The 288,358-nt window shown below is 28.0% G+C and overlaps 1 protein-coding gene across 1 annotated transcript; it reads right to left on the bottom strand.

Annotated features, from left to right (window-relative positions):
- Nucleotides 1-23,779: 23,779 nt before the first annotated feature.
- LOC129966382 (synaptogenesis protein syg-2-like) lies at nucleotides 23,780-199,995 on the bottom strand. The gene is made up of 11 exons (XM_056080805.1): nucleotides 199,902-199,995; nucleotides 183,870-184,205; nucleotides 170,413-170,523; nucleotides 142,682-142,882; nucleotides 97,064-97,360; nucleotides 94,621-94,911; nucleotides 53,744-54,031; nucleotides 50,165-50,461; nucleotides 47,539-47,691; nucleotides 26,414-26,488; nucleotides 23,780-24,280 (listed from the first exon to the last, which is right to left on the bottom strand). Exons 1-11 carry the CDS (start codon nucleotides 199,993-199,995, stop codon nucleotides 24,237-24,239), a joined length of 2,187 nt encoding a protein of 728 aa, XP_055936780.1. The 3' UTR covers nucleotides 23,780-24,236.
- Between the last annotated feature and the right edge of the window lie 88,363 nt (nucleotides 199,996-288,358).

Raw genomic sequence — 288,358 nt, forward strand, 5'->3', positions numbered from 1 at the left:
CTCTTCCTCTCTTCACCGACATTCTGTTTCGACATTCCATTCATTCCTCGCAGAGCCTTTCTGGAATCCAATTAGTGGTTTATTCTTCACTTTAACACAATTCTGATTCTATTTACTGTGGAATGGCGAGGGCTCTTTTACTTATGAATGGGATGTTGAGAATAAGGCTTACTGGGAAAAAGTTATAAGGGATGCATTTATCTGCTATGTCTAAGTATTGAATTAAGTAAAGTAAATATATGTAAATCAAGACATCTAATACGATATGTAATATCAGTAATGTCACATTAAACAAAATTTGTTGGTGAAATTTTTATATAAAGCATTTTAATTAATTTTCTATCAGAAATTGGGATCAATTTTAATATTTTGTTGCAATCTTTGCTATTTAGATAAATATTTTTTTAATTATTGACATCACCCATCCTTCCGTCCCATTTGATGGTGACCACACTGGTCATGCACTAATTATGGTTATATTTGTTACACTGATTACTTTAACCACTTAAAGGGCCATTTTTTTCTAGTCATATTATGTTAAAATATTTTTAGGCTTGAAATTGGAATAAGGAAAGGGATTATTTAGCTTATTAGATAAATTTAATTTGATTAATTAATTAGTTTGCTTGGTTAATAATTAACAAAGAAAGACACAACAATTTGTGTGAGATAAAGAACTGAAGCATCTAAGTTTCTGTATTTCTATAAAATTTGTCAGAACTTACGCCAACCTACATAATTTCATACAAATATCGATAAATTTGGTGGGAAACATGCTTCCCACGGCCCAAGAAAGGATAAAAATCGAGACAAAGATAAAGAATAATAGACAAAAAAACTTATAAACGTGGAATTGTTTTGTCAAAATATCTTTATAACTATAGATTTAAATCGTGTCTTTCAAAATATGAATTTGTTACTTCAAAGAATTAGAGCTATAAATCTAGGAGGAATATGTTATGGGTTAGAAAGTTTCAAATTTACCGTGAGGTTTATAAAAATTGATCTTGATTTGTTTCAAGTTTTCTTTATCAATGAAAAAAAATTTTGAAATCATGCCCAAGCACTTGAAATAATTGTCTGTATATGAATGAATCATTTCAAAAGAAGACAACTTTTCCAATTGATATAATTTAAAATATTTTCTTTTGCCCCTTTCCTCTTAACCAAGCACCTCTAAGCATTCTGTAGATATTTGGTCATTTTTTTAAAAAATTATTTTATAAAATTATTTAATAATTATTCTGTATATTCATATACATGAAAGTGAATAGCTATTTTCTCAATTAATAAAACTAAACTGTTTATTATAAAATCATGTAATTATTTTAATTCATCCGAAATGTAAATATGAAAAAAGATAATATATTAGGAAACGGCATTCACTGATAATTGTTATCTTCTGAGAGATAGAAAAAGTTACAAGATGGTGGTTAATGCTCCTCAACAGAGGAGAAAATATCCTTCTTCGGTGAATCTAAGATAATGATTCATATAAAACCTCATATCTGCTGAGATAGCATTGACTTACGTCAGGCAGATTGCGTTATATTGATTACATAGCTTTTCTGAGGTAAATAATTCTTACTTTGCTTCGCTGTTCCTGGCTATGTATTTTGCTTGGAAGGAGCGATAAGAAGTATCTTAGTATCATTTAATCTTTGTTAGATAACAGAGCTTTAGACTTTTTTTGGAGCATACGTTTATTATAGAATATATGAATTATAATTTCCATTGTTTATTTTGTTCTGTAATAAATAATATTTTTATATTATGAAATAGGAGACGCTATAAAAGAAATTCGGCTAGAAATTACATAAAATATAATAATATAACAACCAAAGTTTCTATTGAAAATAAGAGAATGCTTATAAGTTGCCACTCTACAGGACCAAATCGTTTGATCTAGAGCTGCCAAATTTGGTAAATATGTACATTCTAGGTTTAAAATATGAATTACGGAGCAATCTTTGAATTAGAATTTAATTAATTGAAAATTAAGCGGAAATTGGGCATTCATCTTCGAACCTTCCTAAAATACCACAGCTCTTTTCGTCCTATCTTTTGTCCATTGTTGCTAATATGGTACGAGGTTCCGATTCTTTTTTTTTTCATATCCAGTTGATTTCAGTATTCTTATAGTAAATTTTTAAAATTTCTCTGTAAATAAATGAATTCATTTCAATGTTGTCCTTTTTTATTTTAAATAATATCGTGGAAACCAACATTTTTTGTTTGCTTTCATGTTTATATTATATACAATTATTCATGAATCTACGTTTCAGATCTCTCTAAGTCCAAAAACACATTTTTGGAATAATGTTTGTCTATCGATGAGCATGGTCGCTCAAAACAGCTTTGAATGAGAATGATAAAATTTTATATATGGACTTAACATCAATCTTGTTGATACTTTCAATAAAATCCATTCTGAGAAGGTCAGTCTATGCAGATTCCACCGTGAAAGTAAACACGTTAAGCATAAAATATAAAAACTTGGTCATAAAATTTTTATGCATGAATTTCTTTACCAAACAAAATATAGATATGTATTAAATTTACAACTGTTGTTATTGTTACTTATGGCACTTTACAAGCCCGCTGATATATTTCTGTCAGCGATTTAAACCGAGTGAGCGTCTCTTGTATTTTCAATAGCGCCAACTAGGGCTAAGAGTACGGCTCAACTACTTCGTACGTCACATTCGCTTGCACAACCGCATTTTACAGGAGGACACATTTCACACAACTCACAGATTGAACACAGAAGAACAACAACCATGCCCGAACCGGGAATCGAACCCGGGTCACGGGGAAGGCATTCTATCCTTATGCAAAGACGATGGCAAATTTGCAACTAAATCCATCAAGGGGTTGATCACCCGTCAGTCTGTTTTTCTGGATACATGTAAATGTGGCAATTCAATAAATGAAATGGCTAACTTATGATAGATGATTTTGTGACAATTTATACAATTCTATGTCCAATGTCGGTTTTAATCTGTCAGAAAAATATGCCCAAAATAAGTGTTTAGTTTGCAGTTACTTGTATATTAACCACCTCTCAAAGATTAATCTCCAAAAATGGTATTGTAATAGCCTTTTTCGTATCTATTACTTGCCAATACCATGCTGTTTATAAAAAAAAAGAACCTTTACTAGAATATATGCGAGAAAATTTTGGGAATAACAATCCCAATAGGATTTTAATGGTCAGGATTGGAACAGAAAGCAACTATTTTTAGATAATTTTGTGGAATTTTCTCATATATGAATTTTTCAAATTTTTTTTAATTGTTAATGTATTATTGTTTTAATGTTAGTTTAGCATTTTCCTAATTATATATCACTATATAGAAAAATATCAGTTTTATCGGCTCATTTTCCAAGTTGATGTATTTGCACTCTTATGGTACTTTTTTTTTTTGGATCACTTTTTTGGACAATTTCATATTTCTGTAGTTTTTGCATTTTGGAATATTTTATGCGTGAGTCAAAAATTTTATTTTTGCATATTTTGTCTATTATTATACAGATATTTTAACATTTAAGTGCTTGAGTTTCAACGGAAATCAAATATTAATTAGGATAAAAACATTTAAATTCAACAGCAACACAACAAAATACTTACACAGTCAAAAAACAATTATTTTAATTCAAATGTTTTCTTTCAACAATATGTTTATTGAAATTCATAGAAATCAGTTTTCTAAATTTGCGTTAAAATTAGCCGATACATATTAAATTCGAAATGCTTGTACATTATGCATATGTATGTGGAATGACAAGTTCAAGAAACCAAAGATATTTTTGTTCATTTGCCTTGTTAAAAATCATAAATAATTCCATTATCTAATGTGAAATATATTTATTAAATAATCAAGAACATCTAAAGCGATGGATACTTGCGTTTAGTTAAATTTAAATACGTATTCTCTTAAACTATTCATACTTCATACATTGCTTCTTTTAAGTTACTTTTTAAAAGAATTTTAGTAAAGCGATTTTCAGATTAATTTTAAATTCATGATAAGATGCTTAACCATGTCATGTTTCAACCTGTGATAAACTTTCCATCTGTGTATTATTTATAAATCCGTTTAAAATTAATCCAAGAAATCTTTCTGACATGTTAGAAGCAAATAAAAATCCTTCACCTGCAATGGTTAGAATATATTTTATAAAATTCAACAATATGTGAATCACTAATGAATTTCAAAAATAAAACTTATAAGGCGACTTATACATCTAAAAATTTAAATTGTTTCGCAATTTCAAATTTAGATACTTTATTTCTAAATTAATTAATAAATAAATAAAAGAGAAAATTATATCCCAAGCATTTCTACATTCATCTAGAGAACAAATAAATTCAAAATACTATGAATTGGAATTATTTGCTTCACAAAATTTAGTATCTATTTTGCCAATCAGCAAAACCAATTTCTGCTTTCCAATAAATATATTTTTCGCATTCAACGTTTATTTTTTGTCTTAAAATTAAATGTAGAATTAATTTGAGTGCAGGTCACACTGAAATAATTTTTTAATTATTGGCTTCTAAATTTAACACCTAATATTGCTGTCACTGTTTTAATGAAATGTTCCAAACGCCCACCTGTGTCCGGTAGATTTACTCTCTAAAGTTTAGAACATTCTATTTAAATTTATTATTTAGGTATCCATTGCAGATACAACTCGGAGTTAAATACTGAAACCTAGGTCAGTTAGTAGATTGGTCAGTTTGAATAACTAAACTCATTAAGAGAATGACGTGTCACAATAGGTGAAATGCGTAATTCACACAATTGCCGAGGTCGATTCGTAAAACCTGTCATTTTCCGAGCGGAAGCATCATGCATTTAATTTATACACTCGTTTAAAATGCACTTCAATTTCATGTTTATAATAATATTATTTAAATGACATCATTTTCATGGATTGACATATAAATCGGAATGAAGATGTAATTTATGCATGATTTCCTAGCAAAAGATAAACTTGTATACTTTATTGGAAAACATGTTAATCTAAAATTTTTAAAATTTAAATTTTTCATGACACTAATTAAATTTTAATTTTGAAATGTATTTATTCTCTTATTAAACACATATTCTTGTTTATAAATTAGAACTGCGATACCTAAATTTCACTTCAAAAAATAAAACGAATTTTTTCTTTGTTATTCATTATTTGATTAATACCAAATTTTACATAATCGATAGAAATTTAAATTAAAAACCAACCGTTGTAAAAATGTTAGTTTATTTCCTCTTACTAAATTTATGTTCTTCATTTGTAGCGATTTAAAAACCATTCTTTTTTTAGCCAAAAAAAGACAAAAATCATTTTATCATCTTATTCTCTAAAAAAAATCAATACTATTGCGAAAAAAAATCACAATTTTTCTAATAAAGCTTGCAAACAACCAAATTAAATTTGAAAACAATATTCCTTACTAAAGGTCAGAATCAAAGTAAATATTCTCACATAAACCATATTTGTCCTTTTAATCATATATACCTGTTTTAAGAAATAAATTGATATACACAAACACAAGTATGTGTGTTTATATCTATATCATATATCTATTTATCTCTCTCTCCCTCTCTCTCTCTCTCTCTCTCTCCCTCTCTCTCTCTCTCTCTCTCTCTCTCTCTCTCTCTCCCTCTCTCTCTCTCTCTCTCTCTCTCTCATATATATATATATACATAATTACAGAAAGAGAGAGTTTTAAGTAAATTCTTTGTGGCAATAACTATTAAATTAGTTAGGATGATGCATTTAATCAATAAATTTTAAACAAAAAGAATAAAAAAAAATAATTCTTCTAAGTTTGAAAGTTTAATTCCTTAAGACCACTATCGATAGGAAAATAGGTTGTACAATGTAAGGCCCATAAAAGAATAAACCTTAACTGAATCTTCCGAAGTTCTTCATCAGAAATACATACACGTTGCTCATGTATCAATTCTGAAAAATCCAATTTTTGTCGGGTAAGTGTCAGAACAAAATGGATTGTGTCATTAAACAGAGATTAGAAAGCGATTTAAGAGCCGAGAGACAGACTGTACAGCTACGATTAGATAAAGCGCTTGAATTAAATGGAAAATAGCGGCGGCAAAAAAAGATTATATAGCTGAATGTTGGATGTTTAAGTTTTAATATCTATTCGGATGGTTCAATTAAGTTTGACAGCTGAGAAGAAGTTTCAGAGTAAAAGATTGATTTAATCTGTAAATGGAAGATATTTACCAAACGATACAGTATTCCTCAAATGAAACGAAAGTGCCTTCACTACCATAACATTTATTTATCAATTAAAATAATTATTTCGATGTCTTTAAGAATAATTAATACATTTCGTTCATTTTAATATATAATTATCCAAAAAAACAGTAATTAAAGAATGAATTATTATATTGAGAAGCGTTTCGATTACGTCAACTTATTAATTAATTGCATAATTTCAGAAGTATGCGTTTCGAGCTTTTACATTAACGACAGAGATATAAGGCATTTAAAACTCTTTTAATTAGAGCCTTAATTGATAACTTTATATTACAATTATTGATTTATTATTATAAATGAAAAATATTATTATTTCTCTTCCAATGCAGTTATTTCTATAATAATATTTGCTGTTTTAACAAAATTAAAAATCATATCTGAGTTTTCATGATCTCATATGATAATGAGTTTTTTCGAAACATGTTAAAGTTTTTTTGTAAAAAGCTACGACTTTCTTAATATAATTTAAAACTAGAAACCTATTATTTATAAAATGCAAGAATTAGCTTTTTTTAGTATCTATGAAAAATATACTTAATCATTCATTAAAGTACCACTTATAAGGAAATACAGAAATTTTTATCCAGCAATAAATGCTTTAAATTTTAATTAAAAAAATATAGATTTCTGTAACTAAATATTTCAATTTTGTTTGTTATAGAAAAAGGTACCTTGGTCTTTATAAGTAGACAGGAAAAATCCAAAATATATTATAAGCTCATGAATCTATATACATTGATTGAACTTCCGTCTAAAATAATAGTTAGCAATTTTTTATTAAAATGTGCAAAGATGAAATAAAAATATGCAAAATAGAAGCATTAAATAAGAAAACACAAACAAAATATTTTGAAAAATGAAATGATAAAGTTTTGAAAGGAAGTTTTACATTTAAGATGTCTAATCTAATATGTTCATGAATTTACGTTTATTTTCTTAATACTTTCAAGAAAACACGAAGTTGTTTAAATTTAAAAATATATATATATTATTTCGGAAAATTTTTAACGATCGCCGTTGTAAATTTCAGGAAGATTTAAAAATACTCTTTTCATCTGAAAATAAATTCCTAAATATTATTCTATATAGGATGATATTATGTGTATGATACTATATATACGAATTTCCAAAAATTTAATTAGATAATGGCATATAATTTCAATTGATAAAAATTGATCTAAATGAAGTAAAAAAAGGATATTTTTTATTGCTTGAATTGTTGAAACGATAAAATTAGGAAACATTAATATATATATGCATTCTTCTGGTTCTAATAATCATATTTAGTAACATTTTTTTGGTCCAATAAAATTTTTAGTCAAAAGTTCCACTCTTTTTAATCGAATCTGACTTGAATAATGAAGCTTTTAATTTTAGGCCATTTAGACAGCCAAATTGCAGAATATACAGAAAAAACACCACTTTTATTCAAAGCTGGGAATTATTCATATAAAATAATAAAATGCAAAACTTCATAACTGAGCAAGCAAATGAAATCGTTTTGTATTTAAAGGGTTAGTATGGCAAGATCAATATGGGAAATGATTAAAAATTTATATTTTGTAATTTATTCAGTTGTTCATTTATTGACAAGAAGATGAAGTATATCTTCACCCCTCATTAAAAAAAATTACTTTATTTTTTCAATAAGAAATTCGTGGCTAATGATTAAGAAATTAATTATTGGATTACAATTTGAATGGTACTTTATTTATTCCAAGAAACAATGATAAATCATCAAAACTAAATTAAATGCCAACTTAAATTTTGAAAGAAAAATAAGTGTTAATTTATATGAAAAATATAAAATCTTTCAATGGAAACAAATAATATAGTGTCATATATTACAATATTTTAAAAAGTAATATTGTCAAGATATATGTAAATTAAAAAAATGAAAGGATGAAATAATATTTATGGCTGCACGAAGATCGTATAATTTTTGTAAATTTCCTATAAATGGAAAAAATGTAATGAAAATAATAAAGGTTTTATGCAGCTGGTAAACTGCCTAATGCGTCATGCAAATTCCGTTCAACCGTGTTCCACAGAACATAATGTTTTGCCTAAGGCTACGGAAGTGGGAACAAATGTATTTGAAAAGGCAATTCAGAGCTGTTTCTTTTAAATCTCATTTACGATTTTAGCCAAATAAAATTTAAACGGCAATCTCTCCTTTTCCATGACAAAATATTATTATATAAACAAAGGATATGGGGAAAATTTTAATATTAAAAATATGATTCTTTCAATGATACCAACTTGTTTATCAAGAACTTTTTGAACTGAATTTTAATATTTTTCTAAATACGCTGTTGATAATTATAGAAAAAAGTATTTCATTACTGCAATGTCTCGAAAATCATCTTCACTGCTTTATTGGATATTTTATCGAGTCCTCTTCTTCTTTATCAATACCTAAAATCTCTTTATATGTGATTCTAACATGAGAAAAGAGAAAGTTATTTTATTGCGAAGAACATAATGTAATTAGCATATAAATTGCCCGAATTTAAGGTTTTTAGTGATATTGTGACGTTATAGGACTTGATGGCATTAATAAGTTTTCTTTTATACAATAAATGGAGCGAATTTAAAGTTATTAAAATAAACTAGGCTCTAATATTCATCAGAATTGATTGCTTAAAACTGCTTTTCTGAAAGAATTATTAAATCGAATCTTAACTGAATCAAGAGAAATTAAAAACAATCAATATTCTTCATGACCTAGTGCATAGTTAAAAGTAGCTCAGGGACAAAATAAGGAAGTGGATTTAGAATAAACGGACGAAATTTGTCTATTAGTACACTAATGGTACTTGGAATAAAATACCATTACAGAGGCTGTTTCTTAATGCAGTGGAATAATGTTGAAAATAAATTTATTTCAAGAGCTGTAACATCTAACAAAAATTTATTTAATGAAAAGCTTTATGTGTTCAGATCTAAATGCATAAAAAAAATTATAAATTAAAAGAAATAGATTGCAATAGTGAAAAGCTTAATATCCTTTTGTCAATAATTTAATATTTATTATTCATTTTTTCTCTTTACTAAAAAAATTCATTGGCAATCTTTTCTTCTAAATTAATTTTTTTTGAAACTGAGAGAAGGTTTATGAATTTATTTAGTTAATGAAAATTGAAAAGAAAAGGAAAAGTCTGGTAAAATGTCTGTCATCTGCGAAATAGACGGTGCGTTACCAAGCAAATATTAACGTCTACATAAACAAAGAGCATAAGCTATTCAAAGATAAAAAGCGGTTTTTATTTTTTCATTATGAGTTGATTTAGCAATTTTATATGTGAAAAAAATTTTAAAAAATATTTCATACGGCTGCTGTACTATTATTTTATCTTTTAACGAAGTAAGACATGTACATTATATTAAAAAAATTAAATTATTATTTATAAAGTTTAATATTTAGTAGAGCCGTAAATGAAAAAGTGTGTGTCGGCAAAAAACTTTGCACGCTAATGAATATATTTTAAGCCAGTTTTGTATTTTTTGTGTAATATAATTGAAATGTTGCGTTTATTATACAAATAAATGATGCAAATAACGGTGATTTTTTTTTAACGATTCAAGAAAAAAAGATTTCAATAGCAAATATAGGACGAAACCAAAAGTATCAAATTGAACTAATCTTGATTAAAGAATTCCTATGCTGAATGCTATATCATTTCATTTTATTCAAATTACAATATACTTATTTAAGTCCTTTGACAAAGTTTGATCTATCTTTTTTTTTAAGTGGCTGTAATAAAAGCAGTTTATTGACTCAAAATTCTTCTTTTTTTATATCGTGCAGTTTGGTTAATTATAAAACAAAAGCACTGTTTTTTTGTGTTCCTTATTTCAATTTATATTCATCCGGTAAATCATAATTATTGGAATTTGTACTTGTCGAGCTCTTCCGTGTAAAAAAGTACACAAGGTATTTCGTTTTAAATTAATTCAAATATCACGGATATAAGTAAAGTACTATAGAATTAAAATAGATAAGAACGCAAGCGATACCCCGACCTACCCAGAGGCCATGCGGGAAATGCTATAAAGGAAAGGAAAGGAAAGTAAAGTAGATAAAATAAACTTTATCTGTTATATAATCAATGTTTTATTATACATATTCCTATTTATTGAAGATAATATTTGGCAGATGTCACCCATTTTACTTCTTCAGCAATAAAAAGAAAAATTCGTTCATCGCTTTTAATGTTGAGGTTGGCTGATTCATTGAACATACGTAATTTCATCCGGAAAAACTATAAAATGGCCAGCACTATAAAAATTTGCAAAATTCCAGCGAATATCTGAATATATCAGGTACACTTTAAAGGTTAATTGATTATATTGTGATCCAAAACAATAAGAATTTCAACATGTAGTACAGAAATCAAAAGTAATTAATAAAGAATTATTAAAATTGTTCAAATTTCATAATGCGCTTATTAAGAAATCTCGCAAATAATTGAACATAACTTTACTGAACACAATAATTTCAAAACACATGAACGTTTCGTTATTCTGTGAAACTTTACAATGTTTACGATTATAAATACGTTAATAATTAATTCAATGATACATTTGTTATATAATTATATATTAATAAGGAATTCCACTGAAAAACTTATTTAAGGCAAAGTTTTTATCTTGATTAGAATGAGCATTATAAAAATAGACGAAACAATGTCCTTTCATTAATCTTTAAATAAAAACCATCAGACATTTGTTCAAGAATTCTAGATATAATTAATAATAATTATTATGTTCGTTCCTCCAAAAAAGGCTTCTATTAATTAGCAGAAATTAACAAGTCCCTTATCTGATTATCGATTAATAAAACAATTCCTGGGAACGTCTTCAATATTATATAGACAATAGTATTTTTTCGTAGAATGAACATTTCAAAAAATAGAATTGAAACAACATTCTTCTGCTCAATTTCATAATTCAACATGATCATTACAGTAAATGTCAAAGAACAGAAAAAAGAACCTTTTAGAGACGAAATTCATCATCCCATAAAAGAAAAGGCAGTCAGTCACCAGACGGTAGAAAAAAATAAACTACTCGGGAGAGGAAAAATCCATCAGAAAGTATCTAAGGTGATGAATGGTATAAAAGAATGCGTCTGCTGAGATAGCGGTGCCTGCCTTATAGAAGCCAGCGTGTTCCGTATTGATCACTTTAGCCCGCTGAGGTGATCAAATCTCACTTTGCCTTGTTATCCTTTGGTGTGAACGTCGCGTGGTAGGAATAGAAATCGGAAATGTGATGGTATTTAATCTCTGTTAGATAACAATACCTTGTTTTCTTCTGGGCTATTTATCTCCAATAAGAGTTACAAAGACTTGTTAACATTATTTAGGTATTTCTTATGCGTATTTTATTTTATAAATTATTATTTAAGAATACTTTTCGTAAATTTTAGTTTTTATTTAAGTAAATATTATTCCTTTAACGCCGTTTTAGCGTATACCCTATATTCATCCATCTTACTGTCTTATGCACGCTTCTGTTTACATATTCATAAAAAAACATGAAGAAATTACATTAAAAAATTATTTGGTTTCAGCTTATTTCAGTCGGCTAGCTATTTCCCCGAATATTGTTTATGTTTAATTTTCGATTCTTAACTTAATAATCTTAGTTTAATCAAAAAGGAATTTTTAAATACCAAACTCTCTCAGGCATTAACTCAATGTTATTTTAATAACTTGCATGTATATTATTTATTCTGTGCATTAACTAAACGTAGTCTACTCTCATAACATCAATAAATATAATATTGAAGAAAAACAATCCAATTAACCGAATTAGTAATTCATTAAAAAGTTAAACTTTTAACATTTAAAGTTTTTCTATACTAGCAATACCTAGGGATTATAATGTAATTTCCAAGTCCTAATTTTGACTGTTCCTAACATCAATTTATATTGCCAGAGAGTAACTAACATGCAAAGGAATCTACCTTTGTTTTCCAGCTTTGCCGAAATAATTTTTTTATTCTTTATCTAATTATTCAGGTATTAATAAAGACACATTTTTGCTTAGCTTTCAGAAAAGAAAAAAAAAGAAATTTGTGTGATCAAACATTCTACGTGATAATAAAATGTGTTTGAAATTTTGTAATAATGAAATTTATACTAAATTTATCAAAATTTAAGAAATTGCCTATATTCAGAAAACTATTAGTCGCCCAAAATATAAATATCATTAGAAAGATAACCTTTTTTTACTCTTGAAATTTCGCAAAACTCTTTTTCGTGTTGTAATATTTTCGAGAAGTATGGGGGGAAAATTTAAAATTGCGTTTAATTTTTAATTAATTACAATTTATATTTTTTCTAGTGAAAAAACCTGCCTAGTAAATCAGAGACAGAGCAGCACAACACAAACATTATTATTATTATAGATAGAGATACAAAAGTCTCTTTTTATTATGATGAACATTAAGGGATTGTTCAAGCGAAATAAATGTTTCAGAGTAGAACTCCTTTCATTTTGAAATGTGCAAATAAAATAGTTCTAAAAGTTTTTAGCAATTGCAAATAAAATCATATATATTCTTTTTAAAAAAAATGCATTCGGTTTTCAGCTATTTAAGAAATATATAAAAAAAATATTTGTGGCCTATATAATTGAATTTATAAGTTATGTCTAAGCAAAATAAATTTTTTTTGTGTATTTTGTTTTGATTTCTCTATTTTTTTTTCCTTTCCTTTGTGTTATACGAAAAACGGATTTTTTTCTCAAAATAATGGATATGTGTTTGCATTCAAAATAATAATGATGATAATAAGTTCAAAATAATGGTGTGTTTGCATTCAAAATAATGATGGTAAGTTCAAAATTATGGTTTGTTTTTCTTCGCCTTCATGAAAATAAAATATCCTTCCAATATGGCTGAAGAATACAAATAATAACGTTATTTAAATTTTTATTTATTATTAAGTTTCATTTTATTTTAGCACTTTTAGATAATATAAAAGAAAATTTCCTTGAAATATATAACTTAATGATTTTCATTTTCAATTATGATGAGTTAAGCCTTTTGAAATTGTTTGCATTAAAAAATAATGAATGCACGTATTTAGAAAATATCGCTAAGACTTTAAAAAAGAATATAGGACTTTGAAATTCAAATTCAAAGATAATTATATTTTGTCTCTGAAAACGTGAATCCAATATTTAAGCAGTTGATTTTGTACCGATTAAGATCTAAAAGATCGCTATTATTTCGAGACTAAAAAGGAAATAAAAATATATCCAAGATTATTCGTATTGTCTGGATGTAGAAACTTAAGTACATTTTCAATTTATTTATTAACATTATTTTTTAATTTTATAAATATATGCATAATAAATATATTTTAAAAATCTTATACCAAATATTAAATATGGTTCAAGTCTTTTGAAGGTTTTTACCTCTTTTCAATTATTAAAATTTGCAAACAATTATATATTATTAAATTTCCCATACTAGTACAAAAATAAATATTACACTAAAATAAATAAATATCATAATTAAAATCTGGAACGCCTTATAATACTATCGTTGCAATTTTTTTCAAATATGATTCAAAATATTGATTATAAACATAATAATCAAATGCAAAAATATAGCACGAAATATTCATCTTCTTGGAAAAATAGATTAAATTTTGTATCATATGAAAATTATCAGTTTCCATAAAGCTTAGTTGAAGATTTTGAAAAAATATGCATTCGCTGTAATCAACTCTATTTAATATTTCAGTTTATCAGCATTTGCATTCCTGGTATCAGTATCCTTAATTTTTTGTCAAATATTTTTATATCGACTGTTAATAATTTAAAAATATTTCAGAATAATCTTTTTCAATTCCATCAAAGAAAATTTTCTTTAAATAAGGATTCACATGTCACTTTTAGATTCACATATGTTTAAAGATTCAGAAGAATATAGCCTTTCATTAAAATGGAGATTTATTCTTATACAGAAAAGAATTGAATACATTCCTACAACTACTTCTAACTTACTGTATATTTGGCACTTGAGAACTTATCTAATTTTAGAACATGCACTCTCTAGCAAAGGTGACTATTATGCTACAGCCATTCAAGCTTTAAAGATTAAAAGCAAAGTTCTCAACATCAATTGTGTTCACAGACTAACTGAATTAGAGAAATGGTACTCCAAAATCTCTCCTTCTCTCTCTCTTCACTGACATTTTGTTTCGACATTCCATTTATTCCTCACAAACTCTTTTTGAAATTCAATTAAGGGTTTATTCTTCACTTTAACGCAATTCTGATTCTGTTTATTGTAGAATAGTTAGGATTCTTTTAATTACGAATAGGGTGCAGATAATAAAGCTTAACGGGAAAAAATATATTTCCGGCCATGTAAAATTAACTTAATTAAATTAAATAAAAGAAAGTAAATGTGTTTAGAATATGGCTATCAAACAATAGTAAATGTACGCTAATGTTACGTTAGAATAATTTTGGTGATTGACTTTTTACGTAAATATTGCAACGATTAATCAGAATACAAAATGGTGCTAATTTCAATATTTTACTTGAACCTCTTCTACTTACTTAGATGCACAGAGGGTTTTTTTTTCCATTTTTAGCTTCATTTGCCCATTTAACTGGAGTTTCTTGTACTGACACATGTTCTAGTTCTAGTTATAGTTCTTTGATTTAGAATTGGAAGTGTAGTGGGCATTTTCAAGAATTTTGCTTGTTCGTAGAATTGAATAACAAGAGTCAATCCAGCTCCCCTGGCTTAAACTAGATGTATCAAAATGAATTAAAATAGAAACTTAATCATTGGTATTACTTAATATTAGTAATATGTATTGAAATTGGATATTACTCATTCTTACCCATTATTTTTATAGTATATAGCAAATTTCTATTTTATTATATTCTAATTTTTTATTCACATTTATAACGGAATAATATAAATGTAAATATTTTATTCATTAAATTTAAACTTTCTATTTGGGATTTTAGTTCAGAAAAGTTTTATGATTCTGTATATATATATTCCTCCATCTCATTTATATGCTATAATTTTTTTTTAAAGTTTGAGAATTCTTGATAGAAATTTAAAAAATAATATGGAAATTATTCTTCCATAAAAAAAAATTATGGAAAATATTTCATTATATAAGTTAAATAATGAAATTTATTACAATATTATTTATTATTAATTTATTACAATTTATTATTATTATTTATTGAAATTTATTACAATATTTTTAACTTATGCATTTATTGTATAAATTAAATAATGGAATTTTAGCATACAATATTATTACAAACATATCTATAAAAATTACTTATTAATAGTATATGTCTCAGTGTATATTTATGGATTTTAAAACGCTGCATCAATTTTAGATTTGCTCTGATTAATTTTTCGTGTGTGAGTACGTAAATAATTATTGTATGTTTTACAGTTGCCATAGTGCGTTAACTCAGTAAATACCATTTGCAAAATATGCACATTCAGTTTCTCTCTCCGAAGAGGAAATGCCACTCATTAACAATTAGATTTCTAACGAAACTTTATGCGATTACTTTCTGCGAGTTATCTTAAAGTCTAAATGATATCTAATGAAATCTACGAACAATCTATTCTCTCTCGGTGTGTTTTGTGGGAGTATATGAAAACACCCACCTACGTGTATGTGAATATGATAACAAACGTTAAGGGGTTACACAAGGAGAAGAAAAATTCATCTTTAATTTTGTATATTCTTCTGAGGAGCACGATTATGTTCTTTGTTGTTCCAAATAATTTTAATCAGAAGGTAATCGAAAACATGTTTTAAATGCACTAATATCTGATACAAATTTTCAAAAAATGTTTATATGAAAGAAAATATTTATACACCCTATAGCATGATATATTCCACCAAGGCAATAATATTTATTATTTTATGTTAAATTAGAATCAGTATCATAAAACATCCTATGCAATGGTCATCATATATATTACTTTTCACATATTAAAAATTTGTTGGTACAAATTTCAAGTCTTTTAACCCTAAACGTAGAAAAAAATCAAGTACGTCGATAGCGTGAAAGAGATAAATGTTTTGTTAATGGAGTAATCTAAAGACAACGATTCTAATTCTTTAAAAAAAGAAATGAATAGACGGAGAATGTAATTTGTCTAGAAACATTCATGGCTGACATTTCAAAAACTATGCATATTTTGATTGATATTTTAAAGTACAAGAAGGAAGACCTGTGATTTGCATGTTTACAAGATTCATGTAGTTAACTTTGTAGAAATCATTTCGTTAGGAGCTTTAAATCAACAAATAGTAAATTGCATGCAAGAGGTTCCAAACTCAAGATTCTCTCTAAATCAAAATGTGTTTTGTTGTTAAGAAGACATTCGCGATTTCTAAGAGTCAGATAAAAACGACACTCTCGGATCTTCTCAGTGAAGTCAATAGCTGAGAGAAAATACTTATTTATAAAATTGTGTGGTAAATTGATAGGCAGAATAGAAGCAGTGATTTTATAAAGAGATATGAGATGAGTGTTAGACTGAATGATTTTACTTAAACTTTCTATTACTTTTTTTGACAAAATTCAACTACTACTTACCAGTAGGGATTGCAATACCAGACCAAAATTTCAATGCCGGTTATCGGTATTTTTTAGATCTTGATACCGGTTTTAATACCGGTATTAGAAATTTTAGAAAAAGAAGGAAAACACAGGGGTTTCTTTGTTTCATTTGCCAGTTTTAAAAGAGAGTGTAAATATCGCAAAAATAATATGTAACTTATAAATTATAAGAGTATATAATCACAAAAAAGTAAAGGAACAACTTATTTATTTAATTCACAAAAAAAGTGTAAATATCACTATTCAGTCTGTGGTACTATCACAAAGTTTTGAAATGTGATCTTAAAAAACATAATACATCAATTGTATTGTCATTAAGCTTGAAAAGTAATTTTGTGTAAAAATTACCAGCTGTCGAAAACGCTCTTTCGGCATCTACGCTAGTTGGTGGTACTGTTAGCGATGCGCGATATACTTTTTCCCAGTATTTACCTCTAAATCCCTCATCTTCAAATAAATGGATTTCTCGTCGGATGGTTTTGGATATAGCTGATTTCTGTATTGTATTTTGGTTCGTTGATATTTTTTTATTTATCGCTAATTCTAATTTTTGTTCAAGAGACAATTCCTTTTCACTATCGACATTAGTGTCATCATAATCTTCGGTAACTGAACCTAATATTTCTGAATGTGAATACATTTGTGGGCAAACTTTTTTAAAAAAGTTTATAGTAATTTAATCAGATTTGAATTGATTATTTTCTTGTCTTCTTTTTCATTTTCATTTTTAAAATCATTATAATTATGTAAATACCATAAGACATTTTCTATTTCAGTATGCCTTTCTTCTGTGCGATTTTTCAATGTAATATATAATTCTTCAGCTAGTGATGTGTGCTGTTCTTTCAGGAACTGCAACATGATATTTATTGTTGCATCAGCTGTTAATAAATTAAAATCTCTCCGACAATAAAGGATAATCCATGTTTCGCTAGTTTAGATTTAAGCAATTAATTAAGCCATTAATTAGCTAATTAATTTCGCCCGTTAGGGAGACATAAAAACAAAAAAGGTATACAATTTTGCTATGTTGACGATCCCTCAACATATAGTGGAGACAATTTTAAAAATTTCTAGTAAATACCGAAAAACTGGTATTTAAACTTGTCAATACCGGTATTACAAAATTGTACTAATGGCTCAAAATACCGGTAATCTATATACCGGTATTGCAATCCCTACTTACCAGTTTATTATGTGTTCTAAATCTTAGATATTTTTTTCTCGGGTGTAATAATAATCAGCCATTTCCCTTTTGACAGAGAATCATTCCCAACTTTAAAAACAAAATTATAAATAAAAAATTATAAATTAACAGAACTTCAATTTGTAACCTTTTTGATAAAATTTAAGAATAATTCACGGTCGAAATTGAAATGAATGATTATAATAAAACGCTAGAAAAAATTTAAGACTTTGTAAATGATTAACAGTTATATATGTAACAATATATGGCTGATATTCCATATGTTTTGCTGACAAACTGTCAAAACTCAGTAATTTGGAGCAATTTGGAAACAAGCAGCAAGCTACATTTTGAGACAAATGTAATATTTTCTTATAAGTTCAATATATATTATCTTCAAATTAATTATTATTGCAATCAGAAACCGAATAAAGCATTCATGCATAAACCGATAGAACGAGGTTTCTACAAATGAAGCCACTTAATTAATGAACTATTTGTAGAAAAAAAGATGCATTTCTTAATCCATTCTGTAGAGCATTATTATGCCATCGCAGCAAATATATATTTCTTATTCATCTATTATTTTTAATTTAATAAGTGTTCTTCAATTTTGGTCCCTAGTAAATCCATTTGATTTTATTTTATATCAAATTTTATTTTAATCTAATTGTTGAAGTTTTAAATTATGCATACCATATGTATGAATAATCTAATCATTGTCTAATGTATGAAATTTGTAATCAAAGTGACGTATATAGTACCCTGCACATCTATCAAGTTGTAATATAATTTTATTCCGGTCATGAAACAAAAGATTTATTTTTTAAAGTCACCATATAGTCTGTACAGTTCTTATTACTTTATTTGCAATTTTTGATGACATTCTATACTTTTAGAAAAAAAATCATTTAATAAATAGAAACGTGTTCCAAATTAGCTTATATAGTAAATATTGTATTATATTCATTTCATAATTAGATTATTCATGTAAAAATTAATAATTCGATTACTCTTTTTCATGTGTTTTTTACAATATTAATAGAAAAAATTTAAAATTCTGATTATTTCGAAGTAAATTTACATTAAGAACATTTTTATATATGGATTTATGTAAATTCATCAATAAAATGTTTCTCTCCAGAATTTTTTTAAATTAAAATTCCCCTCATAAATAATAAAACAATTTAAGCATAAAAAAGGTTTCATAAGTCAAAACCTTTTATATCTGAAAATGAAACAACAAAGTTCTGAACAACACTTCCCATCTTTCTATGCACTGTCCGTAAATATCCAAATTCTATCTTAGAACGCTGGCAGAGAGGATTATTATGTAACAATTCCTTCGGCTTGGAAGAATTAAAACAAACCTTTCAACATTAATACTGAAATTGAGCAAGTTGCATTAATGTAATGGTACTCTCTTGCTCTCTCTCTCTCCTGAACATTATATTCATATATTCCATTTTTTTTTATTTCGTATCCTCAATGAAATCCAATTACTCGTTTATTCTTCACAACAATGCAATTTTCCTTTTACCATGTTTGGAATGATAAGCGATTTGTTTTCATTTGTGAATGGTTCGGATAAAATTTTCTTGAAAAAAATGCATTTATATACAATTATTTTTAAAACTAAACCTGAGTAATCCGTAAGAAATTACCAAAATATAGTTAAGATAGATTAAATAGAATATAAAAATTCATAAGAATTATGGAAATCAAAAAACTGCACAAATTAAATTCAAAATGAAGCTGCCTTATTGATTTTTCAAAATATACAAATTATATAAAGCAGATTATTTAATCAAATAAGATTATTCTTAAGTATAAAACACAAAATATTAATTCACTGTCAAATGTTCTTTTTTCAATAGCATTTTTGAAGAGTATATTTCTATAGCATTTTTGAAGAGTATATTTCTATAGCAGTTTTGAAGAGTATATTTCTATAGCAGTTTTGAAGAGTATATTTCTATAGCAGTTTTGAAGAGTATATTTTTAAGATGAAATATCAACATTTTTCTAAGTTACAAATTTATCCGATTAGAGTATTAATTTTATATTTCCAATTTATAAAGCAGTGTAAGTAAGTGTATGAAAATGTTTATTTTAGGCATTTATGAAAGTTTGTTACTTAAATGGAACTCTGAGAAACAGATGTTATTAAAAAATATAAAATAATGACTATTAATATTCAATATGTATTAAAACTAAAAGCCCTTAACGATGAATTTCATTTAGCATTGCCAGTAAAAAAGTATAATTTTTGGTCAACAATATGAAAACTGCTATCATATGAATCAGATGTCAATATTACTAAAAAAATTTATTTTATACAATTTAAACCTTTATAATGGTATATATGTCCCCAAAATGTAGAACAAGAATTTATTTCCATATCTACTGCATTTAGAGATAATAGTTTCAAAATTTATCATACAAGATACTCGGTCTTAAAAATCGAATGAAAATACTTTGGTTCCTGCATGCAGAATTAATAGAACATTACAAAAATTTCATACGGACTCCATGGTGTCAGAGAGTAAAATTTATTTCATACTCTCATCTAAGAATACAAAGATTTATGCTTCTATCCGTAAAATTTGTTGAGCTATCAAAAGGCAAAGACTCAGACCATTTATCCATACTTTTCTCGGCATTTGAATGAAATTTTCGTTTTGTAATTTTTGAGGATAATATACATAACAGGAAATATTTAAAGAGTAGAGTCAGAGAATATAATTAATTGATTAACTTTCATTAAATAAAAAAATAGTCAAATAATACACAGACTGAAGGGAATGCATTTAAATTTTATTGGCTTAATAGAGACTTTCCTATTTAATATATAATACTTAAACTTAAATGTGTCAATTGCCTTAATAAATTGAAAGGAAAAGGGCAGATATTATGATGTTTGACACTGAGAATTAATAATTAATTGTTCTGTACTAAGCTTTTATTCAATTGAGATACTTATTTTTATATTTTACGTGTTGCTGTTCGTCGTAATTTACTTAACTCATTCTCTTTTAGTTTGTATTGAATTAATATAATTTTTTCTTTTGTTTTAAGGCAAAGCAGTAACAAAAATTCAACGCATATTTTTTTAAATTATGGCCAACACTAGAACAAAATGCAATTATTTTTGTTATTCATTTTGGAATTTACTAAATTGCCATAAATACCACTTTAACAGTATATTTATTGCACAAAAAATACTTCATATCATTTTAGTCTATTTACTCGCTTATGCTATTTCGGAATGTTCTTCCTATTTCGTGTCTTTTTTCTGAAAGTTGTTTTCTTTTATTTTTTGAACTTCCTGAAAATTTTTTACTTATGAAAAAATGTATAATTTTATTTATTTTTTTAATATCACATTTCCAAAAATTTAGATCTATTAATAATTGTGTGAGCTCATTAGAAATCAAAGATTAATTAGATTAAAAATAATTAAAATTTAGAAGCTGCTTTTTATACAATTAGTATTAATAATTCTTTATCAGTTTATAGCATTTGTCATTGATATGCGTTGCAATAAGTTTTCAACTTCTTTATAAGTCAAATATAGTAGATATATTTACAGAAGTATGCGAAGTTATTTAAATCGAAATGCATGTATAACTGGCATCTGCAAGTGATGTTTAAAGTTCCAAGAAATATTCGATCTAAGTTATCCTCATAACGATGTTAATAATTTTTAATGTTTGAAAATGAGAAATATTTGGCAATGTTATATGCATATGACAAAGAATGAAGAATATCTTTGAGGCACACACATTTATGTTTCATAAAGCATAAACTAAAATATCTATTGAACACTTTAGGATTAGGATAATTAAAATTCTGCATTATTTAATCTTATATGCCGCTGTTAAATTCATCTGATATCAGCTATATTATCGCAAGTCTAATATTTCAAGCCATAAAAAGAATAATTGTCAAAAATTACAAAAGAAATTCACAACATTTGAGCAATAAATAATATATAAGTATTATTTGCCTAATATGTTATACTTTATCTAGATAACCATACTGCACGTTCCTTTGATATTATCTGCTCCACAAATGTGTTATCGTTTATACAGATATTAATAAAAAAAAGCAAATTTCGGAACTCAGTTTATTTATAAAATATAATCAGTAACTACATAATTTCATTAATACCACATATATTTCATAAACATATATAAACTTTTCACTTCAATGAAGATCCAACAGTTAATTTCAAAATCATTCAAGATCCATGTATTTTCCCAAAGAGAAAAAAAAATATTTTAAATAACACAAATAATTACTTTTTATGCAAATTCAGTCAATAGCTATGCTGTAAAAAATTATTTCGAAAGATACAATCTAGTTTCGACACCCTTTCCACGATATGACCGTTGATAGGCTTTAAATAAGGAATTTCATGGCTTCATAATTCTGTCAAATATGGACTAAGAAAGATGCGTGAAATTTTACTTATTAAAATGATAGTAGATTAAAAAATTTAAATGTGATTAACAGAACCAAGACACTGAATGATAATTTAGATTTTCATAGCTTTTTTTTCAGCATTATACTCATTAATTAAAAAATTATATAATTTTACGACATTAAAGCATTTTCTAGTACATTAATTTTTTTCTTATCGAAATTTTATGTATATTTCTAATAATTTAGAAATAACCTAATGGACAATTTTTATATGGGCAATTTGCATAATATACTGAAATTTGGCAACTATACATATTAAATTTATTTCATTTGGTAATAGAGAACCATAGAATATTAAATATTTAAAGTTCGATAATCAATTTTATTAATAGTTTGCGATATTTTAATTTTACTGATGCACATATCATATGGAATTATTAAAAATTTCTCTTATATGATAATTTGAATAACATTTTCTGGTGTATGTAAATTTTTCATTTTTAACACACAATTTTTTGTTGTCATGACATATCAATAACTTCCATAACGTTTTTATATGTTAATTGCTGAAAAATATGAGACTTTGACCAGCTGAAAGAAAGTTGTTTTGGGATTAACTGTTGAAAAAACCTTTTTAGTGCTTAGTTTCCATAATCAATTCTCACCAACGGTTTTGAGATTACAATACCACATTTATGAAAATAGAAAATAATGCAATACAAAATGAAGATAAAAAATTATAAAAAGCATGAGTTAGTGATATAAGCCTGTTTTTCCTAAATAAAATTGAAATCTTAATATAATTGAAATTTCAATGAAATTATTTGCTATATGTGACTCTTGAATTCCTATCATAAAGTATTTTATGATAGGAACTGTCCATTAATTACTAGAAACTGTCCATTTTGGTTTTTATCTAATTTTGCATGAATACTGAAAATGTGATAGACACATAGAATACTAAATATTTTTATTTTAATTGTTGAAATAAAAATATTTTTAAAACTTCATTCGCAGTTTTATACTCTTCCTTCTTTATCTATTTTTTAAAAATTTCATTTTCAAGAGAATGCCTCATATGGAGAATATTATGTAAATTATAAAGAATATTTTTGGAAGAAAGCAATTTTAAAATAAAAAGAAGAATGAATAAAAATATCAAACAAGAATGAAAAAAATCTTAAATTCTTTGTTAGATTAATAATTAATGATCTCTACAGAATAAAACTCCAGAAAATGCACATCCTACGTTTAAGTATTCTATACTACATGCGAACAATAGATTACTACATATGTTTATAAGGGAAATACATACATACATATATTTACATTTATTCAAATATTATACAAACAAATATGGTAATATATAGGTGGAGATTTCTTAGCAGTAACATTAGTGCAGCCATTATGTGTGATTATTGATATGAATGTCATTGATTAATTATAAATATTACAAAAAAATGTTTGATAAATGATAAATCATGATTGCATTAACTGCAATATAATGACAATCATTTCAAATGAAATCAGTTTCTCGAATAGTTTGGTCTTCAAACTTTTTACAATCATTAATTTTATGACATATGTCTGTTTTTCCACATTAATGACACAAATGGAAGTAGATCTTACATTAGCAACACATCAAGCAACTATCAATATAACACATATCGGGGACAATAATGAGTTTTTCTCAAATGCAAGGAGTGCGTTTTTCATACCCTTCAGGCATTCTATCTATAAAAGAAAAAAAAACGTATAATATAAAACATTTCACATTTTTATAATAAACATTTTTACAACTAATCATCAGTAACAAAGGTAAAATAATTCAAAGGAATAATTTCAAAATAGCATCATATTTTATTAAAAATTAAACGATTAAAATTAATATGGAAAATTTTACGACCTTCGTTTTTAATGATCATATTATTTTGATTGAAATCTTTAAAAAAACCAGATCCATTTCCTTTTAGGAAATGCAAGCATTCTTATTCTACCGGGAGAAAGCATATAGGTTATTACATTAAAAACAATTAGAAAAATGAAAATTGTAATATGTCAATGTTGGCTTACATTTTAATTCAGCAAAAATACAAAATGATAATATCAACAAATTATTAATGATTCATTGTAAACTAAAATAAATAAGTAAATAATATACCGTCAAATATAGATTTTTTTAAAGTTTTACATGCTATTCTCATGTTTTAACAACATGCGATATATTCCTATTTGGCTTGTGCCTCAAATGTTTGTATTCACTATGTGTGAAATGTTTGTGTTGTGAAACGTTTGTACTTAAAAACTACTCTTTCATTGTCTTACTATATGAAATTTTAAAAGAACAAAAACATTATTTCTATAATAATAAAATTAAAATAAATTTATAATAACACATTACCTAATTAAAAATAACAACTATTCCAAGCATCAAAAAATTATATATGATTTATTATTTGTTAAAATGAATTCAAAACTATTTCTTTAAACAAACAATAATGTTGGTATTTATTCTAAATTTCATTTGATTTAGATAAGAATTGTGTGCTTAATCATACAAATGTAATTATTTTAAATTGTTTTGAGGCATAGGATAAGATTTATGCCGCCTTCCAAATTAAACTAATTGCACAAAGTGAAATAAATTAAATTAAAAGCTTTTTTATCAGAGGTTTTATACATCCTGGAGGAAGAATTTCAACCCTAGTTCCTAGAAAAAGCATTTAACTAAAAAAAATGCATACAACTGAACTGAATTTTTTCACAGAAAACGAATCTTTAAAATTTAGTGTTTTCTATTTAAGATAAAGCTTAACTATCATTTCACAAAAATGCAAATGAAGGATTTCAGCAGTTGTAGAAAACGTAACTTTCTTGTTGCATTAAAGGGTGTCCCAAAATTAACGCAATATTTGGATTTGACACCATTCGTACAAAAAAAAATGGTAATTCTAATATAAAAACCATTTAATAGCTGATAGCTTAGAGTTAATAAAAATAGATCGTTACACAATAGAAAAATGTGTTTTCATTGTTGAACAATATTTCAAATATAAAAAAAGTCTGACGGCCACAGGTCGAAAATTTGAAAATTGGGTCCTAGATCGTGTGATTTACATCATCAGATTTCTTTTATCGGGTTATTTGAAGTGATGATGATGATGATGATGATGTTGTGTCCGTGTTACTATCGAAAGAGGGGTGCAATAGCTTCTGAGCACCCGAAAGCAGAAATTTGACTTCGAGCTCATATGAAGTTGACACTCACACACTAGCTTGCACAACCCCTTTTTATAGCAGGGGGGGGGGTCTCTTTCATATACCTCATAGATAAAACACAGGATAAGAGCAACCATGCCCGAACCAGGACTCGAGATCACGGGGAAGACGTACTGCCCCTAGGGCAGGACGCCGGCATTATTTGAAGTCAAAGATATATATATGCCAACAAGCTTAGAAGAACGCGTACATTGAAGGAGGAAATTCAGCGCTGCAGGCCATATTTATAAAAAATGGTTCTGGAAAATTTCGGCAAAAGGGTATTATGTGCCATCCAAAGCATTTGCCCAATGTGTTAGTTCATACATAACCCTATTCTATGTTTTTTACGATTCAATAAAACTATAACAATTAAAAAAAAAACTGTGTTATTTATTTAATCCAAATCTTGCGTTGGCATCTCATTCTAATTGTCTGACTCTCCATTTTTACTAACCCTAAACTGTCGGCTTTCAAATGAGTTCAATAGGGTTGCCAAACATTTATTGTACGAATGGTGGCAAATTCAAATCTTGCATTAATTGCAGGACACCGTTTTTTCAACCCCACTATATCTACTATAAATGGTTCAGCATGCAATGTATTTACCTATGTAATTTTTGTTACTTTTCATCCCCTTGGAAAAGCTTTTCTTAAAGTGAATTTGCTTTGGTATTTCTTTACCTGAAGAAAAGAAAAAAAAATCTTACATATAAAACTTCATTAATTGTGGCATATAAAAGGAATTAGAATATACTTTAATGTTAAAGTTTATCAAAAAATTAAATAACTTATTATCAAGAACTTCATATGCATATTTATTTACTCTGCTCTTTAGAAGACACCTAGAAATGTGGAAGACTACTTTCTGAACATGTAAAAATAAAATAATCATGAAATAATATTAAAACTTTTGTTTTGTAATCAAACGGAAAAAAAACATTCATTTTTTTGTAAATTAAATGTTAGAATAGCTTCAAAAATAAATTTTATTACTGAATTTCAATCAAATAAAAACTAATTTTGCATCCAACATTCATGTTTGAACACTTAAATAAAATACCTTACTTTATGATTCAAAAATCGAAAGGCCTTTAGACTTGAAATATAAAAGTAACAAAATATATTTTTAATAATTTAAATAAAGTGTCGATTCTAAATTATGAAACAATTTTACATACAAAATTTTTAGCATTGAATTAATGGTATAGGATTTCTTTTAATCAATAAATAGTAAATATCAATCCTAATGGTGAGAATAAAGTTTATTCTAATCAAGGATGTCTAATCCAAGTGAAATGTCATTCCTATAATCAGCACTTTAGTATCTAACGAGTCTTCGATAATGACTCTTCTCTTAAATTTCGACCCAAAATATACATGCTAAACTAGACATGCATATATTACATATGAACAATTTTAAAGCAAAATCAAATGCACTACATTAACTCAATTAAATATTTGTAAATATTGTAATAAATATTCACAAAACCCGACTGTCCTTTAATGACAGAATAAGATGTTTGGAATATAAAAAGATTTCCCTCCACAATAACAAGATTCGTTACACATTTTGTTGGAAAATTGCGACATGAATAGGTAGCATAGTAATGTAATAGTTTGTTTTTATGTCATTACATGTATTGGTAGTCTGATATTTATTTAAAAAAAAAAAAATTACCGGTATCCCTATATATCATTCCACGCTAACAGAGTATTTCAGCTTAAAATTTCTTTTATAAATGCCCATTTTCATTCTCCTGTCAAACTTTAATCGTGTGATTATCTTATATTGTTGAATGCTAACGAATAAGGATTCTACTTAATATCAATGAATTTCATAAGACGCTTGTATGTAAAATAAATTTTTCAGAAACTGTGAGGAAAGAGATGAAATGGCAATTATGTTTCTAAACACGATGAAGTATTGGGACATTTCTCAGAATGGTTTGTATACAGAATGAACATAACAAGTATAAGACTATTACTTTAATTTCTGTGGTACTTAAAAATGCGATGCTTAACAATATTTTATTCAGTGTTTCATGGATCGGAAGTTATGCATAAGAGATTTAATTTAAAATTATTCAACAAATATTTCTAAAGAATCAATTGATCGCCATTGATGGCAGCAATTTTAAAATAATATCGATAGAATGAATTTGTTTATCTGGCAAATATTGAAACTTCGAGCTAGTCATATTTATCAACATTTAAATAGAATACAGATCTCAAATGTATACTACAGAAGTTCTTTCTAAATTAAGAAATGTATTTTAAATGAAATAATTTTTTAGTTTGTACAAGATACATAAAAAGGAAATCAATAATACTAATGAAGTGAGAAATCGCATACAAGAAAGTATGCAATGTAATCATGAATATTTGCATTATTGTAAGATCTATTATTATATTATTACTAAAATATTTTTTTTAAATAATCAAAGACAGAGAAGAATTAATCTACAAAGATATTTCAAAACACATTCTTAAATAATTTATTTAAAATTTGTTTTTAATATCTATATCAGGCTATTGAATTAAAAGTGAAAGTGCTAATAGTAGTAAATAAAAAAAGCTAACAGGAAACAGCAAGTCTTTAGCTGTACTAACAATAAAGATGATATATGTATTGGTGCTATAAAGGTCAAACCATTTGTTAGAAAGATATACATTTTTAAGGGTTTTAATATACGCCTCGGAGTATTTTTTTATAATCTAATGACCAACAAAGTATTTTTAAAAAATTCATTTATGAAAAACATTAAAAACATGATATATTAATAGCTTGATGCCTGTTAACCTTATCGTGTATATTTTTTACAGAGTCACGGGTAATTTATTATTTAATTACAAGCTGCCTTTTACAATGCCGTTACTTCATTTTTTTACTTCTTATGTAAACAGAGCAAATTATACAGAGACCTTTTCTGTATTAGATTTAAAGAGTGAAAGAAAATAACATGATTAAACGCTTAACGACAGGATCAAATTTTCATCGTAGTATTAAAAAGTATTTATCGAAATTGCGTAAAAAATATTTTAATGATATTAAATTCGAAAAAATAATAAACGATGAATAAATTGGAATCGTCAAAAATATATTTTCAGTTTTAAAAATAATGTGAAAATTCGTTTTCTTCAATGATATTTTCGGAAGCTACTGTAGAGAAACTCGAAAATTTCTCTTAATTTTAATTCTAATTAATTTTTTTAATGTATCATTCCGAAATTCTTATTTCGAATCTGAGCAATGTTTGGACAAAATTTCGTAACTCAATTTTTCAGCAATTTGGCCTATACAACTACTAATACAAACGCCTAAAAACATGCCAAAAATTCTTCTTTTCTATGTGTGAAATTAAAGAGACGAATACATCATATGAAACAATACAACAAGATAATATCTCTAGAATCTTAGAATTAAAAGAATATGCAAGATCATTTCAAAGTAATACTGATTTCTGTATTTAAGAATCGAGTTTACTTTTTCCATTCGTTAATAATTATTTTTTACTTTTCCATGTATTCAACTCTTTTTATATGTATATTCACTAATGGATAAAAAGGAATTATGCTTTTTGTAAATGAGTTTGATTAATGTGTGGTTTCGAAATTTTATGAAAGTTAATTTTAGGACAAATTTGGCGAAAGTATAGATCTGAAATTTCACAACACAATAACTGGAGGCCATTTTATTCCTATAAATGTTATGCTACCAACTTCTCATACAGCGAATCCTTGATGAAATAACCACTCAAACCTGAGACCCGGCAATACCGATTCGAAGACTGTTTGATTGGGCCTCAGAATTCCTACTTAGTGAGTAGTTTACTCTCAGTTAACTGGAAATCATATAAGGTTTAACAGTTTGATAGTGAATGTCCCTTACAATTTAATATGAATCACAATTCAATTTATTGCTATTGCTTTAAAATTAATAAGCAGATGTTGAAAACCGTTATTGAGGGTATTATCTTCAAAAGGTATATTAAATTGTTGATGTATTACAGTGGAATGTGTAGCGTGATATAAATACTAAATATGAGTGAGTTTAGGATAAACATAGAAAAAAATTAAAAATTCCTCAAACAATAAAGTATTTGAATGAAATGCATATATTTATATTTTCAAAATAACTGGCCAAAACATGAATCAGCCTTTCAAATACAACCACTTTATCAATCTCATTTTTTTTATTTCATTTGAAAAATCATGACCATTAGATACATCATGAATGGTTATCTGTCCTCCACCGACCTTCATCCTCGAAAAAAATATCACAAAATTAAACTTTGATGTAGCTTTTGGCTATAGCAGCTGGACAGAATTTTCCAATTAATTTTTCTTCTTTACACGTCAAACTAATCAATCAGAATGCAGTTTGTTTATTAAACAATTGTAATTAATACAGTACCCTATTTTGTTGTAATAAGATGTAGTTCAACATAATCCGCTGCCATGATGGAGTTAATACTATAAGATCCAATTAGTATTTTATTAAATTTCTTATAGCTGTAATTAACAGAAAGAAAATTTGTCAATTTTTGAAATAACAGTTCAAAGATATAGTTTTTAATAAATCACTTTTTTATGAATTATTACTTGCAATATTGAATAGAGATACTTTTTGTGCATAACTTTCAAAATCCAAAGTTCCAGATATAAAAAAAGTAATGAATTTGTAATCACAAACAATTTGTCTATAGGTATAAAGAATCTCTATTGATAAAAGCAATTACTAGTTTGCAATGTATATTCAATAAAAATACAATCTATTCATTCATAATAAATCAGTTTCTTTTTGTTTAATTCGAACTTACAAGCTTTTCTAATTCTTATCCATAAAAAGCTGTTTCTATTTGTAAGAATATTTTGAATATAAAATTTTTCAAAAGGAATTTTCCAAATTTATTTTCTTTTATTATTTTTATTTAAATTAATATATGTTAATTGAACAAGGATAATTTGTAGAATAATCTTTCAGATAAGATATTCATAATTTTATTATAAATATTTATACCTAGCCTTTCTTGGAAGTTATTCTTGGTATTATTTCAATGGTAATAAACGTTATAAGAATGTAATTCTTTTTAAATGCTTATGAGACAAAAATTTAACACATTAGTAAATGAAAGTAAGTATCTCAATAAATAAAATTAGTTCTAGTTCAATGTTAATTACCTTTTTTCATCCTTATTAATAAAAAAAGTACGAAAAAATCTTTAATCAGCCATTACAATTTCCTTCATTATAAAATCAGCAATGTTACTTTAAAAAAAATTGCAATTAATCTACAAAAGTACTTTATTTATAACCGTGACTTTTGGATACTTAGATGCAGTATGAGCATGTAAATTTTGGTTTTGAGAAAGCTAAATGGAAATTTTTGAAACAATCTGTTAGTTTCAGGACAGTAGCAAATGTGCATGCTTATCATAAGACGTTAAAAAACATCTTTCAGGAACATTAACAAATTTTAATCAATTGTGTAATGCAATATAAATTTCCTTTTCTTAGAAATATGTCATTATTTTACATTTGTTGTTTCTGCACACTAATTAAAAAGTGCAGGTGCAATTTATAAACAAGAGATTTAGCCAATAGTAAAAAATTCCGAACACGTAATTGCTAAAAATAATCAGAACTTTTTACTCTCGAAGGTATATTTCGAAGTAAATAAAAACTCGATTTATGAATTTTTTTATATAAAACCCTGATTATTTTATCATAAATTAACCTCGTCTATTTAGAGCAATGCTCTCAACCTATATATGAAACAACTGAATTTTATCATCGAATTTTAATGTATTATCACCGTCATCGAACATTAATTGGCATCCACACCATTTTTAGAGAGAAAGCAAAATAAAAATGCTATTTAACCCTTTCTAAGGCCGTGGGAAGTATGCTTCCCACCAAATTTATCAATCTTTGTATGAAATTATGTAGTTTGGCATAAGTTCTGACAAATTTTTTTTAGTAAAACAGAAACTAAGATACTTCATTTCCTTATCTCAAACAAAATGATGTATCTTGATTTGTACTTAATTATTAATTAACCAAATTAATTAATTAATCAAATTAAATTTATCTAATAAGCTAAATGAAGTCCTTTTCTTATTCTAATTTCAAGCCTAAAAATATTTTAACATAATATGACTAGAAAAAAATGGCCCTTTAAAGGGTTAAGATATTGATATTAATTCAATCATTTTCAGTGATCACGATTTATGTAATGTCATTGATGTGTATAGATAACTATGAAGCATGATAAATTCAGTACGAATTTTGATACAGAAATCGTAAGGAGAGATTCCATTCTTAAAATTCTAAGTATTCTATGCTGCTTCAATATCAAGCAGTCACTGCATTGTGATTGCGAACATATATTATTCAAAATATTTGTGGTAATCTTATTCATTACCAACTATCTTCAGCAACCATTTGATTCACCAGGAATAATTGCGAACGTGAATCGAAACGAGTTTTGTCGTGGGATTTCATACTTCATTATTTGGCTTGAGCGAACAAATGACGACTATAACTGAAACATTATTTACAAAAAACTATCAACAATATTAAAAGGAAGAATAAAAATTATTAGATTAATAAAAAGAATATATAAAAATGTAATAAAAAAAAGGAATAGTGGACTGCGGACTTAATTCTAGCGAAAAACGTTGCTCATCTAAAGACATATTAGAGCAAATCAAAATGATAGTTCTTACTGGTTCTGATAGATTTTTTATATAGCGAAGTAGGAACTACAATTTGTATATAATATTCTCTCCTGAGCAGAAAGTATAAAACTGATATACAAAATCTAATATATAAAAATGAAATCATAATATAAGACTCCATTCTAGTCTTCGATGAAATTGTTTATGTGTGAATTTTAATGATTCTATTAGATAAGTATTGTTAGATTTCAAAATTTGATTGGAGTGGAACTTTTATTATTGTTGCAGGAAATCTTCCAGTATGAGGAGAAAGAAATTGATTACACTGGTTAATGGAATGCCTCCTTCCACAAGAAAATCCAAAATACAATTAGAAAAATACAGCCACAGAATAGTGATGTCTTTTATAATAATCAAGAGCAAAACAGGTAAGTAGAAAATAGTTATTCACCAACCGCTATAGAGATATACATCTCGAAATATAGCTAAAGTGCACATTCCAGTATCAACGTTTCAAACAAAGTATTCCTGTTAGTCTGTGTGTCACCCGTTATATAGCTTCAGTAACATGATTTAAAATTACCTTTATATTCTCTCCCATTAGACATACCTCCAAAATGTTTGCATTTTTAGTACCTTATTTTTATAGTCAAATGATTAATAAGATTAAGGAGCACGAACATAGTCAATTTTGAACGAATTTTTGTATATATATAGCTTTCTAAATATGCATTTAATTAATTGCACAGAAAAAATATTTTATTGTATTTCAAGAATCCCTTTACAACATTGGCAAAGTTCTATTCATTTGAGTAATCAGTTTTATTAAAGTCAACCTTTCATGTCATTTAAGATTGATTAAAAGTATATTTAGAACAGAAATATATTCAATATGACAAGTAAAATGTCGAATATTCACTAACTAATCAAAAGCCTGTCTCAAGCGGATATCGGCGACGAAAGAAAAACGGAAGAAAAGAAACAGAAAAAAAAAATAGAGAAAAAGAAAGATAATAAAATATTTGACAGAGATAGAAAATGATTTGAATTCATTGCAAAAATGGAAGAATTATAAAATAATTTTAAACATATTTTTAAATTATTAAAAGAAAGAGAAAAATTGAAAGAAAAAATCTTGAATTTTTAGATGATGCAATTATAATATTTTTATAAGTTATCAAGGAAAAAACATCCAAATTTTGTTTAATTAACCCGCATACATACACTCACATACATTTTCCTTTTTTATTTGTGGATGCGCATTCCAGTGTTTCCATAATGATTTTTCCGTCTTCCATTCTTATACATATTTCGCTTTTTTATTTTCCAACTTTCCATAATATTTATTAATGGTATTTAAAAGCATTCCTGTACTAAAGTGAAATTAATGAAATAAAAAAAATAGATGATTAAAGAAAAAGGAGCAGATAAAATTTGTAAACTGCTAATTAAAATGGGCTGTTTTGAATTTTCCTAATAATGACTTTTTAGATAAAAATACTTTTACATCCAATCTGTATTAATAATAGTAACAAAGTATTAAAATCAGAAAGTATAAAAGATTTTTTATAAAACAAAGTTTAAACCTTCTATTAAATAAGATTATATTTTCCATAAAAATTTAAAGTTAATGAATATTCATACATCAATGAAAAATGCAAAAAATATCGCAATTAGTGCATTTTAATTCTAAAAGCCTACATTTATGGAATGGAAGTTTAATTTAAATCAATTATTCATATGTTAAGTTTAATATAGTTTTATAGAGTAAAAAAAGGAATTCTCTATCTTAAAACTTCAATATATAGAAATCTCTCATATATTTTGTTTTAGATTTCTCAAATTTAAAAGAAAATAACACTTATTTCTTATACAATGCATGTTTAATTAAATCTTAGATTTCTTAAATTGTCTTACAAAATTTATATTAAAAATGAAGAAATAAAAATCATTCAAAAATTTGAATTGAAGAAAATCTGAAAGTTGTAAGCTTTCGAGTTCTATTAAAAATTCAACGAAAAGAAATGATTTAACTTGTTCTTTTAATTTTCTACTTGTGAATTCAAAAATTTTAAGCCAATTTTTTTGTTAATAGTAATTTTCAGATTTCAGTTAATTTTTGAAACAAAATTGTCAATAAAATGTTTCTTCTTGGTAGAAATTGTCTCAAACTATTCTATTATATCTTACAAAATCAAACATTCTACCACAAGTACCTCAAGACATGTATAGAAACATTCCTTTGAATTTAGTATTTTACGAGATATTGACGCTACCAAATGATGGTTTACAAATATTAAGTTAAGATACTAACTTATTTACTAAAAAATGGGTTACATCTTTTATGAGTAATAATTAAATAAAAATACGATATTTCAGAATTTTGTATGTATAATTTTTTGAGTTAAATAAATTATAAAATCCCCCTTGACGCAATAAAGTTCCAAAATATTTAAAGAAATGATAAAATATCTAAAACTTTGGAAGCAGAAACCACCTTGGGCTTAGATAAAAATGGAGCAAATAATACAAAAAAAAATGCAAAATCTGGTTATCTGTAAAATTGATAAAATTTGTTCAGTACAGAAATTGATATTCGGGTAAACCTTCATCATCAAGCAAACAATCGCAAATGCAAAGCAATGACTTTAAATAATGATATAAATGTTTTCTAATTTAATGATATAAATGTTTTCTTAATTTCTAAAACTTTTAAGTTTAAAAACTTATTTCTTTATACATATCAAAAGAGAAATTAATCAACGTGTCCAGCTAAGAAAGCTAAGCTATAGAAATAAAGGGATAAGGAATTCTAAATTAAATTTGAAAACTCATTGTGCCAGATGTTGCTTGTTTTCAATATTGTTACAAATTTTTTTCTTCTACAACAAATACCGCTAATCAATTGTAATAGCGCAGCACATTTAATTGCTATAGTTCAGCAGCTTCCTTGCTGTCTAATCCTCCAAGACCTCTACGTGTCGGCGACTCCGACTCTCACCACACACCGCCTTTTTTTACGATCCACACGACTTCTTCTCCAGCTTCAGATTGCCCATCTTTTATAGTTGCGGGAGGCGGGGCTAGAATCTTCAGACCAATCAGGGCGTAACTGGCTCGGGCTTAGTGGATGGATAGTGAAAGTTCTCGAACTTTCCAGTAGTATCCATTTAGTCACCAAACTCGCCAAATTCACCGCCAAGTCGCCAAATGGTCGCCAAGCTCTCAGGTCATTGACGTGGCAGCCGCTCAGCTCAGATCTTACAACGGTCTTTCTTACGGTGATACTAGCGTGATGGGAAGCAAATTACAAGTTTGTAACAATATTAAGGTCAATATGTGGCTCATTTCACTGCAAGTTTCCACAATCTCATCCATAAATATTTCCACTGAAACAACGGAAGAAGCATTGTGCTCCCAATTCATGGGATGCCATGAATTAACACCATTATTCTTAATACCACCTTTTTAGCTTCTTTTACCAGAATTATAAGAACAAACTTTTCCCCGAATTCAATGGATTCAGACGACGTCTGAAATTACCTAAATCCAATATTGTTCAGAGTTAAGTGACGAACAACAATCAATCAATTACTGTTCTTCACCTAACTCTGTCTCTATCTCATATCTAAATGTTACGGTAGAATTCCAACTATCCAAACTTTAGATATTCGAATTTCTCAAATGAAAAATAATCTCAAACCAAATCATCCCGAGTAAAAATCAATAAAGATAGATGAATAATTGACTTTATCCGATGTGTTGAAGAAAGGTAATTCAATATAGCATATGAGTATGCAAAATTTAAACATCGGTATTATAGTCATAAAATTAAAACGGTATTAGCAAATTATTTTTGAGGAAATAATATTTTTATCGTTAACTAACCGGGCATTTGATTATTAGGAGAAAGCTTTGTTTCAGTTAATCCGGATTATTGGAATTCTACTATAATTAGGCAAAATAGGATGGCATTTCCCGCCTTATAAAATACCTTCAGATTGTTACGAATCTGTAATATTGCTTCTCTGTGCATTTAATCTCACAGTCAGAAAGTATTTTGCTTTCATATTAAATGAATGCCGAATAAGTCAAAATTCAATGACTCCATTTTGGGGATTTCATTGAGCGACTTGGCGAAGAATATTTTAACTTTCGAGACAAGAACAGTCTCAAAAGTGTAGAAAGAAAAGAGTGATTGTTCAATAATTAGCCAAGCTAGGGATCCTTTTAGATTTTTCAATAACTACTAAGGGGGTGATTTATAATAGCGGTGGCTCACACTCTGTGGCACACGAGAACAGATATATTTTGGAAAGTTTAAATGCTTACTTTAGAGTTATTTTTAAACTTTATTAAAAATTAAATGCATTTTGATTTTTTTTCACTTTAATTTCAAGAAATTAGTACAGAATATACAAAGGCTTTAAAAATTCAAAATAATATTTGATTGATATCGAAATATAACATTCCGAGCGACCACATGTGTGATTAAAAGAGGCATGTACAAATTAATTCTGCTATTTTACAAAGCTTAACACTAGTACCTCCGGGATTTCGATTAAGCTTAAATGTCCTCCGGTGTCGTTTCAGCACCTCGACTAAAAATATATGTATGTAAAAAAAATTGTAATAATTAAATAATTGCAGGACTACTGTTCAATAGGGTTTAGTTTTAAGACTTTTTAATATTATTTCATGTAATTATCATATATTATGACCCTTTATATCATAAAAAATGTAACATATTAAACTAATTAATCTTGTAAAATAAAAGAAAACAATAATATTCATAAATATTAGTATAATAAGCAAAATCGTAATTTTTATGGGAATGTAAGTTTTTTAATCATTATTTATTGTTTTTATGCGTAATGTTTTGTAGATACCTAATCCGCAATGGATATAGTGATATTCATTTTTTCCTGTACATCTTCCGCACACTATTTTCATGCAAGTGACACACATTTTTTTAGTTGCATTTCCATTACACTCTTTAATTTCGCACTTTTTTGCATTTTAGCAAATTTGTAAATCCTATAAATTTAGTATTTTTTCCTGGAATATTATCCATTTCATCTGCATTTTCTTCAGATTCTTTGCTGTAACTTTCACGCAATCTTATGTCTTCCTCCGAATCTAAATTAGAACAAGACAGTTCACCATCATCCGATTCATTCTCAGAAAGCTCTCTCAATAAATTAGCAATTTCATCAGGGCTTAGACCCTTTCTATGAACCATCGTTTCAGGGTATCTCTCTGCACAAAGTTCGAAAATAGAATTAAAGGTTGTTGTTTTTTTCATGAGCATATAAGCAAACGCTATGTAACGAAACACTTAGACACAACAATTTTAGAATAATTGATTCATTTCAGCTGTGAACCCAATAACACTGTATTCAAGATCAAACAAATGTGCGATAGTGCTTTGGAAAGTTTGTTTGACTAATAGTATCTTCTTTTTGTTGAACGACAACTATTTATAATGATAAATTGCCTTGGTGTCAAAACGACACCAGCGGACTTTCTATGTATATTTAGTTGTAAAATCCTAATTTACCTAGAACCACAAATACATTCTTCTGTCTAATCACCATCGAAAATGATTAAAAGTCACGAAAATTTTTCGAATTCCCTGCAAAAATGTGGAAAGGAGAACAAACTAAACATGCTCCGGTATTCAAATTCAATAGACACCAACGGACGTTCTAGTGTTAAAATATCGAAAAAAAATTCCCCCCCCTATGAATAATCATGAAAACACTTAAAAAGAAAGAAATTTTTTCTGCTTGATATTAACATTTAAATATCGTTATTTATCATTATTTCTAGAAACAAATGTTATTAACATAATCTATATTATCATGTTGCATATTGTTTTAATAAAAACATTTCAGAAAGGAGAAAATGTGTAAATTAATATTCAAACAATGACACAATTTATCTTTTAATTTAAAAATAAATATTTTATTAAACATTGACATATAACTGTTAGACAATTATAGATAATTAACATATAACTAAATCTGACTTTAATACTAACTTCCTATTCCATTTCTTAAAAGAGACACTTCTTCATTTCTTTTTTCACTACAATTCTCCTATTCAAACTAAATCCGCTTCCATAAATTCCTTCTTTTTTTTAAAAAAAAAAAAAGATATATGCAAGGAATTCCGTCATTCTTTTTAAATTTCTCAAAACTCCATCCATAAACAAAAGTAGGAATGTGACGAAAAGTCAAGAACAAGAAAGTTTTTCCTCATGAATTCAAAAAATGTCATTATTGCGGTAAAGGAAAATTTTTGAAAAAAAGTTTCAATGCCTTCAACCTCAATCTTATTCTGAAAAACGTGCGTGCAAATAGGAAATAGACAGAACTACAAAGAACGGCAGCAGGGGACTTCGCTGCATTTTTATATTTAAAGATCAGAAACACGGTAAGAATGAATAGAAAAGAAATGACTTCTTTTGATGGAAAAGTAGCCCCCTGTTTCCTTTTCTCTGCATGTGTAATCCATGCCCCCCTGGTTTGATTGAATCGTTTTATTTTTGAATTTCTTTGCCTAAGCCTTTGAGATTGCTTAAATAATTTCTTTTCCTTCATGTTTCCAAAATCAGCTTTAATTTATTTCTCTAAATTAAGCCTCTTTCTTCAGACACTTTTAAAATTTTATTGTTATTTCTAGATAAATAAAATCTATTTATAATGTTTCCGTTTGAATTATTTCTTTTAGTCAACTATATGAAATATTTAAATTCGATTTCGTTTTATTAAAAAAATATGTATCCCCATGTTGAAATATAGTCCTTAGCCAAATAAATCTATAAAAATGTATGATTTTTTAAGAAAATAAATTGCTTTGAATTCCTAGACTTTACCTTAGAGAAATTATATAACTTTTTAAATTATTTTTGTAGTATAAAAGTGAATAAGTTTGATATAAAATTCTTCACAATTTTAATGCTTAGGCATTTGATATATTGGTAATGTTAAACATTTTATTTGTCTTTTCTATTATATATTTGTCATGTGTTATTTTGCTCTAAAACGTTTTTTTTTTTTAAAGATTAATTATCATAATTTTTTTTAAAATTCCTCTGATTTAAATCAGTAATACGGTACGATTTTAGTCGAAGAATAAAAATGATTTTTGAATTAAAAAAATAATAAATTTAAAAGAATACTACATTTTATAAATATTATTTAAATACATTGCATTAAAACACAGTTTCAGTCAAATCAATGTTTTTTGAAATAATCCCAAAATTGATATTTTCAATAAAAAATAATTGGAAGATAAGCCTTTTCAATTATATAGGATGGTAATCTTGTACTAAAATGTGCATCGTTCAAAAAGCATCATTCTTATTCATATACTCTTAAGGAAGATTACCTAGATTAATTTCTATTTTTCTCAACCGATATATCAATTTGGAATATTTATCACCAAATATTTCCCTAGAAATCATCTAAAGGACAAGCTGACATTAGATATGTTATTTAAGGTATCTCAATAAAATTGCCGAACATTGATGAAAGAAATATCAAAGGATTGAAGTCTTTAACTACTCCAAATCTGGAAATCATATGTTTTAGGAAAAACTTTGAAAAACACCTGATCATGCTTTGGCTATGACATATATTAATCCATCCTGATTATACCACATATCACCAGTTTGGCATCTTTGCAACTCGGGCTCAAAATTATATTTAATATCTCAATGAAAAACTGAACATGAAACCCTTTTGTTTAAAGGAATAAGGAATGCTGCAGCAATTCTCATCCAAACGGTAAATTTTCACGTTGTGATGGTTTCTGGAATATTTAGCATTAGTGACTATTCTTTTTATTGACTGTAGCATTTAAATGAAAATGAGTTTCATTCTTTTTAACCACAACGTGTTTTTATTTTATATTAAAGCATCAGAACTTCACTTTCCAATTTCATTACATGTGTGTGATATTTTGTTCGATTTTTGATGGGTATATATTTTTCAAAGACATTTAGAAATTAGGATATGTATATCAATTGTAATATTCGGAGTATTACTCTCCAAAAAGTTATCTCTTATATTTAAAGTGTCCTTTTACAAGAAATAAAGAAAAGAAGGAAGAATTTTAGTTTGCTTCACTGTCTTTACTTTTCACATGAAATTAAATTCTGAAGAAAATTATCATCTTACTCTTTAAAAATTGGAACTATTATTTTTAGAATTTTCATCACAAATATTTCTTTGTTGCTTATATTTTGCATTGAAAACAATAGAGAACCAAATCAGATTAAATATTTAAAGAAGGCGACTACATTTTTCTTCAAAAAAAGTGAGAAGAATTAATAAATTAGAAATCTGTCTGAAAAACTGCATTGTTTGGTCACTAAAATCTCTTGTTGTTGTCGCAAATAAACGCAATTTAAGCTAATTTTAAAATTCATTTCATTTTTATCAGTAAAGTGTGTTTTCAAAAATGATTTAGTAAGTTATGATTTATACTGTCTGTAGAAATGATGGATGGGTAATGTCAGATATTGGAAACTTCTGCTGAACGCACTCTAGGACAGTATATATCTCTGTCTCTAACACAAAATTGAAATTTTTAATTCACAATCATCTTGATTTTGACTTTTGAACAGCATTTGGAACATTTTATTGAAATCTATTCTTTAAATAAATTGGATGCAGCCAAAGTATATAATTAAAACCAATCTATGAATAAAACTATAAATTGTTTATAATAAACATCTAAAAGAATAATATTAAAGAATTTATTTGAAACATGCTTTCTCGCTGTAAAACTACCCCTCATTTCATAAACTACATAATAAAATGCGCGATGCAATTAAAATTAATATATGCCTAATCCATACATGTGCAGTTTAGCTGGAATATAATATGGGAAAGCCACTTTCGGTTATGCTTACATGGAGCTCAAAACAATAAGTCAAATTAGTTACACAATTTATATTGTTTCATTAAATGCGAGTATAATGCTCAGCGAAATGGATTACGTGAAATACATGCGAAGTCTCAAGTGTTACATTCATTAAAAGAGATATCAGTGTAGCAGAATAGAATTTTAGGTAGTCGCTCCACGGGAGATAAAATGGCATTATTATTCCGCGTTCATCTTCGAACTCTGCAATGATGGTGGCTTGTCGTATGTTTAGGAAACGTGAAAGTTGTGTATATTAATATTATTCAGAAGCCATCTGAATTTAAATGCTTTGTTGTTATCTTAACTAATTGCCTAAGTAAAGTTAATGCTATTATACATAGTAATTATAAAATAAAAATTGGGATTTAAAATGAATTAACTTAGAAAATATAAACTGACTTTTTAAGTGTTTCATTTGTTTTCAAGAGTCAAACAGTCATATAAAAAGAATTATAGTCCCACATTTCTAATAATATCGCATTCGCATAGTAATAATTACGTGAGCCGGATAATTTATCGCAAAAAACAAAATATTTGGTAAAAAAAAAAAAAAAAGAGTCTATGGATTGGCTGATTCGTCAAAGTGGTCTGCAGTTCCGTCTTATACAGTAAAAGGAAAGAAGAGGCTTACTGAATACAGAGATACTGGGTTGGTCGATATGGTTCTAACTAATTAGTTTTTGGCTGGGGGGGGATTAGAGAATCTTCATTGCTCATGGTTTGAGGATTCGTTCTTTGTATTTGGATTGTATAAAGGCATTTTATATGTATCATCATCGCCAATTATGTCGAATTAAATTCAAACAAGTATTTCCAAAATTTTCATGTAAATAGACAATGACATATAACAACATCTTTGTGACGCAGTGATATCCATAGAATAGGGTAAGAAAGAAAAAAAAAAAAGATGATACGTGGAATTTTTTCGTGCATCTGCAAGTAAATACTTCCATAAAAAACTGAATTGTTTCCTGTCTTTTAAGCAAGAGAATTATTTATTATTTTCAATTTTTAAATAAATATGTTTTATATATGCTTTTAAATAATTGAAAGTGTCAATCCATATATTGGAGTCATATTTTCTATGAAACATGATTGCCAAACAGGCGAACAAATTATTTTGTGAGAATGATGGAACTATTGGCCAAATTCTGCAAACTCTTCATTTTTTGAATTAAATTGGAATGTCATTCTGACGAAATTTTTTAGAATTTATGTAAAATCCCAGAGATTCATAATATCTTGAAAATAAAAAAAAATAAAACTAATTAAATTAATACTGGAGCAAGTTATAAATTGAACGGCTGCGATTGTTCAACGTTAATATTTTTACTAATCACTGAAATATCATAAAAGGAAATGCATCTCTCCATAAATAAGTTTTGACATGATAATATTTATTGGTTGGAAACTATTTGTAGGTTACAACAACCGTCATACTAATGTAGAAAAAAAAATCAAAAGGAAAGACTTTTGTATCTACATCTACCAATATGTTTTCACCACATATAAATTAGACACGTATAAATCAACATTTCGATTTAATTCTTAATTAATTAAAAATTTACTGAAATTTCAGTGTTTTCTTTCAATTAATTGAATGGGAAATTATTATAGAAAACTTTATTATATTTTATTATTAGTTTTATAATCTAATATTTTATTTTTTATATTTTTATTATTTTTTAATTATTTTTTTTTATTTTATTTATTATTTTTATTATATTTTATTATTAGTTTTATTTTTTAATATTTTATAATTTAATATTTTATTTTTTATATTTTTATTATTTTTTAATTATTTTATTTATTATTTTTTAATTATTTTATTCTTTATTTTTATTTTTTATATTTTTATTATTTTTTAATTATTTTATTTATTATTTTTATTATATTTTATTCTTTATTTTTATTTATTTTTTAATTTATATTTTATTTAATTTTATTATTATTATAGAAAATTTTAATAGCCCTATTACAGATATATCACTTAATTCCAATATGTGAATTAAGTTGCTTTCACAAAGGACGTTTAGGGGAACATATATAGACAAGTCTATCGTTCGGAGGAAAACTAAGAAAACTTTTTTCAACATAAATATAATCAAAATTATTTTTAAAAAACAGCAAAGAAATAACAGAAATTATTTGAAGATGACATTTTAAGCAATGATAAGTTAATTATTAATTTCTGGATGTCTAATATACGAAGAATTATTTTTTATTCTCGTATTATAGCAGACTAGCCCGCTTTGTACTGGAAATCTAATTGAAAAATGTTGGAAATAAAAAAAGCGCGAGCCACAATTGCTTTTATTATAATCTCTCTCAACTCAGCTGCACGAGACTTCTAATGGCAAATTAAGTCAAACATTTCAATTTTCAGATAAACAATATTTGAATCAAAATTATACTTATAAATTTACAAAATTTTAATTCAAAATCGAAAGATGGAGCAACGTCAAGATGTTTTAACTTTTACTCCAAAATTACTGCTCAGATTTCCCTCAACGAGTATCAATCCAAAGTTAGTCCTTGAAGCAATATCTAAAGCAGGTGAAAAAGGAGCTACTTTTCCGTCGATCAAAAAATTCATTGATTCGAAATTAAAAGCATTTGCCAATAGATCAGAGATTAAACTTCATTTAAAAAATGCTGTTTTAAAAGGGAAAGTGGAGAAAAACTGGGGAATTTACACCATCAAAAAGCGGTCTACTTCTAAAGCGACAGGAATTCTCCGAGAGATTCAACATCCAAGGGGTGATTGCTTTTGAAAATTAATTTGACTTGGGATAATAATTAAGCAATTATAATGCCTCATTTGACAGATGTAAATATAAAATGAAATAAAGATTTCATACTATGAATCAATACTATGAATAATTGTATTTGGATAGATTTATCAAAATAAAATCATTTAAAAAATTCAAATATTTAATGACAGAGACACCTCTACATTTTTGCCTATCTAAATATTCTTGCTTTATTTTATAATAAAATCATCTATACTTATAATAAAGCTCAATGTGTGTGTGTGTGTGTGTGTGTGTGTGTGTGTGTGTGTGTGTGTGTGTGTGCGTGTGTTGGCGCTCTACAGGCCAGACCGTTTGACATACAGCTACCAAATTTGGTACATGTATACCTTGGAGGTTGGGAATGTGCACTTGGGGTTTCTTTTTTCGAATTTTTAATTAGAATTTTAATTATTAATTAAAAACTAACTTTCTCGCCAAAAAAATCTTCCATTTTCCCCACCGCCAACTTTTCCGCCAAAAAAATCTTCTATTATCCCCAGCGCCAAACGAGAAAGGCTTCAGTTTTTTTTTTCTCCCAACAGTAATAAGGCTAGGGTTAAAATTTTTCGGCGGATTATTTCAATCGGTTCTGTTTATTTTCTTAATGTTTGATGCATTTAAAATTAAACATTGTTAATGAATCAATCTTTCAGATTCATTCTGAAGTACTTTTGAATTAAAATAAAACAGAATAAAGGAAATTAAAAATTTCTAATCCGCATAGCGTTACCCCAATTGGCGTAGAAAAAATCGCGCATTTGCGTTACGTAACCGGCGAAGAAAATTCACGCATGCGCATTCTGTTCTGATTGTTGCCATGACAACGTTATCAATGGATGATTTAAATTATTTTTGGGTTAGTTGCATGCTTTTGTAAGTAAATTGTATTTATGTTAGTTATATATTTTTTGTATATGCTTATAGTTTTAAGTACATCGTTTTTTAAGTAGTTTTTTTAAAACCTGTTTTCAACCGTTTATTTTAAACGATTCGTTTTATTTTCTTAGTGTTTGATGCATTTAAATTTAAACATTGTTAATTAATCGATCTGCTCATAATGAATCTAAGAAAATTTTGTTGACCAACTCTTGAGATATTACATAAATTAAAAAAGATATTCTTTAGTGCCCATAAAGTTTAAACGCTCAGTGACTCTATTTTCAGTAATCAGATTATAAAAAAATGCTTTGTTTCAGTAAAAAATATTATTATATTAATTGAAGATAAATTCTTTCCACTTTAATTTAAAGCATAAATTCTACGGGTGCTAACAGAAAATGAGAGAGATACATATTACGTTATGACTGAAGGCCTTTATAATATTATGAATGAATTATATGATAATCAAAATTTGAAGTTTTAAAATATTTTGATGAAGAAGCTATTAAAGTAGAAATTGCATAAAATATTTAATTATTAAAATTTTAACGAACATTAAGATTGGCGAACCGGCTGGTCGCCAAAGGTGGCTAGTATTAAATATGTTTGACTTAATATCAGTAGAATAAAATGTATACATTGGCTCCGAACTAGAATTTTTCTTGGCGAAATCACACCAAATGTGTAACTATTTCCTAATGTGTTTCATGTGTTTGTTTCAGACATTAAATCCTTTTCATTTTTTTAAATATTTAAATGGTACTGGAAGAAAGCCGGTATCATATATTTTAATTTTCCGAACTATTTTTTAAATCTTTATGGATATTCGGGGAAATGTACTTTAATGAGCATTTTCATTACGTCTGCATGTTTGATTTTAATTACATGACTAACTGCCTTCGGCGACCAGCTATTCATCCACAATATTAATAGCAATAATATAGTCCTGACAATTAATCTTGACAAACTAATTTCTTATAACGCAAAAGAGAAAATAACAATTTAAGTAAAGTTTCACAATAATTATCAAATATTCCGATTCTCTATCTATGCTTGAAAAAACATCGTTTCAAGATAAAATTTCCAAATTCGGTTCAGTTTCTGAACCCAGAGGTTCTGTCAAAGATGTATTTTGTGATATTTCACAATAGGGAGAATAATATATGTGGGAGGAGGGATGCATGCACATTCTGATGACTACTAAAGGTAATGAGTTTTCCTGTGACGAAATCTAAAAAAATGTTTGCAGTGGGATTGGTTCTTTGGTTTTTCCTATTTATTTTAAATAAATAGATAGAAATTTTTAAAGTAAAACCTGTGTCAAAATATAAAGCATATTTTTGAAGAACTGAAAATACTAACGAAACCTTGGTAAGAAATTATAATAGTATGTCGTAAAAATGTCTAAAATACGGCTGTAAAATAATATAGGTTGGTAATTAAAATGCGCACCAAATGCATTAGTGTAGCAAAATTACTTTGCAAAGTAGATGAAAATTCTCACGTTTTGCATCTGAAAGCTGCTTTATAGCAACTTTAAATACATTTTTAAAACGTTGGAGCAAACAGAAAACTTGTATTTCATGTTAAGCATTTCACTTTGAGGAAACTACTGTCGTGCTACAAAAGTACACTAAAATTATTCTTTCGTAATATAACCAATTGCACATATTTACACTAAAATATTCCATGTCAGAATGTGAGATAATTAAACACACTAGATATTCCTCTAGTTATTTGCTTTTCAATGAAGTAAAAAAAAAACAACTTATAAAGTGGTAGTTATTTTTTGAAAAAACAATTCTCAGGAGTTATTGTTATTAGTAATTTCTTTAATTAATTTAATCATCATCGCAATAATTTCGGAAATATTTGGAATCAATTATAGTTATTTGTAACCATATTCAATTCTATATGGAACTGTGGAAGTGCTTTTCTGACAGCATTTCAAATTAACACGAAAACTTAAAACAAGAAAAATAATGAAGTTTTCATTAAAAATAAGTTAAGATTTATCTGAAAATAAAGACCTTATCAACGAATTTTTTTTCTTTCTCAAAATAATAACTCAACTTAAAAATAGGTGCTGTCGCCAAAGCCTCATTTCCTTTTTGAGTATTTCTCGCCAACTTTGGTAATTCCCCACTCCTGTGAAGAACAAAGTTGGCGAGGTATTGGAAGGTTTGGGAGAAAAATTATTCACCATTTCTAAATCTAAACGAAGATGCATATATATGCTAAGATAAAAGTATACACGTTATAACCGCATGTCATTGTCAATAATAGCCAAATATGAACGTGTAAAAACCATTGACTTGCAATTTTTGGCGATTATTTTATTAAGTTTCATTTTTGGGGTGCTCTACGTACTTAAATAAAGGTTTAAATAATATAGATGATGTTTGAAGCATATCAAATACTTCACAAAACTTAGACTTACATTTTTGACATCCAGGTCCACCTCGAAGTTTCGACCAAATGGCTGCTGCAGCAAAAATTAAAAAACAGCAAAGGGCAACAGCAATTAATAAACTGGGTCCAATCCAGAAGTGATCACTTGCACTATTTTCTAAAGCATCCGGTTCTCTGAAAACTATAAACGAATTTGTCAACAATAGTTAATGATATTAGTTAAACTACTAAGATCCACTTTATTAATTTGAAATATTTAGAACCAAAATTCATTCATTTATCTTCCTAGCTATTAATTTTTTTCCTGCTTTGTGTCCTTAAGATGAATAATTTTCCCATCAGAATAGAAATAATGCATAAAATATAATTTCATTTGATATAATATACATATTTCTCGTTTTAAAATGCCTGTAAATAAATTCGATTTAATTCTCTATTGAAATCTGAAGCTTATTATTCCAATAAAGAGCTTTATCTGAAAAGAATCAAAAATATATTTGTCAGAAAGCTTTTCAGGCACGAAAATGCATCCAAATTTAATTATTAGATTTAAATTTATTGAATAAGGTTCTTTTTAATTAATTTTCTTCCGGAGAAAAGTTATTAATTAGGGAATCTATTATTAAAAGGAAATGGACGGATTTAAAATGCATTATAAATTGCTTTTAAATATATTGTGATTTTTCTTAGAAATTATTCCTATTTAAATGGTGAAATAGGATTTAAATGCGTATGAAATACTTCTTATTCATTTTATAATGTAATGTAGTTTCAGGACTACTAATTACCTGAAATACTTTTAGAATTATTCTGCACTTCAAATAATTATGAGGATTGAATTCAATTTAAATGTCAGTCCAGGATATGTAAAAATTTTTGTTAAAAGTATTGTTCCGCAATATTTAGAAAACGCAGCATTAGAGTTGAGATTTTTATGAGACCAAATAAAATTGGATTCATATAATTTTATACGAATTATTCCAAAATTAAGTTTCAATTAATTTTCATATATTGATAGAATTTTAATATCTACGAATAATATAATTTTAAGATTAGGCATAAAAATAATTTTAATGATTCTATTGGTATAGGAAATAAAAGCAGTGAATTCATTTGATTTTTAGTCAGAGGTGTTGCATATTCCAAAAGCGTTCATTCAGTCATGAGCTTATACAACCGATGTTGTAAATGGTATCATTAACAAATTTCTCGGAGATTATTCAGCATTATATGATTTTTCAGTTTATATATTTTATTTTAAACACTTCTAAATATGATCGAATAAAAAAAAATTGGTATCAAGTGTATCAGATGTCCTACTCTTAAGAAAATCTATTTATCTTTTATATCAAATATGAAAATTTCTAAATATCAGTTCCGTTAAGAAAACGCTGGGTTAATTCAAACTTTAGCTGAAGATAGTCAGTTGGTGGTTAAAAAAAATATGTAATTAAACTAGAAAATAATTTCAACAATATAACTTATATTATTTTCTATTTTCATCTACAGGTGGTTTTGGGGTCTAATTTGTTAAAAGAAAGGAGATAATAGAGGGAACAGTGCGGAATATGGACTTTTATTAACATATTCTATAAAACATCCCGATAATTCTGATCTACCTCCAACTGTTATCAAGATATTAGAGCTGGAAAGAAATAGAATATATTCATATAAACAAATTCGGGTATATTGGTAAATGAAGGGAGCAAGAAATTTCCGTTTAAATTAATTTGTGGTCATCCAATCAGTGGGGAAATAAATAAGTTGGCGGCAGGAAATCAGTTTGAAAATCTAATTACTTGCAATTTTGATGCTGTTTAATTATATAAAAATTAGTTTGACTAATTTTAATACAGCTGGCATTTTATACTGCAAAATGAATAATGCAGATGTTAAAGAGCAACGCTATTACAAAATTTTATCCATTTTTATATTGTAGAAAAATTTAATTTTTCTTTTATACAACCAGTAATAAATGATCTAATGAATTGATATCATTTTTGATTACTAACCAGGATGAAGAAACTAGATATAATTTCATATTTTTTTTCCTTTAGATTATTTGCTTTGTAATTTATTATGTCAATTCATTAAATGATCATGCATTTTGACAATATAAATGTTATTGGGAAAGTTAGTCATCAACGAATTACATTTAAATTACTTAACTTATTTCAAATGACATAAATATTTCATCAGAATTGCTTAATTTATTTTTCTCTCAAATTACAACATGGGATATAAAAGTGAAAGAATGAGAAGTTATTTAATGGTCATATTTAAATCATCTACAAAGACCATCCAATTTGCCTTTACTCTTAATTTAATTTACATTCATTGATTTCAAAATAATAGACAACCTAAATTTTATCCAAATTACTCTATTATAAATTATAAAGTAATTTTATTAATTATTTTTAAATTTATAAGTATCAAAATTATTGTATATATTGCTAAGTGTAAGAGTTTTTAGTTATATTTGAGAATCGGACAACATTTATTGACTATTGGTATTTATAAGGTTAAATTTATTAGTAGGGGGAGGAGCCTTTACTATACAGAAGCATGTAACCTTTTTTAGTAAAATACGAAACTTAAGCTCAAAAGTATATTAAAAAATATTTTCAACTACTTTCATATCTGATATAAAATACCTCTTTCCTCGGTAGGTAAGCGTTTGGTCCATACTTTTACTGTATGTGGATCACTCCTTCCATTATGGTTGACAGCATAAACTGCAAAAATATACAGTGTGCCATTTACTAAGTTATTCACTACAAAATACGGTCTTGGACTACTTGTTGAGTATATCTTCTCTGGCCTGTCATCCATGAACATTTCCAAGTTATATTTCAGATCTGCATCTTGTCGTGGGCCCCTTACACATAAAATTGTCACCGATGATGACGTGACGTTTGCCGAGGTGCAATTTTCAAGCGCTTCAGGCGGACCTAGGAAAAATAGATCTAATTAGGATCTAGGAAATTAAGATTTTAATTATTTAAAAGTCTTAAATCGAGATCTTTCACCTTTTGCGGGTAAAGAAATGCTTAAGACTTATTCCACCACAAACTTTTTGTAATCAATCAAATTTTACAAAATGAAAAAGCAAAAAGAGTAATAATTAATTATTTGAGTTTATTAATTCACTTTAAAAAGTGATTTAGCAATCGGCATGATTTTTTAAAGTAATTTTACTTAAAATGTTTAAGTATGTTGTAGAAGATTCTGTGAGTGTCTTCGCAATCAGAAATTAAACTAAGCAGGTTTATGAAGACTACTACCTAATTATAACAATTACGTGTGTTATAATTTAACTAAAATATGTGACTTTTCTAGCATATGCTTTCTATTATAAATAGTGTAAATAAAAAGAAAACCGCAGTCGAGTTTAAGACATTATATTCCTGTAGTAAATTAAAAAAGAATTTACATATAAGTGAGCCTTTTTTTATACAATTTTCCTCAAATAGAAACCTTCCTGATCTGGAATTATGGATTTAAAAAGAAACCGAAATGATCAACAATTAATATACAAATCTCTTTAAAAAATATAGCGATATTACTTACTCGAATTATTTGCGCTAAAATATTACTAAAATATGTCAGTTTTTTAACATATGCTAAGTTATTATTTTGAATAGTATAAATAAAACAATTGCAATCAACTTTTAGACATTATATTTCTGCAGTGATTGCAAAGATTGATCATATGTAAGTGTACCTTTTCTTTTTATACAATAGTTCGCAAACAGAGATCTTCTGATTTGGAATTATGGATTTGAATAGCAACAGTGGAAGAGTTAAATTTAATACAAAAACTTTTCTGATGAAATGCATCAATGTTATATATTTTAATACTTTAGACTTTGTAATATCATTTAAAATCAATGATACGTTAGATGTTGATTGTTATCCCTTTCAGTCTAACATGTATATTGTAACCTTTTGCTGGAAAAAGTGGCATTGGAATACTAAAATAACATCTGAGTTCAATATAACTCCAAATTCTGCGGGTGAATGGAGATTGCTTTCTTGAAAGAGTTTAGTTGACAAGGCCAACATATGTGCTTCGCTAAGAAGAAAATCATGGAACCCCACTTAGAGTCTCATTATAGAGAGAAATCATTACTTGCTATGGTCTGTCACCAGTTTATTAATTTTCTTTTAAAAACGTGAGAATGTGCCGCTTATAATCTTATTTAAATTCCTACACCTGTCACAGACACTCCTTTTTTTGCCTTAGGGAATAAAGAATACTATATAGTATACACTCTGTACATACAGTATACATTATATAATATACATAAGAGTATGTAAACGTTGAATATATTATTCATAATTTAAATGCTGACTGACTGACGCTGAATTGTGATTCAGTTTCTTTTCCCTTCGGTGAAACCCTAAAGATTCCAAATTCAATTTAGTACAGAGCATTTGGCATGTATTACGTAAGCAGGAATTATTGAAATCATAGCATTAAATCGTTATAAAACAAAGTCTTAGATCAGTCAAAGTAAACCCATGGTCTTATCAAACCATACATTTTGATTCAGATAAACGTTTAAATCATTTGTGCATGTTCTTTCCTCTTCAGGTTTCCTGGATATTGAAGTTGGATTTAATACTTCCTTTTGATCCGGAATTAGATGATAATAAATATTTAAAGGATATTTATACTTTGATCAGTGAATATATATGTCATACTATTTAAGACGATGAAATATACTCAAAATATATACAAGAATAATTTATAAAAAAAATTTATGATGACATAAAAGTAGTTTTATTAATCACTTATAAGAAATGACCTCTCTGAAATATTAAATCAAAATTCTTCTAAATATTTTATACTATTTGCAATTAAGTAGGCAAAGATAAATATGATTCAAGAGAAAGATTAAATGTTTCAATATTTGCTATTTATTATATGTAAACCGTGAGATATATTTTTTCTATATCTCATAATAAAGGTTTCTATACCTCATTTAATATTTTTAATGTATGTTTTATACTTCAATTAATGGGTATAGAACTCTTTAGTTTGCTTTAAATACAGTGGAACCTTGCTGAACGAGAAAAATTGATTTTGGAATCTCCCTGAAAAAGAAAAATATTCGTTAAGTGACATATCTTTTCCATAGAATCAATGCAAAATAGAATTTTTTTTTTTTTTTTTTTTTTTTAAAGCCCCAAAACTAAGACTTCCGAAAAAAACATAAAATCATAATAATCAAATTCATTATTTATAATGCATGTGTTTATTCACAAGACAGCTGTCTAAATTCATTTTTCTTCGGCTTCAGTTCAAAATTTGGCTCAATTTAGACACAAACATATCGTAAATGAATTTTTAGTGTACACAACTACTCCCTTATGAGGGCGATGCTTGTCAACATGAAATGCAATAATTCCTCATGCTTGCAGCATCATCCTTATATCACTAGAAGGTTGATGCTATACAGAGGCAGTTATTTCTTCTCTCCAGATGAAATTTTTGCTGGGACACAGAAAGCAACTTAAAATTTTGTTCGCTCGTTATTGACTGGTCACTGAATTCGCTATGTGAAATCACGATGTCTCCAAAGTGTTTCGCTTTTTTTTTTCAACTCTTCAATAATTATGTATTCTGCAATTCCCGTTTTAGTTTCACGGGAAAATATTACCAGAAAACGATAAACATAGATTCATAGTCGAGATACAGATAGGATTACGCACACGTCGCTTAGATGTTTCCTCGTCATTCGTTTTGCGAAACATCGCTTGTCAAGAGAGTCACATTTATACATTTTCTTTGCTCATTATGATGGAAGGAATTATTAAGTGAGGAATGAGTTCGTTTTGGAAGGAGTTCTTTAAGGGAGATTTCACTTTATATCTTCGTAAGAGAAATAGAAGATTGAATCATAATACTTAATTTTTTCGTAATATAAAGAATTCTATTTATTACAAATTTAAAATAACATACATGTGGTCCATTTCATGAGAATTATGCAAATATCGACTAGGGTTTACTTTTACATATTAAGAATTCAACTTGTTAATTATGAAATTCTATTAAGCATATATTGAAAGTAATATTTTTTATAAATATAATAAATAACACTGTGTATGCTTTTTGTTTCTTACTTCATTACTTATAAAACACTACAAGCCCCGGAATAAAATAGAAATAATAAGACTTCATCATTCAGCACCGATGACTTCGAAAACAGAATCTTTCACAATCTTACCTATGGGTATGATGGTAAATATACACGGCATTTGTTGTTCTCCAACGGAATTCTTGCCCCAGCAGTACAGTGTCCCATAATCCCTTGCGGAGCGGGGAATGTAAGTGGCGACACTTCGTAAACCAGCACTGGTGAAGGAGACGTTGTAGTGACGATCGGCAGCATTGCTGAAACTCCACTTGAAATTGACTTTCGATGGATCAGCATCTACCTGACATTCGATTCGTTCCATTTCATCCACTTTTACTGAATAAGATCTTTTTAAATCTTCTCTGCAGACGGGAGCGTCTAGAAGAAGAAAGTGTTGTTATAAAGACGAATAAGAGAGAGATAGTATGCATGACCTATGTTTCAGAATAAAAATGTTGTATAAATAAGTTTATAGATGTAATAAAATCTGGAAAAAAACTTTTAGAGACATGGTTACAAACATAATAAAGTACGACGTATAAAATGAAATAGAGAATATTGCAATCGTCAAGAATTTCTATATCGAAATTTTGATCAATATTCTATAAACAAAATAATAGAAAAAAATTATATACGATTCATTGATTCAAAGCATTATAGTATATTAATTAGGGTTTATTAGTCAGACTGATTATTTTCCTAAAACGTTTTTTACCTTAACTATAGTAAGAATAATAATATAATTAATACGATTGTAACGTAATTAGTTAGAGTAACAAAACAATATAAATCATCAGAAATTCTAATCTTTGTTCAATAATATAATTCTATGGAAAATTTGGATAATTTCGTCCATTTAATGGATAATTTGTATAATTATCCATAGAATTATACAGACGTTTGTCTGTGTTTATATTTCTTATAAGAATTGTCTAATCATCAGCAATACTGGCACACAAAAATGTATTTATTATTATAAGATTGACACCATGCGCAAGCAGAAAAAGGCAAATATTTAAGAGTAATATCCCCCAATTTTTTTTCACGTTGTATTTTGACTTATGGCACTTTACAAGCCCGCTGACAGTTATCTGTCAGCGATTTAAGCCAAGTGAGCGTCTCTTGTTTTTTCAGTAGTGCCAACTAAGGCCAAATACTTTTTTCATATACTTCCTAATTAATGTACTTGTGTATTAATAACACATACTGTCTTTGAACAATAGATGTAAAAGAACTTATTAGCCTATAATATATGGCGATTGACAGCTAATGTGCACTTAAAAATAACAAAAACGAATGAGTATTTTAGAGGTCTTTCTTGCGAAACACCACAATAGATGTATAATTATAACTATAGTCCAAACACACCAAATTTCATATAATTGAGTCATTACTTTTTTGAGTTGCCGAGTTTGCATAAGAACGTATACACCGATAGACGATCAACTTCCTGACAGATTTGGTTCAAAATTTAATGAGAATAAATACTTTAATTGCTAAATTTGTGTACCAAATTCTAAAAGCACATTATTACATTTATTTTTAGTACAGAGAAACTATCTTATATTCATACATCCGGATAGACAAACTTCCTCCGCATGGATTTCGTTCAAACTTTTATAGAAACTTATACATTCAGTGTAAAAAATTCATACCAAGTTTCATGTGTCATGCACATATTGTTTTAAAATTATCATGTTCATAGATAGACAGACTTGGGCATGTCTGGAATTTGGGATATTTATCAAAATCTCGTTTCGGATAGTCTGATAATTATAGTGCTTTCTCATTACATCGTATGAAAAAGAAAAATTGCACGAAAATAAATTTCTATTCTTAAAATAAAATTTTTGGTTTTAAAATGCATGTTACAATGAATTTTTCGCTATAATACTTTCGAAAAATACCGAGGAGAAGCATCGAAATTTTGTTTAATATTAAATTAAAATTTTAAAAATATTCTTATGAGCATCTATTAGCTCTGAAGTAACAACGGGCTAAATGTTGTACATCTAATTCCAACAGCTTTAGTCTATAAATTATTTTGAATTATTTATTATTTCATGCAAGTCATGTAAATGCATTTATAGAGGATCTACAATCCACAAACATCTTTTTTAATCGTAATTATGACAAAGAGTCCATCTGCGTAAGTCAGGGAAGTAACTGTTAAACAATGGTCTATACTAATGAAATCTTTCAACATTCCAGAGTCATCATAGTTCTAAATAAGTTTTGGATGAATCTGTAAAGAACTGTCATCAGCCAAAATCTAAAACAATATCAAATTTATCGATAATTATAATTTCGTTTTTTATCATGTGCATCTTACACTTTACAAGAAATACCTTCGAACACACACACACCTATATATATATGTGTGTGTGCGTGTGTGTAATATAATTTGAATCCTGTCCGCTAAATGATATGTAACAATTATTTTGTTTGCAGCAGAAGGCAGGTTTGAAGACATAGACGAGACTTTGTATTTTTAATTCCGTTTTATTCTATTCCGAGTGACAGGCATGATTTTTTACAAGACGCGCATTTCGGCACAAAAGCAGAAGGCAAAAAAGGCAGAAAGAGCCGAAACAAATGATCGCTAGTCTTATATAATATGGATTTCAAGGCCAAGCGCCAATTCAATACACGTGGTGACCTTTGAAACCTTTTCAAGGGCAACGAAAAGTATCACTTTCATTTGATACGTAGTACTGACGACGCATTAATTTTATAGAGGAATTAATTAAACCGAAAGTGGAATTGGATCATGAAATAAGAGAATGGACTTACTATGGGCTAAATTAAGATAAACCTTTGGAAATTAATTTGGATTAAATTAAGAGTTTAAAATATCATTACATTATATATATATATATATATATATATATATTATATATATATATATATATATATATATATATATAATATAATATGAATTTTCAATACAGCATCAAAAAATGTAGGACAACGCAGTTTTATAATAAATTACTGTATTCAGTAAAAGCAAGAAGTATTACTCAGAATAAATATAAAATAAAGTGCTAGTTCATCATTTGTAAGATAAATTCTATGACATATTTTAGAGTAAATCTGAAATTAAAAAAAAAAATTGAAAAACAAGCAAAAGCACACTTAAGACAGAAAGATCATATGCGATGCATAAATTCTAAAGATAGAAAAATCATGAATACTATATCATTCTTTCAAATGCTTTTAGAGTCTGTCAAATTTAAAATTAGATTATGTTAAAAAAAAATCAAATCTCTTCAAAACTGTGTATATATAATGAAACAAAAATCTTCATAAGAGACAAAAGATATCTTTACTTATGTGAAATGTTTCTAATTTTTCAAATATTTTTTTAGTTTTATATTCTGAAATTTATTCAAAAGCTGTTAAAGTTAATAAAGGACTTTAGTGTATTTTAATGCGTTATCTATGTGAAATATGAATGGCTTTTTACAAAGAGCAATTCTTTTTCTAGATGAATTCGTAAATGGAAAAGTTTTATTTGTCAAAAGATTTATAAATGATTTTTATTGAGAAATTTGTAAAATAAAAAGAAACTCAAAGGGGTATTTTAATAAAAAAATTTTTAGATTATCAGTACTAATTAATGCTGAAATTCTGTGGATTTTTTTTTCTTTTTGAAATATGAACTAATTTTTTAAAAAGGAAATTATATACAAAAGTCAATATTACAATCCGAAAGAATCGTTGTTAAAATTATAAAAATTTGCTTTTACACTGAACAGTTTCTTTTAGTTCGAAAAGTATATTTTTTTTAATTTGAAGTACTTCACAGATTTTTAATTTCTTATATATAAAATATACAAAAAGAAAATACAGTCATCTGTAAAAAACTGCCGATGAAAAATCTCGAAATTTCTAATTACGTGATGGAATGCGAAATAGATTAAGGAGATTAGCTCCAAGAAGAGAGTATCTGGGATTTTGTAAAAATTTATTTGGACACTCTCCCATTGTATAATTATGAAATTATACAGTAGATTAAAAATTTAAAGCACAAAGCACGACAATAGCGGGATCCAAAACCACAAAATCCATCACATGGATTTCTCAGTCTGTCTGCTAGATATTCCAAATGCTAATGAATGAGACTAGAATAATAAACTGATTTCCAAAGGGAAAAATCAATAGGAAACGGAACAATGACTTTTAAACTTAATGACCGAGAATTTTTATTTTTGAAGTTTCCACTGAAGTGACAAAAGACATGAGATAACAATATGTAAATGGCTATGGTATCGCATACAAAATGTATTAAGGGAAAGTGAATCGGTAGGACTTTTATATTCATTCAAGTGATTCACATAAAAAGGTTTGTAATTATAGACGTACATTGGGAATTATCAGACACTGAATACGGAATGGTAGTTGAAGCTAGGCGCATGATACATTTCCATTTCGAAAATCGTTTGGGAATTCAACATTGCAAGATCCATAGTGTCGAATGCTCCAAGAATACCTCAATCCAAGCATAACCTTCTACCATAAACAAGGCCGTGGCCGACCACCTGCACTTAATGACCGAGGTTAGTGAAGTGTGCATTGAACTTAAGTGTTAACAGACAAGCAAAGCTCTGTGAAATAACCACAAGAATTAATATGGGACGTATGTTAGACGTAGTTGTTTGGACAGTGTTAAGGAATTTTGCTTCAATGAGCTATGACAACAGAAGAGGTTTCGAGTACCTTTATCAGCAACACGACATCCTCTCCTGGGATTTTGATATCGATTGCTCCAGGTGACTGGAAAATCGTGGCTTGGTCAGGTGAGTCATGATTTCAGTTAGTAAGAACTGATTGTAGTTTTCAAGTGGGACTCACCCTCTGAACCCATGGACCCAAATTATCAACACTGTGCCAGCTGAGAATGGCTCCATAATAGTATGGACTGTTTTTACATGCAACTGACTGGATCCTCTGGTCAAACTGAACCGATCATTGACTGCTAATATTTATATTCAGCTACTTTAATAATGCTCCATATCATCGGGTCTCAACTGTGCGCGATTGGTTTGAAGAACATGTTGGAACAATTCCAGAATGTTCTTCAGAAAATGATTTCGCCTCCTAAATCGTCCGACATGAATCTCATCGAACATTTATGGAACATAATAGAAAAGTCAATTCGTGCGCTAAATCCTGCATTGGAAACACTTTTGAAAATATTAACATCTACAGAAGCAACATGGCTCGGGATTTTTGCAGGGAACTTACAAGCCATTTTTTGAGCCTATGCTAAGTCGAATTTCTGCTCTTCTTCTCAGAACATATTCGAAAAAAATCATGTTCAGAAGTAAAAAAAAATGATTTAAATAAGAATTATCGGCAAATAATTATTGCCGATCAACCATTTGAGACATTATTCACTACGTTTCAGTACAAGAAATTAATCTATATCACGGTTTTTCAAATGAAATTTCTATTGCCAGCAGTGACTAATTTAAATTAAGTGAATTGTTATTTTAATATAAATATTATTTTTCCTGTACGTTAATAGATATTAAATCATATTTTCTGTTTAAAATGGATAATCCTGAATAGATAACCTGGTTGCGTTTTAAATGAATAATCATGTATCCACATCAATTAACTGCACAATTCTTATTCTTTTGATGGTAATTATGAACTCAGTAGAATTAAGTAAGAACTGAATAAAAATTTAATTTTATGACATTAATTATTTCCGAAAATGAGCGGTCCAATAACTTTTCAGTTCTTTCAATGACTATTTCAATTTTGCTTTAAAAAGAATATAGCCCATTTTATTTGAGTCATAATCCAATATTTTTATTCCATTATCATAAAAGTTCTATCTTTTAAAACAAAACTTTCTATCTTTAATGATAAAAATTATATCTTTCGCTTGTATTTTATGGGTCTCAATTATAAATTAGAAAATTAACTATACATTTAAATTTAATAAACTTAAACATTGAATATGAGTCATCAGCTCTTTCTTCGGGGATATTCTATGGCGAAAGAAGGTATAATGACTGGGCTATTAAAACTTTCGTCCTTCGATCTCATTAATCGGTCGTTTCTCCTCTCCTCTTCTCTTATAATCAGATATTCATAACGAGCCATTATAAATATCTGTGTGTCTGAATAAGTAGCATATAAATTACCATAAATTGATAGTTAAAGTTAACTAGTAATTCATGATAAATGAGTTTCGTGTAATTGATAGGATCTTAGTATGCTGATGAGCAAAAGTTAGAATCTTCATATAAGAAATTACAACATATTTTTATGATTTTATCTATCATATCTAATTATACTCGTAAGGATCTATGATGAAAATTCCCTATTATTAAATATGCAGTTTTAAAAAATAAAGTCTTAGATCCCTGGAAGATATAGATTCAAGCAAATATGAGAAAGTCAGCAATAATATTATATGATAAGCGATCTGTCAAATTTATATATTCTATTGGCTGTCAGAAATATTTGATTAATATTGTTTATCTCATCTAACAACAATTTAAAATTACCAAATTCGTCCCAAGATAGCTTTTGGATATTTTTAAGTAGTACTTTAAGCAATAAAAAAAAACTTAAATAATGCATGTAGCGCTTTAAAAAATGAAACTGAAATCAGTATGTATTCCAATATATAAATATACTGTTAATTATTTACATGTTACAGTAATTGGCTTCATTCACTGGAAATAATTTAAAAATACAAAATTCGTAGTTGAGGAGAGAGTATCACAGTGGAATTCTACAAATGCGATTTTGGATATTGCAACCAAAAGTAAAATTTATTGTTTGTGTTTCATATTTTCACAATATATGGAACTAAAATGAAATATAATCGAAATAAATGGAAATGATCATTGTTTTTTTCTTTTAAAGCTCTTTAAGAGTGACTTAATTCACAGGTATTTGGAACAGATATGTAAAATTAAACGTAGAAAATATTAATTGTCCGAAAAATCATGGGTTTTGCATTCTTAGATGTAAGAATACTTCATATTTTCCAACTACGATCTAATAGGTTTGATTCCAGAAAATGTTATAGAATAGGATAAAATTTATAACATATTCGGTTAGAGATTCGAATTTCCTGAAGATTGTCTTTTTTTTTTTTTTTTTTTTTTTTTTTGAAAATCTGGTGAAAAACATATTTGTCAAAAATTTTCTCTCTATGTTGTTGCTTGGAATGTCACAAAGAAAATATCTTCTCGGTAATCGTCTGTGTCATCTGTTTAAGACTCAAAATTACTGATTTATCCTGCAATAGACTTCAAGCAGACTTTTACGCACTTGTACTTTAGAATATCTTAACTGAACGAACTTCTGTATTGTAAATTATAAAGAACATTCTAAAATTACTCTTATGAGACTTCGAAATGATATGCTTTAAGATAATTTTTCTCTAAATGATTTTCAGATATACATTTTTATTGGTGAGAAAAATGTGAAGTTTTAATATTAATTTTTATAATTTTAAGAATTTAATATAAATTATTTTTTATAATTCATATGGTTTAAATTTTTTTCTGATTTCCACTAAATGGAAATATCTGAAGTTTTAAATCAATAATTGCAAAGCAATCTAATTGATAGATAAATTGATAATTAAGTTCTGAAAATGTTAATGTACACTTTTGTCCGGAAAACACAAATATATAAAATTTCAAAACTCTATTTCAACAAGAAGAGATATCCCATATCCGAGAATAAAATTCTATAAACCATAATTCCATCCATAAAATTCCATATTTCCATCCAAAGAGTATAAAAGCAGCTGGATTATATTATTACATTCAAAAATTCAGATTTGATTATACTTATCAAATCACTTTCATTTCACGCATTCACAATCATTTTAAGAACAGATATTTTATCATCGATTTCTTCCAGTTATTTAAATAAGAAAACAAAAGGCTCACAATGCACTTTTCAAAGAAACCAAAATATAAGATTCAGTCGTAGTGAAACAAGGGGCCTTTGATTTGAAATTATTGCTTTGTCTTCTCTCGCTCTCTCGTATGCATCATTGATTCCCTTGCTTCATAAACTAATCTACTTCGGGCAAAAGAAACTCAACAAAAGAGTCACCGTCTTCTTTCTAGCTAGATTTATTGGAAGCTCTTTGTTATTTATGACATTCATCCATATTCAACATCAAATATCCAAGATTCTCTTTCCAAACAAATTTCAGCTCATTTACTAGCTTCATAAAAGGGTATTTATTTTTCATTATGACTCGATCTTTTATGCGATTCAACTTTGTAAGCAAGCATCATAATTTTCTGTCTATCTTATAAATAAATATGTTTGGCATCTGTAACTGTGATGAATTCGTTGGGGAGAAGATTTATGTCTCGTTTAGTTTGATATGGAATATTATGCCACAAGAATCAGAATACTGAGTATATGAAAGTTCTTTGAACTGTATTACGAAATTTCAGATTAAAAGGATATTATTTAATTAATAAAACTATACAAGATGTCTGATATTATTATGGCACAGCAGCTAATTTCTAAAACACTGAATATAGGCATCCATTTCCGAATTGAAAAATATTTTAAATAATAGGAAAAATACATATTTCTTGTTATTTGAATTGGCAAATTTGTTTTTCAAAAAACAACTTTATATAACTTTTTTATAGTTTGCCGGTTCTACCAATTATATTTCATAAAATACACTATAATATCTTAAAGAAAAAAAACTCATTCGACAATGATTAACACTCAACGAGTTATGAAATGTTTAAAATTACTATTTATTCGAATTTCACATTTTAATTACTGGTCTTGAGAACAATCTTCAACTACTATTTATAAACTGCAATTATTTATTGCTGTGTTATTTTTTTAAAATTATTTTTAACAATAAATTTATATACCACTCTCATATAGGTTTAAAAACTGGAACTTCCTTTTAGCCACTAAGCAATGGGGGAAGAATGGAAAAAACAAAAGATGGAAACCGAAAGATGGTTTTAAAAAATAATAATTTATGACTTTTCAGAAAAACATTCATTGAAGTTAATAATATAATTTTTTTTTCGTTTTTAAAAAAATATTTTTTTTTGTTCGAATTGTATCCATCTCTATTGGTTTAAAACATTGTTATTGGATTACGATACGATCGGTAAACTTCATATCATTTCACAAAAATATTTTAAGACCTCTAAATAAACATATTTTTTCTCTTCATTTCTTTTAAGTGCCTAACTATTCATTTTAATTTTATTAAACGTTTGAGGTTGATTTTATTTTTAGACATAATCTATCTTCTAAATGTGCTTCATCTTACGCGTTACTATAACTTAACTTTTGTATTTCTCATATAAACGAGAAAATAATAAATATAATTTTTCCTTGACTTTCAAGTCTAGAAGAAAATCGCGGGTTTAAATGTTATTGTATCATTGGAAATGATTTGAATTTCTCTATAATAATGAATTCTCTTACTATAAATTATGGAAAAAATCCTTTTAAATAATTATTGGATTGAAGAAAAAATTACACGATAGTAAATTCGTTGCAATGATGCAGCATATGTAAAATATTTCTCATAAGGTTGTATAGAACTAATATGAAATATAGTCAAAGCTACAAGGCATGCTAGAATACATTCATTACGTTAATGGTATAAGCAAATATATAAATAATATGAGTTTGACATGAAACTAAAGCATGTACTTGCATTTGATTATTTTTACTCAAGATTGGGTAATACATTAATTAGTCGCGTTTGCGGGCAGTTGTTATATTATATGCCCGTTAAGGAAGTTCTATTGTTTTATATTTTATACAAAAATAATTTTTACGTTAAAGCTTTTAGATGCCGATAGATTTTAGTCTCAAGTACCATTATATATTATTTATAATATATGTTATGAATAATATACATTGTTATCTCATAACATTATCTTTATAACTAGTTTATAAAGTTAAAGTTACATTTAAATAATTTCAGAATTTCTAAATAAAGACCATTGTGAATTAGAAATAATGACTTCTCTAATATTTTTTATGCCTTCAGAATATGCATTTTAAAACATTAATAGTATCAAATATCTATAATCGTATTTCTAGCAATTTAACTTAACCGGAAAAATAAGTAAATAGAACTTAGTTTTCTTGCATTTCTTTGAAAGACTATTATAAAATTTAACTGTTATAAAGCAAATATATACATTAGTTGTTTTGAACCTTATATACCCTGATTCCTCATTTCAATGCAACAAAACTTAATATTAGACCAAGAGTTCTATAAATCATGGTCCATATTACTTCCTGTATCTCGCATCAAGGTGTACTCGACCCTCAGGTAATGCTGCCACGTTATAGTTGTATTCAAACAATATTTGCATATGCATATATCATCTACAGGGTTACAATTCTGCATGAGATTAAGTGTTGGCTATTTAGTCCGACCGAATCAATGGGAATTCTAATCTATTCCGAAAAGCGGCACCTGTGAAAGGCATTCGAGGTTAGGGCAAAATTAACGTGAATGCGGAGGTCTCACGTACAAACCTTGATGGATTACTCTGGTCAAATACAGGAGACAGTTGAAATCAGCACCGCTCGCCGATGTCTCGTTTATTACCTCACTACAAAAGCTAAGGCTGTCTTCGCGGATAGGATTACACCACTTTCTATGGGGCGGGCATGTCGTCGAGTTATGATATCGTTGTTTAGATTTTTTTAATATGTTAGGACAAATACTGACCTTCAATGCATAATTGGTTTAGTATACCTTTCGCCAGTAGTATACAATTTTGTGTTTTATAATATTAGTTGATTAGCTGTTTTAAAATGAATAATTAATAAAACTAGTTTTCTACTTCAAAACATTTTAATTTTTATTTATTGATTTTTTTTTCCTGATATAATATGAAAAAGAATCCAATCGAAATCATGCACGCAGAAGAAATATCCACATATCCATGTTCTATTATAAAACATATATAAATGTGATGAAATCGCTTAATTTAATTAAAATCCTAATTAATTTCTTAATTTTTATCTTAAATTAGCCCTATATTACTTTATTCTAAAATATTCCCTTATTTTCTGATCGAAATCCCACTTTTTATTTAATTGTTTCCAACACTCGCTCTAAAATTAGTGATAATTCTTTGGTTCCCAGTCTCCGAGCGAAGGTATAAAAATCTCTAACGGAATTCCTTTAAAGATAACTAATATTCCTTTTCCTATGTCGACACGAGCCAAAGAAATCGCAATCAGATTCTCTTAGTAAAATCCCTAAAGGGAAAAATTTCTGTCATTTTACCCCTGCGTCTCTATGTAAACAGACGCATTTTTTTATCGTCGTTCTTCCCCGTGTACAGATTATGCCTTCTCTGGTAAAATATTATTTAAAATTTGTCTTCCTTTCCTCAAACGCCTGTTAAAATTATGTTTACAATATTATATAAATATATTTGCAGTATATATTGTTATGAAAATAAAGTAATGTATGCAATTTTCTGATGTAGAAATGATATTTGAAAACAATAAGAAATGTTATCTTTTTTCTTTCGATTTGTCTCTTTCAATAATATACCAATGACTTTTTTCAAAAAATTTCATGAACATTTATTTTCACTACTGGATGATTTCCTGCTGAAAAACTAATAATCATTAAAACACGTTCGTTTCAAAACATTTTAAATTTCATAAATTTTTCAATTTTAAAACGAAAAACTCAAGATTGTAATTTCACACGCAGCTCATGGCCATGAATAAAACACGTGTCAGTAAAATTGCCTGCTCCGAAACATTTATTAATGTATATGTAGTATATAATCTGTATGATAATATATAGATGTATGAGACTTTTGTCACATAAATAGCATTACAGCATGACAAAAATGGCATAATTTTGTTTATCCTCTAATTTTTTCGACTTGGTCACTTTTAGAAGTAGATATACAAAACATATTTTCCAAAAAAAAAAAAAAAAAAAAAAAAAAAACCGCATTTTCTTTTTATTAATAACTTATAAACATGTTTTTAAAATTTCAACATAAAGTGAATACAATAAAATTTGATTGACGCCGTCTTGGCCAAGGGGTAGCACGTCCTTTCCGTGATTTGGGAGTCCTGGTTCGGGCATGGTTGTTCTTCCCCTTGTGTTCTATCTATGAGGTGTGTGAAAGAGGAGTCGTGCAAGCGAGTGTGTGAGTGTCATCTTCATATGAGCTAGAAGTCGGACTTCTGCCCTCTTGTGCTCAGGCGTTTTAATCCTCAGAAGCTACTGCCCCCTCCTTTCCATTGTAACACGGACACGATATCATCATCAATTTGATTGCAAAGTTCAGGTAGAGTAATTATCATATTTCTTGCCGTTACTTAAACACGCGAACGGTGTTGCTGTGGAATTGTGACAAAATCTTATTTTCTGGATCGAAGCAATTCTAGAATCGAAGAATTTAATATGCATGTACGCCTTGTGCATACGAATACTGACATCAATCCTCAAACATTCTCCCACCGATGTGGAATAGAAATTCAGAAAATGGATTTACAGGCTCAGGTGTCTTCCTCATGGTCTGAATTTGTTCAAAATAACCAGTGCATCTCAAAATAGCCCTCTTATATTTCAAAATTAGACACTAATATAATTAAACTATTTTTTTTTTCTTAGTGTAGTGATAAGGATAAAAGAACATTCCTTTATCTATCTCTTTACAGGAAATTTCTCCACATCCATAATTAGATATTTATAATAATCCAAAACTTCTTATGAATTATTGTATCAATAATCATAGAATGATGGTTGGTTTTAACCATACATTCTAGCAATTGTTTGACAATCAAAATGGTAAATTTCCACCATTCTGAAATGCCACAAATCATTCAAAATGGATTAATTAAGTTAAAAATTGTCAAATAGAAAAACAAACTTGTTATACATATGTGCACCATGTACATACATATATCTAACAGTTACTCATTTATGCTACATTCTCTTTGGAGGAGTCTGCTGTGATATTCTTACATACGATACAGTTACTGAATCGCAAATAACAATGTAGCAAAAATTATTATTTTTCAAACATAAATATCATCATGATCAAATTATTAAATTCTAATTACTGTAAACAGATTTGTTTCAATGTGCTTATGTAAGAATACGGGAGCTGACATTGTTTATAAACACTGCAATTAATGTATATAGATCTGCTGGGGTGTCTTTGCATGCGAATAATGATACTGATATTCTTCAAAAATGCCATCACTAATGTATTTAGATTTGCTGTATTGCTTTTAGGTGTGAATACAATTATGAACATTAATTAAGTCCATTTTTCTTTCAGAAAACTTTAATTTAAAGGAAATGGATTTTTATAACGCTTACAATAATAAGAATTGAAATAGTGTTTTGATCATGTATAACAGTCCCATATAGAAAGTGATATTCCCATGGGCAAACAACTTCAAACATAAATATCGTCATGACCAAACGACAAAGAGAATGCAGGATGGTAGCATCATTTCTTTATCGCCTACTAGGAGGATATTGGTTATTTTCACGAAAAGGAATACGCCATTTTCGTCGAAACTCACAAATCCATGGATTCTACAACTTATTCGACGTCTCAGTTGCCTGAATTTTTTAACAGCAATCGCAGAGAAAAGCGAAATGAGGTAGACGGCAGAAAGAAATATTTATTGTATAAGTATAAAAAAAGGGGGGCCTTGTCGAAAATTTCAACAAATCCAATTTTGTGTGGAAGAAAGAACAGGATGCCGGCTCGCAAATGAAATAAAATCCCCGGAAGCTGGGAAATAAAAAGGTCATGCAACACAAGAGGGGAGGGTGGGAAAACGAATAACACATGTTTTTCCTGCCATTCCCTACTGACCCGGATTCAAAATCCTGACAAAACCAGAAGTTGAATTTCTCAAGAGAAGAACTGCGGAAAAATCTCGGAATCACCATTAAGTGTAAAGGATCAAAGAAGGAATAAATATTAAAAAAAAAAAAAAACACCATTCGAGGACGCACTGAATTCTTTGATCTGTCATTAATCTTCTGGTATTGACAGACCTAGAGGGAAAGTTGATGAAAAAACGCATCAGTTTTCTAGGAATAAGGAGGTCCATTTTTCCACATGAAACTTTTATTAATGATTTTTATAGTGATGGGTGGGGAGAATGATCTTAAAAGCAATTGAATTGCAATTCAATTGGCTGTGTAGAAGAAAACGTTTCATGTCGGACTGGAAAAATAATGCTTCACTAAACCCTCCACCCTGTCAGTTTAAGGTTTTTAATGTCGCTACAAAATAAATGAGCGTGGTAAATTGTTTCTTTCTCATATATGGTTGCAAATGTGGAATTCCTTTTGATAATGTTAAGCACTTAAATATCACTGCTACCAGGTGCAATCCCATTAAGGCTTGAGTGCTTTTCGAAGCGTGCGTAAGACTAATAAAGGTACAAACAACCTATAAATAGAGGCATTCCATCGTTTGTTTTGGCAAATATTTAACCATGCATTTGTGCAATCTTTCGGGAAAAGAATTACCTTTCAACTTGAAATTCATATGATGAACGTTCGCTAGATTATGACCATTCACAAATGAAAGAGTACTCATTCACGAATAGATGGAAAATCTAGTTTAGAAATAAAATTAATATCAATATAATATTTAAAAGATTCTACTAACTAGAAGTATAAAAGCATAAATAATTTTAAAATGTATAATTCCTCCTCCGAAGATTGGCTGTTTTTTTCACAACATCACTGGCATTAATTTGTTACTTTGTTGATTAAAATACCTATAAGCCGCAAATATAGTTCCAAATTTGTGAAATGATATTGAAATAGTTTGATAAATCAGCAAAAGTTTCATCTTGCAATATATTAAGAAAATGGAGAATGGGGGGAGGGGTACCGACCATTGATGATGCATTTAGGGGTTAGTATTATACATTTGTTTATTTTTTGATTTTTGCATTAAACGTATAGATTTCAATAGTGTCGACATCTAATTTACAATTTTATTATCATTACAATACAGTTAATTGCATCGTAATGATAGAAAAAGGAAGCATAAATAATAGAATTTAAACTGAAATTTAAAAGAAATAAAAAAAAGGCAAATTTAATTGAGAATTACATGTATTGTCAGTATTTTTCCAATCATAATTAAAAATGAGAATGATGACTACGCTTTTATTACACTCTTAATATTTACCAAAATGATCCAAATTTTGACTATTTTCTTATGACGCTAGGAATTCTTCATTATAATGGCTAGCGAATATTTAATTTTATTACAATGCTATTTGACTTAATGTTGATTATTACGTTACGATACAGATTAATGATTGTTTACTTTGATGGCAGGTAAATTATCCTCCATTACGATGAATAATGAGCATTTAATTTTTTTTTATTACATTACTATTTGACTTTGTGGATGATTTCTGTATTATGTTACAAACTTACTAGTTTGAAAGGTAGTTAAAATCCTTCAGTCATAATGGGTGAGGAACATTTATGGTTTTTAATGCATTATTATATAAGTTGTTACAATTAATTTAACTTGCTACGATGATCGTCATGCGTGTTATCAATTTAGGCAAAATAATTTCCGACTTAATAAATAAAGACATTTTTTTTTTTTTTTTTTTTTTTTTGCATTATCATTGGCTCATATTGCCAAATTGATTTAATTGTTATTCAGTTAACAAATAATCATAGTTGAATTCTTTTTATATGAATTGAATTTTTATTCTACATGTTTTTATTCACTAGCTGAATTTTTAGAATCTATGTTAGGACAACCGTTCTCGTTTTCTGTTGTCCTCTGAAACTGCTTAATCGGGTCGGGATTATGTATTTTATACTGCATAGAGATTTCTTTAAACGAAAGTTTCTTGTATTATCTGTTGATTTAAAAAAAATATTGTAAATAAAATTGTAGAATATTACTTTATATTTTGTGTTCTCTATTTTCTCTCAATTTCATTCTAATCAAATACATCTGAGTTAATGAGAGCTTACACGCTTTTATTTAGCTTCTTTTAGGTTTGTGATGTTATTTTAAAAACCATTTTGCACAATTTCTTTTATGCTAAATGGCTGAATTTTATTGCTGTGCGCAACAAATGGCAGTATTGTACATTTATGTTTTCAGGATTTAATTATTAATTGATGTATTAATACTAATTAAATTTTAATTCAAATTGGAGAAGATAATTAACAGACAGTCTCATTGAAACTTACCAAATCCTTAATATATATTTATTACGAAATATATTGAATTGTATAAAAAGAATAACTATATTTATTAAAATATATTTTGGAATTTAGATCTGCTCCCGAAATATGTAGAAAATAACTGACGATTTAAAAAAAGAAAGCACATTATTTTTTAGATTGCTAAAAATAATTTTCAAATTTTATTGAAAATTTGAAAATCAAAATTAAAATCCATGTGGTTTTGATAGAAGTATTATAATAGAAATTTTAATCATATGCGTGATTTTTTAAAATATTTTTGTTAAAAATTTAGAAATCGACTTTCTTATTACATTCTTTATGCATGCTTTTCTTTATCATTTTTTCCTTTCAGTAATTTATCCTTATATGATTTTTGTTTTTATTCTTGAATTATTTACGAATATTTTTTATGCTTTTTTTATATTAATATAGAAGGTGTAAGATATTATTTAATTAATGGCTATCCTGTATTTAAAAAAAACCAAGCATCTCTAAGGAAGTTTTATCTTTACAATTAGAAGCTAAATAAACTTCACATCTGTCACCAGAATTTTATTTCGATTAATATTATAACCCCGCTTTTCTATTGATAGTGCTGGGATTGAGTTGCTTGTCCTTTTCTGTTTCTATTTCGCAACCTGTCTCGAATTTATTTTTAATGAAATGGGGGAAAGTTAACGCATAAAAAATTGTTTATGACTTCCAGTTAGTAATGTCAAAATCCTTAACGAGGCATTTTCATTCAGTAATAAGATTATTAAGGGTTTAATCGCGTTGAGATTTATTGCGAAATCTGGCATCATTAAATTAATTATACAGAACAGCATCTATTTTGGTGACATAAAATTTTGTTTACTGTCTGTTGCATCAGTGGTTTGGTCAAAAATCAAAAGAATTGGGGAATATTGTCTAAAAAGCAGTTTCCTTTCATCAGGTATTAAAATATATTATCAAACAAAGAAGGATATATTATATGAAACAATTTGAGTAATATCTATATCAAACTTATATTCTGAAGCCAACTTCGTTCCGATTATTTGAATATCTATTTTTTTTTCTCACCATTTGTTAAGGTGTACGTACACACTAGAAGATTTTTTCTTTAATTTTAACTTTAAAAATCCAGTTTTTTCACAGTAGGTCATTGATGTATGTTTAAACTCATTTCAGTGAGAAAAGACCATATTACACTAATTATTAATTAATTAAATACTATTTAATGAGCTAATTAGCATATTTTTTGAAACAGGATATCTTAAATTCTAATTTGTACAGACACACAATTTTAGTTGGAAATGATGCCTAATGTTAGTCTTCATGTTGTATGCCTCAATCAAGTTATAAAAATATATAGGGTTTTTTTTAACAATTTTTTATCAACAATGAATAGAAAAGGCGAGATTTTTTCTGTAATTTTAACTTTTAAATAACTATTAAAAATTTATTTCTATAAATATATTTTTGATTGAAACATAAAACATCCGCTATTTCATACAGATTAATTTGATTTATAAATAATTGTATTTGGTTAATTTCTTGTTGAGTTATGATTGTTTGAATGAAGCAACATAGTGAGAAAATATCATTCTTCATGAAATGAGTTTTAAGAAAACCGTAACTAGAGTTTTTAATGAAAGCACCTCAAGAAAAATAATTATAACTCGAGAAATATTTCGACTATTGACAGCATCTTGGTACCGTTTGAAAGCTAAAGGATCAGAGAACTTTATTAAGCAATAAAAAATATTCTATATTTTGAACGATTTTCGAAATTTTAAGTGTGTACATACACTTTAATATTAGTCAGCATACTTCTACCATATACTTCCAGAAAAAATATAAAAATACATCTGTTTTACTGTATACAATCAATCATTTTTACCATACTAGTTGCAGATTTCAATTGAAACTACCATGTATTATAATATATTGTATATATATATATATATATCATAGGTATGGCAAATATGGCAAACAGTTTTTAAAACGGTTGTTGTCTTTGAAATGATTTATAAAACTTACTAGAAATGCAAGTGTTCACTTTAATATAATAAGACAAATTAATGGATTCTTCATAAAATCATTTTCAACAAATATACATTACTTAAGAATACACCTTATAAATATGTCTTATGATTGCATGCAAAGTTCATAACCTACCGAAAATATCGCACACCTCTTTTGTACTATTGTGATAAAAAATATCGTGAGTGCTTCATCTAAAAAGCATATATTATTAGAAACCATTATGAGTAACAATTCATTTTTATGTTTTACATAAACATTTAGAAAAACTCGGAATTTGATTTTATATTATCGTCTATCAATAAATTAGTTTCTAATGAGTTCAGAATTTTACCGTCGTCGATTTTCAGATGTTGAATTCAACAGATCAAAGAATATGCATTTATACTGTAACTTTTGCTGGAAAAAGATATTGGAAATATTAAAAAATCCTTTAATTTTGATTATTTATCAAAACAATGGTATTTCAGAGTATAAAATATTTTAATAAGATAAAAAAAAGCCACTATCATTGAATCATGCTTTGGTAGATAATAAATTTCGGCTAATGATTAACATGTCAGAAAATTGATGTTGAATGATTGATACTTAATGATTAAAGACATTATCAAACAATATTTCATACTGGAAATGATCACAGCAGCATGACAGAGCTAAAACGTTTTGGAATGTTATAATGCACCTTCTTGCTATTCCTTATTATTCGTTGATTTTTAACATAAATTAGAGAAAAAAATGCAACTGGTATTATATCTGCAGTTGAAAATGCAGCTTTTGGCTTAATGTCTTTTATATATATGAAGGAAAATTTACTGTTAACCCTGAAGAAGGATTCAATAACTGTCAAGGACAAAAAATTTGCATATCTTAAAAGTTTTCTTCAAAGAGTTCAAAACAAACTGTCAGTAATATATTATAATAGAAAACGATAATTTTGAAAGCGATGTGATAAATATTGGCTAGCCAAAAAAAATAACTTAAAAATTTTTAGATCATACCTAATATTTTTTTTCTCAGTAGTAAAACATGTCTTCATGTTAGAAAACGGTTGTTAAAGGAGTTATGAATATTTAACTATCTTCATAGACATTCTACAAGTGTGGATGAATGAAATTTTGATTTAAATTACCTATATTTAAAGACAGAAAACCACAATTCAAATAATTCAGAATTGCAGCGCTCTTATTTTTGTTTGTTACCTTTATAACCATGCCTTAGATTATAAATTGTTTTAACTCCATAATACAAAAATTATTAAGAAAGGTGAGGTATCAACCTTTAAAAATTGTGAATTATCGGCGCATAGTCCCTAAAAGTAAGATCGGTGAGTCTATTGCTAGAACACTTTTTAGTTTAAAATACTCTCGTAAAATTGCTATATTTTGGACAAAGAATGAAATTGCAAGATTGTGCAATTTTCAACATACTATGGAGATGCCTTTGTACGATTGGGGAAATAAAGTAATTAAGACACAAAAGAAAACACAAAATTTAGAAGAGAGATGAAGAGTTCACTTACGTTTTCAATAGCGCCATGACGACAAAAAATTTGTCAAAGAGTACACAATAAAGATAATACAGGTAATCGAATTGTAATAATATACTTTTAGCTGATGAAAACTAAACGAAATCATGAACATGAAAATATTCTAAATTATTTAACTAGAAATGCGATTGAACAAAGTCGATTAGTAAGTAATAATACACACTGTACATCTTACGACAATAAATTTTTATATTTTAACTTAGATATGCATTGAAACTAAATTTTATAATGAAGTAATCTATCAAAGAAAAGGAACTAGTCACAGCAGTATTAGTTACCATGGAAATAAACTATCTTTCAAACTCTTAATATTCTTTTAATAATTAAGAACTTTTAACATCCTTTCATCTGATTCTTTGGAAATTCTAATATGATAACATCCATCACAAACCTGATCATTTATTACTCTAGCCTCAAAATCTCTAATCTCAGTTCTTTGTAATAAACATTATCCTCTTACCCATCTCTTAGAATACCGACCCTCTAATAAAAGGAACGAAAGTTGTGTTTATCACGTGAATCAGACAGCCGTTCGGTGACCATTAATAATGCCTTTAATTCAAAAGAATTCAAGAAAAAGCTTGGAAGAAGTAAAAAAGAATAAATGTTCCCAAACTTCCTTCGGTTTTCAAGATGACTCACGAAGGTATTATCAGCTTTTCTCCTACTTCTAACGTGCTCACTTCAGATGGAGACGCTTAAAAGTGTGCTCAAGAACCAGCATTTTGTGTCTTAATTTTGAGTTTTAAGTGCTTTTCGTGACACTAATTCTACACCTTCCAATTCCGTCACGCAGTGCTTTATTTCGAGACAAGCATTTATTTCTTGACGGTAAGTCTTCGTGGAGAAGTTTATTTAACAAGACGTTGCATTAGTTAATTTACGCTCCTTGAGGTGCATCCTAGCGTTTACTGGGCTTGCTGGGTAAATTTAAATTGAGCTAATAATAGCATTTCAAATGTGAAAACGTGAAGTTTTGATGCTGATAATTTAGAAAAGGCATTTTCATTTCAATATGATAATGAAAACATTTCTTTAAAGCACTGAGTTTATCCTTAGGTTCTGCATACGTTGCGATATATGGACGGAAGTCGATTTAATATCCAAATATTTTTAGTACGAATAACTAATTTATTCAATTACATAAATCGCATAACATCCATTTTAAAATATTCAATATGTAATTAAATATATAATTCTGTTAAAATAAAATACGTAACTCATCCTTCGATCCATCCATTACTCTCTTTTTCCTTATTTAAACGATCATTCTCTAGTCTTTTTAAGAAACTGGCGGGAGTGGTATCTCAAGACTACTCGCATACTCATTAACGAACTTTTCATGTCATAGAACGCCTCGTATAGCTTTGGCGCACAATAGTTACGAAATATTAACTTTTGCAGTGAATTTACCTGAATCTATCGTGCCATCCTTGGCGAGTTATTTGGCGATAAATCCCTCGCACACCGATAACAGAATCAGAAAATTGAATTGTGCTTTAGAATCGTTTTTCTCAAGAAACCAAAGTTTGACACAAAACTGCACTTTTAGTCAAACAAATTCCGTACCAAATTTGATATGTTTAAGTCATTGCATTTTTGAATTATTGCTTTTACGTGCTTCTTAAAGTGCAGTTCTAAAAGTACAGTGCGTACCGATAGACTATAAATACTTTGTCGGCTTTCGTTAAAAGTTGATAGGTATCTAGACTGTAGATATTAACTCCGTGTATTGAATTGTATTTACATAGCTCTCTTTATTTTCTAGTTATGTATTAAATTATACTCGGACAGCCTCACAGACGCACTTCCTCAGAACAGATTTTACATAAATTTTCTATAGAAATCTGCAAATTTGGTATAAATATCGTATACCAAATTTCAACAATTAAGCTCAAAAGGTTTTTTTAAGTTACATTTGACACAAATAGACATACGAACATTTTTCCAAAACTGTATTTTTCGAAATCAGAGATATTTGAAATGAGCAGATTCGTCAAAATCTCAAGTTCGAATTTTTTCACTGTAGCTATACTTTCTCTGAATACGAGAAAGTAAAAATTTGAACTCCTCTTGCTATACCAATAAAGGTTGATAGTAATTACAATGCATTTAAGAATATAGGATTATTTCTGATTTTACAAGCTTTTTTACCGTCCTAGTAAATGATTCGAATTCCACTTATATCGATATTTTGTGGCAATTCTTGTCATTTTTCAGATCACTATCCAATCATATCACTGATTTTTAAGCTATTTTGTAGTAATATAACCATTGTTTTGATCATTAGATATATATTCCCGGTTGCATTATCATATATATAATGTTTCATTGAGTTATAAAGATGGATTCGTAAATAATGGAGGTAATTTTATTAGGCCTAGACGTAACCGCTATGCCTTGCTTTCGGAAATTGATGCTCATATTTTCCAAAGCAATTATATTATAAAAAAATACTTTTTTATCTAAAAAAAATTATCTTTTTAATGATATAAATTTCTTTTTCGTGCAATTTTTCATAATTTTTATTCAATTTGATACAGTATCAGAAACAATGTTTTTACGAGATTCAAATTCTCCTTCAATGCATTCAAGCACTTGCTTTTGCCAATCATACAATCCATAGCAGGATTTTCATTTCCGCTTTTATTTCGTAATATATATGCTTTATAAATTGTAGTTAACTGCTTTAATTGAATTCATATGTTTTAGATGTATTAAATAACGCGAGTTCGCAAATTGTACAGACTAAGTCTATGGCAAAGGATACAGACGTGCTCTGATTGGTTTAAGCCTTGGCAAAACATTGCCAAAAAGATGCCATACCTAAATATATTTTTATAAAAATAAATAAAATTTGTGAAATCCCCCCCCTCCTATTTTTTACGGTTTACATGTAATATTAATCTGGAACACATATACAGCAGAAAAGATCAAATCCTGAAACCTAAATTCAGGAAATATAAAAATTACAATTTATTAAAAGTATTTTTATGTGTGTTTCTTCTTAATATTATTTTGATATAACTTAAAAAAATAGCTACAAAATCACCTATTCCGTAAATGCTTACATATTTATACGTTTTGGGCATTAAGTAACCAATCATCTCCCCATATGTAGTTGATGGGAAAGTAACAAATGTTCAGCAACAAGTTTCAATGACTGCATAAATTATCTAATAAAGGCACTAAAATCATAACAAAATAAGAATTATTTAATTGCTGCATCATATGTTTAGTAATTACTTTCATTTAGTTTTTATACTTCTGTGCAGAAACAACATTAGTTACTTGTCTTACTCGTATTATTAGTTATATTATTATTTTTATTAATTAGTACTAGTAGTATTACTAGTAATATTTAGAGAAATCAATTATATTAATAAAAATTAGATCGTATTGATATTCACTCGTATCTTCCATAAAACTAATGAAAGGTACAAGGTTTGAACCAAATAAGCGAAAACTACACTTTTACGAGTGCAAAACATTGCCAAAAAGATGCCAAGGCTTAAACTAATCAGAGCACGTCGGTATCCTTTGCCATAGACTTAGTCTGTACAATTTGCGAACTCGCTTAAATAACTAGATGCTTTTTTTTTACAGAAAGGTATCCTATATTATTAATTTTACAATCTAGAAGGTTAATTCTCCAGCTGCGTATCCCACGATTTCCGCTAGTTGGCAATCAGTCCATTTTCTGTTGCTTCCTACATTTTCCGCAGTTTAGAGTCTTTATTTTTAAGATTACAGATTTTTATTATATTATTATTAGGTTACATATAGAATCAATTCACTTTCTTCAAAAACTATTCGAACTTATTTGCAAACATTGCGTCTAAATAGTGATTTCAAAGAATTACATAGCCAGAGTGTTAATAATGTGAGCAAACAAACTGATCACCAAAAGTGGCTAGTTTGATATATCATCCTATTATAAAATTGCAGTTCTGTGTAAAATTTTTGTTTCAACTGGACGAAAAAGGTTTTCGGTGCTATACCACGGAGCTATTAGACGCGAAATTCTGAAAGTAAAAGATATAGAGGATTTTGGTTTATTACACGTTTGCCCTGGATCCAAAAGTTTATTCTAGAATTGTAAAAAATATCACTTTTACTAGAGTGAATGTGGGAAAATTTCGGATTACCACTCTCGCTAATTTTAATCTGTTTCTAGAACAAGTTACAAGTATTATATATATATATATATATATATATATATATATATATATATATATATATATATATATATATATATATAAAGTAGCCAAAACATATTCCCAAATACATTCTCTAACATAAACACAATCGCAAAACAACGAAACGAACACTGCCTAATTAATGATTCTTTAAATAATTATTTTGGAACGCAAAAATCAATTCTCCGCGATTCAATTTCACAGCTAGAAGAGTATGGATAAATCAATAGGTCTGGTCATAAATCATCCGATGAATTTTAAAATTAAATCATTCCTCAGATAAATTAATTCTTTTGTTCTGTATGATGTACGGCTTGCCCGAAGTTGGGATAGATCTCTTGACCTCTCTTAGATCACCGATTCCATGTGGCAGCTGTGTTTGATGGATCCCGAACCAGAAATCGATGCCATCTGAAATGGCGAAAAAATACGACAATCGATTCCATGGTTATGGAGGGACTCTATTTCTCTTTTGTACTAGTTATAAGGAAGAAATGGAATTTCCTTCTACTAAATCGTGCGTGCATTTCTTATAGAATAATCTGAAGAATCAAAATTCAAGATTTTGATTACTTGATAAAATGTAAATGTAATTTAGTGAAAATAACATTTTCTTTGCTCAATATAAGATGAAGATTATATTGCTTATATACATGTATTGTTCATTCAGCTGTGCTTATGTCTTACATGCATGCTAGTGATTAACCACCAAAAATGTTATGTTAGTTTATTGACTATTTTAATCATTGACATATGGTTAAGACTTAAACATCCAATGGCGTGGGTTTAACATATAAGTACTGATTCAGATTTTTGGACGAAGATTTATGCTAAAGTATAAATTTATTTATACATTTCAATAACTTTTTCTCAATAAACTTCGTCATATAAATTTTCTAGGCCAAGCATTTTTTTTAATATCAAGAACACGCTTTCTGTTTGTTTGAATGAGGGGTATTAAAGCATTTTTAGCTACAAAGGCTGTCATCCCAGCGTTCAACAATATCTTCAATTAATAAATGTCAAAAAATGTCAAGTGTTAAAGAAAAATATGGAGAGACAGTTTATCTACAAATGCTTTGCTCGTGAGTTGTTTAAAATTATAACTTGAAAGAGAGTTGAGGCCCAACTTCGACCAGAGGCAACGTCTGATGCTTGAGTATTTTCGGCAGTGCAGTAAGAAATGATCCAAATTATTCAAAGATTGGCATGTTTCACAATTTGGTTGATTCGACAGGTTAAAACGATGTAGAAGGCCAGGTGTAAGGAGTGTTTTGATAGAAATTCTAGCGCAAACGATGTCTTCTCTTCTATTTCTTGTCTATTTAGCAATATTTTTTTGCGTCTGGAATTTCCCCAAGAATTTCATAATATTTGCTCTGTCTATAGCTGTCTGTTGTTTTTCTTTTTGAGATTTGTTTGATGAGTGAGATGATGTCTTCCGATGCGATCCATTCAATGCATGGGCTGATTTATGTTATTGATTTTGCGATCAAGTCCGCTTTTTCATTTCATTCCCATTTTTCATTCCGAATGCCCTAGGATCCATAGAAAATTAATATGTTGATTAATCTGAGATTTTTCCATAATTTTATGAATGATGGATGGGGATTTATATGAAAATCTTTGAAGTGCTGTAAGAACTGAAAGACTATCTGTAAGAAGATGTAAAGGTTTCTCAGGAACGGAAAGATAGTCCAGAGCCTGGCAAATTGCAAGAGCTTCGGCTGTAAAAAATGAGTTGAGGTTGTGGGTTCGAAAAACAAATTGAGACAGATCCGAAATGCCGGCGATTGAAGTTAAGTTTTGCGATTTCGATGCATCAGTTGCGATTGTGAAACATTGTTTGAAGTCCTTTTGTAGCGTTTCTTGAAAACTGCCATTAATATTTGAACTGTTTTGAAAAGGGTTTTTTGAAATAATAATACTGCAATTTTCTCTTGAAGGTTGTAAAAAATGTTGATCAGAAATAATGCGATTCCAATTAATGTTTAGATCAGAAAAAAATTTGTTCTGTTCAATAAGAGCAAGATTGAAATGTTCTAAATCTAATTTGTAGATGGTGGAGAAGGAACTGATAGAAATCTGCTTAATGAGAAATTGTAAGGATAAACATTTGAACGTTTTCTGGTTTTAACAACAATAGAAATAAGCAAATAAACTTAAATTTGATGCCATTTAAGATTACAAAACATTTAAATGAAAATATGAAATAAAACCTATGGTAAAAGCTATTATAAGAAATTTAAAAAATAGCATCAAGGAATTGATGGTACATCAAATACATAAAAAATACTAAACACTTAAAAAAATTCCTTTTAAATGATTTCGTTGGCTTTAAGTTCCTTACAATAAACAGAGTTTTAACATGAAAATGAGCTTACTTTAAACTTTTCTTATAATTACCTACAAATATATATTAATTGCTATATTTACCACAAACACTGTAAATGATACTATCCTTAAGAAGAAGAAATCGTCTAGATAAATGTTTATAACCCATAGATGGAAAATCATCAAAAATGTTAGCATCAGTTTTTGGTTATTTCACTTATATGCACGGATTTTCTGTATTCTGTATAAATATTCTACGCAGATTGGCTGTATAAACTCTGATTAGAAGAAAAAAATGTTTCTGAAAATCTTCTTTTAGAATACATTTTTTCCTTTAAATCATTACGGAAGAATTCAGTACATATTTGAAATTTTAACTTTGCTATATTTACTATTCTCCCAAGAAAGTTGTAGCAAAATTAATCTTTAAAATATAGAAATTGCTTTGAAAATGGTAATTTATATCTTTCACCATTTTTACAAGAATTTGTACGTTGAAATAAAGAATTAATAATAAATTATTGATTATTGAATCAAAGGCAAAAGAAGTTTAATCATGTCTTAAATGTTCTTTAATTTGTAATTTTATTTTTAGGCAGCTCTATTTGTAATTTTAGCTTCGTTTAGCCTTTCCGCTAATTATAATAAAAAGTCAATTTTTTTGGAGAAAAAATATGCTATTCTGTAAAGAAATATACCTTAAAATGATACTTGCAGTATGTTAAAAGAATTTTCAATACATCTTATTGTTAAGAGGGATAGGGCAACGGAATTAAATAAAAAAAATCATTCACTTTCGATGTCCAAATGATAAACAATTGTGAAATTTTTATGAATAACTGTTATGAGAACTGTCTGTATGACAAAGTGGTAACTAAAACTTGTTTGCCAACAATATTTTATCAGATAGTCGTCCTAAATCATTTATCAAAGAAGAAGAAGAAATTTATAGAACCGTTTCCCCTTGTTGAAGTCAGTGAGTCATCTGAGCTTGCATATGCCACTTAGGATAATTCAGAGAATCAGGGAAGTAAACTGGGATGTATATGATGGGGATAATGGCTTCTACGTTTTAAAGGACCATAAAATACATAAATCATTCGAAAATATACAAGCGAAAGAATGTGTTCTTCTTGAGAATTTCTAGCATTAACGATTTCTGAAAAGTCAACTACATATAGAATAGACTTATGCTTACAGCACTCTTTCAAAAAGCGCAACCAAATTGTTTATCTAAATTATCATGATATTGTGGTGAAAGCTTATAAGCCAGTCTACAGCTACGAGACATGAGTATTACTTTTGTCTTGTGGTCATGTTACTGGGCTTCAACCTTCGTACAGCTGTTGTGGCGCCATCTACCCGCAGCAAACCAAAGTCGTCAGATTCACTTGACGCAGCAACACAAAGTCGTCAGACTCACTTGACGCAGCAACACAAAGTCGTCAGACTCACTTGACGCAGCAATACAAAGCCATGAGACTCACTTTGCGCAACAGCATCAGCAACCACTCACCCACACATGCTCGCCATAACGCTTGGCGCTACTCATATGGGTACAGGCACATTAGATTCAACAGCTAATACATCACCATTCAACAGCCATATCGTTCGTCTCACCTCCGACTCACTGGAGGGAGAGTCTGTAGTGAAAGTTTATACGCCAATTAACAGCTACGCTACATGAGCAATTGCTTTTGTATTGCGGTCATGTTACTGGGCTGAGAACCACAAGGTCATAGGTTCTATCCTCGCTCATATCAATCCAACACAATACCATATCTACCAAAAAGTAATGTTATCGTTCTAATTCTCCCAGAATAACAACAGAGATAAGTTTCTGAGAAATAATTACAAGACATTAGTACAAAATAAAGTTATTACTCATGAAACAGAATGAAAAAAAACTATAATGGTTAGATCGGAGAGCACTAGATGACGTTATTATGAAAACAACTTCCGTAAGAAATATCTGATCACAAATAAGTAAATGAATTATTTGGTATGAAGTAATGGAAATGAATTATTTCGATATCATGAGTATATATCTTCTGTAAATAATGCCTTTGACCATGACTAACCAGTTTTATTGGGTAAAGTTTGATTGATTTAATTTGATTAGATTTAAAGGTTCTTGAATTATGATTAATTATATTACGACTCTTCAGTTTTCTGAATTCATCTTGAAATCAGTTGCCAATTGTTTTCTAGCTAGCTTCATACATCTTTAAGACGGTATGAGTAATCAGATTTCGACTTTGTTCTATCCAATTCCAGTCTATCGGGTCGCACCTATTACTGTAATTTTCACTTTATTTATTTTAATTTTTTATTAAAATTTTTACGTAAAAATCAGTCCAGTGAGAGTTTTTTTTTGAAAAATCTAACAAGCTTTGTGAGAGCAATTCTTTATTTTATTCGAAAACACGCAATATAGCAAAAGTACACAAAGAGTACTTTCATAAATCAACAACATACAACTATAAAATCGTTACTATTCAATCGCAGCAGCAGAAAGCGCTCAGAAAGAACTGGATAAAGATCAACATTCCAAAAACAGAATTAATTCGGCTACTTTTTCTCATGACTTGACTACTGACTGACTCTTCTCTATGTGCCTCCAACTTTTATAGTTGATGTGACAAGACATCAAATGTTCTAGATTAGACGCTGTAATTTAAATCCTAACATCGAAATCACCGATATTTTGAGTAGTTTTGAAGATCTTCGTTTTTGTCTGCAATGCCGCCTAATTCGCCAATTCTCCAAATGGCCATCATTTTGGCCAAGATTGGGAATTCATAAACCTGTTATACATTCAGTATCCATTGTAGATATCTCAAACTTAACTTCAACTTAACGGAAAATAATGTGCATGGAAGAAGAATTTAATAATTTCTCTTTTTCTGCAATAATGGGCAAAAAATATAATAAATTCGACTACAGCTTTTCATTACTCGACTGCTGATGACTCTTTATACACCTCCAACTTTTATAGGCATTATGATAAAGCATCGAATTTTCTAGATTAAATGCTGGAATTCAAATCCTAATGGCGATATGGCCAAAATTTTGAATAATTTGGATGTTCAAATTCGCCTAATTCCTCGCCAAGTCCCAAAATGGCCAACAAGCTTTCGCGAAAATTATGAATTCATTAACATTTGTTGACATACAGTATCTGTCAGAGCTATCTCAAAAACGTTCTCAAATTTGCAACAGTATATCTAAAATTGTATTCATTAGTAATTACTTAGTATAATTATTTTTGAATTATTATTGAATTTTGTCTAAAAACTATGAATAGTTGAGTAAAATTGCTTCGATTCATATTTATTACGTTATATCTCTTTACTATGACAGGAATTTGTGTTATCCTATTCATGCCACAATGCGAAAGTCAAAGGCCAGTATGAACTCCATAAGTTCTGTGGGTGAAAACAAAACATATGTATGCGTATTTTGTACGGAATAAGAAATAAAAAGGAGGTAATTTATACTATAACAAAACACCCATTGTATCTATTGTGCAAAGAATTGCCTTCAAAGGCATATCATTTATGAAGCAGCTTTTCTTGAAGAACAAGTGCTTTGCATGATATACGACAAGATAACAATAGTCAGAGAAGTATACTGTTTACGCGGTAATATCAAACAAAAATTACAATCACAACACGTTTTTATGCATCTGTAAGGTTAATTAGAATGAAGAAACTGATTGTATTTATTGACGATAAATTATTTTTCTCAATTTTGTCTATACTTTGAGGATAGAATACTGACAAATACGTTGACTTAAAAAATAGCTTATAATTTTTCATCATATTTAGATTGAATATGCACTTACCTACTCTTAAATTACATAAGAATAAATTCCAATAAAAGACATACTTATGCTAATAAAATAAAGCTGACTAAAAGCTGAAGGCTTAGAAAATAAAGATGATAAAATTTGCTTTTTATGTCTGTTGTGGAAATTAAATAGGAATTCCTCTATAATTCATGAATAATTTTTATTATAAAAAATTATAATTTCTATATAAAATCTGCGTATAAATATTGGATACCTATATAAAAGTTTATTTTAACACTGAAGTGATTGTCTATTATTTGTGGTTATTTTACCTGTCTAATGTGGATCTGAGATTTTATTCTTCCAATGGACTCGTCCTCTATACCAACATGAGAAGTGGAAAGTATTTTCTAATTATGTTATTATAAAATATAAATTTTTAAAAGGTTATTAATTAAAATTACTTTATAATTGGATAAACCTGATGTAACTGGATTTTTGTCTGATGACACTTTTCTCAATTTTTCAAAATTTAGTGTTATTATGCTTTCGAAAACGTTCGATTTTAAACCCTTTGTAAAAGAAGTAATTCTCTCTGATGAAAGAATACATTGAGCAAATATAATTATTTGCTCAATGTATTCTTTCATCAGAGATTTTACCAGCTTTTGTAAATATTTAATTGTAAGAATCTTTTCTTTATTATTTATCAAACGAATAATGTAGCTAGCTTTTCAATGTATTTACGCACATTTTACCCATTTCTTCCAGCCCATATTAAACTAAAATTTAACCACAACTAGAATTACAGTCACAAAATCCCTTGTCAATTTGCATATATTTAAGTCACTATATTTAGGAATTAATCTGCTCACATGCGAAAATACAGACCAATAGGTAACACTTTGACAGATTTGACTATTCATTTCGGAATCTGAATGTAACCTGTAAGATTCTAAATCCGCATAATTTTATCTGCCTAATTCTTTGGCCGCGTTGGCCTGGTGGTAAGGTCTTGGCTCTGGAACTGGAGGATTTCAGGTTCGAGACCCGATTCCTCCGAAGAACCGTCGTGTAAGGGGGTCTGTTGCACGTTAAATCTGTCCTGACCAAACGTCCTTCCACTGGCGTGGTGTGGTGCTTAGAGGGGGGTGCCAGCTCAGGTGTCGTCCTCGTCATCTGACCGCGGTTCAAAATTACGAGGTCGGTAACCAAATAGCCCAAGTGTTGCTTCAAACGGAACGTTAATATAACTAAACCAAACCAAACCTGCCTAATTCTTTACGTTTTATAATTATCGAGTTCACTTGTCTCAAACAGCCAGACAGACAAACTTCCTGAGAATGGATTTTCATTCATTGGAGAAATCAATGAATTTGGTCGTAATTTCATCGTTTACTTCAAAATATTTTTGAGGTATTAGGTTTACAGACAGACAGATAAAATATCAAACAAGTGTTTTTCAAATTTAGGAAGATCTGACTTGAATAGATACGTTAAAATTTTAATCTCGATTTTTTTTTAAGGTGATTAAAAATTTTTTGTGCTTTGTACACTAGAAAGCAAAAATGCATAGATCTATACAAGTAAAACTTGGAACTGAGATTTAGCATCTGGGATGTGGATCCTATCAAATTTGAACCAAATCCTTCAATGTTTCGACCGTCTGTTAGTCTGTACTGTCGCATGTATTTTAGCGTAATAAATCATAATCGCAATGATAAATCTATGAAATTTAAAATGTGATCTTGTGATTAAAATTGTTATTTCTGTGTCAAATTTTGATTTTAGTTGAGTGGAGGAAGGACGCACAAAATCGTATTCGTATGATAGTCACACAAAAGCCGGTGTCCTGGCGTAGGGATAGTGTATCTTCCCTGTGATCTGGACATGCCGGGTTCGAGTCTAGGTTCGCGCATGATAGTTCTTCTTATGTGTTCTATCTGTGAGTTGTGTGAATGAGCCCCCCGTAAAAAGGGGTTGTGCAAACGAATTGACGCATGGAGTAGCTAAGTCGCACTCTTGGCCCTAGTTGGCGCTACTGCAAAAACAAGAGACGCTCACTAGGCTTAAATCGCAGGCAGATAACTGTCAGCGGGCTTGTAAAGTGCCATAATTCACAACACTACACATACACACAAAAAAAGGTTAGATTCAAGCCAAATAAATAACTAAAGCCAAATAAATAACTATTGTTCGCCAATGCAGTGCAAGGCATTCTGGGCCTTACCCAAATTCCACAATTTCATGCGTTAGAGAGCGGGATAAGAACTTTAAAGGAGAGTATGCTAGAAAATTTTGAGGGACCATTTCCGCTGGTTTATAACAATACAAGGTATAAAATTTCAACCTTTAAAATTTTTATTTGAATAAACAACTATAAAGAGGGGTGTGTGTTTTGCTTTTCTGTAGCTTTGAAACGATTTGAGAAAAAACATTTATTTGTTAATCGAATTTAATTATAAATTATAATTACAAGAAAATGAAAATATTTGCTCATTATCATTTTTTAAAGATAAGATTTTATTTTCTGACTGTGCATCAATTCTTTTCTTTATTGTATAGTTACATGAATATAGATTTATTATAATAAAATATTAAGGAATAAAATAATTGTTAAGTAATTGTGGCGTGTAATTTCTTTTTCGATACAAAATAATTCTGTTACGTTATAAGTCAGTCGACTATCGTGATATTGTCAGACGATATTTGGGTTCAAACATTGTAATTGCCAAGATCAATCGTCTGTAAGGCCCGCAGAGTAAAATGTTCTAATAATAGCACTGAAAAATGCATGTGACTGATTCTTATAAAATGTTGCAGGTCCAGAAGACTTCTTACAAACAGATTTTTATTTCTTGAGACAAACAAACAAACATTTAATACATTATAAAATATCACACCGACACAGACTACGAAAGCAAGTAAAAAAAGAAAATCTGAATCTACGTCTAAGCATCTACGTCTAAACATAATCTATGCATCTAAGTATCTACCGCACGAGTACTTCCGCTCTTATATATATAGTGAAAAACTTTTGCATAAATAATTGGAAGCATCATTTCACTTAATTTGATAAATCATTGCTAACGGGGTTCGAATCATCAATAGTTTGTGTACACGCGTTCGGATGGAATGAAAATATGAAACGAGCATCTTATTTTTGCTAACAGATATGGCAATCACAAGACCTGTAACATCAAGCATATCTAATATTATTTTAATATCGTTATTTCAGCAAGATGCACAAAAGATTTATAGATGAAACTGATATTATTTTGTCTCAATATTCATACATTATTCACTACTTAATTGACAACCTAGCATACCACATTAACACTTTATTGACTATCTTATCCCACTCACACATCGCCATATTATTCACTAACTAATTTTAATGGATTACTACTACTGTCTAATTATTGATTGTCGCATTTCCTTACTATCGTTTTCTATCAAGGAACACAATACATTCAAAAGACAAATTGCGCTTCTCTTATGTCGAGTTGTTCACTACTTAATCTTGCTCACAAACTGATCCTCGACTACCTGAAAAAATTGTGACTATACTCAAAAATTAAATTGTGACACTCTTAAGAACATGATGTGATGACATGATTTCTTGAACTAATTTCTCTGCGGTAAACTGTAATAAAATAGTTAAATGATTACTTAATATAAGTGATGTTATGATGATGATGATGTCGTGTCCTAGTTACCATGGAAAGGGGGTGCAGTAGCTTCTGAGGGTAAAGACCCCTGAGCACCCGAGGACAGAAGTTTGACTTCTATCTCATATGAAGATGAAACTCACACATTCGCTTGCACAACCCCTTTTTACAGGGGGGAGGGCACATTTACACACCTCACAGATAGAACACAGATGAAGAACAACTATACCCGAACCGAGATTCGAACCCGGGACGCCCAGGTCACGGAAAAGATCCACTACTCCTATACAAGGACGCCGGCAAGTGATGTTATAAGAAGTAATTATGAATATTTATTCTTATGATATATTTTAGCCAAGCAATATATGAATTTTTGAATTTTACAAACTTTTTGATATCACTATTCGATTTCAAGCAATATTTTTAACAATCTTTATATTTCAATCAAATTATGCTGACAAAAATACTATTAAATAGTTGTTTACTTTTTAACCACATAAACATTTCTAAAACTTTTTCATAAAAATATCCCAAAAGAAAGTCCCCTGGTTTTTAATATAAACTTTCATACAGTTGGAAAAATTTGACAAATTAAAATATGAAATTGAAATGGGGTTGAATATGTTTCAAAAATTTAATTAAGGCGTCGAAATAAATTTTTTAAAGAGACATTATTTTAATAGTTTTATATAGATAGAGAGTCGCTTCTAACTTTTAATTAAATGTAGACAATTTGCCTTGTTTGTCGATAAGAAAAATTAAATTTGAAGGAATTTCCCAGGACATAATTAATTGAGATATCTGTTGCTGTTTCGGAAATTTTCCCAAAATACGAGAAATAAATGTATAAATATAATAGAATTTTTATTTTCATATCATAAACGAAGGGCATAAAAGCATGTTGACATTCATCTTTCAAGCACAAACTTCACAAATTAATTAATTTTCTAGAAATCAAAACACGAAAGAAAGGTCTAAAAAAAGTTTTTGAAAAGATCTTTCAAAAATAAACTTCACAAATTAATTAATTTTCAAGTAATCAAATTACGAAAGTTAGGTATTGCATTATGTAACAGATTTATTGTAACTAGCTCTGATTATGGCATCAGAAAATTAGAAAGCAGAACGATGTTATTATAAAACGATTGAACTTTTCAGGAATAATATAGTATTCAAAAATGCAAGTTTTGTTTTACACTTTACCTAACAACTAAAATGAATTGTGCGTGCATGCGTGCAGGACTGACCGTTTGACCAAGAGCAAAGAAATTTATTACATATTTATATTTTAGGGATAGAACGTGGGAAATTCTATCTCGGACTCTGTTTTGACATATTTCTTGGAATTTAAATAAAAAAATAAAAGATAATTAATTATTTTTCCACCATAATGAAAAATCTATTGCATAAAACTAAAATTTACAACGTTTTAAATGTTTTTTAATTTTTTTTAATGATACCATTTCAGCTGTCATGCAATCGATTTCTGAACTTTAGCAATTCTGGAATGAAATTCAGCAAAAGATTTCATTACTACATCGCAGTTCTAATTATTTTCATTTATATACGATTAGATATTGTTAATCAAATATTTAATCGCATGATTTTCTCCATTGTGAATCTTAAAGCTGAAATATATTATAGAATGTGAGGAAATATATTATTAAAGATGTAATATATTATAAGAATATTATATGGTTAATATACATGAGTTATCTGATATTGAAATTGCATTATCGCAAAATATAAAGTGCATTTTAAATTGATTATCTCAACATTTCAGTTTATTCTGACATTTTGATTTTATCGGACTCAAACCTGTTAGGTATATTTATCAACATAATAAACAGAGCAAGTCTATTGAGGAACATGGTTTTTGAAATACAACCAATACTCACAGAAAACCAGCTGGTCCTCAAAGGCGGCTAGTACTCAAAAGATGCTTAATTGTTTATATTCTCTTAATAGAAAAAATGAATTATCCCAGTTATAAATTTTTTTCAAGACAATAACGATCCATGTCGATTTTACAATTGATATAACGTTTTATGCAAATAATTACTTGAGTTTGTGTGAAATTATTTCCTTTCTTATGCTAGAACAGAGCATTAATAATTTATTTCCATAGGAAATCCTAAGTATAATTAAAAATTATATTAAAAATTAACAAAAAATCAATAATAAGAATAAATAATTTGTAATATATATATCTATTTTTGTTAGAAAACAGCAGTCAACAAATAAAAATTCAAACAGTACTTTTTACTTTATAGTTATAAATTCAATATCATTTTCACAATCTTCTATGAAAAATATATAAACCACAAGGAAAAAAATTGAAACTAATAATGACCAATTACCAATTTATCAATAAATAAATTTCCTTGCAAAAATCAACAAAAATTATTTTAAAAATTATAGAAATTAACAATTTCAATAGAAAGTCCCTAATTAATACATATCTATGGTTACTCATAAATACTCCACTGTGCCTATGACACATATTCTAACAAAGCCTAGTTCAGGAATCAATTAAACTGGAAATGAATACCTCTTTTCATAAACAAAGTTTCACAACTTTTGTAACTAATTTTATTAATTTCAGGGGCATATTAAATCATCTTTTCAAATCATTCTGTTTATCCACACAAAAGCAAAATTCTTTTAGAAAGTATTTTTCTCTAATATTCATTTTATTTTAAAAAAACAGCTTAAATTTTTAATTACAAATACGTTAAATAGTTAATCCTGAAAGAAATTAATTCAAAGAAATTTTATATGTTTCATAGTTCATTTCAGTTTAGTTCTTTATACGTATTTCTTTAAAACTGAGCTACAAAAGATACATTTTTATTTTTAAAATTGTTTTCCTTATATGAAACAAACTGTTAATTCCAAAAAGGGTTTTAGTATTTTTCAAGCAATACCTTTTATCTAAAACTATAAAAGCGTAATTGTTACTTTAAATCATCTTTAATCATCAACATGAAATGTTAAAAATATCTTTCAAGCATAAAACATTTTTTTTACACTTCCTTCAAGAATTTTTCTTACTTGAATAAATTCTTTACAAAGCTTTGTTTTATAAACCATTTACTTCAGATGAAATAACTTTGTCAAAATAAACTTCTTACAAACGAAACATTTTTAAAATTTGTATCCAAACTGATTCCTAAGTCATTATCTTTTTCAACTGAAATGTTTTGAAAATTCTAATATATTTTTTAAACCTCGATTTTATCGATCAGCAAAACACGAATAAAATTATTTTTGTTTTCCAACTTTAATTTTGTCTTCTTCCCCCTTTTTATAAATGAAACAAAAGAAGTATTGTAAATTTGTGTTATCTTCTTGGAATTTCTGTTTTCAAGATAGAAATGATGTTTAAAGAAGTTCTGAGACATTTATCAAAAGTTTCCTGCTTCTTCTATTATTCTGTTAAAAAAGTGTACATTCATTTAATTAAGCTTTTTCCCTAAAGCTTAGTAAATGAGTATTTAGTTTTTTTTTTTTTCTCTCAAAACTAAAACTTTCAAAACTACACTTGTTCATTAAAGATAATTTTCAAGCATGATAAAAACAAGGCGATTTCATAAAGCTCGTGTTTATCCAATCAGCGTTTGTGACACAAAAATATTCAATTTCTTTTCAGTATGTGGTATAATTTCCCACAATTTTTGCACAAAAATATTTTCTTGACTTCTCAGTTATTTTTTTTTCTCGCTTAACTGTTTCGTTGCATAACTGCCATCCCTTTGAGTTTTGAAGAAGTAATGATTACAATAATAAAGAAAGGCAAAAAAAACCCCACGTTGCATTTAAAGTAATAATGATTTTAATAACGAAAAACTTAGAAAACACTGTTTCAGAAAAGTTCTTAATTCATCCAACACTTTTTATGTTGATATATTTTGTGTATTTTATTAAAACTAGTTTTCAGAAACGCTTATTTCAGGTTAAGATGTTTTACATTAAATTTTTCTGTCATCAAAAATATGTAAATTAAAGATACTCCTTTCGTTAAAATAATTTAATAATGATTTCATAAAGAATTCTTCGATAATGCTTCTCAGGGGAAAAAAACATAAATATTACAAGATTGTTTATAGATTTTAAGATGATTTTTTTTTTAATTTTTTGTTTTCTTAAATGTAAGTTTATTACGATTCGAAACTTTTAAGGCCTAGTCTTTTTTGCTGTTCACTTCAAATATTTTATAATTAATGCATTTTTTTCTTTACAAACGATTTCTAAATAAACCTAATTCGAGTGCTTTTTAACTGATTATTAATCTTTTGCACTCAGAAAAGTAATTCAATGCATAATTATTCATCTAAAGAAATACTTATTTATTGCTTCAAAAAAGAAATATATAGAATTATTTTCAGTTGAAATTCTCCAAAGAGGAACTCTGCATCTTCTTACCACTCTATAGGTATTATTAACAAAATGTTATAAAACAAATGAATCAAATATCAAAAGAGGCAATTTCTTGAATGGAGCCTGAGAAGAGACATACGAGTACACAGAATTAAACTGCGATGCAAAACGGTGATGACACTAAATTCATTCGGCACCAAGATCTAGAATTGTGACTTTAGGATTACAAAATATTAAGCATATTCAAAATTTCTTTTAAAATGCTATAATCCATATACAGTTGCTTATTTTCCATTATACTGTTTATATTTAAAAAATAAGTAATTTTCTCACTGAAAAATTCTTATTGAAATTTTCTTATTATTTTGGAGAGATTACAAGTTTTTGTGCTTTTTTTTGTTGTTGTTAGCCTATGCAAATTTAAAACAACTGGTGTTACAGACTTTGAATGCTTAGTTTCTGCAGATGATAAAGTTTAGTAATCGAGGTGCAATAAGCAAAAGATATTCGAATGGATAAAGTGCAAAGAGTTGGAAGTTGAAAATTAAATGTAAATTAGTTTCGAAAATTTCGGCTATTATTAATCGATCAAAAATAATATTTTTACTGAGTACTACATATTAAGTATTACATTTATTACTCTTTATTAATTATGAACACAAATATATTTTTCAATATACATGGATACATATATAAGTAAAAACATTTCTGGAAGAAATATAACAAATATATACGATGATCATCAGATTCAAAGACTGGCAATAATCCAATAAATGATGATTCGTAAATTCAGAGACCATACGATTGTCGGTATCAAAGAATAATACAAAATGTCTCAGACTGAATTTGGAAATTGGAACAATTTTGGAATAGTCCATTACACAAAGGAAAAGAAACACGCCCCGAAATTCCATCATAAGTCGCAAAGAAGTGTAGGCTCTAAATTGTATGTCAAATGGACCCGAAATTGCAATCACTGATATTTAGATAAGAAAAAAAAGTGGAATATTGATGGTCTAGATTGCTGGGAATAGTACTGACATGATTTGTGCGTTGAACCTCAATAAGGCTTCTAGAAATAAATCCTATCCCTTTGAATAAAAAGCAAAGTTTTTATTCTTTAATTTAACTTTAAAGTTGTTAATTCCTATATTTTAAGGTATTTTCTCTACTGATGAAAACATGTTTAGATGAGCTATAATTCAATTTCAGAATATCCATTTTATCAGTTTAATACTCATTGCTCAAGGATGAAAGTTGACATTATATTTTAATCCCCCAATCATGGAATAAATGGCTAGAGCATTTTATTCTTTCTGATGCTTTAGTTATAATGATTATTTCACATTTTTCCTTTCATACTGTGATGTACAGGGTGGTTATTATTAAAGTTCCATTTTCAAATGGTCATAAAAGGGAAACTACTGGACCAAATATTATCAAATTTGGCAGTAATTTGAAGAAGGTAATGGAAATTTCTTATCTGTCAAAAAACTAAAAAAAATCAACAAATCACCACCAGGGATGAAATGGCGTTGTAACAATATTGTTAAGCAAAATAGGACATGAAGACACCGGTTTAAAATGTGTTTAATCTTTCTGAAAAATTCTTTAATCTTTCTGATGAGGGTGCCGTCCTCGTCATTTGACCTAGGTTCGAAATTATGAGGTCCGTCTCAAAATAGCCCTAGTGTTGCTTTAAAACGGGACATTAATATAGTTAAACTAAATAATACAATTTTTTCTATAGCTAAAATAAAATACCATCTGTAAAAAATGTTATTTATTATTGTATTAAAGATATCGAAACAAATGTAAAGATACTAGCATTAAGCTTATTCAAATATTGTTAGATTCATCACAGAAAAGAGATTTGTTTTATTCTTTATATGTTCTCCATTTGTATATCGCTTTCTTGACTTATCTCTTCGAAACAAAAGAACACATTTTTGGTTTCCAAGATAAACAGATATCATCTGCTTCAATTGATGGCTCTTTATGGTAATGTGTTCGATAATTCTTTTTATTGTCTCAAGAGAGCAAGATAATTGAAGGATAAGGACTAGCATTAAGGATATAGGGAATTATTTATTATTAAGAATTGAGTTTCCAATAAAAATTATAATTCTGCATAAAGATGTAGCGGTTTTTATACGTGTAAAATAAAAATATTCTCCTACGGGATGACTAAAATTTAAATTTTCTGAGCAGAATTATCAATGCAATTTTGATATTTTAATTCATTTTATATCGAAGCAGCTGTGAACTTGCTCAGTAAGGAATGATCATAATTTTTAAAGGTGATTTTGCAAAGGTCAAGAAAAGTTAGATTAATATTGCATGTGTCGCTAGATAAGTGAAGAATAGATGGCTTCTGTTTCATGGTTATTACATCACGGCTATGACCTTCGTTTAAGCTAATGACGGATATGACACGCGACAAACACGTTAAAATTTTATTTTTACCATAAAATATCGTCTGTTGAATCTATGATGCTGTAGAAAGCTTATGGGGAATCTGTCCTTTCCTATGTTACTCTAGAGGATGTTTAAAATTTTAAAAAAGGGGTGTAATCTATTTCAAAGGAAAGTGGATACGCCGCTCCGATGATTACTTTTAAGGCAAATAAACATCAGTACTGCATCAGCTTAAGTTTTGCACACCAGTGTAAATATGAAGTACTTCTATTCTAAAACCGTCTAGGAAATTTAAAATTATTATACTAGAATTAATAAAATAAATAAGTTTTTAAGTTAATAAACAAATTAATGAACTTACACATTGCCCTCAGATTAATAACACGACTGATTCCAATCCCTTCAGCATTGTTTGCATAGCACTGGTATCGTCCCCTGTGTTTCCTCTGGACTCTACGGATGAGTAGACTTCGATAACTCACTATCGTTTCAGGATCAGGTTTGAGGGGTTTGCCATCGAAATACCAACCCACTTCATTTGCAGATGGATTGGCCTTAATATCGCAGGTAAAGCGTACATCATCTCCTTCCAAGAATGTGGAATGTTGCTGTTTTGTTGAACTCCGAACAGTCAAGGATACCTGAGGAACATCTAAATGAAAGAAATGATATAATTTCATTGGATTAAGTAAAAAAATAAAAGAATGTTGGCTGTTGTTGAGATGTTCAGAACTTTTTAGATTGTATGTTGAGATAAGAATGTGAAATGATGAAGAATATTAATATCCTGATATTAGCAAGAAACGCCTGCAATATGTTGCGATATCTTCACAATATTGGCCGGCATTCGTAAAGTCTTATAATATCATGTAGGTACCGCACGACATCCTGCTCTTATACGGAAGACCGACGGAAAGCTGAGTAATAAGTTGAGGTGTGACATGGCTCATACATACAATGTCAAAGAATTTAAAACTGTCGCTGAATCAGCCTGCAGTAAAATCAATTGTCTTATCGGATTATTTTTAACTACCTCAATATATTTGTTCACTATCTTAAATGATATGATTAGAGAAGTTCATTTATTTCATGTTGCATTTTTAAGATTGAACAAAGAGTTGTAATTAAATTTCATGTTTAATTTATTAAAATGTCAGTGAAATGTATCATTAAATGTAACAAGTTTATGGAGAGTTTTATTTAAGTAGGTCTAATGGTTTCTTACGATAAATGTTTTTCAGCAGCAGAGATATTCTAGAAGATGATAAGCAAACAAAATGATGAAGCTCATTAAGGAAAATTGGTATTATAGAAACAGTTCGTGATTTCTTGTGTAAATCATTGAGACGCATCATTGAAAATTGTGGAAGAATTTTTGAAAACCATTAAAGAAAGGAGGCGAACCATTACATAAAAAAAAGATCGTTAGATCTTTGCATATCTTTATTAGAATGATAAAATAATAAAATTGCTAGAATGATAATTCAGAATAATAAATAAAAAAATGTACTTTAAGTGGCTATTTTTAATATTTTATGTCTCACAACAATATGTTTTTTTTTAATTATCTTCGATAGTATGCAATTTTTGTGTTCATTCTAAAGTGACAAAGATTCCGATTTCAATTCTCAGTAAACTGAAATAGTGAACTCATATAGCAAAAAATGATAATTCTTATATATGTCAAAAATATATCATTTAATTAATAAAAATTTAAGCAATTCATGTAACATTTGAGTACCTCAAACCATTACACAACTAAAAAAGATATGCAACTTGCATGTATTAAAGCTATTTTCATTACCGTTGAAATGAATATTAATTTAACTTTTTGGCACATTTTTCACAATAATTTTTAAACATAAATAACTTAAAATCAGAATCCCAATTGAAAATTGTCGCATTAAATTTTTTTTCGTATGCATGCCATTATTTTCACGCAGCAGTTACTCATTTGAGAAGCTTCAAATTGTTATCAAATATTGTATATTTTCATAGCAAAGGCACTGAATGAAATGTTCTTTGTTTACCACAAAACTAAGGAAAAATTCTTATCCTTTATAGATTCTTTCTTCCTAAATAATAAATATTTAATGATGAAAACATTAGAAATAGATAAACAAACAAAAATTGTACTTGATACAAGTAAAAATTTGTCTACTAATATCGTATTTGAACTGTTTACAACTACAACCATTGCCATATAAATTTCAAATCCTTTTTGAAACTCAAATATGGCGAATTTTTAAACTAATATAATAAAGAAATGGTACTGATAATAAGCAAAAACTTTATCTATGTTAATAAATATAATTAAGTTTTAGACATGAAAAATTGCACGACTTTTGTGCCAAAGACCAAATTTATTCAAAAAAAAATCAATTCTTATTTTTTTTTAATTAATTACCTTTTTTAAAACCTTTCTTTTTCCCTCTGAGACATTAGAAAAACTAAGTTAATTGCATGACATGATATTTCTTTTAGAAAACTAAACCTCTGCAAAATGTATTATCTACTCCCTGAGAACAAAAGAATTTAATTAAACAAGCTAAACAGCACGGAGTTTCTTTAAGAAGAATATATATTGTAAAACTTATGCTTTATCCTCCGAGACATTTAGAAATTAGAAAAATGAAACAAGATACATAGAGAAATATTTTCGAAAACTATGCCATTTTAAAGTTTATTCATTAACTTCTGACATAATAAAATTTCTAAATTAAAATAGACATATAATATTATATTTTTTTCAGACTGAAAAAATGATTTTAAAATCCGTGTTTAAATCGAGAAATTTGACTCACAAGTGATATTGAGATGCCACCCATCTTCCAAAGCCGATCCACTCAAAAGGAAATTTTCAGCTCTGCATCGGAGGTACTTCTTGTGATCGCTTCTTGAGGGCCAAAATGTCAATATACTCGTTGTCCTGTTGGCATCTATTGACAAGAGCTCCGTGTGGTTGGAGAGGGGCTCGTTGTCCAGGAACCAGGACATGCGGGAAGCAGGACGAGAGCCACCGGAGTAACATCTCACTTCCACCTTACGACCTGCTGTTAAACTTGATTTCTTGGGGGAAACGCTGACATCCAATGGCTTCACTGAAAGGAGAAAATGTAAGGATATTGACTGAAACTAACGAGAAATAGAGAGAAAATAATAATTCTAACAAAATTGCATATTAATATTCTATTAATTGCATATTTATTTAGTAAACACTTGATCTCATTCTTTTGTTATTTGTTCAATTATTTCATATATAAATGTGGAGGTTACAAAGAAAATAATTTTTTTAAATGCTTTAAGTGAAACTCCAGGAAATATCTTTTAATCTATGAATTAAAATTGTTTAATTAAAATGTATTCCTTAAAACGTTTCTAATGTAAAGCATAAATTGTAAAAAGCAAAACATTTTATACATTAATTATATTTAAAATGACTTAAACAAAAAGAAAATAATGCACTTACACGATTCGAAAATTCATCAGTATAAAAATTAAATTGCAGATATTATTGCATAATAGCAACTATATTGCAGTACTAAAATATGGAATTATTACGTTTTAAAAATTAGTTTGAATTGCTTTAAATGTTTGCATTCAAAGAAAAATGTATATTAACTCGAGCAGGATAAAATCATTACCTATTTCCATACATAACATTCTTTGGTTTGCTGAATGTTTCTATTGTTAATATATATATCCGCAGAAGATAAACTAATTCCTTAATTAGTAGCTGATTAAAAATCTCAAAAATCTATACTTGACAAAAAGTCATTATTCTTATAAGTTTATTTTATCACTCATTAGTTTTATGCTTTATAGCATGGATCAGCCGCGGCAAGATAAACAGAATAATTTTTTTCTTAACTATTCTATGATTACGCAACAGTTTCTCTGTTAATATAAAACAAAACGTGTTTCTATGTCTTTCTTTTGGTGCTCTGCATGGAAGACCATTAAATTAAAAAAAATGTTATAAATTATTTTGGATGTGGTAAGGAGCATTTCGAATTTATTTATTTCAAATTTTAATTAAATAAAAATTAGAAAATATTTTTTACTAGTAAGCATTATTTCAAAATAATGTTTTCATTATTTTAAAATTTAAATATTTATATTAATTGTATCAAATTAACCATCTTACGACTTTTCCCTGAATTTAGACATTATTTTAGAGTTTCGTTTTACATAAATTTATTGCTGCAATGAAATACAAATTGGTTCTATTTTAATTTAAATGTCCAAATTTTCAACAATTCTTCTTCTAAGAAACACAAGTATTTTTTTTTTCTTTCTTGAAAATATTCATTATGATTTTTCTTTCTTTCTTGAAAGTTAAGGGAAAACCATTCTTTTTATTGCATAACCAATTCTCATAAAGAATAATAAAGTAAAGCTGTATTACAATGGAAAATAATGTGTTTCAGGAGACAGATGTTTGAAAAATTACTTTTTTATGGTACTACACTATTATGAGACTCCGTTGCGAAGGTCTATTTACACAATAAACAGAACAAATATATTTCTATTAAAATGACACGATTTTAAAAAATTTCAGAATTTGATGCTTACATTTATTTTATTGAAGAAATCATGAACATCAAGCTATACATACACGAGACTTACATTCCCAACCATACATCTAGTCGCAATAGTGACTAGTATTTATATAAGAAATAAACTCAAACTTAATAGTAAAAAAGTGTCTTAATAGTAAACAATATTTGGTTCAGATATTAGGGGAAATAACAATTATGGAGTTTTACATCAAAATCATAATTCTAGAAATACAAATTTCCATCATATCAGTAATTTATGTTTTTGTATGGAACTTATAATATTTTGTATGATAATCAGCTTTTCGAAATCCAAAATTTATTTTAAAAAATTAAAAAGTTAAGAAGATTATAAGTGATTGTATATTTTTTTTATGAATAAGCAGATTATTAATTATTTCGATCACTAATATATGTTAAGCAGATTATAAGCAGTTTTTTTAGTTATGTTATTCGGAAATATTTTTCTTGGATAAACATGTTAATACGGTCTTAAAATATACAAAATATTTTTTTTTTTTTTCTATTAATAAGAAATATTTTGTTCCATTTTAAAATGACTCTTTTCTTTAAATTTTGTTTTATGTCAATATTTATTTTTAATTTAATTTTATGCATAATCGATAATAAGAATTTTTTTACTTTTATGATGGACTAAAACTAATTTATTTGCTCCGTCAGGCCATTTAATCCTGGGATATTATCAGTGTTAAAATAAAGATGAATAAATAATTTACCTTCAACGGACATTAATTCCAAAGTATGATTTTCACTTCCGTTTTCATTTAGTATTATGTACACTTATTAATTTGCACATTCATTAATATATTTGCACATTCATTAATATGCATTAGATTCTTTTTATTCAATTTTCTAAGTTTCATCAACTAACTGAATTAAATTCTTAATAAATGCATTCATTATTAACACTGAAACAGGAAGGAATGCCGATATTCTGAGTCATTATATTCGCCAAATAGGGCTATTATTAACAGATTTTTACGACATTACATACGTATTATAATAATTAATCACTCCATAGTAAAATTAATTCAAGCCGTTTGAATATATTTAATGTTATGAAATAAAAATAAGCTCATAAAGGTAATAATGCTATTGTGATATTTATTATATTTCAAAATATTCTACTGCAAACAATATATATATATTTCTACCTTTTTTTTTTTTTTAAATATGATTTTCATGTTGCTTTTCATACCATGTGCAATTCAGTTATAGAAGCTATTTCAAATTCTTTTCAGAAAATCAATTACTGAATTTGAAAGATGCGTTTCTTTGGATAGAAAATCATTCAATTTACTCTATTGAGTTTTGAACAAAATTTGATGTTTTTTTTTTCATTGTTCTTATTCTAAACAATCGAGTTCTTTCTTCCTTTCTCTAACTTCTTGCATGTCTCGGAAATTTAAAAAAAAATCAACTTCTATTTCGAAGCGCATTCTCTTAAACAGGAATATTTTCCATTCTCAAAAATTAAGATTAAACATTCTGAATTTATAACTGTTACGTTATATGAACGTATTAAAACCCAAAGATGGAAAGGAGTTTTTAAAAATTTTCAGATATTACTAATTTATCTGAAAATAACAAACATTGAAATTTCAATGATATGTATAATAAACGACATATTTTGAAAATAAATCATAATCAAACAGCTGTGTGAGTTTCGTTAGGAGGATTCTGATATCAGCTTGTGTTTTGTTTCCTTTAACTTGAAATGTTTTAAATAAATATGCTTTTAATAATAATTTTAATTTCAGAATTTCCGAATTTTTAAAATTTATGTGTTAATAAAAAAACGATACTAAATCCCTGATCACTGTACAGATTATAGTTTTCATATTTTCCCTTATATAATTTTTCGTTTTCTGAAGCATCAGAAAATTAAAGCCTTCTAGATGAACACTGATTGAAAAACCGGCGCACTAATTATTAAAAAATGAGTATAATCTCTTGCAATGCAGTGATTTAAAACAACTATGCTTGAATTTCAACACTGCTGTCATTGTTGAGATTCGGAGAAATTGCATTTCCTTCTGAATATTCTCAAAAGTATGAAAAAGATTTTTTAGTTGCATCTGCATTTTAAGAAGAATAACCTTCCACTGGGAGACACCTCAAAAGTAATGATGAGAAGCGTCCGGTATTGTGGTTGGTTCTCGCCACTCTGGTGGTTACAGAAAAATGTGGAATTCGGCTACTTCCCATCAATGACGGGATTTACTCCCTAAGAGAAGTGTTCTACCGTGGCTGGTGATGGCCTTTAGGACTCAACCACAGTTCCCACCAGTTTGCTGTCTTGGTAATTTGGTCACTCAATTTTATCCGGTGGGTGTGCCATACGATGGGTCGGAGTAGTCAATTTGTCATCATGGAACGCTGAATTTCACCTATAATGAGGCTATTTATAAAAATGACTATAAAAGCTACTTACATTTGTTTTTTAAGGGTGGATTTAGTCAAAATTTTTTAATTCAGTACTTTATTTTGTTCACAGAAAGCAGAAACAAGCTGAATTCGAATAATCTTAAAATACTCCCGATTATAGAAAAAGTACACAAAGGCAATCATATGGACTGATAATAGATTGCCTTTTTTCTTCTGCTGCTACTATCATGAAAAGGAAAATAAAAACAAAAGTATTTTTATTTCAAATTGGCTTCGAATATGAAGTTCCAGTAATTTGTGTTTGATTAATTATTAAGACTACAATTTCAAGGGAAGTTTTTCATACCTGCAGTAGATCACATTTCTGTCATAGTAAATTTACATCGAATGAAAAATGTATTTACATTTAACACAGAAAGAATTTATTATGTGGCGGAAGAAGTGATAAATAGCCGTTTTATTAATTTTATTTATTTACCTATCAGGTCTCTATTGAAATGCCAAAACATAAGTTTAACCTTAATCTAGAAAAAGCTATAAATATCTGGAACTGGGTTTAAAAATGATTTCTTCGAATTTCAAATGCCCTCCAGATTCTCGGAATTGCAAGATGTCATTTTGGCACAATTATATTTCGACATAGAATATCATTTTTCTGTTTCATTAAATTCAACTATAATAATACAAAATCAAAAGAATTCCGTAAATTAAAAGGTTGATTTATAATTGTGTATTATGTAAATGAAACACTTTCATAATTTTTAAATTATTTAATGAAAGCAGGAACATGCATATATCTTCGATTTAGAAATGAATTGACTTTTTCTGGCAAATACTGTTCCTTAATCTGCTAATCACAGATTTTTCAAAAAAAATATGCCCCTTTTATTGCGAATGAAAAAAAATTTGCAAATCAAAGCAAATTTATCACTTGAATATTTTTTCCAGAAGTTGTTTTAGAATCCCAGCGAGAATATATTAGTCTCAGAATCAAAATACTTATTTTTTCTATGCATAAAATTTGATTATTAGTCTTTATTATGCAATTTTATTTCTACGTATATTTAGAATATTTGTCATTACATACGGATATGAAATATTTATCAATAAATAAACTTATGGCACGTGCTTATAGAACAAAAGATATCTGTAAACAACGGCTTTAGGCGGGAAAATACCCGATTTCCTCTACCTCATAAAGATGAAGTATGTATATGTTTCTTGAATGAAAATGAAGAAACAATATTATGTGTTTCAAAACAGCTTTCATGCCTTTATGATTTATAAACATCATTTGGGCCATAAATAGTAAATAATACAATGCATAAAGTTATAAAAAGTTTAAAACGTAATTAACTTAACTATGAATGATTAATCGTAAATTTTATACATTTTAAAGATATATTTTTAGATATTGAGGATTCGTTATACATAGTGAAGAGTTTATAATAAACCAACAGATTCCGAATTATTTTTATAGACTTTGTTTTGTTACAGACTATATATTTCTAGAACCTAATTACCATCCATCAAGCTTGCAAACTTGCATAAATTTTGCTGTTTACTTCTTTTTTAATTATTTTGGTTTAGTTTAGTTTAATTATATTAAAGTCCCTTTGGAAAGCAACGCGAGGGTTATTTTTGGGACGGACCTTGTAATTTCGAACCACGGTGAGAACGACACCTGAGCTGCCCCCCCCCCTCTCCACACCACACCAGCGGGAGGACGTTTGGCATGACTGATTTAACGTGCAACAGACCCCCGTACACGACGGTTCTTAGGTGGAATCGGGTCTCGAACCTGAAAACCTGAAACTCTACGGCTCACCAGCCGAGACCTTACCACCAGGCCACCGCGGCCTGCTTTAATTATTCTGGAGTACTAAATAAAACATTTGAATTTTCTTTAGTGTTCTTATACCTTCATATTTCAGGAATCAAAACGAAAATTCCTTTTCTAAAATTTTATTACTTTTTTGATATAATGCATAGTCAATTAGAGTTCAATTCTTAGACCATAAAATGATTAGAAGTGTGAAACTTTTGATAATCAGAAAAGTTTCCAGTTTCTCTGTTTTAGTTTATGTCGATGCAGCACAATTTAGGCAGCCTCCAAAATAAATATCCCTCTGGTGATATGGGACTAGGTTGATTTAACGGACAGTCTAAGATAGCAGCACTGTCTTCACTGCCCGAAATAATGGCTATCGAAGTCCCAAAGGGTGCTCGACGGCTAAAGTTTTTCAAAGTCTTTCCTGTTACCCTGTGGAACATCACTTCACTTCTGATCTCCAAAATGAGGAAAAAAAAGTACTTATTTTGCGAAACTGATTTTTTTTCTTTTTTTTACTTCATTCTACTTACGATAAAGGTCTATTCTTTCTACAATGGTCGTACACTTAAAGAATTAATGGGATATAAAATGTTTCATGGAAATAGCTATAATAAAACGAAATATTATGTTCCTATTTCTCTAAATTAAATGTCAAATATATAAAAATAAATCTTTAAATGACAGAAATAACTTATATATTAAATATCTAAGTCCCAGAGGATTTTTATTCATGTTTGAACAAATTATATTTAAATGAATTCTTTGGTAGAAGCATGTTTAAATATTTTATATTTTTAATTTAAAAGTGTAATAATTAAAATTAAATCATTTCAAGAAAAGCAATGAAAAAATGTATAAAAAATAATTCATTTCTTTAATATCTACAAAACGGAATGTAAATCCCCACATATATCTACTACTTCAATTAAACTTCATATCTTCAGAGATTTTAGTACATAACTATTAGATTTTGAATCCTAATAATTATGTTTCAAACAAAATCTTAGTTTTTCATGAACTCTTGTCAACAGTTCTTATGAAAAAAAAAATCATTTATCATAAATTTCTAAAAAAATTTATTTTCTCGCGAAATTATTTGAACATTACCAAATACAGTATGTTTATCAAATATTTATGTTCTCATCATCGGTTAAAAAAAAATAAATATAGACAATCAGATTGTTAAGAAATAAAAATATAGTAAAAAATATACAGAAAGTTTATAAAAAAATTTCGTCTAATTTTAAATTACAATATATATATATATATATATATTGTTTACAAAAATACATTTAAAAATAATTTTGGATTTAAAGGAATAAAGGGCATAAAATCATCCATTGTTTAACAGATTCTTTTGTTACTGTTAAATAGTTTCAACAGTTTTAACATTAATTATTCAAAAATACCTCAAACGCCACAAATAATCTAATATATAAAAAGGAATTTTTGTTTGCTCGTATTCTATGCGCTACCGTACCGTTCATCCGATTGCGACAAAACTTTGACAATTTATTGCTTGCATTTGCGTGAAGGTTTTTGGCCTAGTACAATATTAGCATTTATTTTGAATACAATAAAATTTATAAATAAATCGCTTATAAATTACAATTGCATATTATTACAAATTACAAATGCACGTGTTTTAGAATCTCAAGATCAACATGCGGCAAGAATCGAAAGGCAACATTTATGTGTACCCTATCACGCGCATCAGAATCAGAAAACTAACATACTGCAGGAATCAAGGCAACTATTCTTAACGGAAAGTCGAATGGTGAAACATTCTCATTCCACGCATTCCTATTATTCCCACCAATATGCTTTTTGATTTCAAACGGCGATAGTTCCCCATTTTATTTGCATTCTCGATAACCTTAACAAGACCCAAGGTTAATTACTTCATGTGTGAGGATTGAACCTAGAAAATCTGTCTTTTTCACATTGTCAATTGTATGTTGGATGCTCACAAGTAGGACAGTCAAGAAATGCATTTAGTTTTTCTGAAGAAGGAAAAATAAAGAATATTATCTACCCTAAAGCATTTGAATAATAAAGTCAAAAAACAGAATATATATTATTTACACTTTTCCTTTACATATCATTTAATTTCAATGATTGTATTCATTGTCAATAAGAAAATAAATATTCTTTCTATCATTCCTAATAAAACAAGATAGCTATTTCAAATTTCAAACTATATTTCCAAAATTATTTCTGCTGCGTCAGCAACATGCTGGGTGCTAGCTAGTGTTTTATAATTGTTTATCATCAATGTACGGAAGTCAACATTCTGGAAAATGGCCGAACATTTAATATAATGTTGAAAACTCGCCGACAGTATATGAAGGAATTAATAATCTCTCGCATTTCCTAGGTATTTAATGTAATGCCGAATGTCAATAAGCAAAATATTTTTTCCGCTGCAAGTAAAAAATATGTTTAATAAAAGCTGCCGAGATTATTTTCGATGGGATATTAAACTAGCATAATTATGACATGCTTTTTGAAAATATTTCCATTTCAGCTAAATGCCACGCATGTTTAAAGGACACCAGTGATACACTTGCAAGCACAAAGTGCCTTCAAAAAAATCACATTTTATAGCCATGGTGTAACGATGATGAGAATTTATATATATATATATATTTTAAATTGCATTTCTTATTATATATAATGTCTGGTTTCACATATAATGACTAGAAAAAATATTAATTTTAAATTAATAATTAATTAATAAATATATTAATTATAATAATCTTCCAATTTCATATTTAGCCTAAAAAACACAGGCATTCTATAAAATGCAATGTTTCTCTATAGAATGTAGATTTTCCAAACAATATCAGTAAGAAAGTAATATTATTAATGAATATAGTTAATAACTGAAAAAAAATCACTTAATCATAGACAGAAAATCTGTGAAATAAATAAAATGTATGTTAAAATCACCTACGAATTTTAACATAGTCAATTCCCTTCATATAATTTCCCGATTATTTATTTTTAATCAAGAATTCTTGCGATACACAAAAGTTTTTTTAAGATTTTCAAATAATCACAATTTCAAGTATTGATATTATTCAAAAAAAGAAAAACATCCAAACAAATATTTAAAATGTAAATCCATTCCGATAGAATACTAAGTATCAAATCTGAGATAATATATAGTCTCGAGGAATTGTTAAACTTTTAATCACTACACATTTATTTCCCACTCTCGTACAGATAAATCACTCCGTTGTAAAGAACAATCTAAGTTTCGCAATTTTGATATTATGAAACAAACTGCATTAAAGTTTCAAAACATTTATACATTTTTATGGTTTTTCGGGCAGTTTTGGCAGATAACCCTTTACGTTATGTTTATACATAGCGTGCTATATAATCATAAATCCTGAAGAAGAAAAGCCAAAATGGAAACACTTTTTAAAGGAAGAATATTAAAACACGTGAAGCATTATTACTTTGTTTTTTTGGTTCAATGCCCATATTTAAAATTTCTAACAGGAAAAAGCGAAATTCGAAACATATATCATGATAAAACATAAAATTCTTTATATATATATATATATATGAAATACATTAAATTATTAGAATCTTCAAAGTTTTAATTGAGAACATTATATTTTTATTAAAATATGATACATTCTTTAATTTTATAGGACTTAAAATTTTTCACTTTATTTGAAATTTTAAATATGTATGAAAATTATGAGGTATTACCCATGGGATTTCTGTAAGTGATTTAGAAAATGTAATTAAAACCCGATTCTAAGCAAATAGATGCATGATTAGATTTTTTTTTATTTTAAAAACTTAAATAAAAAAATTATCTTTATATCTTTCAGATTTTTAAACTTTTGTACATCATATTACAATGACATTTTACATGCATTTTAATTTTAAAAAATGAGGTAATTAAAGTTATGTAAAAATATAATTTGTTATGAATTGTTTTTAGTATTTAGCACCTTACCTACAAATCATATGGAAACTATATTAACATATTTTAAAGATTTGGAAAGTGAGCCAAACATATTTGGATATGTATATATAAAAAAAAAACACTACACATGCCCTATGCAGCTATGTGAATTCTATTACCAGTTATGTAGACTGAGTGGGAGGGGGTGAATTTTGAATTTTTATAGCAGTTGTTTGAATCGGTTGCTTATCGTTTCTAAACTTTGTCTGGAACCGAAATATATGTATGATAATTATCAATAAATTAGCTTGATTTTATATACATTCCTTTTCAATTGTTAAGATTATTACACTAAATTTATAATTCATTATTTACAAACGAATACATCATGTAGCTGTAGCTTTTAAAAATTTATACATCATAATCAGGAAGAAATTTTCTTAGTGCCCGATTCACTTTAGTATTCCCAAATTATAAATATAATCATGCAAAATCAAAACATCATTTATTTTGGTTTGTTTTCAATGTTTTTTTATTTCACATATGATTTAGAATACAAAAATATTGACATTTTTTTAAAATATAAAAGTTAATAAAATAAATTTGGTTTCCTGCCACATTAAATGATTTTAGATTTTCTTGGGAATGAATTGCGAATTTTCATGGCGTTTTTTTATCAAGTGTTTCTTAATTTCTTATAATATTGCCTATAGTCTAATATATTTGATAATTTAACACAAAGCTATTTGACTGAATGTATTTGTTTGTTTCAATATATATGTACTTGTATATGACTTTAAAATTTACATTTGCGAAGAAACACATTATATAACTGTATTATAAAAATCTGTCAAATTTTTTAAATATTTTTTACTTTATAAATAATAGCACCTAAATCCTAAATTCTGTTCAGTTTCCATTTCTTTGTTGAAGGTCCTATTTTCCTTTAAGTAGTTCGAATGCATTTAACAAACAAATTAAGGAAACACACATTATTGATAAATTGAAGATATTTTCTGTGTGTTATTATCTTTTAAGATTTTTAAACCTCAGTTATTCCTCTTTAATAATTTCAAATATCATTGTATTAAAGTTTAAAGTTTATTTTTGTTCAAAAAAAAGTTTATTTTTGTTCATATTGGAATCTATTAAATACGATTAAATAGGATAGAATCACTATTTTCCTTTTTTAAAAAATGGGAAAATATATTCAAGTGAATCCGGAAATATTTATTTAAGAGAGCCATTTCTTATTGTAACCGTTAAAATTATATTCAAAATAGATTTCTTTGTGTAATCATTGGTTAAAATTGAAAAACTTATTAACGAATCATAAGAATTTATTGATTAAATAGTGACTCAGCTGATTCTACTGATTTAATTAAGTTGTATAATATATCTTTACGTTTAAACATGATAGTTATTTGGAGATATACTTTACAATTTTGAACTATGATCAAATGACAAAGACGACACAGGAGTTAAAGCCCTCCCTTTCTCTTCAACGCTCTAATCCAGAAAGAGGGCAAGGATTCAACATAGACCAGACCTGCATGGCGGTTCTTTCGGAGAATCGTGCTCCGAGAGTGGAACATCCCTGTCCGACGTCTAGACCCTATCATCATGTCAATAGAGATTAACTGATTTGTAAAAAAAACTGTTTATACATCTTGATCATTTGATATTAACATAATACTAATTATGAGCTTATTGGGACTATTATTCAGTTAATGATGTTTTTAATTTATAAAGTTTTAGGATATTTTTAAATCGATTGCAATTTTATTTGATAATTCTTTAAAGCTACACGCTTATTTTCATTCTTGAGTTAAAAATTTCCTTAAATTCAAATACATAGAAGTATCAACTTTTTAAATACCAACTGCCTTTGGCGACCACTTATTCTCCAAAGATAATGTTAGTGAGTAATTTCAGTTAAATTCTTTAGTCATAGTCTCATACTCATGATTCTGTCAACAGCCAGAATTTAAATGTAAAATTCTCTTATATACTTAAACCATATTATTTTAATTGATATAAACATATTCTGATCTTGACATGTAATAAAATCTTTAAAAAATACGATAACCTCAACTCTACATCTCACACTCAAATCTTGATTCTAATCATGAAAAATTAGGATTCATTTTGATTCAACGAGTTAACTTCTGGAAATTAGCCATTCCTTTGCATAAAAAATTCATTTCTCACCGTCATTTAATTCGTTGAAACCATTCAAATCTCCTTTACATTTTAAACGTCATGTAGATTGCTCCATATGAAGTATGCGATTTAAAAGACGGAATTTCGGAATTACTTTTCTTAAAAAGCATTAAAATACACTCATTTGTTAATATGGCTTTATTCACAACATAATTGAATAAGTTTCATGTAACATTGTTGAGAAAAACCTTATTCAAATAGTTTGAAAGCATATTATGTAATTCCGAAAGAAATAGAATTCTGTTTTTACAATTTAATGCGACTTCTTTTTACACAGAAAAGTAGGATATATGTTACCAGACGAAAAATTAGTTTTGTTGTGGGGAAAAAAGAATGTTCTTGCCTCATTTGAAAAGAATTTCGTTCGAGTCGAGAATCAGTGCCCCAGCGGAATACGCTTTGAAATTCTTCTCGAAACTTTTACTGCTGAAAATGCGATGAAAAGAACGCAGACTGTGCATTGCATTCTTTTGAGATAAAATAACATAAATTCTTACCAGTTACGTTGTACCCCTATGTTAAGAACTAAAACAGAATTATATGCGTAAAACGTAACCCAGTGAAATGCCCAGAGGCAAATGCATTTCGAAAAATTCCTTAGAAAACCTGAGCAACTTAGGAATTGCAGCGGAATTTGCAATAGTTCATAGCTCAGAAAAAATAAAAGCTGATTTTGTATTTTGTTATTTTTTTTCCTAAATTGTTATTTCGATTCAGAAAATTAGTTGTTTTCTTTTCTTTTTTATTTTTATAACTTTCAGTTACAGATTATTTCTCCAATACCAAAATTTGCAACTATATCTTATAATTCAGCAGCACATTATAGTAACTTTAAAAAAAAATACATCGAGTACTATGTATTTTGTAACTGATTACCGCTCATACAGTAGAACATGATAGTAACTTTTTAAAAATATATATATTGAGCACTATATGTTTTGTAACTGATTATTGCTCAGTCAGTAGAATATTATATCACTCAGCAGAACATTATAGTAACTTTAAAAAAATTACATTGAGTACTACATATTTTGTAACTTATTATTGCTCATTCAGCAGAGCATTATAGTCACTTTTTAAAAAAACACATTGAGTACTACGTATTTTTTAACTGACTATTGCTCATTCATCAGAACATGATAACTTCTTAAAAAATACATTGAGTACTATATATTCTGCAACTAATTACTGCTATCTAAATAAAGGATAATGTGTTTCTGTGTAATCGTATTCTATAGAATATGTAATGGTATCTATAGAACAACCGTTTGACTAAAAACTATCGAATTTGACACATATATACTTTTGTGAATGGAAATAAGAATATCATAACGATTTAAATTTTATGAATTTAACTTTTATTAAAATTAAGCGATATTTTGGCGCACTTTAATGACATATCTAGAAAACGCCATTCGATAAAATAAATTTTTATACCATTTAAAAATTTAAGAAATATTTTATTGGTATCATTTTAAATCTAATAAAAAATATTTTTTTTGAATTTTTGCAATTTTGTAAAAGAATTTGTTCTTATTATTTTTATAAATTGAGCATATTATTGTACGGAAATTCAAAACATATTGTTATGGTTTCATTGAATATTCGATACTGTGATTCTTCTATTGTTGAATCTTAAAGCAGAAATATTTTGTTCACTAATTGGCTGTTTTATATCTCTATTAATCATAAAGATGTATACATATATGCTTCATTTTATTTGCTAGTGTTCTTCGAAGGCTTAGATACCACGTTTTGTCATAGCAACTATGCAAATGCTTTGCAATGAACCACTTGGAGTGACATTTTTGAAATATTAATTAAATAATAATTTAAAAGAAATTTTCGATTTTTAATCACTTTAATTTCCAAAAATATCCTAGCATAAATAAAACATTTAAATCGTTATAAAATGATAAAATTAATCTTTGCCATGACATCAATGTTTGTATATATCTTTCAATAATAATAATTTTTTAATAAATATTTTAAGCATTTTTTTTTCAATCATGTATTTTATTGATGAATTAAACTCGCATCGTTTTCATTGTTATACTTATATTTCATCTTGGTCTTTTTTTTTTCATTGCTGATGATCAAGAATATATTTATTGTTGATGATCAATATTCTACTTATTTTTGCAGGTTAATTTTCAGTATAAATCATGCCCTGAATAAAATTGTTGAAATTTTATTGTGCTTTCAATTAACAATAACTTACAAATGGGCTTTGATTTCAAAACCAAGTAATGGTAAAAAGAAGAGTTTCAATTGCGTCCCTTTTTAAATACTTCTGCACTTTTTATGGTTTCATAAATATATTGAGAGTCATACGCATTTACATGTCGAATGATCTGTAAAAATGCTTAAATCAGCGTTTCCCACACTCCGAGTGAAGAGATAAAAAAAAAACTATCCAGCCAAACACATTCTTTTAAAATATCCTTACAAAAATCGACACGTGTAAAGAAATCCCTATCAGAATCTCATAGTATATAAACACTGTGAAAAATATTTTCTTTTTTTTATGCATCTTCTGCTTTTGTAATGCTGGTGAACGGACGCCAGTTTGTCCGTGCCTCTTGTACATAAATTATGCCTCTAGGGATGGAGTCAAAGCGAAGTTTAAAAATTCGAAATTATCTTCTCTCTCTTCGGCCAGAAACTGCTTCAAAGTTATGTTGTATTATATATATATATAATTTTCTCTTATATTCTGATAGAAATATTTTAATAATCTTCAAAAATCTTTATTTAATATCAATCAAGGCCTCTTAACATTCTAAAATAATTTTAAATAGCAAAGAAGTTAACATTATGCATTTATGCATATATCAGAATTTCTAATCCCACCATTTTGATAATTATTCCAACAAAATAAAAAAAAGTGGTCATTGAACCAAAATGTAATTAAAGTTCAAGAACTCATATATTATAAACGAAATTAAAATTTAAACAAAAAATTATTCTTTTTTGCATGTCACGAATCGTATCAGCATTTCATCCAATCAGTAAACCAACGCTTTCTACTTAATCTTTAATTGTATAATAATGTTTTCAAAAGGATTATTTTCAAATATCACGGAACTTCCATTTTTAAAAAGAATGAACAAATAATGAAACTTTTAAGTTGTAAATAAGAAACGTGAGATGTTTAATTAATCTTTGTTAATATCTTCGGCCAGACCGAATTAAGAACAAACTTTAGTATATTATTGTCCCTCATTTTTTTTTTCTTTCGTTTAATTTGAAAAATAAATAAAGCCAAACAATGATGCAATGATTTTAGAAAAAATTAAGAAAAATAAAAAGCATATAAGTGATCCATTAAAAATATATTCTTTGCGTCTTCTATTTTATATGTTTTTAAAAATTTAGTCTCTCAATAAGTTTTTATTTTTTTTTTTGCAATTAAAACATATTTTTCATAAATTTTAATTTCTTAAATATTTATATTATGCTTTCTTATTTTTAAAAATTAAATTCTCCAACACGTTAGAATCCCTTTCAATACTCGGTCATTCTTTTTTTTTTTTATCTAACTAAAGTTGTTCGAAAATGTAACTAACACTTAACAGGACCCAAGTATTTTTAAATCATTTCTTTCTCGGCTATTCCCTCCATTACCTTAAAAAAATACCAAAATAAAAACAACACATACTCCAAATCCTATAAAAACACACGTATGTCTTCGTCGCTGTTTTTCCACTCCACTTGGGTCAACCGAGCCGTTTATTTTACTTACACTATTTTGTAGAGAGGGAAAACACTAGCCATTACCGACTTGTTTCTTAAGAGCTCGCTGAATCGTATGTAATACACCTCCAACTTCACCAAGGAGGAACTCTTGCGGTCGAATACCCCATAATAGCTGATAAAGAGCGTACAAGAGTGTAGGGAGTCGTTTTGTTTATACCTGGACAGAATTTATCCCATCTGGTTCTGACGGAGATACACCACTCGTCCCTCTTGGGGAAGGCAAGAGAAGAATCTCCATAATCTTGGAAAATAAATTTTTCCCTTGTGCGTTGTATTTTACAGAGAGAACGTTGCGTTTTTCGGTAGCAGAAAATAGAGGAATTAGAATTTATGGGATCGGTCGTTAGAAGAGATGGTGGAGTTCGAAATTTGGAATCGAATTACTGAATAAACATGGTAGCATGTAGCATTTTCAACATTTATATAGATTCAGTTTGTGAAAGCAATCTTAAATATCGAGAGCTGTTTTCAAAAAATATTTTTTAATAGAATGGAAGATAAAACTTCTTTACTTATAATTAATATCGTATAAAAGAATCAAACCATTATACACTTTAGTACCGAAAATTATGCCTTTATAAAAGAGAAAATTAAAATTATTCTAATAAGTTGATATAGCGAAAATTTCTGGTAATAAATAAAGGATCCAAAGAGATTATTTAAAAACTTAAATAATCGGCAAGGAAAAAGATACAAGCAATTTCTATAACAAAACTAAGTTCTATCGTTGGGCGAGAGTTTTAACCATTGAATAAGCAAAAGAAAAAGAACACATTAGATGAATTTAATAATACGGAATTATCAGTATTTTGATCAAGAAACTGCATCATTTGTTTATTTCCGTGCTTTAACTTTTTTTGCCAATTTATAATACGAAGAGGAATTACTTTTCCCTAAGTAGCAACTTTTCAGTTCCCGATTTAACTCATTCAAAAATAAATAATTTGGAGCTCAGTACTATTCGTTAAAAATATTCTTGCCTATGTTTCATATTTTTCCCTTTATGTATGGAAATGAACTACTTTTACTTAACTTATATTAAATTTTAAAAAATGTTTTTTGATATTCCGAGGACTTATTTATGTCCACATACAAATAGAATGAAAATTCACAACAGCAAGTTCATGAGCAATAACATTAGAAATTAAATGCAACGTGACGGATACAATGTCAAGCAGAATGCGGTGTCAGCAATAACATTTAACAAATTCAATGCACTATGATAAACATTTTAATTTGTTTGCTCCGCAGTTTCGTTACAGAATCTATCCTGCTAGCTATTATATCCATCCTGAAGTGTACTACTTTAATATTATTAACTCTGATGCTTCATCCATTTGGGACACGCATTTAAAACTTCTGGGTCAAATTGAACACTGGGCTGCTTTACTTATTTACTGGTTATACAATAAATAACAAATAGTGAAAACTAAAATATATGATATGCAGAAACAAGGTTATGCAAAAGATATATATTTATAATAGATAAATAATCCTGATTAAAAATATTAGTGTATCTAATATCAGCTAAACCAAAGTAAAACCAAGAGAGTAACAATGCAATACAATATGACCCATATATGGAGAAGAAATATTAGAGTAACTTGCATATGCAACAAATAATCTATCAAAAATGGAATCAATATGTTTTGATGTAAGCATAATACCAAGTAGGTAAATATGAAATATCTTCATTACATTCTACGCACAATCCTGACTAATGGTGCTGGTGTGAAAATTGTTTTTGCAAACCACATTTTGCACTGTTTGCATACTAACCTAGTATTGTCTAGTACTTTCTAACCTAATATGTGTAATATTTCTTTCATTTTGCCTCATGTCTTCTGCCACTGACTTTGAAAACCGACCTCTGGGCAAATGTTCTTTAACTATGACTTTACAAGAAAAGAGCTGAGTTGCTCTAAAACATTTCGGCAATTCTGTACCATGTTATTTTGTGGGTGATTCTGGGAGTTTTCCTTTTAGCACTGCAAGCTATCAACAGTTTATCATAGTATGCACTGCATCTTAAATTGGATTATAGTCAAGATGATGCTAGGTTTTTTTAATGAACAGCTTTGCTTATGAAGTCATCATGATGAAAAGTACTCAATAATAATATACACTTGTTCTTCTTTGGCACACAAGGCGCATGAGTTGTGTACTTGGTGAAGACAAATATGGAACTGTTCAATCTAGGTTGTTTAGTTAGCTTGCGTTCAGGAGCAATGTAGTTTTGTTTTTTCGCATATTCAAGGTAGCTCTCTCTCCTCCTCCTTACATACACAAAAGAAAAACGCAAATAATGATGCATTAGCTGCGAAAGAATTGCACAAACATGACAGCATCTCCCCTTGCAGAAAAATGAATAGTGCATTGATGATGTTATAAAATAATTATTAAATGCTAATTAATAATTTAATTACAAACTTTAGCATTATTAATTGTATTCAAGGTTATATAATAATTTATAAGATCTAAAAACAAATCAAGAACAAAATGAATAACACTATTCTCGTGCTTTCAATGTAAATGCATATAGGTTATATTTGATCCAAACCCCTTGGCCAACGTCAGTGTGACTTTTTTCCCAGGGCCGATAATTATAATCGTATTTTAAAAATATTTTACATTGTCATATAACGATGTAAATGTATATGAAATAAAGTAGAAAATATTTTTTTAAATTGTGTTTGGGTGAAAAAAGTCTCAAAATTCTTAGTAGAATTAAAGGCATTTTCGTCCGAAGTTACATACACTTCTTAAGCGTTATTCATGCAAAGCTGCTGTGTTTATCCAAAGTTGGTATAATTTTGTATTCCATCGAATATGCTCAGAGAATAAGTGAAAGATAAAGTTATACTAGATAAAAGGCATAACAAATATTTAATTATATGCACATTTAAAATAGAATAGAGCCAAAGTTGCAACACATGTACAATAATTAAAGTATTATCTGTCTTCTACAACTTTGTTATTCATTCAAAGTCAATGCTGTATTATTGAATGTTTCTATTCCATCAAACCAGCTCTGTTCATTTTATTTAACTTAATTCATTGGTAAAGCACGGCAACAATGATCGTCTTTTGTTTTGGTTCTTTTATGTTTCATTGTAAAAATTTCTTATTCCCACCACCATGAAACGCATTAAATTGTGGTTCTTGAGAATTAGATTCTAGAACATTGTACAAAACTGATGCCATTCCTTTATGCAGAAGCTATGAATACTAAAAAATATGTTAGGAGACATTTCATTACATATTTTGTTGTTGTTGTTTCTTATGGCGCTTACCATGGACAAGCCCGCTGTTACGAAGACTGATTTTAAGCCGGTGGGGGAAGCGTCTCTTGTTTTCATAGTAGCGCCAACTAGGGCTAAGAAAACGACTTAGCTACACACACGTCACAACCCTTTTTACGGGGTGGACTTCATTCACTCATCCATAGATCGTAATTTGGACCTAAATCAGAGAAGGATCACCCCTGATCCAGTACCCCCAGTGGTATTACTCTCGACATGGAGGACTTTGTGACCACGACAGATTTATACGCGCGTCAACCACCAAGCACGCGGGGAATCTTCGGCCGGCGGGTTCGAGCTCGCAGCCTGAGGGACGCGAATCCAACGCTCTACCAATCACGCTATCCCGGCCCTTACATATAAAACATATTAGCAAAAGATTCAATTCATTTACCTAAGTATTGATATTTTATTCAATTTAAATTGATCTAAATCAGTTTTCTACGGATTGGTATTATTTATCTCATTAAATAATATGTTTTTCAACTGCATCATTAGTGTATGCATTCAGCAGAGATCGATAGTCAAGTTCTGAAAAAAAAATGTCATTTTTACCAAATAAACGTCAATTATTATTGATAAAATTAAACACTTCTATACAATAAAATTAAAAACTTAACACAGAAGTTCCGTCTCATTTCTGTTTAATTTACGGTCATGCACCATTGATTGGCGAGTAAAAATTTAAAGCTAGCTCTCTCATTATTATAATCCAGAGTTTAAAAGTTATCTAAGCTGTTCAAGATCGACACCTCATTAATCGATTTTTCGATTTTCTCTCATTAAGCGCCGCCAAAGAGGATCATAAAATCGTTAAGCAAAGGCTGAAATCTTCATGGCTAAAGAAATATGAAAATGAAGGGATTAGTCATAATTTGGCAGGATGTCATAATTTTGGATTGAGGTAAATGACGTAAAAGAATCGGTACTTTGTAATAATAACAGAATTCACTGTTTACTTTATGGTTTAATATTTAATAATAGGACTATAAATAAGCTTTAATTGATATCCGCTAATATTTTTTATTACAAGAATCAACCAGTTATTGATTTTAAACTTTATATATGTTTCATCTTGAATTGATATCTACTAAATATCTAAATTTTTTAAAACTATTAACCAATAAAATCAGTTTCTCCTAAAAGCTTAGGTAAAATTAAGAGGGGTTTAACAATGTTATATTAATTCCGATCAAACCTAAAAAAAGACATATTTAAGTTCATTGTCCTCATTATAGAAATACATTTTTTTTGAAAAGATAAAAGGACGTAAGTCAGAAAATGATTAAATTTCAAAAGAAATGATGAAAGTCAAATACTTGCCATTAAAGAACATCGATTGCAATCTTTTATTTCACCAACATTTAAATCAAATATTCGAAATGTTATACTTTTCTGTCGTATTTCAACAAATACTTAACGAATTCAGTTGAGAAATGCTTGTTTCAATTTAAACGGCTTTATCAGATCTTCTTTAAAAAGCACTTTCTATTTGAAATAGAAAAAAATACTTCAACCTCTTAACCGCCTATTCTTGATAGAAAATATATGGTTTTATCCCTGTTTTCTGAGAAATGATTTTCTTAACTTTTGGATTTTTTTTATACCTGAGAATTCTAAGAACGTATTCAAATTTCAAATTTGTATTTCATTAGTTTCAAACAAATATCATTTTGTTTCGCATGAAAAATTAAAAACATTATTTCTTACCTACTTTCACCATTGATATTTTCTTATAAAGTTAAAATAAGATCCAAAAATGATGTTTCATATCCAAAGAACCATATATGACACAGATCCAAAAAAGGCTTTTTATAGTGTTATTTTATTTTGATGGAATCGCATTCGAAGCATCATTTAATAATGATGTATAAATAAATCTTTTCCATTCCCTTAATCTACAAAAAGTACTTTTTAAGAATAATTTTTCGATCCGAATATCGAGTTTCATTTTTAATTTTTTTAACAGATACATGATTATGAATTTCACATTTGTATGAGTTAAATAAAAAAATATATAATATTATTTTAACAAAAAATAATGTGTTCTAACATAAGATTCTAGTTTTGATTCTCGGCATCAGTATTTGATTTACATATAATAATATTTTGATGTAACTACTTTTAACTATCGTAAGCTTCGCTTAATATTGACATATTAATATTGTATCATTATGTTATCATTATTTTACAAAAAAAAAATCATTAAAACCAGGAATGAATTTTTCTTCAGAATGAGAATTTTATTCTTGATTTTCCTCAGAATTCAAGATTTTTAAATCAACACCTGTGCAATTTAAATAAAACTACATATTTTTTTAATACCGAGGATTGGGTTTCAAATGACATCCTTGTTTTAGTTCCCGCCTTTTAGAATTTCAATTCATCACTCTGACGAAACAGTTCTGAAATCGTTGCAGAAATCATAATAAGAAAAAAATGTTAAAGAACTAAAATTTCAAATATCTGCATTTAGATTAATAAGAAAATTAGTTACAATTAAGGAAAAGATTTGTCATTGAAGGGCATAGGAAGGGCTTAAAATAAATAACAAAAAATCGACGAAAAAATTCAGTTCATCTGAACTGAAAAGCATCCTTTATTCACACAATGTAGTTCGATATAGAAAAATATAATATAAGCTAAAGAAATTAAATAATTCAGGCTAGAATATTCTGAAATTATCTGTTTTTTTTATAAGTGATCTTCATGATCGGAATGTTATTTCTCTCTTTCGTAATTTGAAATGTTGGTAATAATTAACAGCTACACTTTACCATAAATTTCTATTTAATTTTTAATCTTATTGATCATAAATAAATTAAAATCACGTATGGAAAAAGTGATTATAAATGTTTATTCATTTAATGGAAGAATTTTATTCACAGTTATATTTTATTATTTTTTTATTGGAAACAGCAAACATATGATCCTTTTTTTTTCTTCTTACACACATATGCAAGTTACCTGCAGGACAAACGTTGTTTTAAAATAAAATTGCGACGGCTGTGGCGTATTTTAAATAAAGGGGGAAAACTTAATTATTACTTGTAAATGTTATTTTTAGGTTATTAAAATGACTTTTGTTTTGAATTTTACTTTTCAAATTTAAAATTTCTCAGGGTGACATTTTTTAAAGTTTAAATGATCAGTGAAAGGCATTCGGTCAATTTTAGATTTTTTCTTAATAACTCCTATGCAAATGATATTTTTTTCAATCAAGCAAAGCTAATAGTAATAATAAAAATAGACCCGCATTCATTAATGTATGAGGGAAACGTTATTTAAAATAAATCCAAATCCAAATAAAAAAAATCAATTAAAAATTAAGTAATTAAAAATAAAAAAGCCAAAATTCTGTCAGAAAATTTAAAAGTATTACGTGAATTCATATCAAGATAAGACGGAAAAATTATTTAAGTGAAAAGTTCTTAAACTTTCAAACAATTAGTACAGTAGGTAGTAGAACCAAAAGTGAACCAATTACTCTTCATTTATGAAATTTATTGAGATACTTATAATAACTATATTTGTTCTCAGAAAATGTTTCATATAGTATTATAAAAAAGTCTAAATTTCTATTAAACTATATTTTTTTTAAAAAATAGTTAATAGTTTCACCAAAAATAGTTAAAAATGTATGAAATAGAAAAAAAAGGGTTCTAATGGAAACCAATACATATTTCCTTATTCTCTGGAAAGAATTTTAATTAAATTTATTTCATCGCCCTAATGTTGCCGTTCCATTAAAAATAGGAAAGGTCATATCTGTTAAATGTTAAAACTATTGTCAATACCAAAGTAGATATCTAAAGATAATATTGAGCCGTATTTCCTTTATATATTTTAAATAATATTGATAACTGAATGCTATTAAAACAATACCTCATATATTCCAATAATATTCTTCAGCACATTTTTATGTTCCTTTGTATCCAATTATAAAACACAGATTGTTTCAAAGTTTAATACATCATCATCATCATACCAAATTAAAGCTTCAATTTTCAGAATTATTAGACCATAGATATTTTCATATTTTTATCTTGATACTTATATTTATTTATTTATTATTTTTTCTCCTTCAGATAGCCAAGAAAATTAAGAAATCAATCAAAAAGTATACCATTTCTATACACTTTATAGACCTCTTACATTTTATACAGTACAATCTGAATTATATTGAGTCTATTTATTAAATGCTTGAATGTCAGTTAAGTTTTCATATTAACAAAATAAAAAGTAAGGCACAATTGGTTGTGCTAAATTGCATTGTAATTTTTTTTGAGAAAAATAGAGTAATAGTTTTTGAGAAATATGTATGTCAAATTCAAAAAATATTAAACAAATTGAATGTGACGCCTGTAGAATTGAATGTGAATATCGGAATATTTGTATCAACAAGAATATAGATATATAGAGCTAATTTAATCTAAAAGTTTTCTATTTTCTTCCACACCTGAAATAACGAGGAAAGAGATATGATTATGACCTTTATCCAGGTTTAATTAATCTTACGAATAAAATATTAAATATTATACCATAGTGGTATTCTATTTATAAACTCAAAGAATACCTATGTTTCATTTCGGACAAAACACAGACACTTTCGTATTGAACCCTTTCTAGAGCCGTGGGAAGTATGCTTCCCACCAAATTTATCAATATTTGTATGAAATTATGTAGGTTAGCATCAGTTCCGACAAATTATTTTTGAAAAGACAGAAACTTAGATGCTTTAGTTGTTTATCTCACCAAAATGATGTGTCTTGATTTATAATTTAATCAGTAATTATTATTAATTAACCAAATTAATTAATCAAATTAAATTTATCTAATAGGCTAAATGAATCCCTTTTCTTATTCTAATTTCAAGCCTAAAAATATTTTAACATAATATGACTAGAAAAAAATGGCGCTTTAAAGGGTTAACTTATACCATTGTTAAATGGTTTTTTTATTTGTGGATACTTTTCAGTGGGAGTTGATTTTAGAACTGAACATCTCTATATAGTTTAAATAACACTAAAATTAGAGAAAATACAAAATACAGTATCATCTAGATTTTAAATTAACCATTATGTTCATTTTGTATAGTATACCATACATACAACTTTATAAAAATATACTATAAAATAATATATATAACATATATATAATAATATATATAATATATATATAATAATATATATAATATATATATAATATATATATAATAATATATATAATATATATAAAAATATATATAATAATATATATAATATATATAAAAATATATATAAAATAACTTATAAAAATATACATTGCTTTTCTACAAAAAAGCAATCTTGCCACGATAAAGGTTAAATTGCTGGGAATGCTAAAATAATTGCAATGCAATGAATTGTTTAACTAAAAGAAACTACATTAATATTAAATAAGTATTAGAATTTGATTTTCTTATTTTTATTGAATAAAACCTTTCATTTTCGGCTCTCTGAAAGCGTCTTCCTCTACCAATTTTCAAGATTCATTGAAAGGTTAGAGTTGCTTCATCCTTAAAATATTTTCTATCTTATCTGGCATTTCAAGCTTTACGTAGTTTCCTCGAAGGAGTTCAGCCATAGAAATAGAAAAGTATTCAAAATTTGAAATATTTCACGACAGCAGAGGCGATGTTAGCGCGCAAGGCAACAACAGCAATCCGAAATTTCTGATTTTTTTATTTCATTTTTCATTCGTCTCAAACATCTCTCGTTTTTTTAAAGTGGACCGAAAAAAAGCGATTTGAAATACGAAGAGATATTGGGGGACATTTTCTCGCCTATTCATCTCTTCATAAAGTCCACCGACAAAGGGTCACAATTTGTAATGTCACCATCTATCTAAAATTAAATTAACACCATGAAATGTGAAAATATCAATCAAAAATATATTTTCTCCCTCAGGCTGCTACATAGACCCATAAATATAGAATTTCGCAGCATGCGTTTTTTAAAAAAAGACTAAACACCAAATTTATCATAAGGATAAGATTAAATAAGAAAATAACCAAATTTTAGGAATTTTCTCTCGATGTGAGATAATTGCGCTATCTGTATATTTTTATCACAGGCAATATAGTTAAATGCAAAAAGTTCACAAAAAGTTACCTTTAATAAAATATCCAACGTTATTGAAATGACAAAATATCTTTAAGTATCCATAGCATATGCAGAGTGGTAAAAAGCTTAAATTTATCCGCACGATAACAATTTCATTATCAATTTTTTGTTGATTACTGTTCGATTACTTTATTTTAAGATGAACTACATCATAAACTGCACAAAATGAAATAGTATTGCTACGTACCTCACTAACATTTGGAATTGAAAATTCAACATAACTGGTCAAGTATTATTTTTCAATTGCATTTGAGCGGATAATGCAAAATTAGTTTTAGAGACTAATTTATTAACATAATTTTTGAAAATTTTTTCTCCCACATGTTATTTCTTACAAACTACTTTTTTTACCTCATTGTAAGAAATTTATAGAGCCGCGGTGACCTGGTGGTAAAGTCTCGGCTTCGGAACCGGAGGGTTTCAGGTTTGTGTCCCGATTCCACCGAAGAACCGTCGTGTAAGGGGATCTGTTGCAAGTTAAATTCGTCATGACCAAAAGTCCTCCCACTGGTGTGGTGTGGTGTGGAGAGGGGGGGGATCCAGCTCAGGTATCGTCCTCGTCATCTGACCGAGGTTCAAAATTACGAGGTCAGTCTCAAAATAGTCTTATTGTTGCTTTAAACGGGACTTTAATATAACTAAAATAAATTGTAAGAAATTTATAATTTATGGTGTTTACAAGCTTGACTGGGACGATCTGACTTGTGAGGAGATGGAATGATTAGAAAATTGAACTAAAATTACGAGGGAAGAGGCAAAATGTAGAAATCTTCGAATAATAAATTTTCAGAATTTCTACAATTTGAAATGTAAAAGGGAGATTCGATAAAGATAATCTGTTTTTGAAAAGTGTTTTAATTAATTAAACACTTAATTTTGTTTTAATAGATTTGAAAGAAACGCTTTTATGTTCTTAAGTAAAGCTATGATACTATAATATTGAGATAATCATGTCTTTTCAACTGAAAAATAGGCGAACGTTGAAAGGGATTAATATAATATTTTTAATAAATTATTACGTATAAAATATAAAGGCAAAATTGTGTTTAAATACAAATTTTGGTTTCGTTTGTGTTTAAATACGAATTTTGTTTTTATGCCAGCGTCGTAAAATATGAAGACTGAAATTTCTATATTATATAATAAGAAAATTTTCTATATTGTATTTGAAGAAAAATACAATGTAACATGCATTTTTAACCTCGAAAATTTCAAGAAGAGATTTATGTATAACCAAAAATTTTAAGTTAAAGTTTTAGGGTACAACAAATACTTCTCAAGAAACTGTTTGGTAGGTCCTCGGAGCAAGAATTTATACAGATTTGGTAAAGGATGACGATGTTTTAACGGATATTCACATGGACTAAAGAAAGAATATCTGATCCTAATAGAGGTATAACCATAATTCTTGTATTTCCTGAAACCTGCATTTCTATGCAAAATTCGCAAAATAGCTATCAAACCTGTCCCAAAGTCTATGATCATTAATCTGGTATCTATTAAGTATCCATTTTGAATGTGTGTAAATTTTTTCCGAGATAATTTTAATAATAAAAGACATATTACTGTTTCATAACAATACCGAATCTGTATTCCAATGGACAGTTAAAACTATGTATAGATGAATTTAATGTTATTATATTCTGTCAATGTAATTTCTAATTTCTCTTTATCTTAATTTTATATGAAATACACCACAGAGGAGAAAATTATATATGTGAAATTTGCATCCTAATAATGAAAACAAGACTAACTAATAAAATTAATAAACCATCTTAATAAAAGTAGGAATTTTTAAATTCACCTAACAAAAATATTTTTTTTTCATTTTAATCACTAAAATGATCTTATTAATGATATTCAAGATCTATAATTTGTTTTACGTTGTTTATTCCTTTTTACTAAATATGTGATTAATTTTATTATTTAAATTACAAATATTAATATATTCAATGAATTTTTAATCATAATTCATTTCAATAAATTAAATAAACTTCCGAGGCCGGGATAGCCTGGTTGGTAGAGAGTCGGGTTCCCATCCCTTAGGTTGCGAGTTCGAACCCCGCCGACCGAAGATTCCCCGCGTGCTTGGTGGCTGACGCGCGTTAAATCTGTCGTGGTCACATGTCCATCGTGGTCCTCCATGTCGAGAGTAATACCACTGGGGGTACTGGATCAGGGGTGATTGTTCTCTGATTCAGGTCTAAATTACGATCTGTGGTTGAGTGAATGAAATGCGTGAATGAAGTCCGCCCCGTAAAAAGGGTTGTGACGTGTGTGTAGCTAAGTCGTTCTCTTGGCCCTAGATGGCGCTACTATAGAAACAAGAGGCGCTCCCCTCAGGCTTATATCGACTGTCTTCGAACTGCGGGCTTGTCCATGGCAAGTGCCATAAGAAGCAACAATAAATTTAATTTATTCTCAATTTTTATTCATCAATTAATGTTCAATAGAATATTTAAATCGGCTTCTGAAATTTGCTGTGTCTGTTTTTAAGTTTCAGTCTGAACGTTGAGTTTTGATGCTAAAAAAGCTCAAGCAAACGAATAAACACATAGAAAATGTTAGAATTGCAGCTTAAAAGTGGTTTTAAAAAATAATTGGCTGAAATCCTCTGTGTTCCATTATTTCTTTCGAATATTCACCATAATAGTTAAAGACTTCTTTATAGCCACCAAAGTAAGAAAAGCCATTATTATAAAATAAAATTTGAACTATTTTTCTAGCAAATAGATATTGTAAGATACATTTAGATATCTATATAACAGATATATAAAGAGTTTTATATTGTGTAAAAAAACATTTTTAAAGATGTATCTTAATATCATTGAAATAAGCAATCATGATTTTGTTTTTAAGTTTTGTTGCGAATTCGTGAAAATAATAAATCGCAATACTCAAATCTCAATTTTATTTTCATCATCTATATGTTGAAAAGAAAAGTGCTTCTTTTAATTTTCGAGAAATGGCATTCTGAATATAAATTACACTCATAAAAATGGAATAGATGTATTAATTTTTCTTGCATTTTTATTGCTTTGACAGCCTGATTAATAAAATACACTAAAACTTGAAATGCTTTTTTATAATCACTTGAAACTTTTTGAATACGATTTAAAAAGCTCTAGAGAAATAATAGGTTGAAATACATTGTGTTTAATAGCTGCTTTTAACTTTTCTTCATAATCATTGGAAATAATGAAAAAAAATTCTTTATTGTAGTCGAAATTTTTTTCCAGAATAGAAATGTGAAAGAAGACTAAAAAAATGTACTTATTTTGACTAAAAGCATTTTTAATGAATGAAGAACTGCAGAGATATATAACAGGTCATTTTTATATCTCTGTTTAAAATTCTAAGAAAAGATTTATTATTTGACATTTTAAAACGACTTCCAGAGTCAATAGAAACCATTTAAAATATGAGATGCCTAAAAAAATTTTCAAAAAAAAATTAGTTTTTTCATACACCATTAAAAGCCATTTTCCATTTCTAAAAGAAGAAATGAAAAATGTATCATTAAAAAAGATTATTAACATATGAATACTTTTCATTAAAATAATTATTGATTAATTAATATTAATAACGGGAAATTATTAACAATTTGTCAATCAATTTAAAGCAATAAATTCATGAAATTTCAGCAAAAAATACCAGAGATTAAATATAAACACATTATATATACATTTTAGATTAATTAATGAATTTTGTAATCTCGATCTCAACTAATAATAAAGATGTCTTTGTATTCGCTTGTTATAAATTAGAGTGGCTGACCTTGAGCTACGAAATCTGGTACACATATATATATTTTGGAAAATGGCAATGCATATCTCAGAAGCATTTTTTAAAAACTTTAACTAGAATTTTAATTAGCTAAATAATAAGCAAGAATTTGATGATATTTTCTTTATAACTTTCGAAAATATAGCATCACAAAATTGAATATTACATCTTAAAATTGGAAATATTTCCTTTCCAATAGTATTAATCTATATTTTGCTTATAATTTATTAATCTGTTTTTTAAATTATTTTGCACATCTTTTACAATATATATCTTACTATTATAAGAATCTAAAATCTTTTTCTTTCCTGTTAACTAAAATTTCATCCTGGAGTTTCTTTTTCAATTGTTCAGGACATATAGATTTGAACTCTTACTTCTCTTAAGCAAATATCAGTACAAGAAACTGGGAAGATATGTGAGTATAGAATAAATATCAGTAAATAAATCAACCTATAAATTTTTGAACTCTTGTTCTATTTAATATTAAAGTTTCACTTCAGAATTAGGAAAGGGGAACTCATTTAAAAAAAAATTCGTGCGTTTTTAAATACTGCTGCTAATTTCCTTGACATAATAGGATGTATAGAGAGAGATACAGACAGACAATTAAAATATCCAAATTCAATGCTTCTAAAAGAATATGAAAATATCAAGAAGATCGAGCTTCGTACGACAGAGGTGTTTGAAGTGGTTTTTTTTTTTTTTTTTTTTTTTGAGAAAGTATTTAGATACGAATCACATACTGATTACAAATGAATATTTTTCAATCTGACATGCATATGAGCTGTTCCTTTGAACAAAAAAAAAATCATTAATGCACATAGGTTAACATGTTATTCGAAACCACTTGCTATATTACATTCATTTTACAAATGATTTTTATATCATTACTTATATTTTTGAACTTACACTCAGTTTTACCGTGGAGAAATCGGGTCTAAGATGACACCTCTATCACATTGTCAGCGTCATACTACATAGAAAAAGGCTTTAATGCTTAGTTAGTTAGTTCTCTCTCACTCTGTCTGTCTGTCTGTCTGTGTGTGTGTGTGTGTGTGTGTGTGTGTGTGTGTGTGTGTGTGTGTGTGTGTGTGTGTGTGTGTGTGTGTGTGTGTGTGTGTGTGTGTGTATGTGTGTGTGTGTGTGTGTGTGTGTGTGTGTGTGTGTAACATGTCACTTTTTACAGGAACGATACCTATATAGATAAACTTAACTAGGAAAAATATTAAATATAAATGCATCAATAAAAAAATAAAGCAAAAAGCGCTACTCGAACCAAGGACACTCAACACATGTTTATCTTCTGACCACTATACTGCATTGCCCACACGACGAAGCAGAAGTTGAACATACTTATTCAATAGTTAGTTATAAAAAATATGTATCGTATAAAATCACGTTCTTTCTGGCAAGACGCCTATATAGAAAAACTTAGAAAGTAAAACCTTATATAAATGTAAAATTTGAGCCAAATTTTTCTAGCCGCAAAATTTTCTTAAGAACAAGTATCGTTCGTTTAATATTATAAGATAATGTCCGTCAATATTTTGTAGAGGAAGATAATAACTTTCAACTGAACAATTTACATAAATTATTTACTTGAAATTTTTAGCAATTATTAACCCTTATCGTGGAAAAAAAAATTTTTCAAGCAAAGCAAAGCAAAAAAAAAAATGTATATAGGTAGCTTATTTTATATATATATATATATAATTTTTATATTTTATATATTATTTTTATATTTTATATATATTTTTATTTTATAGTGGTAGTATATTTTTATAAAGTTTTATGTATGGTATACTGTACAAAATGAACATAAGGGTTTAATCTCAGCGAACCGATTGGTCGCTGAAGGAGATCTTTACAAATTAATCTAAAACACGTTTTTATGTTTAAATTAATATTTCTAAATCATATTCTAAATTCCCTAATTTATTTAACAATATTTTGATTTTGTTCTCTGGCTCGTAATGGGAAAAAATCTAAAAATCAATTAATAGTTGTTTATTCTGAACAGATCTGATAACTTTAAGCTTTAAATTATAAAAATAAGTCCTCATTATAGAGGTTTTCCAAACCAAATGATAAAAGATAAATCATGATATTTTTAAGGAATTCTGGCATTATTCATTTAATCAAAAACAAAGAGACGTTATTTATTTACAAGATAGACATCTTATAGTTCTTGTTTTGAAAACTAGACCGCTGAGCTAAATCTTTGGTTGAATTTTTACAATGACGACGAAGTAAACAGAATAAACTGTCAGTGTGCTTTCAGTTAACAATCATAAAAAGTTTATTTCGTCCAAACCACATGGCTAGACTTTTATCTAGCATAGCCTAATCAGATCAACGTCCTTTTTGGAGCTTACATGTCTAAGTTTTAGTTAGTATAATCTAACTACATAAATCTCCCTTTAGGACAATCACATGTCTGGTACCAGTCTCACAAGTTTAGTTTAAACAGTCTAATTAGATTAATGTCCGTTTTAAACTCTCATATCTGGATTTTAGTTTAGTATAGGATAGATTAATGTTCCTTTTTGATGCTTAATATCTGAGAATTTGTTTAGAAGAGTGCAATTATATTAACATCACTTTTGGAAGCTCACCTGTCTGGGGTTAGTTTAGTATAGTCTAATTAAATTGATGTCCGTCTTTGAAATTCACATGTCTCATATTTAGTTTCGTATAGATCAGATTAGCTTTCTTTTTTTTTAAGGTTTATATATCAACGATTTATCTCAATCCAGTGCAATTAGAAATATTCTTTTTGAATATCACATATGCAGAATATAATTTAAATTTAGTTTAGTATAGTGTAATTAGCGTCACAGTACAGGAAGATATTTAGTATAATACAATCTATATAGATTGACCTATCGTATTGAAGGTAACATGTATAGGATTTAGTTTAAATCCAGTTTTATTTAATTGACTTTCTTTTAAAACGTGCTTGGTTTCTATTTAGTTCAGTCTAATAGACTAAATCCTTTTTTTAGGCTACACGAAGACTATTTAGGAATCTTTTGATCTTGAACATTGATAAGACGCCAATGATGTCACCTGTTCCAGCATATAACCTCTTTGATCTTTGATCACGTGCATTTTTTCTACCGATTTCAGCAGAGGCTTTTTAAAATAATTCAGTTATTACTTCGACGCGGTCTCTAAGACCGCATCTCTCTGTTAGTGTCCCAGTGATAAACAAGGCTTAGCAGAGGGCGCTAAAACTTGGGCCCCGAAATATCATCCAGTTTACTGATCCTATTATGAAGAAGTCTTCCAGACACTTTTAAATGAAGCAGAAAGTGATTTCAGTGATAAGGATAATTGTACAAAAGAGTTTTTCGATGAAAGTTCGCATTCAACTCATTTTGATACGTATATTCAAATATAATTAATTTTTCTAGTGATAATGTATTTTGAAAAATTTATAAAGTATATTAATATACCAAGAGATATATATACGGAATTTAGAGGTTTATTTTTAAACAAATTCTTAACCTGTATTTTTAAAATGTCCTAGAAAACTGTGCTATAAAAGTCACACAAGCCGATAAAAAAAAGGGCCAATTTTATCCATTGTCATCTTTATTTTTCGTATAATTGTTGAATTTTACATTATATTGACTTCTATATACCTTCATATTATGTAAAAATAAATACGATTTAAAAAGTAAAAAGTAATATGTTGTTGCAAGAATATTATTTATTGTAACATGTAATTTAAGAAAAAAAAATGTATGTTCCAACGAATTTACTTTTTTCAATGACAATATATTTTGAAAATTTTCTAAAACATATCTATATACCTAGAAAAATATCTGCAAAATATATTGGCAGTTTTTCATACTAATGCATTCATTAGAAAAGTTAATTTGAGTCTAAATGAAATGCGGTCTCGTAGACCGCACCTCCCCAGTTAAGTCCTAAAATTTCACCTCCCCAGTTAAGGGTAAACAATTAAATTTAATTTTTTAAATGTTTGGGAATGAATTTATATATTTTCACAAATAATTGAATATATATTAAAAATTATAATCGAAGAATATTGAAAGAATATATATTACGATATCATTTTATTATATTTATACTAAGCGGTGCATGTATAAATTCATTGAGATTTCGGAGACTAGAAAGAAAGATGCATGTGAGTAAGGTAAAATTTATATAATATGTAGTACATCAAAAATAAATGTATACGGAACTCACTCTTAAAAGAAACTCCCTTGGAGTCTTATTTGTCTTATCACTTTCAATGGCTTAGTCTATACTATTACAAGAAATTTACTACTCGAAATCATCCACATTGTACTAAATTTATTGAATAATCGAAATCCAGTTTTGGAAGTCCATGATCTCTTATAACGATCAAACTTCATAAAACCTAATTTCTTTATTCTCAGAGAAGGAAAGGGCAACATTCACTCTGTAAAATACAACACTCATGGGTAAGATTTATTTTCCAAGATTATGGGATTCTTTTTTTACTTTCCCCCAGAGGGCTAGTAGTGCATCTCCTTCAGAGCCAGACTGGATAAATTCCATCTTGGCATAACCAAAACGACTCCCCACACTCTTGTAGGTTCTCCATCAGCCATTATGAGGCACCCGACCGCACGATTTCCTTCTTGGCGAAGTCCGAGGTATATTAGCACGATTCACTGAAAGCTTACGAAACAACAGAGTAATGGGAAATGCTTTCCTTCTCTTTAAGATGGTATAAGTAAAATAAGCAGCTCAGTTGACACAAGTAGAGTGGAAAAGAATAAAGAGAATATTCTGCCCCAACACCATTATTTTCGTTTCCACATTTTTTTTATGATAATGGAGCAAACAGTACCAAAAAAAAAGATAGATCGAAAATTCATAATTAAAGTAAAGGTGAATTAATTAATTTACTAAGCTACTACTTTTTGAATTAAAAATGAACAAAGCATTGTTGTTTAGCAAATAATGATATGTACCTCTCTTTTCCAAATTTGACAAGATAATGATTAAACTAAATTTTTCTTGCACTTGGCGAGTATAACAGAAGTTTTCACATCTTAAACATATGAACTATTTCATACCAAATGTGATAACTTTCCATTATATTCCTTATTGTTTCTAAAAACATGTTTTTCTTACTCTTATAAATGCTAAAATGTTATAGCTGATGTTTGATAAGCGTTGTTATATGATTATAATAAAAAGTCAATAAAAACATACCACGTAGAGTTTTTACAAACATAAAATTATAGATTTAACTTTAGCAAATAATATTGTTGAAAAGAGGGTAAATATAAATAGAGGTTTGAAAAAGGAAAGCACAATTCTATCCTCGGTATTATTACTGTGTCGTATTTTATGTTATTGTACTCCAGTATATATGATATAATAAAATCAAGATTATAGTAAGTATTTTCATTTACTGTAAAACAAGAAAAATGTATAGCAATCTCAAAATATGCTACCTCGTGATTTTTGCAAATCACTCGGAGTATAAAAAAAGAAATTTTTTGGAATCATGCCTGTGTGTCTGTCACTGTGCAAGTCTATATGTGAATATGATAATTCAACAATTCTTAGTGCTAGACAGAATTTTGTATGTCATTTTAACATCACATTTGTATTCTTCTATGAAATGATCTACGAATAGCATCAATTTATATGAAGCCTCCCCACCCGTATGCAAGTGAAACGATAATAACAATAGTCAAAGCACTGATAGATGCATAACATTTAACCCACAAACTTGAATCAAACCCGTAGACGGGTGAACTGTTCGCTGGTCTCTATAGTCGTATATGTAAACACAGTAACTCATAAATGAAAGATGTATAAATATGCTATCTAATCTTGTTACTGAGACTGCTGCTATTCGGCATCAAATTTTGGTTTCATTCATTTAAGAGAAAAAAATCATCTTTACTGCACCTAGTATTCTTCACTAAGCGGTAAAGAATACCAAGTGCTCTTTTCTACTTAAAAAAAAATGTCTTCATAACAATTACTTATTTAGTATTATCTAGTTAAAAATTCCCGTTTTGTAGTTTGTAATGGAATTTTTACTTTCTAGAATATTAAGCATTTGAGACGAAAGCAACGTAATCATAAAAAAATCGGAACTCCAGCTTATAATGATTCTCTACATTTCAAATCTTCCTGCTTTCGAAAACTGAACTTTCGGACTTATATTTGTTTATCTATGATCATGATAACTCATAAACGCTTTCAGCCACCCCCGATAAAATTTAGTATATAAACATTACATCGATAATATTCATTTTAACATCTTTTGAACGAAATCAGCTCGAGATAAATCTGGCTGGCTGGTTGTAGGAGTACAATAATTACAAAGCATAGAAAGTTAAGCAGATACAATCTGGTATATATCTTTAACATCTGAAATATAGATGCATATCAAGTTTTTTTTAAAAAATCGTGCAGAACTTGACAGTCAGTCGGTTTGTAATTTAAAATCAATAACTCAAAAACTCAATCACTTAATTAAAAGAAAGGTGGCATGCGATAGTGTGACTAAAGTTATTGCTTTTTGTCAAATTTTAATTTCTAAAAGTCAAAAAAGAAATGTTCGTAGTAATAATCATTTTTCGGATGCTTTTATATTAACCGCATGACAAGGATTAATTAAAATTTCCTGGCGTAAAAATTATTAAAAATCGCATTCAGTGTGTTATAAAAATACTAGATTCGCCCCAAAAGTCCATATTTCGCAAATATTGTTTGCCAGTGCTATGCAAAGCATCCACGGACTTTACAAAAGCCTGCAGTTTTATGCGATTAACATGTTTATTAGAGTGGGAGAGAAATTATTGGAGGAACCACCCTACTACTTTTATAGTATGATTCAAATGAAGAAACTAATTATATCTGCCTAAATACATATATTACGTACCATGGAATTCCCGATTTATATTTTAATCCATTAAAATGATTTTTCAGTAAAGCATAGAATTTTTGCTTCAGCTGCAAATGCTTTTCACCCAAATACCATATTACTTATTTCAGATAGAATGAGATATTTATATTAAATTATTCATCATAGAAATTTGCATTGTTAAGCATATTTAATTATTTGTGGCATGTGATTTTTAATAATATAAATGCGAATATCTAATGCATTTTGTATCAAAAATGTTTAATTGTTTGAAAAACTAAATTAGAAATTTAATTGCCATGGTTTAATAAACTTCTCAGTATACCAAGTTTTAATTGTATTTCAATTTTTAACAGTTTTACTTACAGTATAAAAATTAAGAAACAGCAATGATCATGGCATTTCAAGAGAAATTAATGTTTAACAAATAGTTTTTGATGTTTTATTAGAATAACAAAACATTGTTTCCTGATGTCTACGAATTAGTAATTTATATCTTATTTGTATGGTACATTAGATTAAAATTATAATATGCATTTTATATATACAAGATATAAGAATATTACAATAATATAAAATATTATAAAATACATTTATATCAGAATACATTCATCCTAAACGTTTGGCCGTCCTTTTTCTAACGTAAATATTGTGAAATTTAGTGCTTCTTGAAAATATTACATAAGTAGTATATTTTATATAAGTTAGCTTTATAAAATAAATGTAAAAGGCCTGTGCATCCAAAATGTCTATGATATTTATGAAAATCAAAATAGAAAATACTTTTATGGAAAACGGTAGATTTTATTATTAGCAAGCAGATAAACTCAACTTTACCAGGATGGAAAATATTTCCATGCCTAGCATTTAAAATATAGAAAGTAATTTTATATAAAATAGTATAAAATATAAAACTTGTAGCTATTCTTTTAAATAAAATGAGAATATAAACTGAACCCAACAAATTTTAATAACAGCAGTCAGCAAAATTTTTACAAGTTACCTCATAATATTTTTGAAGAACCATAGAAAATTTAATTAAACATCTATTTATACAAAACAGGGCTTATGTGCTTATATTTTATGTCATCCACGGTTTTTATCAGGACTTGACAAATTAAGGCACTTATGCTCTTCATAACAAAAGTAAATTCACTGCCAATTTTTCTAAGCTCAAAAGTTAATTAAAATTTCAATTATTAAAATACCAGCTTATTATGAATGCTGTAACGCAGCATCTTCAGAAAATAATATCTCACTAAATTAATCTTTCACTAACTTAAAACTGAAAAAATTATATTTCTTCATGACAACAATTTAATTATGGAATTAAATTTAGTTAGATTTTAGGTTTTCATCAACAGTTAAACTTTTTCTTATCATTTTTTTTCTTTGCACTTTTTAGCAAAAGATCCGAATTCAGTTATTCTACGGATTCCATTTCCTCTTCATATAATTATTATGGCGACAATAGAAGTTCCTTCATATCATGAATTTTATTGTTTCTAAAGAAAATTACTACTCTTCTTTTTAGTGTATGTTTGCCTGCAACAAAAATTGCTAAGTGCTCCTTTATTTTATCTCTAAAGCTTTTATCATTCAGTAGCAAAGGGACTCAGTTGACTTGAATGGCACCACATATTGATTAAAGTCATTTAAAAATATTTTGAAACTTTTCTATACATTGTATAGCTAACATAATTGGATTGCTCCAGCTCATAGTTAGATTTTCATATTTTTATTGGATTGGACTTTTGGCGAAATATTTGTATTTTCATATTTTCGTTTATTAAGAAATGAAAGGAAGTTACAAATCCTACTTTTAAATTGATATCAAGTAAAACAATATTTTTCCCAGAATTTTGATTAAAACTTGTAAGTGAAAAACAGATAAAATAATTAATTTAATTTAATTGCAACAATAGAAGGCATCGATAGAAATTTTGCTTAAAAACAATTTTCCAAAAATTATTAATATTGAAGAAAAAGTATACTCCAATTAATTTTATGTAATTAAAAAATAATTTTCTTCTTAAAGATAGATAGATAAAACTGTAATAGAAAATATCATCTACAATGACAAATAAACAAAAGCGATAAAAAATTTTAAAAAACATTATTTGCTTTAGATATAAATATGTAATAACATTAGAAATTTTATTTCTTTGCAATGAAAACTTTTCTATCCATAATGCTCTATATTGTTACAAATTTGTAATTTGCTTCCCATCACGGCTAGTATCACCGTAGGAAAGACCGTTGTAAGATCTGAGCTGAGCGGCTGCCACGTCAATGACCTGAGAGCTTGGCGACCATTTGGCGACTTGGTGGTGAATTTGGCGAGTTTGGCGACTAAATGGATAATACCAGAAAGTTCGAGAAGTTTCATGATCCATCCAGTAATAACAGAAATACACCCAGGTACACCCTGATTGGTCTGCAGTTTCTAGCCCCGCCTCCCGGAACTATAAAAGACAGGCACTCTGAATCTGAAGAAGTCGTGTGTATCGGAAGAAGTTGTGTGGATCGTCAAAAGTTGTGTGTGTGAGAGAGGAGTCGCCGACAAATAAGAGAAATTAGAGTATGAGACAGCAAGAAAGCTGCTGAACTAATGAACTATTAGAGATTAAATGCGCTGCGTCATTAAGATTAATTGACGGTATTTGTAGTAGAAAAATTTTTCGTAACAATATTAATGTTCACTAATATTAAATCAAAATTAACCACTAAATTGAAACTAAAACAAACAATGATCTACTCACAATAATGCATTGCCAAACACAAGATTAAAAAAAATTACTGAAAGAAAACTTTAACAATGACTTCCAATGAATCAGCAAAAATTGTATTTAAATATCTTGAAGTTTATTCCTCACACTGATAAATCAGATACATAAAACATAAGTAAAATACCTTTGGCAAGCTTCTTGCAGCCAAAACAGAAATTGAGATATATGATGATACAGACAAAAGAGAAGGGGAGAGTTTTAAACTCATCCCAGCGCTATAGCCAGCAATGGATGATTATATGCACTGGAAAGTATTTATTTTACAGCTTTATACCCTAACAACATTATACTAAAACGGAAAATTAAATTCCTCATCTATATAACAACTCACGGTCTACACCATTTGAACTCCTGTAATGCATTTTGAATTTATTGAGCAGTACAGAGTGTACTGAATGAAAAATTCTTGCTAGGCAATCTTAAGCACATCTACATCATTTCCTTTTAAAACAGTTTTCCTACTACTTCGGTAAAAATCAATTCTCTTTCAAGCGAATTTTGAATATATTATTTGAATAAAGTTTTAAAATATATTCTAAGTGGTTCAATTTCACATCGTTCGTCATTCATGATAGTACAAATATGAATGTATAATTATTTATAGATAGTAGATTGGGATATTCTCCTGCTTTAAAGCATATTTGAAAATTATATGCAAACCTTTCACAGTTCACTTAAAGATTTTCATGATTTTCTGATTTATAATTTTAAGTGGTTTTAAGATACCAAAACATAACATAAAAGTATACGAAAATTAACCTTATTATAAACATGAAATTTTAAATGCATGGATACATAACTGCATATCTAATGGGAAGTTAATAAGATGGGAAGCTACTAAGATAAGAATACTTGCCGAAAATTTGAATATTGCAAGAAAAACAAAATTTATATAAAAAGGGTATTTTGCTATAATTTTGCCAAATAAGGAGATAATAAAGGGGAAAATATGTAATGTTTATAAACAATTCACATCTTTGAATTAACATGTGAATGAAAAGCAACTTATCTTGTTTAGTTATTAATAGTTAGCAGTAATTATGCGTAAACGAATCACTGAAAATTTACATATTTCGGGAGATAGAGTGAAATTTGAAAATCGCAATAAAATAAATTTAAATGAGTGTTATTCAGAAAATTTCTTCTATGAAATTAAGGATTCCGATGATGAATATGCAAGTTATTTAATTCAAATTCAAAGAAGCTACATAATTTGTACAAGAAAATCTGAACGAAAACGTGCTAGGAATTTTAAAGTGAATTTATTTTTATTGTGATTTATAACAATTATTATTACATTTGTGTAAATATCAAAAATTCCTTGAAATATGTTAAAAAAATCAAAATGTAGTGTTCGAATAAATTTTTAATCTTCAACGCATACAGACTAAATAATGTTACAAATCTGTAATTTTGCTATCCGGCACGAATAGTGTCATCCTGGAAAAACCGTTAAAACCTTTGTAAGATCTGTATTGTGTGTGCTGAGCTTGGCAACCATTTGGCGGCTTGGCGATGAATTTGGCGTGTTTGGCGACTAAATGGATAAAACCGAAAAGTTCGAGAAGTTTCACGATCCATCCAGTAATAACCGAGATACACCCAGGTACGCCCAGATTGGTCTGAAGATTCTAGCCCCGCCTCCCGGAACTATAAAAGACGAGCACTCTGAAGCTGGGAAGAAGTTGTGTGTATCGTCAGAAGTCGTGTGTGTGAGAGGAGTCGGAGTCGCCGACAAGTAGAGAAACTGGAGAATTAGACAGCAAGCAAGCTGCTGAACCATAGCGATTAAATGCGTTACGTTATTATGATTGATCGACGGTATTTTGTTGTAGAAAAATTTTTGTAACAATATGCAGTTAGATACTAATTAGAATTAAAATTCATCAACAATAAATTGGAAAAAAAAACACTGCATTATTGCATGATAAAATAAAGCACGCGTATGTGTGTGCGTGTGCTGCACTTTTATACGTATATACAGGGTGTCCCATAAAAATGGATTTTACTTAATATTGAACTCGTAATTATAAGCAGAAAGTTTCATTAAATAAGGTAGAAAATTGCATGGAAACTCTTTAGCTTCTGTTAATGTCGATAGTAAAAAGTTTTAAAGAAATTAAATTTTTATACAATCACTATAGTGTAAAATTGTTAGATTTTCTTGTATTCATCTATGCACATGCATTCTTTTTATGTATAAAATTTGCATAGATATGTTTATTTTAAAATTTAGAGGAACTAACTTTAGAGGACATAAAGTCAAAACTACGGTTTTTCGAAATTAGAAAGACTTAAAACATGGCGATTTTTCGAAATTCCGAGCTTGAGTTCACGATTAAAATACTAACTCTATGTATCGTACAAGAGAAAGTAAAAATAAGAAAACACTAGCGACTTTCAAACACATGCTTCGAATGCTAAAAAGAATATAAGATACAAAAAAAAAATCTTCTTTCCTGTGTTTTCCACTCCACTTGTGTCAACTGAGCCGTTTATTTTACTTCCACTTTAGTTGAGTAGGAAAACACTTCCCATTACAGTGCCGTTTGGAAAACGCTCAGTGAATCGCACATAATACACCTCAGACTCAACCGAGAAGGAACTCTTGCGGTTGAATACTCCATAATGGCTGATGTAGAGAGTCTACAGGGGTATGGGGAGTCGTTTGTTTATACCTGGACAGAATTTATCCAGTCTGGTTTTGACGGGGTTGCACCAACACTCTCTGTAAGGGATGCAAGAATGGAGTCGCCATAATCTTAGAAAATAAATTTTCCCACTGTGTTTTATTTCTTTCTGAGTGCACGTTATATTTTTTTATATATATAACAGAGAATGAGATATTTAAGATTTATGATGCCTGCGAGTCTGACTGGGACGATCTGGTTTCGGAAAATATGGGGAGAGAAGAAAATTGGATATGAATTACAGACGAAAAAATGAAATATTCAATTCTTCGAGAAGAATGTTTTATTCCCTTTATGTTTGATTTAGTATAGGAAATGTTTGAGAAATAAAGAAATGTGTTTGATTTTTAAAATGCATACGATTAATAATAAGCTGCTGCTTTTGTTCCAACAGCTGATTCGCTGAGAAAATTATTTTTGTACTTCATTTCATTTGAATCATTTTTCTTTATTTTTTTAATTACTTGATATTTGAGGTTTCTTAAGTAAAATAAATTTCATTATTAAACTATAAGTGACATTGATGTTTTCTAAGTAACTAAGTAGATTTTTATTAAGTAAACAATCCTCTTAAATGGAGTCAATATTTGCATGAGAAATATTAGTGAACATTTATCCATGTCATTTAATATCTAATTGTTTGTTATCTCACATGGTGAAATTAATTCACTTTGTAGAAGGAAGTGAAATAACAATACCATATGATATGCACTGTTGATTTTAACCTTATTTTGGCGTGATATATTTTGTATGCAAAATATGACTACGTTCAAAGATCATATTAAATCTACTTAAATATCACGATAAATAATTAAAGAATAGCAAGTATTATCTATTATTAGCAAAATTTTCAAAATCTGTCCCACATATTTTTTAAATTCTTGATTAAACCTAATCAGTGTTCAATTAGGTTACGGGAGACGATAATGTTATCTTCTACCACAGTCTGTGAAGTTGAAAAATGTTTAAAACATAACCAAATTTTTGATCTGCTTCATCATTGAATGCGAAATCCCAGTTCATGTTTAGTCCTCTATCAAATGAGAGAGGTTTATTAATGTTTAAATTCAATGATTTATTAGTGTACGAATACAGCTAAGCATATATAAAAGTTAGTTATGGGGAGTAAGTTTAAAGAAAGTTTTGCATACATTTTTTTAATATTGCATTGTAGAAAAGTTTAATAAGCTTAATCTGTAATTTTTTATATTATATTAATTATTTTTTCTTTCAAACAGGGTTCAGTGATTAGTTTTGATGTGGATATTTATGAATATTATGGGCAGAAAATACCACTGCACGGAAGCACACCTTTTAATGACACTATCTATTTACATCAAAATTTAATTACAAATACTAATTGGCGACTATTTGGCGTCTTTGGCGATAAAAACAATGGTTCCTAAAACGACTGGAGTAAGCAGTAGTTGAGTCAAGAATTGGTAGTTGAACGAATTCTTTCTTAGGAGAATTGATTTTAAACAAATCCTCTCTAGGCGCTTGTGCTCCAATAGTCGTTCAATACCAATTTGTTGTTTGTGAACTGTTTATTTCTGCAAGTGCTGTTTTGTGCATGCTTTTTCTCTGATTTGTTACATGTGTTCTGTGTTTTCATTATTTTTTGCAGAACAAACTGTCATTATGAGTTATTGAGTCTTAAATTTTTCACCATATTCCCAACGAATATACTTTTCTAGAAAAATACATAACGGTCTATTGCAGCGCAGCATTTTTTGCAATCACGCTCCACTTATGCTGATATGACAGACCTTAAACAAAGCAAATTTTATTTTGTCAGTGAAAAAGATATGTTCTATATCAGCCAATGGAGCTCCTAAATAATAGCTTGTACATTCATCATTTACAAGTTATAATCCCTACCAAACATACCATTCCATGTAACACATCATCACTTTTATAACTCAGAACCACTTATAAAAATCCCAATAGCACACAGATATTGAATTATATTAATATTCACAATACTTCAAAATATTGTGCAGTTTTGTACATCATGCTGTACTACAAAGGATTATAAACTGCCATTGAAATATTCTAGTTCTGTGGGAAAAAATTTCATTTCTATCGATACCGCGTATATTGGATATTTAAAGCTTCATTCCTTTACTAATTATCTATATATTTTTTACTGATAATTTTTTTTTCCATATTTATGAGCTACTTTTCATAGGATTTAAATGCTAGGAATATTTCACAAAGTAAAATTGTTCATTTCTCATGTATATTATGCTGTTGTTGTAGTGACTTATGGCACTTTACAAGTTCACCGACAGTTATCTGTCAGTGATTTAAGCCGAGTGAGCGTCTCTTGTTCTTGCAATAGCGCCAACTAGGGCCAAGAGTACCTCACAGATAGAAGAATAACCATGCCAGAACCGGGACGCCCAGATCACGGGGAAGACGCGCTACCCCTATGCAAGGACACCAGCATGTAGATTATGTTTATTTTATGAAAGACTAAAAGCAATAATAATTTGGCTTAATCACTCATTAACAATGCAACAAGAATGCATTAGTCCATGTTTATTTATCAAAGTTAAAATTCATCAACAAACTAAATTGTTTAGCTCTGCAATTACCATTAATTATTCATTATCTTCTTCACGTGAATTTCACTTTTCAGGGTTGAATGAAATTATTTCACTTTTGTATCCCTATGTAATAAACTAATTAAAAACTAAGTGTTTCAAACTTTTATATAAATTACACTAATAAAAATTCGGCTGATAAATGTATTAATATTCTTGTACCCATTAAAAGTGTATAATTTGTAATAAGTGCACTTCACTAATACGCTATTTTCCAAATGAATAAATAGGTGAGCAATTTAAAGAAATTTATTGCGATCTTCCATTTCACATTAGTAAAAATTTGAGCCTTTTCGCTTTGCATACTTAACTTCCCAACAGAGCACTATAATCCCTTTTATTCAACACTTTAAAATATAAATTAGCATGCTAAATATTAATTAATAGTTGCATCCTTTCCATTTGAAATAGGGCATAGTCTAATTTAGTGCACGCAATCTCACTAAAAATCGATGGCTGTATATCATGATAAAATAATTATTTGAAAAATGGTAGTTAAGAAGCCCAATTTATGCTTTCATCATTCATAAAAATAATGAATATGTTAAATGCCATTTTAAATGCTTCAAAGATTTAAAAATTTCCCCTGATGGAATTAAGGCGCGCTTAATTTAATTTAAGTAAGTTATTTATATTTTGTTCAGACAGATGTTAATTTTAACAAGTTATTAAGCTTTTCCGTTCAATATAAATGTTTCAAAAATTATATACATTATAACCACACAAATGTATATGTTATCTTGCGAAAATTTAACCATAAAGTTTCGTCGTAAAATATAGGGGAATGAAAAAACACTAGAAAGTACTTTGAAAGCATATTTCATTTCGAAATTTAAATTGCTAACATGAGTGCAATATAAAATAAGAAACTAATCTTAAAATTAGAAATGAAACTACCTAACTATTCTACTAATTGTCTAAAAGAATTTCTAGAATTAGCTGGTTAGTGTAATATTCTGGAAAAATGTATGGATCTTATATAAAATGAACCTAATTTTCTAAAATATATTTTGTAACTTTTATTAACTTTTGTAAAATATATTTAAGGAGACAATGTAACAAACTTTAAATCTGCCAAATCATATTTAGACTTTATATATTAATTAACTGAAAAGTAACAAAATCGTAATTGGAAATATGTTATGGCACTGCATTTTAACAAAATATGATTTCATTTATATCGAATATTTTTTATAATGATTATACCCTTTTTTATAAAAATTAAAATAACAAATGTATGCAGTATTTGAAAGGATCAAGAATTATTTTTCAACGGTTGCACTTTTGTATTACTTCAAAGAGTAAAGAAAAACTAGTTATATCGGAATTATTTTCATATCAGATGCTAACACATTATAATGAGTAGTAGTTGCATCATTTAACTTTTGCACTCAAAATAGAATTTTTATTTAACTTTTTTTCTTATGAGAAGGGAATCATTATTTTAACTATCACTTTTTAACAAACAAATAATTATATACATCAAAAGCTATACTCACAATACAAATCAATCTGCACGGATACTGTGTTAGGAGCAGTGATATTATTGTTGACAGCTTTACAGGTCAGAGCAGTATGAAGGTCAGATCTTCGTGGAATGAATGTGTAGTCACTTCGCACTTGTCCATGCAATGAAACAGGTGCTCCTCCTTTCAATGGCTCACCAGATCTCCACCAAGAGAGAAATGGGCTTGGCTTTCCTAAAATAAATTTTAAAAAAATATTACACTATTATTGAACATGCTATTAACCCTCTGTCTGCGTAATTCTTTAAAATCACTATTTAGATGCGATGTTTGCAAATACGTTCAAATATTTCTCAAAGAAAATAAACTGATACTATAGGTTAAACGACAATAATGTAATATAATAATAATCGGTTATCGTAAACTGCGAAAACGCGGGATGCAACAGAAAATGGATTGATTATCAACCCGTGGAAATCGCGGGATACGCAGTTGGAGGGTTATAAATCTCTCATCCAATTTCCAATATGGAAGTTTTTTTTTTGTTGTTGTTGTTGTTGTTGTTGCTATGAATATGAATTGTTTCGATAAGTTAAAGTTGGTGGCAGGTTTTTAACAACAAATAAATTCAGCCGTTGCATACAGGAGTTGTTGCTTCGCTCGTTTATATTTTAACTCTATTCCTCCAAGGAACGAGTTGCAGTTCCAGTTTATGCATCATTATATTACTTTCAATTTATGCATGTTTCAGTACGCAGTTGAGTTTAGGTGTATCAACCTCCCGTTGTAAAGCAACACTAGGACTATTTTGGGACGGACCTCTTAATTTTGAACCGTGGTCAGATGGCTAGGACGACACCTGAGCTGGCACCCCCCTCTCCACACCACACCAGCGGGAGGACGTTTGGCCCTGACGGATTTAACGTGCAGCAGACCCCCTTACACGACGGTTCTTCTTTGGTTTTTGGTATCGAACTTGAAACCCTATGGCTCATCATCAGTACGCAGTTCTAGCATTATTAGTAAGTTTATTTATAAGTTTAGGGTGTAAGCAGTATTCCCGTGTAAACTACGTATTTCTACAAAATCAATTTACAATCTATTCATGGATTCAGCTGTATATTTTCAACACTAATAGTTACTTGTCATTTTGGGTTACAGTATAATCTGGAAATACTGTAACCCAAAATGATAAGATATGTTTTGTATTCAGGTATTTTTTTGAATAACTGGAATATAAACCAATTATATCAAATATCAATGACATGCATCTGACTTAGATAGATAATTCATTATCAATTTTTTTTATTCACCAGCAATACTTTCATAAGACTTATATAGCTGTATATTCAAAAGAATAATTTATTATTTTTTAACGGAAGAAAATAATTGCATTTCTTCCTTAATATATTTACAGCTTCCTTTTTTTTCACAAAATACATCGGTTTTAATTATTTACTAATATTTGAAAGAAATTGAGAAAATCTTGCAAATATATAAATTGTGAAAAAATGAAAAATAGCTGAAATTGGTTTTGAAGATATTTCACTTTTAAAAACATTTAACTACAAATATTCTTCTCGTATTTTTTCGCTCTATGGACAAATAGTAAAGTAGAGTTTTAGAAAATTACTTTTCATTGCTCTTGAAAAAAATCAAATTATATATCTCATAGTGATTTTCTCCATATGTATGGAATAAGATGAGAATCATAATTATCCGTCTTTAATAAATGACGTACTTTTAAATTAATCTTACTTAAGATAATTTCACAGTTACTGTTCTTTAAATTATATTTTACTCCATATATGTTCAAAATAAGGATGATTGCGTTAAGTATGATATCATATATATATTAAACTGGAAAAAAGTCATGATATGCTGAATTTCTTAATCAAATATTATATGGGGAAAGGTAAATGGAATTATAATTGGCTAATATTTGTAAAGTAAAATTTGATTTTTTTCCGAAAACAATTTTGTAGCTTCACTTTATTAAAATTTAAGGATTGTAAATTAAGGATATTAATGCTAATGACATTTGATATAAATAATATTGAAATTTAAAAAAATGATGATGCAATTATACACAATGATTTGGAGAAAATGATTCTATCTTACAAAGTTTTTGATTTAATTAAAATAAATGGAAAAATTATTACCATTCTAATGATACCATTTAACGTTTTAAACCTTGCTTTGATTTTTTTTCAGATATATGTTACCAAACCAACATTGATTTGTTCTTTTTATCCTCTTTTTGGTATGTTTTGATAGGCATGTATTAAAATTACGAGGAATTTTCTCACATATTAGTTTTGAAAATTCTATTAAAAATTCCACAAAAGAACTATGACAACTATTGAAGAAACTATTGTCCAACCTATGATGCAAACTTTATTTCTTGCAAAAGAGGAATTTTCTAGGATTATAAAGCATCTATCCATGCAATGAGACTACAGGTTTGATGAACACGAGGACTAAGTTAAACATCTGCATTGGCCCGCATAGTCACCCGTCCTTAATATAATTGATTCGTTATGGTTTATTTTAGAGCGTTCAATACGGAATCGATATCCTCCACCGGCATCTCTCCCAGAACATTAACAATACCTCCAGGAAGGGTAATACAATATTCATCTAAACACTATTCAACACTTGTATGAATCGATTCCTAGGCGAATCCAAACTGTATTACATGTAAAAGGTGGTCCTACAATGAAAGATTCTTTTTAAATCTAAGATGTGTTCCATTATTTTGATAACCACCTGTATCTAGTGGCTTACTAAATTTATATATATCTAGTGTTCATTTAAATATCTATTTTCACTCTATCAGCTATATATTACGAGTTTTAATCGATTTAATTAGTAAACATGCGAAAAAAAAATGAAAAATGCTTTAAAAATTATCATCAGATATAAGTTTAAAACTTCCAGCATTTTCAGAAACAGCTCAATATAATTTTTGCTTATATTTCCGAACATTCTTACATCTTCAAATGAAAATGAAAATGAAATACGGTATATTGTAACGAAGTTAAACTAATTGAGAACAGCGCAAGATGTCAAGTAAATAATAATTTCCCATGACATTAATGAGCTTCTACGTTTTGTTTCGTGACTCACTGCAAGAATTAAGGAACACAACTAAATTATTTCTCCCTGGACAACAGCAATTTTATTCTATTTAACTGTTAACTAGTCTCTCATGAATTTCTCAGGCAGCATTGTCCTAACGATTTCCTGTCCTTTGGGCCATATTTGAAATATATATTTGACCTAAATTAATTTCGAGAAATATTGCTTAGGAAAGTTCTGCACGAAGTACCAATTTGGATGAAAAATGCTTAACCGATAACAGTGTAATATCACGATATAAAAAGTAATAAAAGCACTTGTTGCCAAAAGCAATATAAAATTGTAAATGGTTTCCAATTTAGAGGAGATTCTTATGTAGATTATGAAAGATAAAAAGTGTATCAGAAAATAAAATTATACATTATCATACATTGTATATAATTAGACATGATAATGTATAATTGTATACATTATCAAAACCGAACTAAAAAGTAAAACATATCGCAAAAAAACTGAATTTGGTAATTTCGATAAATAAATCTAATACCAGTTCCTTCTTAAAACCATTTTTATCTACTAAAAAGAAAGATATAGGAATATTTGAGTTCAAAATTTTTTATTCATTAATATAAATATTATGCAATCTAGAAATAAATTTTGTTACCTATTAACGACCAAATAACGTGTGATATATGGAATTCAAATTTAATTCAGTTAATCTATTCAGTAAATACTACATTAATGCGATGTCATAGACAATACACAAACTAGCAAAGATTCTAATTTCATGCACATCAGAAAGCAAGTAGAATCAATTGGAAGAATAGGTAAGAAAATTCTATCCCTGCAAGCATGAAACAAGTCAAATCAAATAAAAGTTTACAAAGGAGCAAAGTAAATATAAATATAAACCTATAAGAATAATTAATAGACAAAATAGAGTAATGTAGCTTGGTACATATTGATACATCCATTTCCATTGGCGCATCATTTTCAATTATATTTCTTAAGTTTCTAGAAATGAAATAAGCTTATATTAATAGATATTTTTAGTATGTGCTAAGTGAAAATAAAGCAATATTCATATTCTAAATGGCAAACATCGAATTCACTCATAATTATCTGCATCTATTCAATTATGAATTCTTTCTATGCCTATTGGAGAAGCTAAAAAAAGAGAACTTCAGATTTTCAGAATCATATTAATAAATGAAATCTTTAGAAATCATGCAGCATCCAATTTTTAAAAATTTATTCTATGTTTCTTGAAGGAGTTGCAACAAAGAAGTTGAGATTATCAGAACCATATTCAAAATTGAAATCTTTAGAATTAATACCTCATGATTTTTTTTAATTCCTATCATTTGTTTTATTATGTTTATAATAAAGAAATTACAAAAGAAAATTTTCAAACTTTCTATATTAAAATGAAGTTTATTTCAGGGATACTTTTAAAATTGACATCACAGTTAGAAGAATAATTCTTTTATTAATTGAAGCACGATATATAATTATCTGGAATTACTCTTAAATCAGTTTGATATTTTTCAGAATGCAACGAATTCTTTTGGAATATATAAGAAGGAAGTTCAATTAAATTTTCATAAGAAATATGTTTTCTTTAACTACAGGTAAGTTTTCACAAATATCTTGCCAAACGACAGTTTCTTATTTCTATCAGAATGTTCGTTTATTCTAATCAGGACGGGAGCGTTCATCTTATCACAGAATTCAGGAGTAAACCGAAATCAATCAGAGCATCATAACTGTAAACAAAACTCTTTTTCTTGCCATGAAACTAGTAAATGAGCATGGAAGCAATATTACATATTCGTAACAATATTGTTAACAAATCTGTAATTTTGCTACCCGGCACGAATAGTGTCATCCTGGAAAAAAACCGTTAAACCCTTTGTAAGATCTGTACTGTGCGTGCTGAACTTGGCAACCATTTGGCGACTTGGAGATGAATTTGGCGAGTTTGGCGACTAAATGGATAATACCGGAAAGTTCGAGAAGTTTCACGTTCCATCCAGTAATAACCGAGATACACCCAGGTACGCCCTGATTGGTCTGAAGATTCTAGCCCCGCCTCCCGGAACTATAAAAGACGAGCACTCTGAAGCTGCGAGGAGTGTGTGTATCGTCAGAAGTCGTGTGTGAGAGGAGTCGGAGTCGCCGACAAATAAGAGAAATTAGAGGATGAGACAGCAAACAAACTGCTGAACTATAGCGATTAAATGCGTTGCGTCATTACGATTGATCGACGGTATTTTGTTGTAGAAAAAATATTTTGTAACAATATATTGGAAATATTGATCTGTTTCCTTTTGCTCTGCAACAGATGCCGATTTTTATAATTCAACAATGTTTATATGCCAACAAGTATAATTTTAAGTATCAAAGTGTATTTCTCTTTCTATACTTTTTTAAAAATATTTTTAATAAATTGTAATTTCTTTTCGAATTTCAGATTGTTGAAATTAATTTTTAACCAAGACATTTTTAAACTATTTTAGATTTTTATTTTATTAAACAGCATTCATGAAATTTAGAATATTTCAGCTCCCAAGAAATCGAAGATATGATTTAGATAGGCAAGAGGATGATTTAGAGTATAAAATACAAGAATGTTTAGCATTCCATTATATTCTGACTCACATCAACGTTCGTTAAAAATAAATAATTGACACACTTTGCTGTTATTAAAAGGCGCTTTGCATTTGCTCCTAATCTTCCAAATATACGTAAATGAATTAAAATTTATCAGTTACTTAATCCGAAAAAATTTATTCCGATTATTTACACTAATTATCATTTACATTTACATTACACTAATTATTATTTACACTAAGCAAGACTATTTTTATCGTGCGGTTCATTGAATCGAAACCATATTTGACAATATTGTGCCAAGCACACTTTAAAAGAGAACAAATGTGTTAAAAATATCAAATGTTTCTAATATTTGAATGTCATTAAGCTGTCCAATAAAAATTACGCAATGAGGCATTCCTTTTGTTCATAAATCTTAGCAAGTTTTGAAATCCTTTTTTTCCCCTTGAGAAACATATTCTACATTCAACTAAATAAATAATTCCACTATCAGCAATTTGCTTTCTTATAAATGCAAAAATGCTTATTAAAAGTTTTATAAGCTATAAGAGCAATACTATTACAGATACAGAACTACGTATATTCAAACTTTACCTTTCTTCCATGAATATTTATTAATTTTTAATGATTAATAAATCCTCTTCTCTCGGAATAAACTTCAATGACTCAGCTTTGTACAATGACATTAAATGCATAATTAGCTAGAAAAGAAAAAGTTATTACTGAATCTAAATGCTTCATGCTACATTATTTCATCATAACGAAATTGTAATGAATATTTTCAAATGTACGACAGAATTTCACTTGGCATTAGTTCATCATAAATATTTTCTTTGTGAATAATCTCCTTAATGTTTTAATTCAAATTTTGCTGAATGCAGATATAGATTATGGTATTCTATTCGAATTTCAGGCAACGTAACATTTTACTGCAAGCATTGTAATAAATGGAAATTGTTTCTTATATTTATAAGCACAAATGAAAATTTATAACGTGTTTAAATTTGTCTTTTCTTTAAATTAGTAATAAATTAATGCTGTTTGCATCCTGTTTTCGTTTATAAATATAAAAATAATTGCAGAAATATATTTAGAGCTTTTGCATATTTTAAATTATTGCTGATAATTTCTGTAAAATATCATAGATAAAAAAAATATTTCTCAAACACTAAATTCTGCTCCTTTGATCTTGAAAATAATTGTTGTGTTTTATGTTGACTACATTTCCAAATATAATTTATGTTGTTTATTATTAGTTGGTATATTATTCATTTTATTCAATATTCATTGTTATAATACACATTTTTTATTATTTACGAATTTCCCTTTTTATTTTTTGTACACGAAGAAACATTATGAATGTCAAAAAAAATCCAATCTCGAGATTTTTGAGAAATCTTCACGCTTTAGACAGACTTCCTTGAGTCGAAAAAAAAATTTTTTTTTAAGTATATTTGTTTATCAATGAGGATTATAGGAATTAATAGAACTAAAAGTAAAAAATTAAAAGAACTAAAAAATTAATAGAACTAAAAGTAAAAAAAATTGGACTAGAAAGATGAAAATCTGTATCTGTTTTTTTTTTTCATTAAATTTGTAGATTTTATCCAAAGTTTAAACGAAACCTATTTAACGAAATAACAGTGAATTATTATGTGGTAATAATTCATTATGCAAAAATATTGAATTCACTAATAAATGAATCTTTTTAATTATATTTGTCTTTCTATAACAAAAAGAATATTATTGAAAAACCGTAGAAGGTTTAAAATCAGTATCTACATTAAATATGTAGATTTCAATCAAATTTTAAACGAAACCTTTTTAATGAAATAACAGTGAATTCTTATATGATAATAATTCATTATTAGTGAATCCTGTATTTTTGGGTAAGTGAATATTATTTTAAATTATATTTGTCTATCTATAACTAAAAAAAATGATTGAAAAACCGTAGAAGGTTGAAAATCAGTATCTACATTAAATATGTAGATTTCAATCAAATTTTAAACGAAACCTTTTTAATTAAATAACAGTGAATTATTATATGATAATAATTCATTATCCAAAAATATAGGATTCACTAATAAATGAACATTTTTTTAATTATATTTTTCTTTCTATAACTAAAAGAAATTATTGAAAAACCGTAGAAGGTTGAAAATCGGTATCTACATTAAATATGTACATTTTGATCAAATTTTAAACAAACCCCATTTACATGAAATAAGACCAAATGAGTGCAATATCTATAAAACGTAAAGAACTGGATTATGAAATATAACATATAATTTTAGTATCTAAATTCAAAGCAACATCAAATTTAGAAACAAATCTGTTAAAGGTATGAACGTCAGTAAATATGTAAATAATTATTCACTTAAAAAGAAAAACAAATATACCATCTGGTACATGATCATTTTGCTAAATTTACAATTTTATGAAAATAATTGCTCGAAATCGGTCCAAAAAAGGCCTTCAAATTGACTTAATCACTTAGCTAAACTTAAAAGCAAAAAAAAAAAAAAAATTACAGTGCAGAACTTAGAAAATAAAAATTTGAGTACTCACGGTGTTAACGGCTTTTAATTGATCTATAATTTTTATGTTAGAACGAGAGAATTAACACTTTTACTAAGCAGTATTCAAATACGTTTCAGTTAGTAATTAAATACAATATAATTTATTTTACTCTTCTAACTAGTAAAAAGAAACATATCAATATAAGTAATTAAATTAAACTATAATATTTCTACCATAACTTGACCTATAGAATTTTCTATTTCCTTTATACATTTTTAAAATACAGTTTTGTCAATTTACATCGCTAATTATGTTAAAAATAAAGGGTAGAAAAACATTGAACGGATATGATTAATTATAATCATGTCCGATTAATTTTTCTATAAAAATTACTGAATTAAATTTCACTAACTATTATATGTAGAATCGGCATTCAACACATATACTTTGATTTCCTTTTTCATTTGAATTAGCTTGATACTATCTACATTTTTTTATTAAATTCTACCGGAGAATGATAAAAGGGCATCTAATTCAAAAGTTTTGATGCACCTAATCTGCTACACGAGAATCCGATACAAAAACTTAAAAGCAAGAGGATTTCCCACTAGGTATAATCTATTACCTTTCCTTTATGAAATCCTAGGGCAGAAAATTCGCAGAATGGTATTGAAACAACAAGTTCCTACGGCAGAACAGAAAAAAAGCAGATAATAAGCTTAGCTATCTTCAACACAGAGGCAGCTTATCAGTTCAATTGTAGGTGTTACGTTCGCTAAGAAGCTTATATTTTGTTTCTGGAAACTGAACTTAAAAAGAAACTAAATTGGCTAACTGTGAGAGTTAGTATATTGTAGTTCTTAAAATTGAAGCTATAGTAATGCAGAATGAAATAAACCGCAAGTCATTGTAATGTATATTAGTATTAAATATTTTAACAAATGCTATTTCAATTTATTTTAATGTAAACCAGCATGAGTGATTTTCCCTAAATTTTCTTACATTCTATTGAATAAGACTATAATTCTTTCCACTCTCACTCTAATTTGTGAACACTATGAGTGCTCAGATTTTTATTTTCACGTTCGAAAATTATGTGCTTAACCCTTAACTGGGGAGGTGAAATTTTAGGATTTAACTGGGGAGGTGCGGTCTACGAGACCGCACTTCATTTACACTCAAATTAAATTTTCTAATGAATGTATTAGTATGAAAAACTGCCAATATATTTTACAGATATTTTTCTTGATATATTGATATGTTTTAGAAATTTTTCAAAATATATTATCATTGAAAAAGTAAATGCGTTGAACATGCATTTTCTTCTCAAATTACATGTTGCGATAAATAATATTCTTGAAAAAACATATTACTTTTTACTTTTTAAACCATGTTTATTTTTACAGTATATGAAGGTATATAGAAGACCATATAATGAAAAATTCAACAATTATATGAAAAATAAAAAAAATGACAATGGGTAAATTTTGCCCTTTTTTTATCGGCTTGTGTGACTTTCAAAGCACCGTTTTCTAGGGCATTTTAAACATACAGGTTAAGAACTAGCATAAAATTCAACCTATAAATTCTGTATATATATATCTTTGTATATTAATATATTATATAATTTTTTCAAAATACATTATCACTAGAACAATTAATTATGTTTGCACATATCAGAATCAGTTGAATGCGAACTTTCATCGAAAAACTCTTCTGTACAATTATCCTTATCACTAAAATCACTTTCTGCTTCATTTAAAAGTGTCTGGAACACTGCTTCATAATAGGATCAGTAAATTGGATAATATTTCGGGGGCCAAGCTTTAGCGCCATCTGCTAAGCCTTGTTCATCACTGGGACACTAACAGGGAGAAGCGGTCTTAGAGACCGCACCTAAAGAAATAACTGAATTATTTAAAAAAGCATCTGCTGAAATCGGTTGAAAAATTGCACGTGTATTGAAGGTCACAAAACAGGAAGCTACAGGGTCAATCCACTGAATTGAGTTAAAAATAGAATAGGGGTGACCGAAAATCCATCGCTAGCGGTCTCACAGACCGCACGTCCCCAGTTAAGGGTTAATAGTACTGTATAAAGAACACCTGTATCTGTGTATCAACTGCCAATAAATGATAACCAATAGCTACGAAAGATCGCTATTTGGCATGAATCCGTTTTTGCACGGCATCTAACACGTCGTCTTTGGGACTTTTGTATTTTTCGTGATCAATAGCTGTCATGCGGTTAATATACAAGTTCTAAAAAATCGACTATGCAATTTAAAAGCATCTTTCTAATCAATTAAAATCAAATTCTGACATAGAATAACAGTTGGGCCTAAAATCACTTAACAAATTTCTGTTATTGAAATTTCATTTTTGAATCATTGTATTAACATGCATAAAAATGAACTGATAGACAAACAATCAATTCTTTGATGGATTTAGAGTAGAGTTTGAAAAGAATTTAAGATTTCGATTCTAAAACTAAGCACAAACTTTATTTAATTTTCTACGCCTTATCATTATCGTGTTCACATATTCTGGCAATTAGACAAACTTCCTCTAAATAAACTTTGTCCCGACTTCGAGACATTTACACATTTGATGTAAAAACCAAACACGAAATTTCATTTACCTAACTCAAAGCCTTTCTGAGATATCTTTAAGGGCCGCGGTGGCCTGGTTGTAAGGTCTCGTCTTCGGAACCAGAGGGTTTCAGGTTCGTGACCCGATTCCACCGAAGAACCGTCGTGTAAGGGGGTCTGTTGCACGTTAAATCCGTCATGACCAAACGTCCTCCCACTGGTGTGGTGTGGAGAGGGGGTGCCAGCTCAGGTGTCGTCCTCGTCATCTGACAGTGGTTCAAAATTACGAGGTCCGCCCCAAAATAGCCCTAGTGTTGCTTTAAACGAGACGTTAATATAACCAAACCAAACTTCTGAGATATCTTGTTCACAAACATAGTTTCAAAAATGTATTTTTTGTATTGGGGAGGGGGGTCCAAAACGCAGAAATGAGTCAAAATTTTAATTTCGGATTCCATGACAATTACAATACTTTCTGTATGTATATTTCGAATAACAGGAATTGAAAACCATTTTTTCTCAAAACTGCACTGGGAGTTGTGTTTGAAATATAATTTTAGTTTTTAAAAAATTTATTTGGAATAATTTAATATTTGAATAAATATATATTTTGTATATTTTTGGCTTGATATAAAAGATTATGAAGATTCCCCATCCATGAGAAATGCCTAGTGGAATTAAGCGCAGTACAAAATAACCTGGAATTTTCATTCATTCATTTCAATCTTCGTAGAACTCAACAAACAAATTTTCTCTAAAAGAATCTGAATGTCTTGAAAATAACACTCAGTAACAGATATAATATTCCATTAGCGAAAAACCTAAATACGCAGAATTCTGAAACTTCAAGCATCTTTTCCACTATTTTCAACAGTTAATTTTGGCGAGAAAATATGTTTACTTCTTCGCTTTCCCCGCTCTCTTAAGAATCTTTATTTTATATCTCTCCCAGTAGAATATTTGGGCAAAACTCTCACAGGTGCTATAAAAAGCTCGTTAGTATTCATAGTTCGCATTAAATTCTGAAATCTTGCAAACTTTGCTTCCAAAAATTCACTTGAAGCCCCTATTTATTGTATTGTTTTAACAAAAGTACTTCTTCGAAGCCCTTTCCTCTTAATATTATACCTCCTTTTAATACTTCTGAAAAGCTTGTTTATCGTGCATAATTTGAGAGTTTGTGAAAGGGAAATATATACACAAACAATATTTTCCATAGAAAACTTCAAAATAAATTATTTTCTTATTCACTTTATGAAATAATACAGGTATTCTTTGCAAAACAGATAAGTATTCCTCTAGGAAAGCCTACACATATGTTCAGCATTGCAATAAAAATAATACCTTTGGGTAATGACACTCAGGTATGAAAGGTGACATTTTCTTCTATTATTTACAACTAAAAAATATTTTAATTTGCGCTCTGCTTTCAGCAAGAAAACAAACACTCGCGAGAATAAGACAGGAATAAGAATATGAATTCAAAATATTTGTATAAATTGTTAGTTTGTATTCACTTTCCGACTGCAATTTTAATTTTTGTTGATGAATTTCTTGAAAATATCATTTCTATAGTAACAAGTACAACACAAAAAGTTTTATTTACAAGAAAATATTCAGCAGATAAATGACGGCGGTTTCTAAGGGCATATAGGAAAATCACAAAAATATGAATAGACTGCAAAATGCCCCCCCCCTCCCCGCCCTTCGCGTGGGATTTCTTTTGTATAAGCAGTGGAGACAGTGATCACTTCAAAATTTAGTCGCAAATTTATTTCACATTTTTGATACGGGACACAACACAAAAGTAAAACATAAAATACTAACAAACACAAACACTGACTTTAAAGCAGGTAAGTTTTCGCCAGGAATATAATTATAGGAATATATAGGAATTAATCTTATAGGAATATAATCTTCTAAATGGGTTCGCTCACATGCAAGATATTGTTACGAACCTGTGATGCGGCTTTCCAGCATAGTAGGTTCCATAGGAGGTCCCAGAGCTTGGCGACCATTTGGTGACTTTGGCGACAAAATAGATTATATCCGAAACATCGAGAATTTTCCCGTATCCGTCCAGTAGGAACCGAGTTACGCCTCGAACGTTCCTGATTGGTTGAGAGGCTTCTAGCCCCGCCTCCTGAGACCTATAAAAGGAGGCGGCTGCAGCTGATAGGGCAAAGTAGTCGGAATCGACGATAGAGAACTGGCCTTCCAGAGGTAAGCGGAGCAGCGACGGAGTGAAGCTAGTGCTGAACTAAGCTGTGCGCTACTGTCTGTCTTGTTATATGCTGTTGTTGCTGCACGTCTCGGCTGAAGATAATCGTCTTCTGTGCTGTATATAGTTGTCGTCTTTGTGCTGTCCTGTGTGTCTTCGTGTAAATAAACGTCGTTGTTTTATTTTCTACTGTCGCCTGGTGATTGAGCGTTCTTCACACCATATAACATCCACTATCCAAACGAAATCCCGCGGAAATTTCGTAACAATATTAATGAATTTTGCCTATGCAAGACACGCCAATTTTGACAACCCCACTCAACACTTATAGCAACCCCACTTTCCTAACAGAGAGGGGAGAAGGGGCGAGTGGGTGAGGAGAGGAACCTAAGACTAGAATGGTATCAGATTCTACAACTCAAACTAATAGCCTTGTTATGTATTTTTTTTTAACATTTTTTTAGTATTTTTATGAGAGTTCCACAAAACTACCTATGGACTTCATCATTAAAGCAGAAAAATATATTAGTATATTTGAAATTGAAGGATTCAAACAGATTTCAAATATCCAAATTAAGTGCTATTTTCTCTATCTTCATTCCTGATTGTTAATGTCATTTGTGGTTTGATTTGGACATTATATAAAGAAATGTACATGAACGAAATAAATACAAACTTAAATCTTACAAACATTGAATTTATCAATATGTTATGTTTATAAAACTGGCCAGGAGGTTACTTAATGAAAACCAGAAGACCCACTAGAAATTGTTCTATCTGACGTAACCCATTATATAGTTCCTTCCGGCTAGAAATTTATATAACATATTTGCAAGTTTATCATATAATTTTTATTCTTATACAAGAGTGTCAAAATAGAAACACCCCCTACTCCTAGATCTCTATAAAGCGAACTACTCAGTATAAAGACTCCAAAATTGTTGAACATGCTATTCAAAACATGGGGTGACGGATTACAAGAGAAAAAATAGTTCCAGAAACAACGATAGATGACGCTATACAAAAGAAAACATGCTGAAAAGATACAAATAATCACAAAAAAAACATGTGATATGAATTTTTTTCTTTATAATTTCTATTGCTGATATGGAAAAAAGAAGAGAAAAAAAAAATGAAGAAACTGAAACTGTCATTGTAACTGCAAATTCGCACTGTAAGCACAAAAATTTACATAAATCCTTGGTTAGCTGTTATTATTCTAGATATAAAACGGATAACGCTGGGAAAATGCCATTTTTATGAGCGATGACTTCGCGCTTTGCTCGTGAATGTTTTATGAAAACAAATAAATGCTGCAGCTGCCCTTCCAGAGTTTCGTCGACTTGAGAGTTTACGCAAAGAAACAGCAAATACCAAAACATCCTCGAAAATTTTGCTGTATTTCAAAGCCAACAGCGCCAATGTCTTGATTCAATTACCTTTCTGCAAGATGAAGCGCCTCCACACATTGGACTCTGTGTACAGCAGCTTCTTCGGCAACATTTATTAATGATCGAGTAATTAGTCGTGCGTTGCCGGCAACCTACCATCTCGTTTTACACATCTTAATCCCTGTGATTTTGGGCTTTGGAGATATTTAAAAAATCCTATTTATCGAGGATGTCTGGTGACCTTGGCAGCTTCGAAAGACAGTATCACTCTGTATGTGAGAAGCATCTTAATCGACCAATTACGAACCGCAGCTGAACAAGCTATCCACAGAAAGTAAGTTTTTACATCTGGAAAAAGGGAACCACATTGAGCAGTTTTCCTTGCATCAATAAGGTCATTGGGATTGAATGTTTGATACGTTCGAATAAAATGTGTTACAAATATGTATTTTGAGTCTTTTCTGGCATAATTTTTGTTGTACAGCGCCATCTATCGGTGTTTCTGGAACTAATTTTTTCCCATAATCCGTCTCTCTATGCCTTAAATAGAATGCTCAACAATTTTGGAGTCTGCACTGAGTAGCTCGCTGTAGAGAGTGCTCAGAATAGGGCTGTTTTAATTTTGACCACTTTGTATTGTTAGCTGTTTTTGACGTTAACTTGTTATCCGGGAATATTTGTTTGATTTTCATTAAATCATTTATGCCAAACTGTGATAATTTCATAACTGATGATTCTTTCAAAATTATTTTTATGCATCTTATCTCGATGTATGTTAGAAATGTATTATTTAAATTGCCTTGTAATTTCTCCAATTATTTTATAAATGAATCATCCTAATGGAATCGTGGCCCATTCCATTTCCCCTGTCTTCTAATGGATGCTATCTTCCGTGGTCCTATAACTTTATCTCCTCATTCATCCCATATATAACATATTTTGATTGAAGTAGAATGCAGGTTCAAAACAGTGAAGAGACTTGGTATTTTTAATTTCGTTTTATTCTATTCCGAGTAGCAGGCATGATTATATACAAGAAAACTCAGCGCGGCACACACATGGAAAGAAAAGAGGAAAAAAAGCCAAACAGACGATGACTAGCATTGAATTTCTGGCCAGGCGCCAATTCAATACACGTGTGACCTTTGACACCTTTTGAAGGGTAAAAATATCACTTTCATTTAATACGTAGTACTGATGGCGCATTATTTTTACAAAGGGATTAATTAAACCGAAAGTGGAATTGGATCACGAAATAAGAGAATATTTTGGAATGAAGTTACTATAGGTTAAATTAAGATAAAATTTTGGAAATTAATTTGGATTAAATTAAGAGTTTAAAATATCATTACATTATATTATATATATATATATATATATACACACACATACATACAGGTACTATCACAAACACAAATGTTCAGCTTTATTATTAATACAGCTTAGTAATCTAATTTTTTAACTAACCATTTTATTTTTATCTATTTTATTCAATAAATGTTTATATAGTTGCTTCTGTAAATAAATATATTTCCATTCGAAAATGGATAAGCTGAAAGCATGAATTCAGTATTATTCAACTTCTGAAACTCAATAAATTTTCTAACGTTTAACTTTATTTGAAATTTCTTGTATATTGATTTAACAAAAAGAGTTTTAAAATTATTAATCATGTATTTCTATCATATTTTCCCATACTTAATATATCAAAAAGATCCTTTCACGACTATTATTACCTTCATGAAAATGTGAATTTCTTAACATGCAATAAATTGCTACTTATTTTCCAAGCTATGGAACAAAACGTTGCTGAATAAATTTATTACATTGTTCTATATCCGTTTCTTTATTTTTTAAAATACAATACTCCAAATAGAAAAGACTTAGCAAGTATTTTTTTTCTCTTTGAAATATGATTACGTGAAATCCAGTTCTTGAATTTCGTAAAGTAAATAAAGTGCATGTCATCCAATCTTTCATTTTATTTACTTATATATCTAACCTAATAAGATTTTAGCCAGTGGATGAAAATATCTAGATTCTTTAGTTTGCGTTTCCTCTTACTTGGAATGTTATCTGTTTTAGGAAAAGATACCTTTTCATTTGAAGAATCTCTCTGAATACTATTTGAGACAAAAATAGTCTTATTTGTTAAATAAGATAAATAGCAAGTTCATAACTTCGATTACATTATTTTTTTTTATTTCTTATCGCATTTCAGAATATTCTTTTATAAGTTAGTCTTATCGAAAAATTTAATATATTTCAAGAGTATATTATTTAAATAACATGTAGTTTGAAACTTTCAGAAGATCTGATAACAATATAAAATCATGTAAGTTCTTTAAATATATGTATTATTCTTTCAAAATTATTAATGCTTGAAAATCTGAAAAAGGAGAAGGCTTGAATCTTAAAATACTTCTTTTGCTTGATTTAACGAGTCTAGAAAATTGAAATTTATTACCATACTAACATCGAAACTATTTTCGAATTGTTTCGAAATGTCAGAAGATTCTATCAAATTTTGTACCTATTAAATTAACTTTCTTTTCTTTGTACAACACAATTTTTAAACATCTCTTTTATTCACTCTCCAATAAGCTAAAATTTTGAAATTCTCTATATTTTTTTTTTGTATTTCTGATAAAAATACAATTTAATGTTTTCAAAAATTATTCTTTGATTAATCATTAAAATGTTTTTTTTTATTCGAGTGGCATCATGTAATAGTGATTTGAAAAAAAGTATTTGTTTTAAGATACCATATTTATAACAATGCATAGTAAAATAAATTAAAATCAAAATTTTTTTAAAAAAAGCAACATTATATTATTGTAGTAAGAAGTAAAAATAAATGAACTTTTTACAAAGAAATAAAATTAAAACTAAAGCATAAAGGATACTGTCCTATCAAACATACTAGAAGAATACTAAATTAAAATTTTCATTAATATAAAAAAACATTCTTTAAAAAAGCATTAAAATTATCTTTAAGAATTTTTTTTTTTTTCATTTTGGGAAATTTTAACACTTATGTTCTCATATTTGTATTTTCCCTTCCAAATCCTTCAGAAAACTTAATGTTCTACAACCAAACATAAAAGAGAAAAAAATTCCTGCCGGCATCCTGACATAGGGGTAGCGAGTCTTCCGCGTGACCTGGGCGTCCAGGGCTCGAATCCCAGGTTAGGGCAGATTGTTCTTCTTCTATGTTCTATCTGTAAGATGTGTGAATATTCCCCTTTGAAAAAGGGGTTGTGCAAGCGATTGTGACGCATTAAGTTGCGAAGTCGTACTCTTGGCCCTATACTAAAAAAACAAGAGACGCTCACACGGCTTAAATCGTTCTCGTCTTTACTGTCTCCGCGCTTGTAAAGTGCCAAGTCGCAACACACACAACAATAATTTTTTTTTCTTTTTTACTTTATTAATTTTGAACTATGTTCTTTTTTATAGTTAACTTCTTTTGCATTTATTTAATAAATTGTAATTTTGCAAGAAATGTGATGAAAGAAAAAACTCTAAATATATTCTAAAATTACAAAACAAGCTGACGCATTTACAATACTTTTAGCATCTTTATCTGAATTAAAACGATAAAAATGTTTTAACTAATACTTCATTACAGTGTGAAAACGTTTTAATTATGAAATCATGTTTTAATCTATAATTTAAAACCTATTTTTAAGTGAAAAATAACAATTCATCTCTTCTAATAATGCCAACGTGTCTATATATGTGTTTGATCGTTTGATCTAGAACAGCCAGATTCAACAAATATTTTCTTTGGAGTATAGGAACGTGCCTTTAGGAGAAATTTCTTTGAATTTGTTATTAATTAAGAATTAACCAAACTTGGTCGTTTTCAAACTTCTAAAAATAATAGAGTTACCTTCTCTAACCAACTTTGTCGTTAACTTATAAAAATATTAGAGCTCAAAAATAATTTTTGCAAAAATATACTTTAAAAAATCATTTTTAAAATATAAAAATTTACCTTATTAAGAATACCAATATTTTTGCAATACAATATTTCCTATTTTTAATTAAATTTTAAATTAATTCTAGTGAAGTTCTTCTAGTGTCCAATCAAAATATGAAAATTCGATTTATTTTAATTAGTTGAGTAGTTTTCAATACACAGTATTCCTTTAATAAAATTTTTGAAATGTTCTTTTACATACAACTAAGGTTTAAATTTAGAATCAAACAAATATGAAAAATTGCCCGTATTTAAAATGACCTAATTTTTTCTGTGCTGTAGTTGAATATATAAAAATAAATAATAAATTAGGAAAACTCGCGAAACAATGAATGAAACAGAATTCTAAAATAGTATATGTTTATCAAAATTTTAATTAATTTTTTTTAATTACACAAAGCATTTAACTGAAATTTTTAGCAGTCATTAATCTCGGGGCACTAATTAATTCCCCAAAACAGAGAGTAATTAATAAAAAAAGGAAGCGACAAAATGATGCATTTAAAGTAATTTGAATTGACTTTCCTCTAAAATACCATTGCCCAAAAGCTTCCAATTTATCATGAGTTTTGAATAAAGTGGAATTACTTATTAACGTGTATATCATTTCTTATATATTTTTCTTTTTACACACTTTACAAAAGCTTTCAAAATGTAGACTGCCAATTTTCAATTAAAAGAAATTGATCAAAGTGTAAAATATACTAAAATTAATTTTATGTGAAATGTAACAATTATATAATAATATTTGATATTAATTATCTTACCTGAAACGAATTTTTGCACTCAACTAAACTCAAACTTATTTTATCTGAAACAGAATAGTCGGATTCTAATACAGATTAATTTTATACGTCGATGAAAATTCGAGCTTGCTTGGCTAATTTGTTCTTTTTATTCATTTTTTTCGAATTTCAAATCTATACTTATAATAAAGCTCAATGTGTGTGTGTGTGTGTGTGTGTTGGCGCTCTACAGGCCAGACCGTTTGACATGCAGCTACCAAATTTGGTACATGTATACCTTGGAGGTTGGGAATGTGCACCTGGGGTTTCTTTTTTCGAATTTTTAATTAGAATTTTAATTATTAATTAAAAACTAACTTTCCCGCCAAAAAAATCTTCCATTTTCCCCACCGCCAACTTTTTCGTCAAAAAAATCTTCCATTATCCCCAGCGCCAAACGAGAAAGGCTTCAGTTTTTTTTTCTCCCAACAGTAATGAGGCTAGGGTTAAAATTTTTCGGCGGATTATTTCAATCGGTTCTGTTTATTTTCTTAATGTTTGATGCATTAAAAATTAAACATTGTTAATGAATCAATCTTTCAGATTCATTCTGAAGTACTTTTGAATTAAAATAAAACAGAATAAAGGAAATTAAAAATTTCTAATCAGCATAGCGTTACCCCAACTGGCGTAGAAAAAATCACGTATTTGCGTTACCTAACCGGCGAAGAAAATTCACGCATGCGCATTCTGTTCTGATTGTTGCCATGACAACGTTATCAATGGATGATTTAAATTATTTTTGGGTTAGTTGCATGCTTTTGTAAGTAAATTGTATTTATGTTAGTTATATATTTTTTGTATATGCTTATAGTTTTAAGTACATCGTTTTTTAAGTAGTTTTTTTAAAACCTGTTTTCAACCGTTTATTTTAAACGATTCGTTTTATTTTCTTAGTGTTTGATGCATTTAAATTTAAACATTGTTAATGAATCCATCTGCTCATAATGAATCTAAGAAAATTTTGTTGACCAACTCTTGAGATATTACATAAATTAAAAAAAGATATTCTTTAGTGCCCATAAAGTTTAAACGCTGAGTGACTCTATTTTCAGTAATCAGATTATAAAAAAATGCTTTGTTTCAGTAAAAAATATTATTATATTAATTGAAGATAAATTCTTTCCACTTTAATTTAAAGCATAAATTCTACGGGTGCTAACAGAAAATGAGAGAGATACATATTACGTTATGACTGAAGGCCTTTATAATATTATGAATCAATTATATGATAATCAAAATTTGAAGTTTTAAAATATTTTGATGAAGAAGCTATTAAAGTAGAAATTGCATAAAATATTTAATTATTAAAATTTTAACGAACATTAAGATTGGCGAACCGGCTGGTCGCCAAAGGCGGCTAGTCTGTAATAAAAATTGCATTGCAGTTTAAACTTAAACTGCAATGCAATATTTATTACAGATTATATGCAATTTTTATTTTAAAAGATATCAGAATAATTTTAATCTTCTTTAAAGAAATGCGGTAATTAAGTTAAAGAAAATATAATTTTAATATAGTTTTGTGTTAATAATGCATTGCCGTACCAAATTATCATAGAACAGCATGTTTTCCAAACGTATTAGGATTGTTATAAAATATATATAACATTGTATTTGAATAAAAGTATTAGAAAGTTTATAACCAAGCTGATCTGACATGAACAGCTCCGACTTAAATATGATATCAACAATAAGAAGCTGAAGCTAAGCAGTGCAAAATAATAATTATTATATGTCCAAAAACTATGAATAACTTTTAAAACAAATACATGTTCATTTGTTAAATTTTATAATTTATATTAGATTTAATCAAGCACACATCCCTCATTTCTATCCAAGTTATGTAATCTATTTCTACTCCTTGAAATCCAACATTTTAACATTAGTTTAAATCCACACAATAATTATCTCCTAGTATATTGATCTAAATTACATTAACTTTTACTAAATTTACTATTAGAAAAATTTTAGTTAAATTTTCCACTTCTTAATTAGTTTTTTTTAATTCCGAAATTCGTAATATTTTTTTAAGGTGTACGTACACACTAGAAATTTTTTTTTTTCAATTTTAACTTTAAAAATCCATTTTTTTCACAGTAGGTCATTAATATATGTTTAAACTCAATTCAGTGAGAAAATACCATATTACACTAATTATTAATTAATTAAATAATACTTAATGAGCTAATTAGCCTATTTTTTGAAACATGATATCTTAAATTCTAATTTGTACAGACACACAATTCTAGTTGAAATTATGCCTAATATTAGTCTTCATGTTGTCTGCAAACAAATTATAAAAATGTATCGTTTTTTAAACAATTTTTTCATCAACGATGAATAGAAAAAGCGAGATTTTTTCTGTCATTTTAACTTTTAAATAGCTATTAAAAATTTATTTCTATAAATACAACTTTGATTGCAGCACAAATCATCCGCTATTTCATACAGATTATTTTGATATATAAATAACTGTACTTGGTTCATTTCTTGTTGAGTTATGATTGTTTGAATGAAACAACATAGTGGAAAAATATCATTCTTCATAAAATGAGTTTTAAAAACACCGTAACTAGAGTTTTTAATGAAAGCACCTCAAGAAAAATAATTATAACTCGATAAATATTTCGAATATTGACAACATCTTGGTATCGTCTGAAAGCTAAAGGATCGGAGAATATTATTAAGTAATAAAAAAATATTCGATATTTTGAACAATTTTCGAAGTTTTAAGTGTGTACATACACCTTAAGCTAATAAAGAATTATTTTAATGCTTTAAAAATCAATTGAGAAGTAATCAAGTTTTATATGTTGAATGAACTTAAGGAAACTCATCTTTCAAAATTGCGTTTTTAATAATCTTGAAATCATAGCACAAACTTTCTAGGAAAATAATGAGTATTTACCTAATAACTTACCTTCAAAAATATTAAAGGACCAGAATTTTGAACTAACTGAATCGAGGGAAAATTTGACATTAAAAAAAATTGAGAAAAACACGAATGGCATTCGCTTTTAAGCATTAGACATTTCCTAATATATATTCCCATACAATATATTCTGTGTTTAATTCATCCTATTACCTTATATAATATCAGTTAGAATCAATGACCTCATAAACTCGGTGATCTTTAATCTCCGAAAGATAATTAACATTTGACATTAATCCTTATTAATTTCGGTTTAAACAATACCTGAAACTGTAAAATAACTATATCGCATAACATCAATACAGAAACTGCATTTAATGCACGAAATTATTTAAACCTAGACTTAGAGGAAACAGCTTTATGTAAACTTTTAAACCAAAATTACCAAATATTTGATAGATAACAAGTAATAAGTGGGCATTGGAAAATTCGGCATTCAGAAATTTCAAATCACATCACAAAGTTCCCAGCAAGAGTTCGAAAATGATAAGTATTCAACAGACAACCTGCCTTCAAAACTGTCAAAACACTTGCATTGCGAAATCTGTGAATTTTGATCCGATTCAACATCGGAAAAATGGAACGATATGAATGCCATTTGTCGGAAAGCTTTGACTCATTCCTTTATGTGTTCACCATACATTGAGATATCTATTTAATTCCAAGCATTTCTTTATTGAACAAATGTGGAGATTTTGTCTCAATTATTTGAATCGAACTTTAATTTTGTAAGTGCTTCTGGCTATTCAAACATGTCAGAAATGTTGAGTTCTTGATAAATTTTCTCTGAATAATAAAGTTCTATCTTGATTATTGCATTGAATAATCTACAATTCATCGATTGAGTTTAGATAGCTGAAGTTAATTTCAAACTATATGCCAGTAGATATAGAGGCTCGTTCTAAAATATTATTTTGATCTTAAAAAAAAAAAATTTTTAACGAAAGTAACAATTTTGTTTTAAATCTCAAATCAACATCATGTATTTAGCTTTCAAATAAATGAGTTCCAAATCCATTCTTTTCATGACTTTACATTCGGATGTTTCAAGCATGTGAAATTCGCAACTTCATAAAGTTTGACTTTGTTGTTTTGTTTAATTACTGCATTAAAAAAATACATTATTTTAATGAAGAAACGACATCGTATATGAATCGTTCAAAAATAATTCGTTTAATTATCACTTCTATTCTATTTATAAGCATTAAAAATATTTATATCAAATGTAATAAAACTACTTCTCTAATATATTTAATTTTTCAAGGTCAAAATTAATAAAATATTCAATTAGAAATTAAGTCAAACTTTGCAATAATTCCGCAATAATTTCTTAGCAAATTATTTCATAAATAATACCTTCTTTCATCTTATGTTTCAAAATTTTATTTGCTTTATAATGTATCCAATTTTATTTTAAGGCAAATCCCCCCCCCATGTTTATTAATTTTTCACAATTTAATAAAACAAAGGTTCATACTTCGAACTATTCTATCCTCCTTTTTAATAATGATTTTATTTGATTTTTAAATATTTTGGGCAAAAAGTTTTATTGATTTTGAAAGACAATTTCGACTATATGTGTAACAATATCTCTTTTATTTATTATGAAGAACAAAAATGTAAATGATGAGCTGTTGCTGAAATATATTAGCAGAGTTTTGGAAGATCATTAAAAATGAAATCAAACGATTAGCAAGTTCGATTAAAGTTAGTGATTAAAAACTACTATTGTTTTAGTTCCAAAAATAGCAATCAACAGCTTTTAAAAATTTCCAGTTCAATGTAAAAAAACTCTATGATAAAAAATATTTCATGTATTACATTTAAAAAATATATATTATCACATTAAACATGATATTATTTTAAGCCTTGGCAACGTTATATGTTCTATTGAAAATAATAACGACTTTAAACTTCCGCATTCTTTTGAGGCCTATTGGTCATATTTAGTAAAGTATTATGGCAACAGTAGCATTTAAGTTTCTAGATTCTCTCTTTTCTAACGTCATAGAAATTATCTAATCCCCTCAATGAGATTGTACACAGCGTGTAATAAACACCCTTTATTCGTCACGTAGCTGTTTTTCTATTAAAAATTCCATGAAAGAATTGTTTTTTTGTCCTATAAAGAAAAAGGCTGCAATTTATAATAATTTTTTAAAATCTATTAAAAAGTGCATAAACATTTTTTTTTGTTTAAAATTCTTGAAGTCTAAAGTCAAAACACTTTAGCTCAAAAAAATCCTTGATCTTTCAAATTCATTCATAAACAAATTTCTGTCTCCGAAGTATTGATAAAATGAAATTTAAATTTTTTATATAAAATATTACATTCTTTGCTATTGTTGTAGTATTTATGTACGCAGATATATCTTCCAAAGAATAATATCATCTAGCAAGGAATTTCATGTTTGTAAATCTTGATAGAAAAATTAATCCCAGAAAAATATTATCTCCCAAAAAATCGTTTGACAATGTTTTGTATATTTAAAGAAATCACATTGGCAAAAAGAAAAATCCTGGTGTTATTTTATCCAGGAACTGCAATTGTATGATCACTTCAGAAAATGATAATGTGAGAAATTGCTTATGATAATGAGATAATCGAACTTATAAATTTAAAAAAAAAATGCAACACAATAAATCAGAATCAATGCTTCGATGAAAAAAATTAAATAAAATAAAACATAATTTAAATATTTTAGATAATTTTATTTTAATTATATTTTTATAATTATGTTATTTAAACAATAATATAAAAATTAACGATTCTTTGCATCCCATTTGAGAAACCTTGTTTAAAATAGACATGATTGTATGGAGGCAAACGTTTACTACTTTTACCTTTCATATCACACTATTTTGCTACTTTGCATATGATGTATACAGAGATAAAGAACTGATGTCATTAAAAATTTGGAATTCTAGATTTTAACGCAATTTATCGAATTTCCAAATGAACCTAAACAAAGAAAGTTTGTGTATGTGTTCAAATGCAACTGAACATGACATCTATGGAACGCATATTATATAATATATATAATATTATTATATACATAATATGCGCATATATATATAAATATAATAATAATAATAATATATTATTATTATTATTATTATAATAATTATTATAATTATTATAATTATTATAATATTATTATTAATAATAATATTAATAATAATATTATTATTATTAATAATATTAATAATATTATTATTATTATTATTAATATTAATAATATTATTATTATTATTATTAATATTAATATTATTATTATTATTATTATTAATATTAATATTATTATTATTATTATTATTATTAATATTAATATTATTATTATTATTAATATTAATATTATTATTATTATTATTATATATTATTATTATTATATATATATTATAGTTTGATGCACAAGATTAGCATCTAAATATTATATCTAAATCAAACTTGAAACAAAATGGTGATAGACATACAAAATTCGATGCACAATTTTTTCATATATTGTGTAGATTTGCATCAAAGTTTGAATTACATGCTCTAAAGGATTGATCATAAGTCAGTCAGTAAACTTGCATGCTGAAAATGTGATAACACCAGAGTGCTATGTCTTGGATAAATGAGATTCAATATATGATCTTATTACTAAAATTTTAGTTCTGCGTCACAATTTAATTTCATTCAGTCGAAAAATGGCTTCCAAATTGCATACTTGATTTTCTTAGGCACAAAACCCTCTATGCGATGTTCTAAAAATAAAAATCTGTGTACTCGAGAAATTTACTGCTTTGTTCAAGGTCATATTTTTTAAGCAGATAGATGGAACATAATTAATAGGGGAGTTAAGAAATTCTGCTTTACTACTCCCACTTTTAATTTATTGTTTTCTAGTGACATCAACATTTATTATCACTTTTGCTTTTTATATACGAAGTGTCTATATCGAAATTATAAATCCAGCCTCAAACATCTGACATAGACCTCTATGAACATATTTGAGATATCTTTGATGATATATTTGAGGAAAAATATATTATTGGGATATATTTGAGGAAATAATTTTGGTGAAGGAATATATTTTTGAGGTGTCATGTTTTCTGTGATCAAAGGAATTAAAAAAAAGCAATTAAGTGAATAAGATTCCATACATTGTTTAATTACACACTAACGAATATTTATTAAATGCATTGAACACGCCGATTTGGAACTAGAGTTTTTTCATAATATAAAGCAAATGATAGCATTAGACGATGGAATTAAACGGCGACCATTATATAATGTTTGAAACAGTCTCAATTATAAATACAACGATTTACATGTCTGTAAATCAAAAAAGTCATGTTGTCTATCGTATTGCCAGTCGCCGTTGATTAAAAAACCCAGGGTTTAATATTTACGTTAATTAAAATTAGGTATTTTTTCTTGGCTTTTTAGCATTTACATTTTGTTCTTAACAATTATTGTATGTGTGCAACAGACATTTGGAATGGAAAAGACAGGTTCTGACTTTATCAATATATCTATACTATTTGCAAAAGTAAATATATCTTAATAAAAGAATGACATATCAAATTAAATATCCCTCTATCTTATATTACCTCTGTTTTTTTTATCATTTTAAATGCTAAAATATTTAGTAAATTTTGGTTTATTTATTATAGAAATAAGCAGATTTTTATATCTAAATATATCTTTATAGGCTTTGAGTATTCGACATTCTTTTCATACTAATAAATCTGAGCAATTTCTTTGAAAATAAATTTATGTTGAAATAACTATTTTCTTAAATTTTATTAAATATAATAAGTGTTGCCAATGAATTATCTAGATGAATAATTTCTTGAAAAAAAATGAAAACTCTTAAGTGATTAAAATTTTATGCAGCAGAAATAATTCTTAAATGGTGTGTATATACTCAGTAAATTTTAAAGATATTTTTTTGCATCAAAAGCAGTAAACTATAATCATAGACAAAGGTAAAAAACAGAGAACTTTAATACATCTTTTAGTGACATTAGAAAGCGTCGGGATTTGCAAGACTCCTTTATAATCAACAAGGGCTTTAGATGTAAAAAAATGGCGATAAAAGAAGCCCTCTTCTCCTAAGTCCCCCCCATACACACACAAGCACAAATGAACATTTGCTTCTAAGGTATGTTTTCAACCAGTGTGGGTTGAAAAAAAATATAAACTTCAAAGAAAAGTGGATTCCAGATGATTAAAACTGATAATTACTGTAATATTTTTCTTTATGCCAATTTTTTTTACTAAAAAAACATGTTATTTATAAATGACATCCATTCAGAGACTTTTTTTTATTATATTGCTTTTACACAGGATTAAAACATGCTAGTTACTCATAATAACTATTTCCCAAAATGTGTTTTATATATATTTTTTTTAAATTGTTTATAAATGACATCCACTGCAAGACTTTTTTTTATCATATTGCTTTTACGCAGGATTAAAACATACTAGTTAACGCATAATAACTAATTTTCAAATATAAAAGCATTTTAAATAAAATAAAAAAAAGGAGACGTATTTGGAAAGGAGTTGAAAAGAAATCCATCGATTCTCTCGGAAAATCACACAAAACCCAATTCCCCTCAACAATAATGAGGTAAGAAATTACATACCTCCAATAGCCTCACATGTCAGCTTGACACTTTGTCCCTCCAAATACGGTCCCGCCGTGCCAATTATCTCTTCATCGTGGTCGTTTAGAATTACGAGCTTCTGTGGAGGAACTGAAAAAAAATGAAATTTATATTTATAAAAAAATATAGTGAATATTATAGGATTAAATTACAAAATCACTTGTGACTTTAGTACGAACTTGAAACTCTTTAATTAGCAGCACACCATGTTACAATTTGAAGATTAAAGTACCCTTAGAAAAGCAAGCAAGAAATATTTTTTATCGTTCTGGAATGAATGGAGTTTCTTTGTTGGCTCGTGAAAGGAATGGTTTCTGTTTTCAAAAAGGATTTCTCTAAAAACTGTTTCTATTTATTTTTATTCCTTGTAGTTCCAAATATATAAATCTTTTAATGATTAATAAAGGTTTTTTTTTTTTTTTTTTCAGATTAGGTGGAATTACCTGTTTCAAATTGTATGCCTTGCTGTCAGGTCACGCTATTTCTTAACGTCATTGCATAAGTATATAATTATTTAAAGAATTTGCTAAATTCGGATGAAAGAATTAAATTCTATTTAAATTAGGATTTTTATAAAATTCGCATATGCTGAGAAACAAAAAAAATCAAACATATATTATATTTTTGATAATATAATTCGGCAATTGGACTTTTTTGCTTATTTTATTAAATCTAACTTTTTAAAAACATTAATAAGGATTTGTGTGAAAATAATTCTTACTTGAAATCTTTTTAATGATTTTTTAAGTTTAGCAAAATACCAATCACTTATAATTCCCGCGTATTAACTCTATTTTTCATTTATATAAAAATTATTACATGTAATAAATTCTAATTTATGAAACATAGTAATCAATTTCAGATGCAATAATTTTCTTTTTTAGCAGGGGAGTCAAAAGCATGCAATCTCAAATATTATTTTTAGACTACAGATGAAATAACTATCTCCTGCCATGTTAAAACCAACATATTTTTGATGAACGTGCTTTCGATTTCAAGCAGTCATAGCATTCCATTATCTAATTTTTTCTTTCGAAATTGCCTATAATTAATAAAACAATATTTCTCTATCGTTAAAGAGGAGAAACTTAAATTAAGAATTAAAAAATTTTAATGTAAGTATTCAGAAATTGAGAGTATTTAATATGTCATCTGTATTTATCTAATATGCATATAAATGGATGGTCTACATTTATATAGAAAATTACCGCTCTTTTCAGGTATTGGAAAGTGACCATTTAAAATTGGTAAAATAGTTTTTTTAATCTAAATTATAAAATGCAAATCAAATCCCATTTTTAACATTCTACAGACTTTACTATCAAACAATTTAATTTTTCCTGACACTTTTGAAATATGAACCAAGCGAATAAAATTGAAAATGGTTTGTAATAAATTAATCCATTTTGTTGATATTCTCAAATAGTTTATTTTTTACAAACATCTTTAGTAAAGTAAGTCGACCAACTGACTCTCCGACATCTTTTGCCACGAATCACCACGAATGCACTCGGAAGGCACACCATAAGGCTGAATGACCGGACAGCAGCAAAAGGAAGACTGGCGAGAACTCTAGTTGAGTCCTAAAGGCCATCACCGGCCACGGTACAACCCTCCCCGAAGGAAGTACGTCCCGTCATCGATGGGAGGAATCAGATCCCCCACCTATTTGTGTAACCTCCAGGGTGGTGAGATCTAACCACCATGCCGGAAGCATCTCATCCTCATTTCGAGGTGCCCCCCCCGAGGGAGTCTTTAGTAAGGTAAACATTGACTAGGCAAATTATGGTATTATAACTGGCAAAATATAAATTACTGTAATGTTACAATAAATTCTTAAATATCAATGCATACAATTAATCAATAACCAGTTAACTGTTTCGACCATTTCGGAAATCTAAATTGTGTCGCAAAAATTTAGCGATGTCAATACTTATTACTCTTGACGAATAAACTCGTTATAACGAAAAAATTTGTACTTTTCTCCATGAAGAATATACTCGTCAAAAACAGTTAACTGGTTTAATAGTTTGTAAACATAATTCTTTAAATAAATTTCGAAGTTTGATCCCTTACTGCTAATTTAAAATAACACTAAACACTTGTTTTTGCAACATAGAATTGATAGTTGCCATCATTTTAACAGAATTTCCTTTCAGTGAATTGCTTTGAGCTTTTTGCTTCTTCTTGTGGATTTACTTTTCAGCGATATTTTTTTATTTAGTGAATAAAAAAATTGTTTCAGTCAGACATAGTTTGAAATACTTTTTAAATGCATAAAAGGTGTCATTTTTACATTTTTTGCTGTTTTCAATCTTGAAATAGTATACATGGGCTTAAATCTTTTTGTCGATAGTTTGCGGCTATTATTTATGCTGCAATTAAAAAATACATCACTCATTAACCAAAGAAAGAAAAAAAAAAACCTTTTAAAAGGAAAATACTTTTTGCCTCTTCTCGATGTAAAAAATAAACCCACACGGTTTTTTTTTTTCCTTTTCCTATAGCTACTTTCAATACCTTTCATCAACATATCAGATAGCTCTCTAATAATCTATTACCTTGCACAAAAGCTAAAAATCAAATCCAACGACACAACAGGCTCAGAGAGAAAAAAATGTAAAGGAAAGCCCTTCGTCAATTCGCTTTAAAACTTTTGCCTCGAAAAAAAATACTCCACTAAAGACATGGCTTTTAATGTGGGATTAAAACGGATTACTTAGGAAAAAAGCGAAAATATGACATGACTGTTTAAAAAAGATATAGTCTCTTTATACATCGAGCATTATGGGGAAGCTTCTGTTCTTAAAGAACATGTTTAGATAAGCTTCTTGTTTATTTAATTATCTAGAAAGCACAATTAACGAAAAATAAAGTACTTAAAGGATACATTTTATACAAGGGGGAAATCACCCATTTCTGAGAATGGTTATTTAAAATATGAAATTTTCTGGGAACACCCATTTTTTATAGATAGGAATTAATCTGACTTGCTAAGAATTATTAAATATGCATTACATTTTCCTGATATTATATCAAATTATAAAGTAACTGGAATTATGAGAAGCTGATTTTTGAAGCGTTAATATCTTATTCAGTAATTTGTAAAAACGTATATTTTGCTTACATAATTTATATACATAAAGAGTAATATTTAAGCAAGATAAAACGTAACATATAAAATAAAAAGAAAACTTGTTCATTTTGAAGATTTCAAGGTAATCAGTATAGAGCTTAAGTCTTTATTTATTTACATAGTTCTCAAATGGATATTGATTTCTTTTAACGAGAGCTAAATTTGTCTTTTTCCTGTTCTAAAAAAGAAAAACAACATGTTTAAATTATTCCGGTAATTCCCATGAAAGAGAAATCGCTCTTTTTAAGATAGTTTATCATTACTTTTGAGTATTGCACTTCAATATGGTAGATACGAAAGAGATTTTAAAAGCAAAATTTTTCCTCAGTGGCGATTTTTTTATCATTCAGAATTTAGAAATTTATAGTGAATAAATGTTTCTAATGTTCATAAATACAACAATTAAAACAAATTCCTTATGTCTAGATAACACAATTATTAACAAAATAAGTATTTTTATAATAAGAAGATAACCATCTATTTCACAGAATTAACAAATTCCAAAACACTAACAATGGATGAATCCTTTTATTGGAATTTCCTCATATATAGTTATTGCTTATTCTGACTTATGAAACAAATTATGCATGAAATTAGCTTCGAAACTTTTATTTGGAGTTTAAATTTAATTGGAATCCTCTCGTTAATTTAGAATATTCTTTTAAATTTTTGTCTTATTCAATGATTTTCCATACATTTTTTGAATTTATTTTTGCACACTCCATGCAAGATCGAACTTAAAAACATTTCAAAATAACAAAAGAAATTTCAATGCGAAATAGGCATTGGCTTTCTTTGAATTACATTGTCTAAATTTTAATTTCAGTTTAATATTGAATAATTCAGGTTTGCAAAACCAGCTTCGCATATCGTGCATTAAAGTTTGAATTTCAGAATTATTTTTCAGTTGAAATGTGATGAGGAACAAATAAAAGCATATTAAATGAATGTTTTATTTGTGTTGTTAAAACATACAGCTGATCCTATATTTAATTCATTATAAAAAAGTTTTATAATATTTATTTATTAATTCCAGTTTAATCCCTTGAAATAACAAGTAAAAATTACGCCAAAACAATTCGCATTAATATGTAAAAATAAAACTGAGCTTTGAATATAAGCTGTTATTAGATTTAGTTTTGTATATAGGCATTAAATAATATGATCTATTTCGATTCATTTGAATTCGAATAAAACATTTTTTGAAGCATACATTATTGCATTTAAAATATTCCTAATAACAATTATATAACGTCGTTATAAAATACTAACCCTTCTTTGAAGTTATTTGGTGTTAATATTAATAAGCAGAATAAAACCCAGTTTCATATACAGACGGTGGCAGACATGGTGAATTGCTTTCAGCAAACACTAGGACTTCGAATCAAAAATGATCGATTCGATAGGTTTTGACATAATGCCCAAGTAATAATAAATTTTAACATGTTCATGTTATAATAAGTTCCTAATAATAATAATAAAATATGCGGTACGAAACACACAATGAACAATCAATTATTAATCAACATTATTGTTCCTTGAACAGTAATGAATACATTTGAACATGAGTTCCTTGAACAGTAATGAGTACATTTGAACATGAGTTCCTTGAACAGTAATGAGTACCTTTGAGCATGAGTTCCTTGAACAGTAATGAGTACCTTTGAATATGAGTTCCTTGAACAGTAATGAGTACCTTTGAACATGAGTTCCTTGAACAGTAATGAGTACATTTGAACACGAGTTCCTTGAACAGTAATGAGTAGATTTGAACACGAGTTCCGTGAACAGTAATGAGTAGATTTGAACACGAGTTCCGTGAACAGTAATGAGTAGATTTGAACACGAGTTCCGTGAACAGTAATGAGTAGATTTGAACACGAGTTCCGTGAACAGTAACACCTTGAGTTACATTTTCAATATACTAGCATTTCTTGAACTGCATTCGAAGTATAAAGCTGTAGTAACTATTGATCGTAAGTTATAAAGGATTTTCTGTTAATATGATGATTGATAACTGCTGGTTTTAATTTGTAATGATCTAATGTTCACAATTTTTGAATCATAATTCTCACTACTATAGCAAACATCGGATCTTTATCTTAAGTTACAAATTTATCTAAATTAACCAAATTAGAAACAATAATATAACAGTTTAAAGGCAAAAATGCAATAAAAAGAAAGAAATTATGAATCCAGCCTTAAGACCTTTTTCAAGGGTCACCCTCAAGCAGGGATTCAAACCAGGGATTTTTTCTGCTAGGGATCTGACATTCGGCCAAGTATTGATCCCTCGTGACTTGAAAATCCCAAGAAATTGAGATTTTGATGATAAGAATTATATTCATAAAATCAAAGCCAATAAATTACACAATAATGAACAAAATACTATTTCAAAATTCGAATCTAAAAAAGAACACAGTAATATTAAACCTAACCAAACAAACTACAATAAGACCATTAAATCAAAAAGCATCAAAAAATGCAAAAGCAAAGAACTTACCAGTTGAAAGTAAAAATTCCAACCACTTTTTTTTGATGAAAATAAACCTATCTGTGCAGATACACAACTTAAAGCTAAATTCAACTTTCCCGCGTTTAAAGCTGAATACGCCCATAATGCTAGTCAACGTGCTTCGTCATCATAAGAAATACATTGAAAGATCTCAGCGCCATCTCTTGAGTTAAAAAATTCAAAGAGAATAAGCTAGAAAGTAAATCTTTAGTGGTGAAAAAAGATCTGTTAGAAAATAGATCAACCTTGTCTTAATAAAACTTCTATATTCTAAAAGTTTTGGGGAAAAGAATTATTCATAATTATCAATATTTGAAACATTTTGCAACGCTATATTGCTTTTATTCGGAAAAAAATAAAGCAAAATTTTTAAAAAAGGATTAAATTTATTCAACAAAAAAGTAAAGCAACTTTTGTGAAATGTTTACTGCTGGTTTTAAAAATTAGGAAAAAAAATCAAAGATTATTAATTAAAATTAACAAACGATTTAATTTTATTTTCGCATTAAAAATATATATAATAGTAATATAAGATTCTCTAATATTCTAAATATTAATGAATTAATGAAATAAAATTTAAAAAATGAATGTTTTTTTAAATAATGCATTAATTAGGTAATTAATTCATCACTTAAAAACATTATTAAATCAAGCAATATTTTATAATAATGATTATAATAGATAAATAAAATTCCTGGAATCGAAAAAAAGTAATGATAAATAAGAGCTATTTTGCAATAGTTACATGAGTACTTAGTTTAATGCTTGTGCCCAAAATTATTTAAAAAAATATATTCATTTAAATCTAAATCACTTAATAAAATTGTTAAATATTTAAAAAAATATAAATTATGCACAACTTTATTATTTTCATCAAGAATAAATAGTCAAATTCAAATGATAATAATAATAAAACTTCTACTTAATAAATAATAGGACTTTTGATTTCAAAAGTCATTCAGCCCACATGGGTTAAAATTTAATAGCTTGAAGAGCAGTAGTGAAATAAATAAAAATAAAGGAATAGAATCTTTTATTGACAACATCATGTAAAAAAATGACTAGAAATTTCCAGTTGCATATGCTTTATTACTTTTGATTTTTATATTTAATCTTGCAAACCACATGTTGAGCTTTTTGTTCTATGCTTTGTTTACCTTTAAAGGCAAACAAATTTATTTTATTCGAACAATATTTATTGAAAATTTTACAAACATTAAGCAAATGTGATTGCATAATTTGCATGTTCCCAACCTAATAAACATAATAAAAATCAAATAAACATCCCAACGTAAAAAATTTATTACAAAAATAAAATGATTAATAAAACCTATTACAAAAATAATACACCGACTCCACTGTTAGAATGTAAATTATTAAAGCAATCCTGAGATCAGAAATTAAAATAAAAAATGAAGGTAGACAAAACGATAAATTTAAATTACATCTGCTCAAATAATTGCTTTACAATACAAAAAAGAAAAGAAAAGAAGAAGAAGAAAACTACAGTTTCAAACATTTTTTTTTTTTTTTTTTTTTTAACCTAAATTTAAGCTGATGAATTGCACTATCTTATAATTCTCTGTGACTGATGCTGACGTTTCATAAAATGTTGCGATTGCTCGCATCTAAATGATACAAAATTTGTTCGTTAAATATTGCCACAGTATTTTTCTTTCTTTTCTGGACAAATGTTAAATCATTTGCTAACTATTACGAAACTAATAATAATAATGAAGGAAACAAGACGATAAATATAAATTACAGCTGTTCAAAAAATTGCTTTGAAATACAAAAAAAAAAAAAAAGAAAGAAAGAAAGAAAGAAAACTACAGTTTCAAAACATTTTTTCTAACTAAATTTAAGCTGATGAATCGTATTATCTTATAATTCCCAGTGACTAATGCTGATGTTTCATAAGATGTCGCGATTGCTCGCATCTAAATGATACGAAATTTGTTCGTTAAATATTGCCGCAGTATTTTTCTTTCTTTTCTGGACAAATGTTAAATCATTTGCTAATTATTACGAAACTAATTTTGATAACGAAAAATGACTGAGCACAGATGGTGCAAATTATATTATGGAGAATTAACAGCTGCTGTTTATTCTTAACTGACATAATGGATTTGTATTTGCTTAATTAGATTCAGGAATAACGAACATTAATAGCTGTAATTTATTTGTAATTGACAGATTGTAAAGAAATCATTTCCAAAAGAATTCAACGTATAATACGAAGTAGCAAAGAACATCAGAAATGTCTATTAGCTTTATTTAGATAACATTTAGAAATACAAAAAATGAACAATTCTAGTTTTTAAAAATATTTCTAGGAATATAAAAAGTATTAGTAATGAGGCTTTTTCGTATAATTTTTAAAACTGACTTATGAGTTTAATCCCAAAATGCTCTTTAATGCATATTTCGTAACTTATTTCTTTTATAGCTAATTTTAATGATAAAAAATTAGTAGCTGAATTGAGTTTTCATTTTTGAATTGACTCAGGAAAAAAATTTAATAAGAAAGTTTTAAATTTAAAAAATTAAATTTTAATTGAGATAGTTCATGGAAACTGATATTTGAAAATTAGTATTTTTCTATTCAATACAATTACCTAGTTTCATGCAAATACCGTACTTCTTCCAAAGCAGCATAAATTTCAAAATAAATTATGAAATAGATAAATTATTAAAAATAATCTATTTTCATAATTAAATATATCATTAATAAGCAATTAGAGCGTCGCGTTAAAAAACAATGCATAAAGAAATGTTGGTTCTTAAAAAACAACTGAAGAAAACAATTGTAAATATGTTAACTGAAAGAATATTTCAGAAATTTTTATGGTTAATTTTACAGTTCAGATCTGACACCATTCCTACATAGTAATCTTTATAAAAACTCAAATTTACAGAAAAATTTCTACTTCGGAGCCTTTACAAATTAATTACTTTTCTATTCATTTTTAGATTTAAATATTACGGATATTTTAATTAATACAAACAACTAATTAAAATTTTCTTCATAATATATAATAAAATTCATTCAAGCTCATCAGTTTCAGATATATTAAAAATAAATTTTAAAAAATCTTAAATTATTTAAAATCGTTTCTAAAAGATTTCATTAACATTAAAATTTCATAATAAAAATTATAATTTTTATAGCTTAAATGCTTATAACATAGTGGCTAGAAATTTTAAAATTTTTATTTGCTTTTTAGAATAGCCTTCATCAGATCTAAAAGGTATTTTGCGTAATATTTTTTGTTACATACTTAAATAAAATTCCTTAAATAAATAAGATAAAATTTTAAATCAGCGGTTAGCAGTATATTTCAAAATTATTTTAAAGGAAATATTAAAATCCTGGGAGCAATGTTGACATTGTAGACATCACTTCTAAAGCAGTCATTCAAAGGTCATAGGAAAAACTTTGAGCTATGGTAAAGCTTATTAAATCATTTTTATGTATACAAATAATAAAATCATAAACTCACGACAAAGTAAAATGAATCTGCACAATTCAATAGTCAAAGCTGAAATCTAGTCATAAAAATGACTACGGAAACAGCTGAAACACATCAAACGCCTACTAAAATATAGACTGATAATCTATCTGCTGTGATATCTATCATCAACCCTCACAGGTTGGTCTTACAGATTCAATCTCTGTTGTTTTTCAATAAGCAGCATATACCTCTGTATTGGCTCAAGACTCCTGTTGGGCCAAATATTGAATACTGAAACAAGCCATAATTGTAGGCATTCTTTTCCCTCTCTTGCTTGAAGAACTCCACTACTGTCTTATTTCAAATCTCACATTCGAACAGCTGCCTTTAAACTTCAGGCAAATGAAGTGGGACAATGAAGAAATGAGCAAAAGTACATTTGAATTATTTCTCAAAGCTTCAAACAAGCCAATAGATTGAAATAAATAACAAACCATGTTCATTTCAGGATGCGGTCCCTTTCGTTTCGTTTCTTCTTTTTATAAATGGTAATTGCTCTTGCTGAGAAAACGGTGAGCCATCCACTATGCGACAAAATGTTAATATCCAATAAGAGCCTCCAGAATTCCTTCAACAGAAAACGTACGACAATGGCTTTAATATATTATCAAAAATAATTTAGAAAAAACTGACTTTTAATGTGTTTCAAGTGTAATGAGAACAATCTCCTCTTAGATGAACTCCATTTAGCACAATTTCTTTTAACACGTGTTTTAATTTTTTAATTATATTTGATATATTTTTCATTAGTGTTTATTTTATTATTATAGTTATGTTCCTTGTATCATGTATTTTTTTATATGTACTCTGCATGTATTTTTTTAATTTTTTTAATTTTTCTATCTTTTTATTTGCCATTTTTTTTAAATTAAAAATAAAATTCCCCTCTATTTATGCAAGTGCGGAAAGGAATCTTTCGGCTCTAAAAATGGGGATGTAGATGGTTCAATGTAATATAATCTTATTTTAATGAACAAACCTATGAAACCAATCATTGTAAAACCAATAGTAAAGATTCCGTAGAATATCCAAATTGATTTGTGTTTTAATGAACTTCTGCCTTATAATAATTCTTCTGTCTTAAAATAAGGCAAGATATAATAAAACCCAAAATAATGTAAGGACTTTGTCTGTGCTTAATTAACTAAATCTTTATATTTTAAGCTTTATAAAACTATAATTAATACGAGGTTTGTCAGGACATTATTTTGTTAGAACAATAAATTCATAATCCATATTAATCTAACAATGAGCTTGTTTACCTCTCTGGTTAAGAAATTATTTCTCATTTATAGTTGCGGATTTTTTGCAGTATTAACATAATTGCCATTCCATTGAAACTAATAACCCAACGTTGTGAATTTCTGAGATTGTATTAGACAAAAAAAATGACAAATTAGTTTGTATTAGAGTAACTTTTCTCAACAGACAAAGTTTTCCTCATTACATATTAACTATCACAAACAACTCATTAAACTAAGTATTATATTAATCAACCGTCTCAGATGGAACCAATAATAATTCCAAAGAAAAAAACAGGATGAAACATAACTTCCATGTTAACGCAGATACTCTAATTAATAAGATTTCTTTCATTGCCTCGAATATTAGCTTAAGCTAAATAATTATTCCAAATGAAATAAAATAACGAATTTAAGCCAAGTATAAAAAATGCATAGAAAAATCTTTTCTCAGTTCAAGAGATTATTTTAAAAAAAAAACAGAAATTAAGTAACAAACAAAAGTATTACAACAATCCAAATTATTAGAAAAATTTCCTAGATAAAGCATCCGAATCAATATATTAATGCTAATTTCTCTTTCCGAAAACAAATAAACAATTAAGAAACATATTCTGATTTCTAAGAAGCATTAAATTAAATATTTGCATTTAGAAACTCTTTTTTGTTTGGGCATATAAGAAATATATATATCCATGTATGTAAACATATTTTTTTAAGCAATTGCGTGGACGAAGAGAAGACTCTTTTGAATTTTTAAACTAGATTTATTCCATACTGGGTGGCATACTATGTGCAAAAATTAAGTGGTAAGAAATACGTCAATCTATGCGCCAAACAATTGTGTTGGTCGTCCGTCACTACATGTCAACTCACCTTCTATATTCTAATAAAAGGAAGTAATGCGCTTAAGGAAGTAATCTGTGTGTACCTCAATGCTTACTGAATTATCCTATAAGTATAAATCAGACGCATAAAGGTTTAATTATGACCTAAACATTACTTCTTTTTGTTAAGCATAAACATAGCATTTTATCATTAATATAGGTGCCTGAAATTTCAGCACATCTATTCAGTAATAGTCGTTTAGGATCTTTTTTATTTAAATATAATAAATTATTCAAAGAGGTGCTTTGGTACTGGCTAAATTGAATTACATATAGAAAAAAACGGGTTTTTTTTAAATTTTTAAACAGTGATAACTAATAATATGGCTTAAACTTTGTATCCAGAAAACGGAAAGATCGAATTGCTTTTCATGTCTCTACTACTCGTTATAATAACCCCTTTAATGATAGTAAAATATTTACAACCTTAATTGTTATACAATTTAATAGTATTTCAAACTCTGTAAGTATGACGTGATTTTTGGAATACTAATTACTATCCATAGAATTTTCTTATATTCTTCATTAAGTAAAACCATATTCTCGTGCATCTCTGAGTTTCTTTTGTAAATTGAGTACAACATAAATCTAATAGCATTCCAGTGCAACTTTTTTAGTATAAATCAAAACTGACATATTACTATCTTTATTAGTTTCAAACCTTATAAATATTTTGAATGTATAGTTTTATATTTCATCGTAGTTTAATTATAAATTCAATTTCTAAATATTGAATTAAATTAAGTAATATATGCATACATATTTGTCGTTGCTTAACTACAAGTTTTTAATATAATATAAACGAACAACAACGATTGCTGCTGTTTCTCTTAATGAAAACAAAACTACACAACATAAGATTAGTTTGTATTATGCGTATAAAATGATGATAAATTACCATTGCTTTAAAAACAAATACTGGAAACAACTCTGTGATTGTATTTTTCTAACATAATAGGTACTATAAATTCTTCTCATTAAGTAAGGATTAAATTATTTAAATAGAAAGACTCTGCTTTATTATATCTTCATTTTATTCAAGAAAGATTTCTTTGATATGTTAACATTAGTTATTTGAAAGTAGATTTTTGCTCAATTAAGGCTTTCTCCAGGCTTTTATAAAAGTAAAATTAGCATAGCTATCATTTTAAGCTTGTGTTTCATTTCTTAAGTACTTTAAATATTCTTAATAAATTTCACTTGGGAATCTCTCATACTTTCGGTTTGAATATTCCAATAATTTAAAGAACTTGTTTTTAATTAACTTTAAATAACTTTTCAACGTTTTAAAACTTTAAAACAATATATTGTCATGCAGATACTTTAGTATGGGACTAAATAACACACACAAGAAGTAGAGCTAAACCAATTTATTAACTGAACTGAGAATACAGTGACAGACAAATCTTCTTCTTTTATACTAGAAAGGAAAGTTTCAGAATACTTTTCTGGAGACAGTAAGAAAAGTCCAGAACACTTGTCTGGTAAACTAAAGAAATGTCCAGAATCTTCTGGAACATAAAATAAAAGGAAACATAAAATCAAGCAACTAGATATTTACTCAAACTGTACATCACATTATTGCTAGCGAGATTCGAACTCGCGATCTCTTGATTATAAGTCCAGAGCTATGACCATTCGGTCATGGAGAGTCGACTTCTGACTTTTCAATGCGACAATATACTATTTCATTCCTTAGGATTCCCTATTTGGAATTGGCTCACCTTGAATAATTTGAAACATTTGTTATCGGAAATCCTAAAAACATGTTAAAGAAATGGTAGCTGATTCCCACTGTTAGACAGAAGAGAAGCTAAAATTTTAAAAGATTCATTATGCCTATTCCTGTATCAAATACTTTTACTTCAATTAAAATTCGTTATTCCTCTTCGCTGCATCTATTATTTCACAAATTTGTTATATGTTTTGTTGATATATGTTTTGATGGGATTTTTTTTCTATTTGTTCTATGGATCCACTAAAAATCACATCCCTTTATAAATTCGTCATATTTATGTCAATATAGAAATAATGTAAGCATTTAACCTAGGAGATGTTATTCAAAAATTATATGCAATTCGTAAGATTACAAAAAAACATTTATATGTTGTTTTAAAATTCAAAAATAAATTTTCAACTTACCAATGACTTTCAGCACTACAGTATACATGTAGGTCCTGTCCCATCTGTAATCGACTCTACAATAATACACTCCGGCGTCGCCCTCTTTGATATTTACCATCTTCAGAACAGGAGGCCATGGATTAGGGTCAAAAGAGGCTCTACTTCGCAACTTGTCTGATGGCACATGCAAAGTGTTTTGGCCTCCCTCTCTGGCATCGACTGTGTAGACGGACATTACCTCATCATCTTTGTACCAAAATATGCACTTGATTCCACTCTCGGGTGGTCTTTGAGGCACCTGGCATGGCAAGTTGGCTGTGGAGCCAAGAACAGCTTCGAACTCAGGAAGAGCCTCTGCAAAAGTTTAAAAAAAATCCTTAAGCATATAAAAAAATAAAATAAAATGTTTGAGTTATTATAAAATTGCAAATCTGCATACGTAGTTAATCAAATTGAATGTAAGAGATTTACAGCTTAATGAAGGATGAGTAGATGTCATATCAATGACTCCCGATCTTGCAGATCATTTGGTAACGAATGTGGGACTTTGGAGACAAAAAGTTTCTAATAAAATACGGGAAATGAGAAAATATCCATTATCACGAAATCCTTCAAGAATATTCTATAAGATAATAAAAGTCATACACAAGTAAAGAATTTCCGTTCGGGCCAGGAGCCAAAATATAAAAATAGAAGAGCCAGTCAACTAGTTGCACTCAGAGTGCTATTGTGCTATTATGGTTGAGTAGTTATGATTTGCTGCTTGCTGGAGTGTTGTTAATTTTTGCATAAGCTGCTTTTATGTATACTTCATCTGTTTTTGCTGCCTGTGCTTACAGTTTTTTCCATGTAATACTGCATCATTTTCCATTATTTAATATATCGTACTTCTTTCACCTTATGCCATAACGGTGAACTTACGTAATAATATTTTTTTTAAAAAAAATACTTTCACTATATTTGTGAGAAAGCGGTTTTAAATAGCAAACTGTTCTAAATATTTTTATGTCAAACAATATGATCTTTAAGCAATTTTTGTTTATTATAAATTTGAATGGATGCAACTTATACTCAAGTAATAGAAATCTTTAAGTTATAATGCACAAAATAAATTACAAAATTTTGAAACAAATTATAATATATTTATCAAGTTTTTGATTTAAATTCTAATATTAATAGTTTTTCTCAGTGTGTTATTCCTTGCTCTCTCTCTCTCTCTCTCTTTTTGTAAATATTTGTTTTATATTTTTCAAACTTTAATCATAAATGTCTGAAAACTTTCACACGTAACTGCTTATAGAATAATTATAATTAATATTTTAAAACTAATTTAAAAGAATAATTAATTAAAAAATGTGCATATTTTGTGTTATGTTGCTCACTATTTTGCAAAAAAATATTTTCGAGTATCATATATAACATTTTTTTTATCCGGCCATAATTAGTCATCCAGTTCCTTGAATGAATTTTTTTCAGGTTTCAAGAAAAAAAAGCTATTTTATTAAATACATAAAAAGCTAACTATCATAATGTATGCAGTATAAAAAAGCGACAGTTAATTAAGCAATTAGTTTTTATTATAGTCGATTACACACGCTTTCTGACAAATAACTGACTAAGGACCTAATTACATTTTTCCAAGTTTTATGAATGCTTGAAAAAAAATGAATGCGCGGTATCTTGCTTATTCCTGTCTTTACTTCAAATTCATATTTTTTTATTTTTATTTCCGAGTCCTCTAGGGATGAAAACATGATACACATTCTTAAGAAAACTTAAATATTTTCAGAGATCATAAAAAGAATATCACTAGAAAAAAAAACGATAGTTGAAATAATTTATTACTAAACTGAGAGGAAAAGACACAAAAGTTCTATTTACTTTATTTCATTTAGTTGTTTTAAATGAAATAGTTAAATGAGGTACTGAAAAGAATTGTTAAACTAAAGAAAATAACACACAAAAAATGATTTGAAACAATGATACAAATATTATTTATTTGTATAGTGGTAAAAACAAAAGTTTCAATATTGTTTCGAAAATGCTAAGAAGTTACTTAACATCTCTATTTCTAGTATAAATTAAATTATATTATTTGGGAAATGAAGTCATTTCCCAAAAGGACAGCTCTGTGTTAAGAATGGCTTTCAATTTAATTAATTCAATTTCATTATTTTAAATAAGACATCGCATCTCAATTGTAACTATGACCTAATAGAAAACTTTTCACTTGAAGTCACGAAAGTAGTAAATTAATTTCAAAACCTTAGGGAGCTGGAAAACAATACTTAAAACTAAATGATTCGCTGTACGTAATTCATTTAAAACTTTAGTTACTGAGTAACGTATGCTGAAATTCTTGGCCCGGAAATCAACTCATTATTTAATTTTGAGTTGCTGTCGAGAGATAACAAACTGACAGTGGCATTATGTGTACAAATTATGCAACAATTCTTATCTCACAAATTTAAACTTTCATTGAAATATGTTTCTAATACAAATAGTAACAATTCTGCATTAAAATTATTTAAAAACGTGTCATTAATGATAAATATCCTTTCAGATAAAAGAATATTTTTCTATTGATAGAAGGCTGTTATTTGCATTGCTTTCATTGTATAGTTTGAAACATAATTTCATAACCTTTCAGCACAAATATTATTTCTCATAAAATATGTGCATGATTCATAAACAAATTAGGATTGCATTACAAAAGATATCTGCATCAAACCGAAAATGATACTAATGTGGTTTCTGCTTCGTTAGTTATATGATTTCTTACTGTTAGGTAACAATGTTTTTAACCAAATAATTTTATACACAACTTCACAAATTGTAACAGTTTTGCATACAATTATTTAAAAGAATGATTATTGATGATACATATCCTTACGAATAAAAGAATAATATTCTATTGAAAGAAGCCTGAGATTTGCATTTGTTTCATTTCATAATGTGAAGCATAAAAATGATAAATGTTTCATTTTTCATCGCATATTATTTCTCACAAAATAAGCTTACAATTCATAAAAAAATTGGAATTGCATAACAAAAGATATCTGCAGCAAATGTAAAATGATACTAATGTTGTATCTGCTTCGTTAGTTACATGATTGCTTACTATTAGGTAACAATGTTTTTAACCAAATCATTTTATACAGAACTTCGCAAATAGTAACAGTACTGCATAAAATTATTTAAAAGAACTATTATTGATGATACATATCCTTACGAATAAAAGAATAATATTCTATTGAAAGAAGCCTGAGATTTGCATTTGTTTCATTTCATAATGTGAAGCATAAACATGATAAATGGTTCATAACTTTTCGTCACATATTATTTCTCATAAAATAAGCTTATAATTCATAAACAAATTGGAATATCTTAACATAAGATATCTGCAGCAAATAGAAAATGATACTAATGTTGTATCTACTTCGTTAGTTACATGATTGCTTACTATTAGGTAACAATGTTTTTAACCAAATAATTTTATACAGATCTTCACAAATTGTAACAGTTTTGCATACAATTATTTAAAAGAACGATTATTGATGATACATATCCTTACGAATAAAAGAATAATATTCTATTGAAAGAAGCCTGAGATTTGCATTTGTTTCATTTCATAATGTGAAGCATAAACATGATAAATGGTTCATAACTTTTCGTCACATATTATTTCTCATAAAATAAGCTTATAATTCATAAACAAATTGGAATATCGTAACATAAGATATCTGCAGCAAATAGAAAATGATACTAATGTTGTATCTACTTCGTTAGTTACATGATTGCTTACTATTAGGTAACAATGTTTTTAACCAAATAATTTTATACAGATCTTCACAAATTGTAACAGTTTTGCATACAATTATTTAAAAGAACGATTATTGATGATACATATCCTTACGAATAAAAGAATAATATTCTATTGAAAGAAGCCTGAGATTTGCATTTGTTTCATTTCATAATGTGAAGCATAAACATGATAAATGGTTCATAACTTTTCGTCACATATTATGTCTCATAAAATAAGCTTATAATTCATAAACAAATTGGAATATCGTAACAAAAGATATCTGCAGCAAATAGAAAATGATACTAATGTTGTATCTGCTTCGTTAGTTATATGATTGCTTACTATTAGGTAACAATATTTTTAACCAAATAATTTTATACAGAACTTCACAAATTGTAACAGTTTTGCATACAATTATTTAAAAGAATGATTATTGATGATACATATCCTTACGAATAAAAGAATAACATTCTATTGAAAGAAGCCTGAGATTTGCATTTCTTTCATTTCATAATGTGAAGCATAAAAATGATAAATGTTTCATAACTTTTCATCACATTATTTCTCACAAAATAAGCTTACAATTCATAAACAAATTGGAATAGCGTAACAAAAGATATCTGCAGCAAACAGAAAATGATACTAATGTTGTATCTGCTTCGTTAGTTATATGATTGCTTACTATTGGGTAACAATGTTTTTATACAGATTTTACACAGAACTTCACAAATAGTAACAGTTTTGCATAAAATTATTAAAAACAGCGTTATTGACGATCTTTGCAGATAAAAGAATAATATTCCATAGATAGAAGCCTGTTATGTGAATTTCTTCTGTCGCATATTATAAAGCATAATTATGATAATTGTTTCAGAACTTTTCAACATTGATATTATTTCTCAAGAAATATGCGCATGATTCATAAATAAATTGGAATTGCATTACAAAAGGTAACTGCAGCAAACCGAAAGAGATATGAACATGGTATCTGCTTAGCTGATTCCTCAAACTTTGGTAACGATGTTTTTAACACTAGAATATTCAGAAATGTCCAAAATTATTTTGTAGATAACCCAAATGTAAAACGCTAAAGGAGATGGTGGATTCTATTAAGCATTTTTGCGAGGCATTTGCACTTAGGGTTATGATTTTTTTTAATCCATATACATTAAAAAAATACGTTCAAATTTCTTGAATAAAAAAACTCTTAAAAACGAAATATACTATTTTTTTTAAAAAAATTGAAAGGCATCTAATTTTTAAAAATTTCAAAGTAAATGAAAGAAATACATGGACACAAGTCAAGCGTTTTGTCACAAGCAAAAGAGGTCATTATATGTCAGACAACACAATGATTAAGAAGTTTACTCTCTAATTAAAAAGAACATTTTTTAAATAAGAGACATTTTTAATTTTATCAACGATTCCATATCCTATAGATTATTCCAAAAACTGTGAAACTTTCCAACTTTTAATTTTCTCAATCTTATAATAGTTTACCTGTCTTTGATGGTCATTTGGTTCAGGAAGATTATTGGTAGCGAAAATATTTCAACATTTTTTTTTTTTAACTTGGTCATAATGGCTACCACAGCAATATATTTTTTAAACTTCAAATTTTACTCGTACTAATTTATAAGCATTTCTCCCTTCTATGTATGTTTAATAACAGTAATATTTAAATAAATTTAATAGTATTAGTATTTAAAATTTTCACTATTAAAACAATTTTCATTATTTCTTGATTTTGAAATTTTGAAGTTAAACTTTAATTGTAAGTAAAACAAACTTATAAATATTTTATTGAAACCATACCTTGAGAAACCTAATCAACATGGAGAAATAAGCTGAATCTTTTATATCTTAATCTTAAACAATGCAAAAATACTAGGATAAAATATTAGTAAGAATTCTAAAAACGAATTGTGTTTTCACTTCACCAATACGTTAAACTGTTGTAGAATATACTGAAATGTCTTTAAAATTTTATTTGAATGAAAAACTAGAGTCAAAATATTTGTATCATTCAAAGATATCTTTTTGAATTTTAAAATAATATAAGAATCCTTTTTGTACTTCCATATTTTCGAAAATTATATAGAATAAAAATCAACAATTTCCATAATTATTAATTAGAATTCTAATTAAATGTTCAAAAAAGAATCCCCCAAAGTTAATTTTTCCTACATCGTAATATATAAATGTATCAAATTTGGTATATTTAGATCAAATATAGATGGATTATTAGTAAATATATAATTTTTTTGTTCGTTTGTTTGTTTTTATTTGATAATTTTTGTTTGTTGGCACCTTATGTAATTTTATTTTATATGCATCACTTGCTTCTTGGAGGCTTTTTATATGCTTTCTTGCCCATGTTCAACGATGTTGCATGAATTTGACAAAATGTCTTCACTTTCTATTTATTTTTATGTATATTATGCAATTAATCAATCCTTAAATATTATTTTGTTTATTATTACTTATAATATTTATGTGTCGATCTTAGTGTATTTTATTACTCATTTTCTTACATTCAAAATGGATCTAGCATACATCCGAAATGCTTCTTGTCGCCTATTCCTGTAAAATTTGCAACCTCTGGATGAGCTGATCAGTGTTAGAAATAAAATGCGATGAAAAATAATAGACAAGAAAAAGTAAATTCTTTTTTAACTCATTCTTTACAAAGTTTTCTTCATCGATATGCCCACAATAATTAGTATTCCAAGCGTGATTTTCTTCTTAATAAGAACGCATTCTTAGAAATGGAGGTGAAGTATTTAGCATACACATTTCAACTCACTCTGCTGAGAACCTTGCCTCTTAGATATTTGTTATAGCAAGTGGGAGAAAATGCACCGCACCTTTAAAATTCTAAGTGAACACTTATAGACTTTTGATTCCAAATGAATGGTGCAATTTACGTGTTAATTTTATTTTTAAAAAACTAGCAGTACCGTACAGCGTTGCCCGTACTTAGGTAAAACGCTAAAAATATGATATGTTCATAGACAAAATAATTCACTAAAAATATGCAATAGAAAAGCTGTTTTAAAATTTAAAACATTGTACCAATTGTTACACACTTGTGTTATCAACTCTGTATAATCTGTTATAAAAATAAAATTCAGCATGCTTCAGAATATTTCTTTGTAAACAATATTAGCTGGGCAATCACTTCGCGCCTCAATTTCTGTAATTCATTTGGAGTGCGATTTAAAAAAAAACGGTTACTTCACTCAACAGATGACTCTCCTTCCCTAAGTGTGGATATTCTTTTTTCTAATTTTCTCTAACCGAACGTTTCTATCATCTACATTTTCATTACAGCACAACAAATGAAGCGTTTTGGTATTTAATGTGCTCTGTCCCAGGTTGTATTTCTTTTTTTTTGGGGGGGGGGGGTACAAAATGAATTTTGAATCACTCTTTAAAATCAGATGTAAACAAATAAATATATCGCATATGCATACCCCAATTCTTGCTGTTTGCGCATGCGCAGTTTGAGGTTTTGTCCATGTACGGATAAAGTGCAAATCATAAATACTGCTGTTTTCACAAAACATTATAGGAAAATAATTAAAATAGCAATTATAAAACTCCTTTATTTATTTTGATATGACTCCAATATACTGAAACCTTCTCCAATAAATGCCCTACAAAATGGTATAAATATATTTAATATAAGTTAAGTATTTCTCGAGTTTTTCTCTTTCAAACACACAGACGTTTTCAGTAGACTTCATTTTATACAATGTATAGATGATTCAAGATTTCATAGTTTCCTTAAATTAAAGATTAGAATGTAGAAAATGATTAAAATAAAAACAAATTATATTTGGTAAACTTACTAAACTTTAATTTTATAAATTATTTTTATCAAATTTATTTAAATTATACACCTTTTACAGTTTGGGAGGTAAAAAATACTATGCTTTCATTTTTTAGAACTTATAATAATAGCTCGGTTAGAACTTTCGCATGTACTTGCAACATTTCAACATTTAAAACTGTTCATCAAATTTATAAATACTTTATATTCCGCGTAGAAATATATTGTATTTCTTAGCACTTAGAAATATTTTGTTGAAGTCTTTTAGTCTAGATAAAATGAAGCATACATTATCTTTTGTAGATTTTTTTGTGAATGCAAAATCGAATTCCTATTTTCATTTTTAACTAAACAAAGAACTTTGAAATTTTTGAAAGGAAAACTATATCCTTTTACGTTGAGACGAAAGCATTTCTCGGCACAACACTTACAATTTCCATTTTATTTCACGAGAAGTAGTCGTTTTCTACTTTCTTTCATTGCAAATGTGCATAGCTCTTTATATCTTCGACGAAAGAGTACTAAAGTGCATACGCACCTTTTACTGGTTTGGTATGTTAGAAATGTTTCTTTCGAACTTTCGTCTTTTTGGAAAAACAGGCCAAATGTGTTTTTGATAGCCGGAATGTAAACTCACAATAGAGTGCCGAGGTTTCTTTTGTTTACATCTTGCTTTCTATTTTGCTTTTAGAAAAAGCTTATGAAAACGTGCATATATTTTATAAACGGATCATACACTGTTTTAACTAGGAAAAAAAGCTAGAAAGCAAAATAATGATTATCCAAAAATAAGAATGGGCATTAATTTTATGTGAAATTTAATTCTGCTGTCATTGTAAGAAATTTTATTTACTCTTTGTTTTCTACTCGATTTTTACAAACCGTATATGAATGTGGATTTTATATTTTGTCATTAAATCATGGAGCATATTATTTAGAAATTATTATTAGAAGTTAAAATTAAAATTGTTATTATTCAAAATTAAAAATCGACATTAAGTTTTCTTATAGTTTAAGTTAGAATTTTTTAGAGGAATTATTTTCACTTCAGAAATGCATATTGTGAAAATAATATATATATATTTTTTAATCAGATGACAAAATTGAAATACATAAATATTTAAAATAAATGTCTTCCAGATTTTACTAAAGGAAGATTATTTATTATATTTTCTCAAGTTATGTACTTTTGAAAAAGGGAAAGTTGAATAAATAGAAGTAAAGAGTCGAAAATAATTATATCATTAAGTCTATTTCTGATTAATCAATTTAAATTTACGTTTAGTAACAAATAGTTTGTTTATTTACTGGCAACTTTTGGTGATCACATGATTAGTAGTGAATACTGGTTATGTCAAATAAATTCCATTTGCATAAATTGATATCCATGTATTCCTCAACACACACACAAAAAAAAAAAAATTAAAAGTTATAATGTTAACTGTGTTATTTCAACGATCAAACAAATGTTCCGGACGTTGAACCAAATTAATCTTTTTTCCAAGTGTTAGAATTGTATCAATCTCTCTTCTAATTGAACGCTGTTTGTTTCATAATGTAATTTAAACTTATGAACCTCATACAAATTGCACATATAATGAACACTTTTTTCTTTAGCTTTCAAAAATGGAAGAAAATCAATTAAATATTTGACGATTTGAAATTGATTTGAATTTTATTGCAGCGACGAAATACGTTGTGACAAATTATGCAATTTAAATGTTTATCTAAAAAAAGTTTCAAAATTTATTAAAAATCTCTAAGAAATTAAATTGGTAAAAAGTTATTTTTTATACTTCCGAACAATGTGAAATTTCTGTTTGTGCAAATATATTTTCAAACATAATCGTGAAAAAACAACAAAATTAAGCTGAAATTTTGATTAATTAACGTGTAACTAATATAGAAAAACGCATTAAATTGGAGATACCCACTCTGCAAGATAGGTTTCCTTCTAATTTTGTATCACTAGTTCGAACAGCTTAACCTTGAAAGCGCCAATACACACACATACAATCTCCTCTATTGGTAGTAAAGTTAATTTATAATAATACTGATACAATGCTCAAAAACCTCAAATGTTCAAAGAAAAACCTATTTGTATATGAACTAAACTGGTATAATAAGCACTTTAAGAGGCATCCATAGTTTATCTTGTATTAAATACTGCTTGTAGGCATATCTACTGGTCTCTGGAATCGCTTCTATATGATGATGCATTTAATTATGTTCTATATTTCAAAATAAATTTTATAGTTAGCATTCCTTATATTCCGTCTCATTTTAAGAGATCAGCAAAACTTGAAATGTATAAAATTGTTAAATATCTTTAAAATACGTTCAATTGATGAGACAATTTATAAAAAAAAATAATTTATTTTTCAAAAAATTAAACTTTCAAAATGATGCATAATTCAAATGCAAGAATGACATTCAATTTGCCAATCAAACAAACAACTAAATTTGAAATTCATTGTTTATCGTCAAATAAATAGCATTGGAAATGTTGATTCCATACTAATTTCAATAATAGCCTTTTTACAAAAATATACAATGGAAAATTCCTGAATACTTAATATATTGTATTTGGTTCAATTTAAAAAAAAATTAAGAATGTTTATTTTCTTATCTTTACACGTAATTTTGTGTCAGAAGAAGAGGAAAGCTAAGAGAAATTCTCTTGCACTATTTTTCATTTCAAAAAACTGCATTTAAACAAACATTTACAACTGACAAAGTTGCTACCTTCCTTAATACAAAATAAGTTATAGGAAAGTTTAAATGATTAACATTGAAGACGCTTAAAGTCCTGAACAATTTGATCTCAATAAATGAAGATACTGAACTATTTGCATATTAGGCGATGATTCAATTGCTTAAAAATTTCAGAAACCTTAAAAGTTGAGGAATTAATATTTCGCTTTAGAAGAAATGGTTCATATATTCCATCAACAATATGGAATTCCATCAACCATAAAACTTCACGACAATAATGTTGGTTATCAAAATCAATCGCCCACATTAGCTCTCCAGATGGAGATATTATATTAACCAGTGGGATTGGTCACCATAAAACTTTTCCGTATACACTCTAATAACGTTTTTATGCCTCTTTCGTCTCATAAAATTATGTATCGGATAAGACAGCAATTCCCCTTTTATGACACTGGTGAACAATAGTAACGAAATGAAGAATTTTATTGCAGTAACGAAATCTTTGGTGTGAATCTTGCATTTTTGTAATATGTATTTTGGAAGACCTTTTGATGACCGATTAAAACCCAAATTTGATACGTGACTACAATTGCAATCACAATATACCGAATCTCATTGATTTAAAAGTTATTGCAGTTACATGCTGCAAAAGTACAGATTGCAAGATGCTCAATCAATTGATGAATTTTGTGCAAAATTTGATATATATCTATATTTTAAATGCTGAACCTGTGTATCCGATTTTATTACTTTCTTCTGTCTTGTAATTACTCGAATAACCTGACAGACAGATATCCTTTTAACGGATCAAAATCGGATAGTAATCTAAAAATTTTGTCGTAATTCAATGTGTTAAATTTCAGCTTTCTAACTCAAAACATTTTAGAGTTATAGTGTTCAAAAACAGACAGATGGACAGACGTAAGGCCAGAAATGTGTTTTTCATATTCAGAAAAGTTCTGGAAAGTAGAAAACTCGAAAATGATTACCATACTTTTTGAAGACTAAAAGGCATTCTCAGTACTTCGTATCTGAGAAACTTAAAATGTATGCATATTAGTTTTTCTGGATATTCACATCTTACCTGTTTTATAAATGATTCTTTGAATGTATCCAAAAGAAAGCATACTTCGATCAGGTAGTATCAAGAAAGGACAATATTCTATTTGAAATGAGAAAAGGTAGGATACAGTCTGGTGACTTCAAAAAGGGATATTTCACTAAGAGAAATGAAAGAAATATGATCCGGTCTGTTGGGATAAAAACGAAATGATCTACTATGAAACTGAGAAAATATTATTTCATCTTGTGTGTGTAAAATGTAATATGCTACGATGAAGAACAAGAAAAGTATTTATGGAACCAGAAAGGAAAAATTTAATACGATTTTCTGCAATCGAGTCAAACAAACAAATGTTGTTAGTCAGATTCGACTAACAATTTCCGAATATGAATTCAAAAATGACTGTAAGTGATTTTTAAATACTACAAGTAATAAATCATGAGTTTCAAACAAGTATTAAGATTAAAATATTTATAATGATTCAAAAAATATTTTTAAAAAATTGTTCTATAGCGAAAGATTACAGTGTCACATGTTGCCGAAATTGTTAAGGACACATTGTCGCCATTTATCTGAAATATATTTACTCATTCCCCACATTCATAAAATTTTTTCAACTAAATGTTAAGATTAAAATATGTATAATGATTCAAAAAATATTTTTTTAAATTGTTCTATAGCGCAACATTGTAGTGTCACATGTTGCCAAAAATTGTTAAGGATGCATTGTTGCCATTTTAATGAAATATATTTACACATTCCCCACATTCATAAAATTCTTTCAACAAAGAGTTCAGATTAAAATATTTATAATGATTCAAAAAATATTTTTAAAAAATTGTTCTATAGCGAAACATAATGCTCTATAGCGCAACATTGTAGTATCACATGTTGCCGAAAATTGTTAAGGATGCATTGTTGCCATTTTCCTGAAATATATTTACTCATTCTCCACATTCATAAAATTCTTTCAACTAAGTGTTAAGATTAAAATATTTATAATGATTCAAAAATTATTTTAAAAAATCATTCTATAGTGCAACATTGTAGTGTCACATGTTGCCAAAAATTGTTAAGGATGCATTGTTGCCATTTACCTGAAATATATTTAATCATCCCCCACATTCATAAAATTCTCTCAACTAAGAGTTAAGATTAAAATATTTATAATGATTCAAAAAATATTTTTAAAAAATCATTCTATAGCGCAACATTGTAGTGTCACATGTTGCCAAAAATTGTTAAGGATGCATAGTCGCCATTTACCTTAAATGTATTTACTCATTCCCCCATATTCATAAAATTCTTTTTCTCAGGACAATCACTTAATCCTTTATTTGCAATACAACTTGTTGAATCTTTGTCTGTAAGCTAGAATATTAGGGCATGTTACAGATAAAGAACATGCTTCCGATTAAATTATATTCTCTTGATATGCTTTTAATCAGCAGAACAGATATATCTATGTACGTTTTACAGAAAATTGGTTGATGTACCTTTGCTAGTCGCCAGACATTTTCCTGGAATTTTTTGTTCTAAATATACTCATTCATTTTTTCCCTTCTGATGTGAATTTTTCAACATGAATAGAGCAAATTTATAATTCTGAGCTTTATTTCTATCTCAGATACTATGGTTTCAATTTGTTTCAAGGTTATTTGTATTAAAAAAATGAGAAGAATCAATACAAAATAGGATAGTTTCAAAAAATCAAAATTGTACCTATTATGCATTTAAGAAAAGAAAAGTATTCCTTTTTTTTAAAACTTTCACGCCTACAAGAGACACGACAGTTCAAAAACAAACATAATTCCTGGTAACTCAAGAAATACTTTCAATAATCGCAAATAAGCAGAAAAATTACCTTTAATTATATTATTAAAGAATATAATTCTTAACGAATTGTTATAATGAAAATCAATTATAGTATTTCCAAAAGATATAATCTCTTAAAATCTAATGAATGGTCTTTCTTTCATTCATCAATTTTTTTTCTATTAATCAAATCATGAATGGGAGATAAAAAAAAAAGGGAAATAAATTTCAATAAAGGAAAAACGTTTAGATGAAATTCATTAGATTTTCTAATAAATGAAGTAGCATTTTTGTTTTGCGTTCAGTTAAAAAAAAATTAGTTTTTATATTTCAATGATAAAGCTTTAACTTTCATGAGGAAAAAACTGACCACAAATATAATGAATAATCTATCATGCCTATTATAGGGAACTCATTTTTCTTTTAAAAAAGAATACAATTGTTCAAAATAATTTAAATTTCATTAATTTCTAGAAAATTATCTCGTAAAAAACTATCTTGTTTGATAAGCCATGAAAAGTTTCAAACCTAATTAAATTGCATGACTTTGGAATTTGCTCCAGTTTTTTCTGGTTTTTATATACATGAAATGGAAGATTTTTAATTTATTTTATCTCACAGTTCCAGAAATTAAACCCATACTAAAACTAATAGAAATGGATAAACACATATATATAAATTTGTTTGATAAATGAGATGTTAACTGATTGTTTTAACAGCCTTTTTAAAAGTTAATTAACATTCTTGGAAATAATATAATAAAACACCCATATATCTTTTGAATCTATGATCCATTCATTGATATTCAAAATAATATTTTTCAGATATCTATTTAAACTCTATAAATTCAAAAGAATTTATAAAAATAAATTATTTGTCTGGAAGACCTTTTTATTTTCTTTTTAAAAAGGAAATTTCTTCTTGCTTTCTAATATTAAAAAATTAAATTGTGTGTCATACAAGTTTTGATTCGTTAATTTTGAATAAGTTGTATGATACATTCTAATCACAAGGATATAAATAATAATTATCACCTTGCCATCGATTTAAATATGTTTGCAAAAGGTATTTACCCTTTTTCGTAAATTTAACTGTATATATTTGCACATAAAAGAGCACATACAAGAAATAAATACAAAAATATTTTTGTCTGGAGTGTTTCATTATAACATTCATTATCATCATTGAAATTTAGTATCAAGGGATGGTGTTTTTAATTTTATATTTCAAATGAATTTTATAAGCTTTTTATTGAAAGCTTAAAAAAACTGCTAACACCGTCAACAAGAATGCAATATAATTCAATCATGCTAATGAATTTGCTTTCATAATGAACCTCAAATTAAATAATATCAGAAGGTTTTCAGTATCTTGCTCTGCGTCAGATCAATTTCTTTTAGTCCGATCTTTAACTTTCTCGTTCCTAAGATCATTCGAGTTCAGAAACCTCAGAATATAGGAATTTTTTTTTCTTTCAAATATAACAAACCTTCCTAATCCCCTTCAAATATTGTAATGGCAACAGGTGCTCTTTTGGGATTGGTATGCCAAAGAGAAGTTCCACTTTGTTGATAGCTATTAAATAAATATCTGCTTGGACATCATTTAGAAGTTTTCAGAAATCTCCTACCCCCCTAAACCAGTCTAATGGAATGTTCTAATGAACAAAGAACGGTAATGCCTGGTAATCAATCAATGATGACAAAAGAAAGCCGATTTCGGGCGACAGCCATAATTCCGTTGAACGAGCTTTTGGGACCTTCAGTATTGGTAACGTTCAGTAAAATGTTAAAAATAAAGTCTTTGCAAGCAAATATCAGTAACCTTCAACTGAATATTTACAAGTTCACAGCCATTCTATAATGATCCAGACTGGTATCTCTTAATCCAGTGTCAAAGAAAAAGAAATTTATCGCTTGTGGATGTCAGTAACTTTAAACTAACTAAATACAATAGATTTTTAGCAACTTCCACTGAGCCATACCGGTGACTTTTAGTTCGGGTCTTAAAGAAAAAGTAAGCCATTGTCAATAGCATTCGCTCGAAATAAACATTAAGATTTTGAATTATATTAAGGCATTATTGTTTGATTCCCACGTGGTTCTCTGAGATTAATAGTTGCTAGTTAATTTTAATTAAATATAATATGCAAATAATTCTTAAAGGCTTCCTCAATAACTTTTTAGACATATAGCAACAAATTCCTCCTTTTCACGGTATCTGGAATCAGAATGAAATACTCTAACGTGAGTACAAACAACAGAAAAGTATAAGGCATCAGACCATGGTAAATAAGTTTGCGCGTAAATATCTTCCTTCTTTCTTTAATTAAGCTTAATGTTGATGCGTAGTGAAAACTGAAGTTGAATATACAGAGTGATTCCAAAACTTATCGTTCAAATTTCTTGGGGAGGTATGGAATACGTCAAGAAATTGATTTCACATAGGAAAGTATGTCCAGAAATGTCATCTGCAGAGATAAAATGGTCAAGTGAAGTGAAAGCAAGGAATTAGTAAAGTTCAGTGGTAATGAATGTGGCTTTTATTCCAATAAGGTAAAGTACAAGTTCACAGTAGGTGCTTAAAATTGCGACCATTTACACGAACACAGAATTCACAGAGCAGTGCACTGACCTCCGAACATTTTTAAAATCACTTAGCATATCACGGACAATACCTGCAGCGGCCACTACTCGTGCAACCAGGTCCATTTGACTATTGACGAGGTCTCGTAGACATGGTCACCTATGGTCCAGCTCAATTATAAATCCATGGGCGATAAATAAAGTGACCTGGGTTTCCAAGTAATCGGCCCACCTCTGCTGGTCCATTGAGCTCCGAATGTTCGGTTCAGGCAATCACACGCAACAACTGTGCTATGGTCTTGAGCTCCGTCATGTTCATACCACATATCAAGGGCGGATATGCTTCAGTCATTGTCCGCGATATGCCAGGTGTCTTTGAAAATGTTGCAACGATGCAACGGCGCTGTGAATCCCGTGTTCGTATAAACAGTCACAATTTTGTGCACCTACTGTGAAGCACCTACTGATAGCGAATGTACTTTACGTTGTTAGAATAAAGGTCACATTCGTTACCACTTAACTTCACTGTTTCCTTGTGTTCACTTCACTTGTTCATTTCACACATGCAGATAAAGTTTACTGACATACTTCCCAAAGTGAAATCGATTTTCCCCACGAAATTTGAACGATAAGTTTTGAATCACTCTGTATATTACATAAATATATATAAGTAAAATAAAATTGTGAATTTTTAGTTTTTGGTTGTTAACTAGAAAAAGTGGGATTAGTTTCTCCAAAAATTTCTAGCATACCCTCTAAAATAGGTGTTCTTCTCCTTACTCCCAAAAAAGTAGGACCTTGAGTGAAGCAGAAGACGCCTTGCATGGCATTGGTATACAGTAATTACGAAGTATTAACCTTTGGGGGTGAGATTATACTGAATCTACCGTGTCCTCCTTGGAGAGCTTTCCTTGACTGCCATGAATAGTATTCGAAAATCAAATTTGTGTTATAGACGCATTTTCTCCATCTAATTAAAATAGACATTTGACACATAGCTACAATTTATGTTACAAATTCATATGCCAAATTTGATATATTAAAGTCCTTGTATTTTGAGTTAATTAGTTTTCAGCTTATGTAGCTTTTCCGATACAAAAATTCAACTCCTTGTTAGATTTGGCTCAAAATTTGATAAATATCTATAATTTAGATATTAAAATTGTATACAATTGTACAGCTGAGCAAATTGTGTACAGCTGTTTTTATTTTGTAAATACCAGGTTAGCTTATAATCAAACAGCCAAACAGACATTTTATCGGAATGAATTTGGCTAAGAACCTGAAAGAAATCTACAAATTTGGTGTGAAAAACAGTAACCAAATTTCATTCATCTGGTACATTGCATTTTCTGAATATTCATTATCATATACAATCTGACAGACGGACAGACAGGAATCACACATTTCCAAAAATGCATTTTTTGAAATCAGAAAGGTCTAAAACGTGGATATTCATCAAATCTCGAGTTCCAATTTTTTTACAATACATTTTCTATATTTCGTACACGAGAAAACAAAAAGTTATCCATACAACAGTATCCATTAGGAACACTTTGTATGTCGTTAATATATATTAAAAAAATAGAATTATCTTTTATTATCCTCATTACTTCAGAATATGATAAATATGTTGATGTCTTCACACATTTTAGAAACTAATCTGCCGAAAATTTCAAAATCTTATTCGAAACAATTGTTTTGAGATTCGAGTTAGAATTTTTAGCTATAATCTATCTAAAAGATATGTCTTATAATAAACCCAAAATACCGTTGAAACAAATTTGTTGATAGAAATTGTAAGCTGTTGAACGAAGTCGATATATTTTCTTGACAAAAAAAATCGCTTTATAAGAAAGAAAAAAAACTGATGAGAAAGAAATACCACGGCGAACAATAAATTTCCTTAGTAAAGATTACAAGAAATCACTGCACCTGCAGGACCTGAAGAAGGATTTTATGAGTTTTTTGTTAGAAAGAGGGACAGGGGGAGGGGGTTATACAAGTAGCCCGCATGGGAACAATACATGTGACAAGCACTAAAAAAATAGGTACTCCCAGAAGAATCCAAAATCAATTTAGATACTTAGGCGAAAATAGAAAAAGTGGGCTGAAAACTGATTTCTTTCCGAGAGAGAGTTTATTCGCTAAATAGTTCTTCGTTTATATGTTCCATAGATTGTAAGTAAAAGAGAAAAGAAAGTGAACTATTATGCCATTAGTTCAAAAATAGCAGGTATTTTTAACACTTTTTTTTTCTGTAAGTAAGCTATATTTTGTGTTTTTATATCTTCTAAGGTATTAAATAACGACTTAAAAGCGCATTTGTATCAAATAACAACCATATCACATATAAAATCAGATTAAAAACATTATGCAGTAGAAAATTCAGCAGGAATGAATTTCCCTCTGAATTTGCATACATTTGTATGTTTTTGTGTTTAGTTTCGAAATATACAGACGAAAATGTACCTTTTAACCATTTTTAATCTACTTAAGTTCAAAATTAAACGTATTTACAATTTTGATGCTAAAATTACATGCTGATGTTCATCTCTTTAACGTACAGTGTTTTTTAATCATTTCTGTGATTATTATCCAGTGTTTTATATATATATATATATATATATATATATATATATATATATATCCTTTACATATGAGACAATTTATCCGAATCTCAATATAGCTAAAATGTTCACACAATTTTCATTCTATAAATGCACATGATTAAACTACTTAAAAATGAATTGATATTTATAGTTTATGTCGCATATATTTGATAAAGGAATTAAGAAGAAATGATTAAAGAGTTTCTTAGGGAAGCTTACATAACTTTTAAAATAAGGCAAAAGGCAAGAAAATCATCGAAAAATAATAATCTCATTGAATATCCAAACATTCTTTCAAGACAAAATTATGGTATTAAAAAAGCAGATTTCCTCTACAGTATTAAGATTATCATTTTCAGCATTTCAGAAATATTATGAAAAAAAGCATTTTTATGTTAACTGTTACGAATTATATGTTTACATGTAAAACAAACTTTTATGAATATTGCTTTATGTATTGGTTTAATAAAATAACTAATTTCTTCAGAAAATTTTCGAAATATCATACAATATAAGAATTTTTCCTTATTTTGCAAAAAATGATAAATCACTGTTCATATAATTTCATGGCGTTAAAGTTTTAGCTAAATCTTATTGCTGAAACATCAGCTGTTTGCACTTAAAATTTTAACATTAGAGCTGTAAATAATTGATATTTCAAGTGCAAGTTACATTAAATCAGAATAGAAACAATTACTCAATTACGTGAAATAACCAACTATTGATTTATTGTTTAAAAATTAGCTAAATAATTAAATAAATATGATTAAAGTGAGTTATAGATGAAAAGTTGTAAGAAATCAAACATATTTTGAAATTACTCTGGCGTAATTCATCAAGTGCTGTAGAAAATTTCATTCTTAATATCCTTGAATAATTTACTCAATTAGCCAATACCAATTTTTGAATCAAAAATGTTAGATTAATGTAAAATACAAATCCATAACGGTGGTTTCCAGTGGAAAAGAAAAGAATACTTTTGATTTGTGGAAGGGTATTATGTAAATGTAGGTAGAAGCATTATTGTATTATAAAATAAATATTCTAAAGTACTTGAAAGCCTTGTTACTATGAAATATCCAACAATATTGTCAGGATTCCCTGATGATATTATTTGCTTTCATAAAATCGTAAAAATTTTATGAAAAATATTTCCATTGTAAAATCGAGACTTTACAATAGAAATACAGTCTAGTAATCTGACTAGGTTTATGTTTTCTTTGTCACAATCTTTGAAAAATCAGGAGCTGGAGTGGCTGTACGTAAGTATTTTATTCCTAACATAGCCAACAACTGGCTGCTGTATGCAGTAATTGAGCTTCCTATTTCAATATCGTTGGAACAATCGAAATCTCTCCAACTACGCACAAAATATCTCATTTACTTATTAATAGAATAAAAATATTAATAGAATATAGAATTAATTATGTTAATAATAATTAATAGAGAAATTAAAAAAATAATAAAAATATAATAATAATTAAATATTAATAGAATAAAAATAGAAAAGAGCTGGAGTGGCTGTAATCATTCTTTATCCTAATATTGTCCACAACTAGCTTCTATTTCAATATCGTTGGAACAATCAAAATATATTCAATTACGCATAAAATATCTCCTTTATTTATAAATAGAATAAAAATATTAATAGAATTAATAAAAATAGAATAATAGTTAAATATTAATAGAATAAAAATTGAATAGAGCTGGAGTGGCTGTAATCATTCTTTATCCTAACATTGTCCACAACTAGCTTCTATTTCAATATCGTTGGAACAATCAAAATATATTCAATTACGCATAAAATATCTCCTTTATTTATAAATAGAATAAAAATATTAATAGAATTAATAAAAATAGAATAATAGTTAAATATTAATAGAATAAAAATAGAAAAGAGCTGGAGTGGCTGTAATCATTCTTTATCCTAACATTGTCCACAACTAGCTTCTATTTCAATATCGTTGGAACAATCAAAATATATTCAATTACGCATAAAATATCTCCTTTATTTATAAATAGAATAAAAATATTAATAGAATTAATAAAAATAGAATAATAGTTAAATATTAATAGAATAAAAATAGAAAAGAGCTGGAGTGGCTGTAATCATTCTTTATCCTAACATTGTCCACAACTAGCTTCTATTTCAATATCGTTGGAACAATCAAAATATATTCAATTACGCATAAAATATCTCCTTTATTTATAAATAGATTAAAAATATTAATAGAATTAATAAAAATAGAATAATAGTTAAATATTAATAGAATAAAAATTGAATAGAGCTGGAGTGGCTGTAATCATTCTTTATCCTAACATTGTCCACAACTAGCTTCTATTTCAATATCGTTGGAACAATCAAAATATATTCAATTACGCATAAAATATCTCCTTTATTTATAAATAGAATAAAAATATTAATAGAATTAATAAAAATAGAATAATAGTTAAATATTAATAGAATAAAAATAGAAAAGAGCTGGAGTGGCTGTAATCATTCTTTATCCTAACATTGTCCACAACTAGCTTCTATTTCAATATCGTTGGAACAATCAAAATATATTCAATTACGCATAAAATATCTCCTTTATTTATAAATAGAATAAAAATATTAATAGAATTAATAAAAATAGAATAATAGTTAAATATTAATAGAATAAAAATTGAATATACCTGGAGTGGCTGTAATTATTCTATATCCTAACATTGCCAACAACTAGCTCTACGATTATGTTCTTCCTATTTCAATATCTTTGGAACAATCAAGATTCATCCAATTACGCATAAAATATTGATAGAATAAAAAAATATTTTCATTTTACATGATGCTCGGTCATTATATTTTATATTCTATATTTTTTAGTCAAGAAACAAAAGTTTTTTTATTTATTTATGTTGGTCTTTTGACGCTAAAAACATTTCTGTTTACAAACTGCTTTCACACTCGCAATAAAAACATTTTTAGAAAATACAACATTCATCAAATGTTTACTTAAATACGCAGTAAAGCATTGTTTACATTTTCGGGTAATTAATTGTTTCTTTCTTCTCCAAAACTGCCAAGAGTTAATTAATTCAGCTCTTTATTTTTTCCTATCTACAATTTTTTTATGCATGTTTACTCAGTTTTTGTAGCATTTTTTTTCCACTACATAAAAACCAGATATGATACTACTACCTTTTTTTCTACAAATAAAAACCTACAGCACTGGACCCGTAAAAGACAGAAACCTTTTTGACTGCGAACACCTCTTCTTCAAAAGAAACCAACCCAAACTATTATAATTAGGTCTTAGTTTCCCGCAATTAGAACAAAAGTTGGCATCGCGCTCACATTAATAATGCTTTCCTCCTTAACTTAGTGTGAGGAGGATGAAAAAAAATTATGATGATGAACTTTCTCCTACATTTACCTGGACAGACGTACAAAATTCAATTAGACTCGTTCATTTTGCACGCAATCTCTACATTACTGCAATCTCTCTCTGAAGAAACCAGAGAATTTTTAAGAGCTATTAAGTTCAGAAGAAACCATCTTTCAAGATTTAATAAAGAAAATATTGTAAATGCTCTTATTATGCAAAGTTAAATGCAGCATTGGAACTTTCTTAAATGTATGATCTTTATGCCAGGGAAACGATGAAATAAAATGTGCTTTTTCCAATCTGCTGAGTTGTTACGGAAGATTGTTGGAAGTTTTCGTCTATTCTCATATTTCCGGCTGAAACAATGATGACTTTTGGAAGAGAAAAATGAATTTTCCCCCTTTTCTGCATTTTCATATAACTAAGAATTAAAAAAAAAAAGTGTAATTGACAAAGAATTTTAACTGAAAGCTTTCATGAATCTTGAATTAGAGTGGAAGAAGTTTAAAATTATATTTATTTATGAAAACGATAACTTAAAAATACAGCAAATTAAATAAATGAAATTTTCTCTTCTATATGCCATAATAATCGATCTCTGGTAAATTTAAATCGAAGTGGGCAACAAGGAGAAAAATAATATAAGGCGTGTTTAAAAGAAAAAATACGAAACGACACTGTGGGTATAAATGAGGACTTTATTCAAAGTATACTCCATAGGCTTGAGCGCAACGATCCCATTGATTAACGAGGCGAATGATTTCTTGTTCGCAAAATTCCAGTGACCGTGACGAGACCCAGTCCTTCACAGCGTCCTTCAGTTCTTCATCCGAGTTCAAGTGCTTCCCTTTCAGATATTTTTTCAAGGAACCAAACACATGAAAATTGTAGGGTGACATGTCCGAGCTGTAGGGCGGATGGTCGAGCTGCTCCCACTTGAACTTGATCAGTTCCGCTTGTATGACCCTGGAGATGTATGAACGCGCGTTATTATGGAGGAGAACTACACCCTCCGTGAGTAGCCCCGGTCATTTGTTCTTAATGGACCTGCATACTCACATTACACATCGGAGTTAATGGTTCTTCTGTTCACGAGGAATTCAACAAGTAGCGGACCTTGGACGGCGAACTTAAGGAGCCTGTGAAGGACTGGGTCTTGTCACGGCCGCAGGAATTCTGGGAACAAGGAACCCTTCGGCTCGTTAACCAATAGAATTATTGCGCTCAGGCCTATGGTGTATACTTTGAATAAAGTCTTCATTTATACCCACAGTGTTGTTTTGTACTTTTTCATTTGAATACTCCTTGTAAATTCTGGATTTCTAACTAAAAGTTTGTTCAGTCGTTGACTAGAAAATTCTTTATTTTATTATTGCTAATATTAAGATTTTTTTAAATTATTCTTATTCACGAAATGCTATCGTCGAATTATTATTCTTATTCGTCGTTTTTTATTATTATTATTCGTCTTTTTTATTATTCTTATTCGTCGTTTTTTTATTTTTCTGATTCGTAGTTTTTTTATTATTCTTATTCGTCGTTTTTTTTATTATTCTTATTCGTCGTTTTTTTTATTATTCTTATTCTTCGTTTTTTTATAATTCTTATTCGTTGTTTTTTTATTATTCTTATTCGTCGTTTTTTTATTATTCTCATTCGTCGAAATGCTATCATTATGAAACTCCTCAAATGTTTCATTTTAGAGTAGTTCTATATCATGGAATGGTAGGGAAAAAATGTAATTCTAATCTGAAGACAAAAAGAAAAATATACAAATCATTTTTCAGATTTTCCCCCTTTTTTTGTGAATAGATTTTGTGAATAGAAAATAAAAGATTCTCTTGTATTTATCAATAGTTAAATTAGATTTCAAAAGGAATTGGTGCAGAATAAATTTCATTTTGATAATTTCCACCTTGTTTGTATGATAATCTCACTGTTTTCCTTCAAAGGAAAGTTTTTATCCATTCAAACAGAAGGGGAATTTAATTTTTCCATTTAAAAATTTAACATTTCTTACATAATATTTTGTAATTCTAGGATAAATGGTCGTATAACAGTCATTAGTATTCAAATTAGTAATTCCAAAAATTTACGGGGAATTTTGAATTTTTCCAGCAAAAAAATTGCTGCAATTTATATTTTAAGTATTAATTGCTTTCCTGGTCGTTTCATTATAGCATTAATTTCAAATGTATTACATTTTCTAAATGAAATATTATAAAGATATAATATTTCATTTCATTTTAAAATTTTATAAATATATTTTTTAAAGAAAATAAATTCTGCCAATAACATCAATATTCTTTAAAATTACATACACACACATTTTTTGTATATTATATATATATATATATATATATATATATTGTTACGAAATTGCCTGGGGTTCGTTTGGATAGTGGGAGTTATATGGTGTGGAGAACATTCAATCAGCAGGCGGCAGTAGAAAATGAAACAGCGACGTTTATTAACACGAAGACACACAGGACAACATAAAGATGACAGCTATATACAGCACAAAAGACGATTATCTTCAGCCGAGACGTGCAGCATAAACAGCAGCATACAACAGTATACACAGCAGCTCTACTCCGTCGCTGCTCCGCTAGTCCCTGAAAGACGAGTTCCTCACCGTCGCTTCCGACTACTCTTCGACTCCACTGGTCCCCGACCACTCTTCTCTGTCTCTTCCGACTACTCAATTCACCAGTGGTTCACCACGCGACTCACCACTGGTTCACACTACTCTTCTCTGCCGCTTCCGACTTCTTCTCGATTCACCGTCCCGGTTCACGACTGCTAGGCCACGACTCCCCGGCAACTGCGGCTGCTTCCTTTTATAGGTCTCAGGAGGCGGGGCTAGAAGCCTCTCAAGCAATCAGGAACATTCGAGGCGTATCTCCGTTCCTAGTGGACGGAGCGGGAAAATTTCGATGTTTCGGGTATAATCTATTTTGGCGCCAAAGTCGCCAAATTCGTCGCCATGTTTGTCGCCAAGCTCTGGGACCTCCTATGGATCCGACTATGCTGGGAAGCCGCCTCAAGGATTCGTAACAATATATATATATATATGCAAAAAAAATGTTAGATAAATAAGTTTCTTATTCATTGAAAGTAGACATTCTTATTTCGCTGATAAACTTTCAAACTTTTATTTCAAAAGACTTTTAAAGTCTTCCAAAAAAAAGGACTAGTAAAAATATCTAATATCTTACGAATGTATATATTCACAAACAATTAATTTTCCATTTCATCAGTTGACAAATGTGCACAAATCTCTCAACTCAGGCGAATGACAAGATTTAAAATTCTTATTACTAAGTACGAATTTTTTATTTAATTAACTTTCATTATTAATTAGAAATATTATTTAAATCAGATTTCACACTTTACTAGATTTCCCAGGCCATGCAATAAACAAGTACAAGCAAAAAGTGAAAGGAATGTTTAAAAATACAGCATTCAAATAGAATTACGGCTAATTTTTTACTTGAGAAACATTCTACTAGAAATGAAAATTAAATGACATTTATTCTATATAATTTAAATAATATCCGAATGTTAATATTAAAGGCTAAAGAATTTCTAGACACCTTTTAATCATTAAAATCTCACGATACAATAAAGAATAGAGTAATAATAATGCCATAAGAAACAGAAATCGATGCAGTAAGAATTCTAAATATCGTAATATTGTAACTTTACTTTTTTATTAGACTTGTAAACTAATCATATATTATATGGAATTCTTCTTCCTTAGCTTTCAAAAACTGGAAGAAAGACACGTGAATAAATATTTGATGACACAATGAAAACTGTTTGAGCCTCAAAATAACAATATTATTACAAACCTGTAATGTTGCTTCCCAGCACGGTTAATTCAATCACTGGGAAGACCGTCATCGGCCGTGCTGATCAGGTGCCGCATCAATAATCTCAGAGCTTCGCGACGAACTTGGCGACCATTTGAGGACTTTGCGACGAGTTTGGCGAGTTTGGCAAGAAAATAGATATTACTGGAAACTTCGAGAATTTTAGCGATTCAGCTAATTGGAATCGAGATACGAATTATTGGTCCAGAATCTTCTCAGCCAAGCTCCGGGATTTATAAAAGGCCGGCAGCCTCAAACTGCAGTCAGTCTTGGACAGAATCATAGTCACGTATCGAGTCGTCGAGAGGATAACGAAACAACGGTGGAATAGTCCATTGAAGAGCTAGCGTTGTGTGGAGCTCAAGCGATTGCTGAATTGATCTGTGTGCCGAGTCCTGGTGTTTATTGTAGAAGCAGCCTCGTGTCGCATGTGGTGCACCCAGTCGTGTAGTAGTGACTCGGCAGTTGGATACAGCTAAAGTGAGGGGACAATGGAGAATTGCAGAAGTTTTGAGAGGCCATTGAGTGAATTCAGCCTGGCCTGCTTTGTGCGCTGTTGCTGTTATTACTACCGATTTCTACTTGTGGGCTACTGTTTGTTGTAGCGTGCTGGTATGTGCTGTCCTGTGTTCGCATCAGCCGTATATTTGTCATATTTGTGTCTTCGTATTTAATAAACTTCGTTGTCATTCATTACTGTGGCGTGCTGATTGATTTCACACATACATTCACTACAAGCGGACCCGATGACTTTACGGACTTAGTGGAAGTGAAGTTCAGTAATAATATATTATATTATTGGAAATAAGATTAAAAAAATTATTTGTAAAAAAATTGTGAAAATGCCGGAAAAATTTTTACATTTATTAAATTGATATCACAGAACACTTAATTTTTTTTTTTAATTTTTAAACGGTGAAGATTTTATGTTTGTTCAATAATACTTTAGGAATTTATCACGAAAAAGCCAAACTTTAGCTTAATTTTTAATTAATGAAAATTCTAATGAAAAAATCCCTTCGAAGAGCACATTTCTACCTTACCAAATTTAACATTTGTAGGTCAAACGGTTTAGTCTGTAAAGCGAAAGCACATACACACTTAATCATCTACAATATCAGAAGAGATATATAAGTAATGAATTACTGTTTTATCTTTTTTGGATTCCTACTGCTCTCTCAACATAATATCCAGTGTGTTCATATATACACACTAGAAAAATGAAATGAAAAAAGAATAACAGAAAAGAAAATCCCTGAATGTAGCCCCTCAGTAGAAAAAAAAATATCTGGCTGATATTCAAACTGGTGTTTTTACTGTGTAATAGCCAACGTGTTAACATCTAGAAGTAGGTCATTCAACAACAACAACAAAAAATCACGAGGAAATGAATAGTCCTAAAACAAAAATTACTAAAAGGAAATATAAAAACTGCATACGAAATTGCATACATAATTTGATATACTGAGCAGAACACTAAGGAAGTACAAGAAAAAAAAATCAATTTCCATTAATTATGCAGAGGAAGGAGAAAAAGGAAAAAAGTATTCCAGACATCTAACTAAATAAAAAACATATACGGCAATGCTAATAATAATAATAGTTTTATGCATATATTATTATAATATAGTAGTATATATGAATTGTTTTCATACATGGTTTTATTATTTTATTTGCAGTTATCCAATTGAAAAAAGAAAATGTCTGCAACGAGAACCAAAATTTTAGGTAATTTACAGAAAAATTTAGAAAAATACCTTTTTCAATAAATTCCTATCCTCTGTATTATTAATTAGCTGCCATTAGCTAACAACTAGTTCATAAGGGTTATATGTTATATTTAATTTCAGTTCAAATCGCTTTATTATAGTTTCACGTTGTTATTACTCCAATAAACGGTCAGACATTAAAACTGCGTTATTTACCTTAGGCATTGCCCTGTTTATTGGGCACATGCATTTTCCAAAAGAAGATTTAATCCATGACATCATAGTTCTATTAAACATGCAATGGCCGGTTCATCTCTGTTCAAACTATCGCGATATAACAGATTCACTTTCTGTGCCTCTTTTGAGTCGGCTTAGGTGACCAGCTATTGCGCTGGGAATATCAGATATGTTTGATTTCAGATAAATCGTTTATATATAACTTCATATCCATGATATTGCCAAATTTTCTAATATTAAAATCGTTTTATTAATTATTATTACTATTATTATTATTAGTTTTATTAGTTATATTTTTATTTTATTATCGTTATAGTTATTATCTTAGTTTTATTTTTGGTTTATAATGCTCATAAACCTTCCTAGTGACGTGATATCATAGCACTATGAAAAACATAATGTTCATTTGTTTTCTTAAGCTTGTAATCTTTTTTTATATTTGTCTTATACACTGCACAGATATTAAATGGAATTCTTCTTCCTTAGCTTTCAACTATGGAAGAAAATCCCACGATTAAATACTTAGGACACCATAAAAATGCTTTGAATTTGAAGGCAGTAATGTAATCTACGGTTAGAGATGAAGAAAAAAGTATTTAAAACATTGTGAAAATTCAGTAAATATTCGCACGATTATTAAATCTGTAATTTTAAAAAGCCAATTTTTAAATTTTGAAATAGTATAAAATGTATTTTTCTGCAATAATATTTTCGAAAATTATAGCGGAAAAACTTAAAAATTCATATTATTTTTAATTAACTAAAATACTAATCAAAACATTGCTCCGAAGTGCACATTCTCACCTTACAAGGTATGTATGCACAAATTTGTTAGTGGTAGATCAAATGGTATGGTCTGTGAAATGTCAGCATACACATGAACATTCATCTTTATTACGAGTACAGATAAACTATACAGATATTAAACAGAATCCTTTTTGCCTTAGCTTTCAACAATAAATAGAGTCCTTTATTTAAATTTTTCATAAAACAAAGAAATTGATTTGAATTGCTGAACAACAATTTAATCTACTGTTGAAAATAAGGCAACAATATATATATATATATATATATATATATATATATATATATATATATATATTAAATTACAAATTAGGAAAATTTTATACTATCATTAAATTAGGATCATTAAAAGTGCAATTTTTTTAAATTTTGAAGCAGTGTAAAGTTTATTTTCGTGCAGTAATATTTTCGGGTATTATTGTGGAAAAATGCTGAAATTCGCCTTAATTTTTAATTAACTAAAATTTCAAAAATCCAGCAACGTTCATATTTAGACCCTCTAAGGTATGTATGTGAAAATTTGAAACCGTTGGTCAAACGGCCTGACATTTAGAACTAAAAAAAAAAAAAAAAAAAACATACAGACACACTCATTCATTTTTATTGGTATTAGATATTTTTTGATTGATTGCTTTTTTTTTTAGAAAAAAATGGCAGTCATTCGAATCAATTTATTGCGAATGGTTTTTCTCTCTGAGTCTCTACAATTTATAGCATTTTTATATTTTATATTTATCTATATAGAGATGAAAATTACAGGTAAATAAAACATTCTTATTTTCTGCCACATATCTCTGCAATTTAGCCTATACGATGTTATTTTTCAAATAAATGTAACTACCATCAACCCAAAATGAAAGTCCCAACACGCATGCTCAACATCCAAAATGGACCATAAAAGTTGAAAGCTGTTACGTTTTCTGAACTGCATAAACACAATGCTTATTCCCTGAAAGCCATTATTTACCGTGACAGCGTGGGAATCTCCAGTAGGCTCCTCGAATTTGCAGAAAACGTAAAAGAAAGAATGCCCAAGACGAAAGCAATCAAACAACAATAATACAAGCACTAAACTTTCTTTTCCCCTGGATTTTTTTCTTTTTTCTTTTACTAGGAATTCGGAAATTCCCACATGAACAATGCGCATAAACAAGCTGAAAAATAAAAGAACTCCATTAAACTTGTTGCTAAAGGCTGAGATGATAACTCCAAAAGAAACGAGTAGCAGAAAATTACTGTAACTCTGAGTTCATCTAATTAGAAGAGAGCTAGAATCATCTTATCTCCTCGATGAATGCAATAACGTGGAATTTTCTATTTTATCTTTTTGTTTGTTCACAACTGTACCTGGATTATCAATGTGTCAGCCTCATGAGCTTCTTAATGACAAACGAAAGTTTATAATTTTTTTGCTTTTCAGATATTGTGAAATTCTTTTGGGGGAATGTCGCTTAAATTGTTCGTTATAAAAGAACTATGTTAAAATTAGTGCTAAAATTACAGTAAGGAGTTGGAAGAAACGACTAACTGTAAATTAGTTATTCTTAATCTTAGAAAAAAGTTTTATTTACTATTTTCACTTAATGTAATAAAATGAATCTGTTTTCATCTGTTTATCTATTTATACTCCTTGTTTGTTAATCAAGAATAATTTGAATAGAGCACGAATTATCCATGTAATTCTTCCTTTCTTTCTTTCTTTCTTTCTTTTTTTTTAGTCGTCTCTTTTGTCAATAATCAAACGTTTCCCTTTGTACACGCATAAGAATAAAGTTGAAGGGTTCTTGTAAACAAATTCCCTTCCAAACTTCTTGAGAAATGTTGAAGCGGAAAGTTAATAAATATACAGATATTGTCGTGCGAGTTACAGTGAAAGTAATCTAACAAGTTCAGTAAAAGAAATTACGATACATTATACCATGAAAAATACAAAGCACAAACGAAGAAAAAAACACTGTCCAAATGTGTGAGCCACCTGCAGAAATTTATAAAAAATATTTTCAAAAATCACGCACATAAAGACAAAAGCACAATAAAGTCCATAAGGCAGCTACAGAGCTCTTTCAAAAAATGAGAGAGAAGTAATAATATTGTGCTACAATTTACAATATTGTGCAACAATTTCTCGTACCAGAAAGAATTTACAATGTTGGTTTCCTAAAATCCTTCCTGCCTTTTAATTAATTCTATGAGAGGGCATAGTACCTTTTAGAAGAATTGGTAGACCTAGAGTACTATTAAAGGTATCGCCATAATTCTTGCATTATCTAGAACCTTTATAACTGTTGACAAACAGTTATCAAGTTTGTCGCAAAGGTCAAGATTCATCGATCTGACATCCATTAATCTAATATATAAAAATGGATTTTTGTTTGTTCGCACTTTATGCGCTTCCGCCCCGTTCAACCGATTGCGATGGACCTTGGTCAAGTCCTCGCGTGCCCCTCCGTCATGGTTATAGACAGAGTATAGTCATCATATCTAATATATAAAAATGAATTTTTGTTTGTTCGTGCCTTATGCGCTGCCGCACCGTCCAACTGATTGCGATGAAACTTGATGAGCTTATTGCTTGCACCTGCGTGAAGGTTATATTTTAAAACTGACAAAACATAAATAATAAACGGCAAACGACACATGCACATGTCATTCGGAGTTAATCGCACATATTTCAAACAAATTAAATTTATTATAATTGATGACAATCAATGTGATCGAAATGAAATTGAAAATATTTAGTGCAAGCGTTAATCTTTTTCTTCTTAATGAATAGTCATTTACACAGGATGTTGTCATTCAGCGTGCACAATACTTTGTCTGCGGTAGATCACACATGTTATTGAGAGTTTATCCCACACATATAAAATAGAATTATTATTATCGATGAGAATCAAGTTAAGCTATATATAATGGAAATTTTCCAGTGCAAACAGTAATTTTTCTATTTATACAGTGAATCGCCTAACGATAATTCGTTTATACAAGCATGCATCGTGTTGATCGCTTCGACAAAAAATATGTCCCCAAATGTTCATCACTTAATAGATCTACCAGCACAACACGTAGAAATAAGCCAATTCTAGCTTATCAAACAAACGAGGAACGACAAGCGAGGAATATAGCAAATCATTTAAGAATTGCAAATTCACGTGCTTCAGAATCTCAAGATCAGCATGTGAAAAGAATCGAAAAACAGTGTTTATATGCTACCTGATCATGCGCATCACAATCAAAAAATCACTATTTCGGCAGGAAGCGATGCGACTATTCTTGGCAGAAAGTCGATTGGAAAAGATGTGCTCATTCCACGCATTCCCATTATTCCCACCGACATGCCTTTTTTTTTTCAAACGACTGCAGTTCCTCATTTGACGCCTTCTCGATGACCATCCACAGGACACATGTGGATTGAACATGGCCAGTTGTATGCGAGTCGGACATCGAAAAAATATATTTGCTTTTGCCGAAGAAGGAGTAAAAATCAAAAACAAAATATTGATTAACTAAAGAATTTGAATAATAATGTCAAAAAATAGATTAAATATTATTTGTACTTCTTTATATATCATTAAATTTCAATGAATGTATTCATTGCCAAATAATAGAAATAAATAGAAAACATAGAAAGTAAATATCATTCTTTCTATCATTTCTAATTAAACAAGACAACTATTTTAAATTTCAAACGATATTTCCAAATTTATTTCTTCTATGACAGCAACGCGCCGGATACCAGCTAGTTTATTTATAAAACTATCTTTCTAATTTTGAGACTGACTGCCAAAGGAAGCAGTATTACATATTCGTAGTATAAAAATAAGATGAAGACGTAATATATTATATACCTTATGATACGTATATTGTATATCCGTTAGGTTATACGTTATGATATTAATATACGTTATGATAATTACATTGTACGTTATGATATTAATATACGTTATGATAATTACATTGTACGTTATGATTTTAATATACGTTATGATAATTACATTGTACGTTATGATATTAATATACGTTATGATAATTACATTGTACGTTATGATTTTAATATACGTTATGATAATGTAATAATAATGATGAATTATTTTGTGTTCTAGATTTATGCAATTAAATGTAATTTCTTGACATATTTGTTTATTAAAATAGCAGCTCAGTTATATTATTCTCCCATTTTGAAGCAACACGTGGGCTTTTCGGACGAATCTCGTAATATGGAATCGCATTCAGACCTCACTCTACTTCATCAAATTTCTATAGCACCCTAGAGAGAGGACATTTCAACTTTAACACCAGTTTAAATAGGCGGTAGTAAAGCATTTTTTTAAAAAGAATATGCTAGAACGTTTCGAATCTATTTTTCTGTATCAGAAAGTGCTTTTTTTGCATTTAATATATTATCTATGTAAATAAAGAAGTATATATGCAGACTCAAGCAAACAGTAATCATTGAGTTGTACTAAAATATGTATATTTCATGAATATTTTGATAATCTTGAATACTTAATTTGGGGTTTTATTAATTGCTAGTAAGACTTTTAATTACCAGTCATTTTATTAGCTCCGGTATTTTTTGTCATACGGTTTATAGTCACAGTTAACCTGAATTATTTATTTACTAGATTGTTGACATAAATATGAGTAAAAATTATAATTTTATAAAGAACAGAAAGAAATTTTAAAACTAGTGACAGTCATAAATATAATTATAACCCTATTATAACTAACGAATAAAGGAAAATAACACAAACTTACTTTTATTTATGTTTGATTAAATACTAACCATTATTTAAATAAAGGCAATCTTTAAAATGTTTTTACTAGATCCTTTTTAAAAGTATTATATAATCATTCTGAAATTCATTTTCAAAAGGCGCCACTAGTATTAAAAGAAAATTTAAGGAATGTCTAAACTAACTGATGTATAAGTCTTGAAAGTATTAAAATAATACATTTTCATCAACAGCACGTTACAAAAAATCAGTTTTTAGAAGAATTAAATGAGCGAAGAAAAACTAAAGTATGTAAAATGGTATTCGCGTTATTAGTATTAAAAAAGAATAGTGCTACATTATTGTATCTTTAGCATACCCTTTTGAATCCAATAATTCCTAAATGGAATTATTTATCCAATCTGCATGTAAATTCTTCCTATATAGAAATAATATAGTCAAGTTAATAAATTATTCCCTCATTCCCCGAAATAAAGGAAAACAGGCAGCATTGTTTCATCACATGAAATTACTCAGATGTTTGAAAAATTTAATTAAAATTAATAATTGATGGAATGAGAACAGATGTAGGAGACAACAAATAAGTGAAAGAAAAATACGTCTCCAAAATCAAGCATTGTGAAACTGTAGAATGTCTGCGAAATTTCAACTTGTGACTCAGAAACTTTAGTAATTTCAAAAAGTTAATACAACAAATCGCAAGCATCTCGATGAAATAAAGCAAGAGAAACTTGATTCGCATTTTCTGTGTTTGAAATATCTCCAGAGACGCTCAACTTGTTAGGGAAAGAGCATTTCCTCGGCAAATCAAGTTTAACGACTTTCAGAGGAAAGCGCTGAAAGGAAACGTTGTGGACCATCGACTGTCTTTCAGTGAAACTGTTATTAAATCTAGAAATTCCTCAAATAGTGCAGGAATTCGAAATATTAAATTTCTTTAATGTCTTCTATTCAACCAGGAAAAAAAACGAATCAATGAAAACCTAACAAAATGGTTTGATTTTTCTTTTGAATATATTATCTTGGTAAAAACAAATTATTTAATTTTTTATGTGGAAAAATTAAAAATGTCAGAATATTTAATGTTTTTTCTGTTTACATTAACACAACAATAATATTCCTTTTGAAGATATTTTAATAAAATCTGAAATTCCTTTTGAAAATATTTTAGATAAACTACATTTTCGATAAACTATATAGTTGATTAACTACTTCTATCTGATATACCCTTCAAATTGAATCAAGATATATTTTGATTTTTAAGATATTCCTTGATTCAATTTGAATAAAGTTATTATGATTAATCTTGAATCAAAGATTACTTGAATCAAGGTTTCTTAATTAATCTTGAATCAAGGATTATTTGAATCAAAGTTTTATGATTAAGCTTGTTCTATTAGCTCAAACTGCGCGACTACATTCTCACAATATCTTTATGACAATATCGACATCTAGAATATTAAAAATAGGGTAAATATTGTAAATATATTTTGCTAATAATGAAAATTGTCACAAATAGCATGATAGATAGATAGAGCATGTCTCAGCTAAACTTAAGTATGCATTCACGGCTATATTGTATATAAAGTCTATTTTGCTTTTACAGGACTTGGCACTTCCACTTCCTTAAAAAGAAAATAAAAATCTATATATTCTCATCAACTTCCTCTTACTCAAGCAAAAGTATGGTGCAATTAGTGAATTCAAAAATCATATTTAAAATTTTAGGCACCTTTAAAAAGTATCTCGCATCACTTTAATAAGTTTCCAAATTTTTCATTTTCAGAAATATATTTGCAATTTATTACATCTCCGTGTATTGAAATCTTAAACAAAATTCAACATATGTCGTCTGCGGCTTGCATTCTATAGTACATCGCAATAAATTTATACTTGTTATTGTTATTCATACACGATAGTTTTACGTAGTTTTCATGTAGCAACTTGAGCAGTGTTTGGACTGATATTAAATAAAGCAGAAAATCATATACAAGTTGTCATTATCTGCACGATCAGTTGCTGAAACGTATATCATAAAAATCATGAAGTATGTTCAGGGTGAAATTTTATCTTCCTAATATTTTTATTTTGTGTTAATGGTCGTATTTTCTTCGTGGTTTAATTTAGAGTTTTCATTTAATTCGTTCTGTTCGTAATATATTTTCTAAAATATAATATAAAAAATTGAGTTTTATTTGTATTCTTTGTTATATATTATACATTTTCATTCGGGGAAACAAGCACTATTAAATCCGAATATAAAATAACATTCTATTTATCACAAATTGTATTTTAATCTTGAATCAAAATACAAAGTAAATTGAGCAATTTATGTTAAATTTATTAAAATTAATTTTACAAAATTTTTACTTTCTATTAAAAAATATTAATTTAAAAAAACAACTCACTCCTCCAACTTTTCAACAAAAGTTGCCTCTTTAATTTATTAAGAATAACTTGAGCCACAGATATAGAACTAAAATATAACTTCGAATTACTGAGCTTGTTGCCTCCGGGTCCCAAATGTCAGGACTTGCCACATCAATTATGGATACTTCGTCTCTGAACCTATCGCTGTAGAGAAGTTTCTATTTTTAGCTTTATAAACAAGAGTTTATTCTATATTTGGTCAAGCATACGTAGATCGAACTACAAACACATTTCTCAGGGACCACCTACGTGATTAGAATTGATTAATTGATTCTTCTTGTGAGACATTCTAGAACATGATTAATGGCGATACATTTGACTGAGAGATTTTATTTAGCAAGAATAGCACGGAGTAGGAAAAATACAAAATAATGTATAGGAATTAATTTTGCATATATATGCCCTATCCATGAATCCCAGATTGGTTATCTTAGTGCTTTTAAACCCAGATTGTTGGAATGTTGCTTACAAAATATACATGCGTAGAACCATTTTATACCAAATACATATATTTTAATGCAGTAAACTTTTCCTTTAAAATCCACACTTTTAATCCAACTTCTTACAGTATTTCTTGAAAGATGCTATTGAACCATTTTGTGCTAAATACACATATTTTTAATGTGTTAAACTGGCATTCACTGATAATCATAAATCGCTAACATGGTACTTATAAATCCAAACTGTTATAATACTGCTTTCAAAGTATAGATTTTATGGGACTATTTTGTGCTAAATACACATATTTTAATGTAGTAAACCTGCATTTATTGATGGTAATTGATAAAATAGAGGAAATATGAAAATATAATACTTGGAATGTGATTTATTGCTCTCATTGGTTTATTTTCCAAAATAGAAACACTTATTCTAGCGAATATCCCTCATTCACTGAATGACCGATTCACCATAAATAAAAATGTAGGTTTTATGGTTTAAAAAAAGTGGACCCCATTACAATCGATTGTTGTTGTGCTGTGACTTATGGCACTTTACAAGCCCGCTGACAGTTATCTGTCAGTGATTTAAGCCGAGTGAGCGTCTCTTGTTTTTCCAGTAACGCCAACTAGGGTCAAGAGTACGACTTAGCTACTTCATGCGTCACATTCGCTTGCACAATTCCTTTTTACAGGGGGCCACATTCACACATCTCACAGATAGAGCACAGAAGAAGAATAACCATGCCCGAACCGGGGCTGGAACCCGGGACGCCTAGATCATCAGGAAGACGCGCTATCCCTAAACCAGGACGCCGGCATTACAATCAATTCATGCGTCTTTATCTCCTTAAGAAAAAAATGTTCCGCCATCGGCGAAGAGTGTTAAATATATGGAACCACCATTGTTACAAACCGAGGGAAGAAGGAAAAATACATAAAAAATGGACGTTTTCTTATCTTTAAATTTAATTGGACATCCAGCCTCAAAATTTAATCGTTTTGCTAAGAAAAGCTTTCAAGTAATACATTTAAAATATTTTTAATACAACAGGCGAATATTAAGATAATTCTCCTAACAGGGCAATGGCAATCATTTTAAGAAACATGCAACAATTGCATGAATTCATTTCGTAGTTTACATAACATATTTTACATCTTGCGTTTATTGTAAGTAACAGAATATTTGGATTCAAGATTCTATTATCCTTTTCATTATTAGATTCTACTTTTCAGTATTTATTTTAGCGCTGACATATGACGCGGAGAAATTTTTGTTAAAAAGGATCAGATTCTTTAAAATCTTCTAAACAACTTGTCTGATTCAATTGCAGAGGAAATAAAATTTGTATTCTGTATTAACCTTTAACTGAGGAGATAACAATTTAGGACTTAACTGGGGAGTGCGGTCTAGGAGACCGCATTTTCTTTATTCTCAAATTTAATTTTCTAATGAAAATATTAGTATGAAAATCTGCCAATATATTCTACAGATATTTTTCTTGATATATAAACATGTTTTAGAAATTTTTCAAAATATATTATCATTGAAAAAAGTAATTGAGTTTGAACATGCCTTTTCTTCTCAAATTACATGTTGCAACAAATAATATTCTTGAAAAGACATATCACTTATTATTTTTAAATCAAATTTATTTTTCCAGTGTGCTAAGGCATATAGAAAACAATATAATGGAAAATTCAACAATTATATGAAAAATAAAAAAAAATGACAATGGGTAAAACTTGACCTTCTTTTATTAGCATCATCGGTTTTCTAGAGTATTTTAAACATACAGGTTAGATTCTAGTATAAAGATCAGCCTATAAATTCTGTAAATATTTCTCTTGGTATATTGATATATTTTAGAAATTTTTCAAAATACATTATCACTAGAAAAATTAATTATATTTTAACCTACATATCAGAATCAGTCGAATGCAAACTTTCATAGAACAAATTTTCTGTACAATTATCCTCATCATTAAAATTCCTTTCTGCTTCATTTATTAGTCTCTAGAGCTCTGCTTCATTTATTAGTCTCTAGAGCTCTGCTTCATAACGAAGATCAGTAGGTTGGATGATATTTCGTGGGCCAATTTTTAGCGCCATCTGCTAAGCCTTGTTTAATACTGGAACACTAAAAGGGGGCTGCGGTCTTACAGACGTCATGCAAAGAAATAGCTGAATTATTTACAAAAAGCATCCGATGAAACAGGTTGAAAAAGTGCACGTGTAATGAATGAAGGTCACATAAAAGCAAGCTATTGGGTCAATTCATTCGATTGAGCTAAAAATAGAATAGTGGTGACCGAAAGTCCATCATTAGCAGTCTGACACACCGCATCTCCCCAGTTAAGGGTTAAACAATATTCCAAAGGGCCAAAACAATATTCCATAATTTGTTTCGATAATCTGTTAAATAATTTGCTAATTAATATATTAATTTTAAACGCTTGTTTCATGCGCAAAATGCTTAACTAAATTACTGTTATTATATTTTCTTCTTCTTTTTCTTTCTTTTTTTTTTTTTTGAATGCTGTTGTTATTTTCTCTTTGTCAATATTTTTACAAGTTTTAATCAAGAAAATTACTTAAATTTTTATAATTCTTATTCATAAAAAAAGAATTATTTATTATTTAATTATGTTTGCAAGATATTGCTAAAATATCAAAAGTATCCAAAAATTAACGCAAGATGTGAATTTGCCACCATTCGTGCATTAAAGTGTTGGCAACCCCATTAAAAGAAGCTTATGAAATGTTACATTATAAAAAAACTTGTTTTCATTGAACAATATTTCAAAAATATTAAAAATTCTGGCAGCCATAGTTCGAAATTTTGAGAATAGACTAATTATTGGATTTCTATATATGATGATATATATTTCGTTATTTGATGTCAAAGGTCTATGCCAACAATCCCACTATTACGCTTGCATTGAAGGAAGAAATTCAACGCTGAATCAACAGAATACAGCCGCATTTATGCAAAATGTTCATAGAAATTTTCAGCAAAAGAGTGCGTATGTCCCAGCAAAGCCATTGAGGCCCATTTGTCTTATGTGTTATTCCATACATAACCCTATCCTTGTACTTTATGATTCAATAAAAATATAACAATTTAAAGGGAAAAAACTGTTTTTTTTATTTAATTCAAATCTTGCGTTAATATGTTGTTCTATCGTCTAATGCTCCATTTTTACTTACTCTAAACTATCAACTGTTAAATGGTTTTTTAATAGAATTTCCAACACTTTTCTGCATGAATGATGACAAATTGAAATGTTGCGTTTGTTTTTGAACACTCTTTATATTTTAATCTAAAATACATATTTGTAATTACATAGAAATTTCTAATTTATTTGTTTAAAAAAATTCTAAGGATATTATTTTGGCATGAAATAACATTCATTTTTCACATTTTTTGTCACATAATACACAAAATTTAATATTTAATATATCCAAAGGAATAAATAAATTACATTTCTTGCCACAGTTTTATTTCATACATAAGAGGTTTCACAAACAGTCTAATTCAAACTTAACTTATGTCTAACTTCTCAATGATAATCATCTGTTTCTTTAAAGCAAAAAGAAGTAAGATCAAATATAGCATATAAAAATATACGCGGAAAACTTTGCCAGCCACACCCAAAATAAAAATAAAAAAAATCAAGATGTATTTTTCTCTCTGTAAAAACTTCTACATATGCGCTGTACGACTGAAGAAAAGTTTCCTTTTTCTTGCTTTATAAATAAAGATTTATTCCGTATTTGTTTAAGTGTACGTGGCACGAAATATAAATAACCCCATAAGTGGCAGAATACGTGATTGGAATTGATTAATTGACTTTTCGTGTGAAGTATCAAACAGAATGATTAATGGTGATTTCTTTGGAGGAGTGAAAGAGTTGTTAATGAAACACATTTTATTTAGTAAGAATAGCACGCAGTAGGAGAAATAAACCAATAAAGTTTCCACTTCTGCAGGGTGTGGAGTAGGTTTACATATATTTGTCTTATTCAAGGATCGTAGTTTGCTAATTAAGCAACTTTTAAACTCAAATTGATGTAATAACTTGAAGAATAGTGAATGTTTGTCCTAGATACATATATTTTTTACGAGTAAATTGGGATTCTTTGACAGTAAGTGATGGGAGACGGAAGCCACTTTTTCTCACTTTTCGTCGAGAAAAATTTGGCGACTGAGCGTATAATTTATTGGTCTAATTTCCATAATAAGGTAAAGAAGTTTTATAAATATTTGTTCTTTCTTAATATGTCAAAAATTTACTATCAAGGAAATAAGAGTTTCTCAGAATGAATTCTTATAATCTATGAAAAGACTTGAAATGATTTAAAGGAAAGAGACATGATGTAATCTAGATATGCCGTTGCTTTTATTTAATCTCTCTCTCTCTCTATCTATCTATCTATATCTCTTCCTTTCTCTGTATATGTGTGGGTGTGAGTTAGTCTCTCTCTCTATCTTTCTCTCTCTCTCTTCCACTGTATGTGTCTGTGTGGCTGTCACTCTATCTCTATTCCTCCCACTCTGTGTGTGTATATGTGTCTGATCGCTCTCTATCCCTCTCTCTTTGTGTGTATTTCTCTGTTTCTTTCTCTCCCTCTCTCTTTCTCTCTCTCTGTGTGCATGGAGGTGTTATAGAGATATATTTTGGAGGATGGAAATGTGCACTTTGAACACTTTAAATAGAATTTTAATTGGTGAAAAGTTAGATGAATTTTTTAGTTTTTCCACCATAACTGCGAAAATATAATAGGATAAAATAGATTACCAACACCATGTTGAAATAAAAGATGTTATCTTTTCAATGACACCAGTTTAAAAATTACCATGCAATTAGTCTAAATTCAGTTGCTGAGCAATTGCAGTATTTATTTATTATGCTAGTTGCTAGTATTTATTTATTTATATTTTCCTCTATACACTGCATAAAATTTATTTAATTGTACATTCAGTCTTCTTAAATATAGCGTCTTCTCAGCAGAGATATTTTCACAAGACAGCATCTTCGGGTTTACTGATCTAATCGATATGATCATATCAATATTTTACGAAATAGTATTGGATTTTAACGGAATGGCGTTTTGATCACTTCAAGTTCAGAGGACGAAAGAATTCATAAAAGAAGTATCATTCACGATTTGTTTCTTTTCACCAATAATTTTCTGACACTTTTACATGATTGAAATTTTATGTATCACAATTTCTTCCAAAACTCTGACAATTAATAATTTTTAACGACCGTAAAATAAAATTTAAAAGTTAAGTGATAAAATCATTAACTAATATCACAATCTATGATCTATTTTAACTTCTTATACTCATCATTTTAAGTTATTTTTAAAAACTGTGGGATAATAATGGATAGTTTCAGATATCTTGAAAAATAATAGGCAATGCAAAAGTCACACTAGTAAAGCTTTACTATTTGACTTTTAAGACAACGTGTTGAAAATGATTTAGCTAGAAAAATCTTTTGATTCTGAATACCACTAGATAAATAGTCTTCAGATATTTTTTTATTTAGGTATGGTCAGTGCATCTTAATGAACAGTTCTGAAACACTACTGGATCTTTTCAGATTATCACGAACAGAAATGTTTTCGTTTTTGTGAAAATGTTTATTTTAAAAATATAATGTTCATGTTACATTTTTGAAGAAATGTTTATCAATGTAGTTTGTCTATGGCCTTTTAGAAGAGATTTTTTTATGAATCAATTATCATTATTTTTTAAAAGAATCATTTTCATGCGTATTTATAGGATAAATAAGTTTTGATTGATAACAATAAAAAACTTTCTTCTTAAAAATTCCAGCTACCAATATTGATTGCTTTTAAAATGGATAATTTTAATTAAATAAAGTGAAATATCTTTGCATGAGGCTTTTGTGGCATATATCTTATAGAGAAATAGGTTGAATCAAATAACAAGCCACACAGAAGCAACAGGCTTATAAATCTTTTAAAAAATACTATCTTTCTTGAAGGAAAAGCTGCTTTCTTATTCATTGAAAGGATTCCAAAATATTGAATCTAAGGATGAAGATAGATTTACTTCAAAGAGCCGTTTGTCAAGGATCGCGTGGAAACGTATTTTTTTCCTCTCCAAATATTTTTATCTTTGAATAGAATAGTAAGTAAAGAATAGCAAAAAGCAGAAAAATAGTTCTAACATACAATTTTCATAGAATGTTTTCCTTTTCGAAATTATGGTATCTGTTTTTCACTTTGAATAAAATTTATAGTTCTAAAGTCAAACACATAAGTTGACTTTAGAACTATAAATTAATAAGTCTGAAAATTCAAGTACCATTCTTAATGCAATTATGGTCTTTCTCAGAAGAACGTTGAATGATAAAACTGATGGTCGAAAATAAAAATATACATTTTCTAAGAAAGGTTTCATATTTATTATAAATAAATTATTTGCGCAATTGATGCTATTAATTATCACTCAGATACACAATAATCTTCTCAATATATGCTTGTCCATTACATGCAACTTTTATAAATGTGACTGTCAATCTGTTATTAATTGGTTCGTATTGTTACAAATCTCTAATTTTGCTACTCGTCACGAATAGTATCATCCTGGGAAAAACAGTTAAAACCTTTGTAAGATCTGTCCTGTCAATGACCTGAGAGCTTGGCGGCCATTTGGCGACTTGGCGACCAATTTGGCGACTTGGCGACCAATTTGGCGAGTTTGGCGACTAAATGGATCATACTGGAAAGTTCGAGAAGTTTCACGATCCATCCAGTAGGAACAGAGATACACACAGATACGCCGTGATTGGTCTGAAGATTCTAGCCCCGCCTCCCGGAACTATAAAAGACGGGCACTCTGAAGCTGCATTGAAGTTGTGTGGATCGTCAGAAGTCGTGTGTGAGAGTCGGAGTAGCCGACAAATAATATATTTTTGGGAGAGGATTAGAGAGCAAGCAAGCAAGCTGCTGAATTAACGCTTAAATGCTTTACGCTATTATGATTGATCGACGGTATTTTGTTGTAGAAAAAGTTTTGTAACAGTATTAATAACCGGTAATCAGTATATATGATCATGTATCATCTTCTGTAGGTCTGAAAGGAGTTTAAAATATCCTTGCCTTTTAGTTCTGCGTCATTATCAAATGCGAAAATATAACATTTATTTTGGCGCCTAGCAGCTGAAACAGTTTTTTAAGCTTTGTCTGATTTGTCAGTGTTCGAAGAATAAGCATGGATAAGAGTTACTTATAAGATCCTAAATTTCATATTTTATTAACTATTTTTGCTGGATTGTAGCAAAGTTTAATGAGCTGAGGTCTAAATACTTTATATTTATATGGATTATAATTAATAACAAATTTATTAGTTAAAAAATTTATAATTATGTGGCTTCCATTTCATTTGGAAATTATTGCTAACATTATCTTTTAACATTAATTTGATTTCATATTTGGCATTCCATTTTTGTTTCTGTTAGTGGATCATTAAATGTTTCAACCGATTTCTGAGGTTATTTTTGATTTAAGATTCGGTAACACTATGAATAAAGAAGATCCCACTATAAGAAAACAAAGCTTTCAACATTTCTATATATTTGCATCTAGAATGTACTACAAATATATTTGTTTAATTCTTAAAGCAGTTTGTCGATGTGCATGGGATTTTTCTTTTATATTTTTCATTAGTTAATCTGTGACAGTTATATCTGAGACATCATTAACCCTTATGTTCATTTTGTATAGTATACCATACATACAACCTTATAAAAATATACTACCACTCTAAAATAAAAATATATATAAAATATAAATATATATATATATAAAATATAAAAATATAAAAAATATATATATAAAATATAAAATAAGCTACCTATATACATTTTTTTTTTTTTTTTTTTTTTTTTTTTTTTGCTTTTCTACAAAAAAGCAGTTTTGCCACGATAAGGGTTAACAGATTAACAGAGCTTCTAAACGGATAAATCGTCTAGCAATTAATAATAATCTGCCATTGCTATAAATCGATTAATCACTTTCGATTAGTCCTATTATTATCAATAATAACCGATTAATCGCATTAAATGTAACATATATGTATCGAACTTAGCTTTTTAAATGATCAACTATTTTTCAATCCACGCTTTGTAATTCCTTTCATTTTTATTCCCTTTAATTTAAGCATTCTCATTATTAACTTCTTGACGAACAGAAGGAAAGATACATTATTTTATTCAATATTCGATTTGTCTGAAAAAAATATGAAAGATTGATAATAAAATTTTTTATTCAATGTGAACAAATAGATCATTTTATACAGCCCATTTCTTTAACGTTCAGTTTCAGTTTGAAATAGCAGTATTATTATTTATTCATATATGACTTTTTATCTCTTTTAAAGAACATAAATCTAACTTTTAAACTATCTGGCAGAATTCTGAATATTCTTTATTCCGATCCATTTCGTAAACTTCAACAAATGTTTAAAATGACATCTATAGTATATCTTAACTTCTACAAAGTATCTAAAAAATTTGCGAATATTATAAAATCTTTTGTAAAAATTTCATGTTCGCCAAAAATTAAGATAATCATAACACAGCACTAGGTACTAAAAAAACAGCTTAGTTTTAAAAGTGAAAATACTATCCCATTTTGTAAAATTAATACAACGTTGCGTTTATAGTTGCATAGCTTTTTTAAATTAATGTTCAGTTCCATTTTGTTGTTCTCTCAAATAAGTTCCATCTGTTATTTGCAATCGTTTTTCAATAATATTTTTTAACTTTTTTTCTTTAACTGTTCTTCCTTTTACAAAATAGAGTGGAGCAAATGCAATTTACAAATTAATTTTGCTTCAATGAATTTTGCAATTTTGAACTTATTAAATTTACAGTTAGAATTTTTCTATCGATAAATTTCATTCTTCTTAAAGCCCCTCCCCCCTATGTTTTATTTTCAATACATATCATGCAAAATTGTAAGAAAAGCGATTGGCTATTCAAAATTTTACTTTTTTTTTGGAAATAATGCTATCAAAAAATCACTGATTTCAGATTTGCACATACAATTTCCAAATTTTCATCTTTTTAGTCTTTGTCTTGAAGAGTTTTCCATCCCATTTTACACGAAATTTCAATAAATGAAATCATTTCGAAAACTATTATCATAATAAAATGTTCATTCCTGTCAATTTCAACGTGAAAGCTTTATTATTTACGAGCAATAAACATCTGTTATTATTTGCAAGTAATAAATGTACGTTACAATTTATAAGCAATAAAAATATGTTATTATTTACGAGTAATAAATGTACTCTATGATGAAAGAAAACATTGCTGTAAATTATGTGAGAATGTACAATAAATGGTTCCTACTTATTTTGATGAACATTCGCATTTGCCCATTCTATAGGAAAGGTGTGGATTCTCATAAGGTTTTCTATGAGATATAATGCTATACTATAAATACTAGAAAAATATTTAAGTGATAATATAACTCAGCATATATTAGGAAAAATTTTAAGCATTCTTTCTAAAATATCAATCTTGGATTCATATATATTATTTTCAATAAACTTTCAAATATAATTTAAGACATTAGTCATTTTTTTATTTTTTTAAACATTACATCGTGTAGCCACTACATGTTTTTATTTCCATTTATGAGCTGCACGTGACTATTTTAAAATACAACAATGAAGTCTTTTTTAAAAGGTTTTTAAAAAAAATACCGATATATATAGCAATAGCATTACTGTTAATTAGACTTCAACTGGAAACTTATACAAATGCCAAAATGACATTGTATGAATAGTTCTATCCTTAAAACTACTATCATTTTTTTTTTTTTTTTGCATTGTAAAAAAAGATATTGATAAAATTATTGACTTTTATTTTATTGCAGAATTGTTATAATGTGATTTCTGTCACTGATATTTTGCTTAGTTTATAAACATACATCTGGAAAACCAAGCTTCATTTAACAGTTTATTTTATTTTATTTATTTATTTATTATTATTATTATTTGTAAAACTCCGGTTTTTTTAGAGAAAATATTTAGATGCGAATAACTTGTGATTACATATGAATACTTTTCAGTCTTGCCTCATTTTGCATCCATCAGCGCCTCTCACAAAATTTCGAAGCACTGATAGCTTATCCTATTGCAACAATGCCAGCATCACAAAATTTTACGAAAGGGCACTATATGACATTGGTAACATGACAGCAGATAGAAAAAGGCTCTAATAGTTATAAAAAAATGTTTTGTGTGCATGTGTGTGTGTAAAATCGCATTTTTTTCAGGAAAGGTACCTAGATAGATAAATTTAGAAAGAAACATTACCTAAATATAAATTTGACCCAAATCGTTAGAACCTTTTCAGGCACATTTGGCACAATTTTATTTATTTTTTATTTTTTTAATTTCACAAATAAATAATTTTTCTAAGTGATATGCAACTATTCAAAACAGACATATATTTTTATAAAAAGTCATGCATTCTAGGGTTATGGAATATTTTTTGATTTACTTTCTGACTTGTTAATTGAACGACACATAAATTTGACAAATAATTATAATATAAAAAAAATTCTGAAGAACTTTTAAATACCTACATAGAAATATACCGAATAATAATAGATATTATTTTATAATTTTTACGAGATAAGGAAACAGAGATATTAATTAGTAAATTCACGTGGATAGAGAAGCAGTTTTTCTGTAGCCGAAAATGAAATACAACACTAGAATTTAAATTAAGAACCACATTTAAATAAAAACATAATTCAATATATATTCAGTATATTTCTAATTTTTTAAATAAAATTTCAACTTTGTAAATATATTTGCAATTTCTTAAAACTTACGCATAATTTATGGATAGAAAAAGAAGTGAGTAGTTTTGAATTTATTATTAAATAATAATTACATAAATAAATTTAAATCTTAAAAGGCAGGATTTATAATCTTTTTAGTGCCCTTGAGAACTTAGAAAGAAAAATAAAATCATATCAATTCAATTTAAACATTGTCTTGTCTTCTACGTGTCAGAAGAAATAAAAATATTGATACTTCAACTAGTGAAGTCATTACGGAAATACTAAGAAATGCATACGTTGCATTGATTTTTAATTTAAAATTTATTTCTAATTTAATTTTAATTTCATCTGTGAAAAATGTTATGAAAAGCTCGTAGCAAATAATACTGTCTGAACCATAGTTAATCAATATTAATTGGATTATTACTTTTATTTAGGTGTTTACATCTACAAATGCAATCATAATTTCATCAAGTTTCAAGTATTGCAGTGAGAATAAAAAAAAAAAAATAATGACGAATTTCGAGAACAATGTCATCTTTTTAGATTTTTTCTTTTAGATTAGATTTTTTTTAGATTTTTTCTTTTTAGATTCTTTCTTTTCTTTTCAATCTTTTTTAGATTTTTCTATCATTGACTAATATTTTTTTCATCAAATATATTGTTAATTCAGTCGAATCGTAAGATTTATAAGCCTTATTGGTTCATAATACTTACAATTAAACTTGGTTAATTTCCTTTCTGTCTTTTAAATAGAGTTATACAATATAATTAATAAAACTATTTAGATTCTATAAATTAATATTCTCTTCCATTTTCTGTAAAATCTTTTCACTGCTAATAAAGAGGTGATTTTTGCTCTGCGTTTTTGATCTATGAGAGAAATATTTATTGATTCTTTGAACTTTTCTAAGAAACGAAGAGATATATCTGAATTATCAAACTGGTAATTGACAACTACCTAAATAATTTGAACGCACTCCGCAGTTTCAAGCGCAAAACAACAATATGTTTAGTAAATAAATCGAAAATTTCAATTAAAAAACATCTGCTTATATGTAAAGACTGAATCAATTATTCATTGTTGGGTTTGTCGCTCATGTCACTCCTGGATAATGTTTTTCTTTGTCTTTCAAAGGCATCCATGCTATACAGTGTAATTAATGTAAGAAAAAATTAAAGATCAATCGCTTCGATTATTTATTCAGTCACTGCTTTTTATTCTATCGCGAGTATGTGAAATTCATTTAAATTTTGTATATTACTGGCAACCACTACTATCTATATTTCTTTACCCTCCAAATTGGATGTAACATGTTCCTTTGTGTCCTATTGTGAGTTTTTCCACCCTTAAGATAAGCTGAATCGGCACATGAAAAAAAAAAGAAAAAAAAAGTATTTTCATCAGTGAGCAGAGATTTCTGGACCTAAAGTATCGCAGTAAATGTGGAAAATACGAATGGAATTTCTCAAATTTACATTGTGTGTAGTATCGCTAGGATATACCCCATCGTGTCGATTTTCTCTTTCGGTGGTTCAATAATAATTATAATCACTATTATATTACTGCACCTATGACACTGACATAACGATCACTTTCACCTCCTGTGCAATGACGATAATAAAACTAGATTCACCTCTTCATTGATGTCAGAACCTCAACTGTATTACGAAAAATCTGCGTCCAGAGAATAAATAATGAAAAGTCCAACAAATTCAGTAACAGATAACGAAGCTTTATTCTACACGAAAATAAAAACCACAGGTAACCAAACACAGACGAAGCATCCATAAATCAGCACTAGCAAAAATCGACAATGCTCAGACAACAAATTCTTAGTAAACTAAGGCAATGGCACGAAAGGCACGAAGAGAACTCGCTAGAGATCAACACTACAAAAAGAGAAATCACTGGACTATTCCTTCTCTCGATTCGACTCTTATCTTTTTTACTCAATAACTCACTTCGTCTTCTTTAGCCCTTTATAGCTCCTGTGACAGGATATCGAATTAACAGAGATATCGCCAAGAATCTAGAATATTCTGGAGACTTTATTTTGTCCCCAAATTCGCCAAGTTCATTCCCAGTTTGCCAAAGTTGGGAGTCATTGATAAATATCCCCCTTTATAATATCTGTAAAACTGTCTTTCTTACCAAGACGCTTACTGAACAGGGAAGAATTATTACAAAATTTCAATAATATTGAAAGGAAATTAATCAGAAAATAATACTTTCACCACTAAATAAAAATGAATATTGCTCGCTCTTGATCGAGGAATCGCTCTTTGAAATACATTAATTTCGATAGAGTTTACAAGCTTTCGGGTATTTGGATTGTAGTAAGATATATGTTCATTTTTGTAAATAAGAACAGAGATCTACCCTTAAGGTGTGATGATTCTTCCGTGGCTCCTTGTTTTCTTATTTGTTTCTAAAGCACTTAATTCCTCCTTAAGATGTCTGTTCTAACAACGAGATAATGTTACTCGATAACTGTTACGATCGTAAGTTGAGTGTTATATTGTCTTCGAAATCATCAATTGCTTAATTCTTATCTTGCGTACTTAAGAGATACTATGTAGACATTCTGTGCTTAATATAAGTCCCAAAAAGAAAAAGAAAAAATGAAATTTTTTCACGTTATCTTCAGAAACCAACGACTGCATTTATTATTCTGATTCTCTTTAGTCTCGATAAGTCTTTTATTACTTTCTCAGAGATTAAGTAAGTCGGATGTATAAATTTGCACGAATTTCTTGTTTCATAACAATTGTAAAACTGTACATATCATATATACAAATAAAAAGTTTTCTATATTAACTTGAATTGTTTTCTATTAAAATGTCTTAACTTTCACTTTAAACGATAATTTTAAGGAACTATTTTTCGTGATTATTATTTTAGATGTAGTATTGAAACATTGTACATTTCATTTTTCATACATAAATATAGCATCGTTTTTCTTCAAATATCTGAATTCATCATCCATATCTAAGATATTTAATATAGTTATCTAACCTTCTTAAAATATCTATCTTCAAACATCTCATTTTTCTTCAATTAATCCAAATTATTTCGTAACGGAGCTTGCATCCGCTTTCCCTAAAATTTCCTTAAACAGCTATAAATTTTTATTGCAAAAGTTAAACCTTTCCCAAATATCGTTAAACATTTTGAAGCTTAATATTTAGATAATGCAATCTTATAATATGTAGAGAAAAGCATTACCATTAGATAAAATATGTAAAGAAATATAGATGAATAGAGGAACTTTAAATTGCAAAAAACCTTTATTAGAAAAAAAAAACATATCGAAGCGGGAAAAATCATTATTCAATATACAGTATTCATATTACAACAATTAAATGTTATTCAGATAACAGATAAAATATGAAACTAAGGTTTCATGATCTATCTGGTGAAATAAAAAATTCAACTGTTGATCTAAGAATCGTACGATTTTATTTTCTTATTTCAAATAATAAACTTCCATTTTATATAGACTGCATCTGAGTTCGAAGAAAACTTTTGAAGCTGAAAATTAAGGTCTTTTTTATTAAACTAAATCTTAAAATTTCTGGTATTTTAAAGTAAAAATGTAAGAAAATGGAATGGAATATATCTTCAAAAAGCTAAGCACTTAGTCTTTTGTTGTGTGTATTAATCGCTAGAAAGAAGTTACATTTTAATGGACCATAAATGGTACGCAAAAAAAGAATAATTAATCAAAAACAACTATGTAATTTACTGTATTTTAACGTATTAACGATAAAAACAAGGACAGCTAACAAATTTTAAGAACAGTTTTAATGCTATTTGAAGATGCTATAGTTAAAAAGTGATTTCCGAATTCTTTATGATATTAATAACTCCAATCCAAAACTAAAATTCAAAAAAAATTAATATTTGAAAAAATTAGTATTATATTTCAAAAACTCTTGAGATATTCGAACTTCCAGTTCCAAATATTATTACACTATTATTTTTCAGCTTTATCCGTCCCTGTATTTCATTATTTGCTCTTAACAAAATATTTAAAATGAAATAAATTAAAATAAATATTTAAATAAATCAATGTATAACAGAATAAACTTTGCATCACTGAAAAGTTAATTTTTCTTAATGTTAAAATGGCGTAAAAAGGTTTATGTGCAATTATGCATATGTTTCAAAATCAAGAAAACATGCTAAAATTTAGATTAGTTTTCTTATAAAAATTCTACTCTATTAGTGAGTACCTGATATCCAAGTAGTGATAACATGTCAAACTTGAAGGCTTCAAACTCAATGGTCCTCGCTGTAAAGCGCTTTGAACAATTTATTTTCATCATATTTATTCCATCATTCATGTCATTCATTCATCATAGTTATAACATCATTCACATAATTCATTCATCGTGTTTATTACATAAGTACATAACATCATCCATTCATCAAGTTTATTACATTTTTCATACATTCATATTTATTCATCATTCAATTTGCAAATAGTAACTATACTAGTATATAAATGATGTGTTAAAAAATTGATATTTCACGAATATTTAACATAATTCAAATTGAAACAAAATTATTTTTTAAAAAAATCAGCAAACAAAATGCGTTTTAAAAGTCATTCCACTATTCTAAACTTTTCCTAACTGACAGAAAATTATGTTTCCAATAACATAAATGTCAACATAAAGATTTTATTTCACGTCGGCACATAAAAAAAGGTTTCTTTTTCAATTATGTATATAGATATTGAGGTAATATGTGATTTGTGGAAATCGGTCAGTTGGCGTGGAACTTTCACCATAAATCACGGGCGTACCATAAAACGTCCCAGAATGCTTCACTTTTGCTGAATCGAATCGTATAGCAGATGTTGGCATTACTATAACAATCGATCTTTCTTTGGCTCGTAATGGAATACAATTCATTTTACATTCGGGAAAACGTAACCATCAATCAACTGACGTATAATTACAGTTTGGTGGAACGCAAGACAACCAATTGCTCGAACCGATATTCGTTTCGGGAATTCTGTCTCCACTGAGACATATTTCTTTTCGGTTTTTGGAAATGGCATCACTCGGAGGAACTATTTTTAAAACACGTGAAACATATTTATGGTTTTTGATAGGAATTGCAAATGTATGGTTTTGATCTAAATGCAAACTAAATGCAAATACTTTTAAAGCATAGAAAGTGAAGTGAAGTATTAAAATAAACTAATGCCAGTGTTTCTCCTGAGTTATTACAAATAATTTTTGAAACAGAGAAATAGCTGTCATGAATCGTTTAATCATTTCAGATGAAAGAAATATGCATTAAAAGAGTCTGAATAATATTACTAGAGGATTTATTTTATTTGACCCTCGGAAGAAATATTGCAGAAAAATTCATAGCAGAATGATTTTTGTTTGTTATGAATGAATGAATGAAATAATAAAATATGTTGCTTTCGAACAATAAACATTGAAAAAAAAATGAGAACTGTCTAAATATTTCATAAAAGACAGTATTCAATATAGAAGCGTAGAATTTTACCAACAAATGCTTCGACTTTTACAAAAACTGTTAAATCATTGAATATTCAATAAAAATATTAAATAACTGAATTACATTTTAATATATTTTTATTTTTGATATTTTTCACAAATTCCTAGATGTTTTACTTCTAATAGTTTGTTAAATTTCTGCAATATTGGGCTGTAAAATCATCTGAAATTTTAATTCTAAAATGAAAAACATAATTTAACATATAATTAAATAAATTATAATAAATCGGTGTTAAAATAATTATGAAATAGAATCTCACTGATTTATAGGATCATCCACCAGAATAATCTAAATTAGAATAACCAATGTTAAAGAGCAATCTATTTTCATGGTTTAACCCTTTCTAGGGCCGTGGGACCGATAATCCCACCAAATTTATCAATCTTTGTATGAAATTATGTAGGTTGGCATAAGTTCTGACAATTTTATTTAGTAGGTCAGAAACTTAGATGCTTCAGTTCTTTATCTCAGACAAAATGATGCGTCTTGATTTGTTACTTAATTATTAACCAAATTAATTAATTAATCAAATTAAATTTATCTAATAAGCTAAATGAATCCATTTTCTTATTCTAATTTCAAGCCTAAAAATATTTTAACATAATATGACTAGAAAAAAATGGTCCTTTAAAGGGTTTAATTCGAAATAAAATAATACTAGTAAACAAAATTCAGATGAATTTATTAACTATGTCATACACAAAATTCAATATTTTCTTAAATAAGACAATAATCAAAAATCCTTAAATATATTGTTGCAGAAAACTATATTTCCAGAGAAAAAGCTTGAACAAATGGTTTTCAAAAAAAGGAAGGGTTCTTCTCTTGTTGAACTGTTTGTTTTTTACATAATTTCGCCATCGTTTGAATTTTTACTCTCATATGAAAGAAAAGATAAGATTATGTTCTGAATAAGCCCTCGTATATTGTTTGAGAGCTTTAAATGGGCAACTGCTTCATTCAATAGTTCAATTGGGGCTTGATAATACCAAAATTTGGAATTAATACCAACCAGTCTGAATTTTTTTCTGTAATCCTTTTTTCTCATAATATTCGTTGACATAAATGACATATAATGAAGGTTCGGACATTGTCATCACGAAACTACCATAATTGGCATTCGCAAACAGTTTACGAATATACGAATTACGAACATACGAATTAAGATTCATATTTTATGCGAGATTCTTGATTCACGTGTAAAAAAAGTCAGATTATCTCTATGGAGCAAACACATAGAGGCTCATGTGATCACTCAAAAATTTTCCCCAAATCTAATTATGTTTTTTTTTTCTAATGAGGAAGTGTAGAAAATATGAGAAAATTATAGTCTTTTTTATTCGGGCTGAAAGAAATGAAAGTAAAATTTGGACGATATAGCATAGTTACCCAGGCAAATAAATTTTCATATACAGGCGATTCCATAATCTATGGGTAGCACTGTGAGAAATATGAAGACTCCTGTTGCAATAGTTTTTGAAACTAAACCATTTCCATTAACCTGGTTTGCTCTCCAACTTAGGTTATAGGCTAAAGAATTTCTATAGAGTATAACCAGCAAAAATTGCGCTTTAAAAATTGAATGTCAATGAATATTTTTTCAGATCATAGGAATTTTAACAAATACTGGATGTCTGTCTCGTTCATCTGACACATGTTCATATTGTCCTTTCGTGTTACATTTAAATTTTCGATTTTTTTTGTTTTATAGGAGAAGGAAAAAAGGATATGTTAACAAAGAGAAATGCAGCCATTCTTTTCCAAAGACGAAATCAGGTACGAATTTTTATTATATGGCATGACACCTCATTAATTTATAATCTTAAATTTAAATAATTTATAATTTAAATTATATTTATATATCATATTAACTCAAATATTTACCGAAAAAGGTCAATATTCTTACAAGAAATAAATAGTTTTTTTTCTTGTAAGCAGTTTTTTTAGCAACAAATAGAATAGTGAAATAAGCAGTTTTTTTAGCAACAAATAGAATAGTGATAAAATTTCGTTTGCCCTCGTTCCAGGAAAGATAAAAAATATGTTGCCAATTCAGTGTTATAAAAAAAAGGAACCAATCTCTCCTCAGTGGTTTGGATGATTGGATCAAGATCGTCATCCGTAAGGAATGAAAAGAAATCAAGACTACTCCAACATGATATATTATAAATAAAAAATAGGTTCCTAAACTTATTAGCTTTTTTTCTAGCCCTAAATGATTCTTTTTGATTGAAAGAAAGATGAGAAAAATCTCGGAATCTCAAAATGGTACCACATAAAAAAAGGGGGACCTATGCTCTTAGGAAGTTAAAAAAACAGATTTTTTTTATTCTGTTAAGCGAATTAAGAAAACATATGGACAAAACGAAAACAAAGCAGAAAAATTTGGAAAAAAAATGATTTTTTTTAAAATTTATAGAAAGGAATTTACGGGAATAAAATAAAGAAAATTCTGTATTCGTAGAAACTGAATGATTGTATATGCTTTTCTAAAGAATGTATTATGCGCTGAATTTTACAAAGCAAAAGAATGAACTGCGTCCTTTTTGTATCCTACATGGCCCATGTATTTTGTCTTCAATTATACGAAAGCAGTTGCATTTGCATCCGCTACTTTAAACATTATTTCGCAAAATAATGCATTAATTACATATTAATTTACGAAATAAAGGATCTTTCTTCACTAATGCATAATTTTTCAACCCAAAGTTTTAAACAATGTATTCGTTTCTTCTTTTCTTTTATTATACATCGTTCTAGACTTTAAACTACAAATAGTAGAGAATTGTTCTGAGAAAATAATTTTATTCAATTTTGCTAAAAATTATATCTTGAATCAGAAATTCGAATAAATAATGTTAAATACACATAAAGGTTGCCTTTATAAATAAATTATAAAATAAAAAATTGATAAAATATAAACGGATTGTTTTCAAGGAAATATATTTATGTACTGAAAAAAAAACCATATGTTTTTATTAGCGCCATAGAAGTGGAAATAAAATCCTGAAAATTTGAGGTGCAAATAGAAATATTAAATGATATTTCAGTCTCATTTGTAATTAAATTGATTATTTATTAGAATTAATATTTCTGTGACATTCACTCTGAATATTTTTTTTGTAATATCATTTTCAACACCTCACGCTCCTTCTTTAAGGACAATCTTTTGAAAAAAAAATCTTTTTACATTTTAAAATCAGTTTTTTTAAATAAATTATTTTAAAAAATTTAATCTAATTTATAGTCGATATTTCATAATTCATTATCGTAAATCATATTAAATATAAAAATCAGTTTATTTTCCAAATTGCTAATTAGGTGGCACCACTCATATTAAATCAAAAGGAAATTAAAATCAATGGATTGACTTATAATTAAATTTCATAAATTTTGATGTCATTGACAATGCATGGCACTGAAACGTTTCAGAACTCAAATATGTATTTCATTTTTAAAAGCATCAAACGTGTCGAATTAAAGCAAATCATGTAAAACTCATTGCTATAAGAAAAGATAAGTCAGCCATCTAACTCTCCGACCCGCCACGAAGGCACACGGATTTAAACCATAAAAACTGAATGACCGGATCGCTGCAACAGCAACATTGGCGGGAACTGGGGTTGAGTCCTAAGGGCCATCACCGGCCACGGTACAACTCTCCCCGAAGGAAGTATATCCCGTCATCGATGGGAGGAGCCAGATCCCCCAACTATTAGTGTACCCTCCAGGGTGGCGAGATCCAACCACCATGCCGGAAGCCTCTCATCCTCATTTCGAGATGCCCCCGGGGGTTATAAAAAAGGTAAATAAAATAAAATAATGAATTTAAACATACTAATATTCCACTTCGTATTAATCTCCTAAACTTAAAAATTCTAAAAGATAAACGCACAGTAATGGTCACCCCCGAAACATTCTCCCATACTTCCTAGTAAGTGCATTTGTGTATTATTAACCGCATGTCATTTTCGAACAATAAATACAAAAGAGCCACTTAGATTGCAATTATTCGCTGGGATACACTTAATATACAAGTACCAGAAATTAGAATGTGTATTTTAAATGTCTTTTGTCTAACTAAATTAAAATAAAAATTTGAAATGGGGCTACAACTGTAATCGCAAAACGAATTTCATTTATTTAAATTATTCCATTTTTGACTTGTTGTATTTACATGCATGTGAAAGCACTGACCGACGGACGCTCGACCTTTTGACGGATTTGGTTGAAAATTTGATAATAATCTATACTATAGAAGCAAAATCTGCCTACCAAATTTTATTTGTATAGTTCTTTATGTTTTGAATTTCTCAAATTCATTTAAATTCGGATAACTATTTCTTTTGAATGGATTTCTTTCAAAATTTGACAGAAATCTATTATTAAAGGTCAAAATAACTAATTCATCCACGTAATTCAAAGAGTTTTTGAATTATTATGTTCGCGGAAAAACAAACAGACATAATTACAAGGTCTGAATGGTGAAAATTCATTAACATTTCGAGTTCGAATTTTTTTCTTAATTACAGAATTTTCTCTCTGTTTATGAGAAATTAAAAGGGATGAAATTTTTATATGTATACGATATACGTAAGTAGATTTAATGTGATATCGGGAAATTTCATTTACAGAAGAACAAATGCATTTCTTGCATAAATAAAGTGAATTTGTTGCAACTACAACTTCTTTTTAAATTATAAATGTAATAATTTGAAAACAATGGCAGTATGTAGGATCTGTCAAACGTAATTTATATTACAGTTTTCCATGTTCAAGAAAAAGCCTGAAATAAAGGGTACGCCCATCCTAGTAATGGGAAAAGAACTTCTCAGAGTGCTGTCTTTTAACTTAGCACCGATTTCCATTGCTGGGAGCGCGTTGAAACAAAACACATTTGTTTCTGTGACGCGCAGTTGCAAAGATGTCAGAAACGAGTTTTTAAATACTTTTCCATTATCAGACATTTTTTGCAAGCCTGAAATTTTTAAATACATAAAATATGAAAAATAATTAGCAATATAAAAAATTACCAAATTTTTAAATCGATTATGAGTAAGAAATAAATTAAAATTTATTTCGCATTTGTTAACTTTTCTTAAATAACACAAAATAACATACTTTTATGTGCTTTCATTAAAACCTCACAAATTCAAACGCCATTAACTATTTTACCCGTACGCCATACGTGCATCGATTTCTCCAATTTTGATAGTCGTAAGCAAAAAATAAACCATTCATAACGATTATAATTCAATATCAAAATTACTATTATATTAAAATTACTTTGAATACATAGATAAGTCAAGTATTCAATGGATTTCCTTTTGAATCAAAATAAGAAAATACTCCCAAAATAGGAGGTGTCATCTTATTAGATAGTAAAGAAAATAAAACAGTTAAGTGGTTAAGTATATTTTTATTATTTATCGCATTTGAGTTTATTTTTATGAGCTAATATATGGATTCTAGGAAATATAATAAGGAAAGTTAATTTTGAGCATCTACTTTAAATTAAAACTTATAATTGGTAAGTCTCTGTTTTTTGTTGTTGCTGTTGTTGTTGTTTTTATAATTAAAACTTAACTACATCAAATCAAGAATTCAATTATTATTTTTATGTGAAAAAATAATAATTCAAAATAAATTAGAAGACATAAAAATTTAACTTATGCCAGACAACATCATAGTGCAATAGAATATAAATTTTTGATCCCTCACCGCTGCAGTTCTCGAGGTGTCATGACGTTTCTCATCAGTTATTTGACAGAGAGGTCTAGCTTTCCGAAAATTGGTTAAAAGCCACCTCCAAATTTAAGATGCAAAATCATCGGTTCCCTGCTGCTTTCCAATCTCAACATAGAACTAGAGGAGTCTTCCTGATAATGATCTTTGCCTCCGGATACGGAGTCAATAATAGATCTATATTCCGAAGTATAGAATCCTTCTAAGTTGCTTGGCGATGCATTAAGTTTTAATCATATGGCTTATTGCTTAAACGATATATCTTTGAACGTTTTCAAAACATTTTTTCTGGCAATTTAAATAATTCGAATATTTGATATGATTTTCAATAATCCAATTTGTAATCCATAGTAAGATTCACAAATATGATTGTTTTGGTATCTCGTGTTTCTCATGTTTCCATTTCGATTTAGAATTTGATGGCTCTTTTGAATATGTAAATATGCTATAATTTCTTTTTATCTATTTTCTTTAATTTATTTACTTCAGTTTTTACTTTCTCATTTTAATCTTCATCGATTTGCTAAAATTTTCCAGAATCTTAGAAACACAGTGAGCAATTTTTTTTATCAATAAATATCTTTTGTTCAAAACTTTTTAACGTCCAATCACTCATTTGTTTTCTTTTCCTACGATTTTTCGTTGCCAGGCAATAAATTCCAAAGCAACATTTTCAATCTAATCATAGAATTGAATGATCAATACTTTTATTGACTTTTAAGATTATTTCAAAATTGCAATAAAATTTTTGATGTTTTCAGAATAACTGAATTCTTATTCAAAAATATTTTTACACGTTCTCAATATTGTATATATGAGCATAAAGCTCCAATGAAAGTTTTTTTTTATGTAAATACTTTCAGGTGCAATAATTTAAATAAATTCTATGCCATTGTTACCTATTTGCTGAAAATAAAACACATTAATTTTTTTTAAAGCAATGAGAAATATTTGATTATATTTTATTGGAAACTTAACGTATTTATTTTACCTAATTATTTTAAATCTGACTCGCAGAAACATCAGTTTGATTGTCACTAAATGCAAAATCAGGATCATTACTCTTACAGTTCTTTAAAAAATAACGAAGAACAAGACATAAATTAGTAGAGATGTCTAACAGTATATGCTTAAATGTAGGCTCACGGTATAAGGAAACAATTAATTTCAATTATTTGCTCGTTTTCTGACACATTCCAAACTGAGCACGCAAAATGGAAAACTTATTAGCTTTCTATGGTTGTCTCACAACATTCTTTAAAATTCTTTGCTAGTTGTGTGGAAATGTGAATATAATTCATGCCAGATTGTTTTCAGAAAAAGAAAATGGCATACGGAGAAAGAAAATATAAATGTTCTTCAAAACCCTTTTCCATCGTCATTAGTCGGTAGCAAGCAAATTTCCTTTTTTTATAATAATTTACAAATAAACAAAATAATAAAGGTTAAATATATTTTTAGCTACCTTTGAATAGAGCAATTGCAAGTGGTGCAAAACGCAGGTTTAAAGTTATTTTCCCTATAAAATGTCCGCTATAAAGTACATGAAATGTATAAATCTTTTATCGATGACACTTCAGGAAAGATAAAGTGTATAAAATGCTTTTAAAAAAAACAGAGAATAGATGCAAAAGACATTATTGCCGACTTATAAATGCCTACTTTTTACAGATCATGTGGTATTGATTCATAAAATAAGCTCTACACTTTTCAAATGAAAATCTTACATTCGGGCCAATGTATTACGTAATCGACAAGTAGAGCTAAACTACATTAGAACAGCATTGAACTGCAACTTATCTCACATATTCAAAAAAATACCGGTAAGAAACAACAGGCATATTGCGGAACATTAAAATAGTTGCATTTGCTTGCTTGAAAATTTGTAAATAAACACAAATGAGTCATTAACGAAAAGCAAGAAGACGGCCACACAGAAACAGATATCAGGTATTCCAAGCAATTGGGAATTTAAAAGTTATATGAAAAGTAATACCATTTTGAAGATCAATGGCATTTATGCCTTTTGATCACCACTACTTTCCTCCAAATTGGAAAGCAACTGATATTATTAGTGGTTGTATCTGTAACTGCTGTAACTGCTTTGTGGTTGTAACTGCATTAAATAAAATTAGTCAGCTTTTTATACCAACAAAATTTTATATTAAACCAACCCAAAAATAGAATAAATTCCAATAGGATAAATCACTGAATTGTAGATGATTATTGCAAACAAGTAAGGTTCTACTTTTTTTATCAGTAATGCTACTTGCTTGTCATTCAAATAAAGATTGTTAACACTCTTGTATTGTTTACACTCTAATACCATAGCTTAGATGAATTTTCTGCTTATAGAGAATCTGATCACAGACATTTTTACGCGATACTAATCAAAAAATAGAATAGATTCTAAGTGGCTAAATAACTGATCTGTGAAGATTAATTATGTAGTTTAATCAGATAAATCATCACCTACTTTTTGGTCAGTAAGGCTATTTGTTTGTCACTCAAATAAAGGTTGTTGACAAACCTACATAAAAATACCTTATCATAAATGAACTTTCTGCTTGTATAGGATCTGATCAAAGAACCTGTTTTTAAAACGGTATTGTACTATTTATCGTTCCAGATGTGTTTGTAATGTATTGGCTAGGCATTTTCAGATGACATTAAGGCCAAAGTGTAATAGACTCCGATAGGCTAAATCACTGGACTGTGGATGATTTACAATATGGACATACAAATCAGCTCCTACTTGTTTATAAGTAACTCTACTTGCTGGTCACTCAATCAAAGCTTGTAGACAATCTTTCACGAAAATCTCTTATTTTACGTGGACTTTCTGCTTTTAGAGGATTTGATCACAGTTCCGATTTTGAAGGCGTGATTTTATTTATGGCTCTAGATACATTCAGGACATAAATTTGATTCCTCACTACGTCTAAAAATTGATTTCATCGAAAAGATTTAAGAAACTTTGAAAAATTCTATCTAGAAGAATATTACAAGTCCATGGTCAATAATAAAGTAGATGCGCAAATTATTGGACTAAAAGGCGTAAATCACCGTAGCTATTATTTGAGCCACTGTTGACAATTTATTCAATAAAATGCGCACTGTTATCATATCTGTTATCTGATGACATATGTGTGGGGTTTTTTTTCATAGGTTTTATGATGTTAAAGGCATGTAAACTGTAAATTTCTGCTAACATCTCGAAATTCTGAATCCAAAAGATTTTTTGGAAATAATTAAGAAAAGCAGAATGAATAATTCTGAAAATAATACACATAATTATTATTTTGAATACTTCGTTTGTGTTAATGTGTTAACAAAAAATAGACACGCTTCAAAATATTTGATTCTTGCTTCGTGATAGAATCTGCTATTACAAATAGCTTCGATATATGAATGTGAATTAAACATTCTATCTTTAATTCGAATTCCACAGAAATATTTCTTTGAATCATGATATTAAAAAAATCTAAGTAGAATTCGCAGGGAAATATCTTTTACATATGCAATAAACTTGACTGATATTAAAATCATATTCAGAAATATGTTAATAAGAGAATCGTTGTTTGATACTTCTACGACTCAAGAAAACATTGCAATTTTTTTTAATTTCACCATTTTTTTTCGATATGGAGCATTAACGATTTTTTTTTCTAAAAATATTGCTTAGTTTGCATTTCCATTAAAAATGGATAAGACATTTTAAAAGAAAAAAAAAACAGTTCTTTTCTAAATAAAAGTGCTGTGATTGAAACAGATGACCTAATATTTAAATTGCTAATTTCCAAGAAATGTAAGGAAAAAACGACGCTTGTCTTTAAAGCCTTGAGGTTTCTTTAAAGCATCTAATAGCTCGACGCTATAAAAAGATAAACAATTTATTACCTTTGAAAAACTACTTCAGGCAGCATGTATTTACAAACAGAATTTAAATTCACGCTTACGTTGCACGAATATTTGCTTCCAGTCCAGATATTTCCCCGTTTTTATGAGTTCACGAATAAGATTCCAGGTTCGAGTTTATTACAGAGTTTGAATAAGTGTTCTGGCGCTAGCTCAATCTTTTATAGTTTTTTTTTTCTAAGTGGAATTATTTTTCGAAATACCATTTAAGACTTTTACTTCACAGATACATTCTCCGTGCACGCGGTACAGTGATTACTTTCTGCATACAAAAACGCTTTTTCTTCCTTATTTAGAAATTAGACGTGTTCTTTAATTTCTTATACGGTTGTTTCTTCAACGATAAATCGTGTTTTGCATTCAGTTGTAGATTAATTTGATGCTAAAAACTGAATGTAATTCCGAGGATAAAATTTTTGCATGTTTAGAAAAAAAAACGAACAAGAGAGAAAATATTATTTAAAGCTACCGAAAATCTACGCTTGAATTTCTTTGAATGATAAATAAAGAAAAAAGTAATCGCAGGAGTTTTTATTTTTATTTGTTATTATCAAACATAAGTGCGATTTAATTGTTTTCGTCTCAAAAAATAATTCTACGCTTTAAAATGAAATAAAATTTGTAATTAGCAAATGCAATTTAATTAAAAAGTATTTGTTAGTAGACATTAAAAAAGTATTTATGTAATTAAATTTTATCTGCTAGGTCTTACCGAATAAAAAAAATCAATTAAAACTAGTTATAAATTTTAGCGATTTCAGAAATGATTTGTGTTTTAGTTAAAATAATTATTTCTGACTTAAGAAAAATGCCTAGATGGCTTCCATAAAATAACTTTCAGCTCTATAAACATTACATTGTAAAAGATTTATTTTAAACATTCTTAAAAATTCGATAGTTAGTTCAGAATAGGCAGTTTAATTAAATGGGTTTTGAATTAATTTTGCTGAATTTCTACCGCTTAAAATGGTAAATTATGTTTTAGAACAATTTATTTTTATTTCTTTAGGAATTAAAATGAAGTTTCTTTTTTTATTTAATGCACTTTCTGTTGTTTAATGGTTAAAATATTAAATTTTATTAACTAAGTGCATAAAATTTTATAACTTTCATTATATAAGATTTGAAATAGTAATATTAATTTGTAGAAAAATAATTGATATTAAAATTTTTTTTAAATATGTTTTTTTGAAACATTTTAAAAAACAGCATAGTTATAATTCCATTTAAAATTTATATAAATTGTAGAAGGGAAAGTGTCGATACAATATAATCACATTTAATGACCTTTGAACTTTTCTGAAATTACTGACATTGTTTGAATACCTTTTTCCCATAATAAATTCTTATAATTTATGTTTCAATTTAAATAGATTTTTTTTCAAAAATTAATCTTTATTTACCATTGAGCTATTGTAAATTTTAAATATAATTTCCTTTAACGCGTAAACAAACGATTAATTTCAGAAGAAGAAAATTCTTAAAAAGCATCGTGCCTTTCCGGCATTTCACTTAATTTCATTAAATTTCAATCTTTTATGATAAAATTAAAATCAGTTGTTTCATTATTATTTTTATTCTAAGATTAAATAAATCTAATTGCTCTTATCTTCTCAGCTTTATGTTTTAAATGCTTTATAATTTTCCTATTTTTTAAAGTTATTTTCATTTTTACTACAAACTTTATTTCATTTGATAATAATTGTTTCATACATGTTACGATGGAATTTTGAAAAAGAATTTTTATATAATTTCATGATCTGCTAAAGTTTTGAAATATGTAATCAATTTTTCTACTTTTGATGGCAATGCAACCCTTGCATTTTCAGAATTTAATTATTAGTTAATGGATTGATTATCGACGAGGTATATCACCTGACAGAGAATTCGAAAAAAAGTGTTTTCAAGTTATCATGATACTGTCGATAACAGATTTTAAATAAACGACTAAATCATAGAGAACAATTAAATTATATAATAATATCTCAATCATGACACATGTTTAAAAAATGTATTAAATTTATTATAAACGGTGGGACTGTTCTAAATTAATTTGGGATTAAATTTTGACTCTCTATTTATACAAATAAATTTGAACCGTAATTGAACCAAGACAAAAATGCGATATATTGGTGTTTTTGGTCCAGTAACAGAGATAAAAAAACTTGTACTAATAAAGATAGTTTGTTTCATTCTTACAACTATTCCAAGGATCTGTTTTCATATTATTTGAGAATTAACTTGTTAGATTTGTTTAAATTATTTTCTCTGTGATATAAAACAGATAAATGCTTACTTTCAAAAAGTATAGATAAATTCTAAATTAGTTTAGTTCTGAAATTAGAAACCCAAATATCCAGGTATTTTTTTAATTGATTTGAGCTGGTGATATTTTCTAGAATATTGTCATTATTTGTTCAATTTTTTTTCAAAAGAAATTCTTCTCATCATTATCAAAATATGAATTTCTTACATTTTATAATTTTTTGGCAAAATAATGTGCATTTACATTATTTATTTATTTCTACCTTTTATAATTAATTTTATATAATTTAAAATAATAGCGTCAAATAATATATAACATATAACCTCGAAAAAATCAGATGGCATAAATTATATATTGTATTTTCCGCTTGAAGTTGATGAATAAAATTTTAATAAAAAATTTTACTTTTCAGTGAATAATTTTTTATTGTGAATTTAAACTCAAATTCATTTCATTAATTTCTGCTTTTTTGTATAGATTTAACTAATTTGTATCGATTCAGGTTCATTAAATAAAATTGTGTTCATTTAATAAAAAAAATATAAATGTAGTCACGCAGATAAAACTGATTAAAATGCAATTGGTATGAAAGATTCTACTATAATAAGCTAAATATTTTAGAAAAAGAAGAAATAAAAAAAAATGTTTAATAACATTTGTTATTTGAAAGTTCCATTTTCTGTCATAAATATATAAAAATGAATATAAGTTTAAAATCATATAACTTTTGTGACATATCTAGGTCACAGTTAACGTTATATAAATTGAAATTTCAGTCAAGACAGTAATATTTTTCTTGTCAAAAGACGGAAAGTGATTGATGCTATATCACTATTTTAAAAATATTTTCTTTTTTATATATAAAGAATACTCAAATATGTGAGCACAATGGAACGACATTTCTGCCACCATTTGAAAACGATATTTCAAATGTTGAATTCTCTAGATTCACATATTGTTTACTAAACAAACATAAATTGTTTTGAAAAATGTTTTAATATTTTAAAAGTTTAATCAATGTAGTCTATCATTAAAGGATACATCAATAGTGTAAGATGCGAAAAGTTTTAGCACTTGCTTGAAAGATGGTGAAATCTTTATGGACTTTCATATTTGTTCATAATAAACTTGAGTGATTGTACTCAGTTCTATAGAACTTTCATCAGATTGAACACTACAATACTTCACACCAACATCATTTTTCAAATGTACATTGAAGGGAAAATGAAAGCATAAACGAAAGATTCATGGCACAAAGTACCTTTGGACAATATCTGCATTTATTAGTCTCTCGGTATGAAAAAAAAATATGCCATTTTGAACTCATATTCTATTTATTGATTCAGAAAACAATTTCAATTGATTTTTAGAAGATTTTAAATTTTATTAGTCCAACGTTTGATAGAAATTAATCTAAAGTTCAATTTATTTTAATACACTAACTCTATTCAGTTCGAAAAATCTCCAGACATTTTATGATTGTTAGGATTGTAATTCAATAAAAATAAAAGGGGGAAATAGAAAATGGAGTGAATAGTCCTTACAGTTTAGCTTAGTTATATTAATGTCCCGCTTTAAAACAACACTGGGGCTATTTTGGGTCGGACAGCGTAATTTTGAACTATGGGCAGATGACGAGGGCGACACCTGAGCTGGCACAACCTCTCCAAACTTTGACACCATCCTAGCAAGAGGACGTTTAGCCGAAACAGATTTAACTTACACCAGACTCACTTGCACGACGGTTCTTCGGTGGAATTGGGTCTTGAACCTGAACCCTCCGGTTCCGAAGCCGAGACCTTACCACCAGAACACCGCGGTTCATAATCCTTGCAGAATGTAACAACATAAACTACAATGATAAAAGGTAATATTTTTGATAACAATAAAGTAATCTAGTGTTGATAATTATGCAAAAAATATTTAAGAATTATCACATTTTAAAAACTTATTGGACAATTTCATTAATCTCAATGCGCTAAAAAAATGATACAAAAATTAATTTTTGCGATAATATTTTCATTATTTATCGCGGAAAAGCAACAATTAATAAATTAAAATTCTGTTTAAAATTTTTAAAAAATCGCTCCATATAAAACATTCAGTTCTTAAACTAAATTTCTTAATGGTAGATTATAATTACTCTATTTTTCTGTTGTTTTTTTTTAATTTGTCTATTTTTCTCTCAATCATTTAAAAAATTCTGATTTTTTTCAAGAAATTAAATATGTCTATATTCTAAACAATTACTTATTTTAAAAAAAACTTTATCAAAGGAAATGAATAAACTTTATTTAAAAATAGATAATTGATTAGAATATAGACATATTTAATTTCTTGAAAGAAACCATAATTTTTATAAGGATATAGACACATTTAAAATCTTGGGAAAAAATCATTTTTTTATTTGAGTGATTGGGTGGAAGATAGACAAATATAGAAAACTGAGCCAAACAGATTAATTACTATCTATTCTTAATTCTTTTCAATAAGTGTTGCTTTGTTAAATTTGGTAACTCTAAGCGAAATTATCTATCCAACAGAGCCTCAATACACACATGCATATATTATCCTTTATTGTTAGTAGTGATCGAGATGTGACTACATTATAACTTTTAAAATTACTAATAGGCATTACTCAACAATTTCTTATAATTACATGGAGAAACAAAAGTTTCACTTCAGTGGACAAATAAAGTATCCTTTAGAGTTTCATTTTAGATACAAAAAGTCGTATACCATTGACAATCTTTAGTTACTTGTCTGGACAGTCTCGAAATGACCAGTCCTAAACATCTGAATCGATAGTGACCACCGAGCTAATCATTTCGCTCCAGTTCCATCCACAAGTACTCCCCTCTTTTCTTTTTCTTTTTTTTATTCTGTTTTTATAGCTGACTCATGATCGCATAGGAGTATCTTTGGCAACTCCTTCGATTCAATCCAAGAACTACCTCTGAATCGGAGTCCACTGTTTAATGATTTCCGATACTCTCCATTACAGGTAAATGTGGCCAAAAAAAATACTGACAAAGAAAAAGAATGGAATAGAAAGATATAAAATAGTGGATAGCGTCATTGACTTGCCATTGAATTCTGCGGAGCGTAAAGCCCATTCTTCTAACTGCAACCGATGAAAAAAACAGTCGATATCCTTCGAGAAATAAGGAGGATACGGAATCGAACCATTGCCTTCCATCAATGAAATTCTTCTCTTTATTTCTTATTTTTTTAATATTAGCTTAAAATGTCAGGAGGGATATTTCTCTCAGCTCAACTGACATGTGGGAAACTCATAAAAGTTATAGTCAAAAAACATAGATATGACATAAGTTTATTCCAAATAGAAAATGCAGCGGAAGTTGATTGGTACGAATACGTAAGTAGTTCAACATTTTTTTTTCTATGGTCCCTTGTATTTCCACTTAATATAAACTTGAAACATTTTCCTATAATTTGTTTTCTTATGGTTAGTCCTGAGATTAAATTAAAAACTGTTTAAAAAAATGTTTTCGTTTGTTAAATAGGTACGTATTATGTATTTACAATGATGTGATCGAAAATGAATAATTTTTAAGGCACTGAATTCACTCTAGGAACTAACAACTGTGCAGTGTATTAGAAAAAAGTACTAAAAAATCGGTCCCCTTTTTTAAAAAATTTTAATGCGTTAGATGTATATTTCAATATTTATTTCGAATTTTTGCTGTATTAAAATGTGTATCATTTATTATAATTTTATAATAAATTTATAATGTTCATTTAATTTTCGTTATGCTGTTTGTTTATCAGAACTATTATTAATTAAAATTATTATTTTTAAAATTGTCTAATAGCTCAATCAAAATTTTTATTATTATATTTTTAAATTTACTTTCTGTTTAATTTTCAGTTATTTATTATTTATTAAAATATCAAATATATATTTAGGGTTAATTTTAGCTTTAAGGTTTTCATTTTCTCTCACTCTTACTATTTTTAGATGCATTTTTCTTTATCAATTTTTGTATAAAGCGAATTTCAATCGTGATCCCATCAACTTCAGTTGATTAGATCACAATTGAAATAGTAAATTGTAAAATTTACCTGTAGTTCAAGCAAATGAAACTTTTGATATCTCATTTGAACTATTCTTTTATTTGAACACATGTTGATATATTAATGCAGATTATTTTTATTATTGAAACAACTGGGAAACGAAGATCGTCATTTTTAAAACAGTTGGTTGTTCTACTAGCTCCACGAAAAATTCGATTTATATTTTGTAGTCTTTGCTATTTTTGTTTACATATTATTTAGAACCATAAATTTTAATGGTACCTATTTTTTATTTTGTCTTATCTCAATTAATTTTCTAAACATATTTTTTCTTTGATGAATCAATTGCAATGTTACCAATATGCTCTAGTAATCGAGTAAGCTATTTCGCTTCTTATTAGACTTGACCTCGTTATCCATGATTTGGAATATGTTAGTTCCCCACCAACTCTCTTTTTTTCTATAGAAACAGCAAAAAGTTCTGAAAGTATCTATAACTATCCTTCTGCCGTTCTTCTTAAAAATCACCGCGATAAAGGCGCAGGCATTACTGCCAGTTCAAAAGAGGCGGGGAAATTATGGATGCATCTTCAATAAGTGCCGAATTAAGAAAAAAGGAAATCGTAATTATATTTGACCAAATGGAAAAATAAATGAGAATAAAAAAGCAAGAAAAGAAATCAACATTCAGCTTGAAATCGTTATGGCACTAGCAAAGGGGACACTTAAGGGGACAATTTCTATTCTCTAAATAGAATTCGGCAACAAATGATCTAATTGCATATGAAGAACAGAAACAGAAGTTAGAACCGATGCCGAGATATTTCAAGTAACCACAACAATAGAACGCCAATTAACGAGGAAGCAGAAATACGTAACTACCTTCCAATGCATGACGATACCACACGTGACACAAAAATCAAGCTTCATAAGGAAATTAATTCAACTAAAATAAAATTTGGAACAAAAGATCAAAAAACTTATGTAAAGTGGTTTGATGATTCGTTGCTACTTCCAGAAAGATAATGATGCTTTTAAAAGGGAATTTCAGATAAAGGAAATTTTAAAAATTAAACTAACACCAAGTACTTCAAATACCAAGACTAAATCCTAAGGTAATACCGAATACAATCGAATACTCCGACATAAATGAAGGTATAATAACTAATATGGAGTTTCAAAATGATGATTTTGACAAAACAAGGGTAGCCCTGAATTTCATCACAAACTTTAAAAGAAAAAAAAAGACTGTCATTATTTTCTCAAATCCAAAAACACCTCAGTAGATTATGAGGGTGAGAAAGGTGAACATTGGATGATCTTGAATGAATAACTGAAAAGAACTTATCTGGTCAAAACAATATTTAAAATGCTTTAATTAGAGATTATTAAGTTTAAAAAGACAGGCAGCAAAATTTCCTTAAGACGTTGCAAAAATTGCTATAAAATTGAAAATTGTCTAAATCATACATACACTAGACACTATATAAATAAAATACGTAAGCAAATATGAGAGACATCGTGACTTCAGAAACAAATTTTGAAAATTTACCAAAAAAAAATATTGTATTTGATTTGTAAGAATTTGGACAAATTATTTTGAAGAATCTAATAATAGGTAGTAGAAATGTGAAAAATATAAAAGTGAACTTTTTTCATGCAAATTATGGTGGAACAGCGACAATGATGTTGATGGATGTTGTCAATATAAAAAAGAATTTTAAAAATCTAAACCAAGATTTACCCAAATGTTTCAAGGATTTCTCATTTAAATAAGGCTAAAGAAAAGATAATTAAACTGCATTAAAAACATTTTCACGAATTTCAAGTGCGCACGCACACACATAAACTCGGGTTTAAAGCAAGATATTGTTCAGGAAGTTTCTTTAAAAAAATATGTAAATAAGAAAGAAATTGTTACAAATGTAACGAACATTTTCTGATAGTAGCTAAAACAAATAAAACAGTTCCTACATTTGCCTTAAATATCTTGCATTCTCTCACCAATCGATTTTAAAATTAAAGAAGAAAAAGAAATATTGTATTTAGAGGGTATTAATAATTTAAAAAGGACTGATATCTCTACGAACTTCGAATATATTGCAGTCCAAGGAACTCAATTCAATACATTGTAGAATATTTAATGAACTAAATTATATTGATATAAATATCTTTACATGTTCAAAGATCAATGGCGAAGTTAGCTTACGGTAGTTGTTTTTAAAGATGGAAATGTGAAGGAATAAGAAATATTGAAATCAGATAATGAGCCAACTCCTTTTATCGCCAAAATGAAAGTAATAAATTTAGCAATTGATTATTGTAAAAGACGACTAATAAATAAAGCTAGTATTATTTAAGATTCAATAGTAACAGTGATCACATTACAACTAAAAAATAGAAACTCAAAAGAAAATAGGAAATTTAATTTGGAAATTCAAGATGTTAACAATAACATTCTGGTTTAAATCCCATTGCAAATAGCACAGGAAATGAAGCAAAAGATTATTTTGATGAGAATGGAACTAAAGAAGAAAGTGATTTTTACTTTTACTTAAACAAAATATGCAAAAAGAAGATATTGGGGTTGGCAAAAATTATGAACTCGAGATTTTGACGGATCTTCACTTTTCACACCTCCCTAAGTATAAAAAAAGGCGCTTTTTTTTTAATGCGAAATATAGTGATTAAATATGGTTTTCTAATAGTCAAAAAATTCGAACACGAAATTTTGACAAATAACCCTGTTCCAAACCTCTTTGAGCTCGAAAAATTCATTTTTGACCTAGTATGTTTCTCTGTTTACCTATCAGCGACCTCGTTAATTCGAAAACATATTCGTTCAGACAGATGAAATTTGGTATGTTGCTTTTATACCAAATTTGTAAATAAATATCTAACAAATTTGGGATGAAAACCTATCATGAGAAGTCTGGCTGTCCGTGTGCAATAAAATTTTGTAATTACAAAATGCAAGACCTAGACAAATAAAATCTGGTGCACTGATTTATCAGTTTAGATCCCTATCAAATTTTGAACCACATTCGTTCAAATCTTGATCGTCTTTTAGTCTATGCTTATGTTTATCATTATTATTCTAAATCCGTGCCTTTATTTATATATTAAATTGCAAATGAATAACAAACAAATAACATTTTTGTGGCATGTTATTTAAAATAATCTAAAAACTTAGATTAGCTTTGCAATTAATATTAATAAAACCAATTGAAATTAAAAGTTTTTGAATCATAAAATTAAAAATCAAATGCTCATTTTCGAGAAACATTCTTTTTTTAATTAAACATAAAATAACACTATGATGTTGATTAGCCTGGTCAAGTTTCCAATGAATGATTTTTTTAAAAAATTTCAATACTCTTTAATAATATCTTTTTATCAGCAATAATATCTTTTTTATATAAAAAAAGGAAAATAAATGTCGAAAAATTTAAAAGCTTTTATTCGATTTCATAAACTGCCATGCCAAAATTTTTATTCAATAATGATTTATTTATACACATATTACCCAATATATATATATATATATATATATATATATATATATATATATATATTAACTTGACATACCAAATACCAAGTTTTGAATAGCGATTACACTGGAACTCTTCAGATGAGCAGGTGAACGAAATTAGTACTATTAGATCAAATTATCAATTTTTTGAAGGCGTAATTCAGTAATAGGTGAAGCATCTGTAATAACTGCGCCATCTGATAAGGAAACTTGAGAGTGCTGAGAATGATTGATAGTATGAGTCAGGGAAACGAGAGTGTTTAGTGCCACACTGTATTTTAATGTTTCGTTCAAAATTTTGTAAATCTTGTTCATGTATGTTGCCTGCTTCTATCTAGAATTAAAGAAGTTTTAATATCCCACAGAGGCAACCTGTTGTTACTTTATGATGCAAGATAATATATTTTTTAAATAATTTAATCATTAATTATCAATTTTAATGCTGGAGCATATCACTAAAAATTATAATAATTTAAATAAATATAAATGATGCCAAACATACTGTCATATTTCTTTGCAAAAAAAAATATCCTAAATATAACTGCTGAATTTCTTTCTAAAATGTTTGAAAATTTTCTTTCAAATTTAATGCAATAAAACGTTTTTGCGATTATTTAAACTATAATTGGACGACTTAATAGTTCCCTGACAGTATAATATAAAAAAGAATATGAGCAAATTTTACTCATAAACGAATGTGGATTTAAAGTTTAATTTTAAATATATGAAATAATTTTTAATTTATTGTTTTTTACAAGAAATGGAATTTTGATTTTTTTTTAATATTTAGCAGAAATGAGAATTTCAATTAACGCGAAATATAAATATTATTTAAATATAAATTTTATTATATTAAATTGCTGTATTTAAATATAACTGAATGGTATTGCTGTATATAGATTTTTAAATACAAAAATTAAAATTAATAATAATAATTTTATGGTTTGCACTTAAATCTTTTGAACATAAGTATTATATACGAAAAAAAATGATTATATATATATAAACTGCATTAACAAATATCTGTTAAAATATCTGAGAAACAGATCTTAGAAAGATAACCTGAAAATTTATATAAAAAAAATAAGTTTTTTTCCAGAAGTTAAACATGAATATGATAACATACAAAAACTTATAGAAATTTATATTTCTAAAATATTTTATATTTCTTATTACTGAAGAATTAATGAGAATCAATGGAAGTGATAGTATATTCATATATCTAAAAACCTTTTTTAAGCTTCCTTAGAGATAAATTTAAACTACTTTTTACTCTTTAAGAAAAAATGATTCAGCTTCTTAAAATAATAATGAATTTATACTTCTTTATAATATTTGATACTTCATACTTTTATTATTTAAAAAAAATTAACTATCACAAAATAGTTTCGCAATTCAAAATAGTTAGCGCAATTTTATTGCTTCATATGAACTTCATAATAGAAGTTTCAAAATTATTATTCATTTTAAGAATGTGTATAACTATAACATCAAATAGAAGAGAGAAAATCTCATATTTCTGTGGAACAAAAATCAGAATTTTTCAAATTGATTTCACTTTGATTGGAAGCGCTTTAGAAATAAAAAAAGAATTTGAACATTTTTAAGGAATAAACAGCATGCTTGAAATTTCACATTAATTTTATGTCAATTCCTTTCTTTTTAAAATCTATATTATTTACATTTTAAAATGTAAATGAACAAAATCGCTAAAAAAAATTCTGCAAGTAGAATAATATGCTTTCACTGTTCTCAGGCCATTCAAAGAAGGAATATGTTTTTCTTTAGACCCCCCCAACGAGTTATTTAATTATTCCGTTCCCTAATTAGTATTCAATCTAGCTATCACCTTCAAATAATACGATTGGATAATGAAACCCAATACTTCATAATCTATCTTAGTAAAGCTGGTCTGTGAAGGAAAAAGGTATGATAAAGGAGAAACATGACATCTCTTTTTAATCAAAGCTAGCTTGGATCACAAAAAGTAAAAGTCTCGCTTAACTCTAATATATGAGAGTAGTGTGCACTACTTGAAACTTTTTAGAGGAAATTGGACCTCATTTGTATTTAGCTTGAACAAAAACCAAGATAACTTCAGTCAGACTTGTTAACCACAAAGAGCAACTCGTTGCTAAAGCATGTTACAATTTTCCAATGTTAAAATGAACTCAATCATTGAAAGCTCAGATAGAAAACAGAACTTATAGCATTTTTCATGTTCCCTTTTCATCACATATCTTTATTTGCAAAGTCACTGAGGGGAGATAATTAAATATAGTTATCGATAAAAAGATAGAAAATTTTGATGAATTACTAATAGAATTTAAATATCTGTATTTAAAAAAAATCGTTTGCACTTTCCTTAAAAAAGGTTAAATAAGTAAGAGGAAATCTGAAATTTCATACCTTACAGATTATTCTGTTGATCTTTATAAATCCTGTGCCATTTAAGGGAAGTTTTATAAAATAAAATATTACCTTTTTGAAGTCCATACTTCTGAATAATAATTATACATTAATGCAATCTCAATGTCGATTATCTTTTCAACTTATTAATATGTTTAGGAAGAATGTATCTTTCGATAGTATTTATTTGTAGCGCTGAATGTTACACTGATTGAGGAGAACTTCTACGACAAAATATCTTTAGTTAAATATACAATTAAAAAAATATTCAAATTTGAATTTCTTCATAAGACATAAACAAGTATGAAATATTTAAAACTCTGTAATTACTAAACATCATTTCCTGCCCATTTGTTTACTTTGTTAACTGAAAGTTACCCCATGTTGTAGATAAGGGAAATATGAATACCCTGGATACAGACCTCTTGTATTTTAACCCTTTCTAGGGCGGTGGGAAGTATGCTTCCCACCAAATTTATCAATCTTTTTATGAATTTATGTATTTTGGCATAAGTTATGACAATTTTTTTTAGAAAGACAGAAACTTAGATGCTTTTGTTCTTCATTTTACACAAAATGATGTGTCTTGAGTTGATACCTAATTATTAATTAACCAAATTAATTAATTAATCAAATTAAATTTGTCTAATAAGCTAAATGAATCCCTTTTCTTATTCTAATTCAAAGCGTAAAAATATTTTAACATAATATGACTAGAAAAAAATGGTCCTTTAAAGAGTTAAACTAAACATCGTAAATTAATTTATAGGAAGCAAATACGGAGGACTGTTGCCCTGTAAAAATCCTGTAAAAAGTTACTTCTATTCCTTATCATTTTCAGTTACGCATTGATAGCAGCAAATTATTATAATCACTCCACTTACAAATGGAATATAATAAAGACATTACCTTTCAAAAAGAAAGTATATACAGTTTCCCAATTCTTTATTAAAATCCACCGCTTCAAGAAAATGTTTGAAATTCCTTCTAATTTGTAATTTGAATATTCATCTAAATTCGTGAAGCAGTTTAAAAAAATGAAAATAGTTTCCATCAAACCAATCCTACATCAACAATATACATTGTTCATTAAAATTTTGTCAACTATTTTTTCAATCAATTCAAAGATAATTATCACATCGAGCAGGAGGTTAATCAGATATCATAACCCGAAGAACTTACACATCAATATTCATTAAATATTACTTGATAAAATTAATATATTATCAAATTTATGCATATTTTTTTGATGCATATAAACTTGATATATTATTACTTTAAATTTACAAAAACATTGTTTATTATTAAACTTTATTTCAAACTTCATCATTTCAAACAAAGCCATAAACGATTCAAACGTATAATTTACCTTTTCCAAGCCACAAAAATTATAGAAAAAGAAATGAGAAGGGATGGAAATGATTTAAAATTAATATTCTTAACTCAAATGGCGAAAATAAATAGTAAAAGACCATAGTTTCTCAAACTTAACATTTTTTAGCCATAGTTTATCATTATTTTCTTCATCAAATATTCTTTTCTTTAATGACAGCACTTGTCACTTCGTCTCTAAGAGCACTTTTCTTTTCTTTCATAATCTCATAAAAATATTCCTCAATTATTTTCAAATTTTTTTCTGATATATGCTTTTTTAGTAACTCCTTCATTGATTAAATGATCACATAAAACGCTTATTATTGTTCAGACACTGGGGCAAAAAATGTTTCTTAGTTATATCTAAGTAATTTATTAGGCAGTAGAATTTATAATTACGCAATTATTATTAATCATAATTTAGAAGCTTTAAGAATAAATTTCAGTTGGAAAATGAAAAAGGAACCACTTATGTTAAAATTTTAAAATGAAATGTAATTCAAATTGTGATTTAAAGCTACTTATGTAAAGCGTTTTAAAGTAACTATTTAGATATAAACCCTTTTTAAGCGAAAATTAGTGGTTGAGTTATTATTACTTATTCATTCATATCAGAAATAAACATTTATGAGCTTTACACAGAAATGAAAGAGGTAAAAGACATGATTATATTCGACATTTAAACTAAAATTTAAAAGTGAAATATTATATAGATAATCAAATTTTAATTTGAGATACATTTTAATATTATTATATTACGGTGATACGTTATTTTTAAACTAATCAGAATACAATGAATTGATTTTAATTAATCAGAAGGTTATAAATTATTAATGTATAATAAGACTAGAAGCTATTCTTAAATTAATCGGAATAGATGAGTTATTATTTCTGAAGCATTATTATCAGCGTTATTTTACCTTTCATTACAAAGTAAAATTAAATAGATATCGATACATTTGATCATCTTGGACTTCTCTCATATCTATGCAATTAATATTAGATGTATTGAAATGCGTATTAATCTTCTCTTGCAGAATAGATTTGTTATATAATACTTAAGATAAAATATCCTTCTAAATAGAATGTTAATATTTGTTGAATATGTTGTGTACTTATTTCAGATATCGTCGTCATTCAAACTACCAAGTATTCTGACAGAACGAAATGAGAAATTTGAAACGATGTTTGGAAGAAAAATTGTTTATAGATACCTTCCCTTCTTTTTCAAGTATAAATAATTTCATCACTCTACAGAAGGGAATCGACAACCATTAATATAAGAGAAAATGATAAACATTTATCGGCATATTTTCGATCGGGAATTGCTTAAAGGAATATATTCCGGACGCAAATTGCTTTTTCCAGCTTCTTCCTTTTATTCTTTTTGTCCTTGCAGATTTAATCTTTATACAGTAAAGCAAAATAGTTATTTTATCTATCTGTGCCAGTATTTTCGCAACTTAATTTCTATCTAAAGTAAACAAATCACTTGAATAAAATATTTTTTATTGACTTTTTATCTAGAGATACAAATTTATTCATCTATTTAGAATGTTTAGGTTTTCACCTTTTCGTCTTTAAAAAAAATGGCTGATCAAGAAGTTAGTTTAATCAAATGTAATAAAATACCTGTACATCTTTCCTGTATTGGAGAGATCATAATTTCGATAACTGTACAGTTATTGGATGCAAATAAAAGAAATATCTTATGTTGATATGTTATGTTTATGTTTAGTTGTGGTTTTTTTTAATTACTAATTACGATAAAAAAAAGAGGGGAAGTTTTGTTTCTTAAAATAATCATTCACCACTAGCAATTTAAAAACATTTTTTTTGGAAATAATTAGAGCAATACGGTCAAATTATTTTATATGATAAAAAAATGAAACAATTCTCAATATTAAAATAGTTAAGTAAATGAAATTAGAAGCAATTTACTACATTTACTTAATTGTCTTTCAGAATTTCATCTAAACAACTCACATGATAAAAATAAACTTCAATGCTAAAAGTAAGCACCCATTGATGCTGTTTTCCTAGGAAATAGAAAATGATTTATTGTCTAATGGATTGTTAATAATTGTGTTTACTTTTCGTCACATAAACTAAAATAGCTGTAAAAAAATTGGTGTAGGCAAAGTATTGGTTTAGCTATACATCTATCCTATACTTGATGGATTATATTTCCGATTGCTGAATAATTATCAGAAGATGTAGCAAGTGTTCTTTATGTTTTATTTTGTTTGTTTTTATTTATTAATACAGTTGGATGCTGAAACAAGAGGAATGTTTCGTTAACTGAAATAATCATTTGTAAATAATGATAAATAGGAAGAATTTCTTCGAAAAGAAATCAGAATATTGCATCCATTTAGTATTTCTCAATGGTAAAACGATAAAATAATATAATGTTCAATAAAAACGAATTTCAACGATAAAACTGAAAACAATTTACTGCACATAAGTGTCTGTTGTGTTTTTTAAAGGTTCTAAACATGTAATGTGCGTAATTTTGATATTGGGAATCAGAGATTACATAACAGATTTCAGATACTTTATTCCAGTGTGCTGATAAATTTGTCAAGTTTATTAAACGAAATAAAATCGAATTAATTTCTATGATTGCTGATATGCACTACCAATCTTTTGTTACATTTTTCTATTTGCGTGAATGTTATATTTTTCTGCATTTTTTTTTGTATCTTAACGAGATATCCCTTAATATTAAAATTATTAATATGGTATATATTAACATAACTGTATATTTTAAAAAAAAATATCATTCTAATAAAAAAGGAATTAAGTATTCTTTAATTATAATAATTATAATTATAATTACTTTTCAAAAAAAAGAAAAATCATAATATTAAATATTAGATGTAGCAATGAAAATGTTTTGAGTTTCAATATACAACAATGGGGTCTATTGTTAAAATTATTCAAAAAAATATTTTGGAAAGAGGGCACTGAAATTAAATTACGATTATTAAAATACATTTTTTTAATAGCGGAATAATGTAAAAATTAATTTTGTTCATATGTTACATAGGAGAAAATATCAAATTTGATTTAATCTTTAATTGTTTAAAATTCTATACAATTTTTAACTATAATATTAATTATAATTATATAATTCTAATTTTTCTATTTTAATTCTAATAAAAATTTCAAAAATAATACTCTCTGAGATTCGCATTTTCCTTTTTCGAATTGTCTGTATCAAATTTGATTTCTCAAGATTGAATAGTGTGGCCTGTATAGCTGTAATATAGAAATTTTCTACTTTATTAGTAATAGAAATATCTTAAAAACTTCTTTCTTCCGATTTTTAAGTACACGATAAAAAAATTTTTTTACTCTAAAACAGTGATTATCTAATATTAAAGTTCACAATAAATAATTTCTTCTGTAAAATCCTCATTATGGGATATATTAATATTTTTAAGTTGGTAAAAAAAACAGTTCATAATTTTACCGGAAAATATTGAGGGACAGTATCTAGCAGTAACATCACCATGAAAATAGAACCCAATGGATTCAAATTTAATGAGCAAACAGTTTTGAAACTTTTTCATTTCATCTTAGTCATAAAACATTGAAAGTTAATACACATTGTGAAAAATGGTTTTAACTTTCTTACCTTTTGAAACTATTGTCCTTATAACTAGCATGATACAACTTTTACTCATTCACGAAGAACAGAAAACGAAGTCAAAATTAAACAAAAAAAAAACGATGCATATGATAGGTCTTATTTTGAAGAATACAAAAATTCTAAAATTTAATACTATATAGAATTGAATGCAGGATAATGCAACTCTTAATTCTGAGTGTTAAGAAATTCGTATAATTTTGACCTCAGTGAAGGTGAACACTATAGCATCTATATACCGACGCATTTATTAAAATACATAGAATAAAGGCCTCGAATCAATAATTTGAATTTAGTCCTTGAAAGAATTCACTGGAAAATTATTTTTTCTAATTCTGCGCTTTTGGAAAAGGATCCCTAAAAATCTGTGAACTCAAAAATCAAATTAAATGGATTTTGCTCAAGAAAGCAACACTTTCATATATATATATATATATATATATATATATATATATATATATATATATATATATATATAACCAATCTAAAGTAAGAAAAAGTTTGAAAACGAAACAAAACAGTTTCGAAATCGCAACTAAAATTACCTATTTAACTAATATTAACTAAAATTACCTAATTACCTATTAAAACCAAAAAAGAACTTCATAGTATTTAGAGAGCGCAATTGCAGCTACTTCTAAAACACAGATGAATTGATACAAAAGTATTAGAATCAAATTAATAGGAAAAACAAAAATCAAATAAAAATTAAACCAAAAAAATTATAAAAAATATAAAAAAACTTCAGGCCGGATTCTTTTTTTATATTTTTTATAATTTTTTTGGTTTAATTTTTATTTGATTTTTTGTTTTTCCTATTAACTTGATTCTAATACTTTTGTATATATATATATATATATAATAGACCAATCATTAGGCAAAGGATTGAAAGAATATAATATGTTTCAATACTTTTAGTACAAACTTTCATGGGTAAATAGAATGAAATCTAGACAAACAAAAATTACTATTCGATGCTTGGCTGCAATTTAAGAAAAAAGCTCTTGGTAGTGTAATTGTGTCATGAAAACATCAAGTACACAAATACATAAAATACAAGAATTTACATAATATATTAAATAATTAAAAAAATAATGAATTCAAGGAATTAAGTTGATTAAAAAATTATGAAAATTGTAATTTATGTATTTCAAATTATAATTTTATTATTATTCATCCAGGTTTCAGCACAATTCTTGCATTTAATGACAAACATATCAAATATTCCTCGAGTGGCAGCTTACACTGCAAAAATTCCAAAACTTTTTATTAAATTCAACGGGATTTTCATCGCAGATAATGTTCTTCAAAATATGACTCCAAAGGGAAATTTGATAGACCTGATATATCAAAGAATATAATCAGCCATTCATGAAAAAGGCAATATACTTCCCTTTTTAAACTCTTAGAATCTAACTGCTTGAATTACACTTTCGTGATTTGGACTCATCTGCTTGTATTTTAGTATGTTGTCCAGAAACATCCTAGATAAACTTTACTCTTCTTTTTTTGAGGCAAATATTTCTATATTTTTCTTATAAACAAATTATTTTTATTTGTATTCATTTACTAAAAAAAATATTTATTTGAGTGCACAAGGAAGAATTGATCATATTTCTTCTTTATTCTTGCTTAATTCTATGTTCTTCTCTTCTTGCTTTATTCTATGTTGTTTCTTTAAAGAAATCTGAGCTCCGTTTACTCCTGTGATGCATGTAAATCTGATTAGTCTTGATGCTTGTTTGTTTTTCAGCATTGTTCTGAGTTCATAATAGATCTTAATCATCGTTTGAGAAGATGTAACATAAGAATTGCCTTGCTTTATAAATTAATAATATTTTTTCCCTTTTTATCTCATTAAAAAACGGAAGTTCTAATAAATTAATTGATACAAGAATAACAATAAATTTATGGAATTTTGAATCCTTTCTTTTTAATTTTGCTGAAATCTAAAAGAGATAATTAAATGTAGTATTAAACATTTTTTCAACAATAATCTTCCGATTTTAATTACTAAACTATCAAGTTTAAAGCAATTTTTTTTAAATAATGTATTTGATTACATCATTTTGAGATTAAAAATTTCTGAATTTTTTTCTACTTATTTTATTAAAAGTAATTTTAATCTTGATGTATCACGATTTTAATCTTGTAATATCACGATATGCTCTTTAACGTGATTGTGAAAATTAATTTTTAAACAATATTTCGCTGAATAATTATTTATATTTTTTTAATAATGAAAAATAATCTAATAATAGAAAAACGAGGTCAGATTCATTTTCAATAAAATGAAAGAAAATCATTTAATTAAAATATTAAATTGCTTACCGTTGTCCGTAGTACACCAGATGATTTGCATAGAATAACAAAATAAAAATGCTGATATCAATTTATTTGCAGCCATTTCTTTAGCCTTCTCAGAATGAAAAATTCATACTCTCCAAAAAAATGTCAGACTTGTATCTGAAAAATAAAAATCATTATATTTAAATATTATTTGAAATTTAACTCGTAACGTAATATTTGGTTCCAGTAATAATATCGCTCAACTCGACTAATGAATTGAAAAAGACTTAAAAGTGGGTATATCAGAAAACAAAAATTATGATTGAAATTATTTTAAAATTTTAGTTTAATGGCTTAATTCAGAAAAAAATATTAAAATTTTGCTTGTAAAATATGCGTTTCTTTTATATTTCGTTTACTTAAATTAGAAATACAAAATAATAAAGATTCAAATAAGATAAAAGCGGTAAGCAGACACCTTTCACAAACAAAAAATTTAAACATCAGTTAAAAATTAAAAAAGTGGAATTTCTTCTTTCTAATTAACAACGGTTCAAAATGAATTTAATAATTATAAATTTCAACTTGATTTTAAGAAAGAAACCTGATTTACTTTCTATTTTTATTTAAATATATTAATAACTTCAGAGAAAAAAATTCCAAATCATTTATTTTGAAAAGAATACCCAGAAATTCAACAAAAATCTAGAGATATTTATGCAATTACTTTATCTTTTTTTCAAACATATACTTGTAAAGTATGAACAAATGAAAGTGAAATTGCTAATTACTTGCTAAAACAATTAAAAAATTTACATATTTTTAAAATTTCCTGCCATTATACATTAATTAAAATTGAGTTCAAATATTTAAATGATGAAATGAGGCATTTAAAATTAGAAAATAGACACAGGAATTTCAAACGCCATCATTATTATTTTTGATAAAGAGGAACGCTGTTGAAATTTTTTTGGCATTTTAATTCTAAAATCCTTAGAATAAAGTTATAATATTTTAATACGTCGGTAATTTAAGATCATGATTAAAATACACCACAATATTGGGATACTTTCAAAATAATTTTCTTTTAATTTAATTAAAATTTAAAGTAAAGACTACATTATATTAAAATAAAAAAATTATTTTACATTATATTAAAATACAAAAATTATCTTTGCAGTGATGTCAAATTTCGCATCATAAATACTTTCTGTGTTTAATAAATTTAAAAAAAATATTTAAACATATTTTCCAACAATAATACAAAAATTTACAAGAACTCTGAACGATTATTAAACTTTTCACGAAGTACAAAAAGAATTCTGAAAGAGTACTAAATAGGGATTGCAATACCGGACCAAAATTTCAATACCGGTATTCGGTATTTTTTAAATCTTAATACCGGAATACCGGTTTTAATACCGGTATTAGAAATTTTAGAAAAAGAAAACACAGGTATTTCTTTCTTTTATTTGCCCGTTTCGTTAGAGAGTGTAAATATCACAAAAAATAATTTGTAACTTATAAATTATAACAGTATATAATCACAAAAAAGTAAAGAAACAACTTATTTATTTAAATCACAAAAAAAAATCACTATCACTATTTAGTCTGTGGTATTATTACAAATTTTTGAAATGTAATCTTAAAAAACATAATGCATCAATTGTACTGTCATTAAGCCTGAAAAGTAATTTTGTGTAAAAATTACCAGCTGTCGAAAACGCTCTATCAGCATCTACGCTAGTTGGTGGTACTGTTAGCAATATAGTATTTACCTCTAAATCCCTCATCTTCAAATAAATCGATTTCTCGTCGGATGGTTTTGGATATAGCTGATTTCAGTGAAATTTTTTTATTTATCGCTAATTCTAATTTTTGTTCAAGAGACAATTCCTTTTCACTATCGACAGTAGTGACATCATAATCTTCGATAATTGAACCGAATTCTTCTGAATGTGGATAGGTTTGTGGATAAAAAATTTTAAGAAAATTTACTCTAAATTTAATCAGATTTGAATTTGTTATTTTCTTTTCTTCTTTTTCATTTTCCTTTTTAAAATCATTATAATTATGTAAATACCATAAGACATTTTCTATTCGGTATGCCTTTCTTCTGTGTGATTTTTTAATGTAATATATAATTCTTCAGATAGTCATGTGTGCTGTTCTTTCAATGACTGCAACATGAATTTTATTGTTGCATTAGCTGTTAATAAATTAGAATCTCTCTGACATAATGCCTCAATAGTCAGTTTTATTGGAAGTAGAACTGATATAGTTCTGGAACTTCAGTTGAATTCACTATCTGAAAAATTAATTTACAGGTTTAAGTCGATTATTGCTTCTTGGTTTGGATTTCTCAGTTTCAAAAATCGTTCCATCATTAGGAGTAAATTGTTCCAACGTGTTTTAGAATCTAATATTAACATATATTCTGTTTTATTTTCAGTTAGTATATATTTTAGTAATATTTCCTTTTTATAGGGAATGTTTAAATATCTTAACAATTTTTCGAACTTTATAAATTATAGGAAGCAATTCTTGATAGGTTAATATTTCATCCTCATTAGCAATATCTTCTTCAACAATTACATTGCCATTATCATTATCATTCTTACTCTTTTCAATGTAGGAATCCGAAGTTTCTATAACCACAGTATTTGGATTCTTCTGTTCTTTTTTTGTTGTTGTTGTTGGTATAATACATCTATTACTCCTAATTGAATTCCGTGTGCATAGCACACCTCCTGATTTGCACCAATCAACTTTCCAACTTTTTTCATAATTGTTGCTCCATCAGTTGTTATGGATACAATATTTTCTTTCAGGGATAATCCATGTTTCGCTAATTTAGATTTAAGCAATTAATTAAGCCATTAATTAGCTAATTAATTTCGCCCATTAGGGAGACATAAAAACAAAAACGTATACTATTTTGCTTAGTTCGCGATACCTGAACATATAGTGGAGACAATTTTAAAAATTTCTAGTTAATACCGAAAAACCGGTATTTAAACTTGTGAATACCGGTATTTCAAAATTGTACAAATGGCTCAAAATACCGGTATCTCGGTATACCGGTATTGCAATCCCTAGTACTAAAGTTATTGATAAAAGTAACTATTAAATTTGCAGATACATTTTCGTTACGATTCTACCATCGATATTAATACGTTTCCCTCCAATCGATCTTAATATGTTTCCCCATGCCAACCTAAGAACCAAATGAGTAAAAATCTCTTCAACGTTTAGAGATTTAATTGAATGGTATAGAGAGAATGAAATAGAGATTGAATCGAACGAGAATGAAATAGAGATTGAATTGAACGAGAATGAAATAGAGATTGAATTGAACGAAAATTGTAATGTTTAGAGATTGAATTTATCACCTCATTCAAACAATCGACTGTTGTAATGTAACACTAGCATAAAAAATTAGGCGTTTTTTATTTTAAATCTTTCTTTGATTAAAAAAACGCATTTTTTTTTAAATATTCATCACCTGATTTCGATAACTTTCTAATTTTACATTTGTGAAATGCTGTAAGAAACCTCTCATCAGTAACACTCTTTTTCAAATGTTGAAGAAATAAGAGGAAGAAACGACAATGTCAAATTTATCCTACCTCCGATGAAACGGAGTTTATCTTTGCTTTCCAGTTGCCAACAGAATTATTTTTTTAATCTTTTCTATCTAAGACTAGTCGCCTTTGATAGTCGTATGGATTGACGAGAACATTGAATGTGTTTAATTTCTGATAAATATGTTGAGAATGATTTGATAATCATGATTCTTCCAAAAAAGTATTTTAGACTTAACTTGTGCTAGATAATAAAACCATGTTAATTAAATAACTAGTTTTACTTTTTTGTGCATTGTTTGTGTGAAACTTATACAAGAAAGTATTTTTGAAAATTTGCCAAAATCGGAAAATAAATGTAAGAATTTAAGAAACAAATTGCCCGATAATTAAACTACCAACCTCAAGGGAGAAAATATTTCGAATTTTAAATTGGTATAAAAATTATTTTTCACAAAAACAGCTTCAGAAATTCAGGTAAATATTGACAAAAAGTATTATATATCAATTATTGTGATTTAATTATTTATTAACCTCAATTATTTATGAATTTAAATTTCAAAAGAATCGCTCCTCGGCCCATATTTTCAAGTCCAAAACTGATTTGTGCCAAATTTGTTGAAATTAAGTCAAATGGAGTCTATAGAGTTTTAATAGACATAAGTATATACACATACATTTTCCTTTCTTCTTATCAGAAATTTTCATGCATGTTTTCAGTTATTACAAGTATACTACCTTAACATTTAATTATTTAATGATTGTTTACACAAGATCTATAAAGAAAGCAGCACAGCATTAAAAAAAATCCGTTATTACGAATTTTGTAAAATTGCCATTGTGATTATATAACTTTTTTTATTGAAAGTTTTAACATAACATTTTAAAAAGAATACGAAATAAAATATTCTACATTGAAAGAAAACATTGTAACATCTTTTAAGAAATTTTGTTTACTACATTTATTTTACAGAATTAACTTTTTTTAAAGTAAGTTTAACTTTTAACAAGATTTTTATATAAAAGGTTAAGGATACAATTTATGTTTTTGTTGTTGTTGTTGTTTTTACTGGTACTTCTTAAATAACAATTTTGCAATTTAGTAAAATTGGATTTGTAAAGTTAACAAAATTAACTAAGTTCAAGACAATAGTTTCATTAATTTAACTTTTAAGCAGTCATGAATTAATTTTGAAATAAAAATTGTAAAAACTAAGAAATTTAATTATCTAAGATAATATGTTTTAAAAGTCTCGAATAAAATTACTTAATAAATAACATTGATTCTTAAATGCCAGAATTCTTCTCCTGTTTAAGTCAAAATACACACATCAGTAAGAATAAACTTGCTAAAAGTAAGAATGAAAACAGTGCCAATTCTGAAATGATAATCAATCAAAAACTGGAAATTGCTAACGGAAATGTAGCAGAAGACGTTAAAAAGCACTTTAAAATCGTTTCATAAAGTGATTCTCAAATCTCTTTATGAACTTTTTTTTCTATGAACTGAATGGTTTAAGAAAGAACAGTTCAATAAATGTATGTTAACTTCAGGAAAAAAAAGAAGACGATGGGAAAATAATGTTTCTAAGTCCAGCTGGTGTAATAGCAGAATAAAAACAATGAAATCAAATGTTGAAACAATTTATTGTAGTTTTTCAAGGTAATTTCCTCTCAATTTAACAAAGATCATTCTTGAATTAAGTTAAAAGGAGTAAAACAGCTAATATTAAATGTATATTTAACAGTTTCAACAAAGAATTATTTTATGTTTCAGTTTTAAATATCTTATATAAAGTGTTTTATTTTGTATTTTATTCTATTTTTAAAAATAGGCTTTATTTTCATTCTGTGTGATGTTTTAATTTTCACTTCTTTATCTAAGAAATATGCATACAAAAATATTCTATTTGTCGAAAAACTGAACATGATATTTTTCGATTTCATGTTCTAGGCTATCATAATTGGGAAATGCATTTTTTGAATTATATAGTTATAATTGCTTAGATAATATATAGTTATAATTGCTTAGATGTAAATAAAAATGATTCAAAAACATTAAAAACAAGATAAATAAAATTCAGCAAGAAACCCTTAACTCAATACAGAAATTTTTTATCAAATTTTTGATAAAATATCTCAATATGGACCCACATAAATTACTTTTATCAAAAGGTGATTCAATCAAAAATTTGAAATATTTAAAATTCCCCGAATTTTGGATAAAATCATTTAATAAGAAAGTATGTGTTTTTAAGTCACTAAATTGAGTTTTCATCTGATGCAACTAGTCAAAACATGCACAATATATCTAAAGTTTGTTTTAACAAATCTATTGTAATTTTAAACAAAATTATCAGTCAGTATGTTTTAATTATTGAATTTATGTACTTTCAGGCTGTGTAGTACATCAACGATAAGCATTATATGTAATTTCGGATATAGCATTTATTTATACATGTTCTTTTCTCTAATTTAATCAATGACAAATTTGTTAACTATTAGAATCAGGCATATATTTCCAATTGGAAAATTGTTTCATTTGTGCAAACAATTCAATTTTCTGTTGTTTTACAAAGACTGTACCGCTCAAAAAAGTTTGAAGACAATATTTTCATATGGTCTTCAAATATTATGCAGTCTTTGTTATTCTAATATTTTAAAGAAAATTTCAACTCTTCTCAGCTTAAATTAACAATGAAAGTTCTAATTTCATTATGTGAGAGCATTTTATGCATTTTCAATGATCTCCTTGTCCTTAGACAGACTCCGTTTCTTTAAAAAATCATTTGACAGACAGTCATTTTAATTTTTAAAATTTTCTCAAGTACGAAGTATACAAAGAGTAAATATTGTATTTGTCAAAAAAATTCGAACTCGAGATTTTGACGAATGTCCAAGTTTCAAAATCCCCCGAGTTCGAAAAACACATTTTTGGAATTATGTCTATCTGCCTCCATGTCTTTGAACACGATAATTCAAAAGTACTTAATACTAAGTGTACGAGTTTTGGAATATAATCTTTGTAACAAATTTATAGAATTCTATCAAATTTTGAGTGAAATCCATTCAAAAGCAGTCTGTATTTCCGACTATCTAAGTACAAGTGATCGTCATAATAACCAAATTGGTGCTACATAAAAATATAATGCACAAATTTAGTATTGCAATAGCAGGTCCTTATCTCATTTTGAGCCAAATCTGACAAAGGTTTAACCGTTAATCAAGTATTATTTTCGCGTGCATGTAAATACAATAACCCAAAATACAATGACTTAAATCAATGAAATTATCTATAGAATCAACATCTGTAATTAAGTATCCAATTTTGATTACAATTTGTAGAAAATGGCTTGCTAAAGCATATGCGACTATCTGGCACTTGTGGGAGAACTGCATGCTAGGGAATAATCTCCGGAAGTAGCTGGGTAATGCGTTTTTTCATGGCCATCGTTCGCCAATAGTATGCGATTTATACACAAATATTGATTTCCGTTATTATACTAAGAATCACACAACTTTCAGTTGCGTGAAACTGAAACTGAAAATTTGAGCCCTCATGGTATTCATGGACTTGCCCATGAATACCATGAGGGCTCAAAGATTTTCCATTTCAAACCTTTGGAAAGAGGAGATAACGCAATTATTCGAGAAAATGCAAGATTGCGAGAAAATGCAAGAAATGCCCTCCCGTTCTTTTAGTAACATATTTATTCACTTAAATGGAACGTAAAACATAATTTTTGGTAGTATATTTATTGATTCAAATAACATAAAATATGATATTTTACATGATTTAAATCATTAAAGTATACGTTTTATTTCAAAGGTTTAGAAATTAATCATTGAGTCCCGATTACAATTTACACTTGATATAATGAAAACATTGTTTTAAAATTTTATTCATAAATCATAAAATTATCAGAAAATAATGATTTAATTAAATGCATAAATCTTTTTTTATTTAAAATGTAGCAATCGACATCGAAATAAGTTTCAAGTATAGCAAGCATCCGGAAGTGAATTTCTCATAATCTGGTCGACACATATACATTATCTATAATGAAATGATTGAAGTTTTCTCAATCTCCTTCTTGAAAACAAGTAGCTATATACTTGTTGCTGTTGTTGTGACTTACGTCTATTTACAAGCCCACTGACATTTATCTGTCAGCAATTCAAGCTGAGTGAGCGTCTCTTGTTTTTTCAGTAGCGCCAATTAGGGCCAAGAGTACGACTTAGCTACTTCATGCGTCACATTCGCTTTTGTAACCCCTTTTCACAGGGGGGAACACATTCACTTTTACAACACCTTTTCACAGGGGGGGGGCACATTCACACACCTCATAGATAGAACACAGAGGAAGAACAACCATGCTCGAACCGGGACTCGAACCCGGGACGCCCAAATTACGGGAAAGATGCCCAACTATAAACTTATTCATACTAAAAGAAATTTTTGATAAGAGTGAAGGTTTTCAAAAATGCCTTAAAATAACTCCGAGATTCCCTCAACTTTGACTAAAATGGACTGAATGACGAAGCTTTGAATTATCTTATTTTAAGGCAATCAAAAATCGTCTGGAGTTCATTGTTTATCAGACATTCCTCGATGTGGCCTCATAATCTTAAATCTTCTGAAGCAATAGTATTTAAAATTTCATAATTGATAGACTTTGGTCTCAGATTGTTGGATCTTTTTTTTCTGTTAAAATGAGAGTTTCTCAAAAATATTTTACATGATATCAAATTTCAATATAAAAGAAAACTTTAAGACATTTGTGATATTGTTTGTATTCGCGAAATTTATCTGGAATGAAACTTGAATTTTACAGTGACTCAAGTTGCTTTCTATATTTAATTTTTTTCTGTTCTTATATTTAAAAGAAAACAACAAAATTCTTGAAAGCTTATTTACGTAGATAATTCGTCAAATGCCTCAGAGCATTGGACACCAATTATCGAATACTGTTGACAAACGTTTATGCAGATCAGGACCATAATTTGATCTAAAGTATAACTTTAAAGTCTGGTCATGAGATAATCTAATTAATAGATCTTCATTTGATGGCACCATCTCTTTATATAGCCTTCTTCAAAAAAAATTTCGTTTTCAAAGAATTTTTAATTTTCAAACTTCGGTATGCAGCACATAAAAGAAACATTAAAAGGCCGTTCACTTCTATTATAGATGATAATAGGGAATTATAAGGATAATAAAAATAATAATCAAAAGGCATCTTTTTTTTTTTTGTAATAATTTCTGCAGAAATCCTCTGATAATATGACATCTGCTTCATACTTGAGAAGCAGTTTGATGGATATATGACTGCATGATTGTTGTTGGCGGATGTATATTCTCAACCATTTTCTAAACAGACCTTATAAGTCACATTCTTATTCAGAAATCGAAAAGAAGGATTTATTCCATCTGGCAGTTTTCTGATTATAATTAACAATGATATTCTCTTAAAATTTCTTAGTTTGGAATCAATACAAATTTTCATTTTTATTAGTAAAAGAAACATGATCAAATGACGATTATGATTTTAAGTTAAAAGAGTTGTTAAATGCACATTCGTGCCAAGATTCGCCAAAGAAGTTTGCGAAAGATTCCGAAAGAGAAGCCGCGATCCATCGTCACGCAAAGCTTTCAAACATGTGATATAATTGAGATAAAAATATCTCATCCTGTACTTATGTTTCGAAACATTGGCTTCTAATTATTGAATCTGGCGTGTTGCTAATGAAATTCGGGCACGAAACTTCTTTAAAAGAGTTAAATTCATTGGAGTAAAATGAGATTGCTTAGTTTAAGTATCATGGTTAGGCACTTTTTGAAGCATTTTGAACTTATTTATAAAACGCGTTCATACCTCTGCTTATATATCTAAATCCTCCCGTGAAAAAATTTTACTTTTTATATATTCATTTCTTATATAAATGTTATTGGAATTCTGTTGATTAAGTTTGTCAGTTATCGTTAACTGCCTGTAGCCTTTTTTACTAAAATATATTATTACGAATCTATAATATTACTTCCCTGCGCAGTTGATTTGCTGATGGGGAAGAGAATTTTACAGATAACTCTAATGGATGTTGAATGGTTGCCAGATAGATGACTCCTGGTCTTGGCGACAAACTTGATAATTTTTTGGTGAATTGGCGACGAGCTTAGGGATGAAAATGATATCTCAGGAATATACAGAATATAATTATTACAATTCTTGTTGAGCTTTTAATGTTTTGTCACTGAAGCTATTGAAATATAAGTGAATGCATGAGAAATAGCTGTCGAATGAATTCTCGCGAATATTGATTTCAAGCGAATCCTTTTTAAAAGCTTTTGCTGTTGTGATTGTTTAACAAATATTGTTTATCTATGTGCTATTTATTTTTGAATGATTTCTTAGAAAACAGCTCTGCTGCTTTTTGCTGCTTGTATTTCGAGGTTTATATAGAGAAAGAGCGAGAGAGAAAATAAAACATTTTTACCCTTTATTGAGTTTGTTAGACTTTTCATCGTATGCCCACCAAACGAATTTCCCCTAATAATATTAATAGTTATATGTTTCAACAGGTGGTTTAACATCAATATGCATTTGAGGAGCATACATTAGGACAAGATAATTATGAAAGCCTATAAATCATATTCCCTTTTATGATTCAAACTTTTTTTAAAAATATGTATGGAACATTTCTTAAAATTTTTAACTAACATTAATAAGTTTTAAAGTAAATTAATTATACTTATAAACAGAGAAAAGAAAAAATTGCTGCCTTTTTAAACAGCATCTAATAGCAGACACACATAAAAACATGAAAATATTTTCTTATCTTATATTATTGTTGGTAAATTGCGAGAGTTCACAATTAGAATTCCATTATACAGAGCTAGTTGCACGCTTAATAAGAGAAACATGAAACTTTGTTGATATCATTGGGGGAATGTAATGGAATTTCTAGTTTCGAGGGTCGATATGTAAATCCCAAATTCTGTGATTACGATTTTTCAATAAACCATTCAAATCTGCTCAGAAAATATCCTATTTTCATTATGAATCAATCTCATAACGAGTAAGAAATTGTAGTCAGAACTTGAACCAAATTTCAGGAGTTTATGGAAACAAGGCTAGGAATAAAAAATTGTATGAATAATATCGAAGAATATTCTACTAGTTCTAATGAAGAATGAAATCTGACTAAGAAAATTTCTACCTGTACACCAATAATAGTTGTATACTGAATGCTAGTAGATATAATCATCTCTAATTGGAAAGCTGCCTCTTCTATCAGCTTTAAAACCTCTTATCACCTCTTCTATCACCTTTAAAACCTCTTATCACCTCTTCTATTCCCCTTTCCTTGTAGGACGAATTTAAATAACTGAGCTTTAATTCAGATTTCACTATCATTTTTCGGATTCTTCTAGAAGCGAGTTCAAATTGGTAACAAGGTGAGGAACACGGATTAGAAAATTGAATTCCACATGAGATATAGTATAAATGTAGTATGGCTTCAGGATCTTCATTCTTTAGAATATTAAAGTGAAATGGCCAACAAATTTTGAAAAAATGATTCTCAACCTTCAATATACATGATACACTAATAATAATTATCCACCCCAAACGTCCCATCAGCATAATCGATAAGATACCGATTTAGCATTCAAGAGATTCAAATTTCGTCCCGGACTTGGATTTTTTTTCTAATATTCTTATTTTTTTTCTTTTAAAATCATTTCAAACAAATTTCCCAATTTACAAATAGGTTTTAATTAATATCCCTTTCATTTTTTAAGTAAAAATAATTGATATTTTCTTAATTATTGAATTATAATTCAATTTTCAGAAGAAAAATAAATATAAATTTACATACGTTTAAAAAAATATTCAAAATTACATAAATTAACCATTTTAAAATGGCTTGAAATGAAGATATAACTGTTGTTCAAGTTAAATAATAAAACTAATAAATGTTCATTCACCTAATTTTTGCATCAAAATTTTATTTTTAAGCAGAAAAACCAATTACAAAGATAACTTAAATGATGATAAATATTAATTATTAATTGACATCATAAAAATATTTCATTAATTTTATATTATATACAAGAACCAGAATGGTAATTATCGTCAAAGCATTAGAAACAAGATACATTTTGACATTTTATATAATAATTAAAACCATCTATTGATACATAATAATTATCCTTACGAGAAACATAGAAGGAACCGATTTGAAAACAAACTTTGTTTCCTTCAAGAAAAATATTTGTGTTTCTTCAAAAAATCGGACAAAAAAACTTTTAAAAAATATAATTTTAACTAAAATTGTTTTAATATAAAGCTCTAGTTTATTTTTTAATTAAAGTAATAAAAAAAATAATTACAGCAAAATTTGTTTTATATAGAGTTTGCACTTAAGTCCTTTATATCCCTCCTTCCTTTATCATTAATTTGCAGTAAATACTTGACAATACACTTTTTTTCAAACATACGCTTCGAATAAAACAATTTTTATTTCACACATGAAATAAAAGCGTTATTAACGCAATAAAATGTGCTTGAACTCTTTTAATTTTCCCTGCACCTTATTTATCCCCCATTCTAGGAAAGGATACTAAAAAAAATTGAATGCATTAACACGACCAATTTTAATAGAAAACTTCCCCCATTGAATTTTTCACGAAGAAGATCTTCGTTTAAATATTAATTGTCACGGAAATTTACTTTCACGCAAGTGGAAATATATTTTTTAACTTTTGCTAGATACCCACTTAATAATAAGGAATGAAGAACGCGAGAAGGTCCTTGTTTTCCTTAAAACTATGCTTATGTCTGAAACGGTAAAAAAAAATCCCCGTGGAACAAACAAAAGAAACAAAAAAGAACGGAATTTATGAACGAAAATGGAAGAGAGTAATAATCCATAGAATATTAGAATTTAGAAAGAATAATTACCTCACTTCTTTTATTCCATGCTGCTTAGTGCTTAATTTGCATGATTGTTTGAAACTCGGGAATGCAAAGAATTTCTAAAAAACAAAAAAGTAAAAAAAAAAAAAAATAATCGGAGCAAAGCGCTTATAGTTGTTGAAGTCTTTAATCATACTGTAGAATGGAAATTGCAGTAGCTTTGTTATTTTTTCCTTAAAAACTACAGCAAAAATGTTTTTAAAAAAATTATTTTCTTTGGTCCAACTTTTTTTGCGTATATGTGAAATATTCTTATTTCTTTAAAGAGTATTTTCTTTAGCTTGCGAATCCTTTGTCTTCAGAATAATTGCGTAAAATATCCGGTTCGTCATTATTTCTCCGACGGTTGCGACATAATTTGAAAATAATAAACACGCTTTTTGAAGGAACGTAACATTAAGATTGCTTCTGTGCTTGAGGATTACGCAATTATTGGAATTCTAGCCGTCTTTGGTGACCAACTTGCCCTTGGTATTAGTGATTGAGTCTCATTTCAGTTGAATCTCTGATACATAGTTCGATAGTATAGATTTTCTATATACTGTATTTTCATACTTCCAAATATGATAGACAATTGAGATAGATTATGATAGTAATTGTGCTCTCGTTTTGTTCTTTGTGTACATAATCTTTAAAATGTTGTCTAACCCTTATTGCATGAGTTGTCCGCGAGTTCGCTTTTTATGCTGCCTGCAAAATATGCAATTGAATTCCGGTATTAAAATTGTTCTGCTTTTATTAGACATGAACTGGAATAAACCATAATGTTAAAAATATTTTAAAAATGGTAATCATTACAATTAAGGTTTCCAAATATATCTCCTAATATATTTGCGATATTAAAGAGCTTTATTTTCAGATTCCACAAAAAGACTGATAAAATAAAAAAGGAAGCATAATCCACTACAATTTTTGTCTAAGAATATGAAAAAGTAACCAGGGATTTTTTTTTATTTCTAGAATTTAAATGATGGAAGAAAGAATGAAATCGATATGAATTTCACTGGAATAATGAAGGTCACTGTTACCAATAATGCGGAAAAAATTGTTAAAATAGGAAAAATGGAGAGACAATATTACAATAATATCGACGGAGAGATAATATTTGATATAATTCAGGATGATTGAAAAAGAGATTTCGTGAGATAATATTCGAAGCTATGGCCAGGAAGCTCTAAAAAGTTACTTAATTTTTTCATTAATAAAAATTAATAGTAAAATGTTTTAAAGAATTGCTACTACGTTCACATTTTTACCCTGTAATGTATATTTACGCCAAGCTTGAGAAGCTAGATCTCTTCAAATTTCTCTTCTCCAGTTCTGGACAACCTCCACCATTACAAGAAAATAAAATTCCAACTGGTTCTAATAACAACAGTGAAAAATAAAAAAAGATGTACCAAAAATATGTTTTTTTTTTAAATTATAGTTGTCATTTTTAAGAAAAATAATAAAATTGTGAGCAGTTTCTGTTCTACAATATTATTAAATATTTTAACAATTACAAGTTCTTTTTCGCCTATTAAAATTTCCACAATAGTTAATTACAACAAATATAAAAATATTATTGTACATTATCTCTACCTGAGAACTCTTGGTATTCTTTAGTTGTGAATTTTGTGAATTCCAATTCAGAAATTGACGATTTTACTGCATTTGTATCAGTGAAAGGATATAAAACCTAATTCACTTTATCCGTGTTTAAAATATCCTAGAATAGCTTATTAAAAACATCATGAAGATTTTCCAAGTGTTGACAGTAAGTAATTTATTCTTCTTATTTTTCAAAGTGATAATGTGAAAAATGTTATAAAATAACTTCCTTTCATTTCCCAGTTAGTATTGTCTCTCTTTCTTTGTTCTATTACAATGAGAAATATCGTATCTTTTACAATATGTCATTACTTTCAGCTAACCACTTCAATTAAAATCTTAATAAACAGCTCTTTAATCAGAATCACATTTTAATATTGTCTATCCTATGACCGCAGCTTATATATAAAAGTTGTTCAGACATGCTATTATATTAATTTCTTTAATAAATAAATACTTCAGAAGTAAAAGAAACAGTAAATAGATTTCCAACATTTGCTTCCCAACACTACAGCTCCTATGAAAGACTCTAGCATCCACAGGAAAACGATAAATTGTAGGTCATATTGCCTTCACTGTAGAGTTGCAGCAGACAAACAAATAATAGTACAGGATCCTACAATAGTACCAACATGAATACAAAGGAATCTTGTAGATATTTGTTCAACATTTCTGCATGGATTAAATGTGTAAAAAAATAGGAGCATCAATCAATTCGTGATAGAAATTATCTCAGAATTCGTTACTTAAAGAATATGTTTATTGTCACTTTATTGTTATGGTAACAAAAGATAGTGATGTGTTTGCAGAACATATTACATAATTTATTTATTTGTTTGTTTTTACTTTTAACAAATCTGGTTCCATATTTTAAATAGATGTACACCTTTGTAATTTTATTTGTTTATATATTAACACCGTTGGGTTTTTAAACATGAATAAAATATGATAAAATGTACCTTTAAACTACAAGTGTAATTCCTTTTAGAACAAGAGTAAGCTGAATCTAGATTTCTACCTTTCTTAATTGCAGAGAGTGAAATATACCTTCCTTTCAAAATGCATCATATTACTTAAGATATTAATCAAAAAGAAGTATTCAAACAACATCGTTAGAAAGCCAACAAAAACACCAAATTTCAGTTTTGTTTTTTGTTTTTTCAAACTTATTCATATTTTTTGTCCACTAAATACCCAAATAATAGAATTACAAAATAAAGTAAAAAAAAAAAGATTTTTTTTTGTTTGTTTTTAAGGGGTTTATTTTTGTAGTATTACACTTACGAAGAAATGTTATCGACGCTTGTAAAATATAATAAAATGTTATTGAAATAAATGCACTTTTTTTAGTGTACCTAACAATAAAACATACTTTTATTTTCATTTTTTCCTCAATACCGCGTTGATTTTACATCAATTATTTTTTCTACTCATTACCAAGCGTTCCCACAGATACGTAATGAAAATTTAATTTAATTATTGAATACATAATAAATAAATTCTGAAAATCCTAAAGTAGAGTAATTTTTTCTCCAGTACATAAGTGGAAAAAATTGCAAAATGCTTACATTTTAAGAAGAGAGTGAAAAATCCGTTACAAAATTCTATTTCTAGAAACATGAAACAAGTCAAATTAAAAGAAAGGGTTTGAAAATAAAATGAAATATAATAATAATGCAGAAAAAACAATGTTAACCGTTTATTTTCCTGCTAAATTCTGAATGTTTGAAAGGAACAACAAATTACTACGTTAGATTGGTTAAGGATTCTACATGTAATTATAATGCGTTTAAAAACTATTTTAGAATTCATTATGCAGAAATAAGCATAAATTAATAAGAAAATTTTGAAATATAAAATTCAAGAACGAAGAGAAGAAATCTAGAATGTCTGTTTTTCAACGTTTTTTCGGTGTAATTATATTTTCATAACCATAAGTCATTTATTATATGAAATTACGATATCATGTACTTCCATAATAGAATTTTTTCCAGTATTATCTTACAGACAAATTTCCAGAAAAAATTTTAAGGAATTCATATACGTTTAAAATGAAGTTTTCAGATGAAATTACATTTGAAAAAATAACAAGCAAATTATCTTTAATTGTTAATTATTATTATATATATATTTTTTTTTTTTTTTTTTTTTTTTGCTTTCCAAATTAAAATGATGTAACAAGACATGTATATTTTCTGTTTGATATCCTTTAGTTTCATACTTCTTCATAAAATGCTTTTCAATGTTTTAAATTGAGCATCTTACCAATTCGAAGATAATGTATAGTTAAATAATGCAAATCCATGGATAAAGAAGTTTTGAAAAGTGCTAAGTTTATAAGTAAATTTCTTGAGTGAAAATTTTAACTCTCCTTAAGTAAGTGCATCAAAATAGCATCAAGGTTCTTTCAAGTTTTCTTTATTTTTTTCACAGTGCCATATAATATCAGAGATTTATCGATTCATCATTAGATCAAGACTATAATTTGTATTGTCGCTAACAAACCATCAAACGCATATTATAACAAAATTCTCCATTTAACGATTCGGAATTTTTAAACAATTGTATCTTTTTGACCCATCCGTTGCAAGACTGTTTGTCAGTAAAGCTAAAACCATAATTGTATGTTATAGTAGAATACATAGTTAATTCAGAACTCTTTCATATGCCTTTCTAAAGCATATTCTCCTTCTATTTAATCATCTTATTTTCACCATTTGTACTTAGAATTAAAATTATGTGATGTCTATTTTGTATTTTGCCAAACATTTGCCGTATTTTACTAAAATGTAAATTTATTTGTTATTATAATGTATGTGAAGTAACAACTATTCAATCACATTAGAAGAAAAGAAAAAAAGTATTTTAATGATTACAAAAATTCAAATTCGATATTTTGACGAATTTTCCCATTTTAGGCCTCCCAAAAAACACATTTTTAGCGTTATGTCTATGAACGATCATGAGTTATTAGAACTATAAACGATAAGCTATGAAAAATCAAGCGTTTTAGCGTTATTATCAATCTATGAACACGATAACTCAAAAACATACTGTGCTACACATATGAAATTTTGTGCATCGACACACGACCAAATCCTTTTAGATTTCACTCGGATTTTGAACGAAATCTACTTACATGAAGTCTGTCTGTCTGCATATTCCAGTACTACAAAACTCGATATTCAAAACTGGGGAACCTCCAAAAACAAAGAGCCTAGCCGATAAAATGTAATGCACAGATTTAGCATTTAAAATATAGATTCTTATCAAATTAGAATTAAATTTGTTTAACGGTTGACTGTCTGATGGTCTGTACTTTCGCATGCAACAGTTAACAAAATGAATGCCTTAAATCAATGAAATTTGATGTGTTATCTTGTAACTACAATTGTAGTTTCTTGTCAATATTAGATGCCAATCGGCCTGCAAAAATAAGACCAAAACACATATTCTCGCGATAGATTCAGTAAAATTATTTGATTCACATTAAAATTCAAACTTAGTAACTATCATTCACGAATACCATATGAGGTATTCATGACAGGAAAAGATAAAAAAAAATTTCTAGAAGAAAAGAAAAGGTTTCTGGAGTACCTATCTAGCTGGTTTTATCTATCCTCGTCAGACCGTAATGTAACTTCGAAGATTATTGACATTGTTATTTTTAGAATGATTAAAATGATTTTCAATAATTTACTTTTATATGAAAGGAAGCACTGCTGATTAATTCCTCTTTTCTTCGCTATTAAATGTCCGATGTTGTACACAATGCCATACCTCATTCCAACCCACATAAATATGTCAGCTAATTATTGAAATCATAAAAATTTCAAATTCAAATAAGCTTCTAAAATTAAGATTAAAAAATAGGGTTTAACATTATATACAGTCAAGGCATTCCTTGTATTCAATTTCCGTTAATGGGCAGAAAAATATTTTCATTTCAACTATGTTTTTTTTTTCAAATGCTTGTTAACATAAAAAAAACTAATATTTTATGTTGAGAAGACTTAAAATTCTTGACAATTTTAAGGGGGAAACACGTCATTGAGAAACACTCCAAATAATAATTTAGTCCTTGGAGACAATGTTTTCATTTTCTAATGATAGAGAAATTTAAAATTTAAAGAAGGTTTCTTTTTATTAATTCCAGTGTATTTTTAATTTTCTGAAATATCCTAACAGTTATAGAAAAATTAAATCTATTTCTCATTTTCGATTCGCTTGTATTAAAGGGATCTTTTATTTCATTCTTAATAAATTAATGTTCTCTTCTATTCACTCTGCGTTTTTATGCAAATATATTGTTTCAAAATCTTTTTTCTTTCTTATAAGTTTCATGCATTATTCAACCAACACTGATGCAAAAACTGAAGTGACTTTGTATCAGATTTTCAATTCAAAACTGAAACAGGACACAAAAAGCAAATATTCGATATGTAATAGAAAAAATATAACTTAATTTACAAAAAATCATGAATAGAAATATTTATCTGAATAAAATGTATTTAGAGAAAGTCTTAATGATACCTCTTTAATGACAGTTCAAACAAAAGAAAATTCCTTCCCCATAAAAGTGAAAATTACAAATATGCAAAAAAAGATTTTAATGGATCTAAAGTAATCTCTATTCAAATGATGTCTCTGAAAGTAAAAAAAAAAAAATTAAGTTTGCAAATGAATTTTTCCTATTTCGAATTCATTTTTAATGTTTTAATATTAACTTATTCTTGTTTCAAACCGGCAGAAAAAAAAAATTAAAAAAAAAATATGAATTTTGGTAGAATAAAAAGGAAAGAATAACAAAAAAAGGAACAAAAAATTTTTAAACAGAAATATAAACGCCATACCTACAGTTTTTTTTAATAATGAACCATAATTATTGCAATTTAAATAATTATCAAAATGACACTGGAGTGATTACAATTATAATTAGTTCTTAATTTTTACTTTTGCAATATACCTTAATTGTTGTGCAAGAAGGTATCTGTTATGATCTACATGATCAATCGCTAACCAATTAATGACAACTAGTGACCAAAATATTAGGTATATAGTACTACCTAAATTTCTGTTCATGTTGAGCCGCCTCTAGTCTAGCCGCCACAAAGTATATTTTAAACATGAGATTCAGAGATTGCTGCAAGCTGCACAATCAACCTAAAAATTTTGAAACTCAGCGAGCTTCTAATTGTTGAAACTACAGTGTCCATGCTTATTAGGAATATTAGCTAACCCTAACAAATGGATAGTCTTGATTCCGTCAAAATGAATGGTGCTATTCGGAAAAGAAAACAGATCTTCCCACATTATCTTGATAAGCAGCACTAACGCACTATTTCATCAGTGTAATGAAGAGGAAAGATTTATTGTCTGACCAGACAGTACATTAGAATACTGAAACCTGTAGGAATATTACCCGATGCTAACAAATAAGTATATTTGATTCCTTCAAATTGGTTGGTGGAAATGGAACATAGAGAAGTGAAGAGTTCTTAGCATATCATCTACTTTGAGACGCAAACCTACCCTTTCATCAATGCAGAGAAGAGGAAATATGAATTGTCTGGCCAAGTATTTTTCACTCATCAAATGCCCACTATCGATGTCCTTTAGCATACAAAATCTGCTTTGACTTCACAACGAAAAAAACAAACCTTGTTGGTTGCCAGTTATTTCGAAAGCAATTTTTTTCAAGCTCCTATAGATCATAAAAAAATTGAAATCATGAGTAAAGAACAAAATGAATGTGTTGCAAAAAGTTATTAAAAACATGGTTATTTTCAATATGATCACCTTGAAAATTCAGATATTTACCTTATTAGTGGACCTTAAAGTTTTTACAAATGATGAAAGATCGGCTTTATTTTTCTTTTGAAACTGCATTTTTATGGAATTTCTCTTAATTTTCTTTGAAGGAAAGAAAATGTAACAGGAATGTCTAAACATTTATCTCCGAAGTAGCAATTTCGGTTTGCTAATTGGCCAAATATTTGTTTAGGATTCCAACAATCTAGTTTTTTACGAATGACTGGAACAACTCTTTGAATAATATCTGTTGACCCATATTTGCATCCTTGTCTTCCTTCGTCGAGAATGCGGCTTAGAGCCGAGTCACTTTCATCTTTTCTTTAAACTAAAGAAATGGCTACTAGTCCAAAACTTCTTGTTCTGTTCTCTTGTCTTTCTTGCAGTTCATCAGTACTTAAAAATGGACCTCCCTCGTAACATCGATTCCAGGTCCATTTTAAGGTCCATCGTGTCGAAGAAATGAACATGCTTTGTAATTATCCTTGGTAACATATAGTTGTTCCTTGTTGTGTTGTTATTCATTTATTACTGCCCAAACGAATGTCAATAATCTGAGTCCTTTTTCGCTAATACGCTATTTAACTCCGCACTTTTAAGTACTTTTTTCTGAAACTTTTCTGTTTAACTGCTGCTCTTTGCAATTGCGAATGACACTTGCAATTATGAAGATAACAGAATTGTCAAATTTTAATATCAACAATCATGGCGTATCCCAAATCATTCGAACATCTTATTTCTCAAGTGAATTATGGCATTTACTATCAACATTTACTGCTATCACAACAAAATGAAAATTTTTAATCCTAAGTCCAATCTATAATGCCAGTGGAAGTGTCATTATAAAATACCTAATAAGTTTAATTTTTATATGAGTTTTCCTAAATTTCACAATTTTTTACAGTCTCACCTAGTTTTATTTTTTTTTTACCTATCGCAAATGTTTTATCTACTTTCTCAATATAAAAAGACAATCCTAAATTCGTTGCATTTTTATAATACGGATCATTTTAAATTCAACTCACACAGATTTAATGAGTGTGCGATATAAACTCTTAAAGAATGAATTATACATTTGTGCTTTCATTCATAATGGATGTGTAATCTTAAGTAGCAATATGTTTCTTCAGTTTGTATAAAGGAAATGATTTATTTTGACATATTTTTGTATTCAAACCTATTTATTAACGCTTTACACGTTTTAACTAGAAATTCTATAAATAATAAACATAATAGTGAGTTTAGAAGCCTCTACAAAAAATTTTAAAACTTTATTTGCTAAATCGTTGTTCTTTCTTTATTGCAAAATTTTCTTTATTTAGAAATTGATTAGTTATGGCAGTCAACTGTAATTGCACAACGCAAAAATCTTTTATATTCTAATTATATAAATTTTTTTTCTAAGAAAATATGGTTGCAGAAATGAAGAATTTTAAGTTATACATAATATAAACTACAATTTAGTAATTCATCTATAACTTACTCTACCATAATTTCATAAAATAATTTCTTTGTTATGTAAGCACTTCTTTAGATTCCATGTAATTAAGTAAATTATGTAATTTTAATTTATGATATGAACTACAATTCTAAAATTTTATTTATTACCAGAAATTTTAAAAATTTTTATAAGGTGCAAGAATAAATATGATTTTTATATAAGACTTTGTAGTGAATTTACAATTTACAGAAAAAGACATGATTAAAGACTTTGTACTTCACATTTGAAATTAACTCATTTTTATTCATTTAAAGATTAGGGTGTTAAATAGTTGCACAAATTATTTTTTGTCAAAAAATAATTTCATATATATATACTAGCGAACATATTGTACAACAATATACTCGCGATAAAACTGTTCAAATCTCTGTCCGCCGAATTCTGTTCTGATGACAAAATTTCAATACCCAATACTTGCAGTTTTTTCTAAAATCTACAGTTTTATTGTCAATTTCATTTGGCAATACTCTTAATGCTCACTTTTTTTTAAATTTTTAAAATTCATTAAGCTTTATTCCACCACTTCTAAATTAAGTTGATATTTTAGAGGAATTTTATATATCTCCAGCCCTACAAAGTTTTTTTTTCTTCCTATTTTTAAATTCATATAAATTTTTTCATTTGTTTGGCGCAACATATAAAACTTCATGATTCCAGCGGTATAAAAAACCAATCCAACTAGTCAAAGGTTCGAAATATTTAAATAATAACCACCAACTCGGATATACCGATAACTTTTAAGTGATCACTTCTGTTCGTGCGTTTTGCACCTTAAAATGAATAGAATTCTGCGAATTTTTTGATTGATATAAACCTATAATATAGAAACTTTAACAAGTTATTTTCGATAATTGCGAGGTCTGACAGAGAATTAAATCCATATTAATTATCTGCACAAATCTTATTTCAATTTTGGAGCCCCTACCTCAAAATTGAGTTATTAACTTACAAATTCAGTAGAGCTGTTGCAATGAGTAAAGCCCAACTCTCGTAGATATTGAGGCAACGATTATCCGAGAGGCAATAAATTGTATTTTAATTGGATAACGAATTCCATTAATTGACAATTTGCATTTTCGCATGTTTGAAAATGATTTTCTCCACTCCTGACCGCATGCTTCTATTTGGGGGTTGATTCCGGCCCCTATTGCCCTCCCAAACCTAAATTATACTCCTGAATTTGCATGAGATATTAAGTAATCTCTCATATTCTGTTGGCCAATTTGCTTTTAATTTATGAATTCGCACCCCAACTATGAATGTAACTGAATTATGAAGAGGAAATATAAATATATATCAGATTTGTAATATAATTTTGAACGCATTAGAGGGCTATGAAATACCAAGTATATCATTAAATATTTTTATTTAAATGTATTTGTGTTCATGCTTTAAAAAACGGA

The sequence above is a fragment of the Argiope bruennichi genome, chromosome 4, assembly GCF_947563725.1.
Source record: "Argiope bruennichi chromosome 4, qqArgBrue1.1, whole genome shotgun sequence".
NCBI classification, from domain to species: domain Eukaryota; kingdom Metazoa; phylum Arthropoda; class Arachnida; order Araneae; family Araneidae; genus Argiope; species Argiope bruennichi.

What these genes read in the sequence shown, in the direction of transcription:
- LOC129966382 (XM_056080805.1), bottom strand. Translation starts at nt 199,995, where the DNA reads ATGTGGTATGAACATGACGGAGCTCAAGACCATAGCACAGTTGTTGCG. An exon ending in ATTTACCATCATACCCATAG is followed by an intron (nt 50,462 to 53,743) that starts GTAAGATTGTGA and finishes TATTTTTCCTAG; the next exon opens with GTCCGCCTGAAGCGCTTGAA. An exon ending in AAGTAACAAAAATTACATAG is followed by an intron (nt 24,281 to 26,413) that starts GTAAATACATTG and finishes TTTCTTTTATAG; the next exon opens with ATAGAATGCCTGAAGGGTAT.